We start from the raw sequence: 288,358 nt of genomic DNA, 5'->3' as shown, positions 1-288,358 counted from the left end.
TCTATATCTATATCTATATCTATATCTATATCTATATCTATATCTATATCTTTATCTATATCTATTTTTCCCCTTGAATCTCCACTTGTAGTTGTTTTGGATTCACTTTCTCTTTCTTTTGGGGATCTTTAAATTTGCAATAATTTTTTATGCTACTCAGTTATTTTCTTTAATTTACACATCTTATTAGCTTCAGCTCCTGAACTGAGGCTTTGGGCTAGAGCCAGATTTCCTTCTCTGTTGGGCTTTTGTTAAGGTGGTTTGTCTTACTTGGTCTTTCCTTTGGGTCCTTGGTGACCTCCACCTTTGAAGTTAGGCACCCCCTGGATCTTTGAGGTTCACAGTGCTGGATCTTTAGGACCATCTCTAGCATTTCAGAGTGCTAGAGATTTCAGAGCTGGTGGGACTGGGGTATCTCAGTCTTGTTTCTCTTTGAATACGGACTGGGATTGTTTCCATTGCCCAATGCTAATGCTTGGCGTTCTGAAGATTCCCACCTTGGGACTTTCAAAACCTCGAGAATTTCTCAAGGGGGGACCTCCACACTCTTTGCCTCTGGACCCAGAACCTCATAGACTACACATATTTCTGGAAGTTCTCAGTTGCTCTGGAAGATTACCCCAAGACAGTAGGACAGGGATGTCCTATTAATTCTTGGGTTTCTGTCTCATTTCTTGTGCTGTTCTAGACCCCTTGACCTTATGAAATAAATGAGATAATGAAAACAAAAAGATGAAGGCTTATACTCATAAAAAAGATGAGGATGATTTTTGGTTGGCCTTTGATATTTACTGGATCCCAGAAAAACAAAACCCCTTTTTCTAAGCTAGACTTTGATGATTGCACTGAACACTTTGACTCATGACTAGTCATTGTAAAGTGAAGCCCATCTGAAGATTGTTGAGTTGTGTCCAACTCTTCACAATCCCATTTGGGGTTTTCTTGACAAAGATAGTGGAGTGGTTTGTCATTTCCTTCTCCACTCTTTCCACAGATGAGGAAGCTTAGGGAAACAGGATTAAATGACTTACCCAGTCACATAGCTAGTAAGTATCTGAGGCAGGATTTGAATTTTAGAGCCCAGTGCTCTAACCACTGCACCACCACCCAGAAGGTAGCCTTTATAATTCCGAGCTATCTTAGAAAAAAAAGTGGCTGGACATTCCATCCTCTCATCTCTCCCCCTTTCTCTTCCCTCCTCTCCATCCTATACTCCTTGAAACTGCCTGCCATCATCTTTCTGGTGAAGGGAAGTAAAAGGAAGGGCCTGTTCACCAAAGGGTTTAGCAGTCTGGGGAGGGAAGCCTGGCTTGCCTTTCAGGAGAGAAGGCCTTTAAGAGATCATCTGGCTGGAAAATAATGAGTTCTTCACTCTGAACCAGCAAAGTGAAGCTGCTGTCAGATTTGAAGCATCTGGGCTGATTGGAATCTCCAGGGATTGTCTTTCTCCTCTCCTCCAACAAACATACACATGTTATACTCCAACAGTGTTTCCTTCTGTTCCTTTTTGAGCAGAGGTCTAAGAAAAGCCAAAAATAAACATAGCTCTTGGGACCAGCCCATTGTCACTGCAAGAGCATTTCCAGCTGGGCCCTGAAGAGCTCCTCAGTCCCTCCTTTCTCTTAAAATGAACAAAAAACTCCTTGAATTGTAGCCATTAAAAATGGCTATGGTCAGGGAGTTCAGTATCCTATAGGCAGCAGAGGATGTCAGAGCTGGAAAAAAAGGTTTGAAGATCATCTTTGCAGAAGGGATTGAGGTCTAACCAAGAACCTGACCATCTACTCTGACATTGTGCAAATGAAATCTGAAGAGTCCACTGGTTAATCCACACATTAGAACCAGGAGTAAAATCTGGATTTCTGGGTACCTTCAGTTAATACCATATGGTCTCTATTAGTATTGATTTTGAAAAAAATGTAACTAGAGTAGAGTACCTGGGGTTTTGTCCCAGTGCACAATAGTGCCCCCATTGCTTATAGTTTTTTAGAAGGTGGAAATGATGAAGCTTCTGTAATTGGACTTTGGAACTTCCCCAGATCACCTATGATGGAAGGAACCATGGAGGAGAGACATCAGGGCGCCATTGTTGAAAGAAGACATCCCTATTTCCCCTTCCTTGTGTGTATGAGGAGCCTCTTTCCATTGACTTCATAACTGGAATAGCTGTGGATTGGGACAGTTTTCAGAAGTATACATGGGGATAAAGGTTTTCTCCACTCAGAGCTTGGGTATGAGGGGGCGGGTGGTGAAGAGTTACCTTCCCCTCTCCCTTTTCTGTGGTCATCAAGAAACAGGGTCAGATTTGGATCTGTTCCATCTGTCCTTAGTTCTAGACACAGGGAAGGCATTCCCCAGGCCTGAGACCTTGGCAAGCTTGGAGGCAGGATTCCAGTCCTGATGCTGCTATTGAGCATTAGGAAAGTCCTTGGAAGCGGAGTTCCTGAGACACGAGCCCATTTTGAACATGGTGGTTCTGATCATCTATATAGGAACCAAGCTAAACTGTGAACCCAAATACCCTTCTGTCTACAAAACTTAGGTGGTGTAAGAGGGGGAGGAAAGGGGTATAATTATGACTACCTTGCTATTTTCTCAAGTTGGGGTGGAGGGAATGGTTGTATGTTTGTTTTTGTTATACTATTGAAGTGAATATTCCTTTGTAAAAATTGATCTGAATGTTAAATAATTAAATGGAACTGGGAGGCTGGGGACTCCCTTAAATTGAGGGAACACAGTTTCTTGAAACTTGAACTGATAACAGAGATTAGATATCTAATAGTTCTTTTGAGGGTACTCAAAAAAACCCCTGGGGAAGCTGTGAAATGTAACATACCTGGCCTGCAACTAGTGGGGACAAGGTAGTCACTATTATAATTGGCATCTACTTAGCCTTTTATCTGTACTTTGAGTCAGGGCTTCTTAAACATTTTTCCACTTGTGATCTTTTTGCCCAAGAAATTTTTACGTGACCTTGGGTATATAAATATATAAAATAGGTATACAGATCAAACATTTACTGATAATAAATCATAAAGAAATTTATTTTAAATCAAATCTTTATTCTTTTTCCCCAGTGGGGAAAGGGAAGTAAAAGGGAAAGAAAACAGATTTTTGGTTCATTTAAAAAAGGAAGATTTAATAAAATAAAATAATTCTTTGGTATACATAGAACTTTCTAAAGCAGATTTGCATACTAATGAGATGGATATGCTCATTTATTTTTATATAAAGAATTAAATTTTGGTGGAATATTTGATATTTCTACCTGTTGCCAAATTTTTGTGATGCTTCCCCACTTTCAATTACATTACCCATCTGGGATTACAACCCACAGGTAGACCTATCCTATGCTGTTTCCTTTCCCAACAGTGACTTCTTCAACTGTAGCCAGGTCAGAGCTTGGTGATCTTGTCCCCTTGTTATAGACCAGTATCTTGGGGTCTCTCCCACCATGGGATCCTATGTTCCATGTCTAAGGCATCTTTCTATCCCCTTCAATTGAATTTTTAAAAATGAGGATTACCAGATCTTTGATTAGAGCAGCCTGAGCAGTTTGGAAAACCTAAGTTGGACTCTTGATTTGGATGTTTACTAACTTTGTAACCCTGGACCATCAGTTCACCTCTATGAACCTCAGTTTATTCATTTATAAAATGAAGATAATAATACCTGTAGCTCTCATAGGGCTATTGTGAAGGTCAAATGAGATAGTTTGTAAATGCTTTGTAAACCTAAACCACTTAATGATTATTAGTTAGTATTATTACTACTATTACTGTTTTTATTATTAATTCCATCACTATTACTCCAGGTACCAGAACTGCCAGTTCCATTACTCAATCAATAAGCACTTATGAGGTACCTAACGAAACAGTTCCTGTCCTCAAGGAATTTATATTCCAGTGGAAGGAAGATAACACATACCTATTTAGATACACATAAAATATACAGAATAATTCTGACTTGGTTATTTTACCTTTTCCCTCCTCCCAAGTTTAGAATGTATGTGTGTGTCTGTGTGTATTGGCAGCGACATGTGTTTATTAACAGTTTGTTACCAAGTTGCCCTGAAGCAGATGTTCCCTTTATCCCACCAGTTTCTTGGCAATAGAGGGATGTTTCTTAGAGATAAAAAAATATTTGATAATAGTATTTGATAATTAGATCCAGATTGGATCTTAGAACTTACTTCACCTAAACTCTTAATTTTACAAATGAGGAAACCAAGTCTCTGAGAGGGAAAAAAAATTTCTTAGGGTCATCCAAGTCATATGTAGCAATGCTCAGAGCTGTCGGCTAGTTGTTCATCTCCAAGTCTCTGTTTTATTGTTATTATTATTTTGGTAAGGCAATTGGGGTTTGTCCTAGGGTCACACAGCCAGGAATTGTTAAGTGTATGAGGGCATCTTTGAACTCAGGTCCTCTTGACTCCAAAACCGGTGTTCTATCCACGACACCATCTAGATGTCCCTCTGTCTTTTTATTATTATTATTAATTGTTTTTGCTCACCAATTTCTCTACTCACAGCCTTAGAGGCATAGGACAAAGTATGGGAACCTGGGCCATCATGTGTGATTCCTATCTGGCTGTTCCATCCACATTTGTTATTCTCTGCAAATAATTTGGCCCCCTTAAAAGTTCTCAGCCTTCCGAGGCCAAGAGGACGGGTCCTAACGTGTGCTGCTGGTCCTCCCAGGCCTGCATGAGAATAAGGCTGTTTGGAATCTTGGGAGTCTGCCGGCCCGCTGCTTCTTAACGGTTTGTCTAGAGAGAATGCAGCATGTTTGTTAACATGTCCCCTATAAAAAGCTTTTGTCTTTCCACTTAATTGGGAACATGTTTTCCGAATTGGCCCATTTCCCCAGGCACAGATGAGCATAAACTAGGCTGTTTACTCAACACTCTGTGGAGTAAAGGATGGAGAAGGCTGTACTTAAACAGATGTGTGGAGGCAGCATCTGGACGGAGTTAATGGAAATGCTTTTGCATCTGGAAGCAGATCAGCATTTGAGGAGATGTTACTCTGACTAGCCCTAGAATGGGCCGGGTTTAAGAGCTGAAGTTATCCTTGCTTAGTTTTCCTAATGACAGAATGTTTGCTTCCGGCCTCTTGCACTAATAGAAGCCAAGACTTATTTTTTTCTTTTGCCTTCAGGACACATCTCCAGTGAGTCACCCCTGACAAGATACACGGAGGCATCTGCTGACAAGAATATACTTAACTGTGTTACAAGTCTAAGCACTGCTAACCCTACACTCCCTGCTCCTCCCCGGCATCCCTGTCGGCTCTCCTCCCCTTCCCCCCAGCCTGGGAACGTGACTGTTTGCCAAGGATGTAGCATGGAGGAAACACGTCCCCTACCAGCTAAGGAAAGGATCGCTCCTGGCTCCCTACTGAAAAGAGGCCCTTTATCCTGAAAAGGTAAAATGGGATTTCCAGAGCAGCAGGACCTCCACCTTTCCAGCATCTGAACGTCATTTTACGTAGCTTGTGGAGAGGGGAAATATACCAGGATGGGGGACCAGAGACCTGGCTACTCGTTCTGTTTATCTGTGGGCTTAGGCAAGTCACTGCTAGCCTAAAAATCCTAGTTCTTTACAACTCGAGGTGTTGTCATTGTGGATAAGATATATCAATCGCCAGTTCCTTGGTGACTTTTGTAAAGCACTGCATAGACTGAGCTTTGGTGCAGGAACCTTCCAGGGCCAATTCCCCCTAATAAAGCAAACAGGCAGCTACTCTGCAGCTTGGTCTTAGAGATGCCGTGGGCACCGAGACAAAAGTAACTTGGCCAGAATCCCATGCCCAGGATTAATCAGAAGCAGCACTCGAACTCTGGTCTGATTCTAAGCCTGATTTCTATCCATGAAGTCAAGCTGCCTGTCTGCTTATTTGATGATTAGTATGGCCTCTTTCTCCTAAAAGTGAGAGCAAGGAGAAACCAAATTCCATGTAATTGGGAGTTTCATGGGGTTTTGCTCTCAGGACAAGACTTGCTATTATATTCAGCTAAAAAATGGATCCCCAGCCAAGAAGGGCCACATCTCTGTTGTACCTGTCCAAAACCCCGGAGTTAAATGGCCTAAGTCTCTTAGAAGCCCTTAGCCTGTAATTAGCCTTAGAAGCCCATTGTGAGACAGGAGGGACTATGCCCTGCCTTGGGTAATTGCCACAGTTACACTGCCAAATGCAAGAAAGAACCAAGAAATATCACCACAGAGAGGGTAACAACACTAACCCTTTCCAAACCCTAACTCTAACCCTAACCCTAACCCTTCCCAAATATGCCCCCTATCCACCTCATTAACCACCTTACAAGCAGGTCTTGGGTTAACAGACCTCAAATTCGGGGGCACAACAGGGCTTTTGCCCCAGTGCCGAAGGGAGAGGGTGCTGGCAGCACTCACAGTTCTTTTGCTGTGTGGCAATAACAGTTTAGCCCTCGCTTGGCAATGACAATTTGGGTGGGTTATTTCCCCGTCCCACTCTGCTCCTCTTCTGCAAGACTCCTCAGGTCTCCATCTTTGACATGGACAGGTGTGTATCCTCACACCTAATTCCGGAGGAGAACTCCAGCCGTTGGGTCACTTTCTTGGGGTATGATTCGTGGCACTTATGAACTGGTGCAAAAACTTGGCATCAGAAGGAAAATCTCTTATCACTTGCTATGTCCAAAGGGGTGAGGCTGGCAGCTTGGCAGGCTGTGTATGCCAACAAGTTTCTCCCCCTCCTGTTACTGTGCCTATGATTGGAAATGGGGTCTCTTTAGCCAGAAAGTGATGTAGAAGAAAGAGCACCGGGCTGAGAGTTTGGAGGCCTGGACATGATAACTCACATTTAGAGAGCACCTGGGTAACCTCTGTCCTACAATCCATTGGTATGAAGTTCTCTCCTTATTGGTGGAGCTGGAAGCTCTACCCTATGTATGGAATGGGGAGGAGCTGGTGAGAGATCTCAATGGTCCTCTCCATTGGGGGCTTTTCAAGCATTGAGTTGGCTTCCAGATTCAAGAGAGAAAGTGAAAGAAGCCAAACCCACTTCAGATTACTGAAGGAAAATACTCTGGGAAGACATGAGTGGAGCAGGTCATCTCCATCACCTCCCTGTTTGCTACTTTAGAATCTTGGGGGAGTTTTCCCTTGGGGGAATCCAGGAGCCTTTCCCAGCTGAGCAAAGTTATCTCTCTCCCCCAGAGAGCGCTTTCATTCCATATCGTCTGATATATATTTTTCTGTGTATGGCTTCTTTGTTTTGGTATGATTTAGATAAATGGGCTGCTTTATTATTCTCTATGTGTGTTCACTGTGAACTGATATTAGGTGGGAATGGGATCAAGCTTTAGATCTAGATCTAGAGCTTGAAGTTTTTCTCTCTCCCAATTCCTCCCCTCCCCAATGACAAAAGGATCAGAAGTTAGATGGAACCCAGTCATATCCCAAAGATGAATAAGATGTAAGGGAGCAGATCTAACCCAGTCCAGTGTAAGTGCTGTGAGGAGGGAGAGTAGTGACTTCTGGCCAGCCTCCTGACTCCCCTTCTGGTGGGAATGAAGGCTCCCTTGCAGAAGAGTGAAGAGAGAGGAGGCTGGAGATACCTACTCTGCTTCCCTTTGAGCTACATTCAAGGACAGCTCTGACATATGTGGGCTCTATTTATTCTATACTTGGCATTTTCCACGCTATTTCATTTGATGGTCACAAAGACCTTGAGATAAATACTATTCCTAGTCTTATTTTACAGATGTTAAAGAAGTTAAATCACTTGCCTAGGATCATACAATTAGCAAATGTTTGAGGCAGGTTAAAAACTCAGGCTTTCCTAAGTCCCAGCCAAGTGTTCTATCCACTCTATGTGCTTTCTTTCTTTCTTTTTTTTTTTAAAGTTATACATATACAAGTATATTAAACATATTTTCATGTTAGTCATGTTGTGAAAGAAGAATCAGAACAAAAGGGAAAAAACATGAGAAAGAAAAACAATAAAAGAGTGAGAATACTATGCTTGGATCCACATTCAGGTTCCTTAGTTCTCTCTCTGCATGTGGATGGCATTTTCCATCCCAAGTCTATTGCAATTGTCTTGGATCACTGTACTGCTGAGAAAGCTAAGTCTGTCATAGTTGATTATCACACAATGTTGCTGTTATTGTGCACTCCATTCTTCTGTTCCCACTCACTTCACCCAGCATCAGTCTTTCCAGATTTCCCCTGAAATCTGCCTGCTCATCATTTTTTTTTTTTTTTTTTTTTACAGCACAATAGTATTCCATTACATTCAAATAACACAACTTATTCAGCCATTCTCCAATTGATGGGCATCCCATCAATTTCCAATTCTTTGCTACAATAAAAAGTCAACTATTCAATACTCAACAGGCTGCAAACTGAACTCTTCCATTGTGCTCCAAAAGCCATTTCATCCTGGAAGATCACTTCAGCCCTGGAATTCACCATCTTGGAAGAACTCTCCCATGCTCCTTCACACTGGTTTTTTTTTCTCCTGTCCCATTTTTAAATTCCTTTCATGAGTTATCTTCCCTCTTGGAATGCAACCTCCTCGAGGGCAGAGACTGCCCTTCTTTTTGATTGTATTTATATTAGCTTTGCACAGTGCCTGCACAGAATAATTGTTCAATAAGTGTCCATTGACTGACTACCTACTTGCCTTTCACTCAATGTGCAACCTTAGGCAAGAAGCTTCTCTGGCCTGGATTTCAAGTTCTCCATTTGTGAAATGAAGAGATTGTACTGGAAAAAGAGTTCTTAGCTTGTGGTCCATGGATAGATTTTTAGGAAGCTTGGAAACTTAAATAGGAATAAAAGTTACATCTTTATTTCCATAGAATTGGCTTCCTTTGTCATCCCATGTATTTTATTTTATGGATCTAAAAACTTTCCTCTGAGAAGGGATCTGGCTTCCCCATGCTGCCAAAGTAGACCATGACACAATGTGGGTTAAGAGCCTCTGAACTACTAAGGGGTGGGAGGAGGGAGGGTGTCTAAAATCCCATCCATCACTTATATTTTGGGATGTGTTAATGTCAGCCTGATTGAAATGACTCTATTCTACCATCTTGTGGTCATCTTTAAGAACACGTTGTCCCAACTATGCTCAAAAAGTTATCAAACTATGCATACCCTTTGATCCAGCAGTGTTTCTACTGGGCTTATATCCCAAAGAGATACTAAAGAAGGGAAAAGGACCTGTATGTGCCAAAATGTTTATGGCGGCCCTGTTTGTAGTGGTAGAAGCTGGAAAATGAAAGTATGCCCATCAACTGGAGAATGGTTGGGTAAATTGTAGTATATGAATGTTATGGAATATTATTGTTCTGTAAGAAATGACCAGCGGGATGAATACAGAGAGGCTTGGAGAGACTTACCTGAATTGATGCTGAGGGAAATGAGCAGAACCAGGAGATCATTATATACCTCAACAACCATACTGTTTGAGGATGTATTCTGATGGAAGTGGGTTTCTTCAACAAAGAGAAGATCTAACTCAGTTTTAATTGATCAAGGATGGACAGAAGCAGCTACACCCAAAGAAAGAACACTGGGAAATGAATATAAACTGCTTGCATTTTTGTTTTTCTTCCCGGGTTATTTATATCTTCTGAATCCAATTCTTCCTGTGCAACAAGAGAACTGTTTGGTTCTGCACACATATATTGTATCTAGGATATACTGTAACCTATTCAACATGTAAAGGACTGCTTGCCATCTGAGGGAGGGGGTGGAGGAGGGAGAGGAAAAATCGGAACAGAAGTGAGTGCAAGGGATAATGCTGTAAAAAATTACCTTGACATGGGTGCTGTTAATAAAAAGTTATTTAATAATAATAATAAAAAAAGAACACATTGTCCCCTTATTACAGATTTCAATCCTGCATGTTCTTCAAGCTGGAAAATTCTGCTTTGTCCATAAAACTTTCCCTGAGCAATCTAATTGCTCCCTTACACCTACTATAACCTCCATAGTCCAAATTGAACAATCTTGCATATGATTTGGTCCTCTCCAGGATTCCATATGATTAAATTAAACAAGCACTTATTAAGCACCTGCTTGACACTAGGCATTGTTTCAAGCATTGGGATCTTGAAGAGAAAACAAAAAAAGTATTTTCCTTTAAGGAACTTCCATTCGGTTGGGGGAGGGGATACAATATGTACATAGATAATAAGTAAAATGAAGTTAATTTTTGAAAAGGGAAGAACAGAAATAGGAAGGACTTTGTCCAGAAGAAAGCACATGAGCAAATCTAGAGAAACTTAAAGCTAGAAATTTGGAGAGAGTTTTTTGCAGACCCAGGGAATAGCCAGAACATGAAACATAGTGACAGAATATAGAATGTCAAATTAGGGGAACTCTTGTGTGCAGGTTTGGCTTGAACATGGACGGTGTGAATGGGAGATGTGAGTCAGGATGAAGTGTTTGTGTTTTATCTGAGGGACAATAGGGAACCAGTGTAATTTCCCAAGTAGGATTAGACATAAGAGACATAGGTTAGACCTATATGTTACAAAGGTTATTTTGGCAGGTATATGGAGGATGGGCTGGGGAGGGGAAAGAATAGAAGGAAGGAGACCAATTAGTAGGCTATAATAATAGTATAAGTAAGAAATAATGATGACTTGAATTAAGTTAGTGACTATATGAGTAGAAAGATATGGGTAGACAGTAAGACTTAGTGAAGGTAGAATTGATGGACTTGGAAGTTAATAGGATATGAGGGGTGAGGAAGAGGGGAAAGTCAAACATAATTCTGAGCTTATGAACATGGGTTGCTATAGGAGTTAGAAGGAGAGAGTCAGAATTGGAGAGAGGAAAGGGGTTATAAACATCTTGAACTTGGCTCAAGGAGAGGAAGCCTGCAAGTCCACAAAGTCCCTCCAGAAAACCACCTGACCCCAGAGAAGGCCCAGAAGAGAGGTCATAGCAGGACCTCTTATGCAAGGCTTGGGCTGAAGGAACACAAGCTGGCAACAGTGGAGTGTCAGGGGCAGATTGATGGCATGATTCCTAGAATAATCCTCCTGGACCTAGTGGAGGAGCCCCCAGACCATGCCAAATTTCTGAACCAAGCAGAAGAATTATTGGACTAAGTCCCCTGAACCCAGCAAAGCAGTTGCTGAGCCAAGAGGGATTGAGAGCCAAGGAATCAAGTTAACAAGCATTTATTAAGTGCTTAAAATGTGCCAGGCACTGTGCTAAGGGCTAGGAAAACAGAAAGAAAGCAGAATGCAGAGAATATAAGCAGGAATTCAGTCCTTGGTCTCAAAAAGATTATATTCTAATGGCCAACAACAGAAGTGATAAGAAACTGAAAAGGGAAGGAGGGATGGAGAAAAATATCTGAAATGATGAAGGAAGATGAAGACTCCAGAGGGGATATTGATATTGGGATATTGCAGGAGGCTTCATAGTGATAATTGTTGTAATAAAGTTAATAGCTCCTAGGCCCAGGGCAGATGAGACATGGCTGGCCTGGACATTTTCCTATAATGGACCTTCTGGGAAGAACCAGACAATCGGAGGAGAGGACTCTCTTGGTTCCTGGTGAAGGCCATCACCAGAGGAAAAGGTGCTTGATTCTCTAGCAAGCTCAAGTGCTTTCCTCTTGTGGGAAGGTCTCTAGGGTGGGACTGCTGTAGAAAACTCTGGGGACGGCAGAGGGACACCAGGGAAGGAAGGGAGCTGTCTTCACTATTTAGGAACCTTTTGGATTTGTTGTGGAATTAGTTTGGTGAATGAATGCAGTGCTTTGCGAGCCTGAATGCTTACATGGGAACTGAGAGCCCTTTACTTTTTTGTAGTGATCCAGACACTATTCAAATTTCAATGTTTCCAAGGTAGAGGAATGGCCCGCAAAAGAAACTGTATGAGAAGGCAGGGCGCTGCACCCCGCTGACTCCAGAGGTCATAGGCCGCGCCCCGCGGTACCGAGTGATGGAATCACAATGCTCCAGCTAGAAGGGACACTAACGACGATTGGTCCGGCTTTCTCATTTTACACTTGGCCTAATCTGTGAGTCCGCAGGCCCAGCCAGGAGCAGGGTGAAGAGGCCAGCCGCTCTCTGAGAACCGTAGGGGTCTGACTCCCCTCTAACAGTACCCAGCCCCCCGCAAAGGGGCGGACCCCACAGTCAGCGGACGCCCCAGGTTCGGGGCCCTTTGTTTGCCGAACAAGACCAGGTGGGTGGGAGCAGGCAAAGTCAGGGAGGAAGACGGAGGGATCGCAGGTGCGGCCCGCCGTCCATGAGAAACTGAGAAAACAGGAAGGACTCCCTCTCAGGACACTGAGTGGATCCTCCCTTCAGTGCAATTAAGCAAAGTCACCGTGAAGGATTGGCTGAAGCACCTGAACCCCAGGAAACCAAGAGACGCGGCGGGCCCGCCGCGGGCACGAGGGGAGCGGCAGTGTGAGCAGGGAAAGGCTCGGGGAGCAGGGACCTGAGTTCAAATTCTGACTTTGCGTTTAATCTTTCTGGGAGCCAGTTTCCTCGTCCGAAGGCAAAACGAGGGACCCAAGCAGACGGACTCCGCTAAAGCGCGATCCTGACAAATGCGGCCTGCCCAGGTAGGAGAGCGAGCGGCCAATCCTCTGCTGCCACCTTGTGCCCGCACCCGGCACTGCGCCCACTTCCGGGACAGGCTCACGGAAGGCGGAGTCCATCATCCACGCTGACGTTTACCGAGGGATTAAAGTTTGTCAAGTCCCTCACCCCCGTTATTTCATGCGACCCTCGCAGCCCCTGCGATATTAGCAAGGCCGTGGTGTTAAGCTTTCTAGCTGAGAAAACGGAGGCTCAGATCCAGTGGGAGAGCGCCGACTGTAAAGGAGCCCCCTCCGCCTCTGTCCCGAGCCCGGGCCAAGTCCCCGTCCCCTCTCTGACGTCCGAATCTAAGGGAGACTTCTGGGGTCTCGGAGACCGCCAGCCTCCCCTCCCCCTCCCCTCCCCGTGGGTGGTCCCGACCGCGAGAGCGGCGTAATCCGGAGCGGCTCTGCTCGCGAAGTTTTCCTTTTGTTGTCACTAAATTCAATGGAGTCATTCATCTTTTCTCCTGTAAGCGTTGCCGCTTCTTTTGCACAGGGAGCCACAATTTACAAGAATAGGAATTAGGGATTTTTGAAAAAGAAAAAAGTTTGATTCCGGGTGTTTTTTTTTTTTTTTTTTTTTTTTTTTGTTTGTTTTTTAAGGATTTTCGAGATGGAAGGGGCTTTCTAAATTTGTCCTGTCCGCTCAGTTTATAGATGTAAAAACTGGGTTCCTGTGAGGCACACAGGGAGCATGCGCAATGCGGTCTATGTACTTACGTATCTGTATACTATATGCACACAGCTACACATATATGTGCAATATAATACATGCATATAAATATATGTAAATATGAACTAAAATTCACACCCCCTGCTTCTATGTATAACATATGTGTGTATTGTATATGTGCACATATATATAAATTAAAATTCACACCCCCTGCTTCTATGTATAACGTATGTGTGTATTGTATATGTGCACATATATATAAATTAAAATTCACACCCCCTGCTTCTATGTACAGTGTATGTATGTATTGTATATGTGCACATATATATAAATTAAAATTCACACCCCCTGCTTCTATGTATAACGTATGTGTGTATTGTATATGTGCACATATATATAAATTAAAATTCACACCCCCTGCTTCTATGTACAGTGTATGTATGTATTGTATATGTGCACATATATATACATTAAAATTCACACCCCCTGCTTCTATGTATAACGTATGTGTATTGTATATGTGCACATATATATAAATTAAAATTCACACCCCCTGCTTCTATGTACAACGTATGTGTATTGTATATGTGCACATATATATAAATTAAAATTCACACCCCCTGCTTCTATGTATAACGTATGTGTGTATTGTATATGTGCACATATATATACATTAAAATTCACACCCCCTGCTTCTATGTACAGTGTATGTATGTATTGTATATGTGCACATATATATAAATTAAAATTCACACCCCCTGCTTCTATGTATAACGTATGTGTGTATTGTATATGTGCACATATATATAAATTAAAATTCACACCCCCTGCTTCTATGTACAGTGTATGTATGTATTGTATATGTGCACATATATATAATTAAAATTCACACCCCCTGCTTCTATGTATAACGTATGTGTATTGTATATGTGCACATATATATAAATTAAAATTCACACCCCCTGCTTCTATGTATAACGTATGTGTGTATTGTATATGTGCACATATATATATAAATTAAAATTCACACCCCCTGCTTCTATGTACAGTGTATGTATGTATTGTATATGTGCACATATATATAAATTAAAATTCACACCCCCTGCTTCTATGTATAACGTATGTGTGTATTGTATATGTGCACATATATATAAATTAAAATTCACACCCCCTGCTTCTATGTACAGTGTATGTATGTATTGTATATGTGCACATATATATAAATTAAAATTCACACCCCCTGCTTCTATGTATAACGTATGTGTGTATTGTATATGTGCACATATATATAAATTAAAATTCACACCCCCTGCTTCTATGTACAGTGTATGTATGTATTGTATATGTGCACATATATATACATTAAAATTCACACCCCCTGCTTCTATGTATAACGTATGTGTATTGTATATGTGCACATATATATAAATTAAAATTCACACCCCCTGCTTCTATGTATAACGTATGTGTGTATTGTATATGTGCACATATATATAAATTAAAATTCACACCCCCTGCTTCTATGTACAACGTATGTGTATTGTATATGTGCACATATATATAAATTAAAATTCACACCCCCTGCTTCTATGTATAACGTATGTGTGTATTGTATATGTGCACATATATATAAATTAAAATTCACACCCCCTGCTTCTATGTACAGTGTATGTGTGTATTGTATATGTGCACATATATATAATTAAAATTCACACCCCCTGCTTCTATGTATAACGTATGTGTATTGTATATGTGCACATATATATAAATTAAAATTCACACCCCCTGCTTCTATGTATAACGTATGTGTGTATTGTATATGTGCACATATATATAAATTAAAATTCACACCCCCTGCTTCTATGTACAACGTATGTGTGTATTGTATATGTGCACATATATATACATTAAAATTCACACCCCCTGCTTCTATGTATAACGTATGTGTGTATTGTATATGTGCACATATATATAAATTAAAATTCACACCCCCTGCTTCTATGTACAACGTATGTGTGTATTGTATATGTGCACATATATATAAATTAAAATTCACACCCCCTGCTTCTATGTATAACGTATGTGTGTATTGTATATGTGCACATATATATAAATTAAAATTCACACCTCCTGCTTCTATGTATAACGTATGTGTGTATTGTATATGTGCACATATATATAATTAAAATTCACACCCCCTGCTTCTATGTATAACGTATGTGTGTATTGTATATGTGCACATATATATATATAAATTAAAATTCACACCCCCTGCTTCTATGTATAACGTATGTGTGTATTGTATATGTGCACATATATATAAATTAAAATTCACACCCCCTGCTTCTATGTATAACGTATGTGTGTATTGTATATGTGCACATATATATAAATTAAAATTCACACCCCCTGCTTCTATGTATAACGTATGTGTGTATTGTATATGTGCACATATATATAAATTAAAATTCACACCCCCTGCTTCTATGTACAGTGTATGTATGTATTGTATATGTGCACATATATATATATACATTAAAATTCACACCCCCTGCTTCTATGTATAACGTATGTGTATTGTATATGTGCACATATATATACATTAAAATTCACACCCCCTGCTTCTATGTATAACGTATGTGTGTATTGTATATGTGCACATATATATAAATTAAAATTCACACCCCCTGCTTCTATGTACAACGTATGTGTGTATTGTATATGTGCACATATATATAAATTAAAATTCACACCCCCTGCTTCTATGTATAACGTATGTGTGTATTGTATATGTGCACATATATATAAATTAAAATTCACACCCCCTGCTTCTATGTATAACATATGTGTGTATTGTATATGTGCACATATATATACATTAAAATTCACACCCCCTGCTTCTATGTATAACGTATGTGTATTGTATATGTGCACATATATATACATTAAAATTCACACCTCCTGCTTCTATGTATAACGTATGTTGTGTATTGTATATGTGCACATATATATAAATTAAAATTCACACCCCCTGCTTCTATGTACAGTGTATGTATGTATTGTATATGTGCACATATATATACATTAAAATTCACACCCCCTGCTTCTATGTATAACGTATGTGTATTGTATATGTGCACATATATATAAATTAAAATTCACACCCCCTGCTTCTATGTATAACGTATGTGTGTATTGTATATGTGCACATATATATACATTAAAATTCACACCCCCTGCTTCTATGTATAACGTATGTGTATTGTATATGTGCACATATATAGAAATTAAAATTCACACCCCCTGCTTCTATGTATAACGTATGTATGTATTGTATATGTGCACATATATATAAATTAAAATTCACACCCCCTGCTTCTATGTACAGCGTATATATGGATTGTATATGTGCACATATATATAAATTAAAATTCACACCCCCTGCTTCTATGTATAACGTATGTGTGTATTGTATATGTGCACATATATATAAATTAAAATTCACACCTCCTGCTTCTATGTACAGTGTATGCATGTATTGTATATGTGCACATATATATAAATTAAAATTCACACCCCCTGCTTCTATGTACAGTGTATGTATGTATTGTATATGTGCACATATATAAAAATTAAAATTCACACCCCCTGCTTCTATGTATAACGTATGTGTGTATTGTATATGTGCATATATATATAAATTAAAATTCACACCCCCTGCTTCTATGTACAGCGTATATATGGATTGTATATGTGCACATATATATATAAATTAAAATTCACACCTCCTGCTTCTATGTATAACGTATGTATGTATTGTATATGTGCACATATATATAAATTAAAATTCACACCCCCTGCTTCTATGTACAGCGTATATATGGATTGTATATGTGCACATATATATATAAATTAAAATTCACACCCCCTGCTTCTATGTATAATGTATGTATGTATTGTATATGTGCACATATATATAAATTAAAATTCACACCCCCTGCTTCTATGTATAACGTATGTGTGTATTGTATATGTGCACATATATATAAATTAAAATTCACACCCCCTGCTTCTATGTATAACGTATGTATGTATTGTATATGTGCACACACACACACACACACACACACACACACACACACACACATATATATATATAAATTAAAATTCACATCCCCTGCTTCTATGTACAGTGTATGTATGTATTGTATATGTGCACATATATATAAATTAAAATTCACACCCCCTGCTTCTATGTATAACGTATGTGTGTATTGTATATGTGCACATATATATAAATTAAAATTCACACCTCCTGCTTCTATGTATAACGTATGTGTGTATTGTATATGTGCACATATATATAAATTAAAATTCACATCCCCTGCTTCTATGTACAGTGTATGTATGTATTGTATATGTGCACATATATATAAATTAAAATTCACACCTCCTGCTTCTATGTACAGTGTATGCATGTATTGTATATGTGCACATATATATAAATTAAAATTCACACCCCCTGCTTCTATGTATAACGTATGTGTGTATTGTATATGTGCACATATATATAAATTAAAATTCACACCCCCTGCTTCTATGTATAACGTATGTGTGTATTGTATATGTGCACATATATATAAATTAAAATTCACACCCCCTGTTTCTATGTATAACGTATGTGTGTATTGTATATGTGCACATATATATAAATTAAAATTCACACCCCCTGCTTCTATGTACAGCGTATATATGGATTGTATATGTGCACATATATATATAAATTAAAATTCACACCCCCTGCTTCTATGTATAACGTATGTGTGTATTGTATATGTGCACATATATATAAATTAAAATTCACACCCCCTGCTTCTATGTACAGTGTATGTATGTATTGTATATGTGCACATATTTATAAATTAAAATTCACACCCCCTGCTTCTATGTACAGTGTATGTATGTATTGTATATGTGCACATATATATAAATTAAAATTCACACCCCCTGCTTCTATGTACAGTGTATGTATGTATTGTATATGTGCACATATATATAAATTAAAATTCACACCCCCTGCTTCTATGTACAGTGTATGTATGTATTGTATATGTGCACATATATATAAATTAAAATTCACATCCTCTGCTTCTAGTATAATATTCTCTTCTTACAAATGTGGAGTTAAAGCCAGATATCTGGCCCGAGAGGTCTGGAGAAGTGCCCAACATTACCGGGGAGGGGAAATGGATGATTCCTCCTCCTGGGATTTCTCTTCCTACCCTTCTTCCCCCTCTGTCTAGTCCTAGCTGCCTGACAGACTTACTTTCTCACTTGTTCCCAAGTTGTTATATTAGGCGGTGCTTTGCTGGGTGCTGAAACTGGACTCATTTTCCCGAGTTCAGTTTTGGCCCCCACACTTGCAATCCGTGTGACTCTGGGCAAGTCACTTAGCCTTGTTTGCCTTAGTTTCCTTACTTGTAAAATAAGCTGGAGAAGGAAATGGCAAATGTTCCTGTATCTTTGCTAAGAAAACCCCAAATGGGGTCGTGACTGAACAACAACTATGATCTTTATTTCTTTCTCTTGAATTACCTTCTACCAAAATAAGGTCATAGAGAATATTATATAATAATATTTTTATTGTATAATTATTGCTGTTGTTATTTTTTTAATGACAAGACATGCACAAGAGTTGTGAAGGGAGAATATAAAGAGAGCGCTCTCATGACTATCAAAGTATTATTATTCCAGAACTTCAAAAAACTTATGATTTCACACATTAAAGCACCATCCCTATCTTCCTGCTCCCACATCAGGAGATGGTTTCATAAGCTGTCATGGTCAGGAATTTCTCTTCCCCCTTTTCCTTGGACAGTGTTCATTCACATTGTCCATTGCTGAGTCTGTACTTAGTGTCTCTCCAGCTTGACAGACTCAGGCAGAGCCTAAAGACAGAAATTCTCTTTCTTTCCCTTCTCCCACTTTTCTCCCCTCCTAAGTCCAGGGAAGAGAAAATTCTAGATAAAAAACATCAGGGAATATTTTTTTCAGCTCCTCTTAAAAGATGCCAGTAGAGCACTATTCCTCAACAGAAGTCCAGGTGCTCTGTCTCTCAGAGCTCAGTCATTTTTTGAGCAATTCCCACTCACTGGAAACGAATATAATACTATCAATTATAATAATAAATAAAATAATAACAACAATATATTTATATAAAGTCTATTAAGGTTTGCAATACATTTTATATATGTTCAATCTCACTTGTTCCTCACGATAGCCTTAGGAATTAAAAGTAGATTATCCCCGTGTTACAGATGAGGAAACAGCCTGAAAGAGGTTTAAGTTCCCAGGATTATAGTTAGTTTAAGGCAGTATTTGAACTCAGGTTTTCTTGACTTGGATTCAAATCTAGCAATGTATAGGTCTTTCAGGGAGGGACCATGGTGCATGTGCATATCTATGGAACGTACCGGTCTAAAAAATCAGGGGTTCCCTCTATCACCCTTGTTTTTCTACTTCCTTCTCTGGTTGAGCTCAAGCCTGGAGATTTTTGAGCCGCGCTGCTGGATTTCTCCACTAGAGGGCAGCCTGGACAGCTCTGGTCACCTTTAGAATGGAACTTGGGGAGAAGGCAGAGGGGCGGGGGTCCATGTATCTCAATGGGCTCAGGGAATCATAGACTAAAACGTTCCCAAGCTCCCTGGTTCCAGTGGTAAGGCCAGTCTCTCCCTTGTCTGGCCCACCCTTTTTAAGCCCCCTAGTCCCAAGGGAAAATGTAGAATTTTATGGTCGTTAGTTCAATTGTCATTTAAAAGCATTTTAAAACTCCAAAGAATGTCTATACGAGTGAGTGAAAGAGAATTAACTTCCTTGGAGGAAAAGCAAGAGAATCTGGACCTAAGGAGACCAGTGTAGGATAGTGGAGAGAGTCGGAGATTGCACATCAGGATGCCTAAACCCTGGTCCCATCTGCGTGGTGATGGCAAAGCAGGGGTCTAAAAGAGATTCTAAGACCAAATGCTCCGACTCTGTTCATCCAGCTACTAAGCGGCAAATCTACACAACTCCAGGTGTTCTGATTCCAAGACCATTATCATTTCCCCTTCTTTTTATAATTTAAATAATTAACCAGAAATTGTGCATATATAATCTATCTTCCAAATACAGAACGTTGGCCTTTCTGGGAAAATAGAAGCAGATAGGGGGGTGGCAGAAGGCTTTGCAATTTGAACCCCCAGAGTCCAGGGCAGTAGGAGATGGACCAGGCAAAAAGGCTGGGGTTTTGCCAAAGGGCACAAAGTTGTACCTCCCATACCTTCCAAAGTCGCATCATTTAACTGGGTTAAAAAAAAAAAAAAAGCGATTCCCCAATAGGGCTGCTCTGGCGGCCTCAGAGCCGATTCTGGAGCCGCCAAATGCGTGGGATTTGCAGAGTTGTAAGTAGGTCAGGTATTTCTGTCACTAATTATTACTTGTGAAAATATGTCGTGAACATACAGCAGGGAAACAATATTAGAACCAGGCAATGATTTTTACAAAACTTTTCAAGGATTCATCGATTCAGACTGGAATTCTTGAGGGTCACCCCTCCCCCCTCCCCAACAAAACCTCTACATAATGGATGATTTTGAAGGCCAAATGAACGACTGGAAATGAGAAGTTTTGATTTAAATTTTTTACTTTGTCATAAATTTTTGGTTGTCATTTCCTCTCTCTGGATCTTAGTTTTTCTCTACTACTGAAAAAACTCAAAAAGGAAGGAAGGAAGAAAAGAAAGAAAATGAGAGAAAGAAAGTGACAAAGGAAAAAGAAAATGAAATAAAGAAGCAAAGTAAGAAAGAGAAAGGAGGAAGAAAGTAAGAGGAGGAAGGAAAGAAAGAAAGAAAAGGAAGCAAAGAAATAAGGAAGGGACAAAGGAAGGAAGGAAGAACAAAAGAAAGAGAGAGAAAGAGAGAAAGAAGTGATCACAGATTTGGAGCTGGAAGGATTCTGAGAGAAGTCACTGAGCATATCCTTCATTTTGTAAAAAATCCAGAGAGGTTAAGTGAAGGAAAAACTTGAAGGCAGGATTTAAATTCAGGTCCAATATGCTATTTACTGTAGCACAGGTTTCTTCTAATTTGAGTAGTCTAGGATTCTTTTTTTCCTACTCTCTTAACAGTGATATTCTAGGATTCATTGATTTTTGGAGGGAATACAAAATGAAAAGAGTGGGGAATCTTAAATATTTGCTAAAATTCTGTACTGGCTCACTGAAATTCCACCATTAGGTTCTTCTTTTGGTCTAAGGCCTGAGACTCAAGAGGATTTTGTTTTACTGAATTGGACCTGTGATTTTACTGGTGTAGAAACTCCTAATGAGAAAACTTTCAGAGCAGAGTCTTCATTTGATGTCATGATATTCCACTTGGAGGCCTGTGTATCCCATGCCTTCTGTCTGTTGAATTATTGTCATTTTCCTCTCTGCTTAGGGTGAAAATGATGCTTCAAAGAGAACAAATGGTAATGACTATCCATTTGGCAATCCAGAAGGCACAGGATGCACCTAAATTTCCTCCTCATCTTTTTGGTGAATGAACCTTATTTGGAGAATATCCTATTACCTCTAAATCCAGAAATTGTGCTATGGGATGGGCAATTCAATTAAATAAACATTCAATAGGCATGTTTGTTTCCACAACCTTGTGCTCAAATCTTGCGAGATCTACAAGGTATGGACAATAAACACAGAGTTGAATTTCTCTTTTTACATTCAGGGAAACTGATATTGGGAGATAGACAAGGTCTGCTGCCTTCAGAGTCCTTTCCACTATCCCAATCAAATCCCTCCTTTCCCCCTCCCTACCTCACAAATATTGAGTTTTATTATCATGGCAAGAGGTTTCTCTAATTAATTTTATTTTACATATTTAGAGTTAGGGACTTGCAAATGCAGCATGCAAATTTATGTAAAATATGCAAATTTCAAGTGTCCCTGAATATGTTATAAACTGTGGTACCTTTTATTCTTTCCTCATGGATGGTCTTTCTTAAAGTGGTTACTGGGGGAGGACTAATTCCCCTGACGAGGAAATTTTTTGAGATCTGTAATCTTGATTTTGAGACCAAAGTCCCCTATTCCATCTCAAATTCACTTTTGGCCTGCTAAAATTCCAACATTAGATTCATTCTTTGGGTTAAAACGTAAAGTCTTCATGAGTTTTATTAGTCACATCTGTGATTTCACTGACAGAGGATTTCTGGTAAGATAAGTCCTTCTACCATTATATAAACTCTCCAGCTTATGATAGTCTTAGAATATTTGGGCTTCTGAGAAGTTAAATGATTAGCCAAGGGTCACACAAATTCAACTTAAAGGAGAAACAAACCAATCTATTACTAACCATTAACACATCAGTGAGGGAGGCTGCTGTCTTTGTGTTTCTTGGACTTCTGCTGACCCCATGCTAAGCATTATGTAAAGTACAATGTTCCTCCTTTCTCATCTGACCCAAGATGCCGTCTTCAGCCTCCTCTCCTTTTTACGGTTTTGTGAAACTGTCCTCTTTCCCGTTTTAACCTATCTCATCATTCTCCCCCTGCTCCACTTCCAGTGTGCTGTGGACTGGGAATTAGTGCCTGGGATATGTACCATACACCCTGGACAACAGACATGTTGCCCCTCTCCTAATCTCATGTACTTGCCCAGAGCCACATTGTGGGCCTGGGTATCTATGCTGCACGGGAGATGCCCAGGCAATAGTGTGTGTGTGGGGGAGCTTCTTGCTAGAGTAGGATCCTGAGGCTATGCCATCGAGCTCCTCTTCTCCCTGTACTTTCAACCTTAGCTGAGTTTTTCCAGGGTGCTACAATTCCTAGTTATGGTGCCAGTTTGATTATGGGAAAAGGGTATTGCTGAGCCTCTATGGAGCTTTAAATGTATAAGGGTAAATAATGGGGAAAGAACACTGGCTTGGAAGTGAGGGACCCCGATTTTAATCTTGACTGTTGAGAAGTCGTTTGGCAATTCAAAGCATTGTTTCCCATCATCTTAAAAATGGTAGAAGTAGACTAGATGATTTGAAAAGTTCCTTTTGGTTCTAGTGTTCTGTATTCTAAGATCTCTTCCAGCTATTACATTTTATATTCTAAGGTCCCTTCCAGTTTTGACATTCTATGTTCTAAGGTCCTTTTTAGCTTTAATGGCCTGTTCTGAAGTTCCAGTTCTGAAATTCTACGTTCTAAGAATTCATCAAACTTTGATATTCTATATCCTAAGGTTCAGCTCCAACATTCTATGTCTAGGATCCCTTCCAACATCTTTTGTTCTAAGATCTATTATGTCACTTAAATTTGATGTTCTCCATTCCAAGGCCTCTTTTAGATCTAACATTCTGTTTCATAACATAACATTTCTCTTCTAGGTCTAACATTTTAGATATGTAGAATTATGCATCTAGAACTGGTTGTCCCTCACCCCTGAAATACTCTCCTAATCTCAACTAAAATGCTTCTGCCAGAAGCCTATTCCAATTCTGTTTAATTGTAGTGCTTTCCCTTTGTGGCTACTCCAGTTTAACTGGGTACATCTTGTTTGTATGTAGCTGTCTGCATGTTGTCTTCCCTATTACTCACTGAGATCCTTGAGAGTAGGGATTGTCTTCTCCATTCCCAACATACAGTTAATAGTATTTTTTCCCCCAATTACGTGAAAAGATTTCTGGTTTTCAACATTTACTTTTCTAAGATTTTGATTTCCAGTTTTTTTCTTCTTCCCTAGCACTCTTTCCTCCTCTCTAAGACAGCAAGTAATTTGATATAGTTTATATATGCACAATCATATTGAACATAAACATTTCCACATTAGTCATGTTATAAAAAAAGAAAAGGGAAAACCACAAGAAAAAACAAATAAAAAAAGTGAAAATAGTATGTTTTGATCTGCATTCAGATCCCATAGTTCTTTCTTAGGATGTGAACAGCATTTTCTGTCATGAATCTTTTGAAATTATCTTGGATCATTGTATTGCTGAGAAGAGTTAAGTGTGACACATTTAATCACCACACAATGTTGCTGTTATTGTGTACAATATTCTCTTTGTTCTGCTCACTTTACTCAGCATCAGTGCATGGAAATCATTCTAGGTTTTTCTGAAATCAATCTGCTCATCATTTCTTATACAATAGTATTCCATTACATTCTTATACTATAACTTGTTCAGCCATTTCCAAATGGATGGACATCTACTCAACTTTCCGTTCTTTGCCACCTATAAACAGTTTTGTTCCTTTTCACAGGAACTACCTTTCATTGCATCCCAGCACATGGCACAGGACCTGACTCATGATAGCCACTTAATAAATGCTTGTTGACTGACATAAGATCTCAGAGATCATCTAATTCAACTTCTTTGTTTTACACATGGGGAAATCAAATACCAGAGAGATTGTGACTTGCTCTGGGTCACACGGGTAGCTATAGAAGAGCTGGATTCTGAACCCACTCTCTGATCTTTCGATTGTACCACGCTGCCTGTCTTCTGAGTATCCTTCTGCTGTGACATCCTGGGCATCTGTAACTGACCTCACTCAGAAGTTGAATCTGTAGTTGCTCTCCCTGGGCCACACTGATGCTCGTGCTGCGCTATTCTTGTGGCTGGGTATATTTTTAATTAATGTGTTTGGTGGCTTTAATTAGTGCTGCCTTAATTGCACTTGCATCCTGAGGCAGTTCATGCCAAGGCCACGGTGTTTAAAATCCGAAACAGTAAATAAGGATGTGGGATTGTGAGAAGCACAAGGCCAATTGAATGGAGTTTTGTGGCTCCAAGTGGCCCTGGCTGCCAACTTCAGGAATGCCCAGAACTTGATTCAAGTGCAGGCCTGCAAAACAGAGATGCATTCATGGCTGGTACCATGTTTATTCACCTACATGGACCAATTGAGAAGCTGTGTTCTAGACCCAGACCTATCCTTCACCATACTCACCGAACAACCTTGGCGTAAGTTTCTTCAACAGTAAATCTCTTAGGCCCCCTCCAGCTCTGTGACTGTGATCTCTGATCTGTTTTAGCCCCACAGAAATAGTAGATCAGTCAATCAATGGCACCTACTGTGTGCTAAGGGCTTGGGATACAAAAAGAAGTAATAGACAGTCCTTACCCTCAAGGAGCTTAGAATCACTTGGGGGAAACAGCATGTAAATAACTAGGTACTAAGATGTAGCATAAATTGGAAATAATCAACAAAGGGAGGGTATTAGAATTAAGAGAGAGCAAGCAAGACTTCCTGTAGAAGGCAGGAAGCCAGAGTCGCCAGGAGGCAGAGAAGAGGAGGAGGATGTAGTGCAGATATTTTGTCACTATTGGACAGATGAAAAAATTGAGGTAAAGTAACTTCACTGCTCACTGCTATAATCTTCATGGATTGAATATCCTTCCTTTTAGAGGCCTTAGAACTTTCCAGTTAATTCTCCATCACTCACTTTGCTTGATTTTGACCTCATTATGCCTTTCCTTGGATAAGTCTCAGTATGGAGACGAAGGTAACTTGGATTCTCAGCCCCTTTTCATCATTCTCATACCCCTAAACTGGAGGCCTCTGGTGCCTCCCTTGCCCTTTTTCCTTTGGAGTGTTATCTTCCCCCCAATTAGATTGTAAGCTCCCTGAATGCAGGAATGGTCTTTTTTATTTGTAGCCCCAAAGCTTAGCATAGTGCCTGGCACATCATAGGCTCTTAATAAATGTTTATTGACTTGACTTAAATATCCTGTTATGTGCAGATATTATAAATCCCACATCCTTTTGCTGGCATTCAAGCCCCTTTGTAATCTAACCCGGGCAGCCTTATTCCAATTTACCATCTCCTGCTCCCTGACACGTATCTTCTCTCTTGTTCCAGTCAATTCCTCACTTTATTTTATGGTGAAGGTGATCTCAGAGGGATGCTAGCAATGACTGTTCATCAAATCTAAAAGCATAGAATTCTTTTAGAGTACTAGAACTGACAGAAACTGAGGAACATAAAACATCAGAACATAGGACACAGATGGTTAGAGCTGGACAGGACTGGCTAATAACATAGAATGTTAGAACAAGGACATTCTAAGCGCAGAGATATTTTAGAACAAAGAACATCAGGCCTAAAAAGAGAACTCTGAAAATGGAGCTGGAAGGAACTTTAGAACATTGAACAGTAGAGCTGGAAGAGTATTTAGAACATAGGAATCCAAAATGGGACAGGCCCTTAGGGACAACCTGGTTCAAAGCCGTCATTTTACAGGTAAATTCTAAACAGGCCATGGCTGTGAGTTAGACTTGGGAACTGCCCACTTGAACTGAAATCTAAAAGGTTCTTGTGCTTTAGGCTACTTAATTCTCTAATATGAATTTCAATTTTTAATAACTTGAGAAGCCATCTAACTCTACCTGTGGGAAAATGAATAGGTGGCATTCAGGAGTCATCACATAAATTAATGGAAAGTATGTGACCACATTATCTAACTATATTAAGTGTGGACAATAATTAATTATAGATGGAGCGCTATACTCAGCCTTGTCTTATATAATCCTCTACCCAAATTTGAACATCCAGAAATACATTTTTCACCCCTCAGAACATAGATTTTAAAAAGGAAATTAGCAAAGAATTTTTCATAATTCACAAGAATGACCATTTCAGGGAGATGATAGTCTTCACATAGAAACATGGAATGTGGGAGTTACTATATGAAGCTCACTGGGCAAGGCCTTGGAGGGTGTACTTAGTATAAAATAATATATGGGGGTAGCTAGTTGGTGCAGTGGATAGAGCACCAGCCCTGAAGTCAAGAAGACCTGAGTTCAAATTTGGCCTCAGACAAATTTAATACTTCCTGGCTCTGTGACCCTGAGCAAGTCACTTAACCCCAATTGTCTCAGCAAAATAGTAATAATAATATGTTTATATGAAAGACTCAGAATGCCACATGATATAAAAGGAGGTCATGACCAACTAGGGGTGAAGAGAAATCATTGAAGGCTTCCTTGAAAAGTAATCTTAAGGGGTGAAACTAAGATGGAGAGTAGACAGGATTTAGCCTGAACTCTTTCTGGCTTCCCTCAGAATCAATGCTAGATCAAGCCTCTGAATGGATTTTGGAGTGACAGAACCTACAAATACTTGGAGTGTAACACATTTCCAGCAGAAGATATCTTGGAAGGACTTCAGGAAAGGTCTGTCTCAATTGGGCAGGGGGGGACACGACCCAGCGCAGGGTCCAGTGTAGAGTGGCCCTTGCAGGGAATCTAGTGGGACACTTTTAGCCAAAATACAGCAACATTGGCTACTCTGTCCTGGCTTAGAGGGACAGTGGATCAGCAGACTAGCTGTGAGACCTCCAACATAACTACACAAGGCAAATACTGAGCCCCTGACCTCCAGCTTAAGAGATGTACCCACCCAGTACAGTGGGAAAGTCTGCAACACCGGTTCCAGTGCAACATGAAGCTGCTATCCCCCTGTAGAGGAAGCTCGGGACAATCTCCTCTGTGCCCTAGGATCAGATCTCAATATTTAAAATGAGCAAAAAAAGCAAAAAAAGCTCTAACTGTAGAAGCTATTATGAAGTCAAGGAAGATCAGAACTCAAATCCTGAGGACATTAAAATTAAAATTAAAAAAGAACCTTAAGAGAGAGTTAGAAGAAAAGTGGGGAAAGGAAATGAGAGCTTTTCAGGAGAGTTTGGAAAAGGAAACACAGAAATTAACTGAAAAAAACAACTCTTAAAAATACATTTGATAAAATAGAAAAAAATGTACTGAAGAAAACCACTTCTTAAAGCATAGATTTGATAAAGTGGAAAAAGAAAACAATTTCTTGAAAAATAGAACTGGTGAAATGAAAAAAAGAGAACAACTCCTTAAAAAATAGAATTAGTGAAATGGAAAAAGAGAGCAACTCTTTAAAAATAGAACTGATGAAATGGGAAAAAAGAAAACAACTCTTTAAAACTCCCTAAAAAACAGAATTGGTTAAATGGAAAAAGAGAAGTAATGTTGAAAAACAAAATGTTAGATCTGGAAAGGACCTGGGAGACCAACTAGTCCAACCCTATTATTTAACATGAAGTTTGGGGTGTGTGGAATGAGGCCTGTAGAGGGGAACTTATTACATATGGTTCATGGCAGAGTTAGGACAAGGCCTCTCTCTGACTCTGCTCCAGTTCTCCATGTAATCTATTGGCTGGTTTGGAATCTTGCTTGTTCCTTGCCTCAGAATGTTGGTGAACTGACAGATTTCCTTGAAAAATGTTAAAAGAGAGTATATGAAGTGTGCATCATCAGGTCCAAGCCTTTGGACTTGTGGACTGACCTCTGAAAGCCTCGGTAGTCTGTATCACAGTTTCTGTTGCTGTTGTTCAGTTGTCATGTCCAGGTCTTTATGACCCCCATTTGGGGCTTTTTTTTGGGCAAAGATACTAGAGTGGCTTGCCATTTTCTTCTCCAACTCATTTTACACATGGGGAAATTGAGGCAAATGGGGTTAAGTGACTTGACCAAGTTCACACAGTTAGGACATGTTCTGAAATCATATTTGAACTCAAATCTTCCTGACTGGCTCTATCTTCTGGGCACCTTGCTGTTACATTCCAGGTCTAATAAAGAAGCATCAGTATGGAATAGAAAGAAACCTTCCAAATTCCAGCTCAGACATCTACTCACTATGTGAAGTCACTCTACCTTTCTGTGATCAGTTTAGTTTCCTATAAAATGGGAACCACAATTGTTGGCTGGCTCACATTTTCCTACTTGAAAGTGAGATGGCTGAGTCAGTTCCTGGGATCACCTGTATGATCTGATAGTTACTGGGGCTTTCCAAAGTGCCTGACTTCCTCCTGGGTGTTGGTTTGAATTTTGGGAAGATCTGACTGCAGGACTTGGGGGACAGGTGTTAAGTAAAAAGGAGGTGTTATCTTTCCTATAGAAATATTTTCTATTAAGCATCAAAAAGCTGTCCTGTGATGCGGAGGCCTGTATTACTGCTCATGCTGGGTCTGTGGTTTGCTAACATGAATCAGCAGAGTGAGCAGAGGCCTCAAGTAGGGCGGAAATCAATTAATTAGGGCTCAAGTGGCCATGTTGAATCTCGGGTCTCCATCTAAATGCTGAGCATTATTAAGGTTGTAAAATAAAGGGAAAACACAGCCCGGAAGAAATGATTAGTGTGCAAAATATAGAAAGGAAGGGAGAAGAAAGATTATTTCAGATGACATCCTACTCTTCCCCAATGCGCAAACTCATCTATAGAGCAATTACTCGATCCGCGAGCTCTCTTCGTCCTCTGTTCTCCTCCATCTGTTTTCTAGGGCACGCACGACCTTGTTATGTTCTATTAAATATAAACAAGTGGAAAGCTCCAGACAACAAAACATCCCCTTGCAGAAGCTCTTTCTGGCTAATTACAATACACATTGAAATGTCCCTCAAGATGGATTTAAAAAACATGCCTAAGAATTAATTCTTTTTTAAAAATATAGATCATCAGAGCAGGGAACTAATGATCACTCTTCAAACCCAGGCTATGGTTTCCTGTCTCTTAGAGTCAAATCATGTCTAGTCAATAATTTTTTATTAAGCACCTACTATGTGCTAGGTCCTGTGTAAGCACTGAGAGACAGAAAAAATCAAAAGGCTTTTAAAGAAACTCACAGTATAATGAGAGAGAGAATATGTAAACAGCTTTGGATGAGCATGGCTATATACAAACAAGGTATTTACAGGATGTATTGGAGGTAGTCTCAGAGGGAAGGCTTGACAATTAAGGAGGACTGGGAAAGGCTCCTTGAAGAAGGGTGTGAAACTTTTGCTGAGACTCAAAAGAAACTGGGGAAGCCAGGAGATGGAGAGGAGGAAAAACAAAGAGTTCCAAGTAAGGGAAAATCCTTAGCATCAGGATGCTATGTGTGAGGAATAGCAAGTCAGGCAGCCTCACTGGTTCACAGAGTATGTGGTGGAGTGTAAGGTGTAAGAAGACCAGAAAGCTAGTCTGGTTATAAAAGGCTTTAAAAGGGTGGGATGCTTTTATTTAGTTTTGAAATGTGGAACCAGGCAGTTAATCTCCCCTGTAAAATGAGGGATACTTTCATTAAGCGATCTCTAAAGTCCTTTTAGCTTTAAATCATATAAAACCAGAGGTATAGACACCTGGATTCCAGATGTGGAACAGGGTTACTGTCAAGGAGCCCAAGTCAGCTGAACCTGTCATTCCAGGATTGCCAGGGGAGTGAGGAGACTTAGCATTCATTAGCCAGTCATTAGGCAAGTGTTAAATATCTGTGAGCTCGGCACCAGGTCACATACAGAGACAATAGAGAAATGAAAGTCTCTGCCTTTGAGGAACTTACAAACTATAAAGAGAGACAACAGGAACACAGATAAATATACCCCAAATATGTGAAAAATAAATTATAATGCAGTTTGGAGTTGGACAGGGAGGGAAGGCCCTAGTAGCTAGAGGGTGGTAAAGGAAATGCTTCATGCAGAAGGTTAGTGCTTGGACTGAGCTTTGACAGTTAAGGAAGCAAATAAATAGAAGCAAAGAGATGAGCAGGATTCTGGGATAACCCTGGACTAATCAGCAGGAAGCAGGATACAATTGTAGAGAAGCAAGAGCATCGCCAGTTATCATATAGCCTAATTATCATTTTCATTGTTTGTAATAGAAATGGGAATTATTATGGTGACATAAATGTCGGCTATGTAGGTTGCTTGGAATACTGCAGTCATGCAGAGAGCTCTATATATTACGACCTGTGCTGCCTTTCTTTAGCTTGTAGAAAGGCAGTGTGTCACTGTATTAATTATCCAAAGAAGGCATGCGAGATCTGAGTTATTGTTCACCATATGGCACCCTATTCTAGCCATAAGCCAACTGGTCTCCCCAAAGATATTTGGGCCCCTGTGAGGAACTGCCTTTTTAAAAAGAGGCAACTTCCCTCCAGGATACCAGAGGGTGGTCACCTACAATTTTCAGCCTCCTCTCCCTCCCCCAGGTGCTGGCTGGATTCTAAATTTAAAATATGAATAATGTGATATGAAAAGTATGAAATAAGGCAAAGAATTGTTTAAAAAACAGGAAAATATATGACTCTACCCCTACACCACATGAAATCTCAATCTGAATAAGCTCCCTCATTCATAGACACGGGCAATCAATCTACAATAACCACACGGCTTATTTAACTTAGCCAAAATGAAAGGAAAATGGCATCTGTGCTCCTAAATGGGGTGATTTACCTCCATCTATATCTCCAAACTTTCTACCATTTGTTGTTCTGGCTTTTCATTTTGGAGTGTTAGAAGTCCCAAACCATCAAATGATTTGAATAGTAAGCAGGGAGGAAAAAGAGCCTAAAGAGGTCAAGTGGATTTATTAAGGAGATGTACTTCCAGGGGAGTTGAGGCAGCTGGGTAATGCAGTGGATAGAATACTGGGCTTGAAACCCAACAAGGAAGACCTGAGTTCAAATCTGGCCTCAGATACTTTTGGAATATCTCTGATCCCTCGGAGCTAGCCCTGGAACACTGAGCAGTCACTTCTCTAACTGGAGATGAGTATCTTCTTTCATCAGGAGACCCCTGGAATTGTGCCTGTTACGGTGGGTCTGAGTTTTTCAAAGCTGTTTTCCTTTATAGTATTGTTGTCAGTGCATAAATTGCTCTCCTGGTTCTGGAGTGTACATTTAGCTGGGCAGATCAGGAAATGAGTCCTAGAGGAGGTAGATCTTGAGCTAAGTTTTAAAGTAAGTCAGGGATTCTGAGTCAGAATAGGAGAGAGAGCATTCCAAGCCCAGGATCCAGTCTGTGCAGTCAGAGACTGGAAGTGGAATGTTGTGGGGAAAGGACAGAAAGCAGACCAATACGGCAGAATGGCACACTTTATGGGGAACTGTAAGATGCTAAGAAAATAGGGCAGTTTAGGAAGAGCTTTAGATGCCAAACAAAGTGATATTTTATCTCAGAAGCAACAGGAGAATTGGAGTTTATTGAGTAGTCGAGTCATGTGGTCAGATAGATACTCTGGGACAATCACTTTGGCAATTAGGCCTATATGCCACTGATAGATTGTATCAGTGATGAAAATAATAACTTTTTATTCCAAAATAATATATCTATTTATTCCAAAGCTTTTTTCATAACCCTCAACTTGTTTCCTCTGGTAACCACCTTAATGGCACAAAGAGTTCACCCACATAAATGCTTTTGAGGTCTATGGAAGTTTCATGCCATATGCAAAGGGAAGTAAGAAACTTAGGCAAACATCTCATTGTTCCAAGTCCGCCCATTGTGAGCCTTTGTAACTTTATTACTGCATCTCCTAGGGATACCCTTCTAGGATGTGAGTCCTGTAGAAAAGAATAGCTGGAGCCTCTCACAAACCATAACTCACAAGCACCCCTGACATGTCTAATTGTCCTTGTAAACTACGGCAGACGGTGGGTTCAAAGCAAAGGCATTTGATGATATAGCACCAAGAAAAGGAACAATAGACCATCTCCCCTTTCCCCTTTGACTAGGGGCATACTTGTATAAATATACACTCACACAGTAGGGAGACTGCCTTAGGAACACAGGTGGTCAGTCATACATGTGAAAGGTTCACTAATAATGACGTTAGGTAACATTTATCTAGTGTTTTAAGGTTTACAATGTAAATTACATATATCTCATTTTATCTTCACAACAATCCTGTTAGATGCTTTTATAATCACCCCTATTTTCCAAATGGGGAGAATGAGGTGCACTGAAGTTAAGTGCCTCTCACATGATCCTTCCATCTCTGATGTCATCTGAAAGGCCTTCTGCATTTTGTGGCTAAACTCTTGGAAAAGACCATCTACAACAAACTTTTTCTCTTGTTACTCTCTTCTTAATTGCTTATCATCTGGCTTCTGACCTTATCATTCTATTTCTTCAAAGTTATCAATGACTTCTTAGCTACCAAATCCTATGTCCCCACTTTTTCTGTCTCTCTCTCTCTTTCTCTCTCTGTCTCTCTGCATCTTTCTCTGTCTCTTTGTCTCTCTGTCTCTGTCTGTCTCTGTCTCTGTTTCTGTCTCTGTCTCTCTCCTTTCCTTCTCCCTCTCTCTCTCCCTTTTCCTCTCTCTCTTCTCTCTCCCCTTTCCCTCTCCCTCACTCCTTCCCTCCTTCTCTCTAGCTGTCTGTCTGTCTGTCTCTGTTCCTCTCTCTCTCTCTTTCTCTCTCTCTCTCTCTCTCTCTCTCTCTCTCTGTCTCTCTTTATCTCTCTGTCTCTGTCTCTCTGTCTCTCTCTCTGTGTCTGTCTGTCTCTCTCTCTGTCTCTGTCTCTCTGTCTCTCTCTCTTTCTCTCTCTCTCTCTGTCTCTCTCTCTCTGTCTCTTTCTGTCTCTCTCTCTGTCTCTTTCTGTCTCTGTCTCTCTCTTTCTGTCTCTGTCTCTCTCGCTTTCTTTCTCTCTCTCTCTCTCTGCTCTGTGTATGTCTCTGTCTCTCTTTCTCTCTCTGTCTCTGTCTCTCTCTCTCTTTCTCTGTCTCTGTCTCTCTGTCTCTGTCTCTGTCTCTGAATCTCTCTCTCCTCTGTGTGTGTCTCTGTCTCTGTCTCTGCTCTGTGTGTGTCTCTGTCTCTCTGCTCTCTCTATGTGTCTCTGTCTCTCTGCTCTGTGTGTGTTTCTGTCTCTTTCTGTCTCTGTCTCTCTCTCTCTCGCTTTCTCTCTCTCTCTGCTCTGTGTGTGTCTCTGTCTCTGCTCTGTGTGTGTCTCTGTCTCTCTGTCTCTCTCTGTCTGTCTCTCTGCTCTCTCTGTATGTCTCTGTCTCTGTCTCTCTTTCTGCTCTGTGTGTGTGCCGCTGTCTCTCTTTGTCTCTCTCTCTGTCTCTTTCTGTCTCTGTCTCTCTGTCTCTCTCTCTCTGTCTCTCTCTGTCTCTTTTTCTCTCTCTGTCTCTCTCTGTCTCTCTCTCTCTCCCCCTGTCTCTCTTTTTCTCTCTGTCTCTGTCTCTGTCTCTGTCTCTCTCTCTCTCTCTCCCCCCCTCTGTGTGTCTCTGTCGCTGTCTCTCTCTGTTTCTGTCTCTCTGCTCTCTCTATGTGTCTCTGTCTCTCTCTGTCTCTCTGCTCTGTGTATGTCTCTGTCTCTGTCTCTCTCTGTCTCTCTGCTATGTGTGTGTCTCTGCTCTGTGTGTGTCTCTGTCTCTCTTTCTGCTCTGTGTGTGTGCGCCACTGTCTCTCTTTGTCTCTCTCTCTCTGTCTCTGTCTGTCTCTGTCTCTCTCTCTTTCTCTCTCTCTGTCTCTGTCTCTTTCTCTCGCTTTCTCTCTCTCTTTCCCTCTCTCTGTCTCTGTCTCTCTCGCTTTCTCTCTCTCTTTCCCTCTGTCTCTGGCTCTCTCGCTTTCTCTCTCTCTCTCTCTCCTCTGTGTGTGTCTCTGTCTCTGTCTCTGCTCTGTGTGTGTCTGTCTCTATCTCTGCTCTGTGTGTGTCTCTGTCTTTCTGTCTCTCTCTTTCTGTCTCTCTGCTCTCTCTGTGTGTCTCTCTCTGTCTCTCTTTCTGCTCTGTGTGTGTGCCACTGTCTCTCTTTGTCTCTCTGTCTCTTTCTGTCTCTGTCTCTCTCTGTCTCTCTCTCTCTTTCTCTCTCTCTGTCTCTGTCTCTGTCTCTTTCTCTCGCTTTCTCTCTTTCCTTCTCTCTCTGTCTCTGTCTCTCTCGCTTTCTCTCTCTCTCTCCTCTGTGTGTGTCTCTGTCTCTGTCTCTGTCTCTGCTCTGTGTGTGTCTGTCTCTATCTCTACTCTGTGTGTGTCTCTGTCTTTCTGTCTCTCTCTTTCTGTCTCTCTGCTCTCTCTGTGTGTCTCTCTCTGTCTCTCTTTCTGCTCTGTGTGTGTGCCGCTGTCTCTCTTTGTCTCTTTGTCTCTTTCTGTCTCTGTCTCTCTCTGTCTCTGTCTCTCTCTCTCTTTCTCTCGCTCTCTTTTTCTCTCTGTCTCTTTCCCTATCTCTCTTTCTCTTTCTCTCTCTGTCTCTGTCTCTTTCACTTTCTCTCTCTCCCCTCTGTGTGTGTCTCTCTGTCTCTGTCTCTCTTTCTCTCTCTGTCTCTGTCTCTCTCGCTTTCTCTCTCTGTCTCTCTCTCGCTGTCTCTCTCTGCTGCGTGTGTGTCTCTGTCTCTGTCTCTGCTCTGTGTGTGTCTCTGTCTCTCTGTCTCTCTGCTCTCTCTGTGTGTCTCTGTCTCTGTCTCTCTCTGTCTCTCTGCTCTGTGTGTGTGTCTCTGTCTCTGTCTCTTTCTGTCTCTGTCTCTCTCTCTCTCTTTCTCTCTCTGTCTCTCTCGTTTGTCTTTTCCCTTCTCTCTCTCAATTTTAATAGTATTTTATTTTTCCAAATACATATAAAGATAGTTTTCAACATTCACCTTTGCAAAACCTTGTGTTCCAAATTTTTCTTCCTCTCTTCCGCTCTCCTACCCTAGACAGTAAGCAATCTGATATAGGTTAAACTTGCAGTTCTTTTAAATATATTTCCATATTCATCATGCCATGTTAGAAAAATCAAATCAAAAGAGGAAAATATGAGAAAGAAAAAATAAGCAAACAATAACAACAACAAAAAGGGAAAATACTATGTTTTGATCCACATTCAGTCTCCATAGTCTTTCTCTAGATGCAGATGGCACTGTCCATCCCAGGTCTATTGAAATAGGCTTGAATCAGTTCTCATTGGCCTTTTCTCAGTCCTCATTTTCCTTGACTTCTTTGCTACCTTTGACACTTCTGTTCACTCTCTCCTCGATGCTTTCTTCTCTCTAGATTTTTAGGACACCACTCTTTGTCCTGATCTCTTCCAACCTGACTGCTCCTTCTCAGTCTCCTATGCTGGATCCCCATCCAGATTATGGACTTTAATAATAGGTATCTTATAAGGTTCTGTTAGAGACTTTCTTGTCTTTCCTCACTATCCCAATTTTACTTGGTGATTTCATCAACTCCCATGGATTTAATTGCCATCTCTATGTATTTCATCTCTCAATTCTGGTCATTTTCTCTTCCTCTCCTATAGTTCTGGAATTCTGTTCCTTCTCTTCATCTCCACGTACTCACTTCCTGGCTTCCTCTAAGTTCCATCTTCCACAGGAAGTCTTTCCCAATACCTCAATACTAGTACCTTCTCTCTCAATTATTTCCCATTTATTCTATACCTACCCTCTTTGTACATAGTTATTTGTATATTGTTTCCCTCATTAGATAATGAGTTTCTTGGGAGTAGGGGCTGTCTTGCCTCTTTTGGTATCCCCAGAGCTTAATACCACATCAAGCCCACAGTAGATACTTAATTGATTGACTTGCAAGATTTGTCTTCAGGTCTTCTTGTGAGAAATGTGCTACAAGGATAAAAAGGACTCAGGAGTATATAAAGTAAGTTTATTTACAATTCTTGTAAGAAGCTAGGGATCGGTCCAAGGGGCAGTGCCCTGAGCGGATACACCCTTACAAATATAAGAATGAGCCTTTTGATTCCTATCCTGAAGTGTTAGGTATCTTTCTCTTCACCCCATTTTCTGGGGATGATGAAGATAAACTGACTTCCTGGTCTGTCGGAATGCACAGGAGCCACCTGACAGCTGCTGGAGATCCAACCCAGACCTGCTGAATGGATCTCCTCCTGTGGGAGGATGATACAAGGAGACCAAGAGGCAGTTGCTGTTCTCTGACCTCTCTGACTGAGAGGCTGTTGTGTCGTTTGATCTCTCTCCTCCTCCCTCTGCCTCCAATTTATCTCATTCCCAGTCCTCAACATTTGTGTCAGCAAAGGCTGTCTTGTACCTTCTTCAGATGCTGTGATCCACAGCTGTGGAAGCTCTTGGGGAATTGACCTGTCCCTTAACACTGGTCCATCTATTTTTATTGTTCTCTGTCCCATGTCCTATAACTTGTGTTCAAAAAAATGGCAGAAAATTCCTCCTTTGGGAAGAAGTTGATATTAATTAACTCATTAAACATACACTCAGTGCTTACGATTTCCTTTCACCCATTTCTTGTTTTTAGTTGCTTTTAAAGTTCAGTGACTCTATATCTTTTTTTGTACAACTAACCAGGTCAGCTGATATGGCCTTTCTCTAAGTCTTTGTCCCTATATTGAAATCCAAATCTATAGGTTGCTTACATTCTTGACTGTAAGTCTAGTGTTCTACCCTTTGTCACTTGGCTGTCTCACCACTGGTCAGGGCACACATATAAAGGATCACATGTAGGGTTCACATGTGGCAGGGAACATACATACATGCATGGAGGGACAGATACATAGGGAACACGCATGGTCAGGACACATGTATGGAAGGTATAACCATCGGAAGTACAGTTCCAGAGCACAGTTCACACTTCCAATATTCTGAGGTGACCAACATCACCTAGTTACATATCACACTTTATGCTAAGAAATGACTTGCTTGACCCCAGAGAAAGAAGGAACCTAACTTCTCTCATCAGAGGCCAGGCTCCTCTAGTACTGAACCTTCAAGGGGCAGAACTGACAGGGGCCCCTCAGAGGAGGGGGAGAGAACAAGCACCATCCTCTTAGTTCTAGTAGCAATAGTTGAGGAGTGAAATAATGTTTTTTATACAACCTATTTCACTTGGTTATTGTTGAAAAAGGCTTTGTGAATCTTAAAGCCTTGTAGAAACATGATCGATTATGAAAGACTGTCACAGAAATGGGTTGAAAGAAGCCAAGAGGGATTGATGGCAATTTTTTCTGTGGAAAGAACTTGATGGGGCACATCTTTGTAGCAACTGCATTCAGTTAGAATCCACTGTCCTCAGAAATGGCAGGAGGAAGCGCGGGTCCACCATGCGTTGGATGAAAATGTTTATATTTCTGTTTTTGCTTTTCTTCTCATTAGATCCTCCTTTGTAAAAGCTGATCAATGTAAATTAGTTGAGTGATACTAGGGTACTAATATGTGACTCATATTGCAAAATACTAGAACTGCAGCTCATGTCAATAGCATTAGAGAAGAATCACTCTGACCCCTCAAGGGTATCGGGGAAGTGTCTTTTGGAGACTTGACTCTCTGTGCAAATGTTAGTCAGAATAACTGATTCTCAGAACTTCATAAGGATTACACATTATATCTCCAAATAGCAGTACAGCTCCCAAGTGTTTGTTGACTGACCAATTTTTCTAGTGTGTCACGGATTGCAAAATATTTTTGTTGTTGTTATTGTTATTATTGTTTTTGTTTTTCAGTTGTATCCCAACTCTTCATGACCCCATGTGAGGTTATCTTAATGAAGATACTGGGATAGTTTGCCATTTTCTTCTCCAATTAATTTTACAGATGAGGAAACTGAGGCAACAGGATTAATTGACTTACCCAAGATCACACAGCTAGTAAGTGTCTGAGATCATATTTGAATTCAGGTGTTCCTGAGGCCTGGCACTCTGTGCACCACTCAGCTCTGTGGAATATTTGGGTTCAAATCCCACTTCAAATCTGTGTGATCTTGGGCTAGTCTCTTAAGCTTTTTGTACCCTAGTTTCTTCATTTATAAAATCAGGAGTTGAATTTGAAACCTTCTGAAATCTCTTCCACCTTTAAATCTACAGTCCCACAAATCCTGTGACATCTACTGGAAACACTTATCAGGTTGAGTGATTGTGTATACTTGAAAGTAAAATAACATTGCTTTTAAAAAAATGATAAATCAGACTTTTTAACAATTTAGACGACCCTCAGAATTAATGAGGTTTCCCTGCAGAGTTTTTAATCACATAGCAAACACACACACATGCACACACACACTTCCCTCTTCCCAATTCCTCCAGAAATCTTCCAACACTGACTTCCTGGCAAATGCAGAAATGTTAAGGTGAAATGAATAAGGTTTGTGAAAGTGAAAACAGAAGCCTTCAAATACCATCTGTTCTCACTGTAGATTTGAGACTTTCATCTTCTGCCACCAAAATATTTGAAAATTTTATTATAAAATCATCCACAGTATTGCAACAACATCAAGAATGACCCTGATAATTTCCCTGGAGTTTTAGAACTAAAAACAAAAGTCTCCTGTAGGGTGAGAGGAAAATGTTCTATTTTTTTCCCGTGAGTGTTCCCTGAAACCCTCTTCCCTATTTAATAAATAGTTTACAAACACTTAATAAGGATTGGATTGATGGAGATCCAATGAAGAAAGACAACAAAATACCTAACTTTAAGGAACTTCTATTCTGTTGGAGAGGGAGTGCAAAATGTAATAATAATAAGTCCTATTTATAATAAAAAAGACTGGAAATCATGCAGTTGAGTAATTTTAGGTTAAACTCTTGTTCCCTCTCACCACACCTGAAACTTTCTGCCTTCCATGAGGGGTGACAATCTTTAGTAGTTAGTCATTTTTCTATAATGCTTTAAGATTTACGAGGTCTTTTTCTATAATAACCAAATGTAATAAGTTGTATAAACATTATTATATCAAAACTCAACTGTTGCTGCTGGAACTAAGGGGCTGGTGTTTGCTCTCTCCCCTCCATTGAGGGGCCCCTATCACCTCGGTCCCTTGAAGGACCAGGTTCAGTATTAGAGGAGCCTGGCCTCTAATGAGAAAAGTTAGGATCCTTCTTTCTCTCTTTGGTTCTTTATATCCCCACACTGGTGTCCTTAACCTTTGGTTTGGTTAATGTCTGGGGTATCTCTCTAATGGGAGCAATAGAAGAGGGTCAGGGTAGAGTGGAAAGAGCAGCAGGTCTGGAATTAGAGCATGGATTGAAATCCCACTGGTAACATTAACTTCTTGTACAATAAATCACTTCCCCACTCTCGGTCCCCGTTTCTCCTCCTTAGCTTGGATTATTTGGTAATTAAGGTTCCTTCTTGTTCTAAATTGTTAGTGTGTGAGCCTGTAAGTTGCTCAATGTTCAGTGTAAATCAGGTGTGGGATAGCTATTTATTTCCTCCATATAAAAGAAATGCTTAACCCACAAGAGACTGACAAGTGTGCTTTTTAAAAACAATAACTACTGCTATGATATCCTAGGAAGCTGGGAAAATCTTAAGTCACTTGTCAGATTGCTAAGTTGTCATTTCACATTTTCATCTTTGACCTTTTAAGGTCCATATCTTTAGGTGACCAGGTCAGCATCCTCCTACTAGTGATTATCTCCTCCAAGAAGCACTGGAGTAGTTTCCAGGATCTCCTCTCAAAGGGCACCCAGAACTGACTGAAAATTGAAGAATTCCATATTTCTCACTCCCATAAGTGTGCCTCCAGGTCTAGAAATGCCCATCCTAGAATTGATGTGAGGTCATTTGTGTTCAGGGAAAGAAAAAAGCATGAAGTTGTTAAGACTCCAAGACCCAGATTTCAGGCTTACCTAGGAGATGTGCATTTCTGCTTCATGTTCTCATAATTCTATGATCTTAAAAAAACACAGAAACACTTGCATGAAATGATGAAGAGCTAAATGAAGAGAAATAAGAGAACATTGTATATAATAACAACAATATTGTTTTAAGAATAACTTTGAATGAATAAATTATTTTGACTATTATAAATATCCAAATTAGCTATAAAGGACATATGAAGAAATATGCCATCTGCATCCAGAGAAAGAACTGATAAAAAGAAGTATGCATGGAATAATTTTACATATATATATTTGTCTAATGGTGGCCAGCTCTAGGTCAGGAAAGTTGGGAGGGAAGAAAAAAAACAAATTTACATGGTAATTTTATTATATATTTAAAAGGAATAGCAAGTTGTACATAGATTTTCTTTTTTTATTATAACTTTTTATTTACAAGTCATATGCATGGGTAATTTTACAGCATTGACAATTGCCAAACCTTTTGTTCCAATTTTTACCCTCCTTCCCCTCACTCCCTCCCCCAGATGGTGAGTTGACCAATACATGTTAAAATATAAATTAAATACAATATTAGTATACATGCCCAAACAGTTATTTTGCTATTATATATAAATTTTCAGTTTCATGTCCAATTATCATTTTATTACACTGTTTTATTCTATAAATTAAAAATAAAATAAATTAACATGAAAAAATTCATTTCTGCTGGGTTGGGGAAAAGCCAAGGAGGGAAAGCTTGATAGTAGATAGAGGAACTGACAAATTGAGAGGTAGGTGGATAGATAGATGGATGAATAAATGGGTGGATAGGTAGATAGATGGATGGATAGATTGACAAATAGAGGAGAGACTGAGAAAGAAAGAGAGACAGAGAGATAGACAGAGACACACACACAGAGACAGAGAGAGAGAGACAGACAGACAGACCGACAGACAGAGACAGAGAGGAGAGAATAGGGAAGTAAAGAGAGGGTGAGAGCTAAGATGCCAGAGAGAAAAAAAAATAGAAAGACAGTGGTAAGAGAAAAAGATGAAGAGCCACCGTGTTCTTTTAAATGTACAATGGGTCATTGGAATTTCTTGCTCAGTGGGATAATAAGGGGGTTGTTTTGTCACCTTCAGTTGTCATATTCTTTCCAGTATTGAGCTCCATGTCCACAGTAGTTGCCAGAGGAGCTCTGACACTTGCTCTGGAGCTAAGGGTGGGTTCCCTGGTGGAGAGGAGGAGGGTACCTGAACTAGTGCCAATTCATCTTTGCATAATTCAACCCTGCAGAAACAGTAATTCTGGGTGGCCCATTCTTCAAGAACTCTGGTGCTTTCTAGGGAATTTCTAGGGATTCTAGAGGAAGGCAGTCCTGGAGAGAAGGATGCTATGACAATGGTACCCCAGGAGTAGGAGCCCAGCTGTAAAACAAATAACATTCCTAGGTACAAAACACACCCTAAGGCCCACCTGAGGACAAGCAACCTAGGCAAAGAAATGACTTTGTGCTATTTACTATTCTTCTCAGACCAGATTGTGGATGTACTTGAATGCCAGACTAAAGAGTCCAGACTTAATTCTGTAGATGATAAGGAGTGAGGGCTTTTGTGAATAATAGTTTCTAAGTTGGAAAGGACTCGAGTTCATGGCCAAGAACTGAAATATATAGAATGCTTTGTATATTATATGAAATTAAGAGAAGTAGAGTTTTAAAAAGTTCCCTAATCCCTTGCTACATCCTCCAGTCTGAGGCTATTTTTGAAAGAACAAGCAAAGCAGAAGGTTAGGAGCCATTAGAGATAATTCAGTTATATTCTAATTCATTCCGATGTTTATATATTTTGATTTTAATTTAATTTGATGTTTGGGCACAATATGTTGGTATTTTGTCTGCAGCAGTAAAAAAGGGCATTCGTTGTTCACAGAGGGTGTTCAGAGAAAGAATTTGCCTACTGAACAGATAATTTTGTTCAGATATGGTCCATCCATTAAATGATATTGATAGAAATCTGAGTTAACTTAGGGGAATATTTACAGCCTTTGATCTTAATTCACTTTGATGGTGACTTGTTTATATTTTAGACAACTTCAGAATATTGTGACCATTTTTGAATCTCTGAACCAGCTGCCACTTGCATTTTTACATTTTAGGACAGCAGTGCAGAGTATTGGTGCTACCCAACTTGTCCAGTCCCATTAGATTTCATGGATGTAATGAGACTCCTCTGGATTTGGATACCTCTGCCTGCTCTTTAAGTATTGTCTAGGAATCCTGAGAGAGACAAGGCTGAACAAAATAGCAGACAGGTACAAGGCAATCTTCTTTTCCTTCTCAACACTAAACAGGACTTTGAGGAAGCTTGTATTTAATCTGGGACTCTAACAGTTGAAGGAATTCAGGGCAAATCTGAGGAAAATATAAGTGAAATGGGATCCCTTTTCATGAAGAAGAGAAGGCTGGAAGAGTAGTTTTTGAAAGGATGTTAAGAAAAACTTAAATTGAGGGCTGAATTAGGGAATTCTGGGGAATGGCTGAATAAGTTCTGGTATATGAAGATAAGGGAATATTATTATTCTATAAAAATGATGAACAAGCTGATTTTAGAAAGGCCTGGAAAGATTTACACTAACTGATGTTGAGCTAAACAAGCAGAACCAGGAATACATTGTACACAATAACAACAAGAGAGTGTGATGATCAATTATGAAAAACTTGGTTCTTCTCAGTGATTCAATGATCCAAGACAATCCCAATAAACTTTGACTAGAAAATGCCATCTGCATCCCCCCCAAAAACCAAACAAACTATGGATATTGAATGTAAATCAACACTTGCTATGTTTACTTCTTTTTTCTGTTTTTTTTCCCCCTTTCCTATGGTTTTTCCCTTTTGTCCCATTTTTTTTTCTCTCAACATGATTCATAAAGCAATGTGTATGAAATAAATAATTTCAATGAAATTTTAAAAAGTTTAGGTGGGCAAATTATAAACTCAATACAGGGGATTCCAAAAGTTCTAAATAATCTAAACTATTGGAGCTTAAAATGGCACCAAAACTTTTGGGACACCCTGTATCAGGAAGAATTACCCAATTATCAGAGCTTCCCTTCATTAAAATGGCTGCCTTACACGGTTGTGAACACCTTGTCGGTGAAGATTTCCAAACCAAGACTGGGTTTTGTAGAAGAGATTATCTGCACGGGATAGGAGGTTACCTGACCAGGACTGTAATCACAGACAAAAAATAATACTAATAATACCTAGCATCATATAGTACATGGAAGTTTATTACGTGTATCATCTCATTTGGGCCTCAGAATGGCCTTGTGGGAAAGGTACTCCAAGGATCACCAAGTGGTATTTTACAGATGAAGACTCTGAACCTCTGAGAGGTTTAAGTGACTTGCCCAAGGGGACAAAGCTAATGATGTCATAGAAGGACTCAGGACCTTCTGACTCTTATGGTTGTTGTGAGGATCAAAGGAGAAAATATCTGTGCTTGGCACAGTGCCTGGCACATGGTAGGCCCTACAAAAGTGCTCAGTGCTTTTCTCCTTCTTATCCCAAGCCCAGTGCCCTTCCCATCCCACCCTGCTGCCTCTCAGGTGCTCTGACACTAGAGAGAGGGCGATAGAAATGTCTCTCATCTCAGGATGGTAGCAAGGGCTCTGAGGGAGGGAAATGAATTAATCGAGTCCAGCCCCCTTTATCAGCGTGGCCATCCCCAGTGAGACAGTCCAAGATCCCCCACCCAAGAACCGGGGGAATCACAGTGCCCTCGCCCACACTTGGACGAACTGCTTCCAATCCGGTCCTCAAGCTCTTCCTGGAGAGCAAATTTATGAGCAGGTCCTGGTACCTACTGGGGGGGTGGTGCTTCAGCCACAGCTGCCAAGGGCTGAGAAAGGAAAGTTGTAGCCAAGAGTCCTTGCAATTAATGGTCATATGGGTCAACATCAGGAATTGAAATAATGTCATCAATGCAAATGGTCTTCGAGAAAATACACTGCACCATCTTCGCTACTTATACCCTAAAGTCTATGGCCCCTTCCATTTGCAGCTGAAACCTTCTCTCCGCATGGTCTCCACCAGCACGTGAGCTCCTCGAGGACCGTCCCTGGGGTGGTTTATTTTTCTTCCCCTTGGTACCTTGTAAATGTGTGGTCTGTGGGTCCACAGAAGGCTCCTCCTTCCCCTTCTGTTGCTGAACGGGCAAATCCTTTTCCTCCCTGAGGCTGTGTCCTCCTGTTGTCCTTTCTGACACCAGCCCAGGGTTCCCGAGGGCCTCTATAAAAGTTGCAAGGATGCATAGACTCCCCCCATTTGTCTTTCTGCTTGGGGTGTGTGTCTTTGTCTCTGTGTCTCCTTTGGGGGGTGTGCCCTGTACACTTTGTCCCCTATGTAAGGGCCAAATCTAAGGACTGGCTCAAGGATGACAACTTGGTCCTTTATGTGCCATCAGCTCCCCAGTCCCCCTTCCCTGCCTGAACAAGAGCCATACCAGTGGGTCCAAGACAAAGAACACCCTACCTGGTCCAGACAAGGGCTTCCTGCTCTACTCCAAGGACTTGGCTTAAAGAGAGGATATTAGTTTCTAAATACCTGAATTTTCTAAATGCTGAATACTTGAAGCACTAAGATTGCTTTCAGGGACTTGGACCAAATGACAAGATAAGTAACTTGGTGTAGGGGAATGAGAATTGGATTTGCTGTCTCCAGGATTTAGGTGAAAATTCTGGCTTTGTCACTGTGTCACCTTGAGCAGATAATATCCTTTCTCTTGGTCTCTATTCCCTCATTTACATGTAAGATGAGGAATCTGACCTGGATGAATTTAAAAATTCCTCCCAACTTTATTTTATTTATTTTTGATTTGATTTATTTTTTTTATTGTTGGAAGTTTATGTATTTTTAATACACATTGCTTTATGAATCATGTTGGAAGAGAGAAATCAGAACAAAAGGGAAAAAAAATAGGGAAGATTTAAAAAAACAGAAAAAATGACTTGAACAGAGCATGTGTTGATTTTCATTCTGTCTCAGTTCTCCTCCCAACTTTAGATGTGAAAACAAGTGCAATAGCCACTGAGAACTTCAAAATGTAAGAAATTCAACCAATCAACTCGCTTTGTATTGCTTCATGTCATCACAAGCAACCAGTGGGGCCAATTTTGGCTCACCAGAGTAATTGAATCCACCATCTGCTTTAGCCAAGTGTAGGACACGTAGAGGGACCTACAGGCCAGCCAATCTTTTCCATTTCAACCAAGGATGGAAGGCACAGACAGTCAGGATTTAGGTAAGAGACTGTGTGGCTAGCTGCTGGGGCTCTATCCTGGCTTTGTTGCTAGCTTCATTGTGTGCTTTTGGGGATGTCATCTTATTTCTAAAGATTTTTTATTTATTTATGAAATGAGACCAGTTGGACTGGATGGACCTTTCCACTCATACCATCTCATGTTTTAAGGTCCCTCTTAGCTCTAATGTTTAATGATTTTCTGAACTCAGCTGACTCATCCCAGTGATGATCTCCAAATCTGAGTAAGGCATACTAATGTATTTTGCACATTTTCAGGGAGACATGATTAGCATGGGTATCTAGGTGGTACAGTGGATAGAGCGCGTAGATTGGAGTCAGGAAGGCTCCATTCCCTGAGTTCAAATCCAGCTTCAGACACTTAGTAGCTGTGTGACCCTGGGAAAGTCACTTAAACCCTGTTTGCCTCATCTGTTTCCTCATCTGTAAAATGAGCTGAGAAAATGGCAATCCACTCCCGTTTCTTTGCCAAGAAAAGTCCAGGAGGAATCATGAAGAGTTGGACGTGACTGAACAACAAGATGGTTGAGATGGATCTGGACCTGTGATTTGATGAGTGTAAAGAATTCCCAGTGAAGAAATTCCCACCTCTTGCGCCAATTAGCAATTCCTCCGTAACATTAAAGTCTTAGAAAGTTGTTTGAAGTCTGAGAGGCTGAATGGCTTGCCCAGGTCACACAAACAGACTGAAAGCCGGCCTTTCTGACTCCAAAGCCGGCCCTCCCTCTATCCAATGAGTCAGTCTCTCTTGCCTTACACGTATATAGCAGGTGCTTAATGGAGGTTTCTTGAATGAATGCATGCATGATTTCCATTCCTCACCCTCAAATTATCAAGGTCTTGTTAACAGAGAGAAAGAAACTGTATCCAATCCGTGTTCCTTTTTCCTCCAATTTTTTTTCAATTAATGCATTCTGCACTTACCCTTTTTACTGATAATTGCTATGTGCTAATTAACGATAGAAAAATGACACATCTGGCTTAGCATTGCAGCTCTGAGCAGATGTACATGATAAAGCAGAACTGTGGGACTTCCACTATCATTACAGCCATTCTTTAGGGTCATACTTCCCTCACAAACCCCAGTGGACCGGACACTGTGACCTGGAGGGGAAAATAATGCTACTGTATTTACTTAGGAATGTCTGCCTTTTCCCCTGGAAACAAAAACAGTTTATAAATTGTTCAGCTATCTGAGGAACTGTTTCTGAAGTATGACATTGGGGATGCGATAAAGGTTAGTGCCCTTCTGGTGTCCCCCTCCCTTTTTAAAGTAAAAGAGGAACCTGGGAGATAATATAAACAAGTACCTTCATTTTACAGAAGGGAAAATAGGGCTAGAAAAGAATGACTTTGCTCAAAGGCATACCTGAGAATCCATGTCTCCTGAATTCCAGAGGGATGCTTTTTCTACAGGTGCTGAAATTGCAAAAAAAAAAAAAAAAAAAGTTTCAATCTCATTTAGGGGGGGGGTCTCCATCTCCCTCCACTTTGAAAGGGCTGTGGCTTAAAGAGTTTGCTGTGGGGTCTGACTCCATGGCCTGTTCAAATTCTGACTCTGTGCTAAAATACCTGGTCAGCCTTGAGCAGGCTGCTCCACTTTTATGGGCCTCGGGCTTCCTTGTAAAGTGAGTTGATGGGATCACAGATTTCAAGCCAAACAGGCCTCACAGGGCATCTGTTCCAAGACCCTCATTTTATAGATGAAGAACTGACGCCAGAGAGATTAAGCAACTTCTTTAAACTCTCACTGGTAATAAGGATCAAAGATGGGACTGGACCCAAGTCCTTTGTCTCCAGAATCGGTGTTCTTTTCACAATCTGAAAAGTCCCTTCTGTCCTAGATCCTTTGCCGGGATGGTTGAAAGCAACATGTTGAGAGGTGAATGTGTTTACCTTCTGGTTTGGGAAGGACTGCCCCAGAGACAGATCCAGAAGGGCCTATGACTCGGTAGACTCCTAGGGAGTTGTCTAAAACTATAAGGAATTAAGTGACTTGGCCAGTGTAACAAGCAGGATTTGAATCCTGTCTTCCTGACTCCAAACCTATCCTACTGCCTAGCTTCCTGCTTACTCTACTGCCTCAATAGCAAGGGGAGAAAATCAGTTCTTCTCCTGAGAACATGCTCTAAGTTGGGTTATTGTTCCCATTACCCCGGGACAGAGGCTAGTGTGTGGGCAGGAACGCAAGAGGCCTGTGTTCTAATCCTGGTTATGCTCCTAACACTCTATGTGACCTTGAACATATTTTCTGGTCCCCAGTTTCCTCCTCTGTATAATGAGGGGGGTTGGATTATGTTGCCAAAAACAGCCCCTAGAATTTAAAAATAACCATCCATTTCCATTTACAACTCCAATCATGCACAATACTACCATTTACAAGTATGATCTTTTCATAAGCAGAATGAATGTCAGGCATAAAAATTTATAAAGGCATAAAATATCCAAGAAGCAGTTTAGGAAAAAGTGAAGAGAGTTTCTGCTTTGGAGAAATTAAAACCTGATCTCGTTCTGAGTCTGTCTCTGCCTTTGCTACCACAACTGAGGAGGAGGGTATTCTTGCCACCTCCATCCCTGTGATGCCCTTAGTGGGATATAGAGGTGACCTCTAAGGCCTAAGTGGAAAGAGCATGTGTCTTATGCAGCTTCCCAAGTCCTCCACTAAGTAGCTTGATTCAATTCAATAAGCACTTTTTAAGTCCCTGCTATTTACAAGGTATGGTGCTAGATACCTGCAATAAAAAGGCAAAAAAGTTCACTACATTCTCCTGGGGCAAGAGGAAGCAACACACTTCCACGTAAGGCAACAGCACAGTGTGTTTTCCGCAGTGTAGTGGGAAGACTGGTGGTTTTGGAATGGAGACGTCTTGGATTCAAATGCTGAATCTGCTGCTTAATTCCTTTGGTAGATCTTGGATGAGTCATAGCTTATGTATTCCTGATTTCCCTCTGTAAAATGAGGAGGGTCGGACAGGAGAGTTTCTAAGATCTTTTCCAGCTCTTTATAATCCTGTAAGATTAATAAAGTGTAATTTGAGGAGGGACTGAACACTATGAGAGGTGTGAAGAAACTCTCCCCAAAGAAGGGGTCATCTGACCTTTGAAAGAAGTTAGGAAAGAAATTACTGTTATTGTTAAAACCTGCCATTTGCCTTCTGACTTGAAATCCCATGATCCCAAATAACAAAAATTAATACTCTTAAAAATTCGCTTGCTTAAAGCTGATTTCAGAAGAGCCTGGAAAGACTTACATGAACTGATGCTGAGATAAGTGAGCAGAAGCAGGAGATCATTGTACACAGCAACAGCAAGATAGTGTGATTCTCAATTGTGATGGATTTGGCTCTTTTCAACAATATGGTGATTGAAAGCAGATCCAACAAATTTAAGATGGAAAATATCCTATCCAGAGAGAGTATTATGGAGACTCACTGTGGATCAAAGAATAGTATTCTCACCTTTTTATTGTTGTTGTTTGCTTGGTTTTTTTTCTTCTCTCTTTCATGGTTTTTTCCCCTCTTGATCTGATTTTTCTTGTACAACATGACAAATATGGAAATTTAAAAGAATTAATTAAAAGAATTGCACATATTTGACCTAGATTAGATTGCTTGCTGTCTTGGAGAGAGGAAAGGAGAGGAGGGAGGAAGAAAAATTTGGAATTTGAAGTATTACAAAAGTGAATATTGAAAACTATCTTTTACAAGTATTTGAGAAAGTAAAATTCTATTGAAAAAATAAAATAGATAGACAAAATTTAAAAATACACTTGTCTAGCCTTTCCTGGAAAGAAGATATAAATAAAGCAATGTCACAGAGTCACAGAGTTGGAAGTGACTGAGAGCCTCTGCTTCAACCTCTCACACAGAATATTCCTTCTATTGTCTGCTCAGTAGAGGAATGCAGCATGCCATTCTGAAAAAAGCACTGGTTATAGTCAGATGATCAGAGTTCGAATCCCAGCTCATCCACTTAATACTCAAGCAATTATTTTCCCTCTCTTGCTTTCTTAAAATTTGTTAAAAATGAAGGGTTGAACTTAACTCTCTTAAGTGTTTCCTCATCTATAAAATGAGCTAGTGTTGGATATGATTGAAATGACTGAATAACGTTCCTTCCACTTCTAAAATATTATTAGTCCAATCCTTTACTCCTCTCTGTGTGTTAGCAGATCCACCCCTCTCTGTGTACTGACTCACCAAGACAGAGACTTTTCCAATTTCCTCAGCAAAGAGGCAGCATGGTGTCCTGAAAAGAATGTTGCGTCTGGTGTCAAAGCATGTGGGTTCAAGTCTCAGTTCTGCTGTTTGCTTAATGAATGTGAGACTGTGAGCTTTCTAGGCCTCATGGCTACAAGGATGGCCATTTCTGCAACTGCACTAACATGTCAGTGGGCCCCAAGCACGTTTCCTGCAAAGGAAATGAATTCACATAGAAGAATGAGTTTTCACTCACTTTGTAAGGGAAAGTATTTTGGGGTGGGAGAAGAGCACAGGAGATTTGGGTTAAAAACATTACTGCTCTCTGAGCTTCAGTTTTCTTATTCGTAAAATGTGAAGAGTAGACCAAATGGTCTTCAGTTCCTCTCCCCTATAATTTGAAATATATTTTATTAATTGAGTTTTTGATCCCTTGCTTTTCCCTATTGCCTAGAAATTTTTTTTTTGAAGTGAGTTGGTAGGGGGCCTGGAAGAGCGGGTAGTGGGTAGAAGAATGGGACAAAGCTACAGATGTCATTTAAAGTCATTGTTAATCACTGCTTGGGAAATAACGGGCTGCTGGTGTTTAGTAGCCTGTTCCTCCATCCCCTCTCATGGCAGCTTTTCTGATATCCATGTATCCCACTTCTCTGGTTCCCTGTCTCCTGTGCAAACCAGCAGGGATGGAGGAAAATGGAGGGAGGGAGTAGGAGAGGGTGGGAAGGGAAGGTATAAGGGGGTAGGAGAGGGAGGGAGGAGTTAAGATAGATGAGAAAGGGAGGTAAGGTTAGGAGGAGAGTGGGAGGGGGAGAAGGGAGAGAGGAGGTGTGAGAAGGTGGGCTCCTTTTTCTGCCAGTTTTCAGGGTGTATAATTGGAGAATGTTTCTAAAGTAGAACAGTGCAATGTGTTTTTATGCTGAATATTATAGGTTTGGAAACAGTAGAATCAGCTATTTCAATACTCCCTCCCAATTTCTCCTGCAAGGGATGCAGAACTGAACCAAGACCTTGTAAGTGGCAGGAGAGGAGGGCCAGCCGGGTAGGAAGGTAAAGACTCTGCCCTTCCAGCTTCCACTCCTCCACACTCCTTTTGCTTGCTCCTAAAGCTCCCTGACCTGCCCCTTACACCTTCCCCTTCTTTGCCCTTCCTCTATTTTGTGACTGGTGGGGGAAGGAGCACATTTCTTGTAATTTTGCATTTTTTTCTGTATTTTCCTCCTTTGAAACAGTGAAGTGCTTCCCTCATATCCTGAATAACCTCAAAGAACTGAATTTTCCCTTTGTGTAGGTATGTGTTTAATATCTAGATATTATAATAATACCTTATCATTAGAAGTGGGGGTGAGGGATGTGGGAGATAACTGGAAAAGCCCCTTGGATAGGAAATTGTGGACCCCATGATTTAGTACTGTTCCTACAACTCACCTGTGGTGTCATTTCAGTTTTTTTTTTTAATTAAAGGACCTGGGTTCAAGGGCAACTTCTCTCTGTCATTTTACTGAATGTATGATCTTGGGTAGATCATTTATCCTTTCTGAGGGTCAGTTCCATTTCTAAAACGAGGCAGTTGGACCGGGTGATCTCAGATGACCTTAAGGAAGTTGGAGGGGAGAAAGTTGGGGAAAGGCAAGAGATAATCTTCAGAAAATAGCTCAGATGGAGCTCTCCAGAGTGCCCTGTTTGTCTTTCTCTGCCACATTTAATAGAGACCTGTTTGGGTTACAGAAAGCCTCAGGGCATCAGGAGAGCCTGAAGCCAAAAGAAAACTGGTAAGCTGCCTTTGGATAGTGCTTCCAGCCTGCACACTGGCACCCTGGAGGATGCTGAGCAGAATCCCCTGGCTCCTAGGAGAAGCCTCCCAGCCCTCATCGGGAGATCCGCATATCTGACTGCAGTATTGCCTTCTATCAGTCCCACTAGGTGCTTCCTCAGGCGGACCCATCCTTGAAATCAGGTTTGGTAAATATCAAAGAGAGAAGGAAAAGGGAGCTAAACCAATAGCCAGTGGCACAACAATGGGGCCTCTTGTCGATTTTGAAATTCTATAAAAGCAGGCCTTTATTTTAAAGCAAAGTAACTTCAAAGAGGCCCTATTAAAGGAAGCACACATAATGCATGCCCAACATGAAAATCTGGAAGAATGAGGGGAATAAATATTCTCTTTCACATACTGGAGGAAAATAAGAGAGTGGAAATTCCTATAAAACAAATAGAGCATAGACTATTAAAAATTTTTATTGATATTTTTTGTTTTTAAATCACCTTCATTTCCATATATATCTTTCTCCTTCACAGAAAGCCATCCCCTATGCTAAAGAATAAGGAAGATAGAGGGAAAAAAAGCAATTCAGTAAAGCCAACCAATACATTAACTGAGTCTAGCAGTATAGGTAATGATCTGCACTGATAGTCCCTCATTTCTGCAAAGAAAGGAGGGAAAAAATACACAGACTTAATGCCAGAAGGGACATTTTGTCCAATATCTTTCCTTTTCCTTCCATCTTACAGAGAAAGACACTGAATCTTAGAAGAATGTATTTACCCAAAGTTTTGAAGCTTGTTGGTTATGAAGCTAAGAGGAGAATGCAGACACCTTCTGCCCACTCCATCTCATGCCTCTAATGCACATGGATAGGTAGAGTCTTCAGTCTCTGAGACCAGGAAGAAGAGGGTTTGTGATGACTGGTCTTTTCCTGTTATTTTTCAATCACATTGGACTCTTTGTGACCCCATTTGGGGTTTTCTTGGCAAAGATAGTGAAGTGGCTTGCCATCTCCTTCTCCAATTCATTTTCCAGATGAAGAAATGAAGGCAAACAGAGTTAAATGACTTGTCTAGGATTTTTGACAACGGTTTTCGAAATGATAGGGAAATCCCAGACCCTGATTCTAGAGTCTGAGCAGTCCATGCCAATGAACTCCTCCTTTACAGAGAAGCTTCTCTTAAAACTGAGATTCTTCACTTATTTTTTGTATTCTGGACAACTTTGACACTGTGGTAATGTCTAGAAACCTCCTCTCAGAATAATGTTTTTAAATGCATTTAATAAAATCCTTAGAATCACAAAGAAAACCAATTATATTAAAGTAGTTATTAAAATGTTAAAGTAAAACAAGTCCATGGAAAATAGTTTGCAAATCTCTGCCTTGAAAACTACACATAGTTCAATTATCATCCATGTTATCCAATCTTTGTCTCTTTCCTGAACCTGCATCACCATGGCAAACTGGATATTCCACATCCCTTCAACTTGATAGGTCCAAAACAGAATTCATTCTCTTTTCCTCTGGAATCCATCCTTCTTCTATAGTTTTCTATTTCTATTGATTGTACTACTATCCTTTTATTCAGCCAGGTTCACAATTTTGGAATCATATCAACGCTTCCCTTTCCCTCAATTCACAAATCTGGCTGGCATTTATGAAGCACCTTTATGTGCCAGGAACTGTGCGAAGTACTTCCCAATCAGTAGGCCATTGAGCCCTCACAACAATCCTCTGCCATTCAATCAGTTGTTAAGTTTTAATGATTTATTTTTATCTAGAAAGGATTTGTCATATTTGTCCCTTTCTCTGTCAGTCAACTAACATGGTCAACGTGGCCAGAAGCAGCAAGGTGGCACAGCAGACCACCTCCCTAGAGTCAGAAAGATCTAAATTCAAATATGACCTTAGACACTTATTAGCTGTGGGACCCCAGGCCAGTAACCTACTCCTGAGCTGAAGAAGGAATGGCAGATCACTCCAATATCTCTGCCAAGAAAACCTCAAATGGGATTGCGAGGACTCAGGACTCGGATGGCCGCTCAACAACAATGTACCAGGCACTGTACGCCTGTGGAGTCACCATGAGGTTACAAAGAGCCATAAAAGAAAACCCCTTGCCCTCAAGGAGCTTACAGTCTAACAGGGAGACAAGAGGCAAAAACTGTTCCAACACAATATATACAGGATAAACTGGAATAGTCTCAGAGCAAAGGCATTAAGATTAAGCAGGACTAGGAAAAACTTCGTGCAGAAGATTGGACTTTAGCTGAGATAAGAAGGAAGCCAGGAATCTAGGAGAGAGGAATGAGAAGGGAGAACACTGGGTGATGCTTACGAGTCAGTGGGACACACTGGAGATAGGGCCTAGCCAGGAGTGCAACACACGGAGCATTCCAGCACTTGGCACTGTGTCCAATGGCAAAGCAAGGTCCCAGACTGATATGGTGCTCAGCCTCTTGGAGGCTACAGGAGCAGGTGCTAACTGGCAGCTTTATCCTCTATGCTCCAGGACAGGGGGAAGAAGAAATTGAGTTGTATAGGCGAGGAATGGCCTCAGGCCCTATCCTGTGTCCTGAGCCTAGAGAAAGTTCAGAAGCCAGCAGCAATGGTGGGCCTGACTCCAGGAGCATTGGGGATCTCTGTTCCAGCTTCTAACCCATTATGAAACCAGCAAATAAGAAATCATAACAGGAACCACAGACCAAAGAGGAAGCAATGGTTTTGTCACTGAACCAATAGAGGTTCCCAGCTGATTGACAGTGGATGAGGTCAGCAACCGATTATAGTTGCTCAGACCCAGACCCAGGTTAGAAACTTGTAGAGCTCAAACCCAGGGACAGTGACTCAGACCACTCTGGGAACATTTTCATGTCCCCAACGATGTCCCCAGGAGCCTGGAATAACCTGACACTCAGTACTCCAAGAAAGCAGCTGAAGGACCAGCCCATGCCTTCCTCTCAGAAGTACACAGATCCTAGCCTTAAAGTAAAGTCCAAATTTAGAATGTAGACTGGAAGAATGATCAAGGAAAAAAAGAAGTCTGCCACAAAAAGTTATTATGGTGACAGGGATGCAAAAGGCATCAATCAGAAGAGAATGATTTCAAAACATCTATAAGCAAAGCTTCAAAGAAAAAGACAGCATGGATCTAAATTCAACTAGAATCTCTGGAAGAAATGAAGCAAAAAGCTCAAAAATGGTTAAATACATACATACACATATATTTTTTAATTTTTTAAAATACACCTTATGAATCATGTTGGGAGAGAAAAATCAGAACAAAAGGAAAAACCATGGGAGAAGGAAAAAAACAGAAAAAAAGAAGTGAACACAGCATGTGTTGATTTACATTCACTCTCCATAGTTCTTATTCTGGATGCAGATGATATTTTCTAACCAAAGTTTATTGGAATTTCCTTGGAGGTTAAATACATTTTTAATAAATTAAATGGAAGCACTGGAGGAAAAAATTAGAAAAGAAATGAGAATTAGAGAAGAAAGAATTGGGTAGGGGATTAGCAGTTTGCCACAAAAGGCATAAAACTAAGGTTGCTAAGGCCAAGCAACAAACTCCTTGAAATTTAGTATGCACCAAATTGAAGTCAATGACTTCATGAGTCAATAAGAAATATAAAACAAGGTTTTGACCTGTCTTTTAGACTGAAAAAAATAACAAAAGAAAATATAAGGCATCATATAAAAACAATTGGCTAGGAAAACAAGTTAAAGAAAAAAATTAATAATCATATGATTATCTAAATGCTATAACCAGAAAAAGAGCCTCAATATCATATTTTATAAAATCTTAAAAATAAACTGGTTGGATTAGTTAGAACCATAGGGCAAAACAGAAGCAGAAGGAATCCACCGGGTACTTCTCAAAGAAACCCCCAATGAAAATTTCAGAGCTTCTAGATCAAAGAAAGCATACCTCAAACAGTCAGAAATAAAGAATTGGGGCACCATAGTCAGAATCATGCAGGATTTAGCAGCCACTAATTTAGAGAAGAAGGGACCATGATAAAATGATATCCCAGAGGGTAAAGAATGTTGGTTTACAGCCAACAATACATCACTGAGCAAAACCAACTATGCGGAGTGGGGATGTATCTTTAAATGAACAGTATACTTCTAAGTATTTCTAATGAAAAGACCAGAACTAAGTAGAAATTTTGTAAAACAAAAACAGGAATCAAGAGAGAAATGAAAAATAAAACATGAATGGATTCTCTCATAGAGAGAATCTAATTAGAAGGTTTGAGAAAGTTTTTCTCATGTCTTAATCATTTTAAAGAGAGAAAGAGATATACATGAGCAAGAGGGGGGAAGGGAAAGGAAAGTTAGGTAAAATAATAAGGTCACACAAGTATAAGTTTGAAAGGATTAAGAAGAGTAATTGACAAGTAACCTCACCATCATATAAATTGGTCAAAGGAGGGAAGAATAAGCATATAATTACATACACAGTACAGATATGTTAGTACAGAATTATATTTCACTCAATGGGAGAAAAAGAGAAAAAGGGAGAATGGGGAATTAGAGGGAGGGCAGATTAAGGGAGGAATTAATTCAGTTTATTAATCTGCTCTTTTATTGATTGAAGTGTTTGGAGATGTAAAATTTTCCCTAAGAAGTGACTTTATCTCATAAATTTTGACATGTTACCTCATTGTTGTCATTATCTTTAACAAAATTATTGTTTCTATGATTTGTTCTTTGACTTACTTATTCTTAGGATCAGATTATTTAGTTTCCAATTATTTTTAGTCTGTGCTTTAAAGGCTCATTATTGAATATAATTTCCATTGAAATATGGTCTGGAAAGAATGGACTTAATATTTTTGATTTTATACACTTATTTATAAGATTTTTATATGCTAATACAGTCAAATTTTTGAAGTTACTATTTACAATTGAAAAAAATGGTACATTACTTTCTATTCCCATTCAATATTACCAGAGATTTATCATATGTAACTTTTCTAAAAAAATCATATTCATCTCCCTAACTACTACTACTACTACTACTACTACTACTACTACTACTACTACTACTTCTTCTTCTTAATGGTTAGATTTATCTATGTCTGAGAAAGATATAAATTGAGGTTGCTCAGTAGTATAGTAAATTTTTACTGTCTAATTCCTCCTAGAACTCTTTTAACTTTTCCTTCAGTAGTTTGAATATTATGCCATTTGGTAGATGTATATTCATCATTTATATTAATTCATTGTTTATGGTACTTTTTAGCAAAATATAGTTCCCTTGATTTTCTCTTTTAATTACCATATATACTCGAGTAAGCCGACCCGAATATAAGCTGAGGCCCCTAATTTTAACCCCAAAATCTGGGAAAACTTATTATATCAGTAGGTTTAGGTAGCGCACCAGTGCCCGCAGAGGAGGAGAGCGGGTGCCGGTATATGTATGTAGAGCAGTTGCCAGCATTAGTATACAGTCCAGTTACCGACTGTGATACTACAGGAACAGCCGCATCACCATAGCAACGGCCGGCCCTGTAGTATCACAGTTGGCACTCGCGCTATATACTACACAGCAGGGGGCGTTCAAAGGGATATTTACACATGTTTTATCTAGTGACTTGAGTATAAGCCGAGGAGGGGATTTTCTGCCCAAAAATTGGGCAGAAAAACTCGGCTTATACTCGAGTATATACGATAAGTCTATTTTTGCTTTTGCTTTTTTCTAAGATGATAATGGTTACTCTTACCTTTTTGACTTTAGCTGAAACATGACAGATTCTGCTCCAGAATTTGTTTTAACTGTGCATGTTTTTCTGTTTCAAATGTGTCTCTTGTAAATAATATATTGTTGGATTTGGATTTCTAATACATTCTGCTATCTGTTGTTTTATGGGTAAATTCATCCCATTCACATTAACAATTATATTGCTAACTATTTAACCTCCATATTTTCTCTTCTATTTATCCTTTAAGAATATCTGTGTCCTTCTGTTTTGCTTCTGACCATTTATTACCTTAATCTGCACTCCCTCTTTCTCTTAGCCCCTTTGTCTCTTGTTGGGTAGATAAATTTTTATATCCCACTGTTTGTGTGTGTGACACACACACATATATACATATCTATATCTATATCTATATATCTATATCTATATCTATCTATCTATCTATATATATATTCTTTCCTCTTTGAATCTGTTCAGATTAGAATAAGTTTCAAGTGTTGCCCTTCCCTCATTTCCCCTTTCATCAATTGTAAAAACTCTTCCTTGAATATCTCTGTTATGTGAGATAGTTTTCTTTCTTCTTCCTCTCCCTGCCCCCTTCTCACATGAATCCCTCTTTCTCACCTTTTCATTTTTCTTTTGATATCATTCCAACATAACAGACTCATACCTATGCCCTCTAAGTAGACTCCTTCTTACTGCCCTAATGATGATAAAGTTCCACGTATCAAATTTCCATAAAGGTATATAAACAGTTTAACCTTTTTAAGTACCACATAATTTCTCATTTATGTTTATCTTTTTATGTTTCTCTTGTGTTTGAATGTCAAATTTTCTATTCACGCCGCTCTTTTCATCAGAAATGCTTGAAAATCCTCTATTTCATCAAGTATCCATTCCCACCCTCACTACCTCCCCTCTCTATAGGATTACAAAGTTTTTCTGAATAGGTTATTCTTGGTTGAAATCCTAACTTTTTTACTTTCTGAAATATCATGTTCTAAGATCTCTATTATTATGGTAGCTGGTAAATCTTGTGTGAAGCTGATTGATTCTACAATGTTTGAATTATTTCTTTCTAACTGCTTGCGATCTTTTCTCCTTGATCTGGGAGGTCTGAAATTTGGCTATAACATTCCTGGAAGTTTTCATTTTGAGATCTCTCTCAGGAGTTGATCATTGCATCCTTTTCATTTCCACTTTGTGGAGAGATTAAGTCATAAGAAAAACAACCTCTAACTAAGAATGTACAAAAATATTTATAGACTTTTTGAGGTGACAAAAATTGGAATCTGAGGGGGTGCCTGAATGGAGAATGGCTAAACAAGTTATGTTACATAAATGTGTTGGAATATTATTGTGTTGAAATGATGAAGATTTTAAAGAAAACTGGCCACGAGTAAGGGTGAGAACTTGTATGAAATAGTGAAGAGTGAATTGAAGTGAGCCAGGAGATCAATTTAGATAATTACAATAATATTATAAAGACAGATAACTTTGAAAAACTTAGGGATTCTGAAGGAAACAAACAAACCAACCAACCCCAGGGAATAGAGAAAAATCAGGTGATCCATAGCATCAAAAGTTGAAGGGAAGCTGGGAAATTGTTGTTAGGTTTGACAGTTGAGGGCCCATTTAGAGTGAGCCATTTTAGTTTTGATGAGATGGGAAACCATAAACATACTGTTCAGTGTAGCATTTATTAAAACCTCTTTTTATTAATTTGGTTTCAGCCTAACCTTTCCAGCCAGAGTGACCTGTTAATCATTCCTTGATTTTAGCCCTGTTTCCCTGACTTTGCCCTGATGTCCCTTATACTAAAAAATACTTTTTCTTCATCTCTACCTCTTAGAATGCCTGAATCTCTTCAAGAATCAGACCATGAGTCACCCACTAAGTCTTTTCTGTTCCTCTTGTTGCAAGTGTTCTCATTCTTCTCACATTATCACATATATGCTTATCTCTATATCTTTTGTGTTCTCTTGTAGAATGTAAGCTCTTAGAGGGCAGGAGCCCATTTTTTTGTTCTATCTTTTCTACTCCCAATGCATTGGTTAGTGCCTTCCATGTAGTTGATAAGTCCTAGATACTTAATAAATGCTTCTTAGATAGGAGATAAATCCCCATACATAGATATTTATGTGTGTATTCATAAGCATTTATATGTATGTTTTTTCTAACAATGTTGCCACCATGGTCAGGCTATGACTAGATTGTTAATGAGGCCAGACATGACTGGCTTCCTAAACGTAGGAATGGGGTGCAACAACTAAAGGAGGCTGTTCATCATAATGAATTAGTCACTGATAAGACTGACTCAAATTTTCATTTATCTCTGACTGGGGAAATAGCTTTTGACAGTAAATTGGAAATTTTCATTTTCAACTCTCCAAAAGTGTATAAATTTTCTCTCAATTAGTCACAAGAGGCTCTAGCACATTCATTTCTCTGCCAGCAGCCCCCTCTCCCCCTCCCCCTCTCACCTGTCAAAATCCTGCTCCAAGCTTCATCTCAAAAGTCACTTCATAAAACCCAGCCCACAGTGATGGCTCCTTCCAGAGCCATTTGTTTGTACTCCTCTTATGCCATAGAATCATAGAAAGGATCATTGGATAGAGCTAGCTGGGACCTGGGAAGCCATTAAGTCCAGTACCCTTCCTTTACAGATAAGAAAACTGAGACCCAGAAAGGATGTTAGTCAAAAAACATTTGTTAAATACCTAGTAAGTGCCTAGCACTTTAAGCCCTGAAGATACAAAGAAAGGCAAAAGACAGTCCCTGTCCTTGAGAGGCTTGCATTCTAATATCTTGCCCAGACTCAGCACAGCTGGTGTCTGTGATAGCATGGGAATCCAGCGGTTTCTGATTTCAAATGATATCCAGTTTCCTTTTTTTCTTTTATTCATTTGTTCCTTTCTTTTTCCTTTGTTCATTTGCTTATTCATTAATTCATCCCTTTTCCCCTCCTTCCCTCACTTTCTTCTTTTCTCCCTCATTCCCTTCCTTTTCTTTCTTCCCTCCTTTTTTCCTCCTTTCCTTCCTTCCTTCCTTTCTGAATGGGGAATGACTGAACAAGTTATATTACATAAATGTGATGAATATTATTGTGTTTAAATGATGAAGATATTAAAGAAACTTGGTATTGGTGGAAAACTTGTATGAACTGGTGAAGAGTGAATGGAACAGAGCCAAGAGATTAATTTCCTTCCTTCCTTTTCCCCTCCCTCCCTTCCTTCTTCCCTGCTTCCTTTCTTCTCTCTCTCCTTTCTTTCTTCCCTTTGTTCACTTATTCCTTTCTCCCTCTCTCCTTCCCTCTTTTCCTTCCTTCCTTCCTTCCTTCCTTCCTTCCTTCCTTCCTTCCTTCCTTCCTTCCTTTCCTCTTCCCTCTTTTCATTAGTTTGTTCATTTCTTCTTTCCCATTCTCCTTTAGCAAGCTCTATGTGGGGACAGTGGCTAACATCCTTTAGGGATTATGGACATGATCCCCACTGCTCTAGAATACTGGTCAGAGACTTAAGGGAGACATCCTTTGATGGCTAGAGATAAATGTCAACTCCAAAAGAGTTATGGTGGAGCTGAGATACTCTCTGATTGCTTTTTGAAAGAAAAATGGAGTAAAGAAATGTTATCTTATCAAAACAAAACCATAAATAGCCTGTCTAATAGATGGAGCCATTCAGAGTGGCAGCAGGAAGAATCTCTCTTAAAAATTTCCCTAAGATCTTATCCATTCTGAAAAGTTCCTCATACCTAATAATTCAATATGCCTCTCATGGATCTATCAAAACAAATTCTCCTTTACACATTACCCTGCCATGGAAACACAAACATGCTAAAACAAAAAATATACCTCCCTCTCCATCTCCTTCTAACTTATCTGCGAACTTTAGCTTTCAATATAAAGCCCAGGTGCTCCAGAGAATAGTTAGCTTTCAGTTGACAGGAAAAAATAATTATTTTCCCCTTTTGGTTACTGAGAGAATTAAGACACAGAAAAAGATTGTGATTTACTGTAAGTCAAGGGATTGGAGTAAGGGAAATGGAGAAGTTGGTCCACCCAGGGTACAGTGGTGCCAAAAGAAGGAAGAGAGCCATCTACCAGATTTTGCCGAATAGATGGGCTAGGGGGACAGTGATAATTGTTCTTGTGCCAGGGTACATCCATTCTTTTGTTCTTTCCTTCTTTCCTCATTTCCACCTTCCCTCTGTTCAATTGTTTGTTCATTCCTTCCTTCCCATTCTCCTTCCCTCCCTCTAAACCTTAGGCTGACTTTAGCAATCAATGGATAATGTCCTTTAGGGCTTATGGACATGATCCCCACTGCTCAGAAGGATAGCATGGTTTCTCAGAAGGAATCCTGGATTGAGAGGTAGGTTAAAACCTTCTTCTACCACTTGTGATTCGTGTGATCTTGGACAAGTGATATAGCTAACTGAGTCTGAAGGGATTGAATGAAATTCACTGCTTGTGAATCTGATGCAATGATCCAAAATCAATAGAGTAAAAGTGGAGGGGGCAGTGGAGAAGTCAGTCTGCCCTAACCAGAGTCCCAGAAGGAGAGGGAAAGAATTTTCTCTTAGAGAGTTTAGTTTGTTCCCATGTGAGGATGGAGAAAGAAGAAGCCCAGCAGAGATCCACATAGTGATAGGCTCCCTGGGCATCCCAGGACCATAGAATTAGAATTGGAAGACTTTGTAGTTCAACCTCTTCATTTTATAAGAGAAAACTGAGGCACAAAGCAATTAAATGACTCACTTAAAGTCTCCTAAGGAATAAATAGCAGAGCCAAGATAGGAATACAGGTTCTCTTAGTCCAGATTCAGCACTCTGGAAGCTTGGGACAAGGTAAGAAACAGGGGCCATTGAACCATGGAGCATAGAAAAAAGACTGAGGAATAAGGAAAGGAGGCTAGAGTAACAAAGAGTCCTGGGACAAAGTGCCAATTGTTCTTACCTAGTTCCATTTTCTTTCAAATATTTTTGTGAAGGAGACTGGGTTTTCATCTTTGGTCACATTGGATGAGTCGCATCCCTTCACTTGCCTCAGTTTCTTTCTCTGTCATATAAGGCGGGGTGAACTAGCTTCTCTCTAAGGACCTTTCCAGGCCTGGAATCCCATCAATTCTTTATACTAGACTGGATTTTCTGCAGTGAAAAATTACAGAGGACTCATTTCCTTTCCCTGTGTTCCATTAAGTTTGTAATAATTACAAGAAAAAAAATCGATAGGTAATTCTTCAGACAATCATATTGCTGCAGTTGTGGGGTTTAAGGAGAGCCAGAGCTTCAGCTTTTGTACAGATGTTATGTGGATGTGGTTGCCTGAGAAGTAAAAGAGTGGGGTGCGGCCCAACTCCCCAACCTCAGGGAGACCAGAGCACATCTGATTTAAGAAGGAAAACAAATTAAATTGGAATTAGAAACTCTCTAGCTTCATTCTGGCCTTAGCTCATCATATATGATATTTGAGCAAGCAAGAGAAATTTTTAGAACTGGAACCCTGAAAAATGATCAAGTAGTAACCCCTGAATAGAGAGAAAGGGAGACTCTCCAAAACAATACATTCCCCCTACAGGGAACAGGGGCACAGGTGAAGGAGCTGAACTGGAAATCTCCAGATTATCTTCCTAGACCCACAGATTCAAACTCTTCTTTCTTCTTCCTTCTGGTATTTTAAGAACCTTTATTCACCTTTAACTATTGAGATCACTACCTGTAGATTTTTAAATCAGAGACCGTTTCTCTGAAAGTGTAAGCAAGAGAAAACTCATATAAATTGCAAGATGGGAGAGTGTGGTTGAGTCATCATAACAGAACAGTATAGTAGTGAATAGAGTGCTGGTCTCAGAGTCAGAAAAGATTTAAGTTCACATCCTGACTCACATGCTTATTAGCTGACCCAGACAAGTGAATGAATTTCTCTTAGTCTTGTTTTCCTCATTTATAAATGGCTATAATAAATAGCAACAACCTTGAAGGATTAATGTGAGAATCAAATGAGACAATATATTAAATATATATATAATATATTAAAATATATAAAAATGAGACAATATAAAAATATCAAATGAGACAAATCCTAAGGTGCTCTATAAATGTTAGCTATTATTTATTATTATTGTTATCATTATTATCCAAATGCTGCCCTGGCTAATTACTAGCTGTGTGATCCTGAATTTCTCTAAACTTCAGTTTCCTCATCTGTAAAATGCATTGGAGAAAAAAATGGCAAACTACTCCAGTATCTTTGTTGAGAAAACACTAAATGATATCACGAGGAATCAGACATGACTGAAACAATTGAACAACGATAACAATAAGACTGTATTGGGTTTGTGTGAAGGGAACATGCACAAAGCACTTTTAAATTTTAGTTTTGTAAATATACACTTATTATTTTCAAAAAGAACTTCTTGGCAGAAAGTTGAACAAGAGCTCTGGAAGGGGTTATTGAAGTTATGGAATCTACGGCTTCTTGGAGGTTGGTAGTTGGACCAGAGGATGTTGTAAGATCCTTCGTCCTTCTCTTCATCCTCCCTAATGCATGATTGGCCAGCATCTAGGCTCACTTACAATCCTGGGCTCAGAGAACCGGGAGATGGAAGAGAGCTCACAAATACCTCTCTACCATCTTGAAAAGGAAAGGATTCCTCCAGTTCTGATTGATTCTATTCTCTCAGATTGTCATGACTTCGGAATTCTCATGCTTCTGATGAAAGAAGTTCCATTATTTGTGGGACACAAATGCATACATAGGATGACCTAAATACTGGAAAGTAGTGTGAGCTGTCATGAATTTATCATAGCTTAGCTACTTCATCTTGTAGAAACTGAGACTCAGGGTCAAGAAATCATAGAGCAAGCAGGACATCAGATGCAACCTCCTCATTTAAAGATAAGGAACCTCAATCCCATGTCACTTGCTTAAACCTCTACAGATAGTAGAGGTTAGAGGTGGGATCTGAACTCAGTTTCTCTGATTTCAGAGTCAGTGCTCTTTTCACATAAGGAGTTAATGTGAGAATTTAAACTCAGGTCTCTTGTTCTGTTCCAGCACCCTTTTCACTGTCCTCCCTCAAGAAATATTGGTTGATTGATTGCAAGGCAGTGTCCATAGGCCCTCAGGTCTTATACACTATCTTTGGGAGAGGAGAAAATATATACACATTCTTGGTCAAGAAACTCATCAATTGACTCCAATCTCTAGCAAGATTTTTTGCACTTGAGGCCACCCCCATGTCCCCAATTTGAATGTTGGAATATCACCACTGATCAGAGAAGTTGATTTCCCATTGCCTTGAGGCACAGCTTTTCTGTAGAATAGCAACCTGGCCCAGATGTTCTCCTGAATCTCAATGAAGGGATTTACTTAAAATGCAGCAAACAATCCAAAATTATGCGGGGGCATGAGAAAACGTCAAATTATACAGAAAAAAATGTGAGCCCTTAGAAAGTTATATTTGAGTAAGCACATTCAACCTCCCCCAAACTGGCATGGGCAGGCTTTTTCAGGGACTATTAGGAAAGAATGGATTTTAAAATCTCAATAAGAAAATGACTGACAAGTGATTCTTGGAAATTTTCCTCTTGAAACAAAAGTCCCCCTTGTAGCTCTGAGGAATACAGTCCCTTAGCAAAGAACTAGAGTGTCGGGTGAGGGAGTTTGGTTGGTAGGGTTTTCAAATAGAGTAAAATTCCCCCAAACTGCTGACCAGACTTTATCACAAAAGGGTTCTAATTTAAGGGGTGTGTGTGTGTGTGTGTGTGTGTGTGTGTGTGTGTGTTTGTGTGTGTCCAAAGTAGTCAAGTTATTAACAAGCTAAAAGTGAAATAAAACTGAGTCACAAAGTACTTGAGAAATCACCTAGCAGCATTCTGTCATTGTAAAAATAGGAAAATTGAGACCTAGGGAGATTAAATGCCTAGGTTCACTGAATCATAGTATCACAGAAATGGAGACTCATGTAGTTCAAACCATATTTGACAAGAAAGATCCTTACTAGTTCCCCAGTAGTCAACCAGCTTCTGTTCAAAGACTTCCAATATAGAAAATTTCACTATCTTTCAAGGCAATTCATTCCAGTTCCCCTTTTTTATCCCAGACTGGGTCTCCCTACCTCTTCCAAGTGACTAGTAAAGCCCAGGGCTAACTGGCATGGAAGCTTTGACCTGTACCATTTCTAAAGTGGGCCCCTTCCTTAGTCTATTAGACAGGATATTTCCTGAGGAGAGAGAGCACTTCAGGCTTGGGGGACATTCAGGGAAAGTGCCTGGGGTAGAGAGAGGGAGCACCTTGTTTTAGAAACAGTCTTTGTCACTGGATTGAAGAGTCTAGTGTTGGGGAGTAAGGAATAAGAAGACTGGAAAGACACAAAGAGGCTAAGTTATGAAGGGCTTTTAGGAACACTTCCCTACATAACAAACATTTATAAACAAGACAATGCCTTCTTTTACAAAGGGATCTCATTTAATAGAGCTTCATCCCAGCATATTAAAGTGTTTATTCTTAGTTTGCCATTCATTTCATGAAATTGAGAGCTGGAAGTTATCTTAGAAATCATTTAGGCTCATCTTCTTCATATTAGAGAGGAAGAAGGAGGAGGAGTAGGAGGAGGAGGAAGAGAAGGAAGAGGGGGAAGAGAAGGGGAAGGAGGAGGAAGAAGGGGAGGAGGATGAGGAAGAGAAAGGGGGAGGAGGAGGAAAAAGAGAAAGAGGAGGAGGAGGAGGAAGAAGAGGAAGGAGAGGAGGAGAAGAAAGGAGAAGTAGAAGACATTTTGATCCTGAATAAGTCACTTTATCTCTAAGACTCAGTTGTCTCATCTGTAAAATGTAGTACTTATTTCATGAGGATCCAGTGAGGTTACACATACACCTACACAGTTTTAGTAGCTTACAGCTGCAATAAGACTTTTGGGACCCGCTGTATACAACTATGTATACATACATATACACATATACATACATGTATGGCGATTTGTGAATCTTCCTGTTCTATGTAAACACGATCTATTGTTTTCTAACCTAACCCCCTTCTTTCCTTGATGACTAAGAGATGCTGTCCGAGTCCTCTGCACTCACAGGGTTAGTGAGCAGTAGCGCCAATATCTGAATTTGGGTCCTCTGGCTCCCCAGCCCGTCTCCTTCTCTGTGCCTTCTCTTTAGAGGCAAATCTTTCAGGAGCACTTCTGTTACACAAAGCAAGGGCGCTCACAAAAAGCTCTAATGAGTCAGCTGGCAAACTTGGCCCTGTCTGCAGGTGAGGACGGCCGGGCGTTGTTTTTCCTCCTTTCTGCCCAGGACCACTTGTCACAGGCAGTTAAGTCGGAATCATCAACAGAGGTGCATCTCCTGGGAGCTAATGATCTGCTGCAGGACAGCAGGGCCCGAGGCAAAGTTATTACAGCTCTTATAAACCAGGAAAATATGAAAATGTAGAAAAGAAAATAATGCCCCCGTTTCACTTGGGGGAAATAAAATCACATTTATGGTCTCTGGTTCCAAACTCTTTATTTCTGAGACCACTTGGGCAGGAGCTGGCCCAGCAAGTGCATCAGGTTTCAGTCTGGGTGTAAGAGAAATCAGAAAAGCTGGACAGCTCAGAGGAGAGTGGGAGCCAGAAGGCAGTGGTTTTTGTTAATAACCACGATAGTCTCTCTATCTCTGTCTCTCTATTCTCTCTTTCCTCCTTTTTCCCTCTGTTTCTCTCTGTGTTTTTGTGTCTCTCTTTGTCTCTATCTCTTTCCATCTGTTTCTCTCTGTCCCCGTCTCTGTCTTTATTCCTCTCTGTCTCTGTCGGTCTCTATTTCTGCCTCTGTCTCTCCCTGTCTCTGCCTCTGTTACAGATTTCCACGAGATTGAGCAGTACATTTCTGGGGAGTCTGGCTCAGAGAATCACAGGATGACCCGCCTAGAGCTGAAGAGGACCTCAGAGGACATCTAATCTAATCCAATCCTTTGACTTTACAGACAAGGAAACTAAGGCACAGGAAGTTTAAGTGACTTGCTCTATCTCGATCAGGTTGTAAGCAGCAAAACCAGGACTGACATCATCTGACTCCCAAGCTACTGTTCTTCGCCATGCACTGTGCTGCCTGCCTGTGTTTTCCTGTGTGTTTGTGTTCCTTTGAACTGTGTGTGTCCCTGGGGAAGGTCTCATATAGTGGCCTATACTAAAAAGTGTCTGGAGATCACAGGGCCATAGATCTAGAAATGAAAGGGACTTCAGAGGCCACTCAGTTGAATGTCACATGTTATAGATTGAGGGAATGAGACCCAGAAAGGACAAGCACCAGAGTCAGACTTTGAATCTAGGACCTCTAGAGTCCGGGTTTGCTTAGTGATGCTTGATTGACTCCTTGACAACCCTTTTGACCCCTTTTTTAAGCTTGTGAGTAGATCTGTGTCTGAGATTTCTGAATCCTAACAATTCAGGTATGGCGTTTATCCTACAGCCCCAACAACTTATCTCCCTCACCACTTCCAAGTTAAGAAGCATATTTTTTTTCCTTTTAAGAATCATTCATTATTTTCTCTCTGTTTCCCTGAATTTATGTTTTATCACAAGAGTGAGTGAATAACTTAAAATCCATCCCAAACTCAAAAAGGGAGTGGGGGGGGGAGAAAAGAGAGAGAAAGAGACAGAGACAAAGACAAATAGAGACAGAGAGACAGAGACAGAGATGGAGAGAGACTGAGAGAGAAGAGGAGAGACAGAGATGGAGAGAGACTGAGAGAGAGGAGGAGAGACAGATAATGATAGCGACAGACATTTCTGTTTTGGAAGAGATAGAAGGTTAGATCCCTGATGTTTGAGTTACTCTGAATGTCAATAAGGGGTACAGAAAGATACAATAACTCTTAGCAAAATTCAGGCACACAGGCACACACACTATCAGAGGCTGTTGGAGGGTTGGTTTGACTGAACTGTGTTTCTTTGTTATAAGAAAGAGGTGTGTGTGTGTGTGTGTGTGTGTGTGTGTGTATGTGTGTGTGTGTGTGTGTGTAATGATACTGGAAAGTACTGTAAAAACAAAAATCATCAATAAAACATTTTTTAAAAAATGTAAACACAACATGTCTAGCTCTGTTCCAGCTTCCCTGGAGTGTTCCCTCTAGAGCTGCAGAGAGAAACCAGTCCCCAGATCCTGCTTTCCCCAGCAGCCCTTTACTCCAGACCCCATGCTAGAGGAGGACCCAGAATCTCTTGCAGAAGCACCTGGAGGGAAGATTCCAGCCTCTGCTCTGGCCTCCGAGCTACCAGGGAGAATTGTCTTTGTTACACATTCTATGTCCAACATTGTGTTTTCAAGTACATTAATGCTGCTGCTATGTGGGTTCCTATTTGAAGAAAACTCGATACATGAAAAGCTGATTGAGATGAATTAGAGGCTGGTCATCTGCAAACGTGAAATGATTTTTCTCTACACAAAAGGACTTGCTCCACAATTTTGCCTTAGGCCACCCCTGATTTCTAACTTAGTGCCAGCACAGAGGCTTCCCACTGGCCTCTTTCAGCAATAGGATAATCATGGCCCTGTTTCTGTACAGGGCCGTTATGAGAATCAACAACAGTAATAATGCGCTCAGCTCTGATTTCTGTTGTACAATCATAACCCTTTTTGGGGCAGGTGAATTGTTCCTTTGCATTTTGTTTGTTTCCAGCCTCTGGAGAGCAATATCGGTGATGTTATCATGGGCAAATCATTCCTTCCTTTCTCCCCTGATTTCTACCTAAACCAGGGGGACCTGAAACCGAAACATGAAAGATCCTCCTTCAAAAGCAGGGGTTGCAAAAGCAGACAATGTCATTTAACAAACTTTCAAAAAAGCACTTATTGTGTATAGGTACTGCGCTAGGGAGTGTGAAACCAAAGATTGAGAGTCCTTGCCACGAGGAGATTATATTCCACTGGGGAAGTTCAACATTTACAGAGATAAGCAAACACAAGGTAAACTGAGGAAGGAGAGAAAGTGACAGAATGAGAGAACAATGGAGAGATAGAGACATAGACACAGAGACAGAGAGCAACAGAAATGGAGAAATAGAAAATGAGAGAAACAGAGAGACGGAAGAGAAGCACAGTGAGAGACACACATATAGACAGGGAAAGACAGAGACAGAGAGAGAGAGAGAGAGAGAGGAGAGAGAGAGAGAGAGAATCAGAGAGAGACAGACACAGAGACAGAGACAGAGAGAAACAGAGATACAGAGCGAGGAGAGACAGAGATACAGAGAGAGGAGATACAGAGTTACAGAGACAGAGAAGAGAGATAGACAGGGAAACAGAGAGACAAAAAAACAGAATCAGAGAGAAACAGAGAAGAGAGAGGAGAGAGACAGAAAGTCAGAGACAGAAGCGGAGAGACATACAGAAAGGAGAGAGAGAGAGAAGGAGAGAGAGGGAGAGAGAGAGAGAGACAGAGACAGAGACAGAGACAGAGACACACAGAGAGAGAGATGGAGAGACAGAGAGAGAGGAGAGAGTCAGAGAGAGACAGACACAGAGACAGAGACAGAGAGAAACAGAGATACAGAGCGAGGAGAGACAGAGATACACAGAGAGGAGATACAGAGTTACAGAGACAGAGAGGAGAGATAGACAGGGAAGCAGAGAGACAAAAAGACAGAGACAGAGAGAAACAGAGAAGAGAGAGGAGAGAGACAGAAAGTCAGAGACAGAAGCGGAGAGACATACAGAAAGGAGAGAGAGAGAGAAGGAGAGAGAGGAGAGAGAGAGAGAGAGAGACAGACACAGAGACAGAGACAGAGTGAGAGACACAGAGACAGAGACAGAGAGAAAGAGAGAGAGAAAGAGATGGAGAGAGAGAGAGAGAGAGGAGAGAGAGAGAGAGAGAGAGAGATGGAGAGAGAGAGAGTCAGAGAGAGACAGACACAGAGACAGAGACAGAGAGAAACAGAGATACAGAGTGAGGAGAGACAGAGATACAGAGAGAGGAGATACAGAGTTACAGAGACAGAGAGGAGAGATAGACAGGGAAGCAGAGAGACAAAAAGACAGAATCAGAGAGAAACAGAGAAGAGAGAGGAGAGAGACAGAAAGTCAGAGACAGAAGCGGAGAGACATACAGAGAGGAGAGAGAGAGAGAGAGAGGAGAGAGAGAGAGAGTCAGAGAGAGAGAGAGAGAGAGAGAGAGAGAGAGAGAGAGAGAGAGAGAGAGAGAGAGAGAGAGAGAGAGAGAGAGAGTAGAGGAAAGGCTTCATGGAGAAAACTAGGCCTTGAATGAAGATAAGGAATTCAAGAGGCAGAAATGAGGAGGGAGTACCTGTCAAATTTGAGGATGGGCATTGGCTGATGGTCTGATTCAGCTAGAATGTAGAGTGCAGTAAAGGGAGTAATATGAGCTAAGGCTAAATTGAAAGGTGGTTTGCAGACAGGAATTCTTGAAGTCTTAAAATACCAGATTGAGCAGTTTATATTTTTTCCTATAGACAATGGGAAACGACTGAAGGTTTATGAAACATGCACCTTAAGAAAATGATTTTGGAAGTTTTCTGAAGGATGAATTGAGAAGGGAAGGGACTAAAAACAAAATGAACAGTTAAACTGTTAACACCAATCACCTTGTAGCTAGATGGTGCAGGGGAGAGACACTCACTGGGCTTAGAATCGGGAAAACACAGCTTTCTGAATTCAAGCTCAGGCACTTACTAGCTATGGTCTGGGCAAGTCCCTTCACCCTGTAAAATGAGCTGGAGAAGGAAATGGCTAACCACTCAGTATCTCTGCCAAGAGGACCCCCAATAGGGCAAGAAGAGTTGGACATAATTGAACAACAACAAAAACATTAATTGAGACAAGAGGTAGTAACTTGAACTGGAGTTGTCTGTGTCAGCTGAGAGAAGCTGAGAGACAGATGTTACCCAAAGGCAGAACCTACAAGACATGCCAGTCTGATTAGATGTAAGGGGAGAAGGAAGAATTCTGTTTCATTTTGAAGTGGGTTACCGGCATAATCATGATGGTGTCATCAGAAATCGGGAGGTACAGTTTAGGGGGCTACAACCGTCTCCTTTTCCTTTGGTCTAGGTTCCTCTTCTTTAGTGACTGTGCCAGTCTGGAGGAATTGGTTGTTAACTCCCCCCCCCCCCACTCCCTTTAGGAAATCTTTTGAGAAATAGCCTAGCGAGTTCAAAGGATAATGTTGTAAAAAAAATTACCCTGGCATGGATTCTGTCAATATAAAGTTATTATAAAATTAAATTAAAACAAAACAAAACAAAACAAAAAAAGAGAAATAGCCTAGAATAATTTGCATAATCCAGTCTAGTGGCCTCAGACCAAGAAGAGAGGAAGGAAGGTAAGAAATGGGCAGGGGAGAGAATATTTCTCTGAACCCAAAGACCCAATTGAGAGGAATTGACTTAAGAAGGCTCAGCACCTTAGCACTGGGAGGAAGAAGGAAATAAATGGCTACAATCTTGCCATGACTTGATCCAGAATGAGAAATTTGCTTGAATCATCTGAGAAAGAACATTTTCATAGCTTACAGTACTTTTTTATGAAGGATGGTACACATGGGATGCAAGTATAAAACTAAGGGTTTAAACAGGAGATATTTAAACTTTTCCCAGTTATATGAGCAACAAGACAATGGAATCGTCTTGTTTTTTATCCCATCTCCATGACCCTTCCCAAACAGAAATATTGTATTAAAGATAAAGCAACATCAGCTGTCTCCAGGTCTCTAACACCCAGAATCCAAAAAAAGGTTAAAAACAGCAAGCCAGGAACTGACTGACGTTCACTGACCTCACTAGGCACCCTGTCCCCACTTTCCACACTCTGGCAGCAAAGCTGCAGCAACGGCCCCAAGGAAACAAGGCAAGCTTACATTGAAACTCATCCTTAAATCCTGGTCCCTCCTCTCTCTTTGCTATATCACGGAGATCCTGACTGTTTGAAGCTCGACAGCTAGTTTGACCATAGCACTTTAGGAACCAAAGTCTACCAGAGCTGCAGACCCGAAGCATCAGTGTTACAAAATACTGAACTGCTGGGACCCCAGAACTGGGGACTGGAGGGGCTGGGACAGGACATTGGACAGGATGCTGTGCCTGTGAAGGACTGTGCGGCACTCCACCAAGCCTGAGGGAAAGAGTGCAATGTCTAGCTAGAGCTAGTTCTGACCACCCCAAAATCATTTAGGGCATAGATGTGGGCTGGGGAATCATGGGAGGAGGTGGAAGTGCTTTGAGATTAACTCCTCAAAAACCATACTCAAAGGGGAAGGAGTCAAGAAGTGAATGATAAGGGAATAAGGAGGGAAAAGACCAAAGATTTCGGGAAGAAAACTCAAAGGATCTTGAACAACAATGATAAACTGAAGTGAAAAACAGTAACTGAAAGATATGTGGCTTCTAAATCTAGTAAATGAGTTCAGTCATCAAAGAATAAATACTGTAAAATAAAGGAATATGATCCAATACTTGATGAGACAGAGGATCCTGTGGAGTTTGTGGAGACCATGGAACTACAACATGCTTTTCTTGAGTGGTTTATGAGAGAAATGAGAATCATGAGAACAGAATTTATGGCCTGTGCTGAAAAAATAAGGAGCAGAATAGAAAAATTTGAATCTGCAATGACAAGTCTTACCAAAGAAACAAAAGAAAGAAAAATAGATTTGGAAGACAAATATACTGAAGTAAAGTACAACCTAAAAAAAAAAAAGAACATTTAAAGAAAATATCTTCACTATGCAAGCAAAACATATTGCTCTTGAAAATAAAATATAAAGAAATCTAAGGATTACAGGTCTCCCAGAAGAACATGACAGAACAAAAAAAAACTTTATACCACAATAAAAAAATAATAGAAGAGAAATGCCCAGAATTTATAAATATAGAAAATGAAATTGCATTGGAAAGAACTGATAGATCCCCTCTAGAAACAACAATTGTAAGAACAACACAACAAAATAATCCATGGCTGCAAACTGCAAGAGAGATAGTGGCTAAATTTTACAATTCAAAAGAACAAATTCTTCTTCCCATCAGAAAAATGGCTTTTATATACAAAAGAAAGAATATCTGATTAGCACAGTCTATGAAAGGAAGCAATGAAAGGAAGGTGACCTCTCCTACCTCAGGAAGAGAAGAGCCTAAAGGAGAGTGTGAGGAGGAGAATAGGAAGATTGAAAGAGGGAGAGAGAAAAAAAGACTTTACTTAGGAGATGGGAGGGGTTCTATTGATGAATAGTCCTATGGATGGAGATGGCTTATGAGAGAAATGAGGACCTTACATTAGCTGAGACCTGGGGGATTTGGAGCTTGAAAAGTCTGCTTGTCCTGGGAAGGAGTGTGGTAGGGAGAGTTGGAACCCCTGGAGGCAATTAGCATCTAGAGCAGTGGAAGAGCAAAGACACAGGGAGATTTTCAGGCAAGTGTAAAAGGGGAAAAAAGATAGCCAGAGAGGTTATAGATTAGTAGTGGTGGAAGAACCCTACTAAAGGTCAGAGTCCTTTGTTAATGCTTCTTCAGTGACTTTGCTCTGGGAATGAAGCACAATAGAAAAGGGGAACCCAAGGGATAAGTTCTACAAGACAGTGACAGAAAGGGCCTAGAAAGCAGAGCCTAGAATGAGTATCTTGGGAGCTTTGACCACACAAAAAATACAGAGAGAAGAGAGACACATTTATATTGTAGTCTTCTATCTCCAATATACAGAATGTGTAATTTTTTCCCCCTTCTATTCTGGCCAGAAACTCTGAGGGTCTTCTCCTCCAATCCTGATTCTCTGGGGAAGATAACCAAACTATATTTTACCTCAATTCTTACTTAATTTTAAATTACTGAATAGATGTTGCCTCAACAAAGTGGAACCTGGAAAAGACCTTAATTTTAAAAGGCCAAAGTCTCCCATTGAATCTGCAGGTATTGCTAATCATCCTGACCTATATCTTTGCCATTGGATTCCAACGATTCTGGAGGAAAGAGTGGGGCTGATGACTTTGCACAGCTCTGCCTCACTTAAATCCAATTCATTTAAAAATCAAGAGAATCATCATCCTGATACCATTGGTGCTCTTAGAAAACACCGTACCACCACCACCAGTATATTAGTCATTTTCAGTTATGTCCAACTCTTTGTGACTCTATTTGAGGTTTTCTTGGCAAAGATACTAGAGTAGTTTGCCATTTCCTTCCCCCATACATTTTATAGATGAAAAAACTAAGGCAAAAAACCACAAAGGCTTATGTAGGGTCATACAATATAGGAGGCCAGATTTGAATTCAGGAAAATGACTCTTTTTTTATTCCTTTGTACTTCCTAGTGGTCCGTGAAGAATACAGAAAAAAGAGATATCAGATGATCATGAGGTCATGAAGCAGAAAGTAAGGATCTAGATTAAATAAAAAACGAAGAGGGATAATGAAGAGAGCAAGAGAAATCTTTTTTGGAACAGGACACAAAAAATGAAATTTTAAAACCTGATGAACAGGACCAGTGGAAGGAGAGGAGGGGAAGGGAAAATCTACTTGTCTGAGAGGAAAAAAGATGGCAAAGAAATAATGTAAGCAAATAAAACTAAGATAGAGGAACTAATAATTTCTAAAGGAGAAAAGGTACACATGGAAAGAAGGAATCAGGGGTGAGGGGAAAAGAATGTGTGGAAACAGAGCCATTTTAAAAGAAGATTAAAATAAAATGACTGGAAGAACATAATACTGTGTTTACAACAGAAGAGGGGAAAAATTTAAACTTGAAATAAACCTGTTTTTTTGACAGAAGAAAATATAAGCTTCCAAATCAGAAAACATAAATTACCTGGGGGGAAGTTCCTATTTGATAAAAATAAAACAAAAACAAGAACTGTTGGGAAACCCTGGAAAATAGTCTGGTAGAAATTAGATTTAAAACAACATCCTATACTATACTCCATGATACATTCTAAATGGATATATTACTTTAATATTAAAGACAATGCTGTAGAAAATTAGAAGAGAAATAGATCATATATCTCTCACAGATATGATTAGGACATAAATCATTTACCAAATAAGAGATAAATTGCAAAAGATAAAATACATAACTTGGATTACTTCAAATTGAAAAGCTTTTGCTCAGACAACTAGATCTCCAACTATACTACAAAGCAGTAATCCTTAAAGTAATTTGTTACTGAGGGGAAAAAAGAGATTGAGCAGTGAAACAGATTAAATATACAATGGGCAAACACAATAGCCCTAGTGCTTCATAAATCCCAAGATCTTAATGACTAGAGGAAGGACTAACGATTTAACAAACTGAAGAGCAGCCTAACAGAGAATACGTTTAGAGTAGTACTTCATGCTGTATGTCAATTCCAATTAGATACGTGACCTAGAAAGGTCACATCATAAAAATACCTTTATATCTATTCATATTTATGACTAAATGAATGTTAGATAAAATGAACACAAAATGATTTTAATTATATAAATTAAAAAAAATTTTGCAGAAACAAATCTAATGTGGTGAAATTAGAAAGAGAATAGGCATTGGGAAAAAATCTTTGCAATGAAGCTCTCTCTAGTAAAGATCTCACATCCAAGATACATAAGGAATTGATTTAAATTTATAAGACTAAGAGCCATTCCCCAGTAGATGAATGGCCAAAGGATATGAATAAGCTGTTTCTAAAGAAGAAATTAAAATTATCAATAATCATATAAATGCTCCAAATCACTAATAATTAGAGAAATATAGATTAAAGCAACTTTAAATTTCTATGATTTAATGATAAGAGCATTGGACCTGTAGTCACAAGACTAGAGTTTCATTCTTGGTTCTCTCTACTACTTTATATGACTGACATTGCACAAATTACTTAACCTTTATGGACCTTAGTTTGTAAAATTAGGAAAGTGGATCAACTGATCTCCAAGATTCCTTCCAGCTTTGAATTAAAAATCTGTAAATCTATAACTCATATGCTGTAAGACTGGAACAAGAGGCTCCCAGTTGCTCTTACAACTGGACTATCTGCTCTCCTCCTGCTGGAGGGAATCTCTTCACTGGGAAATCACAGTTGAAAGAGGCAAAAAAAAAAAAAAAGAAACAGTGAATTTGTGTTTCCCCATTTGGTTATCCTGTCTAAAATTCCTTCTAGCTCAAGACCTATGATCTTATGAATAACAGCCAGATCAATACACTGTTTGATGGAACAGACTCCTGGAGACATTTTGATACTTTAAGCCCTTTTTTAGGATTTGTTAAAATATTCCTGGGGAATTCTAATGTACTAATACCAAGTAAATTATCAGCATAAAATAGCTTATTTATATTTTAGTCATTCAACAAATTTATTGGCAAAGCTGGGTTTAAGCCCCTTATTTACTTTGTAAATAGCACAATGTCAAGTTTTCTTTTCTGGATGTGAGAAAGCAGTGTTTTCTTTTCTAAAATTTTTAAAATTCAATTTAATTTTTGAAGACTGGGCTAATTGGAGGTCTCCCTTTCTTGTACTTCACTGAATGCCTGCCCCAGAAATGCAATCAGCAAACTATCTGATCTACATCTTAGAAACGGCATTAACATTTATGGCATTAGTAATCAATGATTAGGTGGTGTGTGGACAGAGAATGGAACTGGAATCAAGAAGCCTTGAGTTCAACTCTGTCCTCAGGATACTTACTAGTAAGTGATCCTGAGTAAGTCACTTAAATTCTATCTACCTCAGTTTCCTCAACTGTAAAACAGAAAGCACCTATGTCCCAGAGGTTGTTAAGTGAGGATCAAATGAGATATTTGTAAACCAATTAGCATAGTGCCTGGCCTAGAATAGACAAATTCTTCCTTCCCTTCAACACTGGAGGTGGGGAGTGGCAGTGGTAATAGCTAAAGAAAAAAGTTTCCATCACCTTAGCAGACATATGCTATTTCCTTAGCCTCTAGAGAGAGGATAGGGGAGAGAGCCAAAGATGCTATTCAGAGTCTCCACGGCTGACACGGTACATTGCCACAATAGACACTATCATGTAGAGTGGTTCTAGAGACCTTGGAGATGATAGAGCCCCTAACAGCAAAGGTCTTCAGGTCATCTAGTCCAGCCTTTTCATTTCACAAAGGAAGAAACAGGCCCAGAGCCATTCCACAGCAGAAATGAGTGTCTGAAATGCCAACCAGGGGTTTTCAATGGAGCGGTCTCATTCCCTGACCCAATAGGCTGGCAGACTGCCAGTGAGAAAAATGGTCACAACAGTGGTTAGTGAGGTTGGGAATATACAGTTGCAGGGCTGGGTAACTTTGAGCAAATTTCTTTCCTTCGCTGTATTTCAGCCTTTTTGTTCTATAAAATGAGGAGGCAGGAGTAGATGGACTAGCTCTAGGGTCCAACTCATTTTCTCTAAAATTCTACAATCTATAAGACTGGATAGAATTCCTCTGATAATCACTTAGTTAGAGAAAGTGTGGGAGTAGCAAAAAGAACATTGGATGTGAAGTCAAGAGATCTCAGTTGGAATTTTGGCTGTGTGATCTTGGGGAAGTCACATAATCTCATGGCCTCAATTTCCCTATCATTAGGATGTGTTTCTTGAGGTCAGGGATGAGATCACTGAAGAAAAAAGGCTTTATACTCTCAATCTCTAGAATGATGTCTTTTATATAATAGTGCTTAATAGATATTAAAATGTCAAATTTGTAAAATGAGGAAGCTGAACTGGGTAATATTGCTAGCTGGTATTTATGCAGTATTATATGTGTGTATGCATTGTGATGAATGAAAAGTCCAAGAGGCATAATTTCTGGGGTAATTCATAATAAATTTATTAATTATGGCTAACAAATAATTTAAAAAATTAGATTAGTAACTCTTGGAAGCCAAAGACAAATTTTGGGAGCTGTTGGACATTTAAATACCCTTGCAAATGACAAAATTATATGATGATCAATTCTGATGGATGTGGCTCTTCTCAACAATGAGACGATTCAGGCCAGTTCCAATGATTTTATGATGATGAGAGCTATCTACACTCGGAGAGAAAACTGTGGGTCACAACATAGCATTTTCACTTCTTTTGTAAACAACTTTGTTGTTGTCTGAATTTTATTTTCTTTCTCATTTTTTCCCTTTTTGATCTGATTCTTCTTGTACAGCAAGAAAATTGTATAAATATGTATGCCTATATTGGATTTACATATATTTTTATCATATTTAATATATATATTGGATTGCTTGCCATCTAGGAGAGGGGGTGGGTGAAAAGAGGAGAAATTGGAACACAAGGTATTGCGAGGGTCAATGGTGAAAAATTACCCTTGCATATGTTTTGAAAATAAAGCTTTTATATATATATATATATGTGTGTGTGTGTGTGTGTGTGTGTGTGTGTGTGTGTGTATGTGTGTGTGTGTGTGTGTGTGTGTATATATATATATATATATATATACACACACACACACACACACACACACACATATATATAAAATAAATGCCTTTGCAAGAGTGGGTATTTATGGGAGGCAGAAATTAATTCTGATCAGTTAACAAAAACTGAATATTATAATGAGAAATGGGCTTATTCTAATGAGGGATATTTGACTGGGATTATGTCACTCTTGGACAGAGAAACTCATCTCTATCCAAACCACTCCTCCTATCTCAATAATCTAAATAAAAGGATCTCTTCTGTACCCAGTCTTACCTGAGTAGAACAAGGATGAGATAAGATAGTCTATATCCTAGTCATAACTAAGCTTTCCCAGTTGCCTGGAATTCAGTCTTATCATCAGCTTCTTCCTTCAGAGGCTACCTTGACTTAGTAAATAAAAGAGGAAATAGAAAGGGGGAAAAAACCTGGATCCTCTCACATTAGTAATTGATTATTAATGATGATTTCTTTCAGCATACATATGTATATACACATACACACAAACATGTACACACAAATACATATATGCACAATACAATATGCATATATGTATATGCATGTGCATGTATGTGTGTATACATACCTACTTAATTCTCACAACAACCCTGTGAAGCAAGTACCATTATTATACCCATTTGATATTAAAAGAACCAGAAATTTAAAGAGTTCTAGTGATCTGCTCAAAATGACACAATAAATGTTTGAGGCAGGATTTTGATGTATGTTTTCCTGCCTACAAATCCAAAGTGCTAGCCACTATTCATGCTGTCACTGAGAGAGTCACTAAAGTCATTTCTATCTCTAAATCCTATGATTTTAAATTCCAAGTAACAAAGAATCATATGGATGTCTAGAGATTTGGTGTCTTCCTTCCCATATGGATCTGTGGGCCTTGGATGCATGCATTGAAGGCAGACAATGGGAATCCGATCAGCATGTAGATTTCTAGAGTCCAAAGAACTCAGGAATCTACCCCTTCTAAGCCTTCTACCTCTGGGGAGTTTAGGATTCAGGACTGTAAATATTTCTTAGAAACAAAGGCAGCAGCGCAGATCCATGCCCCTTTCCCCCACTCCATCACTTTTGCCTGGCTTTGATTATGTAAGACCTGCCTCTAGTACGTCAGCAAAATGTCGCTTTTAATAACAATGCTGGCATCCTGCATTTTCTTCTGGGTGCTTATTGCAGACGGCTTGATAATTTACAGCGGGAGAGAGAAAACATTACATTTCTTTCTAACATGGTTTGTGTCTCACCTTTCTTCTCTCTCCTTGGCATCTTGTCTATAAATTACAGATGACTCTAAAGCTCCCAGGTTTCTCACAATTCCCCAGGATTGCTCATCCCACAGCCAAGTCTTCACTTGCTTTTGTAGGTGCCTCCCAGTGCAGCACCTTTCTCTTAATAGCTTGAGCAAAGTCCTTTTCAAGGACTACATGTGTTCTCCCTCAGTTTAGAATGCAAAATAAATCCTCGAGGGAAAAGGCCACCACACTTTTGTATTTGTTTCCCAAGGACCTGGTGCTTAAAAAAAAAAAACATTTTTCTGTTAGTTAATTCTTTTATAATTTGTCCTCTCTAATCTTAACCAGCTAGAGAGATGCAGACTATGTTGTCTGTGGATGGTGTTGAAAAGTGTTAGTCTGAATTGGATCAGGAAGTGAGTGTGAGAGAGAAGACTACAAAGTTAGCCTGGGAGTAGATTGTGGCCTGAGTAATATAGTGAAAAGAACAAGGGTGCTGGAGTTAGGGGGTTTGGTTTTTTGTTTGTTCAGTTTTCAGTCATGTCTGACTCTTCATGTCCCTGTCTTCAAGCCTACGTCTGGGCTTGTCTTGGCAAAGATGCCAGATTTGTGGTTTGCTATTTCCTTCTACAACTTATTGTACAGATGAGAAAATGGAGACAAACAGGGTTAAGTGACTTTCCTGGAGTCACACAGCTAGTGTCTGGAGTCAGATTTGAACTTATAAAGATGAGTCTTTTTGACTCCAGACCCAACACTCTATCCATTGCACCACTTAGCCCTGGTTTAAATCCCTTCTCTGTCACTCATGACTTATTTGAGCTTGGATGAATGTTTCCCCTCTACAAGCCTCAGTTTTCTTATTAGTAAAAATTAGAAAACTGAACTGGCAGTTCCCTAAGGTTCTTTTCAATTTAAAAGCCAATAATTCTATTATTTTTCTCATCCTTCAAGAGCCAGTGTCTCCTGTGTTGATGACCCCATCCCACATTCAACTTTCCCTCCCCTGAAAAGCCTGAGGCATGTAGTGTTCATTTGGCACCTCTCTGTTGATTAAAGGCACCACCATCCTTCCAGTTACCCAGGGTTGTTACCTTGGAATTAACTCAGCTCTTCACTTTCCCTCAATCCATGAATCCAATCAGCTGTTCAATCATTTTGATGCTATCTCCACAGCATCTATCACCTGTCTCCTTCTTTCCACTCCTATAGCAACTAGTCTAGTTAAGGTCTTCATTATGTCTCATTCTGATGATTGCAATAACCTCCTATTTGTCTCCCAAACTCCAGTCTATCCTCCACACAGCTGCCAAAGTGACATTCCAAAAGTATGACCATATCACCCACCTATTCAATAAACATCTATAGCTCCCTATTACCTCTAGAATCAACTCATACTTCAGTGTTTGGCATTTAAATTCCTTTGCAATCGGGTTCCATCATCTTTTCAATTCATGTACATGTCTGATAGTCCAACCAAATTTGCTTTCTCACAATTTCTCACAAACAAAACTCTGTTTCCCATCTCTGTGCCTTTTCATGTGCTGTCCCTCATGCCTAGAATGCAAAGCTCAGCCCAAGTACTGCCTCCCTACACAAGGCTTTTCCTGGTTCCTGTAAAGTGCTACTTTCTCCCCTCTGAAATTACCCCAAATTTAAAAAAAATATATACTTATCTGGGAATATGTTAACTCACCTGACAGAATACAAACTCCTTGGGCTGAGAGACTGTTCCATTTGGGTCACTATATCTCTAGCATTAGCAACTGATATAAAAAATTGTCATTCACTGATTGCTAAATATTAGTGGCTTCTCTCCCTTCCTTTCCTATTAGACTTGTAAAGGGAAGGACTATTTGAAATTTTTTTGTACCCTCCATAGTGCTGTGTGTAGGAAGTACTCAGTGTTTGCTGATTAACTTAGGGAGTAGGTAAAGACAGCAGAGGCAGTCACCAGAATAAGGGAGAATAACCACTCTTAACATCGTGTATAGTGAAAAGGATATGATTTCAACCAAAGACCAGAATGTGAATCCTGGCTCTAATACCTTCTGGATGACTTTGATAAAGTCATATACCTCTTGAGGTCTCAATTTCCTCATTTACAAAATGGAATGGGGACTTGGATTAGCTGATCTTGAAGATTCCTTCCGAATCTATAATGCTGTGATTCTAGCTCAATCCCATCATTTTACAAAAGAAAAAATTGAGGTTTGGAGAGATGAGCTTAGTCTTCCTAACAGTGAATCTGGAGCTTTATACCCTACCAAGAAATGCTGAATTTGGGTCTATTTCCAGCCTTCTACTCATTTCTAGACTTTCTTGTGCCTCCAGTTTTTAGAAACAGGAAAGAGGTAAAAATTGAATTCTATGCATTTAGATTGTAAATATGTCCAGAGTCTTCAGCTGATGGGCATGTGTATACATTTAAATAATAATGGTGAGTCACTCAACTGTACCAATCAATCATTTTCCCAGCAGGTTGTGAAGCTGTTTACCATCCTTTAACATACTTTCCACAAGCAAAATTTGTCAGGAATATAATTGTTATCTCCAAAACTGACAAGAAAGCCCAGGCTCATTGCTACATTTGAATAGGTTTCAAATACTCTGTAGTCTTTGTCAGGAAGGACTCTCCTCTACAGGAAGTCTTCCTCAATTCACCAATTTGTTGTTTTTTTTTAAATTGAAGCCTTTTATTTTCAAAACATATACAGAGATAATTTTCAACATTCACTCTTGCAAAATCTTGTGTTCAAAATTTTTTCCTTCCCTTCCTCCCATCCTCTTCCCTACATGGCAAGTAATCCAATATATATTAAACATGTGCAATTCTTCTATACATATTTCCACAATTATCATGATGCACAAGAAAAATCAAATCAAAAAGAAAAAAAAGAGAGAAAGTAAACAAAATGCAAGCAAATAATAACAAAAAAGTGAAAATACTATGTTGTGATCCACTCTCAGTCCCCACAATCATCTCTCCGAGTGCAAATCATCACAAGATCATTAGAACTGGCCTGAATCACTTTGCTATTGAAAACAGCCATATCCATCAGAACTGATTATTGTATAATTTTGCTATTACCATGTACAATGTTCTCCTGGTTCTACTCACTTCATTTTGCATCAGTTCATGTAAGTATCTCCAGACCTCTCTGAAATCATCCTGCCAATTTCTTATAAAATAATAATATTCCATAATATTCATATACCATAACTTGTTCAACCATACTCCAACTGATGGACATCTACTCACTTTCCAGTTTCTTGCCACTATAAAAAGGGCTGCTACAAAAATTTTTGCACATGTGGGTCTTTTCCCCTTTTGTAATCTCTTTGGGATAAAGCCAGTAGAGACACTGCTGGATCAAAGGGTATGCATAGTTTGATAGCCCTTTGAGCATAGTTCCAAATTGCTCTCCAGAATGGTGGGATCAATTCACAAATCCACCACCAATATATTAGTGTCCCAGTTTTCCCATATCCCCTCCAACATTCATCATTATCTTTTGCTATCATCTTAGCCAACTGACAGGTATGTAGTGGTACCTCAGAGTTGTCTTAATTTGCATTTCTCTAATCAATAGTGATTAAAAGAATTTTTTCATATGACTAGAAATGGTTTTAATTTTTTCATCTGGAAGTTGCCTATTCATATCCCTTGACCATTGGAGAATGGCTTGAATTCTTATAAATTTGAATCAATTCTCTACATATTTTAGAAATGAGGCCTTTATCAGGATTGATGTGTGTAAAAAATTGAGTGTAAAATTTTTTTCCCAGTTTATTGTTTCCCTTCTAATCTTATCTGCATTGGGTTTGCTTGTACAAAAATCTTTTAACTTAATATAACCAAAATTATCCATTTTTCATTCTATAAATATACTCTAGTTCTTCTTTGGTCACAAATTCCTTCATTTTCCACAGATCTGAGAAGCAGACTGTTCTTTGTTCTTCTAATTTCTTATAGTATCACTTTTTATGTCTAAATCAAGAACCCATTTTGACCTTATCTCGATAAAGGATGTTGGTTGTGGATCAATGCTTAGTTTCTGCCATAACAATTCTGATTTTCCCAGCAATTTTTGTCAAATAGTGAGTTCTTATCCCAGAAGCTGGGGTCTTTGGGTTTATCAAATGCTAGATTATTATAGTCATTCACTACTGTGTCTTATGAACCTAACCCATTCCACTGATTGACTACTCTATTTCTTATCCTGTATCAAATGGTTTTGATGACTGCTGCTTTATAATACAGTTTTAGGTTTGGGAAGGTCTTAGGCCATATTCATTTGCTTTTTTTTCTCCACTGATTCCCTTGAAATCCTTGACGTTTTGTTCTTCCAGATGAACTTTATTATTGTTTTTTTCTAGCTTTGTAAAATAATTTCTTGGGAGTTTGATTGATATGGCACTAAATAATTAGATTAATTTAGGTAGTATTGTCATTTTTATTATATTTCGCCTATCCATGATGGGATAGCTTGGCCTATCCATGAGCACTTGATATTTTTCCAGTTGATTAGATCTGAATTTATTTGTATAGAAAGTATTTTGTAATTGTGTTCATATAGTTCCTGACTTTACCTTGGCAGGCAGACTCCCAAATATTTTATATTATATACAGTTATTTTAAATGGAATTTCTCTTTGTATCTCTTGCTGTTGGATTTTATTGGTAATATATAAAAATGCTGATGGTTTCTATGGATTTATTTTGCATTCTGCATCTTAACTAAAGTTGTGAATTGTTCCTAGTAGTTTTTTTAATTGATTCACTAGGATTCTCTAAGAGTACAATCATATCATCTGCAAAAAGTAATAATTTGGTTTCTTCATTACCTTTAATTCCTTTAATTTCTTTTTCTTCTCTTATTACTAAAGCTAACTTTTTTTTATACAATGTTGATTAGTAATGGGGATAATAGACAACCTTGTTTAATTCCTAATCTTATTGGGAATGGTTCTAGTTTATCCCCATTACATATGATGCTTGCTGATGATTTTAAATAGATGCTACTGGTCATTTTAAGGAAAAATCCATTTATTTCTTTATTTTCTAGTGTTTATAATAGGAATGGGTGTTTGCCTTTGTCAAATGCTTTTTCGGTATCTATTGAGATAATCATATGATTTCTATTAGTTTGGTTATTGATATAGTCAATTATGCTAATAGTTTTTTTTTTAATATTGAAGCAGCCCTACATTCCTAGTATAAATCCTATTTGGCATGTTATCGTGGTGATAACTTGCTATAATCTCTTTGCTATTAATTTATTTATGAATTTTGAATCACTATTCATTAGGGAAATTGGTCCATAATTTTTTTTTCTGTTTTGACCCTATCTGGTTAGGTATCAACACCATATCTGTATTATAAAAAGAATTTGGTAGGACTCCTTCTTTCCCTATTTTCCCAAATACTTTGCATAGTATTAGAATTAATTGTTTAAATATTTGCTAGAATTCATATGTAAATCCACCTGATTGTGGAGATTTTTTTTCTTAGGAAATTGATTAATAGCTTATTTGATTTCTTTTTCTAAAATGGGACTATTTAAGTAATTTATATCCTTCTCTTAATCTGGGCAATCTTTATTTTTGTAAGTATTCATGCATTTCACTTAGATTATCAGACTTATTGGCATATAGTTGGACAAAATAACTACTAATTATTGCTCTAATTTCCTCTTCATTGGTGGAAAGTTCACCCTTTTCATTTTTGATATTAACAATTGGATTTTCTTCTTTCCTTTTTACTATCAAATTAATTAAAAGTTTATTTTGTTGCTTTTTTCAAAAAATCAAGTCTCATTTCTGTTTATTGCTTCAATAGTTTTCTTACTTTCAAATTTATTAATCTCTCCTTTTATTTTCAGAATTTCAAATTGGAAATTTAGTTGGAGATTTTTAATTTGTTCTTTTTCTAGCTTTTTTAGTTGAATGCTTCATTCATCGATCTTCTCTTTCTCTATTTTATGCAACTAAACATCTAGAGATATAAAACTTCTAAGAATTGCTTTGGCTGCATCCCATAAATTTTGGTATATGGTCTAATTATTGTCATTCTCTTGAATGAAATTATTGACTGTGTCTATGATTTGTTGTTTCAATTATTTCATCATCATCTGAAAAAGATGCATTTTTGCCTTTCTGCATTTGATTTTGAAGTTTTTATGCCCTAATATATGGTCAATTTTTATGTAGGGTTTCATATACTATCAAGAAAAAAATATATTCCTTTCTGTCTCCATTTAATTTTCTCCAAAGGTCTGTCATCAAACTCTATTTAACTCCTTAACTTCTTTCTTATTTATTTTGTGGTTTGATTTATCTAATTATGATAGGATAAGGTCAAGTATATATTTTTTACTAGTATAATTTTGTTTCTAATTTATCTTGAAGCTCTCCTAACTTCTCCTCTAAGAATTTGGATGCTATACTACTTGGGGCATATATGTTTAGTATTGGTATTACTTCATTATCTATGGTATTCTTAAGCAAAATGTAGTTTCTTTCCTTATCTCTTTTAATTAGATCTAGTTTTGCTTTTTCTTGATCTGAGAACAGGATTGCTAGTCCTGCTTTTTTTTTTTTTAACTTCAGCTGAAGCATAATAGATTCTGCTTCAATCTTTTAATTTTACTCTGTCTGTATCACTCTACTTTAAATGTTTCTTGTAAACAATGTATTGTAGGATTCTGGCTTTTAATATAGTCTGTTTATCCACTTCTGTTTTATGAGAAAATTCATCCCATTCACATTCACAGTTAAAATTACTAACTCTGTATTTCCTGACATCTTATTTTTCTTTCCTTTTCCTCTTTCTCTTCTCCCCAGTGTTTTCCTTTTGATGCTCCTCCTTTTTTGTTCCTTTCCATTTCTACTTCTGTTCTTTCTTCTATTAGCATCCCCCTTTCTTTTTATCAAAAACAAATGAAATTCACCATCTTTTACCCTGGAAGGTAATGCTTAATTTTGCTGGATAGTTGTTTCTTGGCTGCAATCCAAGTTAATTTGCCCTTCAGAATATCATATTCCATCCTTTGAAGAGGAAACTACTTGTTCTTCATTGTGGCTCCTCGATTTTTGAATTGTTTGTTTCTGGCTACTTGCAATGTTTTCTCCTTGATCTGAACATTATGAAATTTAGCTACAATGTCCCTTGGAGTTTTCATTTTGGGGTCTCTTTCAGGAGGTGGTAGGTGATTCTTTAATGGCTATTTTACCCTTTTGTTTTAGCAATGGGGGCAGTTTTCTTTGATGATTTCCTGAAAGATGCTGTCTAGGCTCTTTTTTTCATCATTGTTTTCAGGTAGTCTAATAATTCTTAGTTTGTCTCTCCTGGATCTATTTTCCAGGTTAGTTGTTTTTCCAATGAAGTATTTTCATTTCCTTCTATTTTTTCATTTTTCTTTGTTTTGTTTGACTGATTCCTGATGTCTCATTGAGTCATTTACTTCCATTTATTCAATTCTAATTTTTACTGAATTATTTTCTTCAGTTAACTTTTTAAAATCTCCTTTTGTATTTGGCCAATTGAGCTTTTAAATGAGTTTTTTTTTTTTGAGTTTTTTTCATTTCACAAATTCCATTTTTCAATGAGTTGTTTTTTTTTCTATTTTGTTAAATCTATTTTGTAAGGAGTTATAAGCTATTTTAACATGTATAACATATATTGGATTACTTGCTATCTAGGGGAGGGAGTGGGATGAAGGAGGGGAAAATTTCAAATACAAGGCTATGTGAGGGTCAATATTGAAAAATTATCCATGTTATGTTTTGAAAATAAAAAGCTCTTAAAAAAGGAGTTATATGCTTTTTACATTTTACTAAATCTACTTTTAAGGAGTTTTCTTGAGATAATTTCTGTGTTTCCTTTTCCAAACTCTCCTGCAAAGTTCTTGTTTCTTTTCCTCATTTTCTTCTTTCTTTTAATATCCTTTTTGAATTCTTCCAAGAGAGCCCTGTGGGATGGAGACCAACTCATTTCACCCTTTGGGGCTTCATCTGGAGACAATTTACCTTTAGTGTCTTCAGTATTTGAGGTCTTTCTTCTCTGTCCCTATAAAAGCTAGCTATGGTCAGAGCACTTTTTGCTTTTTTGCTCATTTTTAATGATTAAGATCTGTCCTTAGGGCAAAGGTGAGATTGTCCCACGCTTCCTCTCCAGGTGACAGTAGCTTCATGCTGCTCTGAGGTTAATGCTGTTGACTTCCTTCCAGTTCTGGGTAGGCATGGCCAAGTCTCATGTTATTCTCGGGTTCCTGGGCTCAGTATTTACCCTTTGTAATTGCATTGGATGTCTCACAGCTAGACTTCTGATCCACTGGCTTCTGTTGTATTTTGGCTACCAGGCTAAGAATCCTGGTAGATTTCCCACCCCTCCTGGTCTGTGCTTTGCCTGTACTCAGCTGTACCTTCTCTCCCCCACTCCACATTGAAACAGATCTTTTCAAAATTTTCTTCCAAAATATCTTTTGCTGCAAATTTGTTACACTCCAAATATTTGTGTGTTTTGTCACTCCAAAATTAGTTCAAAGGCTTGCTCTGTTTGTTGATCAGAGGGATATCAGGAAGAGCTCAGACAAAGATGTGAATACTGTCCACCATCTTGACTCTGCTCCTTTAATTAACCAAATGTGAGAAGGTTACTTGTCTTTGCCCCATCTCTTTATTTTAGAATTTCTATCAACAAGATAACCAAATGCTTTATCACTAGTACAACCATTTTTTCCCTTAATACTAACAACTTTCTTTAAAATAGTGATTTCTATATTACAAAGCTTCTTCCCATCCATTATCTCCTTTAAGATTTACAGAGAATCCTGTATACTAGGTAGGGAAGAGGTTATTATCCTGATTGTAGAAGGTGAGGAAATGGATGCCCAATGACTTACCAAATTTATCAAATAAGAGTAATGTTCTAGGTCATCTCTAAAATCCTCTCCAGAAACAACAGTTTGAACAAGCTTTTGTTTAATGTCTACTGTGTATCATCTTGGCTTCTAGAATGAATTAAGCCATTAGTTGCTAAGTAAGTTTCCTTCTTCCTGTGTTTTATGAGGAACTCATCATGAAGGCTAATTAGATTTCCCCCATTCCTTCTGGGACAAGGTGCTCTGAGTTTATGAGAGGGGAAAAAAGAAGAATACAGGGCTCTTCAGATGAGAAAATAGTACAACCACTAGTTGAAAGAGCACCAGTGGAAATGATTGAATCAATCTGGAACTACATCCAAAATAAAACTGTGCACACCTTTTGACCCAGCAGTGCCATTACTGAGTCTGTATTCCAAGGAAATCATAAAGGAGAGAAAAGGATTCACATGTGCAAAAATGTTTGTAGCAGCTCTTTTTGTAGTAGCAAAGAACTGGAAAATGAGTAGATGCCCATCAATTGGGCAATGGCTGAAAAAGTTGTGGTATATGAAGGTAATGAAATATTATTATTCTATAAAAAACAATGAACAAGCTCATTTTAGAAAGGCCAAGAAAGACTTACATGAATTGATGCTAGAGGAGCAAGCAGAACCAGGAATACATTATACACAAAAACAGCAAGAATAGTCAATGACCAGCTATGAAAGACTTGGTTCTTCTCAATGATTCAGTGATTCAAAGCAATCCCAATAGACTGTAAGAAAATGCCATCTGCATCTAGAAAAAGAATTAAACAATTTTAATACTGGGCTCAGTATTAAATAAATATAAATCAAGACATGCTATGTTCGCTTCTTTTTTCTGTTTTTTTTTTTTTTTTTGTCTTTCCTTGCTCTGATTTTTCTCTCCCAACATGATTCATAAAGCAATGTGTGTTAAAAATTAAAAAAATCACAAGTAATGTGTGGGGCAGGGCAGGGGGATAATTTTCTATAAAGGCAACAAAGTTGCACATGGAGTAGGATTATTGGAATTGGAGCTAGGAAGACCTGAATTCAAATTCTGTCTTAAACACTTAATAATTGTATGACTTTGTCCAAGTAACTTAACCACTCTGCCTTAGTTTCTTCATCTGTAAAGTGAAGATAATAATATCTTTTACCTCCCAGGATTGTTATGAAGATCAAGTAAGATAATAATTGTATGATGCTTCATGCAGTGATTTGTATATAGTAAATGTTATCTATTATTATTGTTAACTGTGTGACTGGGCAAATCATCTAACTTTTCTGCCTCAATTTTCTTACCTGTCAAATGACATAGCACTTACTTCATAAGGTTGTTATAAAGATCAAATGAGATAAAATATGTAAAGTGCTTTGTAAATCCTAAAGTGTTATAAACATGTCATTATTTCTAGTGTTTTTATCTGCCCAGTCACTCTGAATCTTCCCTAGGTCACTGAAATGGCTGGCTGTCAATCAAGGTAAAACTCTTTTAGCAGGAAAAGCATTAAGCAAATTGACAAGTCATAATAAGCTCTGCATTATTTTCATTTGCTACCCATTACCAAACCAATTCATCACACTTTCCAAATTAATTTCTTCTTGGAAAGATTAATTAGTAAATGTAGATCTTTACCTGAAATGGATCAGTTGACTGGTTCAAACACACACACACACACACACACACAATATATATATATATATATATATATATATATATATATATATATATATATATATATATATATATATATATATATATATATGTATGTATATATATATATATATACATACATATATATTATATAGATAGAGATATAGAGCTATACATATATATAGTGTATGTTTATACATGTATATAAATATATTTGTATTGCAAATGTTATATAATATATAAGTATATATGTATAGATATATAATGAACATATATTTGTGTATGTGTGTGTGTATATATATATATATATATATATATATATAATATATATATATATGTTATTTTTAATAGTACTGGAACATAATAAATGTTTAATGAATGCTTGTGGCTTCATCTAATAAGTGTGTTGCCTTTTGCCCTCCTGAGTCTTACACATACATATTTGGGAGTATAAAATCTTGGCAAGAAGGTCCAAACCTATGAGTTCAAGAGTATAAGGAACTCTTGGCGTGGAAACACCCTCCACCAACACCCTCCACCAAAGCAGATAAGCCAGTTAATTATATAGTTTTAAAGCAATGACCCTCAAACTTTTGGTCTCAGGATTCCTTTACCCTCTTAAGAATTGTGGGACCCTGTCCCAAACACTTCTGTTAATGAGTTCTATCTTTTGATATTTACTATATTAAAAATGAAAACATTTTGGTTTTTTAGTGATTTTCCACTTTGTTCTGATTTTTCTTTCACAATATGACTAATATAGAAATATGTTTAAAATGATTGTGTGTGTGTGTGTGTGTGTGTGTGTGTGTGTGTATGTATAAAACCAATATCAGATTGCTTCCTGTCTTAGAAAGAGGGAAATGTAAAGGAGGGAGGTAAAAAAAAATTGGAACTCAAAAATCTTACAAAAAGCAATATTGAAAACTATATTTATATGCAATTGGAAAAATAAAATACTATTGAATTTTTAAAAAAAGAAATTAAAACATTTTGATATCATTTAAAAAATTGATTTCATAAATCTTCAAAAAGAGTTGCTGGATCATTCTGTGAGAACTTTTAGAGGTTTGTCAGTGGCATTGAGTTGCTCATGGTCACATGACTAGCATATGTCAGAAGCAAAACCTGAAATCAAGTCTTTCTGTCTCCAAGACTAACCTTTTAATCCAAAAATTGAGTAAATTCCATTGTTCCCTTCCCCACTTCCACTCCCACCTGTTTTCATATAGTCTAGTGAGCTAAGAATGACTCTTAAACTTTGTTAAATACAGCAAAACTATTTTATTTTGCTTTTTTGGGGGGGAGTAATTAGGGTAAATTACTTGCTTGGTGGTCACACAGCTAGTAAGTATCTGGGATCAAATTTGAAATCAGATTTTCCTGATTTCAGGACCAGCACTTTATCCACTACTCCATTTAGCTGTCCCTAAAGTTTTATTTTGAAATGTAAAAAGACAATTCTTAGCTTACTGGGTGGGAGGGCCAAATTTGGCCTGCAGGCCCAAGTTTGCTGACTTTCCCCCTAATAATTTTATCATTTTTCTTATCTAAATATATAGTTACTTGGTTTTATGTGTTTTTCTCCCACCACAACACTATCCTATTTCTAGAAAAGTGGGCAAATGGTAGAAGCTTTGTATGTTTTTTTATGTTTAAAATTTATAGTGGATGTCTTTAAATTCAGTCCGTGTACCAGAAGAGGAGTGGGTTTTTGAAACATCCTCTCCTTGGCTTTTTTACTGCATTGATTAGCACATGCTAATGTGTTGTTTCATATCTGGTTCTCACTTCCCTTAGCTCTAGGCTTCCTGGGGTAGCTGAAAGAACAGAGGTTTAGTAGCAAGATAGTCCTAGGTTCTTAGTCTTGACCCTGCCTATACCATGCTGTGTAACATTGGACAAGTTTGTGAACCTCACTTTTCTATTTCATAAAATGAATGCATTGGACTAAATGATCTTTAATGTGGAACATATTGTAATGGTCCTTTTCTCTCTTTTTCCATAGTGCAGATACAAAATTCAAAAAAGGAGGACATTGGCTCAGTCAGGGCTTCAGACTTACTGGGTGAGCTCCTTCCCTGGAAATAGGGCTATTTGCCTTTTGATTTCTTAGGTCACTAAGAAAATATTTACAGGAGCAGCTTGAAGTAGAATCAGATACAGAAAGGTTGTGCATTTCCTCAGCATCATTCAGAGCTTAATATTTAGAACTGATTCTTGTAAATGAAAGATTGGCTAAGATACCTTCAAGAAATGTGGGTAAGGGTTCTATCCTGGACAAAGTCCTAGACTTAGAGATTAGAAAAACTGGGGTTCAAATCCTTATTCTACCCGGGTAAATCACAACTTGTTTAAGCCTCCATTTTCTTATCAGCAAAATGGAGAAAATAATACTTATAGTACTAATGATTTTCCCTTCTGGCCTTATTCCTGATTCCCACATTTCAAAATCATATCCTTGCCTCTTTCATCCTGGTATCTTCCTTAGCACCTGAGAACTTTTTACCTTGGAGCATTCAACTACTCTTTTGGCTTTATCATCGTAGAACATCCCTCTTTAAGATCCAGCATAGGTGAGTTCTTTTGGAACCTCCATTTTGTAGAGGGTCCCAGAATGACTTTATTCCAATCCCAGCCCTGATTCTGGACTTCAAAACAAAGTACCCACGTGGACTACCTTCATCTCCTTCCCCCTTGTTTCAATTCCCTTGAGTGTGTTGTCTTTCCCCATAAAGAACATAAGTTCATTGAAAGCAAAACTGTTTTTTTTTTTACTTGTATTTGTATCCTCAGTTCTTAGTACAGGGCCTGGCTCACAGCAAACACCTAAATGCTTATTCCCCTTCTCCATAATACCTATTTCATAAGACTTTTATTGTGAGATTCAAATGAGAAAATGTATAAGCAGTCTGGGAGTGTCCATTGACATCATAATAATGATGTAATTGTAATTTTTAAAGTTTAACCATTAATTTGATAATAAGACTATGGTCTGGGCATTTCTGTTTCATTCCACCCTGATAATGGTCAGTCAGTCAGCAGGTATTTATTAAGTACTTACTATATGACTATTTGAGGGTAGGTAGGTGGTACAGTGGTTAGAGTGCTAGACCTGAAGTCAGGAAGAGCTGATTTCAAATCTGTCCTCAGACACAAACTAATTGCGTGACTCTGGGAAAGTCACTTCATCCTGTTTGTCTCAGTTTCCTCATCAGTAAAATGAGCTGGAGAAGGAAAAGACAAACCACTCTGATATCTTTGCCAAGAAAACCCCAAATGGGGTCATGAAGTATAGGACACAACTGAAAAATGAGTAAGCAACAATAATTTGACAGTAGTGTTGGCAACACAAAGAAAAGCAAAAACATCTCTGCTCCTCAAGAAGCTTACCTTCTAATAGCAGAGATAATATGTAAATAACAGTTGACATAGACAATTATAGCAGACACACATATTTGTATATTTGCACATACATGTACTATATGTACAAATATGTGTATGTACACATGTATTTTGTTTTGAATGTTGAAGAAGTTGGGATTGGAAGGGAATGTGAGGATATCCATAGCATTCTTTCATAACTATGAAGAAACTCTAGATTTTTTTTTAATCATAGCTTTTTATTTACAAGATATATGCATGGGTAATTTTTCAGCACTGACAATTGCAAAACCTTTTGTTCCAATTTTTCCCTCCTTCCCTCCACCCCCACCCCCAGATGGCAGGATGACTAATCCATGTTAAATATGTTAAAGTATATGTTAAATATGATATATGTATATATATCCATACAATTAAGAATCATACTTTGAAATAATGTACAATTAACCTGTGAAGGAAATCAAAAATGCAAGTGGACAAAAACAGAGGCATTGGAAATGCTATGTAATGGTTCACACTCATTTCCCAGAGTTCTTTCACTGGGTATAGCTGGTTCTATTCATTATTGAACAAATGAAACTGATTTGGTTCATCTCATTGAATCAGAATTGATCATTATATAGTATTGTTGTTGAAGTATATAATGATCTCCTGGTCCTGCTCATTTCACTCAACATCAGTTCTTGTAAGTCTCTTCAGGCCTTTCTGAAATCATCCTGCTGGTCATTTCTTACAGAACAATATTCCATAACATTCATATACCACAATTTATTCATTCTTCAATTGATGAGCATCCACTCAGTTTCCAGTTTCTGGCCACTAGAAAGAGGGCTGCCTCAAACATTTTTGCACATACAGGTCCCTTTCCCTTCTTTAAGATCTCTTTGGGATATAGGCCCAGTAGAAACACTTGCTGGATCAAAGGGTATGCACAGTTTGATAACTTTTTGAGCATAGTTCCAAATTGCTCTTCAGAATGACTGGATGTATTTACACCACAATTCTACCAACAATACGTAAGTGTCCCAGTTTTCTCACATACCCTCCAACGTTCCACATTATCTTTCCCTGTCATTCTAGCCAATCTGAGAGGCATGTAGTGCTATCTCAGAGTTGTCTTAATTTTCATTTCTCTGATTAATAATGACTTGGAAGCATCTTTTCATATGGCTAGAAATAGTTTCAGTTTCTTCATCTGAGAATTGTCTGTTCATATCCTTTGACCATTTATCAATTGGAGAATGGCTTGATTTCTTATAAAGTAGAGTCAATTCTCTATATATTTTGGAAATGAGGCCTTTATCAGAACCTTCGACTGTAAAAATGTTTTCCCATTTTATTGTTTCCCTTCTAATCTTGTCTGCATTAGTTTTGTTTGTACAAAAGCTTTTCAATTTGACATAATCAAAATTTTCTATTTTTTGATCAATGATGATCTCTAGTTCTTCTTTGGTCACAAATTCCTTCCTCCTCCACAGGTCTGAGAGGTAAATGATTCTATGTTCTTCTAATTTATTTATAATCTCATCCTTTATGCCTAGATCATGAACCCATTTTGACCTTATCTTGGTGTACAGTGTTAAATATAGGTCAATGCCTAGTTTCTGCCATACTAATTTCCAATTTTCCCAGCAGTTTTTGTCAAATAGTGAATTCTTATTCCCAAAGCTGGGTTTTGGGGTTTGTCAAACACTAGATTGCTATAGTTATTGACTATTTTGTCCTTTGAACCTAACCTATTCCACTGATCAACTAGGAAACTCTAGACTTCTTAACACCGGGCTTCAGAATTCAATTTCTCCAAGAATGATCACCAAAATTTGTGAGGAATTAGAAAAGTGGATAAATGGAAAAATTTGTGCATGTAGAAACTACAGGATTTGGTAAGTGTGTGTGTGTGTGTGTGTGTGTGTGTGTGTGTGTGTGTGTGTGTGAGAGAGAGAGAGAGAGAGAGAGAGAGAGAGACAGAAAGAGAGAGAGACATAGAAACAGAGACAGAGAGAACAAAGATAGAGACAGAGAGAGACAGAGAAAGTGACAGACAGAGACAGAGAAATAGAGACAGAGATAAAAACAGAGAAACAAAGAAAGAGAAGGAGGAGAAAGAGACAAAGAAAAAGACAGATACAGAAAAAAAGAATGAGAAAGAAACAAAGAGACAAAGTGAGAGAAAAGAGAGACAGACAAAGAGGTGGTTAGCTTATCTCTGACAGATGGGTCAAAGATCCCCTCTAGTTCTCATAGATTTTGGCGACCATTCTTGGAGAGGTCAAATTCTAAGGCCAGGTGTAAAGAAGTCTAGAGTTTCCATAAAGTTATGAAACAGTACTGTGGAGATGCTCAAATTTCTTTTCAATCTCAACTTCTTCAATATTCACTTTTATGTAATAGCACTTGAAATGCTCTTTTGCTGTTTCACTGTGACCTGTTTAATAGTTCTCTTTCCTTGAAGCACAGTGCTCAGATCTTGACAATTATTCTTAGTTGCATTTCCATTTTGAAACATGGGCTCTTAAACTCAGACAAAACTGAATTGTTCCACTTTTAATTGAAAAGCAGAGCTTTCACAAACCTAATAAAATATTTCTGTAGCTACAATATTAAAAATCAACATATTTCTGTATTGATCATCTATATAACATTTATTATTTGTGGGAGTTTCCCACAGGTAGTTGGGCCCTTTTTCTCTTTCTTGGGCCCTTTCTCTCTTGGTAATTTCATCTGTTCTCTTAGTTTTAAGAATCAGCTCTATGCAGATGACCCTGGATCTATAGATCCAGCCCTTCTCTCTCTCTTTGATATGCAGGCCTGTCTCACCAAATACCTATTGCACATTTCCCATTGGGCATCCTCTCAGCATTTGAAACTAAGCCATGCCCCAAACAGAATTCAATTTCTTTCTCTTCCAAACCTACCTTACTTTTATGCTTCCTTATTTCTGTCCAGGGTACCATCATCCTTCCAGGCATCCAGGTTTTGTAAATCTTGATGTATTTTCTCCTTTATTCCCACCACTTCCCAAATCCTATAGTTTCTATGTCCACATCTATTCTCTTCTCTATTAATATTCATAGAGAATATTAATATTTTCATTAGAATTCCTTATTTCCTTCAAAATTCAAATTAAGTACTACTTTCTACATGAAACTTTTCCTTTCTGCCCTCTCCATCCAGATGCTAATTCTCTTCCCAAGAAAGAGATGAATTACATTATTTCACAGCTAGATGGCACAGTAGATGCAACACTGTAACTGGAGTCACAAAGATCTGAGTTCAAATTTTACTTCATACTTTTTCTTTTTAAAGTTTTTTCCTCAATTACATGTAAAGATAATTTTAAAAATATTTTTAAAATTTTGAGTGCCAATATCTCTTCTTTTCTTCTCACCTCACTCCCCTGGGACAGTTGACAATCTAATATAAGTTATATATGTACATCATATAAAACATACATCATCTTAGTCATTTTGTGGAAGAGAACTTATGTAAACATGAATCGAGGAAGATAGGAAGAAAGAATGAAAGAGAAAGAAAGAAAGGGGAAAGAAGGAAGGAAGGAGAGAGGAAGGGGGAAATAGTATGCTTCTTCATTTAGTTATCATCAGTTCTTTCTCTAGAAATGGTTGTTATTTTTCATTAGTCTTTTTAGATTGTCTTCTGTCTCATATACTTTTAAGTTGTGCCACTCTGGATAGGTAAAATAGCAATGGTTTGCTTCAGTTTTTTTAATCTGTAAAGTGGGGATAATAATAGAGTCTACTTCCCTGATGGTTGGGAGGTAGATGAACGTCTGTTGTGAGGATTAAATTGAGATAATATATGCAAAGTGGTTTGCAAACCTTAATGTGATATATAAATGCTAGCTAATAACATCATCATTATTGCATATATTTATGTAAGAGTCACCCTCCTTTATTCCCTGATTTCATTCATGATCCACAGGACATTACCAAGTTTCCTCAGACAATTTGAACACATTTTCTTAGTAATGTCATTCAGCCTGAGCAAGAACGTTCCCCAAATTCAGTCTAAAGGCTTTAGTTGATTTATTAAAACATATTCTTACCTAATAATTATATCAGGATGAAATGAGATAGGGCGATTCTGATACCTTTACATTTACCCATGCACATGTTTTATTCCTAACAAAATGCAGACTTTTAAATTACAAGCGTCTTCATTAGATTGTGAACTCTTTAAAGGCAGGAACTTTTTTTTTGCCTCTGTTTTTATCCCCACAGCTTACTTAGTACACTGCCTTGCATGTAGTAGGTGCTTAATAAATGTTTATTAATTGATTCTTGAGAGAAGAGACCCCAAATAAAACACATTAAGCCCCTAGCATTCAAGGCTTTTCACAACCTTAAAGCCTGCTCTTCCAGACTTAATTCATATCATCTCCATCTCCATACTCCATGTTCTAGTCAAACAGGTTTATTTGGTGTTCTTCCAACTGAACTTCAACTTTTCATCTCCACATTACTGCACAGGCTGCTATTCATCCCTGAAGTGCTCTTCCTCCTCACCTATTAAAAGATGCCCTTTGCTTTCTTCAGGTCTCAGCTAGATACTACCACATATGACTTCTTTTAGTCATGAATACTAACACCATTCTTTTAACCATCCGTATTTACTTGTCTGTTTGCACATTGTATCCCCCAATAGAATGTGAGTTTCTAGTGGCCAGGGGTTGATTTTCATCTGTGCCTTTGTAGCTCAAGCACCCAGTATAGTGCTTTTTATACAGCAGGAATTTAAAAAGTGCTTCTTGAATTAAATTTCATCAGTGTCAGCATCTTCTTCACTAAGACCATGAGAACAAAGTGCTTTTATGAGTCTATCATGGCCAAAAGATTTATTAATTAATGGCCTGTCTGATGATGAGCCTCAGTGATCTCAATAACACCTGCTGCTCTTCAGGTGAGGGACATCCAACTCTGAGCTCATACCTGAAGTCTTTCTAGCTTGGCAAGATGTAAAACTTGAACAATACTAGTATAGTCCCCCAAAACCCAGAGCCAAAGATGTAACTAGTATAAGACAAATGGGACTATGCCCCAAGGTGCTGACATGGTAGGGTGTACTTTTTCCACAGGGATTTATTACTTCCTGATTTGGAGTCAGGTTAAGTCTGGGTTCAAATCTTATCTCAGATACTTGCCAGGTATATGCTCCACAGTGATTTCCTTAATCTCTTTTTTCCTCAGTTTCCCCAACTGTAAGGAAAAGCACTGGACTCTACTCCTCATAGTCCCTTCTAGGTCCAGATCTTTAATCTATGACTGACATTCCTATACTTTGCCTAGTTCACAATTCTGTTAGTTCTCACTTCTAAGCTCTCTTCCCTATGGTGCCCTTATTCTGGGCTTATCTTCCTTTCTAAACCGACTAGAATAACAGCTGGACTTTTCTCTCAGGGCAGCTGTACCTGCATTTGGATATTTCTGTGAGCTCACCCCATGCTTCTCAGATGACTGTCTTCGAGGCCCGGCTGCTCTCCCCTTTCCCTCTCCTTGATTTTTGTCTTGGATAGAGTAATTCCTGGCTAGGGTCACTTCTACATTACAATGGGATTTGGAACAGAAACTAAAATCAAACATGGTGAGAAAGAGAGGGCCTAATCCAAAATTAATAAAGCATAAAGGGGTACTACAAAAGGAAAGTCTCATTTGGAGAACCTAATCTGGTCACAACCAACACATACATTAATTTTATTTTTTACTTTTCCCCTTCCCAACAAATAACCCAAATGAGTATAAATATAGGTAAAGTTACCTTGGATATTTGGTTTCTCACATATATAAAAATCATAATATTGAAAAATGATTGATCCAGAGGAAGATAGTATCTTGGACTATTTGATCTAGAATAGCTGACTCCAGGCTGGACCTGAGTTCTAATCTAGCCTTAGACACTTACTAGCTGTGTGATTATAGGTCAATCACTTAACTCCATTTGTTTCAATTTCTTCATCTGTAAAATGACCCAAAGAACAAAACAGCAAAATAGTATCTTTGTCAAGAAAATCCCTCCTATTATCTTCATATCTAAGCCCCACCATGAAGGAGGAGGAGGAGAAGGAGTCCTATGAACTAGGACAAGTAGCTTCCACTCAGAGTTTCAGATTCCTCATCTGTCAAAGGGGGGTTGTCAGGAGACCCCAGGACAAACACTTTCTCTGCCATAGCCGTTGGCTTCCTCATCAGGAGCACGAAGCTTGGTTGCTTGAGTGGTCTGCTGCCAGTCACTGCCCAACCCCAGGAGGACTGTGAATATATTCAGTGGGATCTCGCCCTCAGAGAGACAGAATTAATGGGGAGGATCAACGTGGTGAGGAGAAGTGTGACTTCATTTGGTTTGGTGAATTCTTTATTATGCATTTCCTGGCATATTTGTAAGTTGGGGACAGGCAAAAGTGTAAATATGTATTTGTTATCCTTGTTTCTGTGGCCTACCTGCACAGAATCTGCATCTCTAATGCTTTTTCTAAGAAGCAGTGACTTTCCACATGAGTAGCATGGGAAAAGATGCAGGTGTGTATTTTTTTATGCAAATGATGGTGTCCTGTTTGTGCAGTAACCTGCTGTTCAAAAATGTGAGAGGATGGAGTCAGGGTCTAGGTCCTGTTCCCTTGGAAAATGTTTCTTTTTCAGATGACAAGTATCCTGGAGAGCTCTGTGCTATTGCAGGAGGGGCTATAAATCTGAAAAAAGAATCGAGAAATTGAATTTGTAGTCCCAACTCAGCTATCCTCTACTTGTGGGACACTGGGCATGTTATTTCCTTTTTGGGTCGCTGTCAGTTTATTTTTAAAATAGGGATAATGGTCACGTCCTGGGCCAGCTAGGTGGTGTAGTGGAAAGAGCACTGGTGCTGAAATCAGGAGGACCTGAGTTCAAATCTAATCTCGGACACTTTCTAGCTGCACGACTCCTGGGAAAGTCACTTAACCCTGATTTCCTTGCAAAAAAAAAAAAAAAAGAAAGAAAGAATTGTCTTGCCTACCTCGTGGATTAGTTGTAGGGATCAAATGTGATATATCATTTGTAAGAGATATTACTTTCTGCTGGGTCTTGGAGGGTACAACTAGGAGGAAGATTGCAGAGATATATTTCAATTTGATGTAAAGAAAAATTTCTTAATTATTTCCTGTCCAAAAATGAGATGGCATGGCTCAAGAAGCAATAGGTTCTCTATTGATGGATATCTTCAAGTAGAAACTGGATGTTCATTCATTGAGAATCTGCTAAGTAGCTTTTTAATTCAGATGTAGGAAGAACAACCACTATAAACCAAATACCTCTAGGACCCAGCTTCTTAAACTGTGATTTGCAGCCCCAGATGAGGGCTCATATGAGGAGGGCCATGAAATTATGAATTATTGTCAGTAAATGTTAGATTTGTATACCAATTTTATGTACCTTTATCCCCAGGGTCGTGTAAAAATTTCTCAGGAGAAAAGGGGTCATAAATGGAAAAAGTCCCAGCTATACTCTTGGCCCAAACTTAGCTCAGTTTCTACATAGCATTGGTCCCACTGAGTTCATGTCCAGATGTGGCATGCCTATCAGATGAGCCCTCCTCTCAGCTTCTGCTGAATCCAGATGTTCAATCCCAAACTTTGCTCCTTGGGTTGTTGATGCTGTGCTAGTTGCAAGATCCTGCCTGGATTCCAACTCTGGGATTCCTATGCTAGCTATTCCAATCTTTGAAACTCTGAAAGTTGGAGACTCCACTTCCTTCATCTGCAATAGGGGAGAAACAAATAAGGTCAGACTCTAATAACTACATCTTGCATTCATGTGACCTCAGACAGGAGGGTTCACACTCCCTTCACAGAAGAGAGGGCTATGACTGAGACTCCTGTCACCCGATGGAGGAGTCACTGAGATTCCCCAAGAGCAAGTGAGATCTGTTTGAATGCCTCCACAGCTCATCAGAGCTTTAGAAATGAATGTTAAAAAGTATTTTTACTTATAATCGGAAAAAATTTTAAAATTAAAAATACCACTATTATCATTATTCTAGGACAGTTTTCCAGAGCTGGAACTGACCTTTCCAGGTTTCTTATACCTTATTCCCTTCCCATGCTCTGTGATTGAGTGCCACTGGCATCTTCACTGTTTCCTTGACCACAACAGTCTCCTGAATCCTTTCATTTTCACTGACTGTCCCCATACCTCTCCCTCCTTATCCCCATCTTACTTGATCGGCTTCCTTTGAGTCTTAGTTTAAGCCCCACCTCCTACAAGAAGCCAAGTTTAATGTCTATCCTCTGAGATTACCCCTTAATTTATAAAGGGGTCTCTTGTTTCTACAAAGTTCTTTGATTGTCTGCCTTATTGAGCTGTGAGCTTCTTGATGGTGAGGACTAAATTTTTTTTTTTTTGGTCTTTCTTTGTATACTCACAACTTAGCCTGGCACATAATAGGTGCTTAATAAGTGTTTATTGACTGATCTTAGAACATGGTTCCACCCTCCATCCCCCAATCATAGATCTGCTCCTCTGTTGGTAATTTGGCAATTTAGACATTATTTCTTTGCCCAAGAGCAGACAAATGGATCATTTGTTTACCATGCACACTTTACTCCTGTCAAAAGTAGGAGCAACTCTACCTCTACTCCCCACACCAGAATACCCTGTGAGCCGATGTTGTAAACCAAGACCCAGTATCTCTCTCTACCTGACCCTTACCAGGAAGACTGACGTTAAACAACTTTGTTTTTATGTCCCACACTCACATCGTCATTCATAAAAAGCTCTGGTGAGCTCAGCCCAAAACAACTAGCTTTCACAATATGGGGAATGCAGCTTCTCTCTCAATGTTATTCAAGCACAAAAATAAACTCCCTTTAATTCTGCTTTTTCTCTTCTATTTCCTTTCAAACTTTTGAACTCCCCTCTCCCTCCCTCTGCATGATGCCTTAGCGTGGCAATAATGATAGTTTTAATTTCTGCAACACTTTGAGTTTACGAAGTTGTCTTCTTTAGAGCCCTGTGGGTTAGGTGCTCAATCAAAAAGCATTTATTAAATGCTTCCGACATGCCAGGATCGTACTAGGTGCTGAAGATATAAAAGCAAAAATGAAAAAGACACTGCCCTCAGGGAGCTTACATTCTATCAGGAGAGACAATGTGTACAATAGATAGGTATCTATCCACACTCACGCACACATACAGAATACAAGGTAATGGTGGAGAAGCGTTAACAGTAGGGGGAGGGGAATAGGGAAAGATTGACCACTGACTTGAGTTTGTAAGAAAAACTAGGGATTCTTGGAAGAGAGACAATATTCCAGGCGTAGGGGACACTCTGCAAGGGTACATGGAGGAGGAAGAGTAAGGTCAGTTGGCTGGATTGTCATTTGAAGGGCAGTAATATATGAGGCCAGGCAGGAAAGGGCTTTAAATTAAAAAAAAAAAAAACAAAAAACAGAGGAACTTGTATTTGGTCTTCGAGGCCATAGGGAGCCGTTGGAGTTTACTGAGCAGAGGTGGTCAGATCTGTGCATTTTTCTGCCACTGCTACTACTTTTACTATGACTACTTCTACTGATATCACTGCTGCTCTTATTACTACTGCTATTATTACTATAACTATTTTTACAATCATTACTTACTATTGCTACTACTATGACTATCATTATCGCTATTATTAATCAACAAATATTTATTTATTAATAACCATTAATACTGTGGCTGCTCTTATTGCTCCTACTATTTATAGGATATTTTAAAATTTACAAATATTATCTCATTTAATCCTTACAACAACCCTTGGATAGAGGTGCTATTATTGTCCATTTTACATATGAGGAAACTGAAATACAAAGAGATTAAATGACTTGCCCAATGTCACCCAAATAGTTAAGTGTCTTTTGCTGGATTTGAATTTAGGTCTTCCTGATACCAGGGAATATTTACTGTAAAACCTAGCTGCCTAACAATTCAATTAACTATAAAATTTCCTCATCTATAAAGTTATGCCTTATAATAAAGTTAGCCCTATAATTCATCTAGCCAATGATGAATTAGCTCATTTTACCAGGGAAAATAACTAAGAAACAAGGATTTAAACTGGTTGTGCATATAAATTAATGAAAGAAATGTGGAGCAAATATGTTATTTGAATTTGAGATCTATGAGCCAGATCTCATTATCCTCTAATTCAGCATGCAATTTTGAATGAAAAATCAGGGTCAGCCCAAAAACAAAAATAAAGACTAGCTAGGTGGCACAGTGGATATAGAGTACTGACCTAGAATCAGGAGGAACTGATTTCAGATCATTTGACATATACTAGCTGTGTGACTGTGGGCAAGTTACTTAACTCAGATTGCTTTGCCAACAACAATAATAACATGGGAAGACAAAAAGGATTTTTATACCCAAAATATCAAACCAAAGCAACCAATTATGCTGTTGACAAAGATTTGTGGTAAAGAAAGAAATTATGACTAAGTAATTCTGAGGTTCACCTTTTGTTTCATTGTTTCATTCATTTGCAAGCTAAGGTAGAGCAGTCTAACCTTAAATTGTGCAGTTTTCTAAGAGAGTTTCTTAGACTCCCCAGATGAAAGGGTTGAATAGAAAAAAAAAATCTTCATCTGCAGGTCCCCTGCCTGGCTTCAGCTAGTCGCATGGGAAGGACTATGACAGATGAGCTTTTAGCGGCCCCTAATAGCAAGAGCTTCTAGCCTCTCTATGCCAGTATACCAGCTGTTGCTGATGTTGTTCAATTGTATTCAAGTGTCTGACTCTGTGATCCCCAATTTGGGTCCTTTTTGGAAAAGATACTGAAGTGGTTTGCCATTTCTTCTCCCAGCTTATTTTGTAGATGAGGAAACTGAGGTCAACAAGGAGCTGGTAAATGTCTGAGGCCACATTTGAAATTAAATCTTCCCGACTCCAGGTATGGAGTCCATTTTTAAAAACGTATTTTTAATTTATGAATTAAAACATTCATCTCTATAACATAATAGAATATCCATTTTGTCACTTAGCTGCCCTAGTACAGTAGTATCAAACTCAAATAGAAATGGATTCCCGTGGGCTATATGTTGACTTAGAAAATCACAAATTAATATTATTTGCATTGTAATATATTTTTACTTACTTTGTTAAACATTTGCCTGTTATATTTTAACCAGGTTTTTCCCAACTCCTCACTGGGAGTTTTACTGGGTCATGAGTTTTATATTTCTGTACTAGTAGACTAAAGCAGATGTTTGGCCTTGAAGCGATGAATCCAAAAGTTGGTAGCAAGGAGCAATGCCCCAAACCATCAGCTACCATGGGATCAGTACAATGACAAAAAGCAAAGTGGTTACCTCAAGACTTATGGAGCAATTCCTCCCCACTCCCCACCCCAATCAAGACCATGTTCTCAGCCATCATCACAACTCTAGTGCAGAGATACCATGCCCAAGCAAGGAAATGACCCACGTAAAACAGAATGAGAACATGACCAGAAGCCATGAGTGATCCTGCATCCTTTGTGGGTGAGTTGCCACCAAAAATCCTGAATATATAATGTTTATCTTTCGTATATCTCTCCTATGCACATCCATATTCCCCACCAAAGATGCATGAATGGGAAGGTTTAACCTAGGTTTATAGAAAGAATGTTGCAACTTTTCTTGATATGCTATTTTAATAAATATCTTTGTTTTGAACTATTTGTGTTCTCTGACTGACTAGAGGAAAAGTAAAAACATTCCACAAAAGGGTCTGTGAGCTATGGTTTTGCATATAAAGGTTGACAGAGGACCTTGAATTTGGGTCAGTTGTGCTAGAGATTCTCACCCATGAATATTCCAAGTGTTACAATAAAATAAGATGATGTGACTTATCCAAGGCATTATGTAATCAGTGGCAAAGAGTGGCTGGAAGATTATCCAGCTCTCCTAACTCACAATTTAGTCCCCTTTCTACTATTCTATACTGTCTCATTTGATCCAATTTCACTTTTATCCACACTAGGCTTTATAACGGCATTTTGTAATAATGATCTTTCTTTATCCCAAAAGTAAAAAGAATATAAAAATCTACCTATTCAGGACCCAGACATCCTTACATTGGACTATCCCCCTAAATGCAATAGCATTGCCTTCTCAAATATCCATAGCAAGCAGGAGGTATCACTATTAATTATCACCTGTGATCTGCTGATCTGATATGTTGATTACTTTGTTCTGATTTGGTCTTGATGTGAATTGACTGATGGAACCTTTATGAATGGTAGGTTTTTATGCTGACTATCTCCCAACTTATCTGTGTTTGTTTTAACAAATGCATTTTCAGTAATATCTCCAAGATAGAAGACTGAGACCAACAAGGACAACTCAAAACATTCAGTGGACATTTGATCATGTTTCTTTTCAGATTAATAAAAATAAACAAAGAAATATTTATTTAAAAAGTAAAAACTGGTTATTGAAGTAGAGGGTTTTGTCTGATATAGAATTGAATAGAAAGAAATGATATATGGCAAGGATAAGAAAAGACAGAGTTATTAAGTCTAAGGGAAGATGATTGTACTCATTGTTTAAGTAGTTTTCTAAGTAAACTTAGAGGAACTTAGAATATACTCCTTATAGTGAGAGCAAGTCAGATTGGATGCAAAGACTGTATATCCACAGTTAGTAAATGAATTAAAGATTTGAATTGTTCAGTTAGCTTGGATTCATATAGATACAACAGGTGAATTCTTTTTTGGCAATTCACTTATGGTGCATTCAATTTCTTTTTCTAAGATTAGATTGCTTTAAGATTTCCATTTCTTATTTTGTTAGTTTGGGTTTTTATATTTTTGAAGTTATTGATCAACTTCCTTTGAATTCAACACTTTGATGGTATATAATGTGCAGTTTCTGACAATTCTTTTTATAGACTCCCTGTTTTGAATTCATCTTGTTCATATTTTATTTTGTCCATTTGATTTTTCTCTTTAATTAGATTAGCTAATAGTTGTGAAGACCGAGTTAGCATCCTGGATACCTTAGAATCAGCCAGAGTCAGGATAAGCAAAAATCCTTGGTCTTTAGGGGTAAAAGTGAACAGGATGGACTCAGGACCTTCCTTCTCTTCCTCTACCACCAAAGTGACCCTGGCTTGTCTTACTCCACTGCCTAATCCTTCCCACAATTCTCTGTATACATCAAAAGATTGAACCAGCACAGAATAGTGGGAAGGGCCATTTTCTAAGCATATGCTAATAGAGTATTGTCCAATTGGTAGTTTGCCTTAAGTGCTGGGTTATCTGACCTCAGTGCATTAACTCAGAGTTTCAGCCCTTTACAAATAGTTTATTGATTTTTGTTAGTCATTTAAAAAAAAGATCTTGATTTTGCTTATCAGTTCAATATTCTTCATTTTAAACTTCTCTATTTCTCCTTTAATTTTCAAGACTTCTTCTTTTATAATTGTTTTGGGCTGCTACTTTATTTATTTTCTAGTCTTTTTTAATTCCATGTTTATTTTATTGATTCTTTTTTAAAAAAAATTGTTCAAAAAAAGTTTTCAAAAATATAGTTGCCTTAAAACTTCTTTTCCCATAAATTTTGGTAACATTACCTTTAAGAAGAAGAATACTAATATTTATATGGTGTTTTAAAGTTTGCAAATTGATGTATCTTTCATACAGCAAAAGTGCTACTATTGTTTCTATTTTAGAAATGAGGAAACTGAGACTGAGAGAATTTACAGAATCAAACAACTACTAAGTGTGTGAAGCTAAATTTGAACTCAGGCTTTCCTGACTCCAAGATCAGAATTCAATTTATTATAAAGCATAACTAATTTAAACAATCAGGTAAAGTAATTATTTATAATTTTCTGATTTGTTCTTTGATCAACTTATTCAGGACATTATTATTTATATTCTATTTGTGGCTTTTATTCACCAATTATTTATTTATTGTTTTTTACTGTGCTTTTTTAAATAAAGGGTACATTTATTATATGTACCTTTTTACATCTATTTATGATTCCTTTAAGCCCTAACACATGAATAATTTTTCTAAATATACCACAGCATGTGAAGAAATAAGTATGCTCATCCATGATCCCATTAAGAAGTCTACATGTGTCCATAAACTTTAATTTTTTCTAGCAGTTGTTCAAATCTATAGTTTTTTCTAGTTTACACACACACACACACACACACACACACACACACACACATTTCTGTTGGCTATACACATCTGAGAGAAGACAGTCTTCTACTCTTAACACAAAGTCTCCTACTATCATTTTTTTTTTTTTTGCAATTCTCCTAGCTTTTTTTTTAAATAATAATTTAACCATACTATGTTACTTGACTTATACACATTTAATAGTTCTTTTTTCATTTTTTATAGTCATTATGTATAATGTAAGTTTTTCTCTTTTTCTTTCCACTATATCAATTTTAATAGTTACTTTATCTGAGACAATAATTGTAGCTCCTGCTCTTATAGCAAAACCTGAAGCATAATAAATTTTCTTTCATTTTCCTATTTTCACTCTTTGTTTAAATGTTTTTATATGTAGCAATTTTTTCCCTCATTCTCTATTCTTTTCCTTTTCATTAGAGAATTAATTCACATTTTAGATGATGACTCTTAGGCTTGTGCTTTCTTATATTAACCATATATAAGTGTGTGTATATACATATATATAATCAGTCTTCTCTCTCCAGTTTATTCTTCCTCTGTTATCTGTAAAATCCAAAACTTCTTGAACCTATTTTATTATTATTTAGCAATTTTTTGTTTGTTTTTTCTTTTCCTTAGATAAAGGTATAATCTATAATCCTCCTTAAACTATTTCTCCTACCAAATCCATTTTTTCTATTTAAGTGGTATTAAGTTGTAATGCTACTTTTGTAGAAAGTGCTATTTTCATCCTATCCCTTGTCTTTCTTTCTTTTAAAAATGTATTTATTTAGTATAATGCATTTAATGTAATTTATTTAAAACTTAAATACAAAATAAGGGAAAAAACAAAAGGGAATGACAGAAAAAGAAAAACAAAACAAAACAAAATTGACATGTGACCACTAGAACATTGGGGAGAATTCAAGATATATAACAATAAAATTTCATTTCAAGAAAACATATATAATAAGGAATATATTGTATTCATAACTGTACATCTTTTCTTTGCTTCCTTGTAGGTTTTCTTTTGTTTTCTGCTGTGCACTTTTAACTTGATTCTTTTCCCCCTTTCCTCTTCCCTACCTTCTCAAAATAGAATACAGTTAAGTGTAGATAAAATTATGTATACATATACACATATATTTTCCCTATACACATATACATATACCTACAATATACCCACATATCCATACACATGCATCTAAAAAGAATATTAATATGGCTGACATACAATGTAGAATCTTTAGGTTTGACTTTAAGTTTGTTGATTACTACCCCTACTTTTAAAAAAAATTCTACTCCTGATCATTGTTATTATATTTGGATATATCTTTTATTTTCTATCTCTGGTACCTCTTCAATGTTAGTTCTACTTTGTAACTTGTTTTGCTGTCACTTAACTTCTTCCCCCATTCTTTCCCTCCCTCTTTCTCCCCATTCCCATTAATCTATACACTCCCCTTTTCTATTTATATAAACACTCTTCTGTATCCTTTCTTATCCTATGCCATCCATTTCTCTCTTTTTATCTCTTTCCCATTAATCTACATACCTTGTTTCACTCCTGTTAATCTACACATCTTTTAATATTTGACTTTATCCTATTTCTTCCCCCCCTTACTTTATAGATTTTGGAGGGTGCTATGCCCTTCTTGGTATATGCAAATTTATATATATTATATATGTACATATATACATATACACATGTATGTACATGTTATGTATATATTTATGTATGTAGGTAGATAATGTTCCCTCTCTAACCCATTCCTTATGTGAATACATTTTCAGAACTATCAATTCTCCTCCCCCATCTAATTCCTATGTCAGTTCATGCTCTTACCTTATTTGTATAGTATAATTATTATTTTTACTTTTTCTTAATTGGTTTTACTTTTTAGAGTGACATCATACTCAACTCCACTCAAGTCTTTCCTTTGAACTACCCAATTACTAATGTCAATCTTAGACATATTTACATTTTCATGGATAAAACATAAACAGTTTGTCCCTTTTGGAGCCCTTGAAATTAGTCTTTGATATTGACTTTTATGTGTTAAATTTTCTTTTGAATTCAAATTTGTTTGAGACAAAATCCTGAAAATCTGACAGTTCATTGAATGTCCACTTTTTTCATTCATATTATACTTACTTTTGTTAGCTATGGTATTTTTGGCCACAACCCTAGTTCTTTTATTGTTGATATATGGTATTCCAGGACCTGAAGTCTTTTGTTATAGCTTTTGATAAATCCTATACAATTCTAAATGCAGCTCTGGCATATTTGAATCTTTTCTTGTTTTATTTCTTATAAAATTTTCTCTTTCATCTGGGGATTTCAAAACTTAACAGTAATGTTCCTATGTGCTTTCCTTGTAGAATCTCTTTGAGGTGGTGATGATTGGTGATTTTTTTTTTTATTTCTACTTTCCCCTCTTGTTCTGTCACTTCAAGACAATTTTATTTGATTATTTCTTGTATTATTGTGTCAAGCCTCTTTTTTTTTTTGGTCATAGCTTTCAGGTAGTTCAATTATTTTTATGTTTTCTCTTCTTGAACTATTTTCCAGAACTGCTTTTTTTTATAAGATGTTTCACATTCTCTTCTATTTTTTTCTTTCCTTATACTTTGTTTTATTATTTCTTGGTGTCTTAAAGCTTCAACTAGCTTCCCCTTGCTCATTTCTAATTTTCAAGGTCATTATCTTCTTTAAAACTTTGGATCTTTTTTTCTAATTGGTTGACTTGCTTTTCATAATCTTGTTTTTCTTGGATGACTCATTTAAAAAAATTAATTTCTTTTCAATCTCCTTCATTTAACTTTTAAATGAGTTCTTTTTTTGAGTTCTATAAATTCTTTCTGGGCAGGTGATCATTTAACATTCTTCTGGGATAGAAAAGACTTTTTTAAACTTCAGTGTCCTCCTCTGAAGATGAACCCCACTTTTCACTATTCCCAAAGTAACTTTCTATGGTTGAGTTCTTTCTCTTTTGCCTGCTCATTAAAAAAAGAGAGAGAGAAAATTTATTAGTGTAATTACTAAAAAGTAATCCTGTGGGGATGATGTCTCTGGCTTCACTTCACTTTGGTCTGACCCCAAACCAAGAACTTCACCTTCCGGTAAGTGCCCCCCCACCAGCAGCTTTCCTGTCCATTCTGCACTTACTGTGTATGATTGTTTTTTTTTTTGTTGTTGTTGTTGTTTTTTTTGTTTTTTTTTTTTTTTAATCTAGGGCCATGTCTTAGCAGCAAATCTGGGCTTGGTTTTCCGTATGAGCAGAAGATTCCTCAATCTTTCAGAACTCAGACCCCTATTCTCCAGACCATCTGGGAGGTGAAAGTTCCTATGGTTCTGGCCGAGGTTACCTTTAATCCAGCTAGCCCCATGGTTCTTTTCTTGCTGTTTCCTTGGAGCTAGCTTTAAGATGTTTGCACTTCACACTGGTAAAACCTCCATCCTTAGTTCTTTCTTGAGGTCTTTTCAGGTTGTTCAAAGAGGATCCTTGTTCTGCCCCAAATCTTATTTGTTTTTTTTTTTTTTAACTAGTCTATGTTTGCCCTGAGGCACAATTTTGTTTCATTTGAGGGGGAAATCTAAAGCACTTGGAATTTTCTGACCTCCTTCACCATTTCCCCAATAATTCTCCTTCCTATCCCTTTTCTAAGATGCTAAATTACATAGACTTTTCCTTTCCTTTAACACAAGCTTAAGGAAGGAGTACTTCCTTCCCACAAAGTTAGCCATAATTTTCAACCCAGCAACTCCTTTAGTGAAAATGATATCCAACACAGAATTTCTTTTTATTGGTACTTCCAACTTTTCAAAGATGAAACTGTCATTAAAATATTAAGAAGTTATCAATTCCGCTGCAATTCCACAGACTTTCAGCAAAGATTTATAAAACCCAGGTACTTGGCAACTACTATATCATGTCTTTAATCTAGATTTGTGATTTTTTTTCTCACCGATTTTTATCTAGTTCCTCTTTCTGTCTGTAGTTTACTCCAATGACAAAATTACTCCCTTTCTTGATCTTTACCCAAATACTCTCTACTATGGTTCCAGACTCCCTTTGATTCCTGGATCTCTTCATATTAGTAAATCTTTTTTTTTTCCCTCTCTGAGGCAATTAGAGTTAAGTAACTTAAGTAAGATTTGAATTCAGGTACTCCTGACTTCTGGACTGGTGCTCTATCCATTGTATCACCAGTTGCCACAGCAAAGTTACTTTTTAGACCTCAGTTTCCCCAAATGTGAAATGAAGAGTTGTATTCTCCTAAGATATCTTTTGGCATTATATGAACCTATCATTCAGTGTGGAAGGGCACTGGAAAAAGAGACCTATATTTTAGGAGCACTCCTATCACTAACAAGGTTCAGGCCAACCTCTTTCCTCCCTGAGTTGCAGTGTTCCCTCACCTATAAAATAAAAGGATTGAATTCAGTAAATACTTGGAAGTCTAGAGAAATACATGTTCTACTCAAAGAAATGTTGCTGGGGCAGCTATCTCTCTTTTGTGCTCTAGGATCCTTTAACTTCAGGTAGATGCATACAAGAGGTAACTGAATGTAACTAATATCCCAGTGGCTTTGGCTGGGATATAGTACTGGGTCTTGGGTTCTTTCTCTGAGACTCTGGAGGTAACTTCTCACTTACGAGCACTCGTTCTCTCCCTCCCTTCTAGGCACAGTTATAACCCTGCTAGGGAAGATACTATCATCTTTCAGGTATGAATTGGGATTGTTCCATTCTTTGTACTTGGCTCCCCAGATCCAAGCACAGTGCTTGGCACATAGTAGATGCTTAATAAATATTTGTTGATTATTGATAACTCCTTTGCTACAGAGAGAAACAAGAATGTTCCCCCTCAAATGTGATTTGTGTCTGCAGGGTGCCCACCCATGCTGTGTGCCGCCATGCTGGCTTCCTCACTTCCTTGTTTTATTAAAAAACTAATTTGAAGCCATTAAACTCCTCATTTGTTTTCATTTAAAAGAAAGATAAAACAGACGTGACCATGGGCAGCCTAATTGGAAGCTTCTTCATGCACAGTAGTGTCATAGGAAGAGAGTAGGGCGGAGAAGAATTTCTTCATGACAGGGGTCCATTTTTGCTTCACTATTTGTGCCCTCTGCTAGAGATCTCAGGATTTAGGAAATGTGATGTTTAGTGGGAGTGGGGCAGAGGTCCTGATTGTGGAAGCCCAAAAAGACAAGAAATTCTTAAGGATGGGAGTCTGTTGGTTTCTCCTGCTTTCCTTCTGTGGGAGGAAACAGACAATGAGATGTTAAGCAAGAGTTGTCATAAGGAGAGTATAAACCTTTACTAATAACAGAGAGATGTGAGCTATTTCTCTCCTTTCTAACTTAACAGATGTAACATAGCTTAGTCTATTTACCAGAACTATATTTTTTTCTTTTGAAAATTGTGCTGTATTTGATTGATTAATTTTTATGGATTATTTTTATTTATCATTTTCCATGATAATTCATTTCTGAATGTTACTTCTCAATAAGCCATCATTTGTAATAAAGATTGGAGGCAGCTAGGTGGTACAGTGAATAGAGCACTGGGCTTAGAGTTAGGAAAACCTGAGTTCAAATCCACCCTCAGATACATACCACCTGGGTGGTTCTGGGCAATTTCTTTAATTGCAAACTAGGAATAATAACAGCACCTATCTGGGAAGTAATGAAGTAACTTCGCATAGTGCTTGATACATAATAGGCAATATGTAATGCTTATTTCTTTCCATATTTCCCAAGCCTGCCAGAGATAGAGGGAGAAAAAGAAGTTCAGCAAAATTCACCAATACATTAACCATGTCTAATAGTATATGCAATATTTCATATCCACAGTCTTTACTTTTCCAGTGAAGAAGGAGTTTGAATTTTCTCAACTCTTCTCCAGGGCTAGGATTCTTGGTCATTATAATCATACATACATACATATAATCATGTATGTCCTTTACAGCTCTTCAATGTCTGCTATGCTACTGGAGAAAGCAGTTCTGAGCTATAAAAGAGCTAAAACTGATGTAAAAAGGAAACCCTCAGAATATGTGCCTGAGGAGCTAAAAACAGAAACAGAGCAAACCAAAGATTCTGTGCTGATCAGCACTGGAATCAGGCCTATGAGTGGCCACTACATGCTCTGCCTGGGCAACACTGAGAACCCAATCTCAAAACCAAATTATGATTGTTGTGATTATCATTAACAATAACAACATTAACAGAGCATTCAGAATCTTTTTGTTGTTTTTCTTCCTGCTTATATTATCATAGCTTATTGTATATATAGTTGTCCTGTTTCTGATTACTTCACTCTGTTTTCATGGGCTTTTCCAAATTTTGAACTGTCTTATTTTATAGTAATATTTAATTATATTCACATAACAGTTTATTTAGTCATTTACCAATTAGTGGGCACACTTTATTTCAGTTTTTTGCTACTGTAAGTGAATATTTTGGTATATTATAGGACTTTTTCTTCTGTCTCTGACTTAACTTGGGAGAAATATATGTGTGTGGGTATGTGTATAGTATATATGTATACACATAAATACCCTACTAGGCACATGTATATATGTATGCATGCTTTCCCCACCATACATGGTTGTATGCATCATATATATTTGCATTTATGTCTGTATATATAGTTAGTATAAAATCTCTAGGTAAGAGAATATGCCAGTTTTTGTCACATTTTTGTCACTAAAAAAACATTATTCCAAATAGCTTTAGAGAATGGTTAGACCAATTCACAGTTCTGCCAACAATATATTAGCATGCCTGTCTTTCTATAGTCCCTCCAATATGGAGGATTTTGATTTTTTTTTATCCCCTTTGCCAATTTGCTAGGTGTGAAATAGAACCTCAGACTAGTCTGAATTTGAATTTCTCTCATTGTGAGTGATTTGGAGCCATATTTCAGTCAGTTGCTAATAGTTTGGAATTCTTTTTTGAGAATTGCTTTTTCATATCCTTTGGCCACTAATCCATTGGAGAAAAGCACAATACTTTCTTGGTTGCTTATTATTACATATTTATCCCCACAATGCTGTATTATAGAGGTGTTAGAGATTATTGTTCCCCTTTAATAGACTGTGGAAAGTAAGGTCTAGACAGTTTTAGACCTGGAAGTGACCTTAGATACCAGCTAGTCCATTCTTTTTATTATATAAGACAGGAAACTAAGGCTGAGAAGATTAAGTGACTTGCCCATATTCCCATAGGAAAGATCTGAACCCAATCTTCTTCACTTTAAATTCAGTATCTTATCAATCAATCAATAAAACAAGCAAGCATTTATAAACACTATTCTCTGTGGATACAAAGACAAATATTTTAAAGTTTCTGCCCTTTAGACACATATTTTAATGAGGAGATAATCATAAAGGCAAAGTATGCCATAGGAATGATATCAAATGAGGCATATGTATGAAAGGACTGGAAATGAACATTATGTTTGGAACTCTGATAAAAATCAGCTTGAAAAGAAACATAATCCTTTAGATAAAAATGCTTAAAAAGAAATGCAAACTGTGCCGAGAACCTGAGAGAAAACTGTCTCTTCTCACTCTAGCTCTGTTTCCCCTAACCTATATTTACAATGACAGTTCTATAAATTGGCCATGGGCATGAGTACTCAGATACAATTCAACTTTTCCAGGTTCTAGTGGTAATTCTGGTGTGTGTGTGTGTGTGTGTGTGTGTGTGTGTGTGTGTGTGTGTAGCAGGGGAAGGACAAGAAAAATATACTCCTACTTTCCATTGCCGCTTTTGAGTCCTACTGGAGTACTTCCTACTTGTACATAATGAGTCATAACACCATTGGTTTTTTTTTTTTAAATAATTATAACTTTATTGACAGAACCCATGCCAGGGTAATTTTTTACAACATTATCTCTTGCACTCACTTCTGTTCCGACTTTTCCCCTTCCTCCCTCCACCTCCTCCCCTAGATGGCAAGTAGTCCTATACATGTTAAATAGGTTACAGTATATCCTAGATACAATATATGTGTGCAGAACTGAACAGTTCTCTTGTTGCACAGGAAAAATTGGATTCAGAAGGTAAAAGTAACCGGGAAAGAAAAACAAAAATGCAAGCAGTTTACATTCATTTCCCAGTGTTCTTTCTTTGGGTGTAGCTGCTTCTGTCCATCATTGATCAATTGAAATTGAGTTAGATCTTCTCTTTGTCGAAGAAACCCACTTCCATCAGAATACACCTTCATACAGTACCATTGTTGAAGTATATAATGATCTCCTGGTTTTGCTCATTTCACTTAGCATCAGTTCATGTAAGTCTCTCCAAATCTCTCTGTATTCATCCTGCTGGTCATTTCTTATAGAACAATAATATTCCATAATATTCATATACCACAATTTATTTAGCCATTCTCCAGTTGATGGGCATCCATTCATTTTCCAGTTTCTAGCCACTACAAACAGGGCTGCCACAAACATTTTTGCACATACAGGTCCCTTTCCCTTCTTTAGTATCTCTTTGGGGTATAAGCCCAGTGGTAGCGCTGCTGGATCAAAGGGTATGCACAGTTTGATAACTTTTTGGGCATAATTCCAGATTGCTCTCTGGAATGGCTGGATTCGTTCACAACTCCACCAACAATGCATCAGTGTCCCAGTTTTCCCGCATCCCCTCCAACATTCATCATTATTTTTTCCTGTCATCTTAGCCAATCTGACAGGTAACACCATTGGTTCTTAAACAGAAAACATTTACTAAATGATAAGACAAATGGAAGAATAATTATATTTATTCAATGGAAAGCAAAACCTAAAATAATCAAGATAAAACAATCAGTCATAAATTTAGATCATAATCTCTCACCAATGAATGCAGTGTCCATAGGGGAAAGCTGGCATACACTTAGAGAAATCTAGTAAGGAGGCATATAAAAAGAGAAACCAATTTGCCCCAAATAGCTCATGACTTTCTCTTAGAGAACACTTTGTACCATGTATCAGCTGCTGTGCAAAACTCTTTTCATGGTTCTCATGATTCTAAGGTGGTTTCAAGCTTTTATCACACTGCCACTTTGGGCAAGGTGCTAAGATAATGTTATGCTCTTTTAGGAGAAGTATATCAAAAACAGCCATAAAGTTTCTCTTTCAACTCTCCTTTCCTGTTTCTTAAGTTAGGGCAACACAGGTACCCCACAGAGGTTTCCCTCACTTGGGCTATAGATAGTGCTAGAAGGTTATAAGCACAGGAAATGTCTTCAAATAGCAGATGCTACTACTTTCTTACAATCAGATTCCAGCTGCAGAGTTTCCTTCTGATCAACTTCAGATTCAATCCACTTCAGATACAAAAGTTGCCTGTCAGCTTTGTTTGGCTCCTGCCAGTTTCCACATATTTCATTTTTCTGCAAGCAGCTTCTTTTCTCACTTTTTTGACTTCTATCCTTGTTTCTTCTGTCTTCTCTTATACTTAGTTTCTTTTCTTGCTTCTTTTTGTTATCTCTCTCCTATAGCTTTTAATACCTCAAATAAAAGTCTCTTGGTATTTTATGGCACATCTCTATTCTAGATAAGATTGTGTGTGTCCATGTGAGATATGTATGTCAACATGGTATTTAAAAGCAACTCATGAGAGGCATTGATAGGTATCTATGGAATCTCATCTATACTTTCCTGAGGGATAGTCCAATACTTGTTTTAAGAGGAGCAGGAAAAAGACCATGAGACTGAGCTTTCTTTTCTCCAGTGTTTGAGGGGTTTATTGGACTAAAATTATGTTTATCTGTCTCCTCTTTATATTGCTGATCTAAGGGTACAATAAATTCATAACAAAATAGGTTCAAAGCAAAAAGCCTATTTACTGGCTGTTGACCTTAAATACTCTGGAACCACATGTGAATTTCCCCAGAGCTCTCAAATTAATTACACCTTTCATATAGTTTCACAGCATTATCAACATTTTCTCTATTAATTCAGAAATCTAGAGTCACACCTTGGTGTACTTATAACTCAACAAAATTCACCTTCCTATCAGATATGAACCCAAGAGTTCTTACTATTGTTGCATATTGCCCAAAGAATTATTTGATTTGTAGTTAACAATATTTCTCAAAAACTTGAAAATAATCATATGCAAATGAACTGATGGACAATAATTCTCTTCATGTATCTTAATTTAATTAGTGTTCTGCTTTCAAGTAAATTTATATATTTATTTGAGGGACAATTTTCTCTCAAGTTCTCAGAATAGTTTGCATTTCTTTTAAAGCATTTTTATCAAAGTTCCAAAAATATATGTTCATTTCCAGTCCTTTCATACCAAAATATCCACATTACAGAGGAATAGTTCTTTTCATACATATGGGTATACATACATAAATACATATGGGTAAATAAAAAAATACACAGAAAGTCAGTGGAATGTGACCTTAGAAACCAAAACACAAACAGCTGGGGCAGAACCAAGAAGGGTCTCATGCAGAAGAAGGAACTTGAATTGAGTCTTGAAGGCAAACAGAGATTCTAAGATATAGAGGTTAGATGAAGATCATTGCATCATAGCTGATGCAAAGGCACAGAATGGGATAGAGAGCACCTGTGAAGATCAAGAAGCAGGCCATTATGGCTACTCCTGAGAAAAGTTTGCATTTGATCCTAGAAGTCACAGAGATCCACCGAAGGTTATTGAGTATGGAGATAACATTGTTGGCCTATGCTTTTAGGAAAATTATTTTGTCACCAATGGAGAATGTTTCAGAATAGGGAATGACTTGAGATAGAAACATTAAATAGAAAGCTATTCCAATATTCCAGGAAAGAGCTAATGAGATCCTTTACTAGGGTAGTGGCCATAAGAGTAGAGAGAAAGGGATGGATTCAAGAGGTACTGTGGAGATATAAATTACATGATTTGACAATTGATTGGATATGTGGAATAAGAGAATGGATTCTTTTGTTTGAGATAATGCTGAGTTTGTGAATCTGAATGATTGGAAGGTTGGTGGTACCTCAACCAGTAATAAGAAAGTTCAGAAGAGTGGATTTCTGAGGAAAGTCAGCGAGTTCTGTTTTGGACTTTCTGAATTTGAGAGGCCTACAAGATAGTCAATTAAAATATCAAATAGAACCAATGCAGTAAAAATTAGAAGACAAGCAGGAAACTGGGAATAAAAAATTTAACTTGAGGTTTCTCTGATAAAGATTTCATTTCTAAAATATATAGGGAACTAAGACAAATTTAGAAAAAGAAAAGCCATTTCCAAAATAAAATATATGAAAAGGCAGTTTTCAGAGGAAGAAATCAAAACTATCAATAATCATATTAAATGACCTATTTCAATTAGATAATTTCTAATTAAACAACTCTGAGATATCACCTCATACCAATCAGATTGGCTAAAATGTCAGAAAAAAAATTGACAAATTATGGAGGGAATGTGGAAAAGTAAATATAGTAATTGCACTATTGGTGGAACTATGAACTAATCCAATCATTCTGGAAAACAATTTGGACTATGCTCAAAGGGCTATAAAAATGTGAATAACCTTTGACCTGGCAATGCCACTACTAAGTTCATGGCCCAAGGAGATCAGAAGCAGTTAGAAAAAGGACTCACATGTACAAAAACATTTATAGCAGTGCTTTTTGTGGTGCCAAAGAAACATAAACTGAGAAACATCCATCAATTAGGGTATGACTGAATAAATTATATGGATATGCCATCATGCTATTATTCTATAAGAAAGGATGAAGGGAATGGTTTCAAAAAAACCTAGGAAAACTTATATGAACGGATGCAAACTGAAGTGAGCAGAAGCAGGAGAACAATGTACATAGTAACACCAACATTGTAAAGATGATCAGTAATGAAAAATTTAATAGCCCTGATCAATAAAATGATCTATCACAACACCAAAAGGCTCTTCATGAAAAATGTTGTTTTCAACTCCAGAAAGAGAACTGATAGAATCAAAGTGCAGATTGAAGCATGTATTTTTCTTTTTTTCATATTTTTTCCTGGAACATAGTTAATATAGAAATTTATTTTTCATGACTTCATATGTATAATTGGAACTAGGTTTAATTTAATGTTTAATGAAAAGAGAATTATAAAAATAAAATAAATATAATGAGGGGCTTGAGCATGAAAAATGTCGAAGGAAAGTGATACAGAAGATTAGGGCTGTAATTATCTATCTATCTATCTATCTATTTACCTACCTACCTACCTACCTACAGAGGATTCATCTGTATAGCAATGGTAATTGATTCTGTGAATATTTATAAGGTTACCACGTATGAGTATAGAATGAGGGAAAAAAAAGGACCCAAGTAGAGCATTGGATTATATCCACAGTAAGTGAGTAGAACATGGATAATGATTGAGTAAAGGAGACTGAGAAGAAGCAGTGGTCAATCAGGAAGGAAGAATGCAAGAGAGAGAGAGCAGTATCTTGGAAACCCAGAGGGGAGAGACTATCCAAGAGGAAAGGATACTCAACAATGTCACCATTTCCAAAACTTCAGTGGTCTTTGTACTTTCCAAAAGGGACTTAACTACAAAATAATTCTTCTTTAATGATACCAGCATGCACAGGACAGACAAAAATAAGAAACTAACTGTAGTGTTCTCTTCTTTTGTATAATATAATGGTTCTCTCTGAGAACAGGTTTCTTGGGGAGGTTTCTGGAGGCAGACTTAGTTTCAGTTCCAAGTAATAATCACCCCAAATGCAGCCAGCTGATAAAATCTAAACGTTTATTTTCTCCTTCCAAGTCTTGTCTCTTTCCTTGGGCCCGGGTAGCTTTCTTAGAGGCCTATCTCCCTCCTTGGTTCCAAGAGCTCTTGCAGTTTGTCTTTTAGCTCTTCCAGCTTCTGCTTCTAGCTCAACTCCAACTTGTGGCTTCTCAATCTCCAACTGACTTCCCCTCTCAATCTTTTCAACTGACTCTCCTGACTGAGCTCAGCTGTTTTTAATGCTCTTTTAGAGGTGTAAACTCAAAGGTTGGCTCCTCTGAGAGTGGGATTATGGGAGGTATGAATTTGGATATCTCATACTGAACCCTGAAATCTTCCAAATGTGTGAACTAATGTGTGAGCTAATGTGTGAACTCTCAAAGGTGTTAACTTAAGCATTGTTTCTATCAATACTAGTGACTTAACACCTTGTAAGGATTTGCTCTAATGTGTGAACTAATAAGCATTGTATCAATTCCATTGAGTTATCACTAGGATTCTAACAGCTAGCTATTAAGGGACCTCTATAGTTCCATCCAGGTGCATAATAAAGGGAAATGGTGAGGCTCCCAATTCCCCTATGACCTGATTCAAAGTGTTAAGAGATATGATTATTTTTCTTGAAAGTATTACATCATTTGACAATGGAACCATTTCCCTCTTTCCTCTTTGTTTCAGTTCATAACCAGATCAACCTCTATAGGTATATTTGGTTTTACTAATGACTCTCCAGGTGGGAGGAGCATCTTTAATTTGACAAAGTAGTAAGCAACTTTATGGGATGCTTCAAGAAAAAAATGTTCATGTAATGGGACCTTCAAGTTTTCAATAAAATTTTATTTCAAATTCAATTAAAATTGAATTTTCTTCACTTGAAAAGAACATGCATCTTAAGATGCACTATCAGAACAGAAAGATGTGAGGTGCTATTTCAGGTTTGCTGACTTCATGCAACTGTTTGCAAGTGTCAACCTGAAATAAAGATGACTACCAAAGTAGCAGCAACAAGTCTTTAATTGAGACAAGATATTGGCAATTTGGACCACTGAACAGCACCAAAAAGTGCCTGGGAGGGGCAGAAAGGGCAAGGTTTAAAAACACTTCAATAAGGAGGAGTGCTTGGGAGTGGCAGCAGCAGGAAGGAGTGCTAGGAAGGCACCATAAACAGGGAGGATTGAATTTTATACAATAGTTGAAGGCTGAGGAGGCAGACATTTGGTCAGAACTGCTGGACTCCAGGTGCAGCAAACACAGGGACTTTCCAGAGAGGTCACAAGACTGACTGCAACTGGTACCAACCTGTTTCTACCACAAGGGGTCAAATAGCCTCTCTGATAGTGGCTCCATTGAACACAAGAATTTTTCCATACAAAGAGGATTGTGGCTTTTGTGTCCCATTATTTTGAATTGAACCATATTACACATGGTCTTTACCATACTTCCTTCTCACATTTCAACCTAAATTAGTAAAAAAAATAAATGAAGCAAAAATAAAATATTTTATTCAATTGACATTTTTAGAACAATATTTTCATATGGTTTAAGGATATTTGATAAGTCTATAGAGATAAGTAACTTTTATGCCAACTAAAGAGTAAGATATTCAAGAAACATTTGTGATGAGTAGAACAAGGCAGGTTTCATAATTTATCTCAAGTTTTAATAATTTTAATTATTAAATTAACCCTTTGATAAACTTGAGGATCATAGCAATAGCCCAGCATTTGTGTTCTTCTTGGACAATTTGTCTATTATTTCTCCTGGAGTTGTGTAGCTTTCAATGCTTTCCTAGAAATAATAGTTCTCATTTCTAATATTGTTTGCAATTTTCTCTTAGTGATTTTTTAAATGAACAGTGCTTTCACTGAATAATAAGATGTGAATGCTACTTATATAACATACTGCATGTGAGTGCTTTTATTTCATAATCCAGACAGTGAACAAAAGAGCAGCATGAAGAGAAAAACAAATTAAAGAAAGAACCTCTCCAGTCACAAAACTTACACACATTGCACATATTGACCTATATCACTGTACTAATAAGTCACTTTAAATAGCATACTTTAACAATTATCTCTACTGTCATACATTCTTGAACTTGCCTGTTTTAAACATGGAGCCCACATACTTCTTCATTTACAAAAGGTACCTCAGCCTAATGGAGAGTTAACAATTCTCATTTGAACTACCCAGTTTTACAAAACTGGAAGAAACAATGAAAATAACTCACTTCCTCTCACATATTGATTAGCCAACAATTGTAGAAAGAGAATACTAGAGAGCAATGTAGATATTTGGGTTAACCATATGAGAATATTGGACCAAAAGCTGCCATATAGAGTCAAACAAATGTTTATTTACAGGAAGACTACATCACTTGTGATCTAGTCATAGGTGTAAAACCTACAGCAATTTTAAAGTATAGTTATCCTTTCTATATCAAGACGGTCCCTACCAAGGTTCTGATATATCACAGGTTGGCGTAAGAAATTAAATGGGAATTTTGGAAGAGTTCTGCAGAAGCAGTAGATGATATGTGAAAACTAACAGATGACACACACAGAAAGCTTAGAAGCTCAGACATGCATAAAACATCCATATATATATATATGTATATATATACACATATATATATAGTATTACATAATATCAATATCTATTTTATCTTTTAATACCATAATAATCCAAACTTCTCTTATATTAAGGGAGGGCCAAATTTTTTTTCATGGATTTTCCAGATCACAAGGGTGCCATGCTCCTATCCCCTGCAATGTGGAAAGAATAATTGTAGTGTTAAGTATAAATGATATTTTGAGATATCTATAACACTATAATGGGACATAAAAATATTTGTGATTTCTATTGGTGACAAGGTGCCAGATGCTGCTAATATGGCTGTGGTTTGTTGCTGACTGTTAGAATCGCTAAGTTTAGTAGGAAAAAAAAGATATGATCTATCAAACTAAATTAGATTCCTGAGAGATTTAACCATAAACTCCTTAAGGATCTATGGATCCCAAATTCAGAAGTCCTTCTTTGATGTTTGGGTTGTGCTAAGTGATTTCTAAGGTCCTTTCCAATGTTCAAATTCTGTGATTTTGTGACATTCTATATCTATGTATGTACATAAATAAGCAGTATGCATATATATATATGTATATATATACATATATATATATATATACATACATACATACAATGTATTATACTATACAAGCTTGTTACCAACCCTATTCCATCAGAACTGATCTCTCCAAATTTACTAATCATCTCCTAATTGCCAAATCCAGTGATCTTTTCTCTATCTTCATCGTTCTTGACTTTCTACAGACTTTAACCACATTGGTCACCTTCTTCTCCCTGATGCTCTCTTCTCTCTAGGTTTTGGGGATACTACAAGCACTTTGTTCTCCTTATCACTCCTTCAGAGGCTCCATTATTGGCTTTTCATCTAGGTCACAAACAGTGAGGATAAGGGACTGTGAAGTTATGAAGGCTTTGAATGCAAGACAGAGGATTTTATATTTGATCCTTTCTTATTTGTATTTGAATCCTTTCCCACTGGGTTCTGCTCTTACTGGGCCCTCTTCACCTTTTCCTCTATATACTTCACTTAGTGATCTCATCATCATCTATGGTTTTAATTATCATTTCTATGCTGATAAATTTCAAATCTACCTATTCAGTGCTGACTTATATCTAACATTTTCAAATGCCTTTCAGATATCTTGAACAGGTTATGTATCTTAGATTCAACATATCCAAAAGTGAACTCATCTTTCCTTATCCCCCTTCCAAACTTTCCTGTTACTGTCAAGTGCACCACCATCTTCCTAGTCCCCCAGGATGGTAACTTGGGTATCACCTTCAACTCCTCACTATCGCTCATCCCTCATGTCCAATCTGTTGCCAAAATCTGTTGATTTCATCTTTGCATCTCAAATATACCCCCTTCTCTCTTTGATATCGCCACTACTCTGGTGCAAGTCCCATTAACTTATCTGGACTTTTGCGATAGCCTGCTGGGGTCTGACTGCATCAAGTCTCTCTCCATTCCGATCCATTCTCCATTCAGTCACCTAAGAGATTTTCCTAAAGCAGAGGTTCACTGATGTCACTCCTATACTAAATAATCTTTAGTGGCTCCCTATCACCTCTAGGATCAAATATAAAATCTTCTGTTTTGCATTCAAAAGCCTTCATGAGCTGACTTCTTTACCTTTCCTGTTTTTGTTTTTTTTTTTTTTTTTTAATGCCTTACACCCTACCATATACTCTGATTCAGTGATACTGGCATCCTGGTTGTTCCATAAACAAGACATTCCATCACTTTGTTCTGAATATTTTCTCTGTCTGTCCCCATGTCTGTATTCTCTATCACTAGACTTCCCTGGCTTCCTTCAAGTCTAAACTAAAACTACTTTCAATAGGAAATATTACCCAACCTTTCTTAATTCTAATCTCTTTCTTAATGATTTCTTATTTATTTTGTATGTAGTTTATTAATACACATGTGTTTGCTTATTGTTTTCCCTATTAGATTGTAAGCTCCTTGAGGGCAAGAATTGTCTCTTGCCTCTTTTTTGCATCTCCATAATTTAATATAGCATTTGGCACAAAATAGGTACTTACTGCAGTTGGAAAGACCTGAGTTCAAATTCTACTAGCTGTGTGACCCAGAACAAGTCATTTAATTTCTATTTGCCTTTGCTTTAGGGTTGTTGTGAGGATAAATGAGAGCGCCTTTATAAAATGCTTTGCAAACCTTAAAGGGCTATAGAAATCTTCAGTGGCTTTAATAGTTAGTCATCCAAATGCTAGTTATTATCATTATTATCCTCTGTGTCACTCAGCTGCCTCTTAGACCCATTGTTCTCACTCCAATGGGATCAGAACCTGAAACAGTATGTTATTTTAGGTGCTTTGTTTTTGCTGCTTTCCAGATAACAGGTACAGCTTAATATGCATTATAAGAATATTTCTGTTTTGAAATTTCTCTTCCCAAAGGCTATAGGCTATGGATTGAGAAGGAATTTGGAAATCCAAAATTCCAAAGTAGACCAAATACCCTATATTTATGGATTATACTTGTGCTGTTAAAGAAACTCATGGGAATATTGTTATCTATTGTATCAGAAGAACTGGAAAGGAGAAGTAAATGAGTGGGCTAGAAAAGGCTTTTCAAATAACTACATTCCAAATTGGTGATTTCCTTTAATAATCACAGGAACAGTTGTGTGGTGCAGTGGATAGAGTGCTAGATCTGTAGTCAGGAAGACTTGAGTTTAAATGTGACCTCAGACACTTTCTAGCTGTGTGACTCTGAGCAAGTGATTTAACTGTGTTTGCCTCAGTTTCCTCATCTGTAAAAATGAGCTGAAGAAGGAAATGGCAAATCACTCCAGTATCTTTGCCAAGAAATCCCCAAAACAAAACACTCCAGATGAATTATCTCGTCTGACCCTCACAATCACCCTATTATTATCCCTATTTTATCAGTGAGGAAAATAGCAAGTTACTTGTCCAAGGTCACACAGCTAAGAAGTGTCTGAAACAGAATTTCAACCCAGTTCTTGATTCTAAATCCAGTAAGCTATCAAGGATCTTAACTGGGGAGGCAAGAAGGGGATTTCTTTCTCTTCCTTTCCTTCCATTGGAAATGGAATTATATAACAGAGGTATGAGATCTGGGGGAGGAGATGTACTAGTAGAGATCAGGTCCAGAGAATTTATTTGTGGAGTTGAGTTATGGAGAGAAGTAGAGCTGAGAATCTATTGAAGCAAGATTCCAGCAGAAAAGTGGCAGGAGCGCATCATAAGAAGAGAAGGGCCATTGGCCTTCCCAACCCAGCCCAACAGAAGGAGTGAGTGATTTTGACTACTTACATGCCTTTTTACTGCTCTACTCTGTGTGTGGGCCCACTCTTACCATTGATGTCATGTATGGATTTGCCAGAAAATATCCTCTAAGTGATGGTGGTGGAGAGGGTTTTGTTAATACTGTTTTTATTTGTAATATTATTATTCTATAAGAAATGATGAGCAGGTTGATTTTAGAAAAGCCTGGACAGACTTATATGAAATGATGCTAAATGAAGTGAGCAGAACCAAGAGAACACTGAGCACAGCAACAAGATTATGTGATCAGCTGTGATGGACTTGATTCTTTTCAACAATGAGGTGATCCAAGGCAATTTCAGTTGATTTGTGATGGAAAGTGTCATCCATATCCAGAGAAAGAACTGAATCCAGAGAGACTGAATGTGGATCAAAGCATAGCATTTTTCATCTTTTTGTTGTTGTTTGCTTGTTTTTTTCTTTCTAGTGTATTTTTTCTTTTTGATCTGATTTTTCTTTTGTGGCATGATAACTATGGAAATATGTTTAGAAGAACTGCACATGTCTAACCTATATTGAATTGCTTGCTGTCTAGGAAAGGTGGAAGGGAGAAAAATTCGGAACACAAAGTTTTACAAAGGTGAATGTTAAAAACTATCTTTACATATATTTGGAAAAATTTTTTAAAAGAATTCTGTCCTTGGGAAAAATGCTTTCTTACTATGTACCATTTCAATAAGTGCCTGGAAGATTATTAAAGATAAATGCACTAATAGGGGCTTGCAGACTATAGTTTTAGGAATAAACTTTGGATACAAAGAAAAGATTCAACCTAGGTAAGACATCTCTCCAGGGGACCCAACCCACAAGTACAAGTTGACAAAATAATGCCAAAATAGGAAGGCTGAAAGTCCAACCACCTTTTTTTTTTTTTTTTTTACAGAAAAGGATATTGAGGTTCAAAGAGGGTAACTGATTTGGCTAAGATCACAGAATGAGTTAATAGACCAAAATGCAAATGTTCTACTTCCTCCTTTTCTAGTGCATCGAAGTTTTTCAGTTTTCAGATATTTTTTAAAGTCATTTCAAATCTATATATTGTATAAATATGAACTTTTTTTCTTCTCCAAATCTTCCTGGTCTGTCACAGCACTGGAAGACAGAGGAAATAACAATATTTCAACAAGTGTTCAGAGTAGAACAGAACATAAATTCATTACAAAATCTGGTCCCAAGCTCTCCAAAGTCCCTTGGTCATGCTAAACCTCATTCAGCCAGAACCAAAAATCTTTCTGTCCTTTACATCCAATTTTGTTTGTTACTCTAAAACCTCCCAGTAGAGAAGTATTTTTAATGAGCATGAAAATCCTGATATCCCTGTCAAATAACAGCATCTCTCAAAGAGAGTCAGAGCTCCTTTGGCCTCCAAACTTTCTACCTCTGCCACTAACCAAACAGCAGGCCCCTGGCAGGCTGGTTCTAAATGGAAACAGATTGGTGATCTATAGCAAGGGTTGGTAACCTTCCAGAAGTGGAATCCTAAGATGCTGACCTTATTTTTAAGGTTTAGGCACTGGATGAAAGAAGCATTTAAATAAATAAAAAGCATGTGTAAAGAAATGAGATTACCTCTTCCCTCATGTGTATATATACATACATATACATTTATAAGATATCTACATATTCATGTATTAATTATATGAATATCAGAGGAATTCCATCAATTTGAGGTTAACTTGGATCACCAAACTTCTTTTAAAAAATATAAATACCCAACCCACCAAGGATTCACACTTCAGTAAAAATTACTTTGATTAAATTTCTTTCCTACCTATTTGATAGTTGAGAACTTGTCAGCTGAAGGATGAGAATTTGGTGTGAAAAATAGGGTAGTTTGGGATTGTGGAAGCCTACAGAGTAAATCCTTGCAAACAATAGGAACTTTGAAGGGAGATATCACTTAAAAGGAAGAGTGATCAATTAAACAGACACATCACTTATAAAATGCTTTTTGACTGGTAGTTGATTGATTGTGAGTTCAATCCTGTGTCTTGTTCTACAGTAGATATAAAAATAAAACACCGCCCCTCCCTTGGAAAGGCTTACAGTGTTATTAGAGAGGTAAATCAAACATGGTCAATCAGTTAAATGGTTAAAATGCTAAAAGGGGTCCCTCAGATTGGGGAGCTAAATGACTGCTTAATTCTGCCAGATGTTCTAGGAGCTCATGGACATTAATTTTCCTCCTCTGGTCATCAGTTTCCTTCTCTTCAAAATGAGAAAACAGGACTCAATAGTCTCTAATGCCCTTCCAACGCTAGTTAGTGACTCCGTTATTCTGGAACTCATATTCTAGACTCTGAATCTCTGGAGTTAAATGAACCAAACTGGTGCTTGGTGGCTTCTCGTACAATTTCTTATTCTGGTCCATGTCTCTTCCCACGATTTCCCCTGAGAACATTAGAATTTGAGTTGTGTCTGGATCACTACAGAAAAGGATCCTCAGCTCCTATATAAAGATTCAAGCTAGCAAGGCACTGAATATAGCACAAGCTTTATTTAATTCAAGAACACCACCACCAGAAAAATATTCACAGATAGTGAAGAACACAGATAGTGAAGAAAAATATCTAATTCCTCTTGTGCTATTCTGCCTTCCCCAGGGTTCTCACAAGTTGATTCAGACTCAGTCTTACTCTAGGATTCTGTCCCATTTCTCACAAAGCTCTTCCTCTCTTTTCCTCTTAGAATTGTAGATAGTGTGTCCAGAAGTAGTCCTTTATCGCTACTTCAAGTTTCACTCACTTCAAGCTTCCAACACCTTCCCCAAGGGAACAGCACCTGTGGTTACTGGAGTCAAGCAACCCCTTTTCTCTAATGAGTTCCAGCTTTGCAGTGGTTGATATAGACTGTGAAAGAAAAGTACCTGGGTGTGTGGGGCAGTAGGGACCACAAAAACAATCAGAAACTATCGAGGTAAGAAAAAGCAAAAAAGGGATTTATTATAATCTCATGAGAAAGGGCAAATCCTAACAGACAAGGTGTCATTAGAGGAATGCAAAGCACAAACTGCGAATACAGGATTATATAGACCCTAACCAGAAGACCCCCCTCTCCTGCCCTTTAGCCTTTTCTTCCATTGGTTGAAGAGTTCTAATTTACTCAGAGACTAAATATTGATCCCAGAACATTTTTTACCATATTAGGTACTTAAATGCTAATGAAAAGGAGCAGGGAGAGACAGGAGGGAAATGTTTGTTTATCTAAGATAATGGAACACCTGCAGCTTTTAGCTATAGCTGAACTTATTACAAAGTTTCAAGTCACAATTAGGACATAGATCAAAGCCACATCTTTCTGAGAGGTCTTCTTTCAGTTTATGCCATACAATCCCTCCTTTTTATTTATTAACCCCATTCTTGATACATTTTCTCAACCACCTTGTTCTCAGTTTCCAATCCCTCTAGGTCTGATTTGTCATTTTTCTCTGAGAGGGTTCATCCTCATCAGGAATCGAAGAACCTGTTTTCAGTTTGACTCCTTAGTCCCACTACCTAAAGGAGGTCCACGTCTAATTGGACCTCCTTTTCCCGGTTGTTCAGTCTTTCTTCTATGGAAATCTTGGTTGTATCCCTGAGGTTAAATTTTCCCAATAAAACCCATTTGTGGGTCATCCCATGGCTGCTCTCTTGTTTTAGGTCAGCCTACCACAGCATTCTGCCTTGTGGTGTCTTTTTCTTTCCCCCATGCTACATGATATCTCTCCTAAATCCACTATGCTTTCCAACCCCACTCCTCCTTATGGCCAATTAACTCTTTTAGGGCGCTAAGTCCCTTTCAGGATTTAGTCTGCCAGCTAAGGGCATGCCCCAACCTCATAGAGTACTCCTTTTCTCCTGTGAAATTGTAAGTTCCACTAAGGAACTTGTCTTTCATGTGCTCTCCCAATTCTATTTCATATTTACCATCCCTTCATTTTGTCTGTAACTTATTCCCCCCAAATAAATCCATAGAGAATGTCCATTGTGAATTCTTCACAGGACTGAACCCCAACTTTTGGTGTCTGCCATCATTTGGTGACAAAACCCACACCATAGATCACATCAGTGAGGACCAGGTCTGGAATTGGATATGGGCCAATTTTCTGATGTCTTTGGCAATTTCTTTCACTAACCTGTCCATTGTCATCAATTTTTTGTTCAGCAAAAATTTAATTTCCCACAAACTCTACCTTCTTGAGTCAACAAGTAGTCTAATAATCTATGCTGGAGTACTGCTTCCCTAATTTGATCGGCCTCATTTGCTAACAAATCTAATGCCTTTGTCATCTTGTGATTATTTTGACCATGGCCTGTATGCTAATGAGCCTATTCAGCATACAAATTGGGGTCCTGTACCCCCAACTCCCATCTAGGGCCATCTATTACCCTGATCATTTGTATCCCTAATAATTGGAGTAGACTTTTTCACAAATAAAGATGCCTATCAGGAAAGTCAGCAGCAACAAAAATGCTAAAAGAAAAGACAGATATATACATGTAGCAAAAAAGATGACGAGATCAAATATTCATTTATTTATTTAAGATATAATGACCACATATCTTCAGATATGAAACTGTAAGATCTTGCATTCTACTGAACACTTGCCCTGATTATAGAAATTTGCTATAAGAGGAAAAAAGCAGGGACATGATTATCATCAAAAACTGATCCTGCAGGCTTAAGCCTGAGAGCACATACATAAAACATCCTTAGCTATTTGTATGCAATAACAATTCTACCTTATAGCCAGACTCAGGAATATTCAGGTAGGTTCTTATTCAAAGGAACACAACTGGGAAACTGAGTGAGAAGGATCCCACCTTAAGCAGAGGCCAAGGTTGTCCTCTCAACTCTTGCCCAGATACTATCCTCCACCTGTTACAATTTAGAATCACATTCCTCTGAGTAGCTTGTGGCATATTCAGCAGGGCTGACAAAATGTAAACACACATCTCATACATGTTTTACAAATTACCTGATATTCAATTTAGAAAGCAACATGGTTTAATTAGGAGGTACAAACATGTGACCTTCTAGGTAAGTTATCAGAGAATCAAAAATTTTTAACTTCAAGTCAAATACAGATTTAAATTTCTAGTAATAATATTTCAATAACAAAGCACATATATTTCTAAAATCTTATACTAGAATAAACAAGTTCACAATTTTAGCAAGTACTAATTAATAGTAATTATCTCATACGATTTCAGGTTTGAAGAAATTGTGGAACTTTAGGACCCTGGGGGAAAGGATTGGAGAAATTTGGACCCAGGGGTCTGGCTGAAGGTCTGTGGCCCAGTGATTAGCCCACCCTCCATGCCAGAAATGCCACGGGGGCATGTTAAAGATGTTGGGGCACCAGTGCAAATCCCAGAAGAATCCAGGACAGCTAGGGACACCAGCCTAGTCAATACAGATTCCAGAAATCTGAGAAGCTTGGAAAATCTCAGAGAGAGTGGTTTTTTTTTTTTTTTCCTTTTGCAGTTTATTTTTCAGGAGCCTCAGGATTCAGGCCTCAGGCCATGTAAATTAGGCCTATTTAATAGATTACAATAGACTTAATAGGCTACAATAGGACTAACTCAAGTCAGCTGATAGAGATCTAGTCAAGCAATTTAATTAATCTCAAAAACTTCAGGATTCTGCTAAAATGTTTTTGCAGTTCTATAACTGTAACTATATCTGCAGACTCAAATTGTCTAGTCCTAGGTCCACAGAAATATTTTAGTTTTTTTTTCTTTTTGGTATGGCAGTTAAAAAATTTCCCCATCTCAGAACTAGTCTTTCTTCTTTTTAGCTAAAAGCTATTTGCATAAATCCAATTATGTACAGAACAAGCATTTTTAAATCCCAAATAGCCAGATCTTTTTCTTTGTAATTTGGCTGATTGAGAGAAACACAGAAGACAAACCACTAGCTCACACAGACACACAAACTCAAACTGCTTTTCTAAATCAATCAAACTTCCATTCTCTACCTCACCTAGGGATGGCTGACCAGATATTGAAGGTTTCTTTAAATTTATACTCAGCCCTCAGGGGATGGACAGTTCCTCCAAGTGATAGGGCACCTGTTCAAACAAAACAACAGTAATGCCTATACATTTTGGTGCTTCATCCCAATTCTTCTTAAAGGGCTTCCCAGGACACTTAAAGCCAGCTAGATTATTCCTTTCCAAGATTCACATTTTCTTGATCTCTTTAATGGATGGGCCACCAGATCTTACCAAAGTAAAATAGGAGAATCCTTATGAACAAAAGACCGCTTAGAATTTTCCCAATGTCAAGGAGAAATAGGAGCCTTTTATAGACTTTAACCACCTATATTCTCCCAATCCCAATCCCAGTCACCCAGGAGACTCATTGGTTCTTCTTCTTTTTTTTTTTTTTTTTTCCATTGGTTCTTGATAGAGGAAAAGTATGGAGGACTCACTCGATCTTATCAAAGGAAATGGGCTTTTCTGAAGGTTCACAGTTATCTCATGCTCTTTTTAGTCTCTCTCCCGTACACTAATTTCTCACTCATCTAGGTTGTGTACAACTTACCTAATTGATTTCAAACTTTTTCCACTAGCTTATCTCCTGGGTTGAATTAATCCTCTATCTTTGTTAGCCTTCTTCCACTTTTGTTTTCTCTGAGCATCTCTCTTTGGGAACTTATCCCATCAGAGGGGGAGTTCCCCAGCAGAGTCCAATATACACCAGAGGATGCCTTTCCAAAGATTCAGTATGGGAAGACCCCTCACAAACAGGCAATATCCCAGAATGAGCCCCCAAACTGAGTGAGACAATAGAAACCACAGAAACAATCAAAAAAACGATTTATTACAATCTCATGAGAAAGGGCAACTCCTAACAGACAAGGTGTCAGTAGAGGAATGCAAAACACAGACTGCAAACACAGGATTATATAGACCCTAACCAGAAGCCCCCACCCTGTCTTCTGATCTTTTCTCTCATTGACTGGAGGGTTCTAATTTACTCAGAGACTAAATATCACCCCAGAACACTCTTTACCTATTAGATACTTAATTGCTAATGAAAAGGAGGTATAGAGATAGGAAAGAAATGTTTATTTATCTAAGATAATGGAACACCTGCGGCTTTTACCTAAAGCTCAATGTGTTATTGCAAAGTCTCAAGTCACAATTAGGGCATAGGTTGAAGTCACATCCTTATGAGAGGTCTTCACTCTGTTTATCCCATAGATGAGCTCCCTAAGGGTCAAGCCCATCTGTCTGCACCTGCACAATCCCCATAGCTCAGTGCCAGTGAAGGACAAGGTACAGATTTGCTTCCCCACATGTGGCTCTATCTTTTGCAATTCCTTGGCTTCAGATTTTTCTTGGCTCAAAAGCTCCTTTTCTGAGTCAAAATGCCTCTTGTTTGGTTCAAAAACTTGGCATGGTCTGGGGGCTCCTCCATTGGGTCCAGGAGGCTTATTCTAGGAATAGTGCCATCAGTCTTCCCCTGCCACTCCACTGCTGTCAGCTTGTGTTCCTTCAGCCAGAGTCTGGCATGAGAAGTCCTGCCACCCCCCTCTTCTTGGCCTTCTGTGGGATCTCTGGAGGGGCCTTGCAGACATGCAGGGTTCCTGGGGAACCAAGGGAATCAAGTTCTAGTCTCTCTATTCATAGTCCCTCTCCTCTCTCCAACTCTGATCCTCTCTACCTATCTAAATACCCCACCCATCCCATCTCCCAGTCCTCTTTTTAAAGATTAAGTCCAAGGTTGTGTAACTTAATCATGGCTTCAGAAAATCAGTTCATTGTTGCTGCAACTCATTCTTTGTAAGCTTCATCACCAATAAACTTCATGTGAGACTAAGGCCAAACAAGTACCTAAGGGCTCTGCTCTAAGAAGAAAAGAGAGAAGAAGGGCTTTGGAGGAAGGCAATCAGAATATTGGGCAATGGATACAAGCTGGGTAAAGAGGGGAGTGAGAAGGGAATCCCAAGGGCATAACAATCAGAGTCCCAGAGGAAGGAGTGAGCTCGGTATATTCAGAGGGTGCCTTCCAAGGCTGAGGAACAAGTGAGAGTATCTGTGACTTTAAATAAGTGACTTTAAAGTTTTTTAAATTATATAGATATAAACATATATTTATTTTCAATGTAATTTTATTTTTCCAAGTACATTCAAAGATAACTTTCAGTATTCCTTTTTGTAAAACTTTGTGTTCCAAATTTCTCTCTCCTTCCTTTACCTCCCTTCTCCCCAAGACAGCAAGCAATCTTATATTATATTATATATGCAATTATTTTAAACATATTTCCCTGTTTGTTGTACATGTTGTACAGACAAAAGGGGAAAAGTTACAAGAAAGAAAAAGCAAGTAAATAAAAAGTGAAAGTTGTACATTTTGATTCATATCAAGTCTCCATAATTCTCTCTTTGGATGTGATTGGCATTTTCCATCTCCAGGTCTATTGGAATTACCTTGAATCATCACTTTGGTGAGAAAAGCCAAGTCCATCACAGTTGATTATGTGACTTTAAATTTGAATGGTGCAATTGGTCTGCACTTGCCACATGGTTCTGAGCAAATTCATGATTGTGGCCTTTCTCATGTCCCTGTGAAAAAAAGATGGGGCCGAGAAGTGAAAAGCCTTTGTAAGAGGATTCTGAACTCTGCACAGTGTGATATCCCTAAAGGAGTACCAGAATCTTCCCTACATCCTCCAAACCCTCAGACTCTTATTCTCATGCTGGTTAGTCTTATCTTTCTCATTGTGAGGAAAGCACTTTGTAAACTGTTGAGTACTATAGAAATATAAGCTGTTTTTATTGTTAAAAAAATTTGGTTAATAGATTGTTAATAATATTTGATAGTTTCAGAGATGCCTGTTAGAACTATTTTCATATAAATACAGTCTTAGGATCTTTATGCTGGAAGGGATCTTAGAAGTCATTAAGTGAAGGGTGACTAGATAGTGTGACATATAGAGCCCCTACCCCAGAAGCAGGAGCTGACTTCAAATCTAACCTCAGACACTCACTAGATGTGTAACTCTGGGCAAGTCACTTAACCCTGATTGCCTTTGTGGCTCCTTCCCCCCAAAGAAGTCATTAAATCTAACTTCATAACCAGTAGAGGAATCCATGACCAGTGAACAGCCAAGCCTACTCACAAAAATAAAATCTCATCTTAACTGGTACCTTTTATTCTTTTATCACTTTCATTTCCTAATATGTTCCTCTTCCCCACTCTAAACCTGCCCCACCAGCAAGCCATCCCTTATGTGAGTCTTCTCTCTACATATCTATTTTCATCTCATTCTCTATATCTGAATTATATTCTATCTATTCTCCACCAGCTGTATATTTCCCAAAGATGAGATCAGTTTTGTACAAGTTGCCTTCAAAGGAAGCTTCTTGCTAGCTTATGCTCTAATATACATGCTAAGAAAACCAAACTTGTTTGGGAAGGCTTTAGTTCTAGAATCAAGGCACCTGGTTCAAATCCAAGCTCAATTGCTTCCTGCCTTTGTATTCTTGAATAAGTCATTAAACTTGTCTGACTTCAGTTTCTTCCTGTGTAAAATGAAAGAGCTGGACCAGATGACTTTTGAAGTCCCTTCCAATCTGGATCTGTGATCCTATGATCTCTCCTTATGATCTCATTAGGTTTTCCCTCCCTGTTTTTATTTTCTTGTTAGATATAATGCATTGGTTATAGACATTTTGGGAAATCTTGCTTTTCTGATTTGTATGCTTGCCATGGTATATGAAGAAAAAAAGATTTTAATTCATTATTTCAAGTCAATCTTTTTAGTGAATTAAATCTACTTGTATCTTTCTCTCCCTCCCTCACTCCCTCCCTTGCTCCCTCCCTCGCTTTCTCCCTCTCCCTATCTCCCTCCCTCCATCTCTCTCTCTCTCCCTCCCTCTCTCTCTATCTCTCCTTCCCTCCTTCCTTTCCTCTCTCCCTTTCTCCCTCCCTTCCTCCATCTCTCCCTCGCTCCTTCCCTCACTCCCTCCTTCACTCCCTCCCTTCCTTTCTCCCTCTCCCTATCTCCCTCCCTCCATCTCTCTCTCTCCCTCCCTCTGTCTATCTCTCCTTCCTTCCTTCCTTTCCTCTCTCCCTCTCTCCCTCCCTTCCTCCATCTCTCCCTCGCTTCTTCCCTCACTCCCTCCTTCACTCCCTCCCTTCCTTTCTCCCTCTCCCTATCTCCTTCCCTCCATCTCTTTCTCTCTCTCCCTCTGCCTCTCTCTCTCCCTCTCCTCCTCCCTCCCTTTCTCCCTCTTTCTCTCCCTCCCTCACTCCCTCCCTTGCTCCCTCGCTCCCTTGCTCCCTCCCTCCCTCTCTCTTCCCTCTCCCTCTCTCCCTTCCTCCATCTCTCCATCGCTCCCTCCCTCCCTCGCTCTTTCCCTTGCTCTCTCCCTTGCTCTTTCCCTCGCTACCTCCCTCAATCCCTCCCTCGCTCTCCCTTGCTCCCTCCATCACTTCCCCTTCCCCCTCTCACCATCTTTATTTCTCCTCCTCTCTCCCTCTCTGTCTTTCTCCCTCCCCCGCTCTCTCCTTCACTTTCTCCCTCACTCTCCCTCTTCCCCTTCCTCCTTCCCTCCCTCTTTCTCTCCTTCCCTCACTCTCTCCCTCGCTCTTTCCCTTGCTCTCTCCCTTGCTGCTTTCTCTTTTCCTCTGTCCCCAGTGCGCTCGCTCCCCTGTTCGCTTCCACTCGCTTCCCCACATACTTCTGCATACTCCCCCATGCTGCTCCCACCTTCTCTCCCCCTCTTCCCCTTTCTGCCTCTCCCATCTCTCTCCCTCTCCTTCTCTGTCGCTCACTCCCTCCCTCACTCTCTCCCTAGCACTTTCCCTTGCTCTCTCCCTCGCTCCCTTTCTTGCTCTTTCCCTCTTTTCCTTTGTCCTCAGTGCGCTCCCGCTCACTCCCCCACGCACTCCTGCTCGCTTCTCCACACGCTCCCGTTCTCTCCTTTGCACACTCCCTTCCCTGCTCCCTCCCTTGTTCTCTCCCTCGTTTCCTCCCTTGCTCCCTCCCTTGCACCCTCCCTTGCACCCTCCCTTGCTTTCTCTCTCTCCGTATCTCCTTTACTCTCCCTCTCCCCCTCCCTCCCTCCCTCCATCTCTCTTTCTCCCTCCCTCCATCTTTCTCTCTCTCCCTTGCTCCCTCCCTCCCTCCCTTCCTCTTTCCATCTCTCCCTCCCTCCGTCCCTCTTTCCCTCCCTTCCTCCATCTCTCCCTCGCTCCTTCCTTCGCTCTCTTGCTTTCTCCCTCTCCCTAACTCTTTCCCTCCATCTCTCTCTCCCTCCCTCCATCTCTCTCTATCTCCCTCTCTCCCTCCCTCCTCCCTCCCTTACTTTCTTTCTCCCTCTCTTCCTCTGCCCCTCTCTCCCTCCCTTCCTCCATCTCCTTCGCTTGCTCCCTGCCTTGCTCCCTCCCTTGTTTCCTCCCTCACTCTCACCTCTCTCTCCTTCTCCCCCTTTCTCCCTCCCTCTTTTTCTCCCTCCCTCACTCTCTCCCTCGCTCCCTCCCTCACTTCCTCCCTTGCTTTCCCTTGCTCCCTCCCTCTTTCCCCCTCTTTCTTTCTCCCCCTCTCTGCCTCTCCTCCTCTCCTTCTCTCTCACTTGCTCCTTCTCTCCCTCGCTCCCTCCCTCGCTTTCTCCCTCACTCTTTCCCTTGCTCTCTCCCTCACTCTCTCCCTCGCTCTTTCCCTCGCTCCCTTTCTTGCTCTTTCCCTCTTTTCCTCACTCCTCTGCATGCTCCCACTTGCTCCTTTGCATGCTCCTTTCCCTGCTCCCTCCCTTACTCCTTCCCTTGCTCTCTCCCTCGTTTCCTCCCTTGTTCCCTCCCTCCCTTCCTTCCTCCATCTCTCCCTCTCTCCTTTGCTCGCTCCCTCCCTCGTTCTCTCCCTCACTCCTACCTCTTTCTCTCCTCTCCCCCTCCCTCCCTCCCTCTTTCTCTTCCTCCCTCACTCTCTCCCTCACTCCCTTTCTCGCTCTTTCCCTCTTTTCCTTTGTCCCCAATGTGAGCTTGCTCGTTCCCCAGTACCCTCCCACTTGTTTCCCCACGTGCTTCCACTCGCTTCCCCACACGCTTCTGCTCGCTTCCCCGTGCACTCCTGCTCGCTCCTTTGCACGCTCCCTTCCCTGCTCCCTCCCTCGCTCCCTTTCTTGCTCTCTCCCTCATTTCCTCCCTCGTTTCCTCCCTCGTTCCCTCCCTTGCTTTCTCCCTCCTTCCCTCTCTCCCTCTCCCCGTGCTTCCCACCCTCCCTCTTTCTCTCCCTCCCTCGCTCCCTCCCTTGCTCTCTCCCTCACTCCCTTCCTTGTTCCCTCCCTCACTCCCTCTTTTGCCCCCTCCCTCCCTTCCTCTCTCCCCAATGCGCTCCTTCTCGCTCCCCTGCATGCTTCCGCTCGCTTCCCCGTGCACTCCCATTTGCTCCCCCACACGTTTCTGCTCACTTTCCCATACGCTCCCACTCACTCCCCTGCACGCTCCCTTCCTTGCTCCCTCCCTCTCTCCTTCTCTCCATCTCTCCCTTCCTTCCTCCCTCCCTGCTCCCTCCCTCCCTCCCTTGCTCCCTCCCTCTCTCCTTCTCTCCATCTCTCCCTCCCTCCCTCCCTTGCTCCCTCCCTTGCTCTCTCCCTCTCTCTCTCTCCCTCACTCCCTTTCTCGCTCTTTCCCTCTTTTCCTTTGTCCCCAGCATGCTCCCGTTCCCTCCCCTGTGTGCTCCCACTCACTTCCCTGCATGCTCCTGCTTGCTCCTTTGCATGCTCCCTTTCCTGCTTCCTCCCTTGCTCCCTCCCTTACTCTCTCCCTTGCTTTCTCCCTCGCTCCCTCTCTCTCCTCTCTCTCACTCTCACCCTCCCTCCATCTCTCTCTCTCCCTCTCATGGTCTCTCTCTCTCCCTCCCTTCTTCCATCACTCCCTCACTCTCTCCCTCGCCCCTTCCTTGCTCCTTCCTTTGCTCCCTCCCTCTCTTCCTCTCTCCCTCTCTCCCTCCCTCCTTCTCTCTCTTCTCTCTCCTCTCTCCTTTCTTCTGTCTCTCTCTCCTTCCCTCTCTCTCTCTCTCTCCTTCGCTCCCTCCCTCCCTCCCTCCCTTTCTACCTCTTTCCCTCCCTCTGTCTCTCTCTCTCCCTCCCTCTCTCCTCTCTCTCCCTCTTTCCCTACTTCCATCCCTCTCTCCCTCCCTCCAGTTCTTCCATATTGTTGGCAACAAGCTTCAAATGTGATTATTGAAATCTTGTTGTTTATCTAGATCTAGTTTTATCTAGTCTCATGTTGTTTTAGTTATGTTCTCTCTGGTGCCCCTTGCAATTTTAAACATGTTCTGTCTCAAGATTTTCTTGGAAGGTAATTATGTTCTCAGATTATAAGTATCTATTGGCAATAGTATTAGAAGGAGAATGGGAACTCTTGTCATTTTTAAAAAATAGGATGTATATTTAGCATTACTAAAATCCCCAAATTCTGGAATCTTATTAGAGAGTCATAGAATCTGAGAGTTAGATGGAGCCTCTGAAACCATCTTATGTTTGCCAGCACCTGCATAGGAAGCTCTCCCATCAGATACCCAAGTTGTCATCCAGCCTTTGCTTGGTATACTCCAGGAAGGAGCCCATTTTGCTTTTATATCATTTTCCCTTACATCAAGCACACATTCTCATACTCCTAGTTCTGCTCTCTAGGGCCAAATAGAGCAAATTAAATCTTTTTTTAAACTTAGTCCCTTTTCAAATACTTGAAGAGTAATATAATGTCTCTCCTAGATATGTCTTCTCTAGGCTAATAATCCACAGCTTTTTCAAAACAGCCCTTATGTAACATAATCTCAAGACCCTTTACAGTCTTGATTGCTCTCATTTACATGATCTCCAGTTTATTAATATCTTTTCTAAAATATACCACCCAGAACTGAATATGATGCTCTAGATGTGGTCTGACCACAATAAGAGACATTGGGAAAATTATGTTTGTAGTTCTAGATTTCTCAAAGCAGCCTTTCTGGGAGACAGATTAGATACAGAGAGACAAAAAGGAGGCAGAAACTGACAGAGAGACAGAAACACAAAAAGAAAAACAGAGAGAAAGAGAAGAAGAGGAAGAAGAAGAAGAAGAAGAAGAAGAAGAAGAAGAGAAGAAGAAGAAGAAGAAGAAGAAGAAGAAGAGAAGAAGAAGAAGAAGAAGAAGAAGAAGAAGAAGAAGAAGAGAGAAGAAGAAGAAGAAGAAGAAGAAGAAGAAGAAGAAGAAGAAGGAGGAGGAGGAGGAGGAGGAGGAGAAAGAGGAGGAGGAGGAGGAGGAGGAGGAGGAGGAGGAGAAGAGGAGGAGGAGGAGGAGAGGAGGAGGAAGAGGAGGAGGAAGAGGAGAAGGAGAAGGAGGAGGAGGAGGAGGAGAGGCAGAGACAGAAACAGAGACAGAGATAGAGAGGACAGAGACAGAGAGACACACACAGAGACACAGAGAGATAAAAAGACAGAGAAAGGAGACAGAAACAGACACAAATACAGACATATAGAGACAGAGAGAAAGATACAGAGACAAAGAGAGAGAAAAAGAGAGAAAAACAGAGAATGAGAGAGACAGACAGAGAGACAGAAACATGCAGAGAGAAAAACAGAGAAAGAGAAGAGAAGAGAAAAGAAGAGAAGAGAAGTGAAGAAGAGAGGAGAGGAGAGGAGAGGAGAGGCAGAGAGACAGAGAGACAAGAAAAGAGGAGGGAAAGAGGGAGGGAGTTGCCTAGTGCAACTTTTTTTAAATGGATTAAGAATATCCCTCATAAATAAGATTAATTTTAGAATTCCAAAATTCATATCCTCATAAGAAGGGGGTTTTAAATTTTTTATTGGATGTAAATCACTGTATGTGGTGTTTTTCTTCTTTAAAATATAATATGAAGGTTCTCTCTGGGAGCAGGTTTCTCGGGGAGGTTTTCTGGAGGCAGCCTTAGTTTCAGTTAAAAGTAATAATCACCCAAATGCAGCCAGGTAATAAAAGTTCAGATCTTTTATTGTCTCCAATATAGCCCAGTTAGTTTTTCTTAGAGGCCTCTCTTTCTGCTTGGTTCCAAGAGCTCTTGCAATGTCCTTTGCCTCTGCTTTCTTCAGCTTCCAGCTAGCACAAAGGAAAGTTGGAATGAATCTCTCTCGCCTCTGAGAGAGGGCTTCTCTTTGAACTAACTTGACAGCTCTCCTCTCAATCTTTTCAGCTGAACTAACTCTGACTGGCTCACTAAAGCGCTATTTATGCTCCTTCTCTGAGAGAGGGATTGTGGGATGTGAGAGAGTGGGATTATGGGTTTCCTCCCAGAGTGCTCTCTGGCCCTAAGAATTTCAAGGGAGGTGTGAATTCACAAAGTTACACAGTTAACTTTGTGAATCTCCCATACTTGTGAACTCCAATGAGTAAAGGTGTGAACACAAGCATTGTTTCTCAGTTCCACTTAGTACCCTGTTTCTTCTGGCCCATAACATCTCCTTGTAGGATCAGATCAGTGATACTGAACCATACTAAATTAGATAATTATTGTCTCTATCAACTCTAATGACTTAACACTTTGTAAATATTCCAACAACTGTAGATAGTTATATTCAGTCAATTAATTAGTCAGTTAATAAACATTTATTAAGTGATTATTGTGTGCACTTTGTTAAATGCTGGAGATATAGAAATGTGAAAAACAGTTTCTGTTCTCAAGGAGCTTACAGTCTAATGGGGGATACAACATAAAAGCAACCATATACAAATAAGTTTAGAACCTGATACTGTGGGAAGAGCATTGGCTTTGTAAGCAAATGATCAGGATTTGCCACCTCTTTGTCTTGTTTTTGTCACTTGCTACTTATGTGTACTAATAAACAAGTCACATCCCCTCTCTATTCTAAGAATTTTGGAACATGCTCACCTCTAATGTGTATATTTGCTTATTTATAAATAATCTACATTTAGTTCTGTACTAATATTTAATTGTTTTATAAAACTTATGCAAAAATAGAGGAGGCAGATAAGTAGAACAGTGATTAGAATGCTGACCATGGACTCAAGAGGAAGTGAGTTCAAATGTAACTTCAGAAGCTTAATAGCTATATGACCCTTAGCAAATCACTTAACCTCTCTTTACCTCCATTTTTTAAAATTATAAAATGGGAACCCTAGAGAAGGAAATGTCAAATCATACCAGCATCTTTGCCAAGAAAACCCTTAGAAAATGGGATCATGAAGAGTTGGACATGACTAAATGACTTAGCAACAACAACAAAAATGCAAATATAGACATTAAAAAGGATGAGAGAATGAAGGAATAATATTTGATCTTACAGAGTTAATAGGGAGCCATTGGAGTTTATTGAGTAAAGGAATGACACAGAAAAACCTCCACCTTGGGGAAATCACTTTTACAGCTTTGTTGAGGATTGTATTGAAGAAGAGAAAGACCTGAGGCAAGGAGCTGAGTTGGAAAGCTATTAAAAGTTCAAGCAAAAGATAATGAGAGCCTAAACTAGGGTGGTGACTATTCAACTAGAGAAAAGAGGACAGATGTGAGAAATGTTGTGAAGGTAGAAATAGGCTTTGGCAGCTGATTATAGATGTGGATAACAATGATCCACCACAATTCCAAAGGATTCATGATGAAACATGCTGTCTACCTTCAGAGAGAAACCTGATGGACTCAGAGTGCAGATTGAAGCATATTTTCTTTTCTTTCTTTTAACATTTTATCACATTTATTTTATTTTAAACTCAAGAAATAAAACAAACATTTTCATAACATAGAATAAAAAAGAAGATTGCACATGAAAATGCAAATCTGTTATATATAACTTGCTATTCCTTTTAAATATATAATAGAGTTATCATGTAACTTTCTTTTCATTCTCTTTTTTTCTTCCCTCCCCCTTATCCTAGAGATAGCTACCATCAGGACACAACTCTGTGTGTGTGTGTGTATAAAATCATTCTGTACATACTTCTATTAATCAATTCTTCATAAGGAGGCAGCTTTCTTAATATATCTTTTGAAGTTTATTTGGGTATTTGTAATATTCAAAATGACTTTATTGCTCAAAATTGTTCTTAAAATAATATTGCTGTTATTACATACAATATTTTCTTGTTTCTGCTCATTTTGCTCTTCATAATTTTGCATAAGACTATCTATCTTTTTCTAAGATCATGGAACTCATCATTTCTTTTTTGGGAGGGATTTACAAAGTTTATTAATAGAATTTAAAATTTTAAAATTTTTTTAGTCTTTTTTTCTTCCTTTTTTGCTGGATAACAGGTCTGTTGATGAAAATTTGCATTTCAAACCATGGATGCCAATAAGTACAATGTAAAAATGTTACATCTGACTTGTTTGTTTCCTATAAGATTGTTATAACTCTATAAATAACATACAAAGTGCCTCTGTGGACACATGAATCCACAATCAGCCTTGGCTTGAGCGATTGGTCTCTCAGCCCATATAATATTGAAAGAAACTTACCAGATACACTACCACTGAGCTTCACTCTAAGGCCCCACGATGTCCCTCTTTCACTCCCCACTCATGACACAAACAGAGGATAATTGATCCCAAATGTGTCCAGAATGGAGGGATATGGATCCAGCCCTCCATGCTGAAAGGGAGTTCATCATTTCTTAAAGGACAGTAGTATTTTATCAGGATGATATACCACAACTTGTTTAGCCATACTCTAATTGACAGGCATCCCTACACTTTCTAGTTCTTTGTTACCACAAAGAAACCTGCTACAAATATTTGAGAAAATATAGATTCTTTTCCTTTTTCTCTAATCATCTTTGGAAATAGACTTTGTAGTAAGAAATACTCTAGTCAAAGGGTACATATAAGCAGTTTTGTAACTCTTTGGACATAATTCCAGATGGCTCTCCAAAATGGTTGGATCAGTTCACAGTTTCACTAACAGTGAATTAGTGTTCCAATTTTTCCACATCCCCTCCAACATTTGTTATTTTCCCCTTCAATCATTTTAGTCAATCTGATAAATATAAAATGATTTTTCAAGGTTGCTTTAATTTGCATTTCTCTAATCAATAATGACTTAAAGCATTTTTTCATATGGCTATAAATTGTTTTGATTTCTTTATTGGAAAACTGCCTATTCATTTGGCTTTGGCCGTGTATCAGTTGGGGAATGACTTGTATTCTTACAGATTTGAAAAAATTCTTTATATAGAGCATGAGACCTTTATCTGAGAAAACTGTCTATAAATTCCACCTTTCCCCAATTGTCTGCTTTTGTTTAATCTTGATTACATTTGTTCTATTTGCATAAGATCTTTTTAATGTAATATAATTGAAATTATCCATTTTTATACTTCACATTGTTCTCTTTCTCTTGTTTATTCATAAATTGTTCACCTATCCAAAAGTCTGATAGGTAAATGTGTTGTTCGTTCTTTCTTTTTTTTCCCAATATGGTTAATGTGGGAGATTGTTTTATACAACCATACATATTTGTAATGGATTTTGTTGTACTTGACTTCTTGAAGTATGTGTTAGGGGATGAGGAGAGGGAGAGAATTTGGAATAGAAAATAATTAATGAATTTTAAAAATATACAATGCAAAGATGAATGAATGAATAAGCATTTATTAGTTGTCTACTGTGAACTAAAAGCTATGCTAAGCACTGCAGATATAGACAGAAAACAAGACAGTCTCTTCTCTTGAGGAGCTCACATTCCAAAGGCAGAGACAGCACAGATAGGAAATTTCAGCAAGAAGTCAGATAAAAAGTCTTCATGGTCCATGCGGTTTTCTTCTGGACCTTTGATAACTGGTGCTTCTGAGAAGGCAGAAGCTGAAGCACCTGAAGAAGATGTGGCCAGGCCATATCTCAGTAATTGAGAATGACTTCTTCTGGGGTCAGATCAGAAGCTGGGTCACTTTGGTCTGGGGTGGGGCCGTTGCTGTTCTGGGCTCCTGGGCTCTCTCCATAAAGACTAAAGTGATTAGGATGGTAGTTGTAGTTTATCTGGCTTGTTACATGTTATCTGTCTTGTCATGTGTTGTCTCCTGTCTTTCCCATTAGGTGCTTCAAAATTTTATTAGGTTGGCTTGTTTGATTTGCTAATGATAATTAGTTGGCGATTGGATGAAATGGCTGACCCCTTCTTCACTGAATGAAAATGAGGTGTCCTATATAATGTGAATGTTTGGAAAGGAAGTGAGCTTGAGGGAAAAGATGGTTGTTGTTTGTCCTTTGTTCTTGAAGAGGACCATGACATCAGGGGGGTGATGCTGTAACATGCAGGTGAATTGTATATAAGTGAGGGAGGACTGTGCAAGGTCACCTGAGTCACTTTCTCCTCCACTGCCATGTAAAGGGCAGGAACTTTGGAGAAATGTACTTAAGGCTCAGTATGATTGATTTAAACAAGATGTTAACTCAGTGGAATTGATAAGACAATGGTTATCTAGTTTAGCATGTGAGTTCTCTAGTTCAGTATGATTGATTTAATCTAACAAATAATGGTTCCCTAGTGATATAATGATTGGTTTATACTAAGTATACTGTAATGATGTAATTGTAATAGAATGTATAAACTGGGGACAAACTCAGCCAGAGAGAGACTTCAAGACAGAGACCATTGTGGGGGCTCTCCTGATTCCTCCACTGAAACCAAGACCCATTCCAGAGGGCCTCCAGAAAGCTAGCCGAGCCCCAGGTGAAGAAGACAGACTGTGAAGGAGATGATAAGCCTTTGGACTTTATCCCTGGCTATTCTCATGGTGATTATTCTGCTGAAAACAAGGCTGGTCGCGAGACCTCCAGAAAGCTAGCCAGAACCTTACACTGCCATCTGGGTCCAATGGCCAGATATAGATCAAGGTGACTAGAGATGGCCCTGGATGAAAAGGGAGACCTTGGCCTTTTAAAACTAGGTCTTCAGCAGATCTCAGTTTGATTGAGAACTGCAATGAAGATCACAGCCTTCCAGGCCTGCTTATCTTGATACTCCCTCTGTCCTACTGAAAGTAGAATGGGGAGTCGGAGAGGGGGGACTTGTTCATCAATTGTGTAACTGGAGTCCTGAGCCTACTCTCTGAGGGGCATTTGTCACAGCAACCAGGTAATCTGGATGACAGGGGCTCTGTATGCTGGGGTGGAAGAGGAATTTCTCTAAGTACATCTGTGTAGCTCCTGCTGTGAGTGCCTGGATAGTGTAGTTAGGCTGTAACTAGAGGATTGATACCAGAATCAGAAAAGGAGAGATGGAATCAGAAAGGGAAAGGTGGGAGCTTTAACAATAGAAAGAGAAAATGGTATGAAAGAACATTGGGGGATGAAGATAATTGTCATCCTATTGAAAACAATCCCTATGACTAGCTATCATGGAAGGATAAGATTTTTTCCGACTTCTCACCCATGGTACTCACCATGTACCACTCACATGCTCCTTCAGGTTAGCTCACAGCCCTTTAGAGTCCAAGTCTATTCCTCCCAAGGGCCTCATTCCCCCATTTGGAGACTACTAGAGGACCAGGTCTAAATTTTTGATCCTATGGTCTTATGTCTCTCTCTCTCTCTCTCTCTCTCTCTCTCTCTCACTCTCTTTCTCTCTCTCCTCTCTCTCTCTTTTTCTCCCCTCTCTCTCTCTCTGGAATATGAGTTCCAACCAATCTAATCTCTTTTCTTTCTTCTGCATATAACCTTTGCTAACCCCAATCTAGTCCTGAACTTACCTCTTTCCTACTGTATTAATTGTTCTTCTTTCTCTCTTCCTCTATTCAATTTCTTTCTATGACACTTGTCCTCAACAAGTTATTTATTTTTCAAGGCTCAACTCAGATTCTGTTCCTTCTATGATCACCATAATGCACTTTGAGCTCTCCCTCCACAACTCTCACAATTCTTTTTACCAATCATTTGAGTCTTAAAATACTCATTACTATACATTTTTATAATGACTCTTAGCTGCCCAAGAATTTTCTTGGGGCCTGTGTCAGTCTTCCCATTTTATGGATGAGAAAGCAGATGATCATAAAGGTAAGATATCTTGTGTCTGATCCTATGGCAATGAGGAATAGAGCCAGGATTTCACATTGGTCTTTGTATTCCCATGGCTTTTTTCATTATACCACATTGTCCCCACATATTACTTAAGGGTGCTAATTATTCTTTGTACTGTTAGTGTCTTCTCATATGTCTTCTTCACCAGCCTGCTGCTTCACCATCAACAACATATTTGAATTAATCATTAACTGTATATGTGATGAGCTCATCTCAGCTAGGTGCTGGGGACATAAATTCCTAAGAGATAGATGAACAATGATGCATTCTATAAGGGCTTCAATGCCTTTCTCAACGCCTTCCTCATTGCTCAAAAGAGAATGCCCAAACAGCTAATCAATGAAATCTATAACGATACCATGGAGAGAATATTCTTTCACATTTCATTGTCAACATCTATTTGTTTCAGTGTTTTGTTTTCTGTGGTTCCAAAAAGAGTATAATTTACTGAATGTATTTTAGAACCAGGACTTGGACAGCTAGAAGTAATTGGCTGAGGCAAGGGCTTGGGCTCAAAAGGGATTGAGTGATTAGAAGCTAGCATTGGTCCTCCAATAGAAGAGGAGGGGGAGGGGGAGGAGGAGAAGGAGGAAGAGGAAGAGGAGGAGGAGGAGGAGGAAAAGAAGGACAATAAGATGATAATGATAAAGAACAGCAGCAGCAACAGCAGCAACAAAAACAGGTTTGCAGAGCATTTTACACATATTATCTCACTTGATACTTATGACAACTTTGTGAGGTAAGAACTATTATTATCCCCATTTTTCAGATATGGAAACTGAAGCTGTGAAAGATGAAGTGATTTGTCTAGAGACCTGCAGCTGGAAGATATTTGAGGTAAGAATTGAATGTATGTCTTGAGAACTCTCAGTCCAGCACTAAGCCAAGTCTTTTTTATAAGCAAGGGCATCAGAAGTCAAGTCAGACAGAAAAGTCAGATAGCTAGAAGGAAATGACACAGTCTAAAATAATAGGATGCTTGATTTAGAGATGTGAGGGAATTCGAGATCATCTAGTCTAACCCCCTCTTTTTACAGATGAGGAAACTGAAATTAAAGATAGATTAAATGACATGCCCCCAACTCACATAGGCAGTAAGTGTCACAGGCAGGATTTGAACAAAAGACCTCTGAATGATTCATTTTAAAGCTCTTTCTCTCCACAGTGCTTTAAGTGCCATAGAGAATTTTAGAATTAGAAGAGACCTGGTAAACACTAATAGGAAAAAGAAGAGGGATGGTTAGGATTACTGGTGTGAATTCTCCAAAGCTTCTAGCTTTTTTTTTTTTTTTTTTTTTGATAATCAAGGTTAAGTGGCTTGCCAAGGACTACACAGCTAGTAAGTGTGGGAGGCCGGATTTGAATTTAGGTCAGGGTTAGTGCCCTATCTACTTCACCAGCTAACTGTCCTTACCATCTTTTGGCTTATAGGATCGGGCTTTCCCTTTCTTTTTTGGGCCTCAGTTTCCCCATCTATAGAATAAAGTTAAAATATAAAATGAGAGAGATCTTTGAGCATGCTATTAAGTGATCTGTATTCTAACATTCTACATCCTAAGTTCCCTTTCAGCTCTAATATGAAATATTCTGAAATTATTTTAGGAGCTGGCTAACTAGTGTGATGGATAGAGTACTGGATCTGAATTTCAGGAAAGCTGAGTTCAAATCCAGTCTGGTTAAATGAGCAGCTGAAAAAGTCATTTGTTCTCTCAGCCTCAGTTGCTTTATCTTAAAATGGAAATATTAATAACATCCTCCTACTTTTGTGAGAATAAGATGATAGTATAAACTTTGTATCGTGTTTTGCAAAACTTTAAAGCTACATGATTAAATGCTAGTGATAATTATTTCTGAAGTCCATTTTCAGCTCTGATATAATATGTTCCAAATTTCCATTCAGCTTTGATAATCTATGTTCTGAGGTCCCTTCTACTCTGACATGTTATGTTTTAAGTTCCTTTTAGTCTGACATCATGAATCCTAAGTTCTCCTTTGGCCCTAATAGTCTATATTTCAAGGTACCTTGTAGCTCTGACATTTTCTAATTCTGTGAGAATCTCTCACCTCCCCATCAAAGGGAAGCAGACCCTACCTTTTCACAGCTGAACTACTATTTCTGGCCTTGACTTTATTTTGGTCTGCTCCTGGTCCCCAGGAAAATTCTGGTCTTCTACTCCTGAGAGAGACGTTTTGATAAATGAGATTATCAGTTCTTATCACAGTTGGGACAAACTGCTGAAAATGACGGTCACAAATAAACAAGGGTATTCTGCTTATAGGCTTTTTATCAAAAGGCTAACAGAAGCATCTTGTGCCTAATCATCTATATTGTACTTCTTGGCAAGAGATCCTCTGGATGGAGGGGAAATCACAAATCCTGAGTCCTCTTGTTTTGTTTAGTTTAAGGCTTTAATAGATGAATTTCTGGTAAAAGAGGGTTAAGAAGAGAAAAAAGAAAAATTAATTTGAAATGGTCTCTTAAAAATTATCCAAACACTGTGATTTTAGATTAAATAAGCCATTTCCAATCCAGGCATAAATGCTCCCATCTTGGTTAAATTTTATCTTGTTTTCTATTCCTTCTCCCTCAGGGCAGTAATAGCTGACATAGCTGTGAGCCAGAAATCCTTTCATCTCTTCTATTTAATAATAAATACTTCCCATTTACAAGAAAAGCCCTTTCCTTACAACAACCCAGTGAGATAGATAGTACAACTATAAGAACTCCCATTTTAGACAAAAAGAAACTGAGGATAATAAAGTTTTAGCATCTTCCTCAACTATACACAGCTAAGTGGTGGCAAATCTGGGACAAGAACTCTAGACCTTCCAATTCTGGGTCTAGAGTTCTGTTCGTTCGTTATTTGTCTAGGCTACCTGTTTATTGGGGGATGATTGTGAGCTCTGTGATGGGAGGTGTATTGTATGGGATGGGATGAGACTGGGCAGCCAAGATCACTTTTGATACCAATATATGGGCAGAATCTGAGAAGCTGGATTTTGGGTGATTTTCTCTTCCTTTCTAATTTTTTAAGGAATTATCTTCTTCAGAGAGCTTTTGTACATCTTTTATAATTTGGCCAATTCTATTTTTTGAGGAATCCTTTTTTTCAGTGAGGTTTTATACCTCTTTTACTATCTGGCCAATTCTGTTTTTAAACGTGTTACTTTCTTCAGTATTTTTTGTGCCTCTTTTATAATAGCTTTGCTTTCTTCTATCTCTTCTTATTTGATTTTTAAAAATATTTATTATACTCTTTGTCTCTCTGTTCTCTCTGTCTCCCTGTCTCTCTCTTTCTCTTTCTCTGTCTCTGCCTGCCTGTTTGTCTGTCTCTCTCTCTCTCTCAAGAATTCTTCTAAGAATTCCTTTTTTTTAAAATTTTATAATAACTTTTTATTGACAGAACCTATGCCAGGGTAATTTTTTACAACATTATCCCTTGCACTCATTTCTGTTCCAATTTTTCCCCTCCCTCCCTCCACCCCCTCCCCTAGATGGCAAGCAGTCTTATATATGTTAAATATGTTGCAATATATGTATGTAGAACTGAACAGTTCTCTTGTTGCACAGGTTGGATTCAGAAGGTAAAAATAACCCGGGAAGAAAAACAAAAATGCAAATAGTTCACATTCGTTTCCCAGTGTTCTTTCTTTGACTGTAGCTGCTTCTGTCCATCATTTATCAATTGAAACTCAGGTCTCTTTGTCAAAGAAATCCACTTCCATCAGAATTGAGTATTGTTGTTGAAGTGTATAATGATCTCCTGGTTCAGCTCATTTCACTTAGCATCAGTTCATCTCCAAGCCTTTCTGTATTCATCCTGCTGGTCATTTCTTACAAAACAATAATATTCCATAACATTCATATATCACAATTTACCCAGCCATTCTCCAATTGATGGGCATCCATTCAATTTCCAGTTTCTAGCCACTACAAACAGGGCTGCCACAAACATTTTGGCACATACAGGTCCCTTTCCCTTCTTTAGTATCTCTTTGGGGTATAAGCCCAGTAGTAGCACTGCTGGATCAAAGGGTATGCACAATTTGATAACTTTTTGGGCATAATTTCAGATTGCTCTCCAGAATGGTTGGATTCGTTCACAACTCCACCAATAATGCATCAGTGTCCCAGTTTTCCCACATCCCCTCCAACATTCATCATTATTTTTTCCTGTCATCTTAGCCAATCTGACAGGTGTGTAGTGGTATTTCAGAGTTGTCTTAATTTGATTTCTCTGATTTGGAACACTCTTTCATATGAGTGGTAATAGTTTCAATTTCATCATCTGAAAATTGTCTGTTCATATCCTTTGACCATTTATCAATTGGAGAATGGCTTGATTTCTTATAAATTAGAGTCAGTTGTCTATATATATTGGAAATGAGGCCTTTATCAGAACCTTTAACTGTGAAGATGTTTTCCCAGTTTGTTGCTTCCCTTCTAATCTTGTTTGCATTAGTTTTGTTTGTACAAAGGCTTTTTAATTTGATGTAATCAAAATTTTCTATTTTGTGATCAGTAATGGTCTCTAGTTCATCTTTGGTCACAAATTTCTTTCTCCTCCACAAGTCTGAGAGATAAACTATCCTATGTTCCTCTAATTTATTTATAATCTCGTTCTTTATGCCTAGGTCATGGACCTATTTTGATCTTATCTTGGTATATGGTGTTAAGTGTGGGTCCATGCCTAATTTCTGCCATATTAATTTCCAGTTATCCCAGCAGTTTTTATCAAATAATGAATTCTTATCCCAAAAGTTAGGACCTTTGGGTTTGTCAAACACTAGATTGCTATAGTTGACTATTCTGTCTTGTGAACCTAACCTATTCCATTGATCAACTAATCTATTTCTTAGCCAAAACCAAATGGTTTTGGTGACTGCTGCTTTATAATATAGTTTTAGATCAGGTACAGCTAGGCCACCCTCATTTGATTTTTTTTTTTCCGTTAATTCCCTTGAGATTCTTGACCTTTTATTGTTCCATATGAATTTTATTGTTATTTTTTCTAAATCATTAAAATATTTTCTTGGAAGTCTGATTGTACTAAGTAAAAGTAAAAAAAAAATTGCACTAAGTAAATAGATTAGTTTAGGTAGTATTGTCATCTTTATTATATTTGCTCGGCCTATTCAAGAGCACTTAATATTTTTTCCAATTATTTAAATCTGACTTTATTTGTGTGGAAAGTTTTTTTTTGTAATTTTGCTCATATAATTCCTGACTTTCCTTTGATAGATAGATTCCCAAATATTTTATGCTGTTGACAGTTATTTTGAATGGAATTTCTCTTTGTATCTTTTGCTGTTGGATTTTGTTGGTGATGTATAAAAATGTTGAGGATTTATCGGGATTTATTTTGTATCCTGCTACTTTGCTAAAGTTATAAATTATTTCTAATAGCTTTTTAGTAGAATCTTTGGGGTTCTCTAGGTATATCATCATATCATCTGCAAAGAGTGATAGTATGGTTTCCTCATTGCCTACTCTAATTCCTTTAATCTCTTTCTTGACTCTTATTGCAGAGGCTAGTGTTTCTAATACAATATTGAATAATAATGGTGATAATGGACAACCTTGCTTTACTCTAGATCTTACTGGGAAAGGTTCCAGTTTTTCTCCATTGCATATGATGCTTACTGACGGTTTTAAATATATGCTCCTAACTATTTTAAGGAAAAGTTCATTTATTCCTATACCCTCAAGTGTTATTAGGAAGGGATTTTGGATTTTATCAAATGTTTTTTCTGCATCTATTGAGATGATCATATGGTTTTTGTTTGTTTGGTTATTGATATAGTCGATTATGCTAATAGTTTTCCTAATATTGAACCAGCCCTGCATTCCTGGTATAAATCCTACTTGGTCATAGTGTATTATCCTGGGAATGATTTTCTGTAATCTTTTTGCTAATATTTTATTTAAGATTTTAGCATCAATATTCATTAGGGAGATTGGTCTATAATTTTCTTTCTCTGTTTTCCGCCTACCTGGTTTAGGTATCAGTACCATATCTGTGTCATAAAAGGAGTTTGGTAGGACTCCTTCAATCCCTATTTTTTCAAATAGTTTATATAGTATTGGAGTTAATTGTTCTTTAAATGTTTGGTAGAATTCACATGTAAATCTATCTGGTCCTGGGGATTTTTTCTTAGGGAGTTGGTTAATAGTTTGTTCTATTTCTTTTTCTGAGATGGGACTGTTTAGGATATTTACTTCTTCCTCTGTTAGTTTGGGCAAGCTATATTTTTGAAGGTATTCTTCCATTTCATTTATTGGCATAAAGTTGGGCAAAGTAACCCTAATTATTGCTCTAATTTCCTATTTGTTAGTGGTGAGTTCTCCCTTTTCATTTTTAAGACTAACAATTTGATTTTCCTCTTCATTTTTAAATCAGATTTACTAAGGGTTTGTCTATTTTGTTGTTTTTTTCATAGAACCAACTCTTAGTTTTATTAATTAATTCAATAGTTTTTTTACTTTCAATTTTATTGATCTCTCCATTTATTTTTAGAATTTCAAGTTTAGTGTTTGACTGGGGTTTTTTAATTTGTTCCTTTTCTAGCATTTTTAGTTGCAAGCCCAATTCATTGACCTTCTCTTTCTCTATTTTATGCAAGTAGGCCTCTAGAGATATGAAATTTCCCCTTATTACCGCTTTGGCTGCATCCCATATATTTTGGTATGATGTCTCATTATTGTTGTTTTCTTAGGTGAAGTTATTAATTATGTCTATGATTTGCTATTTCACCCAATCATTCTTTAGTATGAGATTATTTAGTTTCCAATTATTTTTTGGTCTACTTTCCCCTGGTTTTTTGTTGAATGTAATTTTCATTGCGTCGTAGTCTGAAAAGGACACATTTACTATTTCTGCCTTACTGCATTTCAGTTTGAGGTTTTTATGTCCTAATATATGGTCAATTTTTGTATAGGTTCCATGAACTGCTGAAAAGAAAGTGTACTCCTTTCTGTCTCCATTTCATTTTCTCCAGAGATCTATCATATCTAACTTTTCTAGTATTTTATTTACCTCTTTGACTTCTTTCTTATTTATTTTGTGGTTTGATTTATCTAGTTCTGAGAGTGTAAGATTGAGATCTCCCACTATTATAGTTTTGCTGTCTATTTCTTCTTGCAGCTCTCTTAATTTCTCTTTCAAGAATTTAGATGCTACACCACTTGGTGCATATATGTTTAATATTGATATTGCTTCATTATCTATGCTACCCTTTAGCAAGATATAGTACCCTTCCTTATCTCTTTTAATTAGATCAATTTTTGCTTTTGCTTCATCTGAGATCAGAATGGCTACTCCTGCTTTTTTGACTTCACCTGAAGCATGGTAGATTTTGCTCCAACCTTTTACCTTTACTCTGCATGTATCTCCCTGCTTCAAGTGTATTTCCTGTAAACAACATATTGTACGATTCTGGCTTTTAATCCATTCTGCTAACCGCTTCCTCTTTATGGGGGAGTTTATCCTGTTTACATTTATGGTTAAAATTACCAATTCAGTATTACTTGCCATCTTGTTAACTCCTGTTTATGCTTTTCTCCCTTCTTTCCTCCTTACTCCCCTTCCCAGTATTAAACTTGTGAGCACCACTTGCTTCTCACAGCCCTCCCTTTTTAGTATCCCTCCTCCCACCTTAGAGTTCCTCCCCCTATCTTACTCCTTTCCCTCACAGTTTCTGTATTGCCTTCTGCTTAGCTTATTCCTCCCCTTTTCACTTTTCTCTTCTCACTTTTCAATGAGGTGGGAGAAGTTTCACCATAAATTGAATATGTCTAAAATTTTTCTCTTAAAGCCAATTCTGATGGCGGTAAGATACCCACTATATTCATTCCCCTCCATTCTTTCTCTCAGATATAATAGGTTTCCTTTGCCTCTTTGTGAGATGTAGTACCCCCACTTTACCCTTTTTCTGGTACAATGTCCTTTCCACCTCTAGTTTCTAGAACAAGGTATATATGTATTCTTTATACATCTTTATAACAGAAATATAGTTCCCAAGATTTCTTTTTACCTTTTTAGGTTTCTCTTGAGTTCTGTATTTGTAGATCAAACTTTTTGTTAAGTTCTGTTTTTTTCATCAAAAATATGTGAAATTCACTTATTTCGTTGAATGTCCATCTTCTTCCCTGGAAAAAGATGCTCATTCTGGCTGGGTAAGTTATTTTTGGTTGCATACCGAGTTTCTTAGCCTTTTGGAATACCATATTTCAGGTCCTTTGGTCTTTTAATGTGGGTGCTGCTAGATCCTGGGTAATCCTTATTGTGGGTCCTCTATATTTGAATTGGGTTTTTCTAGCCATTTGCAGTTTTTTTTTCCTTCGTCTGAGGGTTCTGGCATTTGGCCACTATATTTCTTGGTGTTTTGATTTTAGGATCCCTTTCAATAGGTGATCGATGAATTCTTTCAATGTCTATTTTACCCTGTGTTTCTATGACTTCTGGGCAGTTCTCTTTGATAATTTCCTGGAAAATAGTGTCCAGGCTCTTTTTTTCATCATATTTTCTGGGAGTCCAATAATTCTCAGATTGTCTCTCCTGGATCTATTTTCCAGGTCTGTTGTTTTCCCAAGAAGGTATTTCACATTTTTTTCCATTGTTTGGTTTTTTTTTGGTTTTGCTTGACTGATTCTTGTTGTCTCCTCGAGTCATTCAATTCCATTTGTTCGATTCTGATTTTCAATGAAGTATTTTCTTCACTCACTTTTAAAAAATCTTTTTCTAATTGTCCAATTGAGTTCTTTTGTTCTATGGAATTTTTTTCCATTTCACTAATTTTATTTTTTAGAGAGCTATTTTCTGTTTCCAGTTCACTAATCCTATTTTTCAAGGATTTGATTTCTTTATCCACTCTGTCTTTAAATGAGTGGGATGACTTCTCCAGACTCTCTTGCCAAGTCTCCCTCTCCTTTTCCCATTTTTCTTCTAGCTCTCTTGTGAGAGCCTTTTTAATTTCTTCTATGAGATTCATCTGTGCTGAGGAACAGATGATCTCCTCCTTTGGGGATTCACCTGGAGACAGTCTGTTTTTAGTCTCCTCAGGGTTTAGAGTCTGCTCTCTATCCATATAGAAGCTGTCAGTGGTTAAGGTTCTTTTCAATTTTTTGCTCATTTTGTCAAAGAAGAATCAAAGACAAACTAGCAAAGAAAAAGGAAAAAAAAAACCAAAAGGAATCTGCTTTTTTGGGGGAGGGGCTGGGTGGTGTTACCGAGCTTCCTCTACAGACTGTGGGGCCAGCAGTGAGGCACTAGCCGGACTGTTGAGACACTGTGGGGGAAGGGTGGCCAGGTCCCGAGAGACTCCAGCTGTTCCGAGTTGTATTCTTCACCCTCCCCTCCCCACCCTGTGTTTTTAACTTCTCTGCTGGGCTACTGACTTGCTGCTAAGGCAAAATATCCAATCCTGTAGCAAAGCTCTCCTGGCAGAGATGGCTGAGATCGCACTCCACCCCCCTCCAGTCTGCCTGGCTGTGAGCTGCTTGCCCAGCTCTTGCTGCCCCTGGCTGCCGTCAGCCTGTTCCTGATCTAAAATCATTCGCACCCTTGAGCAAAAACAGAATTTTCCTGGCAAATTTCAAGGATGTCTTCTCTTGCTAACTATTTGTTGGGGTTTTTTTCAGTGAAGTATTAATTCAGAGGCTTGTAATGAAATAGATTCTGAGAGAAAATGTGGAGCTTATGCAGCTATGTGCCTCCTCTCCACCATCTTGGCCGGAAGTCCTAGGAATTCTTTCTGGGCTTGTGTCCAATCTGCATTTTTTTTTTTTTTTTGAGACTTTGCTTGTAATGATTTTCATGGCATCATCTTCTGAACTTATATTTTGATTTTCTCTGTCACCATAGTTTTATGGTGAGATTCTTTTTTTTTTTTCAGTTGTTTGCTAATTTCCCCCACCTATTTTTTGATTTTGAACTTCAGGTTTTTTTGAGCTGGTGTTTTCAGAGTTAGTTCTCAAGGTCTGTAAGTTTTTAGTACTTCCAAGGTGATGTGGTTAGGAATGTGGTCATTGCTCTCCTGGTTTATGCTTTTTTTTTTTTTTTTTTTTTTTTTTTTTTTTTGTTATTTGTTTGTTTTTGTTTTTGTTTTTTTTAATCAAGGAAGGAAGCTTCCTGAAGCTCTCCTTTTTTCCTGGAACCTTACCTCAGAACTGCATATAGACAGTGGAAATACCAAACAGCTTCTCAGTCTTGTGTCCACTGTTAATACAAAGATCCCCTGTAATCTCTTTTTAACCATTTGTCCAATCTCTTTATCATCTTTAGACTGAGAATTCCAGAGCTGCTGCTGCTTCTACAACTACCTCCAAATTTCACAGCTGATGTTACCATCACATGCACTCTAATTCAATTCCTACACTGGTGTCACAGATCTTTCTTTCAATCCTTTTAAATTATTTTGGGTTAGAAAAATGTCTCACCTTTTGTTAGCTGTGGTATTCCAGAATTCAGTGAGGCATTATTTTAAAGTTGTGTAGAGGATAATGTTAGGAAAGGTAGGCTGGAGCCATATTGTCTCTGCCTCTATCTTTCCAATTCCCTTTCCCACAGGTGAAAGTAAAGTAGGCCATCTTTTGACCTAATCTTTTTTTTTTTTAAATAATTTTTTTATTTTAGCTTTTTTTTTTTTTTTTTTAACAGAACATATGCATGGGTCATTATTCAATATTAACCCTTGCAAAACCTATGTCTAGTTTCTGCCATACTAATTTCCAATTTCCCCAGCAATTTTTGTCAAATAATGAATTCTTATCCCAAAATCTGGGGTCTTTGGGTTTGTCAAATACTAGATTGCTATAGTTATTGACTATTTTGTCTTGTGACCATTGATTAACTAGTCTATTTCTTAGCCAATACCAAATTGTTTTGATAACTGCTGCTTTATAATATAGTTTTAGATCAGGTACAGCTAGGCCACCTTTATTTGATTTTTTTTTTATTTAGTTCCCTTGAAATTCTTGACTTTTTATTCTTCCAGATGAATTTTGTCATTTTTTCTAGGTCATTAAAATAGTTTCTTGGGAGTCTGATTGATATAGCACTAAATAAATAGATTAGTATTGCTTTTGACTTAATCTTAACCTAGCCTTTAATTACTAAATGGATGTTTGCTCAACAAACGGAGACATGGGAAAGACCTTAGCTTAAAAAGTCCGAGATCTCCCACTGAATCCTGGGCCCCCATCAGTCACCTTGACCTATGTCTTGTCATTGGACTCCAATGTCTCTGGAGGACAGAGTGGGGCTGATGACAGTTTAAACTCTGTCTCACTTAAATTCACTTGCAAGTCAAGATATTACCCTCCTAATGTCATTGGTCCTCTTCAATAATGAAGGACCTTCCTTCCTATGATGTTCTTCCTATAAGCTTTTCTCCCATTCTTCAGTCATTAAGATCAGTGGGATACTTTGAAATCCTTCTAGATTGGGGAGATAATTCTAACATAGGCAAAGATCAAAAGACTGCATGCTATTTACAGCTCTATGACTCATCATTGTGTCCTTACCTTACTTTTCAGCTGTAATAACTGGATTTTTTCCTCACTCCCTTGAGTAAATGCTTCTCACCATGTTCCATTCTATCCCCATCTTACGCTCCCATACCTTTGTCTTTGTCTTGGTAATTTCCCATGTCTTTCAGTACTGGGATCCTATCTGCCTGTGTGGACAAGTACCTTCCTCTTCCTCTTTGACTTATATGACTTCTCTAGTTCCAACCTTTTACTTTCATGAACTTTTAAGATCCTCTAGGTTTTCCCAAAAGAGTAGGACTGCTCTCAGCATCTTCACAGAGCTTACTCTGATCTGAGGGATGAATTTTGGATATAATCCAATGGGCAGGTTCATATATCCATGATTAGTCTGAGATAAGATTTTTAACTTGTAGCAGAGGTAGAGATAATGACTAGAGAGGCAGAGACCATTAAAGGAAACTAGAGCAGAGGCCAATCATATTCTTTACAGAGTTGATGGTTGAAATCTGAAATAACTGAGGAAACAAAGGTCCAAGCTTCCAAGCATGTTGATTTATTAAGCAATGCTTGCTAATTGCATAACAAATTGGGACTAGATCTTCTCATCTTGGTCCTATGTGGGGATTATAATCATCCAATCTACAATAAAAGACACTGAGGCAGAACTCTGAGCTAATGGCACTTTATTAAAGGGTCCATGGCCCCCTCTAATCAAGTGAATCTTAGATCTTTCTTATATGCTGAGATGCCACCTTCTTCTAGACTTTATTTTTGTAAATATATCAGATCTGGTACTTGATCATTCTAAAGAGGCTATACAAAGTATAGAATGCCATTGGTTGATACATCTTGCTTCATGGGCCAAAAAATGATATATCAGCTAAAAATGCTATGTCAGCAAGGGGAAAGGGAGGATGCCTCAGGTTGGGTGACTCATGGGATATCTCCAATAAATGGTCATAAGATGGTTACCTGCTCACATTAGGCAAGAGAGAGTGGTCCAGAGGTACAAAAAATATGTTGGAGGATTTTCCATATAATTGAGTCACCTGGGTCACACTAGATTTGGTCACCAGAACAAGGAAAAACTTAGTTACCTATGATTAAGCAAGTGAATTTATAATCTGTAACTCACAACTCTGGGGCTTAATATACAGAATTTGTATTCATTACTCCTATGGGATTATAGCAAACTGACTAATTCTGATTGGAATAGAGTAGGGGTCCAAATGAATTATATCTCACAACTAGATCCTGAATACAAGAGATTACAGATTTTTATGAATTAAAATAAAACAATTAATAAGATATAAACCAGGATACAGAATTAGATAATCTGATTTCTAATTGGAGGAAGGATAACTACAATTCCCTATAATCAGAAAAAAAGATGTATCCATTTCCAATCAAAGGAACAAAGAAAAACTGATTGATCAGTATGGGAGGAATTTTTGAAAAGTACACATGCATTGTTTGAGATGTATATGAGTACTCCTTGCATCAATTTTTGCATCTGACTGGGTTTCTAGTCCCCATAACCTAGATCCTTTTTTAAGGTCTCTAAGCAACAGGTAGAGATGGTCAAGCTTCCCATGCATGCAGGGTTACATTCAAACAATGCAATAAAATTTTCTCACAATTCTCATAATCAAATAAAGTTTATTTGCAAGACAAATTGCACTAGATTCAAATGGAAGAAAAGGAACTTAATTACAAAATCTAAAATTGAATCACAAGATGGAGTCAATGTGATTCACTCCATTCCTACAATTTCCATATATGGAAGTGAAAAGTAACACTTCTAGTCAGTATGAGGACACAGAGATCATAATTTAACATGGATCTCTCTTGGAATCCAGGATATTACAAGTTTCATTAATAAATTTCCCTCTAACGTTTTGTGAATAAAATAAGGATGGGGATTTAACCAAAGAAGCTCCCAGTCACAAAATGGAAGAAACTGGACCCATTCTTTATATCTGTACCTGAGAAGTTCAGAAGGGAGACCTGATTATATGGTCTGGCATCTTGCCAGTCTCATTTCCTCTCATACTAACTTTCTCTGCTCTATCCAGGATGCTGTCCTCCTTGTCTCTTAGACACAAATGATCATTTATTTTCCCCCAATTAAGAATTTATTCAAACTTTTGAATTCTAAATTTTATTCCTCCTTCCCTCCCATCGCCCCACTTGAGATAGTAAGCAATTAGATGTAAGTTATACATGTGCAATTATGTAAAACATTTCCATATCATTCATTTTGTACAAAAAAGACTTAAATAAGAGGAAAAAAGAAAAAGAAAGTGAAGAATAGCATGCTTCAGTATTCAAGAAATATCAGTTTTTCCTCTAGAGGGGCTAGTATATTTCATCATTAGTCCTTTGAGATTTTCTTGGATTACTGTATTACTGAGAATAGCTAAATCATTCACAGTTTTTATTCAAACAATATTGCTATTATTATGGATGACATTCTTCTGGTTCTGTTTACTACACTATGTATCAGTTCATTTAGGTCTTTAATGATTTCAGAAAAATCATCCTGCTTGTCATTTGGCATCCTGCATTGTCAAAACAACATTCCATCACAATCTTACCACAGCTTGTTTAGTCATTCCCCAACTCTTTGATCTCTTTGATTTCCAATTCATAGTCACCACAAAAAGAACTGCTATAAATATTTTTGTACAATTGCGTTCTTTTCTCTTTTTTGAATGTGTTTGGAATACGGACCTAGCATTGATATTATTTTATCAAAGAGTATGCACAGTTTTACAAACTTTTGGGTATAGTTCTAAATTGTTCTTCAGAATGGTTGGATCAGTTAACTTTCTACCAAAAGGGCATTAGTGTTCCAGTTTTCTCACATAGTTTTCTTATATTCCTTCCAACATCTAACATTTTTCTTTTTGTGTGTGTGTGGGGTCATATTAGCCTCTCTGATAGGTATGAAGTGCTACCTCCAACTTGTTTTGATTTGTATTTCTCTGATCAATAGTGATTTAGAGCATTTTTTATATGACTATAGTTAGCTTTGATTTCTTTGTCTGAAAACTGCCTGTTTGTATCCTTTTGGCCATTAATCAACTGGGTAATGACTTGTAAATTGACTCAGTTCTCTATATATTTGAGAAATGAGATCTTTATCAGAAATAATTGTGGCAAAATTTTCTCCCAGTTTTCTGTTTTCCTTATAATTTTGATTGCATTGGTTTTGGTTGTGCAAAAAACTTTTAAATTTTATGTAATTAAATGATCTATTTTACTTTTGTAATGATCTCTATATCTTATTTGGTATTAAATTCTTCTCTTATTCATAAATCTGACAGATAGACTATTCCATGCTCTTTTAATTTGCTTATCTTGGTATTTGATGTAAGATGTGGATCTAGATGCAGTTTGTGTCATGCTATTTTCCAGTTTTCCTGGCAGTTTTCATCAAATAATGAGGTTTTGTTCCAAAAGCTTAGGTTTGCCAAATGCTAGATTATTATGATCATTTAATATAATTTATATCTAATCTACTCCACTAATCTACCACTCTGTTTCTTAGCTAACACCAGATTGTTTTGGTAATTATCACCTTATAATACAGTTTGAGATCTGGTATAATAACTAAACCACCTTCTTTAGCAGTTTTTTAAATTAATTCCTTTGATATTCTTGAGCTTTTATTCTTCCAGATTAATTTTGTTATTACTTTATCTAGCTCTACAAAATAATTTTTGATAGTTTGATATGACACTAATTTAGATTAATTTAGGTAGAATTCTAATTTTTATTATATTGACTTGGCCTACCCATGAGCAATTAATATTTTCCTAATTGTTTGGTTCTGACTTTATTTGCACAATCATTTGTATTTCTGTATTCTGGCATCTTCTCTCTGCTTTCAACAATATCTCATCTCCTCCTTTCTTTGTTGCTCCAAATCTGCTCAACATTCAAGGCTCATCCCTAGCTGCTACAGAAAGTCTTCCTTGACCAATCCACAGTGATCTCTTTCCCTCTGATCTCCATAACCACTTAGACCTAGCACCACAGAGTTTACCACCTAAGTTTTCCTCTAATTGAATGTTAGTCTTATTAGATGCATCTCTAATTATCTGTTTAGGTCTCAGGGAATCATAAACAGATTGAATACTTGATCTGTCCAATCCTATGGTCCAGTTATGTGAATACACTTAGAAACAATATGATTTTTGTGTTCAGTGTTTGTGTTTACCTCATGACTAATGAGACCAGAATAGAATATGCAAATGTTAATCTAGTCTCTTCACCTAGATTTGAAAGCTCCCTGAGGGAAGGGACTTTGTCTAATTCTTAGCATTTATCCTCAGAATTTAGCAGCTGGCTGGAAAGATTTTTATTCATCACACAATTTTAGATTTGGAAAGTACCTTAGAAATTATCTAGGTTTCTTCCAGAGAAAGAACTGATAGATTCTGAATGCAGATCAAAGCATGCTATTTTCATTTTTTGTCTGTGTGTTTTTTTCTTTTTCCTTTTGCAAACTGTAGTTGTTTTGCAATCTGTTTCTTCTTTCACAACATGATTAATATGAAAATAGTTTTTACATGACTGTGACGAGGGGAGCCCTGAAACTCTCTCTCTCTGTGACTTTGGGGGAAAAGCTTGGGAAACTCTCTCAGAGAAGCTCTCCCTTCAGGGAATCAAGATAAAGTGGGTGGGACTAGTTGAGTCCAAGACCACTCTTACTTAGCCCAAACTGGAGATTAAGATTCTATCCAACTCTAATGAGTCCCAGTCCCTCAGGCTCCCGATCCAAGAGTTACCTATATTCCACCTATCTCTCATCTGCTATATCCAATCTGATTCTAAGGCTTCTTGATTTCACCTTTGTAACATCTCTTGAATGTGCCCCATTCTCTCTTCTGACATGTCCATCACTCTGGTTCAGGCTCCTATCCCCCTTTCCTTTCCTTTCCTTGACATAGCTGCAATCCTCTGCCTGCTGAAAAAACATTCTCTTTTCAGTGTTACTCCCTCTTTCTCTCTCTCACTTATTTCCCTAACCAGACCCTATCTACCTCTCTGTTGGGATTTCTCTGCTAGAAACTTTCTCTTTCTCTGCCAGATCTTTACTTCTCTTTCAGGACCCTGTCACTAAGAAAATCAGCCTGCAAAAGCTAACTTATCAGTTCTAATAATAAACTTATTTTGCCAGTTTAACTCTTTGGGTTTGTAAATTCATTTATGAAGGATCTGCACTGAACAAAAGGGGATTCCCACAACTCCCTGCCCTGTGTCAAACCTAATAAACTGCATATCTATAACCTCTATCAAGTTACCATCTGAGGGAGGGGAGAGAATAGGGAGGGAAAAGAAAATTTGGAATTCAAAATTTTATTTTAAAATGAATGTTAAAAATGTCTTTACATAAAATTGGAACAAATAAAATACTATTAAAAAAAGAAATTATCTGGCTCAACTCCTTAATAAATAGAGGACTCAGGAAAGCTGTCCTAAAAAAAAGGTAACTCATGAGCTGAACTGGGAAGAAAACTAAATTGTCAAGTAGAGTTAAGCGTGGGGATGTAACAATCTAGTAGGGGAAAGCCTGAATTAAAAAATGGAGGCCAATGGTGGAATGACTGTGGGAAATAACTATCAGATCACTTTTTGGGGTTTGAGATAATAATCTTGAAAAAGTTCTCCAAGAGTATGTGGAAAAGGTACTCTTTTCCCAAAAGTACTTGGAAAAGTACCAAATCCAGTACTAAATCTGGATTTAGATTGTGACAACCAAACTGAGGAGGATTTTTTTTTGGTAGACAATTGGGGTTAAGTGACTTGCCCAGGATCACACAGGTAGAAAGTATTAAATGTTTGAGGCCAGATTTGAATTCAGATCCTACTGACTCCAGGGCCAATATGTTATTCACTGCACCATCTAGCTGCCCCCAAACTAAGGACTTTTAATTTTATCTTTGAGATAATAGGGAGCCATTGAAGTTTCTTGAGCAGGGAAGTACCATGGTCAAAGTTTTGAGGTTGTTGGGGTTGAGTTTTTTTTTTTTTTTCCATCTATGTGGAAGATGAATTGGAGAGAGGATAAATTGGGTAATGGCAGTTCAGTTAGGAGATTATAATGTCCAAGTAAAAGGTGAAAAAGGTCTAAATAAGCAGTCATTCAATCAACAAATATTTAATAAATCTACTACTCATTAGGCACTATATCAAGAAATTAGGTTACAAAGGAAGGCAAAAAACCCCACACAAACTCCATTCATTGGTCTAAAGCAACTCTCAGTCTTATAGGAGAGAAAACACACAAACAACTATGTATAAACAAGCTATATACAAAATAAATGGGAGCTGATCAAACAGAGGACAGTCACTAGCATTAAAAGAACTCAGAAGAGGCTTCTTGTAGAAGGTAGGATTTTAGCTAGGGCTGGAAGGAAATCAGAGATGCCAGGAACTGAAAATAAAGAGAGAGAATTTCAGGCATGAGAAAAAGTCAGCAAAAATGCCCAGATTTAGAAGTTGGAATGTCTTTTGAAAGGAACAATAAGAGGGTCAGTGCCAGCTGGAACCTCACTGCTACTAGGCAAGCCCTCTATATCTTCCTTATCAACCTACTATCCCACTCTCCACAGTTGCTCTTATAAACCTTTTCATCCTTCCTCAAATCTGCCAAACCTTTGGGCAAGCCAGATGGTACAGTGAATAGAATACAGATTCTGGAGTCACCCAGACCTAAGTTCAAATCCTGCATCAGATACTTAGTAGCCTGTCTGGGCTTTAGGCAAATCACTTAATCTCAGTTTCCTCATCTGTAAAATGAGAATAGTAATATATCTCCCTTAGAGGGTAATTTTGAGGACCAAATAAGATATTTTTAAAGTTCTTAGCAAATTGCCTGATATAATAGGCACTATATAAATATTATTTATTATTATTATTGTTATTTTATAGAAAATATTGAAGCTATTCTCCACTGTCTCCTTTTTCTCCCTCTTTTCCTCATCTCTTATTACTCAGGTGCCTTCTGCTTCTATCTCTTCTTTCACCCCTGTCTCACATGATGAAATAGCCTTACTCCTTACCAAAGCTAACCCTTCTACTTGTTCAAATGATCCTATTCAATCCTATTTTCTCCAGCAGATTGTCCCTGCCACCATCCCTACTCTATCACTTTTCCTGTCTCACCCTATCTACTATCTTATTCCTTACTAGCTATAAACATTCCCATATCTCCTCCTCAGAAAATTCACTTGATCTTTCTATTCCTGCTATCATCCTAAATCTCTACTGTTCTTTATAGCTAAACTCCTTGAGAAAGCTGTGTATGTTAAATTTTTGGTAAAGTTGACAACTGACCCACCCATTCTGGAGAACAATTTGCAACCATGACCAAAATACTGCTACTAGGTCTGTATCCCAAAGAGATCATAAAAAGGGAAAAGGACCTTCATGTACAAAATATTTATAGCAGCTTTTTTTTTTTTTTTTTGTAGTGACAAAGGATTGGAAACTGAGGAGATGCCCAACAATTGAGCAATGGCTGAACAAGTTGTGGTATATAAATGTAATGGAATATTATTGTGCTGTAAGAAATGGTGAGTGGGTTGCTTTCAGAAAAACCTGTAAAGCCTTACTTGAACTGATGCAAAGTGAAGTGAATACAGTCAAGAGAACATTGTACATAGTAATAGCAACATTGTATGATGATCAAACATAAATGATTTAGCTCTTCCTCCACAATACAATTCAAGACAATTCCAAAACACTCATGATGGAAACTACTATCCAAATCCTGAGAAAGAACTGATGAAATCTGAGTAATTTTCTTTAATTTTATATGTTTTTTCTTTAATTTTGTTTTTCTTTCACAACATGTCTAATATGGAAATATTTTACATGATTGTGTATATATAACCTTTATCAAATTGCTTATTCTCTTAGGAAGAAGGAAGAAAGGGGAGGGAGGAGAAAATTTGGAACTCAAAATTATATTAAAAATGAAAATGAAAATTTGTTTTTACATGTGACTGGAAAAATAAAATACTATTTAAAAGAAAAAACATCCCTCTATAATAGATGCCTGTACCCTCCTGTAACCCTCCTCTTACTTTTTCTTCAACTTTTAAAAAATTTGATTTCCAAACTTATCATTCCACAAGAACTGCTTACTCCAAAGTTTCTGATGATCTCTTAATGCCAAATCCAATGACTTTTTCTCAGTCCTCATTCTTCTTGACCTCTGCAGCCTTTGACAATGTTTTTGTTATTCTCTTCTCTCTAGGTTTTTAAGGACATCATTCTTTCTTCTAGTTCTCCTTCTACCTATCTGACCACTCCTTATTTGTTTACTTCATTGGATACTCATCCATATCATGTCCCTCAGGGTTTTGTCCAGGTCCCTCACCTCTTTTCCCTCTCACTTGATGATCTCATCAGTTCCCTTGGATTTAATTACCACCTCTATACTGATGATTTAAATACTCTTTTCCTCCCCCAATCTCTCTGCTAATCTCACAATTTCAACCTCACATCTCCAATTGCCTTTCAGTCATCTTGAACTGGATGTTCAATAGACATCTTAAACTCAATATGTCCAAAATGGAATTTATTATCTTTCCCCCTAAACCCTCCCTATTCCTATCTGAACCTCTTCCTAAAGAGGGCTATCCCATCCTCTCAGTCCCTCAGGCTCCCAGTCTAGGAGTTATCCTATAGTTCCCACTATGTCTCATCTCCTATATCCAATCTGATTCTAAGGCCTCTTGATTTCACTTTTGCAACATCTCTTGAATGTGCTCTCTCCTCTCTTCTGACATGTCCATCACTCTGGTGCAGGCTCTCATCCCCTCTTCCTCAATTAGTGCAATAGCCTGTTGGGGAGCAGGGTAAAGGTCTGCCTGCCTCTGATTTCTCCCCATTCTAGCCCATTGTCTATTCAGGCACTAAAGTGATTCTCCTAAAGTACTAGTCGGATTGTGTCACTACCCTACTCAATAAACTCTAATGGCTCTCAATTATCTCCAGAAACAAATACAATATACCTTATTTGGCATTCATAGCCTTCCATAACTTAGCTCTCTCCAGTTTTCTTACAACTTGCTCACTACATCCCTGAGTCTTTGATAATGACACTGGCCTTGTTTATCAAAGAAGATACATCTTTTGTTTCCAGGCATTTTCTTTGACTATTACTCATGTTTGTAATGTTCTTCTGCATCTCATTTTACTACTGCTTTCTCTGGCTTCCCTTAAATCCTAACTAAAATCTTATGTTCTGTAGAAAGTCTTTCCTAGTACCTATTAATTCTAGTTTCTTCCTTTTGTTAACTATTTCCTATGTAGCTTCTAGATAGCTTTTTTGAATCTTTTTGTTTATTTGTTGTATCTCCCATTAAATTGTGAGTTTCTTGAGGATAAAGGCTGACTTTTGCCTCTTTTTGTATCCCAACTGCTTGGTATCATGCCTAGCACATTTATTATTCAGTCATGAATTCTTAGTTCTTCATAGCCCCATCAACACATACTGTTTATGGGTTTTTCTTGGCAAAGATAGTGGAGTGGTTTACCATTTTGTTCTCTAGTGGATTAAGGTAAATAGAGGTTAAATGACTTGCCCAGAGTCACACAGCTAGTAAATGTCTGAGGTTGGATTTGAAGTCAAGTCTTCCTGATTCCAGGCCTAGTACTCTATCCACTGAGCTACCCAGCTGCCCCTGCCTAGCTTATAATAGCTGCTTAGTAAATGTATGTTGATTAATTGAGTAACTATAATAATCACACAGGAAGGGAAAAGGAGATAGAGTAAATTATAAATGTCTTTAGATGCTAATGGATGATTTTATATTTGATCCTGGTTATGATAGGAAATAAGTAGAGGGGTGTCATAGGTTTAGACTTCCGCTTTAGGAAGATAAATTTAAAAGCTAAATAGAGAATGCATGGTAGTGGGACAAGAGTCATGGCAGGAAGACCAACAAACAGGCTGTAATGATGGTCTGAGGTGATAAAGGTGTATCAGAGAGTCAGAATGGCAGCAATGTCAGAGGAAAGAAAGGGCTTGTACAATAGATATTATAAAGATAAAATCACTAGGTCTAGGCAATAGATTAGATATGAAGGGTGAAAAAGAGTGAGGAGTTTAGGATGACACTTGGGTTATATTCTCAACCAGATGTGTGTGATGACCACATATTTAAAATCAGCTGGAGTCAGGAATTCAGGTCAGGGGAAAATCTTTATTCTTATTCTTTATTCTTATTAAAGATGCGAAGGTGAAAGGGAATCAGAGGTGAAGGGGGGTCGCGATAGCAATGTGAGCAGCTGCTACAAGAAACCAGTCAGCAGTCCCTCCCTGCCTCTTCCTGCCCCTCAGCCTCCACCCACCAAAATTGTCATTTCCTATACAACACATGAGGACTTGCACAAAGAGTGGGTGGGGGCCATTCTTTATATATTAATAGAGTATGGTCCAATTACTATTTGACCTCACATGCTTGGGACCTCAGTGCATCAACTCAAGCCTCAGCCTATTACAGATGTGTTCATCCATTACTAGGCTAGCTATAGAACTGATTCTTCATCAAGTTTAGATGCCATTGGACAGGACCAGGCAGATTGCTTGACTCCTGTGATACTGTTAGATTGGGCCAGGCAAATTAATTTTCTGTTGAACAACTGCTACCAGGCTGGACCAGGGCATCTTTGCAACATGGATTGATCCACTGGATTCTCTGGACTAGAATTCTTTGATGGGCAGCTGTAATCAATTGATCATTCAACATTTATTAGACACCTACTATGCCTCAGACATCATGCTCAGTGCAGGGGATACAAAAACAGGCAAAAGTCAGTCCCTGTCAACATGCAAAGAAATGTATCTAAAGTAAGCTATATATATGTATAGTAGGAAATAACTAAAATTATAGTAGGAAAGAAAGGACTAGAATTAAGAGGCACTGGGGAAGACTTTCAGTAAAATTCTACTTTGGATTTTAGTTGGGACTTAAAGCCAAGAAAATAAGTATGTACAACAGGGAAGGGAGAATATTCAAAGGTAAGGGGGGCAGTCAGAGAAAAAAACTCAGTGTTAAAAGATGGAATGTCTTCTTGATGGAATAGCCAGGAGGTCAATATTAGTGGATTGAAGAATGATTTCAGCTAATTGGCACAATAAGTAGTCAATCACTGATACTCCACTGATTTGGCCCACAGAAAACTTCCTAATGACTTTTTGGAGAAAGAAAGGATGTAAAGGCCCTACAGTTTTAGTTCTGTAAGTTGCTTTGGTCGACTATGATCCCTATATCTGTGCCTTGCTGTGATTATACTTAAGTTAGTATCCATTCTTCTCCCTCATAGACTATAATTCTGGAAGAGTGTGCCGCAGGCTTAGAGAGGAAATGTTCTGTGGCAATTGTTTTTTCCTATGCTATTTGAATTAATGCCTTTCCTAAGAATTAACTGAAACTACTGACTGATTGGACAGGGAAAATATACCAGTGGATATTCAAGACTATGCTGTTAGAAGGATTGCTACCCACAGAATTACCACTAGAACCATGGAAAAATAGCAAATTTTCCTTGTGAACCAACCTTGCAGTGCCAGAATAAGATATTTGGCATGAGAGCATTATGCCTCTCTCTCTGTCTCTCTCTCTCTCTCTCTCTCTCTCTCTCTCTCTCTCTCTCTCTCTCTCTCTCTCCATGCTATCCTCATCCCATTAGATTGCAAGTTCCTTGGGGAAATTTATTGTTATTGTTTTTTCTTTGCATCTCTAGCAAATAAAAAAAGTCCAAGCAATAGTAAATGCTTAGTAAATGATTGTTGATTGATCCGTAGGCTGATTAATCATACTTTAATGGCTCCGTGATCTTAACAGTGTGAGTACTTTCTCCACCAGTACTTAAGTTGTATATTCCTTGTCTGCGTGTATGAACGTGTCTGTATAAGTATATATGTGTATATATACGGAGATATAGGTAAGTACACACAATATAATGTATGTACATATGTAGGCATATGTACATGTACATGTGTTTATACATATACCCATATAAACATATGGGCAGCTGGATGGCACAGTGGATATAACACTGTGCTTAGAACCAGAATGACTCATCTTCATGAGTTCAAATACAGTCTCAGACACTTATTTATTATGTGACCTTGGATAAGTCACTTATTCTTGTTTGCCTCATTTTCCTTATCTGTAAAATGAGCTGGAGAAGGAAATGGCAACTCACTCCAGTAGCTTTGCCACCAAAAACCCAAATGGGGTCACAGAAAGTTGAACATGATGACAAATGACAATAACAACCATATACATGCATATATAAACTATGTTATGCTATATATATATATATATATATATATATATATATATATACACATATGTCTACATATATATGTATGTATGTATATACACACACACTACAGAGCATCCACCCACTGTGCTGCAAACTTTTCTATTTGTGGATAACAGTGCCACACTTAATTTGTCCCTTTACTTTCACTATATGACCAGTTCACTACCGCGTCTGGTCACACATATCTTTTATGAGGTCTTTTAGGCCATTTTCCCCATTCAAGTCATCATTGAAAATGTGCTTTCACTTGCTTACTTACAACCAGGGAATGCCTTTTGCCATTTAAGCCACTAGAAATTGTTATTCTTCTCAGATGAAGAAGCATGTCTCCCATGATTCACAGCCATATACCATTATAGGGACAATATTAGTATTTAAAAGAACTGACTACAACCCGAAAACACTATATAAATGTCAACTATATTATCCTTTTCTATCATTGACAGGTACTTCTTTCACATATTTTGCTTTTGATAGCTTTGCTGGATCACAGATAAAAAGCTATAAAGGATCTTAGAAGATATTTAGCCTCAAATCCTCCTGTTTGTGAGAGAGTAAGCTGAGGCCCAGAGAACTCAAATAACTTGCTCAAGTCACACATAGTAATGGCAGGGCTGGAATTTGAACTCATGTCTTCTGCCTCTAAAACCAATCTTTTCCCCAAAGTAGCACACTCTTCCCTGTCCTGACTGGTCTGGAAACAGATTTCTCCAAAACTATATAGGAGCCTAGTATTGGCAATGATTTGACATCAACTGACTAAAATTTTTTTTCAAGCTGGTTCTTCCTAGTATAATTGCACTTCACTTTGTCAGTACTCTGGACAGTATTATTTTCAGCATGTAGTTATCTTAGTAAGTGTTTAATTTTGTGAGATTTTCCATAAGCAAGGGAAGGAAGAGATATACAGTTCCCAAACACTACAGCCTAGTACTTAATTATGCACCATTTTATACTGATTGTGTTTCATGTATATGAGTCTTTTCTCTTTCCCTCTCCCCCCTCCTGGGAGCTCATCCCTTAAAAGGTGGTATCTTATACTTCTGTATCTTTCTTAAGTGTAGAACACCATCTTGGGCACATCATAAATACTCAAACATTCTTGTTTTAATGGATAAAATTTTATAATCTAAGATAATAGATTATGATCTTGATTTTATTTTTTAGATATCTCTGGGAAGGACAAAAGGGTAGATGGCAATTGTATGAAAGGATGTCATCAAATTCTCAAAACAAAAGTCATTTTAATTTGGTTTAACTCAAAAACTTTTATTTCCTAGCATATTTTACAAAGATGATGATGTCATAAAACTAATAGATATGATTGGATATTGAAGGCCTTCAGAGTTTGGGAATAACTGATAATACTATTCAATCCAATTCAATAATGTACAATCCAATAAATATTGCTTTCTATGTAAAACCAGATTGTTGTACTGCTAAGCCTGAGGAATTTTATGCTATCCTGCTATTTGTGATAGTTTTATGGGTAACAAACATTGAGAGAAAAGGAATAAGCTTATGAGTATAAACTTTGATTAATATTTCCCTAACTTTAAGGATAGTGACCAGGAAAGAAATTTAATTCTGAGAACAAAATCATATCCCTAGATAATTAATATTTTACATTTCACTTTTTTCCAATAATATACATAAAAAGAACTTATAACATTTTTAGAAATTCCAAATTATCTTTCTTCCTCCCTTCTCTCTGAGAAGGCAAGCAATTTGATAAAAGTTATACATGTGCAGTCATGCAAAACATATTTCCATATTAGTCATGTGATGAAAGAAAACAGACCAAAAAAAAAACCCGTAAAAAAAAAATAACGGGTTCCAATCTGCATTCAAACTCCATTGATTCTTTTTCTGGAGGTGAATAGCATTTTTTATCATAAGTCCTTTCAAATGTTCTGGTTCTGCTAATTTCACTTTGCATTAGATCATGTAAGTCTATCTAGATTTTTCTAAAAGCATATTGTTCTTCATTTCTTATAGCACAAGAATATTCGACTACAATCACATACTATATAAATTGTTCAGCCATTCTTCAGTTAATGGGCACCTCCTCAATTTCCAATTCTTTGCCACCATAAAAGAGCTGCTCTAAATATTTTTGTGCATATAGGTTCTTTTCTTCTTTTTATCTCTTTGGGATACAGACCTAGTAATGGTATTGTACTACCTCAGACAATAATATTTAGAGGAGGTTTGGACATTCTTAATTCTAGTCCATTACCCCTACCAGAGACTGAAGGAAAGAATGATCAGTCTTGTAGTCCTTCTTTTGTTTCAAGATAAGTATCATGGTCTACTTTGGAAAAGAGTGAAAAATATTCTGGAGATATCTATCAGTGCCACATTAAGACAACCTATTAATTGTATATACTGCACACACACACACACACACACACTTTAGAAGCATTCGGATAGAAAGCTAGAGCACTAGGCTGTGTGCAAATTCAGCCTTCAAATTTACTAGCTCTGTGACCTTGGATAAGTCACAAAAGCTCTGATTCTGCTTCCTCATTATAAAATGGGGATGATAATAATAACTTATATTAATAATAACAATTTGGAGGGTTGTGAGGATCAAATGAAATAACAATTATGGAGAGCCCAGCATATGGTAACTGCTATCTAAATATTAGTTATTACATTTATTATAAGTGGATCCTATCCATAGGAATATTGGAAAAATTCCTAGTTAGATGTTTTTGAAAATTGCTTTCTAATTTATAAAAAAAGAGCACTAGAAATTCTTTTAATCTTTGTTATGTGATATTCTGTCCAAGGATGGCTCATTGTTTTCTCCTTTGTGAGGCTTAATGATACTTTTGTAATAACATCTGGTAAGGCATTAGCTGGATTCAAATACTGGGAGTTGTAGTTCTTCCTTACTTGGAAAAAGAGGAAAGTAACTGGAAGTTAGCCTCCAGACAGGATAGTATAGGTTTTTCATGGATAGTAATTGGTGGAAGTTTTGAGAAACTCAAGAGAGAGAAAAAGAGAAGAAGAAAGTAGTGTTTGTTCCATGTTAGCCACAAGACTATCTATCTAAATAGTCAGCAGTTGGCCACTTTAAAGAATGGGGCAGTCCCCTTCTTTAAGACTCTAAAGACCTCTAAATGGTCAAGAGAAGGGGTGTGACTATTTTTTTCATAGTAGCTTGATTTGTGTAATGAGAATGTTTATTACATTAATATAAGTAATTCCATTTTGTATTGGGCCACCCTTCTGCAATGTTTTGAAATTTGCTTGATATTTGTTTTTCATAAGTTGTTTTCCAATATTAGGATGACTATAGATATGGTCCAGTTGGTAAACAACATCTATGTATTCATAATCATGAATGACAAACATATGGATTCCTGTGTTGGAAACAATGGCTAATAGGAAATTTGGGAAAACAATCTTGTCATGAACTTATGTCAACAGGTACCAATCATATAATTGGTAAACAAATTAGGACACCTGTCACCAAGCAGAAGTTGGGCAAAATAAACTAATGTCCATAGCTAGAACTATAACTATGTAGCTAGAATAAGAGGCCCCAGCTATCACACTGCTTCTGGGTATTGACTAGGTCTGGCTCTTGCTTTCCTACCTGTTTTCTGGAGCAGATTGTTGATTGACTCCTAGAGACTAACCTTGCCAGAACACAGACAGAAACACATGGCCTCTGCCTAGACAGAAAGGGAATCTTCTACTCATATGAGATGAGATATACTCACTTGGAAGAACAAGGAAATCAGGTTGGTGATTTGTTCCTAGTAGAATCGTTATAACAATGTAATACAATACAAATATAATTCAAAAGTATTGTCTAATAGATTATATGAACTGGTGTTTGCATGAGCCTGATTAACAAAATTTGATTTCATGCATTAAGAAGTGGAAATCTAATTGGTGTTTTTGTTATACCAGTTATCATATGTAATTGTAATTGGTAATTTGGTAGTACTCATGAATTGTGTTACAGTCTACTAGCAGAAATACCTAGAGAAAAATAGACATGAGGAAACGGAGATCTTACCCAAATCTTGTCTTACTTATGTTTAATTGTATTTCTAATTTTGCCATTATTTATTGTTATTTGTTACTTGTATTTGACATTTTCCAGATTTATTTTTATTTCTCATAAACACCAGTGGTTGAATCCTTTTTTACACTGCCCGGTATCCCTTTGTATGTACTTGAAGACACTTGGAGAGAAGAGTTTTTCTTAACATGGGCTGAGGAACTAATAATCCCAAATCATTGTTGTTAGAAAGTTTATTTTCTATAAATAAGCAGAATTACAACAAAATGATAATTTCCCCTAAATTTGTCTTCTAGGAAAGAGTAGCAATATTATACTTTCAATCTGAATGCCTCTAATTTTCTGATTTAAATGGTCCCATAGTTCCAAGTTCCAAAAAGGGAACTACTAATTTTGCTTTGTTTTATTTTTTAAAGGCAACTAAGTTCATTTATCCTTTTGCAAGTTCTGAATATTTAATTTGGAAGTTTTTTGTTTCCTCCCTAAAAGCTGGGCTTACTTATAGTTAAAATTTTCATTCTCTCTGTTTTTCTGAGAACAACTTTAAAGTTAGATTTTTGTTAATCTCTCTCTCTCTCTCTCTCTCTCTCTCTCTCTTTCTGGTTTTAAAGGGATGGTGAATCCTATGGCTTCTCTTTTTTCTCCTTTAAAATTTTTAAAATTAAATTTAATATTTTATTTCCACCCCCAATTACATGTAAAATTGTTTTTAATATTCATTTAAAATTTTTTGAGTTCCAAATTCCTAACTCCTCATTGAGAAGCAAATTTGATATAGGTCATACAAGTACTGTCACTAACATTTCCATGTTAGTCATGTGAAAGAAAAGAGAAATTCCCAAAAATTCAAACTGGAAAAATAAAGTAAAAAAAATACTTTGTTCCTCATTCAGGCTCAATCAGTTCTTTCTCTTTTGGTGGATAGCATTTTTTTTCCCATTAATTCTTCAGAATTGTTTTGGATTGTTGTGTTGCTGAGAACAAAAAGTCATTCACAGCTGATCATTGTACAGTATCACTATTACTATGTTCTTCTGGTTCTGCTCATTTAACTTTGCATCAGTTCATGTAGTCTTTGCAGGTTTTCTGAAACCATCCTGTTCATCATTTTTATCATAATTGCACTTGTTCAGTCATTTCTCAATTGATGGGTGTTCACTGAATTCCCAGATTTTGATACCACAAAATTAACTATTAGAAGTATTTTGTGTATATAGGTTCTTCCCCTTGGTCCCCCCCTTTAAAAAAATCTCATTGGGATTCAGACTTAATAACTGTATTGATGGCTCAAAAAGTATGTGTTACTTTATAGCCCTTTGGGCATAATTCCAAATTGATCTCCAGAAACTTTGATTCGTTCACAACAATGTGAGAATTGGATGAAGATTTAGTTTCCACAGTTATGAAACTTAAAATGAAATTGAAACCCTTTCAAAGACCAATGGAGTTATTTCTTACACAATTGTGCTTATTCAGCCATTCCCCAATTGATGGGCATCCCCTCAATTTCTAAATCTTTACCACCACAAAATAAGGTTTATCAAAAATTAAGACCCTCATCAAAGTGTTTTGCTTTTGGCTACCACCTCTCCCAAACCACTCTCTTTTCTATTAGCCCCCCTTTACCTTTCATTTATCCTTTTCCCCTCCTACTTTCCTGTAGGATAAGATAGATTTCTATAGCCATCTGAATATGTATGTTATTCTCTCTTTGAACTAATTTTGATGAGAATAAGGTCCAGGTGTTGCCTCCCTCCCTACTTCATCTTTCACTACACTGTAAAAGCTCCTTTGTGCTTCTTTTGTATCAAATAATTTACTCTATTCTACCTCTCCTTTTTCCCTTCTCCCCATGCATCCTTTTTTCTTATTCTTTAATTTTATTTTTTTAGATATCATCTTATCATATTAAATTCATACTTGTGCCATCTGTCTATGTATATTCTTCTAACCAATCTCATGAGAAAGTTCTTATGAGTAAGAACTTATCTTAGTCCTATGTAGAAATGTAAATAACTTAATTTTATCGAATTCTTCCTGATTTCCTTTTCGTGTTTATTTTTTTATATTTCTCTTGAGTCTTGTATTTGTTTTGTTTCATTTCATTTTGTTTTGTTTTGTTTGATGAGGCAATTGAGGTTAAGTGACTTGCCCAGGGTCACACAGGTAGAATCATTAAGTATCTGAGGTCAGATTTGAACTCAGGTCCTCCTGTCTCCTGACTCTATCCACTGTGAAATCTAGATGCTCCATGGAATCTTGTATTTGAAACTCAAAGTTTCTATTCTACTCTGGTCTTTTCATTAGGAATGCTTGAAAATCCTTTATTTCATTAAATATCCACTTTTCCCTCTGAAGCATTCCCTCTCAGCTTTGCTGAGCAGGTGATTTTTGGTTGTAATCATAACTTCTTTGCCCTCTGAAATAGCATATTACAAACTTTCCATTCCTTTAAAGTGAAAGCTGCTAAATTTTGTATTATCCTGACTGTGGCACCATGGTATGTGAATTACTACTTTCTGCTTGCAATATTTTTTCCTTGACCTGGCAGTTCTAGAATTTGACTAAAATATTACAAGGGAGTTTTCATTTTGGGAATTTTTTCAGGAAGTGATCAGTGGATTCTTTCACTTTCTATTTTACTCTATGATTGTAGAATATCAGGCTAATTTTCCTTCATAATTTTTTGGAAAATAATATTTTGTTTTGATCATGGCTTTTAGGGAGTACAATAATTCTTACACTATCTCTCTTTCCTATTCTCCAGATCAATAGTTTTTTTTTTTTAATTTCACATTCACATTTTACATTTTCTTCTTTTTTCACCTTCTTTTGATTTTGTTTCTTTTTTAATGTCTCATGGAATCATGAGCTTTTACTTGCCCAATTCTAATATTTAAGGCATTATTTTATTCAATGAACTCTTGTATCTCCTTTTCCATTTGGCTAATTATGCTTCTTAAGGGTTTCTGTTCAGTGAATATATACATATACTTTTTTTTAACCATTTGGCGATTTTGTTTTTTAAAGTTTATTTTCTTCAGTATTTTTAAAATTTCTACTTCACCATGTTGTTGATCATTTTTTTTTCATAATTTTCTTCCATCATTTTTTTCCCCTAATTTTTTCTTTCTCTTTCTTATGTGATTTTTAAAATCCTTTTTTGAGCTCTTCCTAAATTCTTTTTTTGGGAGCACCTGAGAACAATTAACATTTTTCTTTGAGGCTTTGGATGTGGCCATTTTGACATTGTTTTAATCTTTTCTGTCACCATATTAGCTTTCTAAAGTCAGGTTCCTTTTGTTGCTGTTTTTTTGTTCAATTTTCAGTCTATTTCTTGATTGTTAACTTTAAGTTAGAATTGGGCTCTGCTCCTAGGGTGGAAAAAGCACTGTTTCAAACTTCAAGTTTTTTGTGCAGCTGCTTTTTAATTTTGGAAATCTGTACATTTTCAGTTCTTCCAAGGTGGTATGATCCAAGAAGAGATGTGATTACTGCTCTTCTAACCTATGCTGTGACCTGTGAGTAACTCTTTTCTGACCTGGAACTTTGAACAGTTATCCATTCTCCTTCACCACCAAGATTTGGTGTACCAGTGCTCCTTCTTGCTTTAGACTGCAATCTAAGATTGTGACCTGGATCAACAGAAAGGAAATGCAACAGTCTTGAAATTGTAATTTCATTCTGACTAGTTGTCCTACTCCCTTACTCTCCATGGGCTGACAGTTCTGGAAACCAATGCTACTGATTCAATTGCTGCTGATGATTTGCCATGAGTACAAGTATCTGCTATTGTCTTGCCAGGGTGTTGCCTTCTCTGGACTTGGCCCCATTTTTACTCTAGTGTAACATATCTTTTCTGCCAAATTTCTAAGTTGTCTTGGATTAGAAAATTATTTTGCCTCATCTTTTTCTTGGTTCTGTTGCTCTAAAATTTGTTTTGAGGCATTATTTTAAAGTTATTTAGAGGAAAAGTTGAAAGAGCTCAGAGAAGTTCCTGCATTTTCTTCATCATCTTGCTTTTGTGTACCTCTTGGCCACCCTCACACCCACTTTGTCTACATTCGCTATCTGGTTTTTGAATGAATGCTATCTCTCAGGCTAGCCATTTGAGTGTCAGTAAACTTTTTTCAGTGGCCTAGAAGGAAAGATATAACTTGGATTGTAAACTGTTAGGCAACTTATCTGCTTAGTACATATTTAATTTTTAATAAATTATATTTGCTTATGTGTATATTTAAGCTGCTTTTCTAAGTTTCAGATATGGGATTTGCATTTTTTTTCTTTCTTTTATAGTGAGTAGATTTTCTTCTGAGCCATAGATAATTTTGATTACTTCCTGGTTGTATCCTTGAATTGTTCCTTTTGTACTTTGAATTTAATTTAATTTTTATTTTCTGAAAGCATAATGAGCTTACTCAAACTAGTGTGGTTTTATTTCTACCTGATGCTGGCATAAAAGTATTGCCATTTCTGAATTTCTTGATATGTTATATCTCTAAGGAAGTCTTAAATGTTGCTGTATGAATACTTAATTGCTACATATTAATACATAAAAAGTCAGTACTTTTTGTGATTTTAATTCATTCCTGTTGCTGTGATATTGCATTTTTAAGTACAATATGGCAAACTAATAAAGCACCGTTGAAATAATGTTATACATTTATTGTTTGCATTAATGTGTATGTATTGTTGTAGGCACAAATGGCACAATCTCTTACAATTTAAGGTAGTTGAGTCATGTGTTCTGTCATTTGCAATTGAAAAAAACTGAAGTCCTCTAACATTAGGAGTAGGGCAGAAAAATGTAAAGATTTGAAGAGAATGCATTTGAGGCTACTAATATTAAGACTTGCAGGCAAATTAGGAAGTTTTTCTATTTCTACCTGAGAATTTTTACCATAGAGATATACCTATTATTCCTAGGAATTTTATATTAATCCATCCTCTGAGGAAGAGCAATAATATAAAAAGTAAGAGTTCTTCTAATCAAAGTAGACATTTCTCCAAAGAAACTGAATATCTTAGGTACACAATATACAAAAAAACAAGTCAATTCAGTATCTTAGTATTCGATAAACCCAAAGTTCTCAACTACTGGAGCAAGAACTCAGTACTTGACAAAAACTTCTGTGAAAATAGAAAGTAGTCTGGCAGAAATGAGATATAGACCAATATCTTATACTACCTACCAAAATAACCTAAAAATGGATACATAGACATACACCTAAGAGGTAATACCATGATCAAATTAGGGGAGCATGGGGAAAAAATTACAAGTCAGATTTGTAGACAGGAGAAAAGTTCATGACTAAACAAGAGATCAAGAGTTCACAGAAACTAAAATAAGTAGTTTTGATTGCATAAAATTAAAAAGGTTTTGCACAAATAGAATCAATGCAATCAAAATTAGAAGAAAAAGCAGGGGAAGGGGGGGGAACTTTGTAGCAACATAAAAGTCTCATCTCTCAAATACATAGAAAAATGAGCCAAATTTATAAAAGTAGGAGTCATACCCCAATTGCTAAACAGTGAAAGGATATGAAAAGACAGTTTTCAGAGGAAAAAAAATCAAAACTATGAATAGTCAGATGGAAAATATTCTAAGTCATTAATAGAGAAATATAAAATAAAACAACTTTGAGGTACCACCTCATACTTTTTTGATTGGCTAATATGACAGAAAAGAATGGCAAATACTGGAGGGAATATGGAAAAATAAGGACACTAATGCACTATTGGTGAAGCTGTGAACTACTCCAACCATTCCAGAGAGCAATTTGGAACTATGCCTAAATTGCATGCATATACTTTGGCCCAGCAATATCATTACTAGGCTTATAGCCTAAAGAGATCAAAGAAAGAGAAAAAGAACACATAATGTACAAATTTGAACAGTATGTAAAAATATTTATAACAACTGTTTTTGTGGTGACAGAGAACTGAAAACTAAGGGTGTTTCCATTGATTGGAGAATGGCTGAACAGATTATGGTGTACAAAAGTGAAGGGATACTATTATGCTACAAAAAATGATGAATGGGATGATTTCGAAAAACTTGGGAAATTTTTATGAACTAATACAAAGAGAATTGAGTAGAATCTCAAGAATAAGTTATACAAAAGTAACAATATTGTAAAGATGATGAACCCCTGAAAGAGTTAGTAACTTTGAACACAACAGTAATTTACCAAAATTCCAAAGAACTCATGATATAAAATACAGTTCATCTCCAGATAGAGAACTGATGAACTCGGAGAACAAATTGAAGCTATTGTTCTCCCCACACATTTTTTAAAAACAGGCTAATCCAAAAGAATGTTTTGCATGATTTCATATGTATTATGGGTATTATATTTCTTGCTTTTTCAATGGATAGGAAAGGGAGTGGGAGGAAGGAAGGAGAGAATTTGGAACTGGAAATTAAAATAAAATAAAATAAGCTGTCTCAATTAAATCTGGGAGTTCCAATTTTTCTGTAAGATCAAAAATATACTCCCTCTGTTAGATAGATATCATAGAGTGTATCTAAATGTTTAATAAATGACTTCCTGAAGAAGGAAATTTGTGCAACATATTTTTAAATTTAACCTGCATTATTAACATTTTTCTTCATCCTTTTCTTAAGTCCAAACAATCAATAAAACAAGAAATCTATCCCTGATTTGTAGAATTTGCCAGTTTCTGAGGTGTAAAGGCTCAAATGGAAAATTTAGCAATAAGCTCATTTTAAAAGATTATTTTTAATTTATGGAATAAAACAAGAATTTCCATAACATAGTACAAAGGGGGAGGGGGGAGGGAAGCTAGATGGCACAGTGGATAGAGCATCGGCCCTGAAGTCAGGAGGAACTGAGTTTAAACCCAGCCTCAAACACTTAATCCTTTCTGGTTGTATGACCCGGGACAAGACATTTACCCTCAATTGCCTGCAAAACAAAAAACAATAAAACACACACATAAAAACAACAACAACAACAACAAAATTGTACATTCATGTAAATTTCTTTTATTTTCTCTTCCCCTCCCTGCCCTAGAGATGGTTACTATTAGTCACAAATAGACATATATATATGTATATATACACACACATATAAATATGTAATATTATTCTGTATATACTTCTACTTACCAGTTCTGAGACAAACTGTAGAGAATCATCCTCATACAACCATTACCATTCTAGTTATTCAGACACAGAAATCACAAAAGATTGAGGTGAGAAAAACACTACTGAACATCAGGGCTCAGCTTCAGTTGACTCCAGATCTTCTTTTAGAGCATGGATCACAGAAGCAAAGCAAGGAACTAGGGCCATTCTTGCAGAGCTACAGGAAAGGGCCCAGAGACAAGAGCCCAGGAATCTTGGGGTCTTCCCAGGTGACAGAGGGAACAATGACCAAACTATTCTCATTGTAGAGATGAGAAGACCAAGGGAACAGAAGGTATAAAGGCCCAACATTACAATAATTTAGAGTTTCATTGGATAATTATCAAAATAACAGGTCGACTATCTGTTATGATTGTATATTCATAAGCTATATTATTGTTATTCAGTCATTTTTCAGTTGTGTCCAACTCTTCATGACCCCATTTCAGGTTTTCTTGACAGACACTGGAGTAGTTTTGCCATTTCTTTCTCCAGCTCATTTTATAGATGAGGAAACTGAGGTAAATAGGTTTAAGTGATTTGCTCAGAATCATACAGCTAGTAAGTGTCTGAGGCCAGACTTGAACTCAGGAAAATGAATCTTCTTAGCATCAGGACTGCCACTCTATCACTGTATCATCTTGATGCTTAAGAACCATATACATTTTAGCTATATTGATGCCAGGAAGGTTGAGCTGTTTATACAAAAATTCACATGTTTCCTCTCCAACTTTGGGAAAGTGAGGTAGGTTCAGGAAAAAGAAGCCTAGGCCCTGAGGACAACTCCCTGACCACATTGTCAATTCCTTATGGGTCTATTCAACTTATAGTCAAGATAGATAATAAAAGACAACACAAAAAGTTGCTGGAATTAATGGAAAATTCAAAGGAACATCTGCAGAAGGATAGTTTAAAATCTAGACTATAAACCATAATGCTGTCCTAGAAAATGGCTCTTAAATCATCAACATTTTCCAATCTTTTATGAAAGATTTTTGAGAAAAATATCTTTGAGGTCTATGACAAGTCTTGTACTTGGTAGTTTAAGTGACAGACTATCAATACCTCAAATACATCAAAGTGAATTTGAAATTTCCTAAAGAAGTTGCCAGTGTCAACCAAAAAATGACCATTATGACTCATACGTCCCTCTAACATTCACTGGAATGTTGCATTAATCAGAATTAATTCTAGTCCTTTCATAGTAGGATATTGCAAGCAATGAGTTGGTGATCAGTTCCTGAACATCCTAAGCATTCTTGCAGAAGTTTTTGACCAGACTATGCATAGACTCACAAGATGATAGATAAGAAGTATCCATTTCAACCTCTAAACCAGAACTTGACCTTGGGGACTCCTTAGGATTAAGTCTATAACTACTCCCTACCATCTACAAGGAGACCCACAACCTAAATGTTTTAACTGCACACTGTCTAATGTATTGGGAACTTTGAGATCTAAACAAAAAGCTCACTGGAGTCAACACATGTCATTTCTATTGCATGCATACAATTTCACCAGTAATGATTCTGTAGGCTTTACTTCATACTTGCTCATGTTTGGAATATACTCATTGACTTATGTTTTGGTATCTTTGATGAAATAAAGAATGTAACTACTCATCATCAATATTCTTAGTTGAGAGAGAAGCTGAGAAATCTACCAATTAGCTCTGACTCCAGCTCAGAAGAGTTGGGACAGAAACAAAAGATGCTATGATAGTAGGCAATGTTGTCAAGGTAACTGTCTTGTTGAAAAAGCTTGACATTCAAGGGGCTCATTATTGTTTGTCCTTCATTCTTGAAGAGGACCATGACATCAGGGAGGTGATGCCATGACATATAAGTGAACTTGATTAAGTGAAGTAGTGCTGAACAAGATCACCAACCTTATTTTCTCCTGTGGAGCCATCTGGATCCAGTGGCAAGATATAAATGAGGACAACTAGAGATGGCCCTGGATGCAATGGAAGGCCTTGGACTTTGTTAACTTAGGTCTTTAACAGGTATCAGTTTGAATGAGGCCACATCCATAAGAAAAAATGGCCTTTTTTACCTAGTTAGAAAAAAAATAAACCTGGGAAGGGAAGACCTTCAAGGTTTCTGGCCCAAATAGAAATGATCAGTTGATTAACAGAAACCTAGCTCATACAAAGTTGCTAAGAAACCAATCAACTAACTTGCCTATTTTAAGAGTATCTCAATAAAAAGGCCATATCAAGCTTATTTAGCTCAACAACCTATTACTCATAGGAGAGTTAAACTCAAAATACCCATAGGAGAGTTAGACTCAGTAGTGTGAGGGAGTCAGCTTGTACTAACTCCTGAGAAGCAATTGTTAAATTTTCAGTGTGAAAACTATAATAGTGGGAGATCTCAACCTTGCGCTCTCAGAATTAGATAAATCAAACTACAAAACAAATAAGAAAGAAGTTGTGAAGAGGTAAATAGAATATTAAAAAACTTAAGTATAATAGATCTTTGGAGAAAACTGAAGGGAGACAAAAAGGAGTATACTTTCTTCTCAGCAGTTCATGGAACCTATACAAAAATTGACCATATATTAGTACATAAAGACCTCAAAATTAAATACAGAAAAGCAGAAATAGTAAATGCATTCTTTTCAGATCATGATGCAATGATAACTACATTCAACAAAAAGCTAGGGGTAAATAGACCAAAAAGTAATTGGAAACTAAATGATCTTATCCTAAAGAATGAATGGGTGAAACAAGAAATCATAGACACAATTAATAATTTCACCCAAGAGAATGACAACAATGAGACAACATACCAAAATTTGTGAGATGCAACCAAAGCAGTAATAAGGGGAAATTTTATATCTTTAGAGGCTTAGTTGAATAAAATAGAGAAAGAGAAGATCAATAAATTGGGCTTGCAACTTAAAAAGCTAGAAAAAGAGCAAATTAAAAAAACCCAATCAAATACTAAACTTGAGGAGAAATTGATAAAATTGAAAGTTAAAAAACTATTGAATTAATTAATAAAACTAAGAGTTGGTTTCATGGAAAAAAATAAAATAGATAAATCTTTGGTAATTTTAATTAGAAAAAGGAAAGAGGAAAATCAAATTGTTAGTCTTAAAAATGAAAAGGGAGAACATTACACCAATGAAGAGGAAATTAGAGCAATAATTAGGAGTTACTTTGCCCAACTTTATGCCAATAGATTTGATAACCTAAGTGAAATGGAAGACTACTTTCAAAAATATAGGCTTCCCAGATTAACAGAGGAGGAAGTAAATTGCTTAAATAGTCCCATTTTAGAAAAAGAAATAAAAGAAGCTATTAATCAACTCCCTAAGAAAAAATCCCTAGGACTGGATGGATTTACATGTGAATTCTATCAAACATTTAAAGAACAATTAATCCAATGTTATATAAACTATTTGAAAAAATAGAGAATGAAGGACTCTTACCAAATTCCTTTTGTGACACAGACATGGTACTGACACCTAAACCAGGTAGGTTGACAACAGAGAAAGAAAATTATAGACCAATCTCCCTAATGAATATTGATGCTAAGATCTTAAATAAAATATTAGCAAAAAGATTACAGAAAATCATCCCCAGGATAATACACCATGACCAAGCAGGATTTATAGTAGGAATGCAGGGCTAGTTCAATATTAGGAAAACTATTAGCATAATTGACTATATCTATAACCAAATTAACAAAAATCATATGATCATCTCAGTAGATGCAGAAAAAGCAATTGATAAAATCCAACATCCATTCCTATTAAAAACATGAGAGTATAAGAATAAATGGACTTTTCCTTAAAATAATCAGTAGCATCTATTTAAAACCATCAGTAAGCATCATGTGTAATGAGGATAAATTGGAACCATTCCCAATAAGATCAGAAGTGAAACAAGGTTGCGCACTGATCATCACTATTACTATTCAATATTGTATTATAAATGCTAGCTTTGGCAATAAGAGAGGAAGAGATTAAAGGAATTAGAGTAGGTAATGAGAAAACCAAATTATCATTCTTTGCAGATGATATGATGGTATACTTAGAGAACCCCAGAGATTCTACTAAAAAGCTATTAGAACTAATCCACACCTTTAGCAAAGTTGCAGGATACAAAATAAATCCACATAAATCATCATCATTCTTATATATCACTAACAAAATCCAACAGAGTTACAAAGAGAAATTCCATTTAAAGTAACTGCCAATAGTATAAAATATTTAGGAATCTATCTGCCAAGGGAAAGTCAGAAGCTATATGAGCAAAACTACAAAAAGCTTTCCACACAAATAAAGTCACATCTAAAGAATTGAAAAAATATTAAGTACTCTTGGATAGGATGAGCAAATATAATAAAGATGACAATATTCCCTAAACTAATTTATTTATTTAGTGCTATACCAATCAGACTCCCAAAAAACTATTTTAATGATCTAGAAAAAAATAACAACAAAATTCATCTGGAAGAACAAAAGGTCAAGACTTTCAAGGGAACTAATGAAAAAAAATCAATTGAAGGTGGCCTAGCTGTGCCAGATCTAAAACTATATTATAAAGCAGCAGTTACCAAAACCATTTGGTATTGGCTAAGAAATAGACTAGTTGATCAGTGGAATAGGTTAGGTTCACAGGACAAAATAGTCAAAAACTTTTTTTTTTAATTTATTTATTTTTTATTATATCGTTTTATTTACAAGATATATATACATGGGTAATTTTTCAGCATTGACAATTGCAAAACCTTTTTTTCCAACTTTTCCCCTCCTTCCCCCAACTTCTTCCCCCAGATAGCAGGTCAACCAATACATGTTAAATATGTTAAAGTATAAGTTAAATACAATATATGTATACATGTTGAAAGAGTTATTTTGCTGTACAAAAAGAATCGGACTTTGAAATAGTGTACAATTAGCCTGTGAAGGAAATAAAAAATGCAGGTGGACAAAAATAGAGGGATTGGGAATTTTATGTAGTGGTTCATAGTCAACTCCCAGAGTTCTTTTGCTGGATATAGCTGATTCAGTTCATTACTGCTCTATTGGAACTGATTTGGTTCATCTCATTGTTGAAGAGGGCCACGTCCATCAAAATTGATCATCATATAGTATTGTTGTTGAAGTATGTAATGACCTTCTGGTCCTGCTCATTTCACTCAGCATCAGTTCATGTAAGTCTCTCCAGGCCTTTCTGAAATCATCCTGCCGAATGTCAAAAACTTTAATAACCTAGTGTTTGACAAACCAAAAGACCCCAGCTTTTGGAATAAGAATTCACTGTTTGACAAAAACTGCTGGGAAAATTGGAAATTAGTATGACAGAAACCGGGCATTGACCCACACTTAACACCATACACCTCGATAAGATCAAAATAGGTTCATGATCTAAGCATAAAGAATGAGATTATAAATAAATTAGAAGAACATAGGATAGTTTACCTCTCAGATCTGTGGAGAAGGAATTTGTGACCAAAGAAGAACTAGAGATCATTATTGATCACAAAATAGAAAATTTTGATTATATCAAATTGAAAAGCTTTTGTACAAATAAAACTAATGCAGACAAGATTAGAAGGGAAACAATAAACTGGGAAAACATTTTTACAGTCAAAGGTTCTGATAAAGGCCTCATTTCCAAAATATATAGAGAATTGACTCTAATTTATAAGAAGTCAAACCATTCTCCAATTGATAATTGGTCAAATGATATGAACAGACAATTTTCAGATGAAGAAATTGAAACTATTTCTAGCCATATGAAAAGATACTCCAAGTCATTATTAATCAGAGAAATGCAAATTAAAACAACTCTGAGATACCACTACACACCTCTCAGATTGGCTAGGGTGACAGGAAAAGTTAATGTTAAATGTTGGAGGGAATGTGGGAAAACTGGGACACTGATACATTGTTGGTGGAATTGTGAATACATCCAGCCATTCTGGAGAGCAATTTGGAACTATGCTCAAAAAGTTATCAAACTGTACATACCCTTTGATCCAGCAGTATTACTACTGGGCTTATATCCCCAAGAGATCTTGAAGGAAAAGGGACCTATGTGTGCAAAAATGTTTGTGGCAGCCCTCTTTGTAGTGACCAGAAACTGGAAACTGAGTGGATGCCCATCAACTGGAGAATGGCTGAATAAATTGTGGTATATGAATGTTATGGAATATTATTGTTCTATAAGAAACAATCAGCAAGAGGATTTCAGAAAGGCCTGGAGAGACTTACATGAATTGATGCTGAGGGAAATGAGCAGGACCAGGAGATCATTATATACTTCAACAACAATGCTACATGATGATCAATTCTGATGGACATGGCTCTCTTCAACAATGAGATGAACCAAATCAGTTTCATTTGTTCAATATGAATAGAACCAGCTACACCCAGCGAAAGAACTCTGGGAAATGAGTATGAATCACAACATAGCATTTCCAATCTCTCTGTTTTTGTCTGCCTCCATTTTTGATTTCCTTCACAGGTTAATTTTACATTATTTCAAAGTCCGATTCTTCTAGTGAGCAAAATAACTGCATGGATATGTATACATATATTGTATGTATACATCTGGGGGAGGGGGTAGAGGGAAGGAGGGGAAAGGTTGGAACAGAAGGTTTTGCAAGGGTCAATGCTGAAAAATTACCCATGCATATATCTTGTAAACAAAAAGCTATAATAAAAAATAAATTTCCAGTGCGAGCATTTACACCTTGGAAAATGGCAAACACTACAAATGAGGACTTGATTTATTGTTTTGCTGATTGTCTAGACTTAAGAGAATAATAAGGAAAATATTAATAGTGTAGATGGAACTTTAAAGTGTTTAAGGAAGTGTGTATATATATATGTATGTGTGTGTATGTGGGTATATATATATGCATATATAGATAATATACATATTGTGACAATGAAAAGTCTGAGAGATATGATTTCTGGGTAATTAATCTTTTTATTAATCATGGCTAGCAAATAATTAACAAAAGGATTATCATTTGGCTCTCTCTCACAAACCAAAAATGAATTATCCAGGCTTTTCAAAATTTATATGCCCTTGTAAGAGTGGGTATTTCTGACAGGCAGTAATCAACTTTCATTGGTTAACAATTAATGAGAGAATGAATATTACAATTAGAGGTGGACCTATTCTAATGAGGAGCTAAGGTTGTAACTTTGATTATATCCCTTTTATTCCCAAACTCTGAATCCCTCCCATATCCCCCCATGCTTCCCTCAAGCAATCTGGACAAAGGATCTATCCTTCCTCTCCCCCCACCCCCCACCCCCAACTAAAGCTTGAGTAAAACATAATGTTATTTTTGTTGTTTGTCCTTCATTTTTCTAAGAAGACCAAGACATCAGGGAAGTGATGCCATGACATGCAAGTGAGTTGGAGAATATAATGAACTGGAATTTACATAGACTAGATTCTCTTTGTAAGTTTTTTCTAGTTGAATAGGGTAACAATTCTACCTAGATAAAATGGTCTAGGTGAGGATATTTTTGGGCAAGGTCAATAATGTTCTTCAAAGATTGACTGTATTAACTTAAAGGGGTTTATTTCTGAATGAGGAAATGGTAAAAAATTAATCTCAATTAATAATTGGTTATTAATAATAAGAGAGAAATAATTTCTCTGATATATACACATATATAATATATGTACATATATTATATGTATATGTGTATTGTGAATCTTTGTGTATATGTATAATGGTTGCTAATTTACCACATCACTGGTTAGACTTTCCAATGATCAGATGAGAGAGAAACGATAGACATTCACCTTAATAACTCCAACTATTAGCAGGGGAGAGGGAGGTAAAGAAAGATCTTTGGAAGAGGTGTAAATATGTAGGGGAATCCAGTTCCTCAACATATCTCTAATTTTCAGCTTCTTTTTCTAGAGACTTTGAGGGAATTTTTTTTGGGGAGGATGAAATCAAGAATTCTTCCTTAGTTTGAGCTGAAATATTTCTTTTCAAGAAAAAGAATGCATGCACTCTTTTGTATTTTTTTATATTTAATATTTGCATATATTGTATATTTGTAGAGCTTCCCCAATTTATATTTGTTGTTTTTCTTGGATAAATGGATTTATATACTATTCACAATTTTGTCATATTTTTTGTATAACTAGAATTTGGTGGGAAAGAAAGTGACTTTGCTGTGAATCAATTTTGGGCTTCTTGGTCAGCAACATTTAGGTAGCAGACATATATAATTCTAGTTCAGTGCTCCTTTTAGCTATTGAGAGAAAGAATGCCCAACCTTATATTCTCCTCAAGGCAGGATTCTCCTTGAAGAAGAATGGGCAAAATTCCAGAGATATAGATATCAATGCTTCTCTCAAGTTACAGTTTGACAACCTTTGTGAGTGTATATGTATATATGTAGACACAAACACATACATATAAATTATATTAGACATAAATATATTAGACAACTAGGGATGGAGTGGACAGAGTGTTGGGCCCAGAGTCAGGAAGACTTATCTTCCTGAGTTAAATGGGATCTCAGACATTTATTAACTGTGTAACCCAGGACAAATCACTTAATGGTATTTGCCTCAGTTTCCTTATCTATAATTTATCTACGAGCTAGAGAAGGAAATGCCAAACCCAGTATCTTTGGCAAGAAAACCTCAAATGGGGTCATGAAGAATTGGACACAACTAAATGATTCAACAATAACACCTACAATTACAACAACAGCGATATACTGATCACACAACAAACATCTTAGAGAGACACAAAGCATTCTATTAAGTCCCAGAGGTACAAAAATAAAATGAAAACCCATTTCCTATCTCTAATACTTTATATTTTATTTAAAAAAAATACTATGTAGACATAACTAAATACATGATGATCTAATTAAAATTAAACTCAAAATTTCTATTATGCCCTGGGAAGAACAGCTATCTGAAGATAAGCTATAGGTAGGACACCTTCTAACTTTGCAGGTTTCAGACAGAAGGGATTGGGGATAGAGCAGGAAGAAAAGGAGGGAGTTTGGAGAGCAGGAAGGAAAAAAACAAAGGGATCAACAAGTGACTATAATAATAAAAACATTATTTTTAGTTTCACCAGAAGATTTAGTCAAGGATAAATTTTGCAAAGTGACCTGCATTTTTTCAGACTTTTTCCAGAGCAAGAGAAGGAAAGATTTATTATCCATAGAGATTCTGTCTTGTGATGGTGTAATGGGAATTTGTTTAGACCACTTTATGGAGATAATCCAACAAGCATGTTGGAACGTGGTACAAATATGCTTAAATGAAATAGGACAAGGTTTGCTATGAGTGACCTTGAAATATTTTTTGCAATTTGGTTTTGAGTCCAGGAATAATTGGGAATGAATGACTCATAAGGCTAATTCTGGAAGTTGGTGTGCCCATGGTATTTATGGATTGGTTAATTTAATCTATTCAATAAGCAGTTATTAAGGATTTCTAAATATTTATTTAAGGATACAACTAAGGTTGTCCTAGGACAACCTACTAATGGAAACACATCGAGTAATGACAATATAGAACATTCCATAATACTTCATACCCCGGCTCACCCAGCCTCACAAGAGACAGAGAGAAAACTTGGATGCAGGCTCCCACAGACAACTGGCAATGATGGGTTAGTCAGAGAAGTTCAAGATCAGGCTGGGCCAGCATTACTTTGAAGATAATCATGACTTGATCTAAGAGTCATCGTAGAAAGAAAAAGATGAAAGACAAGATGGATGGAAAAGTATCCAGATAAAAACATTCAAACTGGGTGTGCAAATGCAGAGGAATGAGGGAGGTTACAGAAGTCCTTTGAAGCCATTTGGTGATGTAGCTCTGAATATCAAAATTACCCATTTGACCATTTTGATGTTTTTCTCCATACCAATCCAAGTGCCTTCCTCAAATAGAGACAGAGAGACAGAGGCAGAGAAACAGAAACACACAAAAATTTATATTAATATCTCTGCTTTTAACATCACAGTCATTTTCCAATATGGCCCTCCCCTCACTGAACTCTCCTTCCCGATATGGAAAAAAACAAACAAGTAAATTTAACCAACTATCTAATAGCAAGCCTATTTAATAGCATAAGCAACATTCTGCATCCATGAGTCCCTCCCTACCTCTCTATTGAGAGAGGGGAAATATATTTCATTATGTATTCTCTGGGGCCAAGATTGATCACTACAAGTTGTTAGAGTTGATTGTCACAGAAAAGCCTTATTCTCCCACTGTGGGCTAGTTGGTCATCCCCTAAGTGAAAGAGACAGCTGTCACAGTTTTCCATTGTTTCCTCCTGGGACTCTATCTACAGGTAGGGAAGGAAATTGTACATCTCTCTTGGGGACTTCTGTCAGAAGTGGGTATGAAATGTCTGCTTGTTTAAAAGTTGCTTTTGAGGAAGGTGTGTGAATATTTATGTCACATCTGATGTTTCTGCTTACACCTTTGGCAGCTCTGTTTTGTCTTTTTTACTGATATTAAAAACTCAATTAAGAAGATGATAGGATTTGCATTGTGGTGTTGGTTTTTAAGAACACCTCTAAATGCTTTACTGAGATTTATTTCTGCCTAGCAAATTTTTTGCTTGAGGGCTGTCTTTAGAGACTTCTTCTAGTTCACTGTGAAGGATATTGTTATTAGGTGGCTGTTTACAGACTCTTTAATTTAATAGGAGAAGGATAATGAACAGTGTTTTGAGAATGCAATGAATTTCCCATTTTGTGAATGGAATACAGCTCCAAACTAGTGTGATAGAGAGGAGAAGCTCATTGGACTGGGAATTGGACAGAAGTCTAATTTTAGTTTTGAAATGAACTTTCATGTGTGGCCTTAAGCAAACCTCTGGGTCTCAGTTTTACCATCAGTAAAAATGGTGTTGAATTGATGATCTCTTAATTCTGAGCCTATATGGGGGGGAAAGTCTTTAAAACTAGAGTTTTCCGAGATTTTTTATCTATTATGATAATTCCCTTTAGAAACACATTTCATTATTATCTCTCTTTAACTTGGAGACCATAAAGAAATATTTAGAGCAGTAATTGGTCACTTGCTACTGAAATCATTCCTGATACTTCAGGGGTTAGTACTTTTTTCTTCCCTTGGGATTTCTTTTTTTAACTTCTTAACTGTTGTACATGTCTTATCATCTCACACTGGACCATGGAGGGAAAATATTGCTTATCTTTTTTTTTTTTTTTTTGACTACTACAGTGACTGGTGAATGGGAGGAGCTCAATAATTACTTGTTGGATTGGATTTCAGTAAATAGAAGAGAGCACAAGCTCTATAATTCAAGGACCTAGCTTCAAATGAATGAGTAAAAAAAAAAAAAACATTTATTAAGCACTTAGTAACAGGTACTGTAATGAATAATAGGGACATTAAATGAATAGGACAATTCTACACTCAAACAGATTACATTCTTTAATTGTTGTGGTTGAGGCAGAGTTAAGTGATTTGCCCAGAGTCACACACCTGGTAATCAGTGAGGCCATATTTTAGCTGAGGTCCACCTGATTTAGGACTGGTGTGCTATCTACTGTGCCACCTAACTGCCCCTTAGACTGCATTCTAAAGATAAACTAGAAAGTAGAAAGGGCAAGGAGGAGAATACTATTAGTAGCATGGAAATGGCTAGGAGTAATAACAAAGATATGATTCTAGGTAAGATAAAATAAACTGCCCTATCAGAACCTTAGATTCCCAGGGTTGAAATTTAAGATTCGGATTGGAATGGGATGGACATGGCTCTTTGTAAAATAAAAGTTTTGGACAATATGATCTCAAAGTCCCCTTCTATTTAAATTCTTTGATCCTATGAATAAATGTGATCACTAAAAGTATTTCTGAATAGTTTTTTCCCTGTAAGCCAGTTTCTTGAACACTAGAAGATGTACAGGCTTCATTTGACCCTTATATTCTACCCTGTATTATTAGTTCATTTCCCATGTATATTCACCTATCTTTCCCCTATAATTGGTCACTTCCATAAGAGCAATGACTATATCCTGTACCCTTTTTATCCTTCTCTATCTCTATAACAGTGAACTTGCATTGAACACTTTTTTTAAATAAAGCTTTTTATTTTCAAAACATATACATAGACAGTTTTCAACATTCACCTTGTAAAACCTTGTCTTCCATTTTTTCTCCCTCTCTGCCCTCACCCCTTTCCCTAAATAGAAAGTAATACAATATATATTTACATGTGTGCAATTCTTCTATACATCTTTCCACAATTATCATGCTGCAAAAGAAAAATCAAATCAAAAAGGGTAAAAAATGAGAGAGGAGACTAAATACAAACAAAGAACAACAAAAGTGGTGAAAATACTATGTTGTGATCCACACTCAATTCTCACAGCCCTTTCTCTGAGTGTAGGTGACTCTCTCCATCACAAGACCATTGAAACTGGCTTGAATCACCTCACAGTTGAAAAGAACCAAGTCCATCAGAATTGATCATTGTGTAATTTTGTTGCCATGTATAATGTTTTCTTAGTTTCACTCACTTTACTTAGCATCAGTTCATGTGAGTCTCTTTAGGTCTTTCTGAAATTATCTTGTTGATTGTTTCTTATAGAACAATAATATTCTACAACATTCATATACCAAAATTTATTTTCTATAATCTCTTTGGGATACAGGCCCAGTAGAGATACTGCTGGATCAAAGAGTATACACAGTTTGATAAGCCTTTGAGAATAGTTCCATATTCTTCTCCAGAATGAATGGATTAGTTCACAAATCCACCAATAACGTATTAGTGTCCCAGTTTTCCCACATCCCCTCCAACATTCATCTTTATCTTTTCCTGTCATCTTCATCAATTTGAGAATTTTAGTGATACCTCAGAATTGTCTTAATTTGAATTTCTCTGATCAATAGTGACATAGAATTTTTTCATATGACTAGAAATGGTTTTAATTTCTTTATCTGAATATTGTCTGTTCATATCCTTTGAACATTTAAAAATTAGAGAATGGCTTGTATTCTTATAAATTTGAGTCAATTCTTTATATATTTTAGAAATGAGGCTTTTATCAAAACCTTTGGATGTAAAATTTTGTCTCCAATTTATTGCTTCCCTCCTAATCTTGTCTGTATTGGTTTTGCTTATACAAAGCCTTTTTAACTTAATATAATAAAAAATATCCATTTTGCATTCCATAATGTACTCTAGTGATTCTTTGATGACAAATTACTTCCTTCTTCACAGATCTGAGAGGTAGATTATCTTTTTTTTTCTTCTAATTTGCTTATAGTATCACTTTTTATGTCTAAATCATGAACCCATTTTGACTTTTTGTTGGTATAGGATGTTAAGTGTGGGTCAATGACTAGTTTCTGCTATACCAATTTCTAATTTTCCCAGCAATTTTTGTCAGATAGTGAGTTTTTATCCCAGAAGTTGGGGTCTTTGGGTTTATCAAACACTAGATTACTGTAGTCATTGACTATTGTGTATTGTGAACCTAATTTATTCCACTGATTGACTACTCTATTTCTTAGCCTGTAACCAAATGGTTTTGATGACCACTACTTTATAATGTAGTTTTAGGTCTGGTATAGTTAGGCCACCTTCATTTGCTTCCGCCCCCCCCCCTCCCCTAATTCCCTTGAATCCCCCTCTGTAAGGGAACTGATTAATAGCTTTTTCAATTTCTTTTTCTAAAGTGGGACTATTTAAGCAATTTATTTCCTCCTCTCTTAATCTGGGCAATGTGTATTTTTGTAAGTATTTGTCCATTTCTCTTAGATTGTCAGATTTATTGGCATTCAGTTGAGCAAAATAGCTCAAATTATTGTTCTAATCTCCTCTTCATTGGTGGAAAGTTCACCCTTTTTATTTTTGATAATAACAATTTAATTTCTCCTTTCCTTTTTCTAATCAAATCAACTAAAGATTTCTCTATTTTGTTGGGGTTTTTTTGTAAAACCAACTTTATTGGTTTAATAATTTTCTTACTTTCAGTTTTATTCATTTCCTCTTTTATTTTCAGAATTTCAAATTTGGTATTTAATTGGGTTCTTTAAATTTGTTTTTTTTCCCCTAGCTTTTTAAATTGCATGTGCAATTCATTGGTCTTCTCTTTATTTTATGCAAGTAAGAGTCTAGAGATATAAAACTTCCCTTAAGAACTGCTTTGGTTGCATCCCTTAAATTTTGGTTGTGGTATCTTATTACTGTCATTCTTTTGGATGAAATTATTAATTGTGTATGATTTGTTGTTTCACCCACTCATTCTTTAGGATCAGATTATTTAGTTTCCAATTAATTTTTGGTCCCATTTTCCCCTGACCCTTTATTACATGATTTGTTTTTGGGATCATGATCTGAAAAAAGATGCATTTATTATTTCTGACTTTCTGAATTTGATTTTGAGCTTTTTATGCCCTAATACATGGTCGATTTTTATGTAGGTTCCATGTACTGTTGAGAAAAAAAGCATATTCCTTTTTGTCTCCATTCAATTTTCTCCAAAGGTCTATCATATCTAACTTTTCTTTTTTTTTTAAATTAAAGCTTTTTATTTTCAAAACATATGCATGGATAATTTTTCAACATTAACCCTTGCAAAACCTTATGTTCTAATTTTCTCACCCTTTCCCCACCCCTCCTTTAGATGGTAAGTAATCCAATATATGTTAAACATGCACACCTAACTTTTCTAAAATTCTGTTTACCTCCTTAACTTAACTTCTTTTTAATTTATTTTATGGTTTGATTTACTTAGTTCTAATAAAGCAAGGTTAAGATCCCCCCACTAGTATAGTTCTGCTGCCTAATTCATCTTTCAGCTCTCTTAACTTCTTTAGGAATTTGGATGATATATTACTTGGAGCATATAAGTTTCTTATTGATATTACTTCATTATTTATGGTACCCTTTAGCACAATGTAGTTTCCTACCTTATCTCTTTTAATGAAATCTATTTTTGCTTTTGCTTGAACTGAGATCAGAATCATTACCCCTGATTTTTTTTTTTTACTTCAGCTGATGTATAATCGATTCTGCCTAGCCTTTTACCATTACTCTCTATGTATCACTCTGTTTTAAATATATTCATTGTAACCAACATATTGTAGTATTCCTTTCCTTTTCCCCCTCCTACTTCTAGATTGGGTGAGATTGGTTTCTCTAGAAACTGAATACATCTGATATTATCTCTTTGAGCCAAATCTGATGAGAGTAAGGTTCATACAATGCTCATTCCCCTCCCTTCTTTCCCTTAATTTTTTTTTTTTACCTCTTCATGAGATGTAATTTATTCCATTTTATCTCTTCTTTCCTCTTCTTACAGTACAATTCCTTTTCCTTCTCTAGATTCTTTTTTGTATCATCACAGTAAAGTCAAATTGTATCTACATCTTCTAAGTATACCTCTAATAGAGATAAGATCTTGAGAGTTAAGCATATCATCTTTCCATCTAGATATGTAAATTTGTAACTTTTAAAAGAAACAGTTTTTTCTTTTCTTTTTACTTTTTTAAGCTTCTCTTGATTTCAATATTAGAAGATCAAACTTTCTGTTCAGCTTTGGTTTTTTCATCAAATAAATGAATTTCACCTATTTCACTGACCATCTTTTTTCCCTGAAAAATAATGTGTAGTTGGAGAGTTGATTCTTGGCTGTAATCCAAGCTCTTTTGTCCTTTAGAATATCATATTCCAGGCCCTTCAGTTCTTTAAAGTAGAAGCTATTAGGTCTTGCTTTCTGTTTGCTTGCAATATTTTCTCATTTATCTGATAATTCTGAAATTTAGCTACGATTTTCCTTGGAGTTTCCATTTTAGGATCTCTTTCAGGAGGTGATTGGTTAATTATTTCAATGGCTATTTTACCCTCTAGTTCTAGGACATTATAGTAGTTTTCCTTGATGATTTCCTGAAAGATGTTGTCTTGGCTCTTTTTTTTTTTCATTTTGATTTTCAGGTAGTCCAATAATTCTTAGATTGTCTCACCTGTATTTATTTTCCAGGTTTTCTAATGAAGTTTTTTGCATTTTCTTCTATTTTTGCATTTTTGGGGGGTTTCCTTTTTCAAGCTCTTCTGCAAAGTTCTCATTTCCTTTCCCCATTTTTTTTCTTTCTTTTAATATCCTTTTTGGATTCTTCCAAGAGAGCTCTGTGAGGTGAAGATCAACTCATATCACTCTTTAGGGCTTCATCTGGAGATGTTTTGCCTTTGGTGTCCTCAGGTTTTGAGGTCTGTTCTTCATTGTCTCTGTAAAAGTTATCTATGGTCAGAACTCTTTTTGCTCATTTTTAAAGGTTGAGGTCTCCTCTTAGAAGAAAGGGGAAATTGTCTCAAGCTTCCTCTACAGGTGACAGTAGCTTCACATTGCCTTGGAACTGGTGCTGCTGACTTTCTTCCTAGGCTGGATAGGTATGGCCAAATCCCACATTATTCTTGGGTTCAGAGGCTCACTATTTGCTTTTTGTAGTTGCATTGGATATCTCACAGCTAATTTGCTGATCTACTGGCTTCTGAATCAGGATAGAGTTGCCAGCATTGAAGTATTTTTGTTAAAAACCTCCAGGTAGATTCCCCCAGTGAATGGAGGCCACTCTGCCCTGGATCCTTGTGCTGTACCTCCACTGGGCCACCTCCCCTCCCTTTCCATGTCTGATTGAAGCAGACCTTTCCTGAAGTTCTTTCTGAATTTCTTCTCCTGGAAATTTGTTACACTCCAAATACTTGTGGGTTCTGTCACTCCAAAACCAATTCAGAGGTTTGATCTGGTGTTGATCTGAGGGAAGCCAGGAAGAGCTCAAACACCTGTCTACTCTCTGCCATGTTGGCTCCCCACCACAGTGAACACTTAATAAACACTTGTAAAGTTGAAAACTTCAGAGAATAGTGCTTATTTTTTTTCCTTTCCTACTACTTATATAGCTTCTAGGAGGCCCAGAGTGAGTTCAGTATCTTCAGCTTTAAAATTTAGACTCAGAGACCTTTACCTTGCCCCTGAGGGGTATTTATGCCATGCCACCTGAAATTCTTAAAACTTGAGTCTTTTTAGAAACCAAAAGACCAAGATGGAGACCATATTTTAATAGTGGTTGGCCTTTGGGGAAACAGGGCTTATGTTCATTTTTGATTTTAGGAAAAAAACCATTCAAAATAGTCATGGAATTAAATCCAATGTTATATACTTCTGTGACCACTTGGATGTCTAGTCCTGCCTATAGAAATATTGTTGCTGCAGTGAGGATATTATAGAAAACATTGATTCCAGGGAAATGCAGAAATGAGGCCCTAATGATCATAAAACAGGATCTTATAATATTTTTGCCAAATATTTTGTTTAAGGCTTAAAATAAATGCTGTAGAGAAATGGAAAATATCTAGTGGATTTTAAAAAGAAAAATTACTGAAAATGGCTGAACTATTATCTATAAAAGCAATGGCAAAAATTAGAGTCTTAAAAAGCATTTTTGGTACTTGGGACAATTGAGTGTTGGGATGGGCTGGGAAGGAAGATGTGTAAGATGATCAGAAAGAGGTGATCCTAAGACACTTTCCTATTTGGATGAGGAAAAGTAATCATAAAATACCTTGAGGATGCTGATAGGGAGAGCACCACAAGGGAAGGCAGAAGGACATGGGGAAGCAGGCTCAGGTAGATCACAGAGGAGTTTACATTACTGGGAATTTTTTATATTCAAATGATTATTCTTGCTAATTAGATGGCTAACAAGCTTGATAACTGCCATACATAAGGAATATATAGTAAGAGAAATATCCTAACCCCTCCCCTCATGCAAGTTAGGCTAGTTTTCCCTTAAAAGGTACTGAGACTACGGCTCAGGGGACTAATTCAGGCTGTTGATCATGGAGTTCAGTTTTTGGACTTGAGTGGTTTGCCCTCTTATCTTTGCTTCTTCAAGATCCATACTTCATTATAACTCTTGACTATTTCTTTTATGTACTTTTAAGTCAGAATTCAGAGCCTAATTGCTTTCTTGCAGTCTATTTATAAACTGGTAAAAGAAGATCTTGAACTTGATTTTGTTTATCTAAGACAAGCAAGATTTTGTCCTTACCTGGGTTTCAGGATAGATAGGGGTTTTTAAAAGGTCGGCCTCATGATTGCTTTTACAAAATGCACACACAATCTTCCTTGCTCACTTTGTACTTTTATCCAGAATCTGCCTTGTCTCATTGACTTAACACCTTCCATTTGATCGATGGTCTTTGAGTTGGCCCCAAAATGAAGATTCAGCATTTGGCAAGAGCATATAACCAGCCAGGTTTGGCAGAACACCATCCCTGACTTGGCAGGATAGAAGAGTATTGTCCTGCAAAGCTAAGGTCAGACAACTACTTGTCCAAGAGCCTGACATTTTCCAAAGAGCCTCCTGGCACATGCTCTTCTGGGGATCTGTGACTTTCTCTGTGATGTCACTAGAAGGGCTCAGTTAGATTGCAGAACAGGGTGAAGGGAGAATATCTTTATAATTGCATCCCTCAAAATTTACTTCTAAAGAGCATAGCCTTTAGTACTGGCCAAGTGGGAAATGCCCAAATGACTTAGCTAGGTGCTAATACCCTCAAGACAGCTAAGTGACACAGTGGACAGGATGTTGAGCTTGGAGTCAGGAAGATTTGAATTCAAACCCAGCCTCAGAACCTACTAATTTTATGACCTTGAGCAAGTCACTTAATCTCTGTCTGCCTCAGTTTCTTTAACTGTAAAATGAAGACGATAATAATAACAAATACTTTCCAGGGTTGTTATGAGAATAAGATGGCATGTGCAATGTACTTAACATAGTACTTGAGACATAATAACTTACAAAAAAAGTTTTTCTTTCCTTTTTTTCTCCTTTCCCTCCTTTCTTTTTCCCTCCCTCCCTCTTTCCTTCCCTCCCTCCTTTCTTCCTTCCTTCCTTCCTTCCTTCCTTCCTTTCTTCCTTCCTTCCTTCTTCCAAAAAATGGCTATGGATACTAATGAGGTTTCACTCATATTTAATCTATAGTTCCATATGGATGCATTGTGGTGACAGAAATTCACTTAACTAGTGGGGATTTGAAAATGTTCTCTTCTCAACTTGGAGTAATGCAGAGGACAACAGGTGCTGCTTATTGGGAGCTGCAAAAGATGATGTCAGGAGTTCTGGAGAGATAAAGAAACAGACTAATAACACCAACAACTGGAAGCAGTGGTCATCTTCAGAGGAATGAAGAGAGGCAGTATGACTATCCATGATTGACAGTTTTTCAGGAAGAGTTGAGGGTTAGTGGGAGTCCATGAATTTCAAGAAGAGCTGTATTTGTTTTTTGTGACCTTTACATGAACTCTTTTCTTCTTTACATGATTTTGTGAACCACAAAAGTTAAAAAGAAGAGTTGATGGCAATTGGTGATATTGAAGGGTATCATGATCATCTATATTGGGTTCTCTCTTTGCATCATCATGTACAGCTCTAAATGGAACCATAAACAGAAACTCTGGTGACCATCTGCCCCTTTGTTGAATGTTTAATGCCAGAGCAGATAAAGAACTGGAAAAAAGATTTTGATCCCTTCAAAGAGATGGGAGACATTATCCTTACTTAGCCATAGGGAAGAAAGTGGCTATTAATTGCATTTGGATTTCCCATTAGCAAAAAAAAAAAAAAAGACATTATAAATCATAATCTCAGTTCAAGACAAGTTTACCCCAAACCGGAAAGCAGATAGTAGACACCATATTCTATATACCCCCAGATGTAACATAGCTAACATCCCAAGCAGAAGAAGCCTTATAAAAGATTATATTTTGAGCCAACCTCCTCTTGTTCTACCTCACATGCTCTCAAATTCTGTCTCTGCCACTTTCTATCTATGTGATTTTAATCAAATTCATTCTCCACTCTCCTGAAGCTCAGTTTTCTTTACTATAAAATGAGGAATTGAATTAAATGATCTTTCAGGCTCCTTCCAGCTCTGAATCTTTGATCCTAAGCAGTGAAACTTCGATGAGCCAGGCAAGTATTGCTCTCTCTTCTAAACAAAGATAGAAGAGTGACTGAAATAGGTAGTTTTCTTTTTGCTACTGTCCTCTCCAGAGTCTTCTCCAATTTTATTATCGCACAAGTCCCAGAAGTGGAGCCCCAAATCACAGAGCCCAATAGTGGAAGTTGTAACAGGTGGCTTCTAATGAGACTGACTTGGGAGCTAATTCAGTCTATAAAACAAGATGTGACTGAGAGATTACCTTAGTAGTTTCTAATCAAGCCAATTACTGCAATGGAGGAGCTTCTCTGAATCTTCACAATAGCTTCCAGATGGAAGGGTGTGGCTGCTGTGGCTGCAAGACAAGATCCACAATGTCCAGCATTTAGATGGGAATGGGTTCTTTTGCATTCATTAATTTAGAAAGTGATCAAATTCAAGAGGAGTCTAGACCCCAAGCCACAGAAATAGAAAATTTCATGGGGGTAAGAAACCAAGGGAAGAATTCCTTCTATTTAATTGCATGGCAGTAACTTAACATCTTAGAGAGTCATCTGAGGTACTAAAAGGCTAAATGATTTAACTAGGATCACACAACTAAGTCTGTTGAACTTGTCTGAAGTAGAGTTTGATTTCATCAGCATAGTATGCAAACCTTAAAGTGATATTTAATGGTAGTTACTCTTATAATGCTTCATTCATTTGTATAAACCAACAAGATACAGAGATACCAGCAAGTTTATTAAGCAAATCCTACTGGTGCCTCCGTTATACCCAGAGAAGGGAGCAATTATTGTTATTTGATCTTCAGTTTCTTTGAGGCTCCACAACACACTAGAAATCAGAAATGATGCTACTTATTGTTCTGCTCCCAGGGAGACTATGGGGATTGAAGGAACACATTTAACCCAATGTGTAGATCTAGAGAAGGCAGATTTCTTTACAGAAACACTTTGGGAAGAAATGGATGATGCTGGGTCACACCTTTGACAGGTCAGCCTGTGGATTCTTTCTGAGTATGTAATAAGTTCCTGGGGAGCAGGAGCTAACTGACCTATTCCTGGTACTTGAGAATTATGAAGTAATTATTATTGTAATTATGTTAGTAATTGAGAGCTGCATGGGGCACTCTTCTTAATCAGAGCAGGGAGCAGCCGGATGGACACTCTGGACTCTGAATTCAGTGCTTTGATCCTAGAGCAGCTTGACAATAGTTCAGTCAATGTAATATCAGAGAGGGAAGAAACCTTAAAGCATGTAATCTAGATTGTTGGAGCTGGAAGGAATCTTAGAACATGTAACATAGAATGTAAGAACTTGAAGGAACCTTAGAATACATAACATAGAATGTTGGAGCTTGAAGGAAACTGAAAATGCATAATATCATCAGATATGATGCAAAAACATCAGAACTGGAAGGGACCTCAGAACATGGGACATAGAGGGTCAGTCATGCCAATCGTTTTCAGATATATTTATCCAGCCCTGCTCTCTCTCCTAACCTCCAACCTTGTCTCTCCAATTGACTACTGGACATCTCAAATTGGATGTCCCATAGACATCTTAAATCCCACATTTCCAAAGCTAAACTCAATGTCTTCCTTACCCCAGTCCAGCCCTGCTCTCTTTTCTTCCTAATTTGCCTATTACTGTTCAGAGTACCACTATCCTCCCAGCCACCTGGGTTTACAACCTTGAGGAATCACTCTCATGCTTCATACTCAATCAGTTGTCAATTCTGTTAATTTTCCCTTTATAGTTGTATAAGAATAGTTGAACATTTTGCTTTTCAGAGGCATAGAAAGGAGACATTTTGGAGGAAATCTGCTTCTAAATCAGATCAGTATTATACCAGATAACCAAGAATTTCTTTGAATTGGAGTAGAAATTGGTAGGATAGAAATGTAATTTACAGATGAAAGATCAAAAGCTGGTCTAACTATACAATAAGAACATTTGGGTTTTCCACATACAGTTTTTCTTCCAGAGAAATCCTATTTGCCTAATTCTCAACACTCATTTTTGTAAGATTCTGAGTTCCAATTTTTTTCTCTGTCCCTTTCTTAGCTCCCCCCTCCCCAAGATAGCAAGTAATATGATGCAGGTTCTGCATATATAATCATTTAATTGACTAATTTTCAGATTGTTAGGGTGGTACATTCCTTTAGGATCTATTCAAAGATGACCTAGAAGTTAGTCATGTATTTGACTAACTGATTCAGTGTTCTTTTAGATCAGTATTTTCCCCCTTGTGTACAGTTTCTTTAAGAAACTGAAATATGTTTAAGTAACATGGATACAGACAAATAAAATTAAGGGAAATATTGAAGCTTAATTCTATTACTTCTACAACTGATTGTTACAAAAGGGTTGTAGAGGCCATATTGCCCTATTAATCTGAATATTCTTGAATACTTTTTCTTGGTAGGAATACATAAAGAGTATAAGTTGAGTTATCAATAATATTCACATATATGTTTTTTCTGTCTTGTTCCTCAGTCTAGTTAAGTACCAGCTCTGGTAGTGGTGAATGATGGTATTTGATTGTAGGAAAGTGATGTAGCTAATTTGACAATTTACTAATCACAATAACAATAAATCCCCAGCTCTTACACTTCAATTTTTTTTTACTTTTGTAATGTTCATTATTTATGCTCACTTCCAGAGGGGTGCTGAAGTTAACTGAAATTGATTTAAGAGAGCCAATTGTTAAATTTTCAATTTATGAGCATTTATACCTCAAAAAATGGCAAATACCAGTTAGATCTTGATTTGTTATTTTGTTGATTGCCTAATTTTAATGTGATGGAATAAATGTTAATAATGAAGGTGAAATTTTAAAGTGTCACTTGTCTCTCCTTCTCCTTCTCCAGAGAGCTGCTTGTTAAACATTTACCAATACACCTCTGCCCCTGTCTCTTCTCTGACATTGCCACTGCTCTAGTACAGATGCTCATCACCTCACATCTAAATGATAGTAAAAGCTTCTGATTAATCTCCCAGCCTCACGTCTCTCCCTGTTATAGTTCATCCATTCATGTTTTATATTGATCTTCCTAAAGTGAAGATTTGACATATCAGTCCTTTTTCCAATAAACTATAGTCCCTCCTATTACCCATTATAAAAACCTCTGGTTTCTAAAGCTCTTCATAACCTGCACCCTTCCTACCTTTCTAGACTTCTCCTCCACATATCCTACCATCCAATGACACCAGCCTTCTGGTTGGTCCTCACATGAAATTCCATCTCTTAACTCTTGACTCTTTCAAGTAGTTATCTCCCTTGCCTGGAATGCTTTCCCTCCTCATTCCCACCTCTTGGCTTCCCAGCTTTCTTTAAGTTGCAGCTAAAATTCTACCTTCTGCAAGAAGCTTTTCCAAATCCACCTCTCTATGATTATCTTCAAATTATTTTGTCTACATCTTGTTTGTACATAATTGTTTGCACGGTATCTCCCTCATTAGAGTGTGAGCTATTTGAGAGCAGGGTTTTGTGTGTGTGTGTGTGTGTGTGTGTGTGTGTGTATGTGTGTGTGTTTACATATTCCTGGAACTTAGTACAAAATATGGTACATAGTGGGTGCATCATAAATATGTTTTAAATTATTGACTTTGGAGCCAAATTTGATCATTATAATTTTCTAGCATTCAGTTTCAATTGCTCCTCTCCCCTTTTTCTCCCCCTTCCCCTTTCCCCTCTTCTTTTCCCTCCCCCTCTCCTTCCCCTTTACTCTCCCCCTCCCCTTTCCCTTTCCCCTACTTTCTCCTTCTCCTCTTCTTTCTTCTCCTCCTCCTCCTTTTCCTCTTATTCCTCCTCCTCCTCCTCCTCCTTCTTTTTCCTCCTTTCTCCTCTTCCTGCTCCTCCTTTTCTTCCTCCTCCTTTTCTTTCTCCTCCTCTTCCTTTTCTACCACCACCTTCTCCTCTTCCTATTTTCCTTTATCATTGTATGTTATTTTTTTCATTCTGCTATCTTCACTTTGCATCAATTAACATGACTTTCATGCTGCTTTGTATTCATTGATTTCATTGTTTCTTACAGCACACTAATATTTCATTACATTAATCTATCATTATTTGTTTAAGCCATTTTCCACTTGATAGGTATCTAATCAAACTCCCCTCCTTTTTTTGGATAGAGAAGCTGAAGTTTGGCAGAGCCAGATTTAAAATTCAGGTGTTCTAAAACTTAGTCAGATATCTTTTACAAAAAGTATACTGCCTCTGTATCAGGCATTCTTACTATTTTATACATTTCCATTAACTATCCTATCTCTGTGACGAATTCATTTCCTCTGCTTCCTTTAACTCTCTTCCCCATTCTAAATATTTTAACTTCACCTCTCTGGATTAGATCTCATTTTGTTTCTTGTTCTCTTGTTCTCTTTTCTCCCAGAAATCACAGAATTTCTTAATTCCACCTTGTTTCCTGAGTCATTGTAATTTCTATCTCTCAGCCTACAGAGATATTCCCCAACGTCCTTCTGTCAGAGTTAGAAGCTTTATCTGGACCAGTTCTTCCCTCTCTTTGGAGTATGAAAATCCATAATTCGAGCATAGTTGTATTGTCTAGTAAACTCAAGGGAGAATATCTCCCCTAAGCACTACCTCTCCTTCATTGCCCTTCTGAGGCTCTTCCCTTTGCCTTTTTCTCTATTCCCTCTTATTTCTGTTTCCTGCAGAGAAAATGTGAATGATTTTTCTTCACTGTTTAATCTGATCATTCGCAGACTCACCACTTGCCTTTAAACTGTTCATTGATCAGTTAATTTCTTGGCCCTTCCCCTCCCCTCAGAGGGGCTTCTTTCTCCCACAAGCCATAGTGTAGTCACTGTAGTGTGATGAAAAGCCAGGAAATGGGATTTCCAAGCTTTGTAACCAGGACACATTACTTCAACCCTAGATGATGTCAACTTCCACATCTATAAAAGGAAAATATTTGTCTAGATTTGGGATTCCTAACCTGGAATCCAGGAACTTTTTCAATATTTTCCCCAATATTTTGAAAATTATACTTCCACATAATTGGCTTTTTTTTTTTTTGTAATTCTATGTATTTTAGTTTATACATTTGAAAACATTTTTCTAAGAAGTCTTTAAGTTTCACCTACTGAAAAGATCCATAATACAAAGAAAGGGTAAGACTCTTGGACTAAGTGATCTCTAAGGTCCCTTTCTGCTTGCTATTATGTACAAGCAGTCAATCAGTTTACAATCCCCAAATACAGAAGCTCCTCCCTAGATTTGCCTATTTTCTCTTTGTTTCTTCCAGCAGCTTTATTTGCAGCAGGTGTGATTCATGGGCAGGGTGCCTCCCAACTCCCATTAGCATCAAGGAAAGTCACAGTGAGAAACCCCACTATATCACACCCCAAATTTATTCATAAATCCCTGTGGGTGACATAAGGATGAAGATAAACGTTAGTGCTGAACGTAAGCAAACCTGCCTTATTGTAATAACTATTTATATATTTGAAAAGAGCCTCAAAGCTTCTACCAAGGCAAAAAAATTCACATATTCCACAGAAAGGTCAATCTTCAGATTTTATAACAAAAGTATGATGTGTGAATAGCAGGAATCAAGGAATATTAGAATACTGAACATGGACCATTAGAACCTGGGAGTATATAGAGAGCATGAGCCTATGTATACCTAGGATAGAGCAATGTCACGTCAGAGGCAGTTTTGATGTAATACAAAGACCACTAGATTTTGAATCCAAGGTCCTGAGGTCAGAGTCTGCCCTTTACTATAAATGGGAGCTTGAATAAATCATGGAAGCTTTATTAAAGCTTTTAAATGAAAGCATTAAAATGAGGGGGATGGGTCAGAGAGCCCTAAGGTCCCTTCCAGTTCCAAAACCAATGATCCCTTTTCTGTATTGATCTAGACCAGCCCTTCATTTTTTAGAGGTAGAAAATGAAGCTCATACACATTCAGTGACTTGCCCCAATGCTTTCTGGTGATGTGATCATTACTAGTTAAGCAGCAGAGGTAGCCTGGAGTCCAAGCCAGGAGTCCCTGACTCCCAACCCTGACTTTTCCCCATTGCATCACACTGTGGCTGGCCTCGCTTGGAAGATGACATAATGTCTCGTGGTGTGTGTGTGTGTGTGTGTGTGTGTGTGTGTGTGTGTGTGTATGTGTGTGTGTGTGTATGTTAACTCCCCAAATAAATCATAATCCTCCCAAGAGTAAAGATTGTCTTGTACTTCACAGTCTCAGCAGTTAAATGATTCCATGAATAGAGCCCTGAGCTTGGAGTTAGGAAAATCTGAATGCAAATCCAGCCTCAGACACTCATTACGCATGTAATTTTGCCAAGTCACTTAACATCTGTTTGCCTCAGTTTCCATAATGGAAAAATGGGAATAATAATAGCACCTATCTCCCACGGTTGTTGTGGGGTTGAAATGAGATGTTTGTAAAGCATTTAGCCAATTCCTGACACATAGTGAGGGGCATTCAAATACTGGCACATCAGCAAAGGGTTGGACAATCATAGGCTCAATAAACAAGTCATGAATGATTGATTGATTGACAAGCATAAGCACAAAAATTCAACAACTGATCGATGCCTCATGGTACAGTTTGCCAGATCATTACAAGAAAACCCATCACTCTGTTGTCTCCTGATTTGTTTAACTGCATCTTGCCATGGACCCTGCTAGTATCCTGGGGGATGAGGTCCACCACGCCTTCTCTGGGGGTGTTCATTATTTTATGAAATGCATATGTGATACATAGCAAAGACATTTCCTTAAACTAACATAACATGCAAATAGAAATTTTATGTAAAATCACATTCAGCCAGTCTCAAAGTAGAAACAGATGTCTGAAAAATATAAATGCTGGGCTTATTAAATATTTTATCATCAAATATTTCATACATTTCAAAAATGTCATCTGTGAAAACACAGAAATACTGCCTCAGGAGAACCAAAATATTTAATCACTTTCAAGAAATTCTTAAAAATAAGTCTTCACCTCAGAACTATTCCAGGCAGAGAACAAATTTCCAGGTGCTGCAAAGCTATATTTATTATATTTTCATCAAAATCAGTAACCTAGTTGAAGGAGATACAGTAATCAGTAAGGTCATTATTAGGAAAGATAATGACTTCTGAATGAATTCTCTCATTAATCTCATTATGAAATGGTAATCGTACCTGACTAATCATGCCGTAGGGGAGAGCAGTGTTGAATCAGAGAAAATTTAAGGCTGTAATCACAGAGCAGTTCTCTCTATTTCTTCCTTAATACTGCACTCACTGGGCAGGAAATGCTTGAATTTGTGGGGAGCAGGTCACCTTGCGATCAAGACCTAGTTAAGATGAGCTGATGGCATGAAATGGCAGCAGCATGAGATGGGAGAAAACTGGCCTGGGTTCTAGTCCTCATTTGCCAATGATTTGCAGTGTGACCTTGGACAAGTCAATTCTCCAAAATAGAAGTCTCAAATTTCTAATCTGTAAGACAGAGGAAGTTAGATGATCTAGGACATCCCTTCTAGATTGAACATTTAATGCTTTATGCTCTAAGACTTCTTCCCACTCTTACATTTTAGACTTTGTGTTCTAAAGTTTACTAGAGATATTAGTAGTCTATCAGAATTGTTATGAAGATTAAATGACAGAATATATGTAAAGTATTTAACACATTGACTGGCACATAATAATTTAATAAATGCCTCTCCCCTTCCTTCCTTTCTTCCTTCCTTCCTTCCTTCCTTCCTTCCTTCCTTCCTTCCTTCCTTCCTTCCTTCCTTCCTTCCTTCCTTCCTTTCCTCCCTCTCTCCTTTCCTCTTTCCTTCCTTCTTTCCCCCTTTCTCCTTCCTTCTTCCTCTTTTCTCTTCCTTTCTTCTTTCCTTCCTTCCATTCTTTAGCTCCTACATCCTACAATTTATTGTCATGTGACATTAGTTTTCTTTTTTATACACAAATGGTTTATCTTAAAGCATTTCACTGTAAGGCAGTAATCACATCTTATACTTTTTTGGTGGGGCGGGGGGGGGGGGGGGGGGAGGGGGAAAGGGGAAGGAGGGATATAGCCACAACAGGACTATGTAGTAGGGTAAAACTTTGTTTGGTTTTTTCCTAATAGACTATGCAGACCTCCTCACAAAGAGGATGTTAGGTGTTATCCTAATCTCAGCCCCTCACTCTATACTGTAACCAGGAAGAACAAAGAAAACACCTGCCTCAAACATTTTTAACACAATTCCAAAGTCATCTCTTGTGATTGAAGGGTCAATGGGCTGCTCTCTTGCCTGACCTCTGACCTCTCTTAGCTAATTGGACAGTCATGGATTTAGAGTTGCAAGGGACTTCATAAGCTATACATGAAGAAATGGAAATCCAGGAAGGTTTAATGCTCTCAAGGTTACATGAGTAGCTAGCAGAGCTGGGATTTGAACCCAAGTTCTCTATCTCCATTGCCATAATTCTTTCCATTTATATCATGCAGAAGCAAAAGGCGAAATCCTTTGGATCTCAACCCACTGTTCATGTCTTCTTTCTGAGATCACCTCCTGTTCATAACTCATACATTTGGCATGTACATAATTGCTTGTGAGTTATCTCCTCTAACAGAATGTGAGCATCTGGAGATGGGAACCCATGCTTTGACTTTTCTTTGTAAACCCAGCACTTAGCATGGTGCTTAGCATATCCAAGGTATTGAATAAATGTTTATTGATGTATTAACATTATATTTATCATTTATGTTCCTATTTATATATGTTATTTTATGTTTTTATATATATGTATGTATATTCTTATATATATTTATATATGTTCTTATGTGTTCCTACTTATCCTTATGTTGCTTTTCCCATTAGTATGTAAGTTCCTTGACGTCAGGAATGGGTTTTTGCTGTTGTTTTTGCTTTTCTTGGTATCACTGGCATTTACCACAAAGTCTGACACATTATAAGGGCTTAATAGAGAAAGACACTTCATAGATGGAGTTTCCTGAAGCCAAGGGGCCTAAGAGGATAGCATCTATTTCAAGTCACATAGCTGAAGGGCAGCAAGGTAGATGCCAAGCTTGGTAGTTAACCACAGCTTTCTCCAACATCACCCTTTGAAAAAAGTAAATGTTCCTACAAGTCAATGCTTGATTTCTCTATAAGGTTTTCCCTTTTTAGAAAACACTGCATATTCTTCTAGTCAACCCCTTTGCTTATTCTAAAAACTTGCTTACATTGAGGTTTCAAATTTTCATGAAATGGGTTTTCATTTCTCACATCCTACCCCTCGAAATATACACACACACACACACATACACACTATGAACAGTCTGCTGAATGTTCTTCAGGCATCAATTTTTCATATCTTTAAAGGTTTTTTTTTCCACTTGACCAGTGTTCAGCTCATAAATAAAACATTTTCTTAAAGTTCCTATTCCATTTCCTTCTTCAAGTTTTCTTGAGGAAGGTCTGTTCTGGAAAAAGACAGGAGGGTTGACTAGGTTAACAAGCATCTGAATTGCTTGTGTAATCATATCCACATAGAAGAAAAGAAAAAGAGAGTCGGAGGTTGTTTTCCTTTTGTCTGTGGCCAAAAGAACTTTATAGACAGTCTCTTGGATTAAAAATAAACATAAGCCTAATCCTTAACTTAACAGAGTCCATGAGATTTTTCTTCTTTTTTTGAAAGAAGAATTGAATTCAATGGAAACAGAATTGTGGATCTATTAATCAATTAGGTATTTACTGAAAGTCTACTATGTGTCAGGAACAATGCTAGATACTGGGAACACAAAGACAAAAATGAAACAGAGAACCATAAGATTCTTATGCTAGAAGGAATCTCACAGATGATCATAACATTCTTGTCTTGAAGATAAAGAAACTAAAACCTAGAAAAATTTAATGTTTTATTTAAAGCCAGCCAGGTGATTCTTATCAAGAGTTAAGCCTAGGTCCTTTGACTCTAGAGCCTATGAGCTACTAGGAAAGTAGCACATCATTAAATCTGAGAAATAAAAAGAGATTCTCACCCTCCACATCTATGTGGTAGTAGTAGTAGTAGCAGTAGCAGTAACAGTAGCAGTAGCAGTAGCAGCAGCAGCAGCAGCAGCAGCAGCAGCAGCAGCAGCAGCAGCAGCAGCAGCAGTAGTAGTAGTAGTAGTAATAGTGTAGTAGTAGTAAGAGGAGGAGGAGGAGGAAAAAGAGGAGGAGGAGGAGAAAGAGGAGTGGTGGTGATGGCAGTACCTTTTTAATTTAAAACTCTAAGTCTACATGGAAAATTATAGTAATACTAATTTTCTTACCTATAAAATAGGAAGAGTAATGTTTACACTGCTTCATAGAAAAGAAAGCACTTTGTAAATCTTAAAGTGCTATGGAAATAATATTACTCTTTTTCTTAATATATGAAGGTTGACGCCCAGGAGGATCCAGATCCTGATTTGTATTTTCAGAGTAGAGAATCATCCCGGAGTCATAGAAAGCATTCTGCTTTCTCTTCACCCATTTGTCCCACCACAACCAATGGGGCAGATGCTTGTGAGATATCAGTTCCATGTTAGCAGCAATCCAGGATTGGACAACTATACAATCTTACCTGATTATGATATCTGAGAGGCACTCCAATTTCCTTATTTAAAAATTTGCCAGTTTTGTTTGCAGTTAGCAGAATCCCATCTCAGTTCTTTCTCAATCCATTGGTAGCTGTGGGAATGTGGTAGCTGTATTCTGAGATCATTAGATAAGACAAATCTTAGACACCATTTATCCTGATGTCAGGTTCACCTAGGTGTCCAAAACCTGGGTCACAAAAGATATAGACATTTTCATCAGTTGAAGGGGCCTATAATTCTCCAGAGGATACTGCTATCCTCTGAAATTTATAGTGATGAGAGACCTGAAAAGATGCTAGAGAAAATCAAAGAAATTTTCATTATAATACATCTCATTGGCCCAAAATATCTCACTGAATCTGGGGACAATTTTCAAGGAAAACAGTGTGCTTTGCTTATTTTCCCAAAAGAATTACAGGTCCCCAAAAACATCTAATTTGGGGAGGTTAGATGGGAAGGAGGTAAAGTTTAAAACCACTGGAAGAAACAAAAGGTGAGTTTCTGGGTGAAAACATGAGAAACAGATGATGTTAGAGGAGTTACTTTCTTTTAAAGACACACTTGTACAACTTGACTCTGAGATTCCATGTTTGTATATAACTGAGCTTTCCTTTTCTTGTGGGAAGAGTCATGGAGTCTCAGAACCATGCCTCTGAGAGATTTCAGATGTGATAAGATTCTGTTATCACCACTCCACCAAATGCAATTCATTTCTGAGAATTTAGGGATCTAGAACACAATCAATATCATGGTTGGATGAACAAGTTGAAAGTACTTGCCTTTCCTCATTATCTTAATTTCCACTCTCCCCCTCATCCTAGGGGTCAATCTAATCTCTTCAAAAATCCACATTTTGAAGATATCTATAAATATTCAGAGATCTCTAGCCCCAAATTGCTCTGCCATCTAGATCTAACCAGCCCCTCCACTAATATGACACATAGTTTTCTTGGGTTAATATCATCATCCTCATCAGCCTTACCATTGACACCAGAAATCAGAAACTTGTGCCCTGGGGCCCTCCTCTCCAGAACGATCACTATTCTTCTTTGATGGAAATCCGCAGACAAGCTTTATTTCATTCTTTCCTCTCTGGCTACCTTTCCCACAAATTTCTTGCCAACAGCCTCTTTATTGGACAAATATCCACTCCTCTCCTTCCTCCTGCCCTCCATCTCTCCAACCCTTCTCCATTTCATAACCCATAATTATGTCATTGTGCTTAATGCTGAGGAGATCAAGAAAGACAAAAACGTGGTCAGTACCTTCCAGGTGATCACATTCTATTGGGGTAGAGAAAATACAAGCAGCTATGTGCATACATGATATATACAGTACAAATGGGAGGTGATTTCAGATAGTAGATACTAGTAATGGCAGGATTATGGGAATTGAAAAGAAGTCTGGGAAAGTTCCTTTGCAGAAGGTAGAATTTGGATTGAGTGTGAAAAGAAGTCAAGGGATCCCAGAGGCAGAGGTGAGGAGGAAGAGCATTCCAGGTATGGAATAGAGCCAATGGAAAAGCAGAGTCTAGGGGTGGAATGTGTTGTATAAAGAAGAAAAAGTCAGAATCACTGTGTTGTTGAATATGGAGGAAAATAAAGTCCAAGAGTATAAAGACAGGAAAGATTTCAGGTTGTAAAGGGCTTTAAAATACCAATTAGAAGATTTTATATTTGCTCCTGGAAATAATACAGAGACATCGAAGCTTATTGAATACAGAGGTTATCTAGTCAGATCTATACTTTAGGAAGATTCATTTGGCAGCTGAGTAAAGGATGAATACGGTCAATAGGCATTTATTAAGTATCTTTTAAGTGCCAGGAACTGTGCTAGTGCTGAACAGATGCAAAAAGGCAAAAAAAAATCATCCTCATCCTTTGGGAACTCATAGTCCAACAAAGGAAACAAAAAGCAAGTAGATAGATACAAACAAGCTATGTATTAGATAAATTGGAGCAAGTGACAGAGGGAAGAACTAAAATTAAGATGTATTGGGAAAGGCTTTCTGTAGAAAGTAGGATTTTAGCTGGGACTTGAAGGAAATCAGGGAAGCTAGGAGGCAGAAATGAAGAAGGAGAGCATTCCCAGGGATAGGGGAGAATTGATTAAAGTATCTCATACAGTTCTTGTGGAAGACAAGAGTGCAATTAGGTGAATTTATTTTTTTAATTCATTTTATTTTTAATTTATGGAATACGACAAGCATTTCCATAACAGTGTAATAAAAAAAGATGATTGCACAAGAAACTGCAAATATAACAAGTACATCTTTCTATTCCTTTTAAATTAGGTGAATTTAAAACTGGTGTAATGACTCGATTCAAAGAATAGCCAGAAATGGTTTTACATAAACTTGGAAGAAGGTCTTCAGGAGAAGAGGCAAGGATCTGCTCTTGATGCTAAGTTTTTTCATATTCTCATCTGTGATGTTTGTAAGGGCAAAGATGGAATGTTGATCAGGGTTACAGCTTCCTCATCTGTAAAACTAAAAGTTTGAAATAAGAGACTCCTCAAACCCTTTCAATATCTGAACCCATGAACTTATGAACATTTTAATATTGAGCATGATATATATGTAAATATGTATACATAAATATATGCATGTATGGACATACATAATATACATATTTATATAAACATATATACATACACACATATATGTTATAGGAAGTATTTTTTCCCTTCAGGTATGGGTTGGAATGATATCCATTGAGGCATGTCTTTCAACTCTAAAATCCTGACAAACTGGAACAGCATTATTTCAAACAGACTTAGGAATATCTGTCTCTCAAGAATGAAATTAATTAAATTTAAAGAGGCTTCTTACCAGAAGATCAGTCACAAGGTATTCAACATTTTCAGCCAAAACACCTCGTAAAAACTATCCTCTGAGGCTTAGCGAGGTCACCAGCTACCATGATCAAGAAGATCAACAAATGAATGAAGAATGTGGAATTAGCATGCTGCCATCCTTTTCAACAATCTTTTTCAGCACTGGGTGTTCTGTAGTCAAAACATCAAGCTCTCTGTGACATCCCCATTTTCGGGACTGTCCTTTTTGGGATAGACACAAAACTAAACTAATTCAGTTCCCACTCATCTCTAATTCTGTACTCAGACAAATCCTCCTTATTCAAACATGGAATCCCTTCTCTTACTAAGCTCCTGTCCTCTTCATTCAGTCACTTCAATTGCCATTAAATCCTGTATTGAAGGTTTAAGAGCTTTTGGAGTGGCCATCATAGAAACAGGTGCAGTTCAGGTGTGAGCATGGAAATCCTAATTAGAGCTTTCCAAACATTCCTAAATGGAAAATATTGACTTAAATCTTGGCCAGTTTTTTTCCCTTAAACTTAGTGTCTTGCTCATAGTGAATGCTCAATAAATATTTGTTGATTTTATTTGAATACCATTCATTTTTTAAAATCTTATAACTGTTCCCAGCAGATATAGATGAAGGCTGAGTTTCTTCCTGGAAGAGTGCATTAAAGAAAATCTGATGGTCTAGACCAGTGTCCTCCAAAATTTTTTTGATCTTGCACCTCTAGAGTGAAAAATTTTGGAGCATGTATCCCCAATGTGTGTATATTTATTTATTTATAAATTATAAACACATGCTACCACACAAATGATTATAGAACATAAATATCAAAAGAATAAGACAAAGATGAAATATTTTATTTTAGAGGCAATACTTACTGAAGTTTGTTAATGAGAGCAATGACATGATCATATCTGAGCTTTAGGAAAATCATTTTGGCAGCTAAATGGAAGAAAATTGGAAAGGAGAGAAACTCAAGACAAGGAGACCATAATTCCTAATGGAAGCTGTTGCTATAGTCCAGAAAAAAACTGATGTGAACCTCAACAAGGGTGTTGGCTATATAAGCAGAAAGAGTAGAAAACAAATTCAGGAGATGTAGAGGTAGAAAAATATAAGGTTTGGCAACATATTAAATATGTGGAGTGAGACAGAATGGAACATGAAACTTAAATTATGAACCAAACCACCCATGCTCATTTGCACTGAGACTCTCTGTTCTACCCCCATCCCTCCAAAAAGAGGGCCTCTTACTGATCCTTGCATTGGAGTTCAGAGCCTGCTCTCTAAGAGACAGCTATCCATTGAAAAAATCGATATTGGTTTAAAAAAATGCTGAAATTTCACTTTATACATCACAGTAATATCTCCAAATGAGTCTGGATGCAGATCAAAGCATATTAATAAAGTATACTTTATTTTTGTGAGGTTTTTTGGTCTGTGTTTTCTTTCACAACATGACTAATATAGAAATATACTTTGCATGACTACACATGTATAACTTACATAAAAATCTTGCTATCTCAGGGAAGGAGGAGGCAAAAAACAGAGGGAAAGAATCTGAAACTCAATTTGTTTAATAGTAGCTTTTTATTTTCAAAATATATACAAAGATAGTTTTCAAGTCACCCTTGCAAAACCTTGTATTGCAAAATTTTCTCCCTCCCTTTCCTTAAACTGCCTCTCTTAGCAGGTAATCCAATATATATATATTAAACATGTGCAGTTCTTCTGTACATATTTCCACATTTATCATGCTGCACAAGAAAAAAGCATATTAAAAAGAAAAAATGAGAAAAAAGCAAGCAAACAACAACTGAAAAAGTGAAACTGCTATGTTGTGATCCATATTAAGAACCCACAATCCTCTTTATGAATACAGATGGTTTTCTCCATCACAAGTATATTGGAATTGGCCTGAATTACCTCATTGTTGAAAAGAGCTGCATCCATTACATTTGATCATTGTATAATATTGTTGTTCCTGTGTACAGTATTCTCTAGGTTCAACTCATTTCACTTAGCATCAGTTCATATAAGTTTTTCTAGGCTTCTCTGAAATCATCTTGCTGATTGTTTCTTAAAGAACAATCATATTCCATAACATACCTATATCATAACTTATTCAGTCATTCCCCAACTAATGGGCATCTGCTCAGTTTCCAGAACTCAAAATTTTTTAAAGAGCAACTATTATAAATTGTTTTTATATATAATTGGAAAAAACTGTAAACCAGTATCTCTATACATTTGAAAAAATATAATCCATAGATATCACATCACTACTTTCTTTCCCTGCCAACCTCCTGGATGGGTGGTCTGAGAATATAACTATAGTCATAAGGAAAATATTTTTATTATTTTCATTCATGTATGATTATTCATGTCCCCTTTTGGGAGTCTCTTGGAAGTGTTATTATATGGTTTGTCATTTCCTTCTCCAGTGCATTTTACAGATGAAGAAAGTGAGCAAACAAGTGATTTGCCCAACATCGCACAACTAGTAAGTGTCTGAGATAGGATTTAAGCTCAAGTCTTCCTAACTCTAGCCCTATCACTCCATCATAGCTGCCTTGAGGAAGCTAGGTTGACAAACAAAGAGGGAACACAATCAATATGGGACCTGATATCATCACACTTGGAAGAGCATAATGGCTTTAGTTTTTGAGAAGGTAAAAAGAAAAAGACAAAATCCACCCTGCTACAATAAGACTTTGATAGTGCAGTTAATCTTTGGGCATGAGCCAGGTCTGGGACAAGCAATAGATGCAAGTAAAACTGAACTAAGAGCAGGGCTAGAGATGGGTCATCTAGATGAGAACAAATCAATTGCCCTCTCTGAGATGGAAGATCTCTGAAAGCATCCAAAATACCTATTAGTCAATGGCATCATCATGAAGCCATGTAGTTTCTATGCTAGTATAGAATGTTTGGGAAGATCCTAAATATGTAGTCTGCTGGACATTGAATCAAAAAACTAAGATGACTCAGTATATCTTGCCACTAATTTGAGATGCCCTGGACTGTTTTCTAGGCAGCAAGTATTTTTCAGTGTTGGAGTTGCTCATAAAATACCATCCACTTTCCATAGCAGAGAAAGACAAGAAGATATTTTTCATTTGCCAATTCTAACAATTTGAGCATATGTCAATCAATCAGTCAACAAACATTTATTAAATGCCAAGTATGTGCCAGCAATTATGCTAAGTACTGAGATACAAAAGAGGCAAAAGATAATCCCTGACCTCAAGAAGCTTGCCCTCCAATGGGGGAGATAACATGTAAATACACATATACAACATGAGCTTTTTACAGAATAAATGGGAAATAATTAACAGAAGGAAAACAATCTTAGGTGAGCCGTTCAGTTTTCAATGATTTACAGAGAAGTTGGCTGGAGACATGAACTACATCAAATGCATACATGTTGATGTGATAGGATGACCTCATTGTGTATGGGAAGCTCTTGGAAGAACATGAAAAAATACCTGCTGGAAGAGATAGGCTGAGGATGCTAGTATGAAGAGGTTAGTAGCCTTGGTAGAAAATGTGAGGAATATAGTGTCTAAAAAAAAGAGGAAAGATAAAAGCTCTTGTCAGATAGTCACATTCAAACAATCTTTGAGAATTAAAGAATTTTCCCATATTTGATGCCTTTTATCAGAAGTATGTGGGACTTCCGGTTAAGATGGCGGAGAGGAGGCTCACAGTTGCATAAGCTCCGCGCTTTCTCTCACTATCCACTTCATTACAAGCCTCTGAATCAATGCTTGACTGAAAAAAACCCACAAATACTTACCAAGAGAAGCCATCCTTGAGATCCGCCAAGAAAGGTCTGTCTTTACTGGAGGGCTGGGGCGGTTTTAGATCGGGCGCAGGCGGCGGGCAGCGGCAGTGAGAGCACGGGAGCAGAGCTGAGAGGGGGTGGGGAGTGATCGCAGCCGTCTCTGCGGGGAGAGCTTCGCTACAGGTTTGGAACCTGCAGCAAGTCAACAGCCCAGCAGAGAAGCTAAAAACACCGGGGCTGAAGAACACAACCCCAAACAGCTGGAGTCTCTCAGGACCTGGCCCCCCCCTCCCCTTCCCCCCCCTCAGTGACTCAGCACGCTCTGGGATCTCAGAGCGCAGGTGCAGCACAGTCCTGCTAGTGCCTCACTGCTGCCCCCTGCAGTCTGTAGAGGAAGCTCGATAACACACCCAGCCCCCCCCCCCCCCAAAGAAAGACTCCAGTTTTTTCTGTTTTTCTTTGGTAGTTTGTCTCTGATTAATAGACAGAATGAGCAAGAAGCTGAAGAGGACTTTAACCCTTGACAGCTTCTATACAGATAGAGAGCAGACTCTAAATCCTGAGGAGACTAAAAACAGGCAGTCCCCAGGTGATTCCCCAAAGGAGGAGATCGTCTGTTCCTCAGCACAGATGAACCTCATAGAAGTGATTAAAAAGGCTCTCACAAGGGAGCTAGAAGAAAAATGGGAAAAGAGCCTGGAGAAAGTTAAAGAGAGAGTGGATAAAGAAGTAAAATCCTTGAAAAATAGGATTAGTGAACTGGAAACAGAAAACAGCTCTCTAAAAAACAAAATTGGCGAAATGGAAAAAAATTCCACAGAACAAAAGAACTCAATTGGACAATTAGAAAAAGATTTTAAAAAAGTGAGTGAAGAGAATACTTCACTGAAAATCAGAATTGAACAAGTGGAATTGAATGACTCGAGGAGACAAGAAGAATCAGTCAAGCAAATCCAAAAAAATCAAACAATGGAGAAAAATGTGAAATACCTTCTGGGGAAGACAACAGACCTGGAAAACAGATCCAGGAGAGACAATCTGAGAATCATTGGACTCCCAGAAAAACATGATGAAAAAAAGAGCCTGGACACCGTCTTCCAGGAAATTATCAAAGAGAACTGCCCAGAAGTCATAGGAACAGAGGAAAAAATAAACATTGAAAGGATTCATCGATCACCCACTGAAAGGGATCCTAAAATCAAAACACCAAGGAATATAGTGGCCAAATGCCAGAACCCTCAGATGAAAGAAAAAATATTGCAAGCGGCTAGAAAAACCCAATTCAAGTATCAAGGAGCCACAATAAGGATCACCCAGGATCTGGCAGCATCCACATTAAAAGATCGAAGGGCCTGGAATATGATATTCCGAAAGGCTAAGGAACTTGGTATGCAACCAAAAATAACTTACCCAGCGAGAATGAGCATCTTTTTCCAGGGAAGAAGATGGACATTCAACGAAGTAAGCGAATTTCATCTATTTCTGATGAAAAAACCAGAACTTAACAAAAAGTTTGATCTACAAATATAGAACTCAAGAGAAATCTAAAAAGGTAAAGATTAATCTTGGGAACTATATTTTGACTATATAGATGTATAAAGAATACATGTATACCTTGTTCTAGAAATTGATGTGGAAAGGACATTGTACCAGAAAAAGGGTAAAGTGGGGGTAGTACATCTCATGAAGAGGCATAGGAAACCTATTATATCTGAGAGAAAGAATGGAGGGGGATGAATATAGTGGGTATCTTACTGCCTTCAGAATTGGCTTTAAGTGAAAAATCTTAAGACATATTCAATCTATGGTGAAACTTCTCCCATCTCATTGAAAAGTGAGAAGGGAAAAGTGGAAAGGGAAGGAATAAGCTAAGCGGAAGGGAATACGGTAACTGGGAGGGAAAGGGGTAAGATAGGGGGAGGAACTCTAAGGCGGGGGGAGGGACACTAAAAAGGGAGGGCTGTGAGAAGCAAGGGGTGCTCACAAGCTTAATACTTGGAAGGGGGGAAAGGGGAAAGAAGGGAGGAAAGCATAAACCGGGGTTAACAAGATGGCAAGTAATACAGAATTGGTCATTCTAACCATAAACGTGAACGGGGTAAACTCCCCCATAAAGAGGAAGCGGTTAGCAGAATGGATTAAAAGCCAGAATCCTACAATATGTTGTTTACAGGAAACACACCTGAAGCGGGGAGATACATGCAGGTTAAAGGTAAAAGGTTGGAGCAAAATCTACTATGCTTCAGGTGAAGTCAAAAAAGCAGGGGTAGCCATCCTGATCTCAGATCAAGCTAAAGCAAAAATTGACCTAATTAAAAGAGATAAGGAAGGACACTATATCTTGCTAAAGGGTAGCATGGATAATGAAGCACTATCTATATTAAACATATATGCACCAAGTGGGGTAGCATCTAAATTCTTAAAAGAGAAACTAAGAGAGCTGCAAGAAGAAATAGACAGTAAAACTATAATAGTGGGAGATCTTAACCTTGCACTCTCAGAATTAGATAAATCAAACCAGAAAATAAATAAGAAAGAAGTCAAAGAGGTAAACAGAATACTAGAAAAGCTAGATATGATAGATCTCTGGAGAAAATGTAATGGAGACAGAAAGGAATACACTTTCTTTTCAGCAGTTCATGGAACCTATACAAAAATTGACCATATATTAGGACATAAAAACCTCAAACTCAAATGTAGTAAGGCAGAAATAGTAAATGCATCCTTTTCAGACCACGATGCAATGAAAATTACATTCAACAAAAAAGCAGGGGGAAGTAGACCAAAAAATAATTGGAAACTAAATAATCTCATACTAAAGAATGATTGGGTAAAACAGCAAATCATAGACATAATTAATAACTTCACCCAAGAAAACGATAATAATGAGACATCATACCAAAATGTATGGGATGCAGCCAAAGCGGTAATAAGGGGAAATTTCATATCTCTAGAGGCCTATTTGTATAAAATAGAGAAAGAGAAGGTCAATGAATTGGGTTTGCAATTAAAAATGCTAGAAAAGGAACAAATTAAAAACCCCCAGTCAAACACTAAACTTGAAATTCTAAAAGTAAAAGGTGAGATCAATAAAATTGAAAGTAAAAAAACTATTGAATTGATTAATAAAACTAAGAGTTGGTTCTATGAAAAAACCAACAAAATAGACAAACCCTTAGTAAATCTGATTAAAAAAAGGAAAGAGGAAAATCAAATTGTTAGTCTTAAAAATGAAAAGGGAGAACTCACCACTAACGAAGAGGAAATTAGAGCAATAATTAGGAGTTACTTTGCCCAACTTTATGCCAATAAATTCGACAACTTAAATGAAATAGAAAAATACCTCCAAAAATACAGCTTGCCCAAACTAACAGAGGAAGAAGTAAATATCCTAAACAGTCCCATCTCAGAAAAAGAAATAGAACAAACTATCAATCAACTCCCTAAGAAAAAATCCCCAGGACCAGATGGATTTACATGTGAATTCTACCAAACATTTAAAGAACAATTAACTCCAATGTTATATAAACTATTTGAAAAAATAGGGATTGAAGGAGTCCTACCAAACTCCTTTTATGACACAGATATGGTACTGATACCTAAACCAGGTAGGCTGAAAACAGAGAAAGAAAATTATAGACCAATCTCCCTAATGAATATTGATGCTAAAATCTTAAATAAAATATTAGCAAAAAGATTACAGAAAATTGTCACCAGGATAATACACTATGACCAAGTAGGATTTATACCAGGAATGCAGGGCTGGTTCAATATTAGGAAAACTATTAGCATAATTGACTATATCAATAACCAAACAAACAAAAACCACATGATCATCTCAATAGATGCAGAAAAAGCATTTGATAAAATCCAACATCCATTCCTAATAAAAACACTTGAGAGCATAGGAATAAATGGACTTTTCCTTAAAATAGTCAGGAGCATATATTTAAAACCATCAGTAAGCATCATATGCAATGGGGAAAAACTGGAACCTTTCCCAGTAAGATCTGGAGTGAAGCAAGGTTGCCCACTATCACCATTATTATTTAATATCGTATTAGAAACACTAGCCTCGGCAATAAGAGTCGAGAAAGATATAAAAGGAATTAGAGTAGGCAATGAGGAAACCAAACTATCACTCTTTGCAGATGATATGATGGTATACCTAGAGAACCCCAGAGATTCTACCAAAAAGCTATTGGAAATAATTCATAATTTTAGCAAAGTAGCTGGCTACAAAATAAATCCCCATAAATCCTCAGCATTTTTATACATCACCAACAAAACCCAACAGCAAGAGATACAAAGAGAAATTCCATTCAGAATAACTGTTGATACCATAAAATATTTGGGAATCTATCTACCAAAGGAAAGTCAGGAATTATATGAGCAAAATTATAAAAAAGTCTCCACACAAATAAAGTCAGACTTAAATAATTGGAAAAATATTAAGTGCTCTTGGATCGGCCGAGCGAACATAATAAAGATGACAATACTCCCTAAACTAATCTATTTATTTAGTGCTATACCAATCAGACTTCCAAGAAAATATTTTATTGATCTAGAAAAAATAACAACAAAATTCATATGGAACAATAAAAAGTCGAGAATCTCAAGGGAATTAATGAAAAAAAAATCAAATGAAGGTGGCCTAGCTGTACCTGATCTAAAATTATATTATAAAGCAGCAGTCACCAAAACCATTTGGTATTGGCTAAGAAATAGATTAGTGGATCAGTGGAAAAGGCTAGGCTCACAAGACAGAATAGTCAATTATAGCAATCTAGTGTTTGACAAACCCAAAGCCCCTAACTTCTGGGAAAAGAATTCATTATTTGATAAAAACTGCTGGGATAATTGGAAATTAGTATGGCAGAAATTAGGCATGGACCCACACTTAACACCATATACCAAGATAAGATCAAAATGGGTCTATGACCTAGGCATAAAGAACGAGATTATAAATAAATTAGAGGAACATAGAATAGTTTATCTCTCAGACTTGTGGAGGAGAAAGAAATTTGTGACCAAAGATGAACTAGAGACCATTACTGATCACAGAATAGAAAATTTCGATTACATCAAATTAAAAAGCCTTTGTACAAATAAAACTAATGCAAACAAGATTAGAAGGGAAGCAACAAACTGGGAAAACATTTTCACAGTTAAAGGTTCTGATAAAGGCCTCATTTCCAAAATATATAGAGAACTGACTCAAATTTATAAGAAATCAAGCCATTCTCCAATTGATAAATGGTCAAAGGATATGAACAGACAATTTTCAGAGGATGAGATTGAAACTATTACCACTCATATGAAAGAGTGTTCCAAATCATTATTGATCAGAGAAATGCAAATTAAGACAACTCTGAGATACCACTACACACCTGTCAGATTGGCTAAGATGACAGGAAAAAAAATGATGAATGTTGGAGGGGATGCGGGAAAACTGGGACACTATTGCATTGTTGGTGGAGTTGTGAACGAATCCAACCATTCTGGAGAGCAATCTGGAATTATGCCCAAAAAATTATCAAAATGTGCATATCCTTTGATCCAGCAGTGTTTCTATTGGGCTTATATCCCAAAGAAATACTAAAGAAGGGAAAGGGACCTGTATGTGCCAAAATGTTTGTAGCAGCCCTGTTTGTAGTGGCTAGAAACTGGAAAATGAATGGATGCCCATCAATTGGAGAATGGCTGGGTAAATTGTGGTATATGAATGTTATGGAATATTATTGTTCTGTAAGAAATGACCAGCAGGATGAATACAGAGAGGCTTGGAGAGACCTACATGAACTGATGCTAAGTGAAATGAGCAGAACCAGAAGATCATTATACACTTCGACAACGATATTGTATGAGGACATATTTTGATGGAAGTGGATTTCTTTGACAAAGAGACCTGAGTTTCAATTGATAAATGACGGACAAAAGCAGCTACACCCAAAGAAAGAACACTGGGAAACGAATGTGAACTATCTGCATTTTTGTTTTTCTTCCCGGATTATTTATACCTTCTGAATCCAATTCTCCCTACGCAACAAGAGAACTGTTCGGTTCTGCAAACATATATTGTATCTAGGATATACTGCAACATATCCAACATATAAAGGACTGCTTGCCATCTAGGGGAGGGGTGGAGGGAGGGAGGGGAAAAAAAAATCGGAACAGAAATGAGTGTCAATATAATATAATTATTAAATAAAAAATTTAAAAAAAAAAAAAAAGAATATTAAAAAAAAAAAAAAAAAAAAAAGAAAAAAAAAAAAAAAAAAAAAAAAAGAAGTATGTGGAGGATTATGCTGTCATCACTAAGGTATATAGTGATCTTACTAGTAGATAGATGGTTAGGAATACACAAACACAGAAAAGAGCAATTTGGCCTACCTTTTCAACATTACTTGGAAGTTATTATGATGAAAAATGGGAACAACTTTCAAACATTTGGTGAATTCCCAGCAATACTACTATTAGGTCTCTATCCCAAAGAGATAAAAAATAAAAAAGGAAAAAGAACCTATTTGTACAAATATTTACAATAGCTCTTTTTGTGGTAGAAAAAATTGAAAATTGAGGGGATACTCAATTGGGGAATGACTAGACAAGTTGTGGTATTATGGTGGTATTATACTGTACTATAAGAAATGTCAACAGGGTGCTTTCAGAAAAACCTAGAAAGACTTAATGTGAACCAGTGCAAAGTGAGCAGAACCAGGAAAACATTGTACACAGTAAGACCAATATTGTACAATGATATGACTTCTATTCTCACCAATACAATGATCCAAGAAAATTCTGATGTATTTATCATGAAAAATACTATCCATTTCCAGAGAAAGAACAGAGAAAGAGTCTGACTGCAGATTGAAGCATACTTTTTTTTTTCAACTTTATTTTTCTTGGTGTTTTTTTTTTTTTGACTGTTTTCTTTCACAACATGACTAGTATGGAAATATTTTGCATTACTGAATATGTATGACCTATATCGAATTGCTTGCCTTCTTAAAAAGGGGGAAGGGAGAGAATTTGGAACTCAACATTTTTTAAAAAGTAAATGTTAAAAATTGTTTTTACATGTAATTGGCAGGGGGAATACAACATTATTTTTTAAACTAAAGGTCTGGTCAATTGCTTCATGAATGCAGTAATATTAGCCTGTTTAGGCCTAGACAATTCATTTGTGTTACCCACTGATTCTTAGTGCTTTGGAATGATCTTGTGCCAACAGAGTGATGGGTACCAGAAATATATTACACCTACCAATAGAGGATTGGATGAAAGTGATGTTTATTATCCAAATGCAAATTGGAGTTTTTGACTTAGAAGTGATGTGTCATTTGTAGATTTTGATACAATATGTAGGATGATCATTTTCAAGTATGGATTGACAAAAATGTGCTCACACATTTTGAGCCCCACAAAGATGGGGTCTACAGGTAAGATACTGGTGGTAATACTGGTTAACTGAATTGTTTAGGGTGCACTAAGTCATGGAAGGAATGCTGATACAAGTGCCCTATCCCTTAAAACATATAAGCCTGGAACTAGGGTGACCTGTGATATGCAAGGCATTTGTTATGGAAAAGTACAGCTGAAGGTCAAGGTCTTCCACCCAAGGGAGAGTTATCAGTATTTGTGAAGTTTCTTCCATGAAACCAATGCTTCTTGATTTATATAGAACCAGTTTCTGGGATTATTGCCCAACTTTGCACTCAAATCAACAAATTAGATTCCCTAGAGGTCAGTTAACTATTCTCAGAGATATAGGGATAACTATATAGAGTACTTCTATTACTGTAGTTCCTGAGCCCTAATTGAAACTCTCCCTGTTTTTCCAATTATAACTTCATAGTTAAGTGTTTATTTGGGTTTGATTAGCCCCCAAATTCCTGGAATCATAGTAGAAAAGATGCTCCACATCTCCCTTGGTAGCTGACTTTGAATAGATGAAAAACATTCTAATTCCAAATTTTCATGAATCTTCCCACCTCACACTGATTATTGTGCTCAAAGATTCCAAAGTATAGATCAGGAAATAGAGATAAAAGGTATAATATCTTCTTATAAATCACTATCCTAGGACACCCCAAAAGGAGGTAACATCTCTGACATACTTTAGAGATTTTTTTTTTTTATGCCAAGGGGAAAGATGAGAAGTCATCTTGAAGGAACTGTAATACAGGTACTCAAACTTGGATACAGATCCACAGGTCTAAAACACTCTTTTCCTATCTTGGGCCAGCTTCAAAGAATATCATTTAATAAATCTTTTTTGAGTTCTAATATACAAAAATATTTATAGCAGCTCTCTTCTCAAGGCAAAGAATTGGAAATTGAGGGGATACTCATCAATTGGGGAATGATTGAATAAATTATGGTATGTGATTATGATGGAATATTATTATTCTATGGGAAATGATAAGCAGGATGCTCTCAGAAAAACCTGAGATGTCCACCATAAACTTAAGCAAAATGAAATGAATTGTGTACAAAGTAATAACAATATTCTGTGATGATCAGCTATGAATGACTTTGCTATTCTCAGCAATACAGTGATCCATGACTACTCTGAAGGACTTGTGATGATGCTATCCATGCTTAGGGAAAGAACCGATTGTATCTGAATACAGATTGAAGCATTTTGTTTTTTGAGGATTTTGGAGGGTTTTTTATGGTTTTTTTTCATAACATGACTTTTATGGAAATATTTTGAATAACTTCACCATATGCCTTCTTAAAAGGGGTTGGGAGAGGAGGAAAGAAGAGAATGTGGAACTCAAAATTTTAAAAGAAATGTAAAAAATTGTTTTACATGCAATTGGGAAAAATATTAAATAAAAAGAACAAAAAAGACCCTTCAGAATCTCTTTTGGATTAATAAATATTACTTATGGTCTTCCCTCCTTTTCTCCTCTTCAGTGTGTATCTTGGGTTATCATATAATTAGCCTTTTGAAGAGGTATTTGCTACCAAATGTCAATATTGAAATGGAGAGGAAAAAATGGACAAGTCTCTCATTTTAAAATTTCACAGTTTTTCAAAGATTGCCCTCATTGCAACTTCTATAATGAGTGACCCTAATTTAACAAATCAATTTACAATTCTAGGCTATCCTATTGGTATATGCATGCAGTATGTTTTGATATATATACATATATATTTATAAGATATATTTGTATGTACATAAATGTGTTTATACAGGTTATTATTCTTATACAGGATATACCAAAAGACATATAGATTTGTATCCCTTAATGCAAGCAATATTGCCATATGTATAACATAGTATCTGGGATATAGTAGGCATTTACTAAATGCTTGATTGATTGATGTTAAACTTATAGATAATAATTCTATATCAACTATTATTTATAATATATACTGATGATAGTTTCATGCAATTCTAGTGTAAATGATGTGTTTTAGATACCCACATTATGAGGCTGAAGTAATCACAGTCTGTAATATTAGATGCAATTTGTATTGCATAAGATGGATCTTTATAGATGTGCAAGTATACTCTACAGTTTGACAGGACTGCAAATTCTTCTTTGGAGGGAGCATATATTCCATTCGCCAACCTCTTTCTTGTTTGACTCATGAGTAGAAGACCAAAGTACCACAAGAGACATAATATTGTCAGATCATGAAGACAACACAGTTTTGTAAGATGAATAAACAGAGACGCAAAATGATGGACAACATGATTTCATTTTGCCCTTTTGGCTTTTTTTTTGCAATAATTTTTTTTTCCCTGAGGCAACTAGGGTTAAATGACTTGTCCAGGGTCACACAGCCAGGAAGTGTTAAGTTCTGAGACCAGATTTGAACTCAGGTCCTCCTGACTTCATGGCTGGTCCTCTATCTATTGTGCCACCTAGCTGCCCCTCAATAAATTTTTAATAGCAAGGTTGCCCACTTTTTGAGCAAGAGCAAATGCAAGGACAGGGGATGAATACATGTTAAGTTGAGCTGAAAGCAGAGGTAGAGATGAGTCATGCCAGTGAGGGAATCAGCACTTGATTCAGACTATCAGTAGAAGTAAGTCAAGATTACCTTCAGATAAACAGAAACCAATCACGGAACCCTGAGTTTTTGAGTAAATTCTACTGACTTAAATATGAATTATCAAGAAGATTTTGCCATGAGTAGGAAAACTCCAGGATAGATATCTGCTAACTCCCCACAGGAATGGCTGGGAGAAAGAACCTTCATGGAGAGTTTTCAAGAACCCAAGTCCTTATTGAGAGTTTTGGCTTTTCTACAGACAAAAAAGGATGGCTGCTGATCTGGGAAGTCTATGTGGGGAGGAGATGTCTTTCCTCATTGGGAGATTTGATGCATTTGATTTTTATCCATTGTAATATTATAATTAGAATATCAACTCAATCAACAAATCAACAAACAAATTCTGGCTGCCAGACATTAGGCTAAAAAAGTTCTTATTCTCAAGAAAATCACATTATATCGAGGGGAACAACACACACACACACATCCATACATATATCAGGATGTGCAAATACATACAAAGTAAATGCAAAGTAATTTGGTGGTGATGTGGTTAATAAATAGGAAATCAGAAAATGTCTTATATAGGAGGAAGTTGGAAGGAATAAAGGACACTTAAGAAGCAGAGACAAGTAGGAAGTACTTTCCCCACATTCCAGGTATAAGAGACAATCTGGACATGGAAAATGTCATATATGAAGAATAGCAAAGGGCAGCTAGAAGGTGCAATAGATACAGTGCTGGCCCTGAAGTCAGGAGGACCTGAATTCAAATCCAGTCTCAGTCACTTAATACTTCCTAGTTGTGACCCTGGACAAGTCACTTAACCCCATTGGCCTTAGCAAAAAAAAAAAAAAAAAGAATAACAAGAAACCTGAACCATAGAGTACTTGAAATGAAAAAAATGTATAATAAGCCTGGAAAAGCAGGTTCAAGACAGATGATGAGAGGTTTTAAATATGAACCACGAAACTTGCATTTGATCCTAGTAGCAATAGAGAACTATAGAGTTTATTGATCAGGTGAGTGGTTTAGACAAATCTGTACTTTAAGCTATATGGAGAAGGGATTGGATAGGGGGAACGGTTGAGGCAGGGAGACCAATTAGAAGGCTCTTGCAAGGGTCCAGGTGAGAGGTGATGAAGGCCTGAATTAGGTTGAGAGCTTTGTGAATGAAGAGAAGATAATGAATTTAAAAGATGTTGTCAAGGTAGAATTCATAAGGCTTAGCAAGTGATTGAATATGTGGGATCAAGAAAAGTGAAGAAGGGGCAACTAGATGACTCAATGGAGTGCTGGCTCTGGAACCAGGAGGACCTGAGTTTAAATATGGCATCAAATGTTTAACACTTTCTAGCTATTATGACCCTGGGCAAGTCACTTAAGCCCCCCAAAAGAGAAAAGAAAGAAAGAAAGAAAGACCAGTGAAGAGTCAAGTATGAGCACAACATTGATTACCTACTTGATTTCAGTGGTAGTGCCCTCTACAGAAAAGGAAGTTATGAAGAAATGTAGTTTTAGGGAAAAATAATGAATTTGTTCAATTAAAATACAGCAAAGCTGGAACTAGTGGTGGAGTTTCAGTTGTCAAGTGCTATTGTTTCTACCTTTATAACATTTTTAAAAATATATCCTCCTCTCTTCCCTGCCCCTGCCACCACTCAGCATAGCTTCTTATCACTTTACCCTTAGATTATTGCACAAGTCTACTGATTAGGGCAGATAGGTAGCACAGGCCAGGTGGCACTGGCTCTGGACTCAGAAATACCTGAGTTTAAATCCAATCTCAGACACTTGAGTCTTATGAGCTATGTGATATTAGGCAAGTCATTTAACCTCAATTGCCTCAAAAATAAAAAAAGTCTACTGATTAGTTTCCTGTCTATAGTTTCTTTCCATTGCAATTTCTCCTTCACTTATCTGTCAAATTAATTTTAAAATACAAATCTAACCATATCACTTCCTTATGCAATCAATTCCAAATGGTTCCCTATTCTCTTCAGGATCAAATACAAATTCCCTATTTAGCTTATAAGCCTCCCCCCGCCCCAATCTTCCTTCTTTCTGATCTTATTATATACCTCCCCTCCCAATTCTTTCATTTAGTGACACTGGCTATTCTTCATACAAAACACTCAACCTCCTCTCTCTGAGCATTTCCCTGGTGGTCCCCCAGATCTGGCATCCTCTCTTTCCTTCTCTCTGCATCTTGATTTCCCTGGCTTCCTACAAATTACAGCTAAAACACCACTTTCCATAAGAGATCTTTCCAGATCTTCCTTAGTACTATACCTCCACTCTGTTGATTTTTCCAATTGTATATAATACTACAATATTATATATAATACTGTATATTATATATTAGAACATATATTTATAGTTTGTACATAGATTGAACATTGTCTTTCCTGTTAGATCATTAGCTGCTTAAGAGAAAGAATTGTCTTCTGCCTTTCTTTATATTCTCAGTGCTTAGCACAATGTTTGGCTCATAGTAACTGACTGACTGACTGGAGGTTTTATAAGCCAAGAATCTTTTTGAATTAATCTATATCCAAATCTGAGATGCCACTCATGAATATCCAGTCAAAGAGATCATAGAATCAGTTATTGAGCCTGGAAGATACCCAGGGAGCTGTGACTGAAATCCCACAATGCCTTCTGATGTTGGGTGGTATCCAGAACTGGAGATATCACTTACTTGACAGCATATATCCTGATCCTTGCTACTGAATGGAAGGACACTGTCCAAAGGGACCTCTTAATGTCACATAGATATACAATATAATCTCATGGGACTATAGATTTACAACTGGAGGAGACCTTAAAAGTTTGAGTCCCTCATTTTTCAGATGACAAAATTATATTTAATGACAAATTATATTTAATTTATTTGATCCTGGAGGCAATAGGGAGTCATTAAATTATATTTAATGAGAATATATTTTTGCTCTAGATTCCAGATCCCTTACAAATACTACATGATGCCCCTCCCTCCCATCCACCCCTCATATTCCACTCCCAGGACCTGTGACCCACAGGCTGGGAGCCACTCAGACAAGGTATTAGGAGACCTGGGTTTTCTTCCTGAATCTATCTTGGGCAAGTCATTTAAGCATGATACCTTTCTTGTATAATATTATTGATTAATGCTTGTGAAATTGAATTGCCTTAACCCTTCTAGTCTACATCTCCCTCTTCTTATCTCTCCCTACACAGGAACCAGTGGAAGATAGTAGCTTTTCTTAAATTCTATCACTTCAGAGCTGTATGACTTTGGAAGAATCACCTAATCTCTCTGAACTTCAGTTTCCCCACACTTAAAACGGGAATTATCATATTTGGAATACTTTTAGATTGCTGGGAGGAAAGGGCTTTGTAAATTTTAAAACCCTGTAGAAATGTGAATAGTTGTTATTATTAATCTTCCCTGGTTCTTAAATATGTGTTTATTGATTAAATTTTTTTTCATTTTAAAACCAGTTATTGTAGCTTCATGAACAGACATATGAGGACAACCTACAAGGAAATTGATTGCCTTGATTAGCATCAGTTTAAAGACAAAAATATCTCTTCTCAAACATTCTTTTAGTAAACAGAGCAGTGTGTGTTTTACAGATATCTGCATTGTCTTAAGTGATGGGAAAACTCCTTGAATGTATGAGCCACCTGTCCTTTTTAATTAAAATATTTGCTTATGTGACCAATACATACCAAGTCCTTATGATGAAGAGGGGACAGAGAAAAGACAGTATTATTTCAGGCAGAAATCTTTGCTTATTAACTGGCTAAGTGTGAGCTGGGATGCTCAAAGACACCAAGTAATTTCTTGAAAAGTGAGGCTTTCAGAATTAGAAGTCGAGGCTCGGAGTGTTATTACCTGCAAGGATTTGAGTGGCATTAAATGGAGGAAGAATATGTTATGATTACATTGAAGCAAGACATTTCTTAACGTGCCCACACTTGAGACTTGGGGAAATGGGATGTGCTGGATACAGGGACTAGTGATTCTGATGAGGATTTAATTAAGAACTCAATTTTCCCAGACTTCCAGTACTTGACTGCCTGATGTTTCTTTAATAGGAACTGTTGGTATTTTCTAATTATGGTCGGTTATTTATGGGATCAGGTCTCATATCTCTGCTCAATTATGTTCTATTTGGGAGTCTTGCATTATTTTGCAGTCTCGGGGTTTAATTGAACCTATTGTCTTTCCCAATGATACTCCTAGTATCAGATTCTTTGTGTTTATCCAAAGACCTCCCCTCCTCCATTTATAGATGGTCTTCAGTATTGTCTCTGCCTTCTTTGCCTTTGAGAGCTCTGTAAGAGAGTAGAGAGATGAGGGTGGGGGACACAGGTTCTCAAACATGGCATTCCCCTCACTATTCCACTCCCATCTGACGGACCTCAAAGCTGCTTAAATGCTAATTCTACAATTAGGTGAAGAGATCATTTGGAACAGTGCCTAGTTGTTACTGAATTTTCAAATTCTAAAACTCCAAAAAAAAAATGCAAATTCAAGATGTTCAGAGACAAGTGACATTTGAAATTCAGAAGAGAAACTTGTTTGTGGGTTTTCTTAATTTGGAAGGAAGGCTTATTATATTCTAGAACCTGGGGGATTTATTCGACTGGGGATAAAGAAAAAAATTCTCTCTGCAGATATGTCCAAATAACTGGAAGGCAATGTAGTTCAGATGACAGAAATACCAGGAGAACAAAAGAAAGTCACTATCTTTCTGGGCCTCAGGGTTCTATGGGAATAATAATGTTTATGTGAAGGGAGGGCACAGATTAGGGGAGTCCCTGATATCAAATCAAAGAGTTCCCCAATAAAAACAATTAAATCATAAGATTTGGAAGCAACTGATGGCACACAGAAAACTCCTAACAAGCAACTGACTCATGATAAGTTGCCTCTTTGATCCAAGGTTCTCTCTGCCTCCTTTACCTAGTATCTTCTTCCAAAATGCAAGAAGGCAAGGAGGAGATTCTGACCCTCTGAACAAGAGTAGTAATATTGACCTACAGCAGAAGCACATGACAGTTATAGGTATATGCTTGCATGCAATCTGAGAACGATGATCAAAGACTATATTTCTGAAACCCAACCCATTATATGGGGTAGGGGAATTGGGAGTAAAGAAAAACAGGTAAGAAAAGGACAAGTGGTGTTAAATATTGAACTCTCTAGGCAATTCATTCTGGAATCTAATCTTCTTGGGTAGCACCAACTTTGGGAGTTACCTCACAGAGAGCCCCCACTTTTCTGAGTTCAAGCTCAGATACCCAGCCTTCTAGGGTGAGATGAGATTTCCTAAAGGCAGCATGTTCCTTGGAGAAAAAAGACAGTAGACATGGTTCTTGGAGAGCAAGGCCAGCGAGTTTGAGCAGGGCAGGTACAATGAGAAGGTGTTCGATTGCTTGGCAAGCTCTAAAGGATGTTTAGCTTTCAGGGTAAGTTGAATCTATTCCACACAGGGATCTAGCAAGGATTTTGGAAACTTATTTTGAACTCTGTAAAGAAAGGGGACCCAAAGGAAGGACAGAGGGTTGCCCCAACTACAATCCCTTGGAAGAGGTGGAAAGAGAAGAATTGATGGGTTATTTTAAAATATTTTCTGTTTCTACATTTGCTCATATGTTCTTTTGCATCTTTACTGCCTTATACATTTTCTCCATGGCTTCATTCACAATATGTATGAGTACTTGTTGAGGAGTTCCCACTTTTGGGAAAAGCTCAACTTTTCATGAAGAAATTTTCTTGAATTAACAGCCAGAGAGAGAAACTGATGCTTCTGGAGATTGAGTCCTAAGGATCAGAGCTAGTCTGATCATTACTTGATGGTTTTTTAGTATGATTTAGGTAAAATTGTAAAAACAAAAAATTTAAAAGCCTGAAAGGGAAAGGCTAAGAAGAGAGATTCCTTTCTATGAAGAACCTGTTCCTGGGTTAATAATTATTGCAGAGAAATTGATTGCTTCATAATGTGAATGGTAAAAGCTTTCACTAATATTTCACTTTTTCACCCAGTTAAATAAAATCTCCAAATCTCAGTTGATTATTAAACACCTGCTATGTGTTAAGCATTAGTCTACCATGTTAGTAATATAAAGACGAAGGAAAAAAAAAACACAACCCAGTCATCAAAGAGTTTACAGTCATGTGATACAACAAGTCCACAGAGATGTAAACGAAAAGTAATTTCAAGAGATAAGGAACATTAATAACTGGGGAGTAGATCATCAAAAGCCTCATTTAAATGGTGACTGAACTATACTGTGAAGGAAATAGGATTCAAAGGCTCCAACTTGACCAGGAGACAATCTGGCCAGACCAACCAGGCCTCCAGGGATTGCTTTCCTAAAGTTCCCTAACCCCCTCCTCTTCCCCCTGCTCAAATTCCACTAGCCCTTCCCTTCCCAGCAGCTAAAGCTCTGGGCTCCTCCTAAACCCTGGCTGAAAGGTAAACATAGCTATTCATACCAATTAAAATCTTTTACGTAAAATGGAAGATCAACTAGCCTGTCATTATACCTAAAGATCACTAGGCTTTATCATTTGCCCTGTCATTGTGCCATCCTGTCCCCCAAATCAGCTTTCTCCTTAATATACCTTATGGACAGTAGTGACATGCTATGGACCACAGGGTCATAGAGAATTGAGCACAAAAGATCAATAAAGACCATTGGGCTTTTTATGCACTCTCTTCCTCCACTTCAGTCTCTAAAGAAGACATGTCTTCTAGAATACAAATGTGATAAAATAGTGAGTGTTTAACTAGTACTTTGAGGTTTGCAAAGTGCAATGCACATGTTATTTCCTTCAATCCTCACAACAACCAGAGCAGGTAGTTAAAATTATTATACTCATCTTACAGATGAGGAAATTGAGGGTTACATGGCTAGCAAGTGTCCAAGACAGAATTCAAGTTCAGATCTTTGTGATTACAAGTCCAGCACTCTAATCACTACTGCTGCCTATTAGTCTATTAGCTGCCACATATCCATCAGTTCACCCCGCTCTTCTCCAGCAAATTGCCCTCCACTTTCTGATCTTCCATCTCTTCTTAGCTACCAACTCCTTCCTTACTCTTTACAAACATGTCCAACCAAGAGTACCAAACCTTTAAAAAAAAAAAAAAGAGCCATGTGTCTCTCCTCTTAGCTAAATTCATTGTAAAATGTCATATGCACCAAATAGCTCCTTTCTCTCTTTTTTGACTCTCATCTAAATTCTCTGCAATCTAGTTTCTAATTTTGTCAATCAATTGAAACTGCCCTCTCTAAAGTTACTGATGATCTCTTAAAAGTCTGATTTAATGGATTCTTCTCAAGCCTTGTCCTTTTTGAGCTCTGCAGATTCTCTCTTTTCTGGATTTTCATGCTCTCTTGCTCGCTCTCTCTCTCTCTCTCTCTCTCTCTCTCTCTCTCTCTCTCTCTCTCTCTCTTTCTCTTTCCTCCTTCCTCTTTTGTTCAGTCATGTCAGACTCTACCTGACCCTATTTGGGGTCTTCCTGGCAAAGATACTGGAATGGTTTGCCATTTCTTTCTCTAGCTCATTTTATAGTTGAGGAAATTAAGGCCAATTCATGGTGCCACCTAGCTGCCCCAATGTTGAAAGCCAGTTACAGGGATGGATCACATAACAAATGAGTAACAATGTTGGAATTAGAACCCAGATCTCCTGACTCCTATCTAGACTCCCCTCTCCCTTTACTTTAGGTTTTGGTGTCCATCCATTTTATCCTCAAAAGTCCTTTCTCATTTTATACGTTTTCTAGCCTCAGTAATAACTTGGTACTTTATTGTCTTGGCAACTTGTAACCTCAAAAGTAAATCCCAATACTGAAAAATGAATAGAACTATAGGAAATCTGGTCCAAAATTTGGATTAAATTTAGGAACCCTTGAAGATTCTCAGATAAAGACACAATAGAAGTACAAAGTATCAATTAAATGTGATTGGACACTGACTGCTGAATTTTCCCTGTGCTTCTGAGGACTCCAACTTGGAGTTACCAAGACTTTTAATTGCTCAGACTGAAACTAAATGTTTGATCTTAGTCCAAAGGTGAACTTAAAAAAAAGTTTTGTAGCTAAATTGTTTGAATTGTCTTTGAATTATGCAAGGCAGGGAAAGCAAGCACAATTTCTCCCTAAGAATTGACCTCACATATTTGTGTCCTCACAACCCAAGAATGGAGAGAGGTATACATTTTGAATTTGGCAGAATTAACAGACATCACAGAGATGTAAAAATTCAAACCAAATTTGAAGAAAAACAGCTCAGACTTCTAAATGTTTTAACTTTTTTTGTTGTTGTTGTTGGTATGGTTACTAAGGAAGTACGTGAAAACATCTTTTTCTTCTTTTGGAAGGGAACACCTTGTCCCCATCAAGATTCTTGGAATTTCAGAATGTTAAAGCTGGAGGAATTTTGAAACATAGAATGTTACAACATAGAATATAAAATGTTACAACATAGAACTTAGAATGTTACAACAAAGAACATAGAATGTTACAACATAGAACTTAGAATGTTACAACAAAGAACATAGAATGTTACAACATAGAACTTAGGATATTACAACATAGAACATAGAATGTTACAACAAAAAACTTAGGATGTCACAATATAGAAGTTAGGATGTTATAACAAAGAATATAGAATGTCACAACATAGAGGACAGAATGTTTACAACATAGAAAATAGAATGTTTAAACATGTTCCCTAGTTTTGTTTTTTTCCCCTAGCTTGGGTAAATTGCTTTTCTTCTTTGGATATTGGTTTTCTCAAAAGTGAAGTGAAGATACTGGACCAATATCTTGGTTGGCAAGTTTCCTTTCTTTCCTTAGGATTAACAGGGTGCTAGATGTGGAGTTAAGAAGACCAATATTCAAATTCAGCCTCAGTTCATTATTAGCTGTGTGACCCTTGGGCAGGTCACTTAACCACTATCTGCCTCAGTTTTCTCAGTTGTAAAATAGAGAATAGCACTCACTTCCCTAGATCAAATGAAATAATATTTGTAAAAATGCTTAGCATAGCATCTGGTCATAAGAGGTAATTAATACATGCTTCTTTCCTTCTTTCTTCCTTATAATTCTTAAGACAATTGAGATGAGTATAAGAAGCCTTCCTTAGTAGGACATTACCTCACAGCATATAGGAGATCCACAGTTCAAAATCAAATTTTCAACCTTATCCATAGGTTCCTCATCTTTTCTTCTTCATCAACATCCAGAATCTGAGTGAAGTTTATTTTGCTATGTTTTTTTTCTCCCTTTTCAAGTCTGGTCCAAGTTTCTGGTGGGATATTGTATTCTCAGTTTCAAATCTTTTTCATATGCAAGTAGTTTATACTCATTAAAAGAAATCCTATCTTCTGCTTGTTTAACTCTGTCAGTTAAATCCTTTAAGTTTGTTTGTATTTGCCCAGTGGTAATTTTTATTGAAGAAACATCCCCAAACCAGCTGTTGCAATAGAATTTGTTAAGTAGTCTGTATGGTCTAGTACCATGGTACTAGCTCCCTGTTGAAAATGATTTCCCAGGAATCAATATCAATCTCTCTCTGTCTCTCTGTCTCTCTCTTTCTGTCTCTATCTGTCTCTCTCTACCTCTCTTTGTCTCTCTCTCCCCCTCTTCTTCCTTCCTTCTCCCTCCCTCCCTCCCTCTCTTCTCTCTTCTCTTCTTCTCTCCCCCCTCCTCTCTCTCTCTCTCCTCCCTCCTTCCCTCTCTCCCTCCCCACATCTGCCTCTGTCTCTTTCCCCTCCTCCCCCTCCCCCTCTCTCTGAGTTCTTGGACCAGGAGAGGTATTTAACCTTTCCTTTCATATTTCACATTGTGGCTTTGTTAACCTTGCAAGTGTTTTGGACATCGTTTTTGATTGGTGGCTAACAATGCTGATTCCTTGAACAAAGTTAAATAGGATTATTAGATGCAAACCTGTCCTCAGAGTCTGGAGAATGGAATTCCAGTCCTGGGTCAGTCACTTAAGAGCCATGTGACCTTGGGTGAATCATTTTTTTTTTCTTTCAGTTTATCAGTAAAATGAGAGAACTGGATGAGATGTCTCTAAAATTTCCTTTTGTGAGGGAAAGGGTGCTAAACCCCCTTCCCCAAACTGACTACTCAGAAGCATCTTCAGATAAAAACAGAAAGCATTTATTCAGTCCTTGCAAGGAGAGGTCTAAGCATACCAACTTAGCTGCCCAGCATAGTGTATGGCCCCAGAAAGGAAAACAGGAAATAAATTATATAGCATATATATATATATGTTCATTGGATAGATGGAAAAAGAAGTAACCACTGACCAATGGTCAGCAATGCTGTCTACTTCCTGTAGGTCATATAACTTCCTGAAGCTTAGACCAAGGGTTTGACCTTTTCTGCCCTACAGTCCTCTGAGAATAAGGATCCCATGGCTTCCTGAAGCTTAGGCCTGAGGTCTTATAGTCTCTAAGAAATCTTCACATGGTCCCCATTCACTTTCAATTTTCATTCATAATATGATTGAATTATAATGTGAATTAAAAATCAGATCACTCCAAATTCAACTTCTTGGCAGATGTTTTTCATAGGATCTGCAAGAAAAGTGTACCTGGCATTTTCCCAGTTTTTCAGTGCAATGTTTATGGATAACCAAAGGCGTTAAATGTCCCACCTCTCCCTTTACTTTTCTAGAGACAAATGATTTAACTAGATTGACTAGGTTTATTGAGTTTCAAGAGTGACTGTTCCTTTCCAGAATGTACAGTGACCATGGTGTAAAACATGAAGCAACAAGTAAGCAATCATTTACCACTTAGGGAACCACAGAGGAACTAATACTGTCTAAAAGTAAGGTGGTCCTTAAGTTAGGAACTTTAGGAACTGGTATGACTTCAGAGGAGAGAAAGATAAAATCTCCCACAAATCTGATATGCAAGAGAGATGATTATTCCTACCCTGGGTTTAAAGCTTTCCAGTTGTATCTTATTTTCATTTTTCTTGGAAGAAAAAAAAACACCACACATAAGACTTTTTGTCATAGAAAATTGAGCACTTTTTCACCCAGTTAAATAAAATCTCCAAATCTCAGTTGATTATTAAACACTTGCTATGTGTTAAGCATTAGTCTACTATGTTAGTAATATAAAGATGAAGGAAAAAAACATATTAATTAAAAGTTTCCTGCCTTGGTTTCTTTAATACAAATTACAATTTCAAAATGACAGAGAAGCAAAGATAATCATAATTAGGAAAGCACTAAGGTCTAGAAATGAATTTTAGATTTTAGAAGAGGAAAAAAAATCCCCCAATAAATCCCAATGTTTACTTTCAATTTTGCCAATGCCAAACTACACCTTTTGTAATGGAATCTTGCGAATCCTACTAAGTTGTTTGAAAGCAATTACTCCTTTGAAGTGGTTTAAAAATTCTCTCCCTCTACACTCCCCTTCCCAAATGTATTTTATGTAAATAGTTCACCATTGGTAGGTAAATTCTGCTGAAAGGCATCAAAGTGTAGCAGCAACAGTAGCAGCAGTACAAGTAGCAGCAACAACAGTAATTGTAAGTAATAGCAGCAGCAGCAGCAGAATCATCATCAGCAACAGTAATAGTAGTAATAGTAGTAGCAGCAGCAGCAATATCATCATCAGCAGCAGCAATAAAATAATAGTAGCAATAGTCATAATATTACTACTAGTAGTATCAGCAGTAGCAGTAATAGTAATAGTAATAATTATCAGCAGGAGAGATATCAGAATCATCAGTAACAGTAGTAATCGTATTAGCAACAGCAATAGTAATAGTAATAGAAGTAGTAGTAGTATAGTATCAGCAGCAGCCATAGTAGAAGTAATAGTAATACTATCAGTGACAGTAGTTACAGTAATAGCAGCAATAGTAATAGTAATATCCGATGCACTAATAGCAGCAGCAATAACAGAATAGTATCAGCAGCAGCAGTAATAATAACAGACAGCAGCAATACGAACAGGATTAGTCAATAGCAGCATTAGCAGAAACTAATAATATCAGCACCATCAGTAACAATAATAGACAGCAGCAATAGGAACAAGAATAGTTAATGGGGTAGCAGTCATAGTAATATCAGCAGCAGCAACAGTAAAAGTAATAGTAGTATTAATATTAGCAGCAGCAATAGTATCAGTATCAGAAATAGTAATAGTAATATTAGTATTAGCAGCAGATATCAAAATCAACAGCAGCAGAATCAACAGCAGCAGTAACAGTAATAGTAAGCAACAGCATCAGCAGTAATAGTAAGCAGCAATACCAGAAGTAATAGTAATAGTAAGCAGCAGTAACAGCAGTAACAGCAACAGTATCAGCAGAAACATCAATAAGTTTATTTTTTAAAACTTTTATTTTAAAAAACTTTTTTATTGTTATCTTTTTTTCTGGTTATACATATACATTAATTTTTTACATATACATTTCTTTATGAATCATGTTGGCAGAGAAAAATCAGAACAAAAGAGAAATCCATGAGAGAAAAAAGCAGAAAAGGAAAAAAAATCATTCTCCATAGTTCTCTCTCTGGATGCAGATAGCATTTTCTATCCAAAGTTTATTGGGATTGCCTTGGTCACTGAACCACTGAGAAGAACCAAGTCTTTCATAGCTGATCATTGCATCACCTTGCTGTTACTGTGTATACTGTATTCGTAGTTCTCCTTGTTTTGCTCAGCATCAGTTCCTGTAAATATTTCTAAGTCAGAGAAGCATCAGTAATAGTTATAGGATCAGTAAGAACAGCAGTAACAGTAAATCAATAGTCAACAATAGCTGTAATAGCAACAGTAATAGTAATAGCAGCAGCAGTAACAGTATTAGTAACAGCAGGAATAATAGTAATAATATCAGCAGCAGTTGTAACAGTAATAGTATCAGCACCAGCAGTAACAGCAATTATAGCAACAGTAACAAAAGCAACAGCAATAGTATAAGCAGCAACATTAACAGTAATAGTATCAATAGCAGCAGTAACAGTAATATTAGCAATGGCAGCAGTAACAATATCAGCAGCAGTAGCAGTATCAGAAGCAGCAAAATATCAATAATAGCAACAATAATAGTCAGCAGTAGTAACAATTATAGTATTAGCAGCAATAGCAGTAAAGGTAGTAGTTGTAATATAAGCAGCAGCAGTAGAAACAGCAGCAGCAATGGTTAATAACAGTGCTAGTCATAATGTTATACTAGTATCAGCAGCAGTTGCAATTGTAACAGTAGTAGTAGTATAAGCCAGCAATAGGAGGATCATCATCAGCAACAGTAAAAGTAGGAGTAGCAGCAGCAGCAGCAGTAGTAATACTACCGTGTTTCCCCGATAATAAGACCTATCCCGAAAATAAGCCCTCCCCTTACAGTGTAAGATTCCTCTAAAATAAGCCCTCCCCCAAAAATAAGCCCTATTGAGATTGCTACTGTAGTGAAGGTGATCCCCTGCGCCGTCCCTCCCTCCCCCCCCCACCCGGGTGAAATGCATGCCATGCTCTGAGCTGCATCCAATCAGAGCTGCAGTAGTGAGCGCGTCATCCTGTTCTTCCCCAGTGATTTGCTTGCTGGTGCCATTGAGAGCAGTGCCGCGGAGGAGAGCTGAGGCAGGACAACATAAAAACCCGGTATGTAAGTGGGAGTGAGGGGGGCATGATGGAGTATAAAAGGGGCATGATGGAGGATAAAAGAAGAAGAACTCAGCCAGCACTCATTGCGCTAAAGAAATGAAGAACTTCCTTGCAGAGAGAAGAATAGATCAAGTAATGATTCCTGCAGGAATGACTGCCTATCTCCAGATCCTTGATATTGCAATAAACAAGCCATTCAAGGACCATTTGCGCATGGAAGTCAATGACTACATTGAAAATAGAATGGAAAGAAATCAGCGTGGAAACTTTGTGAAGCCCTGTCTGCAAGAAGTCGTGACTTGGGTGAAGAAGTCATGGGATAAAATTACTGACAGCTGTGTCACCAAGGCACTATGAGCAGGTTACCTGGACAAGACATGTTCATTTAAAGAGAGCTATATTGCTGGACGTGACAGATTGGGTCCACTTCTTCTGAAGGAAATAGAGGCGTAAGACATCCAGGATGGAATTCAGGGTATGGACACTTATGACGATGTTGTTGAAGAAGATGACATGATCATTATTGAATAAAGGTACTTTTTTTGTTCACATTTACCTGTTTATTAAAATTGCTGTCAATGTTCATTAAAATAAGCCCTCCCCTGAAAATAAGCCCTCTGGTGTTTTCCTGTCCAAAAAATTAATAAGACAGTGTCTTATTATTGGGGAAACACAGTAATAGTAATAGCAGTAGCAGCAGAAGCAGAACAGTACCAGTACCAATAATACTAGCAGTGATAGCAGCAGCAGTAGTAGCAGTAATAGTAATAGTAGAAGTAGTAGTAGTATCAGCAATAGCAATAATAGTAATAGTATTATCAACAGCTGTGGCAGCAGCAGTAGTAGTAATAGTAGCAGCAGTAACAGCCACAGTAGCAGGAGCAATAGTAGCACAGTAATAGTAGCAGTAGCAGCAGCAGTAGCAGTAGCAGTAGTAATAGTACCAACAGTAATAGCAGCAGTAGCAATCATGTAGTCATAGTAATAGTAGTAACAGTCATGATCACAGTAGTAGTCATAGTGGTGATTGTTGTCATATTCATCATTGTTGTAATGATTAGCCCTTAGATTTGCAGGGATGGGCAACCTTTTTTCTGTCAAGGCCCATTTGAACATTTATAACATCATTCATAGGCCATACAAAATTATCAACTTATAGAATGTAGCTTTCAGCTCATTACCTGCAGTTACCTTTCACAGGCCTTATATAGCCTGCAGGTGTCTCCCACTCCTATGAAGTTTTAAGGTTAAGGTTTGCAAAGTACTTTATATTATTTCATTTGATCTTCAGAACAACTCTGGAAATAGATGCTATTATTTTCCTCATTTTATAGATGAGGAAACTGAGGCAAACAGAGTTAAGTAACTTGTCCAAGTTCACATAGCTAGTCACTGTCTGAAACTGAATTTGAAATCAGGAAGGGGAATCTTGCTGATTCAAAACCCAAGGGCTCTATCCACTGAACCACCTACCTGACAAAATGGAATGGGGGCTAATTCATACATAAGGTTTCCTTTATATTATCTAGATTTAAAATGTAATATCCATGTTTTGTTTTATTTTCATTGATTCTGTTAAATATTTCTCAATTACATTTTCACCTGGTTCAAATCACACTTGGTAGGGTTAGAGGCCATGTAGTTGAACTATGAACTATGCCACCTTGTTGTCTCTGGTTAATGGTGGATGAATATCTGGACTTGGAGACCTTGATTTGATTCCTGCTTCTAACACACACTGTCTTTGAGACCCTTGGCAAGTCACTTAATCTCTTAGTGCTCTAGTGCTTTTCTAAGTTATCTCCTATTTTGAATTGGAGGGGTTCAAGTTAATCGGTTTAGTGATCATGCATTGATGGTATTTTTTAAAGTCAATAGGAAAGCAACATTGAAAGCTGGGGAAGTTCATTCCTTACAAGGAATAAAAAGTTGGGGTTGGTTTAGATTTTTGTATTTATTTTGTTTCTGATGCCAAATCTTACAATTATATAAAGCTCCAATTTTGTAATAAATATCACTGAAGAAATGGAATGTGCTTCACAGAAATGTACAGGTTACTCTATTGTTATATATGTTTTTCATGAAGTGAGGGATCCCTGTGTAGAAAGAATTTATTAGATTGGTTTCTTAAACTTCCAAAACTATTTATCTAGAAAAACTTAGCATCATTCCTTAAGCAATGGACTTGAATGTTCATTTATCCTAGATTCTACCTTTAGATTTCTAATTTAAAAGGAAATTTAAGCCCTATTTATACAAGTGTGGCCTTCCTAAGAAAACATACAAATCCTCTCATGGGAGAAGCCCTACTTACTGACCTCGCTCATTTTTTGTTCTGCTGGGAAAGGACCTTTATTCTCCTCTAAGAAATAGGAGAAAGAATTTGAATTTACTTAGGAATTTCAGCTTGACTAAGGGAAACTTAACATAAACTTGGATGTTTCAATACTGGAATAATCCTGCTCTTGGCCAAAACAGGTATTTGAAACTTGAGGTCTCTCTCCTCTCTGTCTATCTCTGCATCTTCTCTCTGCATCTACTTTTTCCCTTCCTCCCTTTCTCCTCCTTCTCCAAGCTCTCTCTTCCCCTCCTTCTTCTTTCCTTCCTATCTCCCACCTATTTTCTTTTCTCTCCCTTTCACTCTCTCTCCTTCTCACTCCCTCTTCTTTCTCCTTTTTTCTTCTTCCCCTTCCTTCCTTATTCCTTTTTATCTTTATTGAAATACATACATAAATGTAAGTTACAATTATATATAAATACACACATATATGCATATTGTGATTATTCAGTCATTCAGTTATATTCAACGCTTTGGTGATCATATAGTCCATGGATTTTCTTGGTAAAGATATTGTAATAGTTTCCATTTCCTTTTCTGAGGGATTAAGGCAAATAGATTTAAGTAATTTGCCTAGAGTCACACATGGCCTGAATGAGGCCATACTTAAACTCAGGTCTTTCTGATTCTAGGCTCAGTGCTCCATCCAGTGAGCCATCTAACTACCTACACATGCACACAATCGCACATGTCCACATACACATACATATACTTTCATACACAGGGGCATATGTACATATATACATACATCTAAATGTGTATATATTGTGTGTACATGTGTAAGGGTAGCTATTTCATTCTGCTATTTCTTCTGAGAATATGTCTGCTTTATTAGATAGTATGATAGTCTCAAAGTCAGGAAAACAGTTCTACCTCTTTTACTTGCTAGACCCTAAGTTTGGGCAAGTCATCTAACTTACCAGTACCCCCCAAGCAAATATCTTAAGACCAAAGGGTATAGATGAACTGCTGGTCTATATCAATAAGAGAGGTTTCCACACCATAAAACTAGAGCCAGGCATATTTAACCTATATCAAATTGTCTGCTGTCTTGGGAAAGGAAAAGGTAAGGGAGAGAGTGAGAAAAAAAATTAGAACACAAATTTTTATAAAAATGAAGGTTAAAAAATATTTTTGGAAAAATAAAATGCTCTTGAAAATTTAAAAAGGAAAGAAAGAAATCAGATTAGAGATAGGACAACAGAGAGGATATCTGGTCCAAATTCCTCATTTTACAGATTTACTGGGGTCATAGGGGTCATGTAGCAAATAAGTGTCTGAGACAGTATTTGAATCCAGGTCTTTTGGACTAGCAGCATATCCATCACAAAGATGAAACTCCTGAACTGGACACCTTCAAATGTCCTCCTACACATTTTCTGTGGGGAAATGTAGAAGCAAGAGTACTTTATCATATGATAAAGATTTTACTGATTGCCCATGGGATTTGGACAAATCATTAAATCTCTTTTGATCTCAGTATCTTTATCTTTAGCATAGCACCTGGCAAATAATAAGTGCTTTAAAATGTTCATTGATCACATAAATGAATAAATATCTTATCACTTTATATGTGGCCCCACAGAAGCAACAACATACTGACAGGCCTTTTGGATTTCAGTCTTCTCCACAGCAATCTTCCCCATTGAGTCATTTTCAATTATTCCAAATCTTTGTGATCCCATTTGATGTTTTCTTGTTAAAGATAATGGAGTGTTTTGCTATTAATTCTCCAGCTCATTTTATATATGAGGAAATTGAGGCAAACAGAGTTAAGTGATTTGCCCAGGGTCACCCAGCTACTAAGTATCTGAGGTTGGATTTGAACTCAGGCCTTCCTGATTCCAAGCCTGACACTTTATCCTGTGTACACCTAGCTGCTCTACACTTGCTTATATAGTCTGCCTGACTTACCTAGAAAACTAGACATTTTGCTACTTCCACGATGCTTCACACTTAATAGACAGTTGTTAAATTCCCCCCATCAAAAACTTAGAGGGCTCCCCACTATTGATTTTATGATTTTCCTCTACTTGTTCTTCAAGGCAACCATAACTGGCCTCACCTTTCATCAATGAGGCATTTCCTCTCTTCTAACAATAGTCTCCCTATTAGCTAGTTTTCCTCTTGGTTTTAAAGATCAAGACAAAGGAGTACATATTAATGACGAAACCACTGACTTAATTTTTCTGAGCCTAGTTTCTTTACCTATAAAATGGGTTGATGATGGTAATGACAGCAATATCCACCTTTATATAGTATTTTAAAGTTTGCAAAACACTTTACAAAGAAGAGGAGGCAGAATTACATAATGGTTGGAGTACTAGATTTGGAATCAGGTAAAGGTAAGTTCCCACTTTTCCTCAAAATTCTTCCACTACTCCTAGCAGGTTCCCTTTATCTTTATAAAATTCAAGAGGCTTGTTCTGAATACAAAATGCCTCTTTTAACTTCAATATTGACATTGATCACTCTTTGAATACTGTGGCCTTTCCAGTTCCTCAATTTCCTCTACTTCCACAACCTCCATCTCAGGCATTCAGGGGACAGTTACTTCTTAGTACCATGATATCATCAAAAACCTTATACCTCTATGATCTTGAAGCCTGAAATTCCCCTCAACAATCATGAGCTTCAGCATCTCTCATTGCTTCACTGGTATTCTTGTTCTTTGTCTTTTCTATAACTTTAGTCCTTCAATTTCTCCCTGTTGTCTCAGCTAGGAGTCCTCAAACTATGGCCCGTGGGCCAGATGCAGCAGTTGAGGATAATCATCCTCCTCACTCAGGGCTATGAAGTTTCTTTATTTAAAGGTCCACAAAACAAAGTTTTTGTTTTTACCAGCCCTCCAATAGTCTGAGGGACAGTGACCTGGCCCCCTATTAAAAAGTTTGAGGACCCCACCTAGACTATCATCTCTATTTTAGGCTTATTTCCTTTGTATTACAGTCTTTCTGTTCAATAAGAAACCACTTCCCTATTCTTTAATCCCTTGTTCCCTGTACTTGTACTGCTAATTGTGATGACCGTGTATTTAAAATCAGCCGTAGTCAGGAATTCAGGTTAAGGGAAAACTCTTCAATCTTTATTCTCAGTAGAGGTGAGGGGGGATTGTGATAGCAATATGGGCAAGAAGGATTGTGATAGCAATATGGGCAGAAAGGATTGCGAAAGCAATATGGGCAGCTGCGACAGGAAGCCAGCTAGCAGAAGGAGATCGGAGCTGAAGGGCCATCACAATGGCAATGCGAGCAGCTATGTCAAGACGGCAGCCAGCAGTCTCTCCTTCCATTTCCCTTTCCACTCCCTTGCCCAAAAACGTCATTTCCTATACAACACATCAGGACTTGTGCAAAGAGTGGGCGGGGCCATTCTTTCTCCAAGCATATATATTAATAGAATATGATCCAATTATTATTTAGCCTCACATGCTTGGGACCTCAGTACATCAACTCAAGCCTCAGCCCATTACAGCTAATGTCTTGACAGTTTTCATTACTGGGTAACCCTCACTGTCAGCCTTCTCAACTCTCAATCCCAAGCCTCAGAATGCTGGGAAAGGAATCCACAAGACCATGCCAACTAGATTTACTGCAGATTCAAGTTTTCTACCAAGACTATGCTATTGGTAGGACACAAATATTTTTACTTATTTCTGATGATTATTAGAAAAAGAGATGGAAAAATGTACCTGTAATGAGTCCTGTAGTTACCTCTGCATTCTGATAAACAAACAAGTCTCAGGAACATAGAGCAAGACTCACAGTAATGGCCCAAAGTTCCCTTTCCACTAACTTGGAGTTTGAATACCAACTAGCCACCAATTCTCTAGGAATATTTTCTTCTTCCACTAGCTTGAATCAGCACCAGCTCCCAGATCTAGGCTTTTCCCCTTCTCCCAATACCTGGTTCTGCCAAACTCAAATAAGAATTCTTTACAAATCTATTAGGCTTTATGGGTGGGATACCTCATTCCCCTTGATATCTTCTTGATATCCCCAGTTCCATCTAGTGCCCCAGAGGATGGGACCTGTTTCCAGCATCATCCCTGGAAGATCTTCACATTATAAATATGTTCCCTCAATAGAGCTGGCTTTCTTTAGTATCTTGTGTGCTGGTTCCTTTGTTCTGGATCTTGATATTCCAAATCTTTGTGGGTCTGCATTAAGACCATATGTCCCTTCTCTCTTCACACAGCTGGGAAATCTATAAAACATCAGATATACTGCCACAGACAGTTTTGCCAAACTGATTTTTCCTCTCTTCTCTTGTATTTTACATTTTTTCTTAGAAGATAAGATATACAGCTTATGAAGGATATGTTCAGAAATAAAGATGATAAAAACCAAGAAACGTTGCTATTTTTTTAATTGTTAAGCAAAATTGTAAGAAACAAGAGCACATACACATTCCAAATGCTGAAGGGAAAACCACTGAAAAGATTTCACACAATCTCCACCTAAACAATCATACTTTAAGGCAGAAAAACTTTACAATCTCTACCCAAACAGAGTCACTTCAAGGCAGAAAAACTGTCCTGGCAATGCACAGAACTTAGGATTCTGTGTAAGAGCCCAAAAGGTTTGGGGGATTGGTATTTGCCACAGAAAGATATACATCAGAGGCAAAGGGGATAGACAATAGGCAAACTAATAATAAGTCAGATTTCAATATCACTTTTAGGTTAACAAAACACTCTTCCTCACACTCTTGTGAGGTGAGCAGTGCAAATGTCATCATATTTATGAAAGCTGCTTCACAGGCTGGGAGACTTAAATGAGAAAATACACAGGATATGAGTAATCTGTGATTTACCCGCACAAGGAACATCTGTTGGGGTCTCTTTCTTCGCCGAGTTCAGTTTAAAGTTGTCTGTGATATAATAGATGATCCAAGGTTGCTTGATACACTTGAAAGCTTTGGAGGTGGGATTGGAATTTACTCCAATCTGACCACTACTTAATGTTGTCTTTTTCCCTTCTAGGAGGAACCAGCCAATTAAAGTTAGAGGCCACAGGTAGACTGTTATTGCAAATGTGTGAAGTCCAGGGAGGGGTTCAGTTTACAGGGCGAAGAGGTCTCTGGGACACTATAAAGAAAATACCAGAGAGAAAAGAGTGCAAGCCAGAGAAGATTCAAATCCAGCTTTCTTTCACTGGTCCAGAAGTAAATTATGCCAACTTACAATTTGGGCAAGAGTGGAGGTGATTGACTCTAGCCTCTTTTTATCTCTTTTTCCAAAGAATATCTCAAAGAATATATGAGCACGTGTGTGCTCACACATGTATACATACATGTGCATGCACACACATGCAGACACACACATACCTCCTTTTGGCTAGTCTCATTTACTTTAAAATTCTTCCAGGAAAAGTAAACTGTCATCCAATCAGAGTTAAATTTGTGTTAATTTGTCACTTGGGGATAAAGAGCCCAGTGGTAAAAACATCAAGTATTTGGTAATGAATACCTCCAAAGTTTGCCACAATTTTTCATCAGCGCCCTAATTATTCCACATCCACTTAATAGAGGCAACATTAACATTCCTAAACTGTGCGGGGGCTGATTGGAATAATATTTCCTGAATTATCTTTTCACGAACTGAAAAAAAAATAAGTGGAAGTTCCTCGGGTGTGATTGGGTATGGAATGTTCTCTAGGATTCTCATTTGGCACAGTTATTACAATGATGGGGCTTCTGCAGAACAGGGTCTCTAGAATTTCTTGGGACAAAGAACTGGATTTAAGATTCATGAATTTTGACTAGAAAAGACTTTTGTTGTGGTTCAGTTGTGTCCAACTCTTTGTGATCTAATAGACCAACTGGAGTTTTCTTGTCAAAGTCACTGGTGTTGTTTACCATTTACTTTTTTTTCCTTTTTAGGCAGGTAGGTTAAGTGACTTGCTCATGGTCACACAGCTAGTGTTTAAGGCTAGTTTTGCAATAAGGTCTTCCTGAACCAGACCCAATATTCTATCTAGTACACTACTAAGCTGCCCCAATGAGGACCTTAAAGGATATCTATCTGACTTCTCCCTCCCTCCCTCCTTTTCTCCCTTTCTCCCTCCCACCCTCCTTCCTTCCTTCCATCCTTTCCTTTCTTCCTTCCTCCCTTCCTTCCTTCTTTTCTTCCTTCCTCTCTTCCTCCCTCCCTCTCTTCTTTCCTTCTTCCCTCCCTCTCTTCCTTCTTTCTCAACCTAACCCTAAATTCGTGCTTTTCTTATAGTTGTGGCTCAGTAGATAGAGTACAGATCTTGGAGTCAAGAACACTTGAGTTCAAATTTGACTTCAGATACTTTCTATCTGTGTGAGCCTGGACAAGTCACTTAACTTCAATTTCCACATCTGCAAAATGGGGATAGGAAGTAGCTAGGTAACTCAATGGATAAAGTCACTAAGACATGACTTCAAATGCAATCTCAGATACTTATTAGGCTATATGACTATGAGAAAATCACTTAGCTTCTTTTTGTCTTAATCCACTGAAAAAGAAAATAGCAAACTACTCCAGTGTCTCTGCCAAGAAAACCCCAAGGACAGTAATAATATGATATGGTCCATGGGGGCAAAAAAGTCAGATGCAACTGAACAACTGAACAATAACAACAAAAAGTAAGATAATAATAGCACCTACCTTTCAGGATTATTGTGAGGATGAAATAATAAGATAATTGTAAAGTGCTTATTTAGCAAAATAACATAATAAGCTCTATACAAATATTAATTATTATTCCCAGTTTACAGATGAGGAAACTGAGACTTAGAGAGATTGAAATGGTTTGTCCTCTGTGGTCATACTTATAGTTCTTAAGTATAAGAAGCAATTTCCCATCTGCCTTTTCTGAAGGAAAAAAAAAACATTAGAGTTAGAGAGAGAAAATGGTCTTCAGGCCTGGCTCTGCTATTTAGCTGCTTGTGGGGGGTGAGAAGGTGTGTATATATGTGTGTGTAGGTCAAGGGAAATCATTTTGCTGCTCTATATACCTCTGGTTTCTTCTTCCTGAATGTGCTTTGTAATTAGAAAATGTTGTTCTCTAATTGTTTTGAATGGGATCTTTTTATTTTCCTAACTACACCATTGGCTCCCTGAGGCCAGGAATTGAAAGTGCCTTCTCTTCTTTCATTTGGAAAGTATTATAGAGCTAGGAAAATGTGGAGGTAGGGTGGAGCATTGGGAGAAGAAGCAATGGATAAGATGGAATTTTGATGGAACTTGAAGAGTGTAGATGGGAATAAAGCTGAAAAGGAAGGGTGGTATCAAGATTAGGAAGGGGCCTTTGGGAACCACTTCATATTTTTGATCAGAGAAATGACATGAACAAGTCTGTGATTAAATGAATAAATGGAAAGAAGGAAAAGTTGTTCAGTCATATCCAACCCCATTTGTTTGTTTTTGTTTTTAGGCAAAGATACTAGAGTGGTTTGCCATTTCCTTTTCCAGCTCATTCTACAGATAAAGAAATTGAGATAGAGTGAAGCTAGCAAATGTTTGAAGCCAAATTCAAATTCAGGTCTTCCTGACTTCAGGAGCAGTGGTTTATCCACTCTCCTGCTTAGCTGTTTTGTAATTCTAATTTTTAGTGTATTATTTTCTTCAGTTACCTTTTTTTTAGCTTCTTTTATATTTGGCCAATTGAATTTTGTTCATTGTATTTTTTCCCATTTCACAAATTCTGTTTTTCAATGAATTGGTATCTTTTCCATATCTATTTTGTAAGGAGTTCTATGCTTTTCCCATTTTATCAAATCTACTTTTAAGGAGTTTTCTTCAGATAATTTGTTTTTCCTTTTCCATACCCTCTTGCAAAGATCTGTTTTTCTTCTAAGTCTCTTTTAAGATTCTTTTTGAAATTTTCCAGGAAAGACTTGTGAAATGGGTACCAGGCCATATCTCCCTTTGGAGCTTCATCTGGAGTTGGTTTGCCTTTAGGAACCTCAAGGTTTGAGATCAGTTCTCTCTCTCCATGAAAGTTGTCTATGATCATAGTTCTTTTTTGCTCATTTTTTAAGGGTTGAGATCTGCTCTTAAGGTAAAGGGAAAACAGCCTCTCTAATTTGTCCTGGGGCCGGTGTTTCTGACTGACTTCTGGTGCTGGATATTTGAAGCCAGATCCCAAATTCTTCCCAGACTCTGTGGCTTACAATTTACCTTTTATATTTGCTTTTGGGTGTTTTACAGCAAATCTGCTAAACCACCTTCTTGCAACTAGGACAGAATAGTCCAAGAGCCTCACAGAAGATTCCCCTATAGGTGGACACCACAAAGCTCTGGCTCCCCATCTCAACTCCTTGCCCTGGGCTCCCTTTGCTGCAATCTGGGCTCAGCAAACAAAGTCTCTCTCTCCCTCTATATCTTGCCACCCCCTTCTATGGTAAGCAATTTTATGTTATACATGTGTAGTCATGCAAAACATATTAGTCCTGTTGTAAAAGAAAGCACAGACAAAAACACAAATAATAAATGAAAATGGATATCCTTGGATCTGTGTTCAGACTGTGTCTCCCTGCCTGATTGAAATAGATCTGTTCTGAAGTTCTTCCAAAGTGGAAATGTGTTGTACTCCAAATAATCTATCACCCCAAAACCAGTTCAAAGGCTTAATCTGCTGTGGGGTTTGAGAGAAGATCACAGGAGTTCACAGAAATCCGTGTCTGTTCTCTGCCATCTTGGTTCCACCCATTAGGGTCTCTCTAAAAAGAATAGTAGAAGCTAATCAATATACTATGTAGATCAGGTATATACCAGCTATTTATTTCTCCATACAAGTTAAATGCTTAATACAGGGGTGCATATGTCAAAGACTTGAACATGAAGATATAACTTTTATCTCCTTTCACATGGCCCTGAGAAGATGATACCTACTCAATCTGTCATGTACAATCAGGTACCATTTCTTCTAGGCTAGAGAAGAATGCCCTTTTCTTATCCCTCCTAAGAAGGCTCAAGGAAAACCCAGGAGCTAGGAAGGAAGACAGCACCAAAGGGTAATAATTTCTTTCATATGCTCAAGAGCTTTTAAGGTCTCCTGAGCCAGGATATGAGTAAGGTCTTCTTGACTTAAAGACCTCAGCATTGAGGAAGTGAAGGGGTGAGGGAGGAGATAAAGGAATAAAGCAACCTATAGCACAGGAGTCCTCAAACTACGGCCCGTGGCCAGATGCGGCAGCTGAGGACATTTATCCCCCTCACCCAGGGCTATGAAGTTTCTTTATTGAAATGCCCACAAAACAAAGTTTTTGTTTTTACTATAGTCCGGCCCTCCAACAATCTGAGGGACAGTGAACTGGCCCCCTATTTAAAAAGTTTGAGGACCCCTGCGATAGAACTCAACAAGATACCTCTGGTTGCTTATCTTTTATCAAAGATCCCATTAGAAAGGGCAAGGGCAAAAGTGTTACTGGAAACAGGGAGGCTTCAAAGGTAGACCAGTGTAGCATTAAGAGGGATCCCAGGACTTGGAGGGACATACTTCATATGATGTGTTATAGTGAGAATCAATGGAGATGGGAGTGTCCTGATCATGTCCACCAGGGTAATAAAAGTACCAGCCTTGGGATTTAAACTTTTCATATCCATAAGGGATGTCTCATGAGTGATACATTTTTCCTTAGGTGGCTCCCCTCAAAATGTTTTTGCTCTAACTGAAATTTATAAAGCCCCTTCTCTTTCCTCTTGAAATTTGGTTTCTTTGTTTGTTTGTTGATTGACTGACTGATATAGATAGGGAACTCTTATCAAGGTTAACTCTCTCTACCAAGGCATGTAAAACTTGATCTGCAATTTATAGTCTTAAGAGAGTCACCTGGGGCCCAGAGATGATTTGATCTAGGTCACACTATCCAGTCAAAAGCAGGATTCAGACATTGGACTTCCTGATTTGAGACCGACTCTCCATCCACTGCACTATGCTACTGGGAATGAGAAAGAAAGAGCTGATACGTGATTAAATTCATCTCACCAACTCAAAGAACATTAATTAAGCACCTATTACATGTGTTCGAAGATGAAAATGCCACAATAAATTCTATTAAAGAATCTAATGTTGGGCATAGAGCCATGATTAGGGAGACAATGTCTACATAAAAGTTTGAAATATAGTAGAATGCAAATAGGGACAAAGAAGTTACTGGTGTGTTTTTTTTCTTTTCTTTTCTTACCATTTTTCCTTTAAAAACAATTCTTTAGTATATGGGATAGCTCTCTGAGATGAGGTGGGAAAGAGGAGAGAGTCAAAGAAAGGGAAGAAAGGAGGAAGAAAGAAACAGAGAAGATAGAGAGGGAAGGAGAGAAAAGGGGGAGGAGGTAACATAAGAAAGGAGAGAAAGAAAGAGAAGAGAAGAAGAAAGGAGAGGAGAGGAGAGAAGAGGAGAGGAGAGGAGAGGAGAGCATAGAAACAGAAAAAGTGCCAGGAGAAATTTTCAAGCGACACAAGTCATACTTGGGCATCAGGGAAAAGTTATGATTTGAGCTGAGGCTTGATAGAATGGAGGGACTTGAACAGATGTTTACAGGAGAATGTTAATTCTTTTTTTAAAACAATATTTTATTTTTTCCAATTACATGAAAAAATTTATTCATTTCAAAAAAATTTAAATCACAAATTCTTTCCCTCCCTCTATATCTTGCCTCCCCCTCCCACTATGGTAAACAATTTTATGTTATACATGTGTAGTCATGCAAAACATATTAGTCCTGTTGTAAAAGAAAGCCCAGACAAAAAACACACAAAAAAATAAGTGAAAACTGATATGCTTGGATCTATGTTCAGACTCCATCAGTTCTTTCTCTGGTTGTGGATAGCATTTTTCATCATGAGTTCTTCAGAATTGTCTTGTATCATTGTACTGCTGAAAATAGCTAAGTCATTCACAATTGATCATAATACAATATTGCTGTTACTACTAACTCTATCTTAACAATTAAGTGTAATGTGAACAAAAGTAGTGGGAAAAGAAGGATCATGACACAAACAAGGGAAGAAAAGGTCTGGTTTGGCTGGAACTAGGAATCCATGAATGGGAAGCTTTATGAGAAAAAATCCTGGAAAAGTAAATTAAAACCATATAATGAAAAGCCTTGAATGCCAAGGTCACAAATTAACTTTTTTTTTTTTTCCAACAGAGAATGGAAAGTCACGGAAGGTTTCTGAATAAAGATTAACATTCTTCATGATGGTGCAATAGGAAGACTAGCAGAGCAGGGATTTGATAGATGAATTAGAGAGAAGATTGACTAGAGACAGAGACACTAATAGGGAGATTATTATAACATCTGTTTTGTATCTCTAACCTTCTTTGCACTTCCAGTGCTGATACCCTAATTCAAATCTTCTTCAAAGGCAATCTGTCCAGTGCAGTGGAGAGAGTATAGTTACTTTGAATGCAGAGAATTTCCTTTTATTGGGGCAAGAAGCCCTATATGACTTGGGTGCTTTATTAACTCCTTTAGATCTCAGTTTCCTTATCTACAAAATGAGGCAATTGGAATTAATGACCTCAAAAGACCTTTTTTAGCCCCAAATATGATTTTTTTTTGGTTGTTTAATTTCTTGTCTGGAGAACTGTAATATTTTCCAAAATGGTCTCCTTCTAGCAGGCCCTCCCCATTTTAAAGCAACCTTCACATATTTGACAAAATAATCTTCTTAACAAAAGGATTTGAATATTTTATTTCTCTATCCTGGAAACCTTCAATAGCTCCCTATTGTTTCTAGGATAGATGTAAATGACTTGGCTTGGCATTTAAGGCTGCCCCCCATCTGACAGCAGCTTCCAGCTACTTTTTCCAGTTTCATTTCATATGATTGTCTTCCATAAATTTTTATGTTTGAGCCAAATTGGGCAACTATCTATTAACTTAACATGCTATCTCCAACTTCTATATTCTACTTGAATGTCCTCTGCCTGGAAAGCACTCCATCTCTTTGTAGAATCCTCTTCTTTCAAGGCTTGACTCAGATGTCAGTTTCTCTGTGAATGTTTTTCTGACCCCACTATTGACAATGTTCTTTCCCTCCTCAGATTTTCCTAGAATACTTGGTCAAGTGCTCTCCAATTATCTAATTTCTCATTATTTTGCATTATATTGTAGTTGTATTCATATATGAGCTCCTTTCTGTTCCCCACCTTCAATAACAGAATGTAAGCTGCTTGAAGGCAGGTATCACTTCAGTTTTTTTGTCTTTCTAGTGCCTAGCATAATAAATGTTAAAATAAATTTATTCTCTACTGTAGGCTATGCTACCCTTTGTCGCTTTAGCATAGTAATTCTGGTGTCAGAGATGGGATAGTAGTCAGAATTGGGAGAAAGCTAGTTTTTCACAATTATAGGCTTCACGATTCAAGTACCTTTGGGTAGCAAGAATTGTACAGATCAATGGGTTAAGGACTTGTTGTTGCTATTGTTTAGCCTTCATTCTCAGTGACATCAAGGGATGATGTCTTGACTTTCAAGTGAATTGGATTTAATTGAGGCATAGCTGTGAAAAGTCATTAGACACAAATCATGACCAAAAAAAATTTGATAGGTGAGTAAAATGAGGCTCAGAGAGATTGACTTGAAATCTGACTTGAAAAGTCCCTATCTTGAAGAATCATAATATGGAATATTTTCATACAGGGCAAAAACAATTGAGGGTAGTATTGACTTGCTCAAGGTCACATAACTGGTAAGGGGCAGAGCAGGGATATGATCCCAAGTTCTCTGACTCTCAATTCCATGCTCTTTCTACTATACCACATTGCTCTATTTATTGACAGAGAAACAAGCTCAGAGGGATGAAGTCACTTGCCTGAGCTGACATAGCTAATAACTACTAATAATAATAGTAAGTAGCATTTACATTAAAGTTTGCCAAGAACTCTATAAATATCATTCACTTTATCCTCATTTTGTCTTACCATTGAGGGGTAGGTGCTAATATTAATTTCATTTTACAGAAAAGGAAACTGAGGCAGAGAGATGTTAATCAACTTGCTTAAGATCATAGTGCTAGTAAATATCTGGAGGTGGATTTAAACAACGCTCTTTTTGGCTCAGTAGCCATTACTCTACTCAGTGCACCTAGTAATCAGCAGAGTCAGAATGTAAGCTATTTTCAAGTATTAGAAGGATTGTCACCTATTAGACTTGCTCTTCTGGCCTTCAAAGCAGTGATAGATAAATAGATAGATTAAATAGATAGATAGATAGATAGATAGATAGATAGATAGATAGATAGATGGATAGATGCTTTAACAGATGAGATAGGTCAGAGCCAGATATAATAGAGATAGATAGATATAAAAACATATGATAAATATATCAATAGATAGATAAGAGATTGGGAACAGATAAATTAGAGATAAAGACAGACAAATGACAGCTTGATAAATTAGAGACACATATATTAGAGAAAGATAAAGATATAGATTAGAGATAGATATATTGATAGACACATGATTGATTGATAAATAAGATATAGATTGGAGATAGATAAATAGAGATAGGTTAGAGACAGATTTATTAATATTGAACAGATATGTAGATATATAGATGATAGATGAACAGACAGGTAGACAAATACAGATTAGATAAATGATTTATTAAATACTTATTATGTGCCAGTCAGTGTGTGAAGTATTGGGAATATAAATTAAAAAAAAAAAACAAGATAGTCCCTCCCCTTAAGGAGCTTATATTTCTTATGGAAAAAGACATCACATAAAGGGAGCTTGAAAGTAAGAGTTGATGCCAACAGGGTCACATTTCTTCAATATAAGGAAGCTTCATAGTAGCTGGAACTGTCCAAAAGTGAAATGAGGAACTTGAGAGAAAGAGCTTCTCCTTTGTGGAGACAGAAGGACTCCTTGCTTGTAATGTTTTAGAAAGAATGTCTGCTGAAGTACAGGTTGGAGCACCTGTAAATGACCTCTGAGGTCTCTTCCTAACCAAAAAACAGGAAGGGATTAAGAAGAATATAATCAGAAGTTGAAAAGTGCAGAAGTTGGGGTAGAAGGAGGGTATGTGAAGCTGAGGAGACGGGATGAAGAGACAGACAGCAGGAACAGTATTATTCTGTATTAACAGAAAGGTATCACAGATATGGGAAATTGGAGTGGAGTAGCTAGCACAGAGCAGCATAGGCTATCAGAAGCTTTCAGGTCAGAGGGTAATTTTTTCCTTGAAAGCAAGTGCCTCCCCTTCCTCCCCATGACAGTGCTCTGAGACAAAGTATCAATAACTTTAAGCTAGTTACAGCTCTGCTCCCTCCTCATAAAACAGATAGGAGAGATAAGATTCATGAACAAATCCAAGAAAACACAGAAGTGACCCTCATTGTCCAATTCTTTCTCCAAATCCAGTCCAGGGTTTAACTCTCCCAGTTGTTTATACCTTCCCAGTAACTCTGAGACTCTAGTACATATGGAGATGATGCATGCATTCAAGGAAGCACATTGAATGTCCATTTACACATTATAATTACACCATCCATTACATGATTCATAACGGATCAGCGAGTAATCAGTCTGGGGGTCACTATAAACAAATTAATCCTGTATTAAATGCAATTCTATCATTCTAGCTTGTGAATCAATAGGCCTGTTCATGACCATTTATGGAATCCAAAGAGGAATATCAGCTCCCGGTCATGCATCACTTTGGAGAGGCCCTAGGGGACCAAGTGCTGTCATCTCCAGCAAGCAGCAAGGAAAATCTATGTCCTCCCCTGAGCCTGAGCCTCTGCAGTGGGCAGTGCCCACTTCCTCTCAGCCAGGCCAGCTGTGAAGCAGGACTCTGGCCTGAGCTAGGGTGTCAATAGGAGTGGGAACAGGTCTCAGCAGAGAGGCCATCAGCATTCAGGGAGCGTCCTGGGAAATTCATCAAATTATTTAACCTTTGCCAGAATAAATAATACATGTGCATTCTCAGGATTTATTTTGATTAAACCAACCTGGAGCAGTGCCAGAGAGGAGCCTCAGGAAAGGCAGGAAGGAGGGTTAGAAGTCTCAGGATAGGCAATCAGGAGCCCTGGCCCTGCAAGATGGGAGGGGGCAGATTATGGGAGAGAGTCCTGGTGGTTCCGGAAGCCCCTGGTGAGTCTTTAGATGGCAGGACATGAGAAATGAAACTGGAGGCTCCTACTTCAGTCTGCCTGGAATCAGTCTCACCCTCCCTGTGGCAGTTTGGGATTATTCAGATGGAAAAGAAGAGAAAATGTAGCTTTCAAGGCCAGAATTTCTTCTCACTTCCCAAGCCATTCATTCTAGACTAAGTGCTTGGAGAAATAAGAGAATAAGCCAAGACAGTCTTTTTTCCTGTTCTTCAGGACTTCATCTCTCTGGGGAGAGAACACATAGTGAAATAAGAACTGAGAGAGCAGAAAATAAGTTGGCCAAACAAGGCAGTTCAGACATGGAAGAGATGGAAGAGGTCTGGAAAGGCTACACGAGGGTGGTGGTAATCTGGACTTTAACAACCAGGGATGATTTAGATAGGTAGAGAACAAAAGAAAAGGTACGTGGAAGTGTGGAAAGCACATACAAAGGGACAGAGTTAGGAAAGAAAAAGATGTATGTAGGAAGCATGGGATCTAAGGTGGGATGAAGTAGCATAGAGCCAGATGGTCCAATTGGTTTAGATCAGTAGGGTCAAAATCCAATAGAAATGGGACCACTAAACCATACATAAGGATATGGGCTGCTTACTGACTTTGTTTTAAAATGTAATACTATCTAGATTTGTTGTGTTTTAATTTATTTTATTAAGTATTTCCCAATTACATTGTTATCAGTTTGGGCTACATTCAGGGATGTTATAGGTTGCATGTGGCCTGGGGGCCTTAAAGCCTTAAATTGTAAGTTGAAAAACTGACATTTTATAATGTAGATAATTGAGAGCCATGTTTCCTAACCTCATAGAATCAGAATTGGAAGGCCTTTTGGTTTAACTCAGGGCTTCTTTAACTTTTTACCTGAAAATTTTTCTTTCTTTTTTTAAAAATTTATTTATTTTTAATATACATTGCTTTATGAATCATGTTGGGAGAGAGAAATCAGAGCAAAAAGGAAAAATCATGGGAGAGAGAAAAAAACAAAACAGACAAGTGAACATAGCATGTATTCATTTACATTCAGTCTCCATGGTTCTTTTTTTGGATGCAGATGGCATTTTTTTGTCCAAAGTCTATTGAGACTACTTTGGGCCTCTGAACCACTGAGAAAAAACAAGTCTTTCATAGTTGATCATTGCACATTCTTGCAGTCATTGTGTTCAATGTATTCTTGGTTCTTCTTGCTTTGCTCAGAATCAGTTTGTGTAAATCTTTCCAGATCTTTCTGAAATAAGCTTGTTTTATCATTTTTATGGAATAATAGTATTTTCTATTATCTTCATATACCACAACTTGTTCACCCATTCCTCAATTTTTGGGCTGCTACAAACATTTTTACACATGGAGTCCTTTCCCCTCCTTTATGATTTCCTTGGGATACAGACCCAGTAATGGCCCTGTTGGGTCATTGGCTATACACAGTTTACCTTTGGGCATCGTGCCAAATTGTTCTCCAGAATGGTTGGATCATTTCACAACTCCATCAAAAATGCATTAGTGTCCCAGTTTTCCCATATTCTCTCCAACATTTATCATTATCCTTTTCTCTCATCTTAGCCAATCTGAGAGGTGTGAGGTGGTTCCTCAGAGTTGTTTTAATATGCATTTCTCTGATCAATAGTGATTTAGAGCATTTTTTCATATGGCTATAAGTTCACCTGAAATTTTTTTTACATGATTCCAGGTATATAAATTAGGTATAAAAATCAAACATTTATTGATGATAAGTCACAATTTCGCAACCCCACATTCAGTTTGAGACTCCATATGAGGTCAAGAACCACAGTTTAAGAAGCTGGGGTCTAAATGATACCTGAACAAGAATTTCATGCTACAACACACTACACAAATAGTCATCCATCTTTTACTCCAAGGCCTCCCATAAGGGGAAATATCCCAGGTCCCAAGGCACTGAATTCTATTTTTAGGCAACTGTAATTGTTAGGAGGCAGCTAGGTGACACAATAGACAGAGTGCTAGATTTGGAGTCAGGAACAAAAATGTTCTTCTTCTTGAATTCAAATCTGACTACGAATACTTACGGTGTGGTCTTGGGTGAATCATTTAATCTTTTTTTTTTTTTTTTGCCTCAAATTTCTCATCTGTAAAATGAGCTGGAGAAGAAAATGGTAACCATTCCAGTATTTATACCAAGAAAACCCCAAATGGAGCCACAAAGAGTGGGGCATGATTGAGAAACAACCAAATTGTTAGATTTTTTTTTATGCTGTTTAAATTTACTTTTTGACAAATACAAGAAGTCTAACCCTTCTGTGTAATAGTCCATTAAACCCATAAAGAACACTATCAGACCCCAGATCTCTTCAAGCCAAACATTTCCAGTCCTTAAAACCAAATCTCACATGGCATGGACTCAAAGACCTTTACTGATGCCCCTATCTGGACACTCTACTTGTCAATATCCTTCTTAACGATGAGCCTGATAATCCAGATATTGCCTGGCCAGGACAGAGGACAACAGGACAATCTGGGCCTCTGTAGACTTGGACCCTACACCTCTATTGATGCAAGCTTAGAGTAAATCGATTTTGTAGGCTGCTCTATCACAATGTAGACTTATTTGAATAATCATAATGATGATAATAACTGATATTTATATTATGCTTTACAGTTTGCAAACTGTTTTACATGTTCAACAGAATGGGAATAGAGAGTAGACAAAAAGACTTGCTTTTGAATCCAGTCTCCCATACTTTCTAGCCATGTGAGAAGTCACTTTACCTCTTTGGATCTCTGTTAGCTAATCTGTAAAATGAGGAGGTTGAATTTAATGGCCTCTAAGGACTATCTAGTTCTAAGCCTATGATCCTATGAGTGCCTTTTTTCATCACAAGGAAGGGTAAAATCATTTCCTTCACCTCGGGTTTTTATAGAAACATATGGCAAGACTAGGTAAAGTCTTCTCCATCCGTTCATATTGACACCAAGGAAGGAAGATGTCAAGCCCGTATATGGTATGGGGTGCCCAAGCGACATATGTTACCTTTACATATATCTCTTCAGGGGATTTGAATTTGAATTTGAGCTCTGCCTCTTGCTGCAGTAGCTGGGCAACTTCTCTGGAAGTTTCCACACAAAAATGAGAACAGTTGACTGTGAGGTTTCTTGAAGCTCTAGTCATATACTATGATCCTATGGGTAGATAATGTCCAGTTCCAAATTTATAATCCCATAATAGCTATATGCATAATTCTCTGTACATATTCTCTGATGACCTCTATCCCTTCTCCCACTTGCAGGATGATAACCTGAGAGAAAGTGCTGCATTGGGTGTTTGATTTTGCTTTGAACTAACACATCTTGTAGTTGGCCTAGGAAAATGAAGTTTATGAGCTGGGATTCAGAAGCTATACTTTTGACAGGATGCTGACCCAAGAAGTACCTAGAACATAGGATGTTTTTCCAGGACCCATGAGTAAGGAAACTGAGTGAGGCTCCAAAGAGGGGAGGAATTTGTTTCAGGTCACTGGCTAGTAGCAATCCTTAGTGGAGTTCACTCTCAATCCAAGGTCTTCTGACTCCAAGGTCAGAGTGAGGTCAAGAATCTGGCCAGCTGAGTGAGTGGGAGTTGGAGCCACACTGTGAGAACATAGCTTTTATTATGATAAAAAAGCAATAAACTCAAGTGGATAAATTGAAATTCCTAATAACTAAACAACAAGACCAAGAAGTATACAAACAAGAGGAAAAAGGCAGTCTAATCTCTTATCTCTGAGCCATTCAGAAGGCTATTATGTTTACCCTCTATCTTAACCCCCACAAGAAATTCTTAACTACTACAGACCAAATATTTCCAATTCAACAAAAATCTATTAAATATCTACTTGAATAAGTCTATTAAGCACCTATTTACTATAGATCTAGTTAGATGGCTCAATGGGAGACTTGGAGTCATAAGGACTTGAGTTTTCATCTGACTTTCATCTGAGTCACTGGGTAACACTGAGCAAGACCCTTAACTTCCTTATGCCTCAGTTTCCTCATCTATAAAATGGGGATAAGAATACCTACTCCAGAGGGCTGTATTAAGGATCCAATGAAATAACATATATAAAATGCTTTGCAAGCCTTATGGCATAATAAGATTTTATTATTAGTTATTTTAGGGCTGAGAGGAATGTTAGAGCATAGAATGTTAAAACATCGTATTAAAAAATACTATTAAAGCAGAAAAAAGACCTTGAGAGTCCATGGTTCAGTTTCTGTCCTTCAAGGCTCTCTTTTCTCTCTCCAACCCTTCCAGTTTGGTGATCTCATTAATTCTCACAAATTCATCACTATAAAGATGACTCCAATATCTCTATCAAGGGTCCTATCTTTTTCCATTTTTACCAAAACTCTTCAGACTGGCTCCTCTTGAACCTCTTGTCTGAATCTTAAAATCAGATTTTCTGATTTTAGAATTTCTTAATTGTCTTTTCCTCCTAATTATCCCATTTCCAGTGAAGGCACTGTCATCTTACCAGTCTTCCAGATTTAAAAACTTGAAATCAGCCTTGACTCTTTTCTTTCCATCACCCCAAAGCCAAGCAGCTTGTAAAACTTGCTGATTATATCTGAAAAACTCTTTTGACTCCTTCCCCTTCTTTTCATTGCCATGCTCACACTGTGTATGTGTGTGTGTGTGTGTGTGTGTGTGTGTGTGTGTATGTGTGTATGTGTGTGTGTGTGAGAGAGAGAGAGAGAGAGAGAGAGAATGAATGAATGAATGAATGTCTCCTTATCTCACCCAGGCAAAAAGTATAGTAGCTAATCATAGATCATTTCCCACTACTGATTAGCTTTGATCTGTTCCCTTTCCACACTGGTTTAATTCTCCCCCCTTAGGTTGCCTGGTGGACTCTCTCTTGCAGGTAGGAATGGGGTGAGCTCACCATATTGGCTCTTGACTTCTGTAAGTCAATGGCTTAGCCTTCTGCAATCCAGAACTATGGAGCACAAGACATCCACAAGCTCCAGTCTTCAGGGAAACAGTTTCCAGATTCAGTCACCACCCCAGTTTCCACACTCCTCTGCCAAACTGACTTACTAGCCTTTCCCTACCTTATAGCCTTGGTATACATGGCCTCCTCACATGCCTTTTAGTATCTTTAGGATCTTTCTAGGTTTAGATCACTCTCCTCCCAACTCAGATCAGGTATACCCTTCTCCATAAATCCTTTTCTAGTCTTTCTAGACCTCAATGCTCCTGTCATCTTCCAATTATTTTGTCTTTGTTTACATTTTTAGGATGGGACCTCCAGGAGAATATAAGTTTCTTAAGAGAAAGTGGCTATTTTTTCATTTTTTTCTCTGCTGAGCATTAACAGCTATTTAATAAACATTGGTAGGAAGAAACAGAAAAAAGTGGAAGGAAGGAAAAGAGGGAGGAGGAAAGGAAGGTCAAAAGTGATAGGGAAAGAGGAGGCGAGAGTAGCAAAAACAAACCTCTCACTTTCCAGCTTTGCCTGGGGGCGGACCTGAGGGAGTCGCTCCACTGCGGTTTAACCGGCTTGGAAAGTTCCAGTGCTTAGCGGGATGGGTAGGCAAGAGCTCCCGGTGAGAGAGAATAGAGGCCTCTGACTTTCTTAGAAGTCAACCCAGTCCCTGCCCGAGCTGCCAGGAACACAGGCCTTGAAATATTCACAATTGCTCAATAATAACCCCAAATAATCTTTCTTGATTCTGTGTATCATTTTCCTCTTAAAGACACGAAATCGCTAATTAGAGTTTTCTCTGAGCAGTTTTCCTTTGAAAAAAAATTAAAAATGTATAAACCCTTCCGCACCGTGTATGTATATTTCATTGCTGTATAATTGGAATCTTCCTCAGTATCTAGGGCGGCCCAGTGACAGCTTTTTAATGTGATACAGACACTAATGCATAGAGATACATTTTTCTTCTGCTAAACTGCTCCATCCAAAAGACTATAGTCCTCCTAATAAGTATTTATGTCAAAACCCTTTTTGGGGGGAATTAGCAGCTGTGGCAGAGTTGAAAGCCGAGGCTCTGATTACAGTATACCGGGAAGCTTGGGGGAGGGGCAGGTGGGGGGGGGAGCATTTTTAGAGTGAAACAGTCTTAATGAAGTTAATCACAAAACCCGGGGTATAATTGCTTCTGCTCTCAGACAAAATTTTACTTTTATCTAAATTACTAAAGTGGGGAGAGTGCAATCCACTCTAATTTAGCATTTGAGCTACTGAGAAAGCTCGTGCACAAGGAGGCTGGAGAGCTTTTCAAACCTCAGGAGACTCCCCTGCTGCCGGATCCAGCCCGGTCTCCTGCGAAAAAGAAAGCTCCGGTCCCCGTTGGGCTCAACTCTGCTCCCCAGTGCTTCGTATCCAGCTGTCCAGGAAATCAGCAGCTGACTGGGTCTCAGAGGCTGTGTCCCTCTCCTTTCCCAGGAAAGGATTGGTAGGGAATTGGGATCTTCCCGTCTAGGTGTCTGGGTTTTGGAAACCTCAGATAGGGGCGGGGGGACAGAGAGGAAGATGGGCATGAACCGGGATTCAGATCAACAAACATTTAAGTGCCTGCTATGTGCCAGGCACCGGGGATACGGGCTGGAGGTACAAAGCAAAGCAAACGGTTCAGCTTGTCTGTCCCCAAATTCGAGATTCTCCTCGTGGCAAGAATTAAAGTCTCCCTTGGAGAAGAATATGGGGGAAAAAGCTAGAGATATCTTTTTTGACTCCTTTCCATCTAAACAATGCCATTCCCCTTCCCCCCATTCGTCCCTCTTCCCCCGCAACATGTAGGGCCTTGTGCCACACATGAGAACTCAATTCATAGAAATATAGTTTCTGGTGGCTTGCTCCTGCAAGATATTGTGAGGTTTGGGCTTTTTTCCTCCTAAAAGCTGAGACATCTTTCTTAAGTCTTGTGCTCCTTGATATTTTATTTTCTTAAAACTAGTACACAGTTTTTAGATGGAGCTTCTTTTAGCTTAAATTACTTTAGGCTTTTATGAAATGGTCCATAAAAGCCCCAGCCCTCAATTTTATAAGGCATATTCTTTTAGGTTTGTTTATTCATCTGTTGGCCTGGAATGAGTTTAAATAAGAATTGTTTTCTATCAACATCTAGATTTACTGTTTGAATGCTAACAAAATTTTGTCTGAAATTTTGGAGGGAGTTTTCTTCTCCAAATTGATTGTTTCGTGATGGTGAATGCTGAAAGTCATCTCATTTCTTACCTACCCCTTTGAATTTAAATGGCATTTGCCTCAGATCTGAAATATTAGGATTGGGAAACTTCCTTGTTTTAAAAAAGTTCCTGGCAATTTTGTTTCTCCATTCAGTTTTGTTTCAGAAGAAAGTCTTCCCATTATAAAAAGCAATTTTTGTTTACATTTTAATTTTTTTTCTCTTTTTAGAAAGTAGTGGGTGGATTTTTTTTTTTTTCAGAGCAATACTTTTGTTTCTTTCTGGTTACATCCTGGAATTTTAAAATATAATTTTAATTTTGTTTTATTGGGCTTTGGGGGTGTAACAAGTCTCTTTTGCCTCATCCTCTATTATACAGTTGTTGCATTTACTGATATTATGTATTAAAAGTCAAAATGCTACTATATATAATTGCTTGCAATAGGTTGATATAGTTGAAAGTGTCATTAATACTGTTTTCATAATTTGAATTCGTGCCTTTTGTTAGGCTACTGTGTTGCTGTTTAAACATGGAATGTTAATCCAATAGATCATTGTTGCAATACTGTACATTGATTAATTGCATTAATATTTATGCATTAATGCAGGCACACATGGAACAATATCTGGAAAAAATGAAATCTAAGGTAATTGAGGGTATTGTATTGCTTTTGTGTTTGAAAAGCATGAAGGTCTCCTAACATCAGAAGTTTAATGCCTAACATGGGCAGAATATACAATTCTAACATGGAAAAATATACAAATAAGGCCACTGATATTAATGTGTATGAGACAACTCAGGAAGTTTTTCTAATCCTACTTGAAAATTTTCAACATGGAGACCTACCTGAAGAATTAAAAATATGAAGTTATTCCTAGGACTTTCAGACTTATCCACCCTCTAAGGATAAGGAATTGTTTAAACAAATATGAGCCTTTCTAATCAGAGGAGACATTTCTGCTGAATGTCACAGTTAAATCCAAGCCCTCTATTTTATCTCAGAATGAGATAGAGGCCAAACTTCTCCCTCTCTTCCCCCCTCTATAGAATACAAATAACACCATGGACCCAAATTTGGCATCTTCAGGGATGTAAACCATTTCCCACAGGAAAATAATCAGGTAGGCTTGGGTTGCACAGGCAAAAGTGTGCCTGCCATATATGAAGATCCCTCAAACAAAGTGATGAAACTGACAGAATAAGGGGGATAGCTGTAAGGACAGTGGATACCTTTATAAAGGCTAAGCCAGATGTTATCTGGCATGAATGTGGACAAAATATAGCTTTGATATTTAAGATGGCAGATCAAAAAACCCCTATGCTAATGTTGTCTCTAATATTGTAAAAAACAATGAAAAGATTGTTCTGGTACCTGATGCATGACACATTTAACCTCATCAGAGCTATATAGATACACACACCATCTCCACCAATTTTTGAGTTGAGATGGGTATTTCTGAGTCTCAAGGGTCAACAAAATTCATAGGGCTCAGGTTCAGGAAGGCTCTAGGCCTTCTGGAATGTGGGTCATGGAAGCAAAGCAGGACAATAACATTACCAGAATTGACCTGCAGTCATAGAACCTGAAACAGGGGGAAATATTTTATTATTTGAATTCAGCTTTACCTGATTTGTTATTGTTGTTCAATCATGTCAATCATGACCCCATTTGGAGTTTTCTTAGCAAAGATACTGGAGTGATTTGCCATTTTCTATTTTACAGATGAAAAAACTGAGGCAAACAGAATTTAATGACTTCCCCAAATTATGAAGATAGAAAGTGTCTGAGGCTAGATTGAACTCAGATCCTCCTGACTTCAGGGCTGGTGCTCTATCCACTGCACCATCTAGCTGCCCCAAGCTTGAAATTTTCTAAAGAAGTTATTTGTGTCAACAGAAAAGTGGGCACTCTGGCCCTGGTGTGTCCAGACCCTTCAATACTTACTGCAGTGTCAGCACTGATTGGAACTCATTCTAATCTTTTGAAAATCTAGCAGGATATGCAAATTATAGACTGGGGCTTAATCCCTGCATGTTTTGACCACTCATCCAGACCGTACAGAGGCTTACAAGAAGATAAAGGCAAGAGCTTTCAGTGAACATCACAGGAGCCCTCAGTGTTCATCTTTTGATCTAGAACCAGAGGGATCTGATTTGGGGGATTCCCCCATACCACAATAGTAAAAGGATAGCTGGAAGCTGGAACTTAGCAAGAGGACAGGCATGTTCTTAATGCATGAGTGGGATGTGAGTTATACTTAAGGTACCACTCACAGAATCCATTTCATGTATTCCAAACAATTCAGAGAAATATCTGGAAGGATTCTTCTGTCTATAGTGGAAAAAACTAAGAAACCAATGAAAAATAATGCTGGTTAATGGCATCATCACTGAAACTAGTCACCTTTATGCATCATAAAGTAATGTTTAAGAAAATTAAAAAGATATGGATAACACAAGGACAACAGTAAACCAGTATAGATTCCATGGGTGCCATGAGAATAAGATGCTTTGAATTGTCTGCTAAGCAGATAATGATTTGCATTCTTGGATTTGCACTGTAGATACTACCAGATTCCCACATTTGAAGGGGACAAGGAAAAGAATGTTTTCATCTGTTGAGGGACTCAAGTTAGCTGATCAATGGGAAGCTAATCCATACAAAGTAATTGAAAGACTGGACAACTTGTCTATTTATAAAAAAAAGCCCCAAAGAATGAAGTGGACCCTAGGAGGACTATTCACTGCAACTACCAATTGTCCATAGCAAAGTTAGTTGGACTTTTAAATAAACAATTAGAGAGAATTGATGAATACTCACCTACACAAAAGTTGAGGAAAAGAGTCTGTCTAACAGACTCATCTATGGACATTGAAAGTGATATGTCCAGTGAAAGAAACTGTGTATCATTACAGGGCAGGAGAATTGAACCCAGTAACGATTCTTTCCCGCCCAAAACTGCTATAGAGACTTATAAGATACAGTTTCAACCCACAGAATAGGAATTATATTGATAGCCAATCTGACATGAGTCCAGCCCTAGAGGAGACACATGAGTCTATATGATTCTTATATAATGGTTGTGGCTCAGTCATTTGTCACTTGTGCCTGATTCTTTGTGAGCCTATTTGTAGTTTTCATGACAAAGATACTGGAGTAGTAAGCTATTTTCTTTTCCAGATCATTTTACAGATGAGGAAACTGAGGAAAACAAGGGTTAAATGACTTACTCTGGGACATAGAATTAGTAAGTATTTGAGGCTGGATTTGAACTCAGGAAAATGAGTCTTCCTAGCTTCAGGACTATCACTGAATGCACTATGGTGCTACCTATCTGATTATATAATAATCATCCCATACCAACTGCTAGCTTTTATAGGAGCACAGAAATCAATCAGTGACAAGAGAACTAGACCTATTAGCCTAATCACAGGGTTAAGTTACCATGATACAGGTAGACTTAAAGACATAATTTATACATGTATCTAGGTAATAATACTAGAGACACATCCTTGTGAAATTTATCTTTCCTGTAATTGCATGTTTATCACTATACATGTCAATTACTATGTGTTTGAATATGTTGTTTTATTTTGTTTTTGTGTTCATTTGACTGTGTTTTGCATTGTGTTCATGCTATAGCAAAGGCTATTTATTGTCTCATATATATTCTGCTGCTTATAATTAAGTTGTATTTTTACATAGGCATATTGATGGTGTTATTGCTGCAGCTAGCTAGCTTTGCTTTGTTATTTGACCAAGTCTATATTTGCTGTGGACTATCCATAGGCGTGTACTTTCAAAATGTGCATGTTATTAAGTCCTTTATTTTGTTAGCTTGTTATCACAATAGTATTCTCCCAGATAATGCTCTGTATATTGCCATCCATGTCCACTCCACATACTACTGATGTGTATTTGTTTTATTTCAGTTTCAATGTAACCAAAGGTTGGTTACCTAATACTCATTCTTACTGTTTCAAAGTGCTGGTGTCTGTGATTGATCTATACATTTACAAATTTTGGCCTTGCCTTAATTGAACTTTGCAAGGGATGCAAGGAGTTGGAGCAGAGGAGGAATGTAACTCTGGTCCCAAAATCCATTGGTATAGGATGCTCTCTTTATTGGTGAAAATCAGTCTTGCACTGCAGGAGGAGCAAGCAAAAGCTGGTGACAGTAGGAGAGAGGAGAACTTTGCTCTTTTTTTGAGGGGGAACCTTCTTCAAATTGATGAGTCTTTCCAGATTTTTGGTGCTTTTGACTTCTAGTTTTCAGAGACAAGATGGAAGAGGCCAATCCTACTTCATGTTACTGAAGAAAAAGATTCCAGGGAGAAAAATGACCTAAGAGCCAATGATCTCTATCAGATAGGTTTTCTTAGCTATGTGCTATTCTTGTTGTTGAGTTTTATCAGCCACTTATTGGCCCTATTTGGGATTTTCATGGCAGACATATACAAGTAGTTTGCCATCCCCTCCAGCTCATCTTACAGATGAGGAAACTAAGGCAAACAGGGTTAAGTGACTTGCCCAAGGTCACACAACTAGTGTCTGAGGTTAGATTTGAACTCAAAATGAATTTTCCCAACTTCTGGCCTAACACTCTATATATTGCTACCCTGGTTATATGTTGCATGAAAGTATTATTTGCTGGGGAAAAGGCCTAGCTTTGGATACAAAGCTTAGGGTCCTCCTTCCTTCAAGAATGAAATAGTGATTAGAAATTAGCTTTAATCTGAACATATCCCTAGACTTTTAGATTTATGTTTTGGGTCTGGTCTATTGGTAAAGAATTAATCTATTATTTGCACAAATATGATTATCAAATGTTAGACATTCTACAGGTAGACTGCATCTATACTAAATAAGAAACTGACTGAAATATATAGAGAATACAAGATCACACTATATTTATTGATTGTCGACTTTAAAAAAAATATATTTGATTTAGGAGAATAAAACTATTTTAAACAGGGTATATCACATACTTATGTCAAAGTCATTTAAGACTCCCTAACAAGATCCCTAACAAGAGAAATAATAATTCCAACATTCTCTAATTATATCAGTCAAATAATAAAGCAGGGAATATATGCTCCCCAAAGGTATGTGACATCATGGTAGATGTCCATTGTGGAGGCCAAATGAAAGATGAATTTCTTATCAATGGTAAAATCCTCCTAATCCTCCTATTCATGAATGATGTGCTGATTGCATCAAGATTTGGAAAATAGGTGTATCTTCTCAACGGGATTTATAACCATTCAAAAAAAAGTTCACTCTATCTATTCCCTTATAAAAAACCAAGCAAAGGTGAAATGCTTATTGTCCAATCTCTGATCTCCTATTGAATGGACAACCAATAAAGGTTAAACCATGATGTATATCTTGATCAAATGCTACAACTGAACCAAAAAATAGATCTAGAATTGAACAGCAGAAGAGAAGACTAAATTTCCTGCAGAAATTTGCCAAGTCCTATTAATGATCCCAGGCTTCTCCATGAAGCAAAGGCCCAGTTTTTAAACATCAGTATTCTTCAGGTAATATTTTCTGGCAGTGAGGCATGGAATTCTGCAGTTTCCAAGGATAATATATTTAGAGCTATAAAGATCCTTAAAGGTCATCCAGCTCAAATCGCTCTTCCTCTTCCCTCCTCCATTCTAAGGATGAGAAAACTGAGGCCCATTGAAATTAAATGATTTTCAATGTCACATGGGTTCTAAGTGGCAAAACTGGCATTCGAATCCAAGTCCTCTGGTTCCAAATGACAACTGTCATCTCTGAAGAAATGATCACCTCAGAGATGGTACAGAGGAACATATTATTAACTGGCTACAATGCAATATCAATAAGGAACTACACATGAGAAAAGATGACACCATGGAAACCAAAGGATCAAAAGAGGGTGGGCTGTTCAAGTAGTGAGAGTGAGCAATAACTGACGGAGAATTTTTGTGATCCACTAGAGTCCACACAAAGTGAAATAAATGAAAGGAAATACCCTAGCCTTTTGAATGGACGCACTATAATGGATTTGTGGAAGAACTTAAACAAGACTAACACAAATTAGACCAGACTAGATGGTTTACCATGCACACTGTTGAGGAAGTACCTACATCTGGCAACTAGATGGCATAATGGGAAGAATACTAGACTAGGAATCAGGAAGACCTGAGTTTAGATTGAGTCAGACACTTCCTAGCTATGTGATCCTGGGCAAGTCACTTAACCTCTGCTTTGGATCCTTCATCTGTAAAATGGGGATAGTAATAGGACTAGATGAGATAAAATATTTGTAAAATGCTTTGCAAATAATCAAGTGCTATATAAATGCTAGCTATCATTAATGCTAATTATTGTTATTATATGATCAGAGATCCATTGGAGACTTAGAGTGTATGTTTACCAAAGCATCTCAGTACTGAAGCTACTCAGGGACAAGTACCAGAACTGTATGGGATCCATACCACATTTAGATTCTAGTATTCTGGCCACTGTGTCATCTAGCTGCCTCTCTGGATTATATAAACATAAAATTTCAGAGACACAAGAGATCACAGATATCATCTAGTCTAACTAATACCAAGCAGAAACCCATTCAACAAATGGGGAACCTTCAGTGATGGAGAGTTCATTATTTCCTGACGCAAATCATTCCACCTTTAGATAATGAGAAAGTTTTTCCTTATATTGGAGAAAAATCTATATCTTTGAGATTTTTACCCATTGCTCCTAGTTTTGTCCTTGATAACAATCACATCCCTCCCCACCCAAGTCTTTTCTTCAGGGAAGCATTCTCAAGTCTTTCTGCTGATCTTCATAGAGTCTCACTTTCAGTCTTCTCACTGTCCTGATAAACCACCTATGGACCTTCCAGTTTGTCAGTGTGCTTCCTGAAACATGGTGCCCCAAACTAAAAATAATCGCAAACATTTATATAGCACCTATTTTGGACCAGGCACTGTGCTAAGCATTTTATCATTATCTTATTTGTGATTATCACATAACCCTGAGGTAAGTGCTATTATTATCCCCATTTTATAGATGAGGAAACTGAGGCAGAGATTACATGACTTGACCAAGGTCACACAACTAGTAAGCTCTTTATCTCCATGAGTCAATTTATTTTGCCTTGCTCCTTATGTTCTGTTGTACATTCCAAAGAATAAACAATGACCAGGTACCTACCATCAGGGAAGAGATTAGCCAGACAGTGCATGAGTATTAGAAGAAAAGCTTTATTTCAACCAATCAATCAATAAACCTTTGTCAAGCATCTGCTTGACACTGGGCACTGGGAATACAAAGAAAAAAATTAAATAGCCTTTGACCCTAAGGAGCCTTTGAGGAGGCTATGAGGTAACTTTCTTATGTTATTGACCTCTTTGGCAATCTGATAAAACCTAGAAAATCCTATCATAACACTGTTTTTAGATACATAAATTAAAATAAATAGAATTTCAGTGGAAACCACCTTTATTGAAATAGCTATGAAACAATTTTTTTAGTCCACAGATCCCAGGTTAGGAACCCCATATGTAGAGGAAGTGGAAAGAATTATTTATTACCTAATTTTAATCACAGGCTCATAGAATGTTAGAGCTGAAAGGGACCTTGGATACTATCTAGTCTAAATCTCTCTCTTAATGGAAGAGGAAGCTAATCCCAAAAAGGAAAGGCCATTTTCCTGAGCTTCTACAACAAGGGAGGTGGGGAAGAGACCTGGCACCATAGCTTATGTTCTTTGGCTATCAGTCCAGTGCTTCTTTATGACTTGCTTCTTCCAAGCTTCATCTCAGGAAGCCTCTGAAGACAGAAACCTAGGATTTCCCCTAGAATCTCATCATCATAGTATAAGAGGTGTTCCACATGCTTACTTCAATAATTACAGACTTCCTAATTGGATCAGTTGATCAGAGGTGTGACTTAGGTATGAACAGAGCCTAAACATGTTTATTGAGTAAGTTAATCAATCATTCATTTCATCAAAGGCATTAAACTAAAGAGCAACCTAGATAATCAAAAGGAGACTCCATCACTTCTGTGGAGTTTATATAAAAACAAAAGGCTGGTTTGGAATTGGATGTCTAATGTCTAGCCAGCGTCAAAGAGAGAACAGTTCTAGCTAAGCCTTTGAAAGAAAATTGGGAAGGGGAGAGGGAAATAAGAAGGTTCTGTCTTTCTCTTCCCTCCCCAATTGTCTTTCTCCCTTTTAACTAGAGGGAGATCTTGCAAACTTTAAAAGGTCCTGAAAATTTTGGATTTCCCATCAGTATTCTAACAATGTCCCCCAAGAGTGGATAGCTATGTCATGGTGTGAATCTAGGCACATTGAGGAAAAACAGCTTCAGGATTCTAAAAGATCCCAAGCAGAATGCCAAACAATACCTAAGGATAACTTCATGAGGATCTGCCATGAGAAAGAAAAAGATTTGCAGAAAAAAAAAAACTTTCAGAAATTATAAGCAACCTTTGCCACATGTACTTTCTAAGGTTAATCTCATCTTTTGCTGGACTCTGTATGTACTCATGGAAAGTGAATCCTAATTTGTGGGGGGATATTTTGTGTACCAACTATTCCAATATTCCCTTAGTAAAACCCATGTCTAAATTCTAATTAAATCTGGCTGGCTAAGTGATACTAACTGATAATCAGTGGAGTATGGAGTAAGCATACCAGTGGGGTCTCAGAAACTGTAGCAGTAGAGAGCAATCTCCCAATTTTTAACCCCTAGAACCTTTAATAGAGATATACTCAACCTCACTTTAGAGACTCAACTTTCCATGTGTAAATGAGGTTTGGGAGAGTAAATCTAGAGTCTGGATTACAGTACCATAGCATTTAGAAATAGGAAAGATTAGAGATTGTCTAGTTCAAATCTTCCTTTTCAGGTGAAGAAAATGAAGTCCAAAGAGGGAAGAAACTTATTAGAGATCATATAGGTAGAAAGTAGCTGAATCAGAATTTGAACCTAGTTCACTACATTTTCCATTACACTATGTTGTTTTTCTGAGAAATAGTAATGCTTTAAATATTTTTCAGGTGATCACAAGAGTGTGACTGCATTGAACAATAGAACACAATTCATTGACCTTGATACTGACATTGATTGTGAGGTTTCCTCTTGTGCATCCACTGGACTAATGTAATTCTCTTGTCTCTTCTTGTGTCTGGAGCACCCTTGAGAGGGCTCCTCTTATTTAGCCCTCTCAAATCAAATCAGGGTGTTAATATCATAAAACATTAGCTCTAGAAGGGTCCACAGACCATAGAATATGAGATTGGGAAGATCTTAAAACTTAGAATGGCATAAGGTGAATTGTCATTGAGGGAAGGAGCCTTTGGTCCAGTTCTCTTATTTTATACATTAGGAAACCGAGGCCTAGAGAGAAGTGATTTGTTCAAGGTCGCACCAAACCCGTCCTAAAACATAGATTAAAGAAAGCTAATACACACGGTCAATTTAACTGGCAATTAAACAATTTCCCCTACACAATTAACATCAAGACAACTAACAATTACTATGTGGAGCACATTTACACCCCCATAGTCCATATTTACATAGAACAACAATTACCCTGATAACTAATATCTTAACAGTAACCAAAGAACATTTGTGAAACCATTTAAAGGAGGAAAATCATCCTATCCCTTATGCACACAAATATAGATTGGTTTGTTTTTTTTGTTGTTTTAGGGGTTTTTTTGTAATTGGAATTGCAAAATTAGAGTTAAGTATGGAATCCATTTAAATGATACCAAGAATGAAAGTATTTACTATTTTGAATATAACTGAATAGATTTCATGAAAATAACCAACAAAGTGATTACCAAATATTTTCAAAATTGGCATTAATATCTAAATGTTTTTGGAACCAAATAACTTAGAATGATAGCATTGAAACATAGAAAAGAGTTGGGGTGGGAGGGGCATTAGATCACAGAATGTTAGCACTGCAACAGACCTTATAAAACATAGGGATCTTAGAACAAAGAATGTTATTATAATTTGTTGTTTGACCTAGATGTGACCTTTGAATGTCAAAAGTTTAGAATTTGAAATGTCAGATGTCTGCATGCCCATCTCCCCACTTTATAGAGGAAGAAACTGAGGTGCTACTGAGAGATGTAATTTTTGTCCAAAATCATACATCAGATTAGTGACGAAGCAAAGATCGAACTCCTAAGGATTCTGACCACTATGCTCAAGCATTTCCACCTCAGCCCATTGCCTCTCTTATTTGACTGCAGTATGTTCCTCTTTCTTCCCTCCCTGGTTATTAGGCACAGACATTTTTTTAGATAAGCCATTTTTTTAATGCAGATGAAGACAACAATCAAGACACTATTATGAGCCAGGTGACAGAAGCAAGAGGGTGTGGTTCTTATTTCCTTGCATGGGCTTTAATTACCCAGACTGTAATTATAGATGCTGGAGTCACCTGTGCATTATATGTGACCACAAACTTGGAGCAGTAAGGCATTAGCCCTATCTAAAAAACCTGCTTGTAGCAGAGTGGGTTATGACAACTGGCCCTCCTGTTTCTGAGGCAACATTGACCTTAGGGTGACTGGATGTGCTAAGAGCTCTTATTGTAGACTAGAGTCATCGGGTAAATGATTATTAGGTGGAGAATAGAAGTGTCAACACAGCATAAAATACTAGTTATAGGCATTTCACTGAGCAATGTTATATCAACAATCATATCTTCATGTTCCCAGATACCAGATAAAGTTTTCTAGCTAAATCAAATATATTAAGTGGGTAATATATATTAATAGCTACCACTTTACATGCCCAAATCATTAGATAAATGTATACAATTAAAGTTAGCTCCTATTAGCCTAGAGTAACTAACAGCTCTCTTCTCTAAAAAATTCAGTAAATATAGTTTACTTAAGTATTATAATAAAAACATGGAGGGAGCTATATTTTTAAAAGTTAACTTTCATATTCCTCCTTGGAAATCACATTTCAGTATTCAAGGTTAAAAGTCTGGCTTTGAGCATTCAAGGAAAACTATGACTCACAAGAGTCTTCTTGTCTAAAGGTAACTCGATGTTGCTCTCCCATCAGATGACTTATTGTAAATATATTTGCTTATAAATGCGAAAAGATTTAAATTGGCTTCAGAGATTCTGGTGGTTTCTAAACTCTTTCATTTGCCAAATTTCCCGGGAATAAAAATGAATTTGTATTCAGTCTATCCCAGGTAATGTCAACAGTCTCCCATTTATTCAGTCAGAAATGAATTATAAATCAAATTTATCAATTCAGATCATTCATCTTTCTCCTTACACTTGTGCACTTTAATTTTACTTTTTCATTGTTTTAAAAAGTCATAGGAAAAGTCATATATTATAAAAGAGTGGAATGAGTAGATGAAGTGTCACTGGCAAGAGCCAATTTTGTACTCAGCCCTGATGCCTCTCCAAAAGTGTGGCACATAAATGTTATTGATGGTCCTCTGGCTCTTGTTCTGCATTCTATGAAGTTCTGTCAAACATTCCAAGGTTTGCTGGGCTGCTGGTGAATCACCTCAAAACCCTTGGGAAGTTGAACAGGGTCAAATGGTCAGTGTGACATTTTCTGACTAAGCTGCTCTTTGATATTTTTTTTTACTAAGTGTCTACCTCTCCCAGTCCTGGCCCAGAACTTTCCTTTCTGTTTCCTTCACTAAGTACCCCAGATAGATAAGCTCTCCTCTTGGAATCCTCTTGTGTATGGTTTTACCAGTATGGCAATTCCAAACATGACTTAGCTCTTAATTCCTTTGATTTTGAAATATTGTGTAGTAAAAAGAATACCTACCAAGGGAATGGGAATCTGGGTTCTAGTGTCTACACTAGCACTAACAGTTGTAAGGCCTTGGGCAAAGCATTTTATCTGTATGGAACTTACTTCACTTGTAGAAAGGGTCCCTCTTACTTGACTGAAGTTAGGGAGCTAGCCTAATTAGCCATTTAAAGTCCTTTCTATCTCTGCCAATCTTTTACCTGCTTCTCCAAAAGATTGAGAGGAATTATAATTCCTGGTAGGTAGGAGCAGCCATGGCAAAACATATAAAATGTAGAATCATAGAATAATAAAATTGGAACTCATGTGATCTGTAGTTCAAAATCTTATAAGCCACTCATTGGTTTCTGCACTTATCTAGAGCTTTTCATCTTAAAATCAGAATTTGGCTCATGTTCTCTTCCTAAGATTCTTCTGAGTACTTCAAAATTTTGACTTTTGTCTTGGTCTTTATGGATAGGGAAAACCCTCTCCAAAGTGTAGAAAAAAAATTGACTATAGAACAAGTTTTATCTAGCCCTACAAAAATTGCAAAGGATTGGCCCCTAATAAACACTGCAGCCAACTTTCTTTCCTTTTCAAGTGAATCCTACCTCCCAGAGAGGTATTACTCTTATGGGCATTGAGTGAATCACACTGGCTCCATCTTGTGACTCAGTTCTGAACCTAGCTCAATTCCCTTTCTATTCAATTTGGGTCTAGTCCAATTTCTTCCTTCTTCCTGAGAAAAGTTTATATAATTAAGGGAAATGTGAGAAAATTTTATTGCATTGTTTGAAGCTAGTCTTGTATGACTGGGGAACTTGACCACCTTTACCTGTTGCTTAGAGACCCTTCACTAACAACCTTGATTATGCTGTCCAAAAATCCAATCAAATCAAAAGACTTCCAATGCAAAGAGGTTTGTTTTTTTTTACAGTTACATACTTCAAAAACCCATATGTTTTATCTTTTTTTTTCTTGCTGAGGCAATTGGAGTTTAGTGACTTGCCCATGGTCATCCAGCTAGGAAACGTTAAGTGTCTGAAATCACATTTGAACTCATGTCCTCCTGATTTCAGGGCTAGTGCTCTATCCAATGTGCCACTTAGCTGCCCCCCTTCCCCATATGTTTTATTTGAAAACTGATCAATTATTTGTTCCTTTGAGTGAATATAAATACTATCTCTGTCCCAACTCAGAAAGTCCTTAATTTTTCCTCCAATTAAAATTCTTGATGTATATTTTGTTGTTTTCTTTAATGCACAAAAATGTTTGCCCCTCTATTTGGGATCCAGTACTAAGATGAGGAGATCTGGTCCCAATCTGTTATGCAATTGACTTGCATTGTTTAATAAATCAATATGTTCCAAGCTCAGGCCTTTGTTTCCTCAGTTACTTCAGATTTCACCTATCACATTCTTTTTATGTTCCTCTTCTCTGTTCCCCAAAAGTTAAAGCACTTCAGGTTGCTAGAGAGCCATCTCTCCCATTAGACATGGTTCTCCCAAGAAACTGTACACGTATAGTCCTCCACATTTTTATCCATTTCGCCTTCTACTTCTGTTCTCCCTTCTATTAGCCTCCCCTTTCCTTTCCCCTATTTCCCTATTTCCCTAAAGGGTGAGACAAGTTTCTCCATGAAACTAAATATATCTGACATTCTCTCTTTGAGCCAAATCTGATGAGATTAAGGTTCAAACAATGCTTATCCCTCTCCCTTTTTTCCCTTAATAATATAATAAGTTTTTTTGCTTCTTTTTTGCTTCTTCATGTGATTTAATTTATTCCATTTCATCTCCCCTTTTCTCTTCTTCCAGTACAATCACTTTTCCATCCCTTGTTTCTTTTTTATATCATCATATTAAAATCAACTTATACTTAATATCCTCTAAGTATGCCCCTAACAATTCTCAAGAGTTAAACATATCTTCCCATATAGGTATATAAACTTTTTAACTTTTAAAAGAAACATAGTTTTTTTCCTTTTCTTTTTACATTTTTATGCTTCTCTTGAGTTTGGTATTTGAAGATCAAATCTTCTTTGACTCTGGTCTTTTCATCAAAAATCACTGAAAATCCCCTATTTCATTGAATGTCCATCTTTCCCCCTGAAAGATAATGCTTTCATTTTGTTGGGTAATTGTTTGTGGCTACAATACAATCTCTTTTTCCCTCCCAAATATCATATTCCAGGCCCTCTGATCCTTTAAAGTGGAAGCTGCTAGGTTCTGGATAATCCTGATTTGGGTTCCTCAATATTTGAATTGTTTCTTTCTGGCTGCTAACAGTATTTTTCAACTTGATCTGGATTTTAGCTAAAATATTCCTTAGCGTTTTCATTTTAGAGTCTCTTTGGGGGATGATTAGTAGATCCTTTCAATGGCTATTTTACCCTCTGGTTTTATGATATCAGTGCAGTTTTCCTTAATGATTTATTTAAAGATGTTGTCCAGGCTCTTTTTCTCATCATGGTTTTCAGGTAGTCCAATAATTCTTAGATTGTCTCTCCTGGCTCTATTTTCCAGGTCAGTTGTTTTTCCAATGAGGCATTTTACATTTTCTTTTATTTTTCATTTTTGGACTTTTATTTGATTGATTTTTGATGTTTCATTGAGTCATTCACTTCCATTTGTCCAATTCTAATTTTTAGTGAATTACTTTCTTCAGTTAGCTTTTTTACCTCCTTTTGCATCTGACCAATTGTACTTTTAGAGTTGTTTTTTCATTGGATTAGTTTTCCATTTCACCAATTCTATTTTTAAGGAGTTGTTCTCTTTTTTCATTTCACCAATTCTATTTTTCAAGAAGTTATTTTCTTTTTCCATTTCACCAAATCTATTCAAGAAGTGGTTTTCTTCAGTACACACACACACACACACACACACACACACACACACACATTTTCCATTTCCCCAAATTAAGATGTTTCTTTTTCTATACTCTTTTTTTTCAAAGTATTCATTTTCTTTCCCCATTTTTCTTTTAAATTCTCTTTTAAGATCCTTTTTGAATTCTTCCAAGAGAGCCTTTTGAGTTTGAGATCAGTTCATCTCTCCCTTTTAAACCATTTTGCCTCTAGTGTCCTCAGGGTTTGAATTTTTTCCTATCTCCATAATAGCTATCTATAGTCAGAGCTCTTTTTGCTTTTTTGCTCATTTTTAAAGGTGGAGATTTGTTCCTAGAGCACAAGGAACTTATCTCAAGATTCCTCTACAGAGTGTCAGGGGATTCACACTACACTGGAATCAATGCTGCTGCAGGCTGGGTGGGTCTGGTCAAGTCCTGACTGTTATGCTGAGGTTTCTATTTGCCTTCTGTGGTTGTGTTGGAGGTCTCACAGCTAGTCTGCTGATCCACTGGCCTTTTGAACCTGGAAAGAGTAGTCATCACTGCTGTATTTTGGCTAAAAGACTCCTATTAGATTCCCTAAATGAGGCCTTTCCACCCTAGGCCTCCCTGCAGTGGGCTTGTGCTGGGTCATGTCCCTGTCTGCCTAGTAATTTCAAGATACTTATGCTAGAAATATTGGTAAGGTTCTGTCACTCCAAAATCTGTTCAGATGCTTGATCTGGTGTTGATTTTAAGGGAAACCAGGAGGAGCTCAGGCAAAGTCCCTGTCTACTCTCTGCTCTGCCTCATATTCCACATTTTTAGTATTATCCTGGGATGAAAGTGCCTCTGCTCAGAAAAACATTCTGAGTAGCTAGTCAACTTCTTTCCATGAACCTACACAGTGTGTGGAGCTCCTAGTACTAATATAGATAAAGGCTTTGATGTTCTCTTTCACACTGTAACTCCATTCCTCATTGCTCATTAGCTTGTCTCTTACTTAATCCATGAATTCCCCTTCTAAGTTAAGGAATTTACTTCAGGAACCCCTCTGCTGATCCAGGAATTTTTTCACTAATCATTCAACTATTGTGATTCTATTGCTGCCAAGTAAAATTTCTGTAGCTTTCAGATTAGGCCAGGAATTCCTTAATGTTCTACCATTACTTCTATCTATTGATGTCCTTTGGATTTCATGGTTCTCTGAAATACATGGTTTCTTGGAGGGGATGCATAATTATGTAGATTTCTGTTCTAAGCACTAGAGTTCAGTTGTACACAGCAACAAGATTATGTGATGATCAACTGTGATGGATTTGGCTCTTTTCAAAAATGAGGTGATTCAAGGCAATTCTAGTAAATTTGTGATGGAAAGACTGTTCACATCCAGAGAGAGGATTACGGAGACTGAATGTGGATCATGGCATAGTTCTTTGTTGTTGTTTGTTTGCTTGCTTTTTTTTTTTTTCATTTTCCCCCTTTGATCTGATTTTTTCTTGTGCAGCATGATAAATGTGGAGATTTGTTTACAAGAATTGCACATGTTTAACTTGTATTGGATTATTTTCTGTCTAGGGAAAATGGGACTTGGGGAGTGAGGGAGAAAAAATTAGTAACACAAGGTTTTACAAGGGTGAATGCTGAAAATTATCTTTGCACGTAATTTTTAAAAAACAAAAAGCTATTATTATTTTTTGAAAAATAAATAAATGTATTCTGATAATCATAAAAAAGAACTGAAGTTCATATAAGTCTGACAGATTTTTCATTGGCTTTCCAGCTCTGTGCTCCTACTATTTGTTTAAAGGTCAATTCTGAGGAGATATCTCAGATGTATCACAACCATGAATTGATTTTTGTCATATCCAATTCTTTGCAACCTCTTTGATGGTTTTCTTGGCAAAGATACTGGAGTGGTTTGCCATTTTCTTCTCCAATTCATTTGACAGATGAAGAAATAGAAGCAATCAGAGTAAAGTGACTTGCTCAGGGTCACATAGCTAATAAGTTTCTCAGGCAAGTTTTGAATTAATAAAGTTAAGTCTTCCTTATTTCAGGCTCAGCATTCTATACATTGTACCACATAGCTTTCCTTTCTTCCTCCTTTTTTTCCTTCATCTATACAAAGATAATACCTCCCTCATAAGATTGTTACAAGGAAAATGCTTTGTGAACCTTATAGTTGTAGGAAAATGTGAATTTTAAAGAGCAAGAAAGAGTGGAGAGAATTTGTGGAAGACTTTGAATGCCAAACATTTTTTCCCTTTTTTTTCTTTTTTAAAATTCTTTTTTTTTATTATAGCTTTTTATTTACAAGTTATATGCATGGGTAATTTTACAACATTGACAATTGCCAAACCTTTTGTTCCAATTTTTCCCCTCCTTCCCTCCATCCCCTCCCCCCAATGGCAGGTTGACCAATACATGTTAAATATGTTAAAGTATAAATTAAATACAATATAAGCATACATGTCCTAACAATTATTTTGCTGTACAAAAATAATTGGACTTTTAAATAGTGTACTATTAGCCTGTGAAGGAAATCAAAAATGCAGGTGGACAAAATTAGAGGGACTGGAAATTCTATGTAATGTTTCATAGTCATCTTCCAGAGTTCTTTCGATGGGTGTAGCTGGTTCAATTCATTATTTCTCTATTGGAGCTGATTTGGTTCATCTCATTGCTGGAGATAGCTATGTCCATCAGAATTGATCATCATATAGTATTGTTGTTGAAGTATATAATGATCTCCTGGTTCTGCTCATTTCACTCAACATTAGTTCATGTAAGTCTCTCCAGGCCTTTCTGCTGCTGGTCATTTCTTACCAAACAATAATATTCCATAATATTCATATTCCACAATTTATTCAGCCATTCTCCAATTGATGGGCATCCACTCAGTTTCCAGTTTCTAGCCACTACAAAGAGACCTGCTACAAACATTCGTGCATATATAGGTCCCTTTCCCTTCTTTTGGGATATAAGGCCAGTAGAAACACTGCTGGATCAAAGGGTATGCACAGTTTGATAACTTTTTGAGCATAGTTCCAAATTGCTCTCCAGAATGGCTGGATGTATTCACAATTCCACCAACAATGTATTAGTATCCCTCAAACATTTTCTTACAGACAATAGAAAATCAAGAGTCTTAGCAAGAGAAAATCCATGGTCTGAAGTAGAAATGTGACCATATTAAAGAAGAGGAGAGTGGTTTGAGGAGTAAAATTAATGAAACTTAGCACAGTAAAATAATGTCTCTGAGTTTATAAACTTGGGTGATTCAGAGGATGATAGAGCCCTCGATAAAAATAAGGGAGTTTTCAAATAAGAAGCCCCATTGTAAAGGCAGTGAGGAAGTAGAGATATTCAAGTGGGACACTCTTTTAGGAGACTGACAGTGAAAGGAAGAAAGATATGGCTGATAACTTGAAGGGATGGCAGGGCTAAATGAAGAGTTGGGTTTGGGTTTGGTTTATTTTATTTTATTTTTTGCCAATTAGAGTTAAGTGACTTGCTCAGGGTCACACCTCTAGTAAGTATCTGAGACTGCTCTAGCCATTGCACCACCCAGTTGCCCTATGAAGAATTTTTTTTTTAAAGGAGGAAAAAGACTTGTAAATTGGATAGCAGGAATCAGTAGAAAAGAAGATAAAGGAAATGAGCAAACAAAAAAGAACCTTCATGGCAGTAATTAGGGAGCGCAGGTAGATAGGTTTTGTCCTTGGCAAAGAGAAGGGCCTATGTTGTAAATGCTACTGGTACTGCAAATACAATGAATGAAACAGTTCTGCTCATAGGAGGCTAAATTGAACCCAGCTGTCCTTGTGAAAGACAAAAAAATGTCCCTTTGTCTAGGTTTTTTCATCTGTAAATGTGGGGATTAGATTAAATGATCCTATTATTGTTTCCAGCATTACTAATCCTAACTGTGCCAACAACTCACTGTAACCCTGAAAACATCACTTAATCCTTCTGGTCCTCATGTTCATCATTTGCCTAATGGGCATATGATACCAGAGATGATATATGTAAAGGTTTTGTGAACCTTGAAGTACTTATAGGTTTTAGCTATTGTTATAATTATTATCATCATCTCTGTCTTAACTACCTAAAGGGCTTATTTTGAGGATTAAGTAAGATCTTCTACATAAAGCACTTTGAAAAGTATAAAGAAAGCACCATACTAATGCACCTTTGGGAAAAGCTACCCAGCTGGGATAGCGATTCTTCCTGTGACTGAGAAGTAAGTCTCATATGATGTAATAGAAGATTTGGAATCAGAGGAGTGGAGACCACTTCCATCTCTGCTTGGGCATCATACTTCCCCTGTCGAGGTCTTAGTTTCTTCAGTTTTAAAATAAAAGATTTGGATGAGATGATTTGTTGATAAGTGTTTAATAACCAGTTCTCTGGACAAACACACAAACAAAAAACTTGTACACACAACACACTGTTAAGTTCAAACTGAATTATAAACATTTTCTCCCTCACTTTAAGCCTGGACAATCAACAAAACAATAAACCAAGCCTTGATTTGTAGCATTTGTTGATTTCTGAGGCATAAGTGTTTACAGGGAAAATTTAACAATGGGCTCTTTCTGGAGCTGCTCCAGCACATCCCTATTCTAGGTCTTTTTCTAGCTCAAAATCCTGTGAAGTATTTTAGAATTCTTTCTCCAGACACACCCTAGGAGGGGAACCAGACCCTAGTGGATCCAAGACAATGACCATTGTTTACAGCTAGCCATGGAAAGAATCCATCTCCTTCCCCAAAACAGGCTATCCTTCCTTCTGAAAGGAAGTTCTTTGGCCTTGCTGTCTCATGCACTGTCCAGCACAGGTGAGCCAGAGATTCAGGGCCATGGAATGGACAGGCAGGGAGGCAGCTGGGACTGGGAAAAATGCATGTTTTCCTTCTAGGCCAGAATCTGGCTTTGCCCATAAATTGAGCTGTAGTATTCCGTTGACACATAGTGTGTTATTGTAATTAAAGGTCTGTCAATGTTTCCATTGGAGACACGCTTTTCCAAGGGTGCCTAACTCTTTTTTGTGAGCCTGAGAGAGGCCCCCTCATTGTGCATTCTCAGCAGGTTCCGAGGTCGTTATGCGGGTGTTAATGTTCCGTTACAATATACAGTAATGAATTGGGACTTTCAGAGTAATAGCAGTTCATGGTATTGGCCAAAACGAGTGTATTCATCTTAATTTTAACATCTACTGCCTTTGAGAAGCTTTTATAATTAAATGTTTGGTTGCACTAGCAAATAAGAGGAAACTAGTCTCCTTCAGCTCTCAAAAGAGTACCCTTGCTCCAGGTTTTCTTTCCTGTTCTCATAAACAAAAGAGATTGCTAATGGCCTTGCTGGGAACTTTCTGCTCTGCTGGATCAGTCAACTGCTAAGGTGATTTCGCCAAATTGTAGGAGAGTTATCAATTAATCAGCAAG

The sequence above is a fragment of the Antechinus flavipes genome, chromosome 2, assembly GCF_016432865.1.
Source record: "Antechinus flavipes isolate AdamAnt ecotype Samford, QLD, Australia chromosome 2, AdamAnt_v2, whole genome shotgun sequence".
Lineage (NCBI taxonomy): Eukaryota > Metazoa > Chordata > Mammalia > Dasyuromorphia > Dasyuridae > Antechinus > Antechinus flavipes.
The sequence above is the reverse complement of the archived record's forward strand: the minus strand, read 5'-3'. Positions refer to the sequence as shown.